At 40.3% G+C, this 276,596-nt stretch overlaps 7 protein-coding genes across 10 annotated transcripts; 5 read left to right on the forward strand and 2 right to left on the reverse strand.

The window, feature by feature from the left end:
• The first annotated feature begins 8,839 nt into the window (after positions 1–8,839).
• Positions 8,840–19,118, forward strand: MARVELD2 (MARVEL domain containing 2). Its single transcript, XM_051643183.1, has 6 exons — positions 8,840–10,114; positions 11,672–11,704; positions 12,838–12,974; positions 13,838–14,009; positions 14,428–14,478; positions 15,399–19,118. Exons 1-6 carry the CDS (start codon positions 9,020–9,022, stop codon positions 15,513–15,515), a joined length of 1,605 nt encoding a protein of 534 aa, XP_051499143.1. The 5' UTR covers positions 8,840–9,019; the 3' UTR covers positions 15,516–19,118.
• Positions 19,119–22,250: 3,132 nt separating this feature from the next.
• Positions 22,251–35,461, forward strand: GTF2H2 (general transcription factor IIH subunit 2). The gene is made up of 15 exons (XM_051642846.1): positions 22,251–22,521; positions 22,606–22,683; positions 23,443–23,479; positions 24,755–24,841; positions 25,695–25,745; positions 26,233–26,287; positions 27,029–27,134; positions 28,133–28,223; positions 28,389–28,476; positions 29,030–29,137; positions 30,338–30,401; positions 31,269–31,372; positions 33,380–33,482; positions 33,714–33,753; positions 34,179–35,461. The coding sequence occupies exons 1-15, from the start codon at positions 22,466–22,468 to the stop codon at positions 34,296–34,298; spliced, it is 1,188 nt and encodes a 395-aa protein (XP_051498806.1). The 5' UTR covers positions 22,251–22,465; the 3' UTR covers positions 34,299–35,461.
• A 4,738-nt stretch (positions 35,462–40,199) lies between these two features.
• On the reverse strand, positions 40,200–45,758 carry SMN1 (survival of motor neuron 1, telomeric). The gene is made up of 9 exons (XM_051643348.1): positions 45,701–45,758; positions 45,487–45,558; positions 45,272–45,397; positions 44,796–44,969; positions 44,243–44,386; positions 43,167–43,238; positions 42,531–42,641; positions 41,544–41,629; positions 40,200–40,825 (listed from the first exon to the last, which is right to left on the reverse strand). The coding sequence occupies exons 1-8, from the start codon at positions 45,737–45,739 to the stop codon at positions 41,573–41,575; spliced, it is 795 nt and encodes a 264-aa protein (XP_051499308.1). The 5' UTR covers positions 45,740–45,758; the 3' UTR covers positions 40,200–40,825; positions 41,544–41,572.
• A 706-nt stretch (positions 45,759–46,464) lies between these two features.
• LOC127395793 (small EDRK-rich factor 1-like) lies at positions 46,465–52,615 on the reverse strand. The gene is made up of 3 exons (XM_051643181.1): positions 52,513–52,615; positions 47,422–47,530; positions 46,465–46,965 (listed from the first exon to the last, which is right to left on the reverse strand). Exons 1-3 carry the CDS (start codon positions 52,517–52,519, stop codon positions 46,893–46,895), a joined length of 189 nt encoding a protein of 62 aa, XP_051499141.1. The 5' UTR covers positions 52,520–52,615; the 3' UTR covers positions 46,465–46,892.
• A 148-nt stretch (positions 52,616–52,763) lies between these two features.
• Positions 52,764–107,854, forward strand: BDP1 (B double prime 1, subunit of RNA polymerase III transcription initiation factor IIIB). Of its 4 annotated transcripts, none has more exons than XM_051643169.1 (42): positions 52,764–52,991; positions 56,719–57,271; positions 57,901–58,004; positions 59,530–59,589; positions 59,983–60,126; positions 61,005–61,138; positions 62,125–62,219; positions 62,813–62,867; positions 63,523–63,666; positions 65,788–66,072; positions 66,397–66,571; positions 67,460–67,619; positions 70,261–70,337; positions 73,013–73,157; positions 73,322–73,383; positions 74,037–74,208; positions 74,612–74,694; positions 75,933–76,164; positions 76,667–76,854; positions 77,573–77,789; positions 78,283–78,467; positions 78,831–79,032; positions 80,518–80,633; positions 81,331–81,550; positions 82,059–82,237; positions 84,810–85,026; positions 85,996–86,207; positions 87,054–87,444; positions 90,715–90,831; positions 91,125–91,161; positions 92,765–92,848; positions 93,482–93,713; positions 94,651–94,808; positions 95,469–95,610; positions 96,168–96,354; positions 97,549–97,609; positions 99,112–99,310; positions 100,664–100,880; positions 102,315–102,357; positions 103,234–103,528; positions 104,830–105,070; positions 105,434–107,854. In XM_051643169.1, exons 1-42 carry the CDS (start codon positions 52,828–52,830, stop codon positions 105,560–105,562), a joined length of 7,113 nt encoding a protein of 2,370 aa, XP_051499129.1. In that variant the 5' UTR covers positions 52,764–52,827; the 3' UTR covers positions 105,563–107,854. The 4 variants fall into 4 exon arrangements, with proteins under 4 accessions (XP_051499129.1, XP_051499131.1, XP_051499130.1 ...); XM_051643171.1 differs by having other exon boundaries at positions 90,715–90,792; XM_051643170.1 differs by having other exon boundaries at positions 66,400–66,571.
• Positions 107,855–108,470: 616 nt separating this feature from the next.
• MCCC2 (methylcrotonyl-CoA carboxylase subunit 2) lies at positions 108,471–143,468 on the forward strand. Its single transcript, XM_051643173.1, has 17 exons — positions 108,471–108,663; positions 112,041–112,107; positions 115,256–115,340; positions 115,516–115,617; positions 116,180–116,307; positions 118,171–118,283; positions 123,892–124,005; positions 128,177–128,241; positions 129,157–129,256; positions 130,081–130,176; positions 131,431–131,503; positions 131,708–131,784; positions 133,798–133,864; positions 134,124–134,280; positions 135,056–135,170; positions 136,426–136,511; positions 143,055–143,468. The coding sequence occupies exons 1-17, from the start codon at positions 108,526–108,528 to the stop codon at positions 143,170–143,172; spliced, it is 1,701 nt and encodes a 566-aa protein (XP_051499133.1). The 5' UTR covers positions 108,471–108,525; the 3' UTR covers positions 143,173–143,468.
• A 6,561-nt stretch (positions 143,469–150,029) lies between these two features.
• On the forward strand, positions 150,030–151,056 carry CARTPT (CART prepropeptide). Its single transcript, XM_051643180.1, has 3 exons — positions 150,030–150,161; positions 150,287–150,370; positions 150,446–151,056. The coding sequence occupies exons 1-3, from the start codon at positions 150,030–150,032 to the stop codon at positions 150,551–150,553; spliced, it is 324 nt and encodes a 107-aa protein (XP_051499140.1). The 3' UTR covers positions 150,554–151,056.
• The last annotated feature ends 125,540 nt before the right edge of the window (positions 151,057–276,596 follow it).

Genomic DNA, 276,596 nt, shown 5'->3' on the forward strand with positions numbered 1-276,596 from the left:
GCTGGAGGGATAAGGGTTAGGAGACTCGTAGGTGGAGACAAAAAACATTTCAGAATGGAAGTAAAATGAAATAATAATAATCCAAACATAATTAATAGGATCAACAACAACACTAATAAAGTACCCTCCTTGCTCCATATTGTGTAAGTGATGCACAGATCCTGCACTTTTCAATGCATTTCAATTAATCACCTGTTTTCCTGGGGGGTCTTATAGATAGAACTCCCCTAGTCTATGGGCCATTCCTTCAAAATGTCTGTTGAGCTCATTTAGTCTATAATATTGGGTTCCATCTGCCAAGACAGTGTTTTCAAGGTAGGAGAGATGATGCAGAAGTTACTCTGGCCAGAATCTCTACACAGGAGAATGGTGTGTAGTCTCTGTTGCATGTTGCATCTGCATCATGTTACTGCTGGTGTATTTGACATGGTCCATGTCCACAGGGCACCTGCACTAACTGTTTCCTGTTTAATTGGTTCAAAAGCCTGTCATTGCTTGGGGCCCCATGGAAAATCAGTCTTCTGTCGGGTCCCTTGGCAGGGAGGGCACACAGTCTGCCTGTAATTTGGACATGCATGCTCCAGAAACCCATAGCACTTAAGAGAGCTTGTACTTCCTCTTAGCTGGTTGGTGGGAACATGTCTCTGATTTTATTAATCGCATCTGTTGGGATCTGACAATGTCCATCTTGCCCTTTTATACCTACAGACTGAGTCTCCTGTGCAAGCCCCTTGACCTTACTTGGTTTTGTAGAAAACCAGCTCTCAGAAGGATTATTTTCTTCCCTTTCTCAAAGGCTTCAGCTGTATCTCCTCATCCAGCAATTTCATGAGCTTATTGCAGGTGTTCCAGAGCTTCACCCTGTTCCAGTGCAGTCTGGATCAGTCCATGGCAAATAGCAGGGCTGCATTTCTACCCCTGGGCAGTCGATTCCAGATGCACTGGATGCCTCTCCAAGTGTATGCAAACTGTGGCCTGCATTCTGCTGCCATAGAGCCTGAGAAAAACACCTTGTGTTGTACCACCTGGCTGCTGTTGACTCCAGTTTGTGTTGAAGCTTGAGCATGTCTGGCATGGCAGCTCTCAGGGTGGTGTGACTTCATCCAGGCCACCGTAGTCTGTTGACCTTCTCCACCCTCCATTAGACTTTTGCCCTGGCCATATGGAGCTGTTAAAGGGTGAGTGAGTTTTGCTCATCACTCATGGGGGCTCTTGTCCAATTTTTGGTGGGAATTGCAGCAATTGAGCGATGGGACGCAGCTTGATGCAAGCAAATACCGTTTATTTTATACACAGGCTGCCTTTTATACACATTTTCACTGTCCACGCGAAGCCTGTTCCTGTTCCATTGGTTCCCTTAACCTGTTCACGTGCCAGTCATGATCCAAACATAGCTCCTCATTGGCTGCCTTTACCAAAATGCTACTTCCTTACCTAAACGCAGGCTTAGCACATTCCTCTGCTAACACAGCCTTAGTTAGATTTACTGTGGCTTCTTACTGTCTGCTTCTCAGGGTCAGTGCTTTTCCAGTTCACTTAGCTGTATTCTATTCCCATGGTTCACAACCAACAAGGGCCAGAATATCTCCTCCCATTAATTAAGCAGAGCTCCGAGTTTTGCTCCCCAGGTTTCCTCCTTCACTGGAGTGCATTAGGAGAGGTTTTGCCAGCATTTGAGGGAGCTGATCCTTTGCCTCTCCTCAGCACTAGTAAAACCATGTGATGGGTGAAAAATACAAACAAAAGTACACCCGAGTGTCTGTTGTGAAATGAGTGACTGCTTTTTTGGAAACTGAAGAAAAACCTCAAATGGCTCAAATTATTTAGAAGGTAACAGGTATTAAGAACCCTAATGTATGCAAAAATTCAGAATTATATGTAATTTTTTTCTGTCCTTTACTGAATTTTAAACACTGCAATCCCTTTTTGGGATGCAAGCTTCCCAGAAATAGTAGGATGCATAAAGATCAGAAAACAAAAGAGCTAGTGCTTTCTTCTTAGGATGCAAATCTGTGCCTGCACACAATATGCTTGATTGTACCTAGATGCTTTATTCTTCTGTGTCAGCAACTGATGCTCAGTACTTTTTGTGTTGCATTGCAAACAGTAATGAAGCAAGTGGTACACTGGGTGCAAGTGTCGGATGCAAAAGTGATTTAATTGTGATAGTGTCCACTATTATCTTCTTGAATGTCACTTGTGTAGCTTTAATCACAACAGAAGTATTTGTCTTGAAGCTTAAAACACATTGGGTTTTTTCCAAAGTTCTGTATGCTCTCCAAATGGGTAAACGGTGGGATAAAGCAGACGAATGGGTGGCCATCATGTGCATGTCTCTTTATTATTCCATAATGTTTGTATGTGTGAAGTGGGACTGTTCAGCTCAATATTACTCCCACTGCAGAGGTTTAGTGGCTTTGACTTCTGCATTGAAGTTAGGTATCCAGACCTGGTGTCCTCTGGTATCCTGCTGCGTAACCTGCAGCAATAGCTTAAAAATGCCTTTATTTTTATGTTATTAAAAGTGTGGCACAAATACACATGTTTAAACATAGCTGTACCTAGTTTTTTAAATAAGGGACTGAATAGGAGATAATAAAACACACGCTAACACGCAGCTGGTGAAGAAGCACATTGTGACTTTGGGTGAAAACTGTATCTTTTTAATACACAAAAAGAACAGTTTGGTTCATGGTGCGATACACAAGTAAACACCCTGCGTTCAAGGGGGTATAACTGTGTTTTTCATTGCTAAAGGCCCTGTGTTTCAGCTGTTCTTTGGATATTTCATGTTAACAGAACTTGTTTCAATGTCCTGAAATGTCAGTTCTTGTTTTAGTTCAAGGGGGAAAAAAAAAAAAAAAAAAGTTCAGTTTGAATAAGACAAAAAGCAGAGCCTGTGAATATTGTCTGGGAAAATAAACATTAATATACGAATGTGGTCTGATTGTTTTGTTTGCATGTGGGAGGGGAAAGCATCGTTCTCTCGTAAAAGCCTTCAGTAACGGTTTGGGTAGTCAACTTGTATTCCAACACATGGCAGTTCAGCTACCCTTCGGCACCTGATGACTGTTTCTGTTGCTGTGCATCCAGAAGTGTCCTGTTCACTGCCATTCCCAATTAGCTTTGCTCTCAGGTCATTGGGAAAACTCCAGTGTCAGCAAGGAAGTGTGGTCACTGGCCCTTTGCTCAGCACTTTAGCCGTGCAGGCAGTTACATTGATGAATCTGCTCCTATTGGAGTGGAATTCAAAGTATGTGACTACAGATGCCCAGAATGATTTGGGACCTGCTGCAGCTCTGCAGGTTGCAGACAGCTCAGAACCACATCCACTCACTCGCTCCTCCCCTGCTGTGGGATGAGGAGGAGAAAATCCAACTAAACACTCGTGAATCGAGACAAGGATGGGGAGGGGACCATTTTGTCACTCTATAATTGAATTGCATAACAATTTTTAGATTCTCCCTTTTTTCTTTTTCCTGTTTTATCGTGCTCTTATCAGCCCATGTCACCCCTTGATCTGCCCATGACCCTCGGTCCTTCCCAGCAAAACTCCAGGCTGTACCATGGCGAGATTTCCATGTCCTGCCAGACAGCACATCAACTCCAAAGATGTTAGTATGATCAGCACCCATCAAGAGTTCTGCACAGGTGCCGCAGCCAGAGGAGGGACCTGCTGCTGCCGCCTCCCGCGGCTTCTGATGGTGCTGCCGCGGTTCTGTAGGGACGGGTGCGGATGAGGATGAAAGGCCGTGTGTATTCCTTCAGGCTGCTCTGCAGCTCCTCCTCCAACGCTGCCACGTCCAGGACGCAGAGGCAGAGAAGGCCCACAATGATGCCCTCCCACAGTCACCTTCCAGCACTGCCCCCCAAAGAGTGCCTCGAGCTGCTGCCTCAGCCACAGCTGCAAGTGCCTGATGTTATCTGGGTGGTTCTTGAAGAAGTCTGCCCAGACCTCAGCAGGGAAGCCACCTGCCTGAGCCCTGGGCCCCTGCTCCACAGCCTCCTCCTCCTCGTCGTGCTGCTCTTCAGCTGCTGGGTCTGCAGCCTCCTCTTCCTCATCCTCCTGGTCTTCGGCTGCTGCCTCTGCAGCCTCCTCTTCCTCATCCTGCTGATATTCGGCTCCTGCCTCTGCAGCCTCCTCTTCCTCTTCTCGTTGCAAAGATGGCTAATGGTCCCTTGCACTGCATTAGGAGAGGTTTTGCCAGCAGTTGAGGGAGTTGATCCTTTGCCTCTGCTCAGCACTAGTAAAGCCACACCTGCAGTGTGGGGTCCAGTGCTGGGGTCACAGAATTACCAAATCATTCTGGTTGGGAAAGATCTGTAAGATCACTGAGTCCAACCATACCTAGCTGTACCAACCATTAACCTGACTCACCCAAGTGCAGTAATTCTTCAGGTAGCTGTTGAGAGAGATAAGGTCTCCTCTTAGCCTCCTTTTCTCCAGACTTAACAACCCCAGTTCCTTCAGGTGCTCTTCATAACGCTTGTGCTCCAGACCCTTCACCAGCTTTGTTGCCCTTCTCTGGACTCACTCCAGCCCTTTTATGTCTTCCTTTTGTGGGGCTGACATGGCCCAGATTTAAGAAGCCAGGAAGGTTAGAACTGGACCCCCTTGCTTTCTAAGCTCCTGCTGCAATAGAGGAGCCCAGGTGCAGCGGGATCTTGTCCTGTACGTGTCACAACTCAGACTGGGCAGCCCAGGGAGATTAGAACTGAACCCCCTTGCTTTCTAGACTTCCTTCAGAGAGGAGCCCAGGTGTGGCTGGGCCCAAAATCCTTCTCTCAGCCCTGGTCTTTTCCCAGAGAGAGTAAATGTCTGACGGTCTGAGTAACAGCTCAACCGTCCAACACCCCTTGATCAGATTAAGGTGCAGCGACACACAAGGTCTGCTTATAACGAATAACACATTTATTACACTAGTAGGAGTTCAATATTGAACAACCTAAACAAAACCACCCACATATATATATTAAGTAAGGAAAAGGGGATGAGAAGAAAAAGGTGAGAGGAAGGGGGAGAGGGGGAGAAAGAGAGCCATGAAGAGAGAGAGATGACAAGGACAGGAAAATCACCAGTCCTGGATCCAATGTCATTGGTCCAGCCAACGGGGGAGGGTCGGTGTCCATGGTCAGTGTAGATGAAACTCTCCAAGCCCACCATTGCTGCCCCCTATTTTATAGGCCTAGAATCTTGGTTTCACAATGAGTACTGTGTGATTGAGCCATACGTGTGTGAGCAGCTGGAGTGGACCTGCCCCCTCCACCCCTCGATCATTGTCATTATCTCAATCCTTGTCGTCATCTCATCCATGCAGGCCCGAGGCCTATGCAGGCAATTACTGCAGTTTGCATCCTTCCAGGCAGGCCTTTTGGGATGCATATGAGCAGGGGCTACAACGGGGTTTAGATACTATTTCCCAAAGTAGGTCCCCAAGACTGAACACAGAACTCAAGGCACAGATCCAGTACATGAGACATGGGCATACTGGAGTGAGTCCAACAAAAGGCCACTGAAATGATGAAGGACAGGAGCATCTCTCCTATGTAGAGAGGTTGAGAGAGCTGGGGCTGTTTCACCTGGAGAACAGAATGCCTGGGGGGGGATCCCATCAATGCACAGAAATACCTGAAGAGAGGGCGCTAAGAGGATGGAGCCAGGCTCCTTCCAGTGGTACCCAGTAACAGGACTAGAGGCAATGAGCACAAACTGGAGCACAAACTGGAGCACAGAGAGGCTCCCTCTGAACATCAGGAAACACTTTTTCCCTGTAAGGGGGACCAGCCACTGGCATGACTTTCTCACAGATCTGGTGGACTCTTCATCCTTGGAGAGATTCAGAAGCCACCTGGATGTGGTCCTGGGCAACTAGCTGTAGGTGACTCTGCATGAGCAGAGGGGTTGGACTAGATGATCTCCAGAGGACCCTTCCAGCCTCAGCCATTTTGTCACTCTGTAATTAAAGTCCAGAATAGTTTTCAAATTCTCCCTTTCTCCTTTTTCCTGTTACTTTGGATGTTGTAAATGTTTGGGGTTTTTTCCTTGCAGAATAAAGAAAAGAATTCTGCTTAAGGAAGAAGCACTCGATGTGATTTGCAAGGTTTTTCAGATTATGCAAGATGTGCAATGAACAGTGTGCGATTTTCTTCTCTGGAGGGAAAGACCTATGGTTTCGGTGAAAGTGAAATTACATTTTACTAGTTCTGCTGTAAGGGTGTTCTCTTCATTGTTACAGCTCAGCAAAGTGAGCTTTGCAAAACGTTTTTGCTGTATTGGTCTGGACCAGGAATAATATTTTTGATGGTGAATACATTGAGTGTCCAGCCCTGCTGGTAAATTGAAGAGCTGGGGTTGTGTTTGGGATGAATTAGCTGTGTTTGTCATATGTCAGCGGGGAGAGAGTCACATTTTTGCTTTCACTTGTAAGCATAGAAACAAAATTTTTGTGGTGGCATCTTCTAGTATATTACATTTGTATAATTTTGTGTGTAGGAAGTTCCATTTAAATATGAGAAAAAACTTCTTTACTACGAGGCTGACAAAGCTTGGAACAGGCTGCCCAGGGAGGTTGTGGTGTCCCCTTCTCTGGAGATGTTCAAGACCAGCCTGGATGCATCCTGAGTAATGTGCTCTAGGTGACCCTGCTTTCAGCTGGAGTTGGACTGGATGATCTCTCGAGGTCCCTTCCAGCTCTGACAATTCTGTGATTCTATGTGCATTGGAAAAAAAGGTCCTCTCAGTAATAGCATTTTGATGCTACTGTCATTAATTGGGTAAACAGCTTGGAATAGTCAAGAACAGTTTCCTGTAGCCCACTAGTAGATGGCAAAGAGCTGGTACGAACAGTAGAAAATCCAAATGGACCTAAAAGAACTTTTGAGAAATTGATAATTGAAAACATTGCAATGGAAAAATTGTTTTTCACATATTTACACTGGTACACTTTATTTATAAAGAATAAATTTACAAGAAAGGCAAGCTGTGCACACATCAGAGCTTGAGTAAGCAGGCAGGAATGCCAGCTTCTCTTTTAGAACAGGGATTTATTATTCAAATACTCAGCTACTAGCTCTGGCTTAAGGTGCAAAAAGTGGAATAAAGTATGCTAGTTTAGGTGACTAGGTTGCCTTCCTAATAAACAAAATTTCTTTTAGTGCCCCTATTTTTAATATAGTTTCTGTTCATTGTATTTTTTTTTTTTTACTCTATTTAGAAAATTCTCAGTAGCAATGTAATAGAGAACTTTTTTAAAATCTTGTTCTTTTCCTTGATTGCTGTTTTTCTTGATAGACTGCTCATTGAAGAATTATTTTTGGTTGAGGAAGGAAGGGAGCTCCCCTCTTAAATTGGAAATAGCAGCAGCATCTAAAGCAAGAAAGGAAAACAAATTTGATACTTCAGAGGAACAGGAGATAGTAGGTGGCAAAGATGCTTGCACCTGCATTTTCCATGTTGTGGGGAAACTAATTTACTACAAAAGCAAGAAGGCTTTGACTGATTCTTCCTTCTCAATGAGAAAAAATTGTCAGCTGCCAACAGCTAGATTCACTAAAGGAAGGCTTAGTGTGGCCTCTAGCTCATGTTTTGACATCAGTAATTATAAAAACACTAAAAAAAGTTTGTGGTAACAGATTGCAGCTGTCTACATCTGCTAGGTAAATAACATATGCTTCATTCAGCATCCTGCTACATGCCATTAAGGATCTACTACATGTATGTAATAAAATTAGATAACTCTAGTTGTACTAGGCTCATGTGCTGTCACACACACAAAGCCAGGGTAGATAGCCACATTTGTTGCCCTATACAAAAGCAAAATTTGCTTTTTGTGCAGAAATTTACACAGTCATGTGGTTATGTTCTGTGTTCTTCGTATTCCCAAAGGTTACAAAACAACCCTGTAGCCTCTCAGCTACTGCTTCCCTTTTTTGTGTCTGTGTTATTCCTTCTGCTTTGTCTTCCCCCCTCCTTTTTCTCTTAACTCCTTTATTTCCTTTAAGAGAGATAAGTGCAGACTCCTTTCTGAGCTGAATGACTCTTCCACCTCTTTGCTACCCTGCCTCCCTTTCCCCCTCTCCAAAACACGTTCCACCTTCCTTCTATTGAAAATTCAATGTTTTATACACTCGTGTTCTGTACATTTGCTTCCTGTCTGCTCCCAGAGAGCTGTTTGTTATCATTTAAGAACCATGATTCATAAGAATTTGTCAGTCAGGTACTGCAGTACTACCTGCACTCAGCTAGATCAAGATCCAAAATGCCACTGGCTGTCCAAGTTTAGGTAGAAAATGCACATTATCCGTTCCAAAATGGCTTGAGGAGAAACAGTAAGATGAGGGGATATGAAAATAGGTTCATTTTGTTACACGAAGCATAATGTAAATAATTACATGTTGTTGTAATGTGCGAAACCTGAACTGCTTTCTTACGACAATCACCTCATGTTTACTTGATTGATCGATTGGTTTTCATATTGTGGAAAAACCGCGTTTACTCGATACTTTCACCAGAGCGATGCAGAGCGTTCGGCGGCTGCTCCTGCTCCTGCTGCTGCTGCTGCGGCTGCTGCTGCGGCTGCTGCTGCGGCTGCTGCTGCGGCTGCTGCTGCTGCTCCGCTGGAACCGCGGGCTCCGGGACAGCCCCTCCCGCCGCTCACCGCCCTCCCGGGCCGGCCGGGCAGCCAGGGCCGCTGCCCCGCCCGGTACGGCCATCCCTCCCGGCCATCCCACCGGTCCCTCCCTCCGGTCCCTCCCCCCGGGCCGTCCCGCCGCCCGGAGCTCCCGCCCCCGGCGCGAAGGCCGCTCCAGCCGCTCCCGCCGCTCCCGCCGGGCGGGACGGCGCAGGTGCAGGTGCCGAGCGGGGCCGGTTCGGCAGCGCAGCCCCGGGCGCTCTCGGGCCGGGTTCCTCACGCCCTCCGCGGCGGGCTCGCCCCTTGCCCCGCGCCGGGCGCGCCTCGGGCTGCGGCCGCGTGGATGCGAGCGCCGGCGGGGAGCGCCTGAGGCCGAGCCGAGCGCGGCCATGTCGAGGAGCGGCGGCTCGGGGGGCGGGCGTTCCGGCAGGGCCCTGCTGCCCCGCGGGGCCGGGCCGGGCTCCTCACGCCCTCGGGGCCCGGAGCCAGCGGCCACGGGCTCCCTGCCGCCGCCCCCGCTGCCCCTGCAGCCGCCCCGCGGCCCCGCGGCGGGCAGCCCCGGCCCGGGCCGGCCGGCCGAGCTCAAGCCGGTCCGGCGCTTCATCCCGGACTCGTGGAAGAACTTCTTCAAGGGGAGACGCACCGGCGGCTCCAGCTGGGACAGCGCGGCCTCCGACATCAGGTACATTTCGGACGGGGTGGAATGCTCGCCGCCGGCCTCGCCGCAGCACAGGTCGGTGCCCGGCTCCTGCCAGGACCCCTGCGGAGGCGCGGGCGGCAGCTGCGGGTCGCGGCGGGAGGCTGAAGCCATGCTGGCCGCCGAGCCCTGCGGGTGGCCGGGGCGCCGGGCCGGCAGCGGCCGGACCCCCAGCGAGCGGCTGGAGGCCTATCGGCAGCGCCACGCCTTCATGAAGTCCTGGCCCGGGCTGCTCCGCATCCTCGGCGTGGCCCAGCTCCTGCTGGGCGCCGCCGTCTTCGCCTGCGTCGCGGCCTACGTGCACAAGGACAACGAGTGGTACAACGTGTTCGGCTACTCGCAGCCCTACGGCTACGGGCCCGCCGGCGCCTACGGGGGCTACTCCTACAGCGGGCCCAAAACGCCCTTCGTCCTGGTGGCGGCCGGGATGGCGTGGGTCGTCACCATCGTGCTGCTGGTGCTGGGCATGTCCATGTACTACCGCACCATCCTGCTGGATTCCAGCTGGTGGCCGCTGACCGAGTTCGGAATTAACGTGGCCTTGTTCCTGCTGTACATGTCGGCTGCCGTCGTGTACGTGAACGACACCAACCGCGGGGGGCTCTGCTACTACCAGTTGTTCAAGACGCCGATCAACGCGTCTTTCTGCCGGGTGGAGGGAGGCCAGACAGCAGCGATCATCTTCCTGTTCGTCACGGTGGTCATGTATCTCGTTAGTGCGGTGGTTTCTCTGAAGCTCTGGAGGCATGAAGCAGCTCGGAGGCACAGGGAGTTAATGGAACGGGAGGTAAGACGGGTCGTTACCCTCTTGTGTCTCCGGAGTATGGCACGATGAGGAGCAGTTGTCAGATCTTTCAAGGCTGTAGAGGGAGGCCTGTCAGGAGACTCTTCGGCAGCAGACTCGTAGCCTTTGAGGGTGAACTTCCTTAATAATACTTAAGAACACGAAACGAAAGGTGCCTTTAAGATGTCTGATCCAAATTCCTGGACTTTTGTTTATTTATTTATTTAAATTCACTTTGGTAAGGAGCTGGCTCTGTTCTCTTTGTAATACTCAGCTCTCTTCCTGTATCACCTGATGAACCACTTCCCGGTGTGTGTTTTCTAAACAAAGGAAGAAATTAACAATGTGCCGGTTCACCTGCTCAGTAAGGTTATGCTTAAAGCCACCTAGCATTTATTTGAAGACTGCTATCGATTTATTCAGTTAAGTGCTGGCATGAATGACTTCAAGAACATGACATACTTACTTTTACTTGGCAAGCAAAACTCTAAGCTACTTATTTACCTCCTTCCAGTTTTCCTTATAGTAGGTTTTACTGTTACAGTAGTAATGACAGAATTGTCAAGATTTTAATCAACTTCATCTTCTCCACCCCAAGTTATTTTGCGTTTCCAATGACCTTGCTCTTGCTGGAAGCATTCAGTGCTCCCCTGTTTAATGATGAACTGTAACAGTAGAAACTTCACTGCTGTCAACTGGAGAATTTGGTGTTGTTTGTGTAAATCCTTGTCCACATGAGAACACCACCAAAAAAACCCTTTTAAGAGTAATAAAACTTCATATAGCATAAAAAGTAATGTATGTGAAGGCTACATAAGACTAATTTAAGAAGGGGTCAGCTTTTAAATTATTTTCTTAGTAGAGAGCCAGTGTCAAGTCACATGTCCTCTGCTTTGTGCTTCAGTCTGATTTGCAGCGTTTTCATTCAACACTGGTTTCCATTCCACCATCTTGCATAAAACTGAGATGCCCCTTTTGAAAAGTACATTGAAGCTTTTTGATAGAAGTTTTTTTAACCAGCTTTTGGTATGTCCTGCAAGAAGGAGGAGTGCTGGAATTACACGCATGCTTCCCTGTTTCCAGAATAAAAGTACATGGATAGTTACTTAATATTTCTAAAGGAAATGCTTATTTTACAATACAAGTTAGGCTCTGGAGAGTGCTGTGCAAGATAGCTGCTTGTTGAGCTACCTGTTAGTGCACTGTTGTATTTTCTAGGCAATCAGTTAGGCTGCGGAATGTCAGTGAGTTAACACAGGCTGGCATGTGAAATAATGAAGGAGGCTGGAGGGTGGATGGAGTATTTCTTGCAAGCTGTTCCTTGCAGCTGTGCTCTGGGTAAACCTGTCCTTGTTGTGGGTGTTAGGTTTTGTTCTGCTATTCTTAAACGGTCTTTAGATCAACTGGTCTGAAAATATTCCTTGTGCTAAGCTTCTTCATACCTAACTATAAATGCAGTTCTCAGTACAACAGGATTTTGAAGGAGTTCAGGTTTTAAGAGGCCCTGCTTTTGCATACTGTTTTTCCTGAAAACTTAGAGTTTGTTCTGTTTTTTTGTAGATGAAAACACAGTCCTCTCTTCCAGAATACAAGGTAAGAAATAGGAATTTATTTTTCTGTTTATTGCTATTTCCAAATGGTTCCTTTTCTTGTGATTATTTTGATTGACCTATGTATTTATTTACTTACTCAGTTTGGAAGAGATTAGGTTTAGTTCTTTAATGTAGTCCAGACAACAGTCTTCTAACTAGAAGATTCAGAAGAAGCTTTCAAAGAAGTTACTACTAGTTAGGCTAAGTTTTAATAAAATAATAAAATTTACTGTCAGTAGCAAATCTGACTACTGCCTCTGTGTGCTCTTACGCACTTCCATGAAGTGGCTATGATTTACCACAGAGGTTGGCAGAGATGGCTGTAAACAGCACGTCATCTGATGCATTGCAGGTTTCAGTGTCTCTTCCCTCCTGGCTGTCTGCCTAATTTGGAGGAGAGCCAGTGGAAGCACAGCGATAGGTGCTCTGTGTGTTGAGCTTGTTCCTGTATCTCGGAGGCTGCTCCAAAGACTTCCTTCCCAGTTTTGAAGTATCAGCAGTTTTAGTGCTCCTGCCACACCAAGATGCAGTTGCGTACACTGCAAAGATTGCATAGGCTCTTAACAGATATTGAAGACTCCCAAGGAATGTTATGGTGTATTTATTTCAGTCTGAAGTGTCTCCTGTTAGATACTGTGAATTTCCTACCACTGTTTTCCTCTGTTGCTTCAGTACTGGATCAAGATCTTTTTTTCCGTGTTCCAACAAGACTCTGCATGTTTTAATATCTGGATCAACAGATAAGTTATGCAGTAGGAAACAAGGGGGAAAGGGAACTTGAGAGAACTGGGTGATTCCTGCTCATTCACAAATTAGGTGGCTATCCACAGAAACTTCCTTAATTATTTTTTTTTTAAAGACATACAACACAAATATTTTCAACCCCCCAAGAAGTATCTGTCACTGGTACTGCTGTTAGGAAAAACTGAAGATGGGTACTGTGTGAGAAGCATTAGTGTCACGCTTCTTAGTTTTTTAATTACAAGAGTTGTAGGAAATATGTATTATTTGCTGCTACTGCTGCTCAGTTCTTGTATCACTGTCTTCAAATGAATTGGGTATTCTGTAGTTTATGTATATTGCATTTGAAGTGAAACTGAATTAAGAACCATTTTCTTTATTGTTTTGGAACAGTATGAAAGTGAAGACAGACCAGGAGAAGAGGTCGCTTACAGGCAGCTTAAATCCATGGAAAGAAAACCAGAACTACTTAATGGTCACATACCTGCAGGCCACATTCCTAAACCTGTAGTGATGCCAGACTACCTAGCGTAAGTGACTTGACTTAGATGAATAAACTTAATGGAGAGTACTTGAATTATCTTTTTCACTTGACGTTTCTTACAGGTACTGTCATGGTTTCTCTGGCAGGCATGTGATATGGGAACTTATAATTAAGTTAATGTTAAAAACAGGCAGGATACGGGCTTCTATCAATGGCATAGAACCAGTAATATAAATTAAATAATCTTAGATTTCAAAAATCCCACCCAAACTGCACATGTTAAAGCAGAATGTTTTAATCTAGCAAGTACGGTAACTGCCAAAGGAGCAGAAGACCACTACACTGACAATTTAGAAGAAAATAAAATGCATGGCAAATTCCTTGTCTTTTTAGCCCCTGAAATTCAACTACTCTTGTACTTTCTATGCCCTAAATCCTTGACATGCTCCCATTTAAAGGTAGGCCTTTCCATGCTGAAGTAGGAGATAAAAAATTATTTTTTATACTGTTTGCCATTAGGGCACTAATTGAAACATGGGAGGTTCCACCTGCATGTTGAGAAAATCTTGTTCACTGTGAGGGTTTTAGCACAGGTTGCCCAGAAAGTTTATGTAGTCTCCATTCTTGGAGATACTCAAAAGCCATCTGGACACAGTACTGGGCAGCCTGGTCTGGGTGGCCCTGCTTGAGCAGGGGGGTTGGAGCAGATGACCTCTAAAGATCCCTTCCAAGATCAGACACTTTGTTGTTCTGTGATTTCAGTGCTTTACATATATGCAAATTTCAGCAGGTTATGAGATTAGCAAACAGTACAGAAACACACTGTCAAGGTGAAGGGTTCATGTGTATGTTAAGCCCTATCTCTAAAACTAGTTCTTGAAAAGGAGGGGTGTTTTGTGTTTTTTTAAGGAAATACCCAGCAATTCAAACAAACGAAATGCGAGACCGGTACAAAGCAGTATTCAATGATCAGTTTGCTGAATATAAAGAGCTGTCTGTGGAAGTTCATGCTGTATTAAAAAAGTTTGATGAGCTGGATGCATTGATGAGACAGCTTCCTTACCATCCGGAAAGCATATATGTAAGTACCTGTGAAATAGCCTCATGGAAGACAAGTGTGGTAGCAGGCAGCTTCTGACTGTCTTTAGCAAAGGCATCATGTCTTATCATGCTGGCTGTGACTTGGTAGGAGATGAAGTTTTCCCAAATACGTCATTTCTTTTTGTGGTCATCAGTCAAGGATACCAAGTTGCAGTGAAGTTGTATACGTGTTTTTCTGGTTGGTTGTTGGGTTTGTTCATACTCGTAGCTATCAAGTTTGAGTGAAAGACAATTAATGTACTTTTACTGTTTCTCAAAGTACAAGATTTACAACTAAAATGTTACAACTAGAATGGACTGATCAAGTGAGAATTTTGCTTCTGATGAGTACTTTGTACAATTTACATGAAGACATAGAGCACGCCTAAGGTGTTTAAATGTGTGTTGTCTTTCATTAGGAACAAGAAAGGATATACAAAGTTCTGCAAGAATACAAGAAGAAGAAAAATGTGAGTGTTTTCAGTTTTATATTGGTAGTGAATCTACTGAATAGCAAACAGAGTGTAAATAGCCAACATGTCTGACACTAGGTACAGTTTGCTATCTCAGGGTATCCATAGCTACTACCAGGCTTTGTATATTTTGTCTTTTAAACCTTTTGCAAAGTTAGGAAACAACCCGCTCCACTCATGCTGACAACCTGTTTTGAGAACAATTAGAGAGATGGGGGGGGGGGAACATCCCAACAGTTAAGCATTTTCATTTTCTGAGAGTATGTCTCATCTCTTAGCATTCCATGTTCAGAAGACTGGTGATTTTTGGGATCCAGTTTATTTATATTAATTCACTGACTGACACAGGAAGTAGATAAGTTAACAATAGAAAACATAGGTTTACCCTTAAAGTTTTGTATTTTCTTTGTGTCATGGAACTTAGACTCTCAAAAAGTAATTTTCAGCATAAGCCAAGACATGACACTGTAGTTTTTAGATGCAGTCAGTAAATGTGTGCTTTTGTCCCATTAAAAACATACATTACAAGTAACCTTTTTATCTCATAGAATTCAAGTTTTGAATCTGTGTTAATTAAACTACATTGCTTTTTTGGGGGAGGGATATATTAGACATACAACAATGCACGCATAAAATCTAAATTATGTAGTAGGATGTCATTTATATTTGCAGATTTCTGTTGTAAAACTGCTCTGTGTACTAAGTAAGGACAGCACATAAAAACAGAACCTTTTTTTCCAGCCTTTCATGAAGGAAGGGGGAAGCAGGAAATAAGAAATTGTGGCCAAGAAAAAAGTGTGATTTTTGGAGAATATTTGTATACTGTCATTAATCAAGAACATAACTGATAATGGGCTACTCTTGGAAGAGTCTGAAAGTGTAATGTATTAATGTAAATGTTTTCATATTTTTGGCAGGATCCTGCATTTCTGGAGAAAAAGGAGCGTTGTGAATATCTAAAGAACAAACTTTCTCATATAAAACAACGAATTCAGGACTATGATAAAATTATGAACTGGAATGTAGAAACTTAGCTATGCCTTAATTTTTTTAATGCTATTTTCTATTTTTTAAATCGATTTTAAATTATTTATTTACTCTCAAAACAGTACACCTATGGGGATCACTTAATCACTTTGTCCTTTATTTAGATGTTGTACATTACCAGTAGGTTTTTTAATGCAGATTGATTTTTAAACCAATGAAGTGAAGTTCTCAGATAAGTTTAGAAAACTTGTGTTAGCTTTCTGCTTTTATTAGACAGTACACTGTTTGGCCTCTTAAATATGGATACTTTATTTGAAAATACTGCATTTGCAAACTTGCAAAGCCCACCAGAGAAACCAGTTCTAAATACCATATAAAAAATTTGCACAGAAGTGCCACTAACAATTGCAGATTTTATTTATAGGTGACATCTTAATGACATCAGGAAGACTGGAGCTGTTCTTTCTGGCTGGGGTTTGTTGCAGTGCTTCATCATGTTGAATAATTTTGGCAAGTTGACAGTTTGTTTAGTCAGACTTTTTTGTATTGTATTTCCAAATGCTGTGTTGTAGTCTGAAATAATCTGGAATTTTACCCAACAAGAGATGCAAAGTAACTTCCTATTTAAGCAGCCATAGTGTATTGGCGGTGGTGAGTGAGCAGGATGTGTTGGGCTTCTGTTGTTTGGTTTTTTGCTTTTTTTTTTTATTCCCCTCCTTAGAGGTGATGCAGCACATTTATACATGGCCTTAACGGAACAGAGGTACAGGATGAGGTGCATGTTAGCGTTTCATTAGTGTTGCTATCAGCCAGTATGCTTCATATACCTTTTCTTAGTCATCTTTGTAGGAATCTGTGGGTTTAAAGGCAAAATACTTCATTCTTTACCAGCAAATAACAGGACTTTTTGCCTTGGCAGCAGCTGATGTGAACTCGGCATGCGGAGAGTAAGTGCAGCAAAAACAATTCTTGTTCAAAGTATAAATTATTAGTATCCTTTATGAGGCTGGGTAAAGCATTTTAATAGATAGGCTTTCCAGAGCATATCTGCAAAAATTCAATACACATTTTTATATTGTATCTTGGGGATAGGTGTGTATATGCAGATGTTTTTTATAAGCCACTACATTTTCTGTTCGTGTCCTTTCTCCATCTTTGTTTACTATTTTTTACTCAGTAAAATTTTAGAGGCATTGGTAATTTCTTTGTACAGTTTTCTACAACTGCAACTTGTCTGCTCTGAAATATATTTTAATTTGAAAAAACCCCACACAGTGTAGCTGTGTTATTCTGCTGCTTATAAAGGCATTTTGTTAGGAAAAGGTGCTCAGATTAAGGTTTTTTCAAATTTTTGTTAGTGATACTTTTTTCTTTAAAAGAAAGTTTTCAACTTTTGCCTTAATTTAAAGGCAAGGCATCAGGAAATCCATTTCCAGATTAGAATGGTGGTAGCAGTACCACCTCTTTGTTCAGTGCCTTGTTCTGGCAGTTAATATCGCTTCTGCTCTTTGAGCCCTTATCATCACATTGCAATACTGATGGCTACAAACCCACTTCCGTATTTATAAAGTTGACATTCCAGTTTTATCAGCCACTTCACTCCAAGAGTTTTAGTGGATGAAGTAATTAACACAAGACACCATAGGAATGCGGAGAGAATTTGAAAACTTGGGACGTCTTAGGTCAAAAGCCTTCAGTCTCATCTACCTGGAAGGCATCTCAATGTTTTCATCAGTCTGAAATCAGATGACAGTCAGTGCTATCCCGTGTTCTCCCTCTTTTCAGGTGCCTCTCTCTTTGCTCAGGTTTCTGTTATTTTCAAATAAGAAGAAACCTCTCTACCTTATAAAGGAGCTGGGCTGAGTGTGCTGTATACTTCTTAAATTTTTCTTCATAGGAGAGGTCCTTGTCCAGATCCCTGCAATCTAAATGATCACTCACTGTATACTCAGGTTTCTTTTTATTATTTCTTTTTCCTCAGTGGGACTTTTGGGTATCAGTACCAGGAGAAGATTAGTCCAAGGTAAAGGATCAACTGATACTTACAATAAAGTGCTAAAAAGAAGCTGGCTCTGATGTTCTCTTTGGAGGATTCATAGTCTGCACCTTTAACAAGACTTTGTCCTGTAGGACACAGAGACCCAGCTTTAGGCTTCCTGTAACAGTGGTTTGAGTTTCAGTCTCTGAGAAACTGGCTTCTAGCCCTTCAGTGCTTGCACAGCCTCTGCAGAACTGTCCTGCTGCTTCTTTCCTGCCAAGTTTCCAACAAATGGGTAGGGAAGGGACAAACCATGCCTGTGGCTGGAACAAGGAAATAAACAAAGCACAGAGAGCTATGTGCAGACCAATTCATGTTTCCCAGCAAGGTGCCACAGGTGTGACTGAGTGGGTTTTTCCAAAAGCTGGAGAGAGAAGATGGGTAGGAATACTACCTTCTGACAGCCTCTTGGGGTTCATACAGGATTAGTGCAGTGCATGAAGTGGGGTATGCTGATCATGGAGCCCCAGGAGAAGGTATTTACCTTCACAGCTCAGGAAGCCCACCAGGGCAGCACACTGCGACCATTTCAGTGAATTATTTGCTCACTCCTGGATCTGTCATGGACCTCAACACTGCTAAGCAGGCACTTTGGGTGTATAGAGTTGGTGAGCTGGTTTTGCTCTAACCTAGCAATGGAGGACCAGAAAACAACTTGTCAACAGGGCTCTGACTGTGCCAAAGAAAAAAATACTAGTCTAAGAAACATCTTTGTCTCTCGGAAAAATTGAGATTAATGGAAATTGAAGTCATTCAAATGCAAGACAGAAATTAGGAATAAATTGAGAATTAGTTACAATAGGAACTATCAGGGAAAGTGATGTCTTAATGTCCTTACAGAACAGAAGGTATACTTGAGACAAGTTACATAATTTATTAGATTATGGTCACATAGGTCTCTGTGCAGTCTCTAGTCTCAGCTCTGAATTGACACTGTTGCATGTTCGTGTGAGCACTCTGCTATGTGGTCTTACCTGTGTGACTGGGTTTTTGCAGAAGGTAATTGACATTTATTTGAAATTTACCAAATGATACTTGCCTACATCAATGGGCATACAGCATAGCCTTTTAATTCCAGCCTATCCTCAGACACTGGGTGTATGTAATAGTTTTATCCTTCACTACTTCCTCTTAGAAAATGCCTGCCTGGCTCTACAGATCAACAAAGGGAAGTGTCCAAGACATAGAGGCTCCAGGAAATATCATAGTTTTCAAACAGGACTTGAATAAATCAATAAAAGGGCTTTTTTTTTTTAAATCTTGATAAACAGCTGGATATCCTTGATCAAGATAGCTGTGGCAACATATCCTAACTCTTTTCTACTATGTACATTTTTGCAAGGCAGATGAAGCAGTGCCTGACAAATGTAATCAAAAGTTTTTATCACATAGTTGGGTGGACTTGCTTCCATGATAGTGTTATCAGCTAAAAATGCTTGTGGCAATGACAAAGATAAGTGGTTTGTCATAGTATTTAGTTTGTTAATCTCAAAATTGTGGTGGGGTTTGAAGCATTTGGACAATCATAATCTACGAACTGATTGTATATCCAATGTTCCTGTCTAAAATTGAAATTCTTGGCCTTGATAATAAAAAAATCCCTGTTCTGAAATGTCTCGTTTCTCTCTTCTATTAAAATTGCCAGCTTGCAGCCATTTTTCCATTTTGATGTTTTATAAGTTGGACTTTTGCCTTCTTAAGAAGGCAAAAGTGATCTAATGGAAGTTGATCAAACTACATTATTATTTCAGCTCCTAGAAGAAAATCTTGACTTCTTCAACTAAATAATTCCTTTTTTTCCATCTTCACTAGTTTTCATTGCTTTCCTTCAAATTACATTGGCTTTTTCCCAGGTAGGGTTTAATAGAAAGCTAGTTAATTTCTCCTCTCCCCTCTATTTGTAAATTGCTTCTTATAAATGCAACAGGCTACCAAAAGATACAGAAGTTATCCCCACCTACTGCCCTGCTCATATTTAAGGCAGTGTTACTACTGTTAAAAGGTTTTCTTCCTTAGATATTGTCTTACTTGGATGCAGAGTGACACCCCTTAGAAACGGATGCGCGGCAACTTTCCTGTAATTCAAGAGGTCAAACCCAGTCTTGGCACACTTCCACTGTATCCAGTTAAAATTGCTCTGCAGAGAAGTTGGCTAAAACTATCTCTGCCTTTATTGAGCTGAATCTCACTGTGATGCTTATGAAATGCAAACTTTCAGTGTCATGTGTTGCATGGAATTGTTTTGGGTGGAAGGGAAACGTAGTCACATAACATCAAAATACCTGAAACTAATTTGCTAGCTCTTGTATTTTGACTTTAGTCTGAAAATATCTCAAACTCTGCACGTGAAAGAACACTTTTGCATAACTGCATTTTCTTTTTGCTTGTCTTGTGGGAACATAAACATTTGCAAGCTTTTAAGATTACGTGTAATTTTCACTCTAACAAAACAAATAATTTGAGATACTTAACACGGTTCTAGAACCTGCTCTGTTTAAATCCTGTTTAAATATATCCTGTTAAAATACAGATAAAGACCTTGTGGAACTACTAGACCATATGAAGTGACTATGATGTGTTCTTGCATCCTGAAAGTTTTCTTATTCCCTACTGTGCCTAAATTATGTGCACTGTGTGGGTGTCCCTGGGTTTCTTTGCCTCTACCTAAAACTGAGTAGTTACAGTAATTTTTCTTTTATACCACTGTGTGTAATATTCTGTTCTGGAGCTACAGCAAAATTATGTATACACATATGTAAATTGCATGTAAATTTTTTTTCTTTCTCACACCAGATTTCAGATCATGGTACTTTTGAATGTTTCATAGTAATGATCCTGTTTTTCTGTTAGTGACTTTGCTCTGCTAACACACCTGCCCCTCTGTTCCCTTGTGCTTTCCCCTGCTGCCTCATTCTCACAAAAGTAAATCCATTCTGTGGTGACGTTTTGTTACCATGTTATCTTCTCTGATGTTAGTCCATGCCCCTGAAAATGGATTTTCTTGTATTTAAACAAATCATACCCTAGGTTTAACAATGGTGGCTAGCTGCTGTTGTAAACGCCTTAGCATAGGGACCATGTTGTGCTTCATTTGGCATTGGCTGGTATGATACTGCTGCAGAACTGTCAGTTTCTGGGCACAGCAAAGTGAGGGTAGTAGAAGAACCTTACTGTTGCAGTCAAACGTAGTTTTATAACCTTTACCACAGTAGCTGTGAAAGGTGCTTAGTCAACGTCCACAAGTATTTTCAGTAGGAGAAGCACAACCTGGCATATGAAGATAATCAGTACCACAAGTGCTTTGGATTTCTTCTATGGAGAGAACAATAAAAGCTTCTCCCAGACCTAGGTACCAGCCAAACCCCCAGTATTTCTACTGGGTGTTAAAACTGTGACTGATTGTAATCTTCATGCTTTATTTTAGTGTCTGCTCACATTTGTGTGTACAAACAAAACAGCCTGTTGCTCTATGTTGAAAAGCAAGTAAAAATAAAAAGCTGTATCTTCAGGAAGTTTTAGTCTCTAAGCAATCACTGCATTACAACATCTTCTAGTCTAGACTTAGGCTATTTCAGAGGCCAAAAAATAAACGACTTTCAAAGTTGCATTGGCATGTATGGTTAGAGCTCCTCCAGCCCAGCACCTGGCCCAGGCACTCTGCTACAATAACCAGTATTTCAGAATCTCTCTGTTGTAATTTGTAACCACAACAGCTGCTGGATACGAACTGGAGTCCTACCTGTATATTTCCATCTGCCTTTAAAAATAAACTCTGTGCTTGCAAAGGAGGCAAACTACATTTAAAGCTATCTGGAAAATGGAAGGTACACAAGATTTAGTGAAAAAAACTACATTTCCTTTGGTCAGAGCATTTAGCACACACTCTCAATGGAACGTGAAGCACCCTGACCCACTTCTTAAATGCAACTGCCAATTAACCCTTCCTGGCTCTGTGGTGACAGTTTATTTAAAGCAATCCCCAAAGAAAGCTGTTGCCGTGGAACAAGGACCCAGCCCCAAAGGGTCGGTTCTGAATCTGGTGGGAGTTGTCTTTGCATTTGCCAAAACTTGTAGCACTCCACTGCTTAGTTTGCCCCCGTGAGCACGTTAAAAATCACAGGAAATAGACCCTAAACTTTGCAGCAAGAACTCAATTCCAGTATCTGTATTGTAGAGCAGGGTTCAAGCAGCGCGTTTGCTCCTGGGATAAAGGGCAGCTATTTTAATCCATCGACGAGCGTAATTATGCGTTGAAATCCAATGCTGCAGTAAACAAGCTGCTAGATTCTTCTGTTAATCACTGAAAGTGCTTCGGTTAACGGCAGAAATGCCTGGAGAACGCAGGGAGCGCCCGGCCCGGAGACCCGGCCCGGCGGGCGGGCCCGGGGCCCCTGGGCCGGGCAGCGCCGGGATGTGCCCGCGGGGCGGTTTAGCTCCTCCGCCAGCCTTCTGATCGACGCGTTCCGGTGATGCTGAGGAAAACACCCCGCGTGTCAGCGCGGCGGCGGCAACACCCTCCTCGGCCGGGCAGGCCGCCCGCTCGCGGGAGAGGCCCGACAGCTCCGGCCGGGCCGGGCCGGGCCGCATCCCCACCTCAGGGCAGGCTGCGCCGGCGTTCCCGGCGGCAGAGCCCGCGCCGCGCCCCGCAAAGCCCGGCGGGGGGACACCGGGCCCGGCACCACCGCCCGCTCCGCCCGGCACCACCGCCCGGCGGCCCCGGAACTGGCGGCGGAAGGGGCCGCGCCCGGCGGGCCCGTGACGGCGGCTGGGCCGGAAGGCTGGGCCCGGCTCCTGCCCGGCTCCTGCCGCCCTGCCCTGCCCTGCCCGGGCCCTCCTCGCTGCCCCTTCTCCCGCCCTGCAGCGCCGTAGCGGGGCTTCCCCTGCGGCGGGAGCTGCTCCAGCCCGCCCGGGCAGCCCGCGGGGTTCCCGGGAGCGCGGCCGCCGCGCGAAGCCGCCAGGATGGATGAGGAGCCCGAGCGGACCAAGCGCTGGGAGGGGGGCTACGAGAGAACATGGTAAGCGTGCCTCTTTTCCCCTCCTGCCGATGAAGGGAGGTGAAAACCTGCCCCCCTGCTCAACAGCCGTCTGTTTTGCCCCAGGGAAATTCTCAAAGAAGACGAAACCGGCTCCCTGAAGGCGACTATTGAGGACATTCTTTTCAAGGCGAAGAGGAAGAGGTATTGCGTGTGGCTGCGAGCCCGGTTGGACTAGATGATCTTTCGAGGCCCCTTCCAGCCCCCAGGATTCTGTGATGCTAGGAATAGTACTGGTTTGGTCAGGTACAAGGACTTAACCGTTCCGAAACCAGGTCCTCTGAGCGCGGGCCGTGTGTTCTTGTGTCCCTGCCCCTTCAGGGCCCCCGCTGCCCCCTTCCAGCCTCCGCTGGGGAACCGCGCCGGGACATAAAACAGCAGCAGTTGTTCTTATCGCTGGTTTTGAGGCAGAATGCATGCAGGCTAGGGAGCCCCGGTGTCTGCTGGCAGAAGAGGAGAGGGTTTGGCCTGGTGGAGGGCGGTGCAGGGCGCTGGCGTTGCCGTCTGCGCTGCTCAGGGAAAATCCTGCAGCATTTTTCAAGGATCCAGGTCGTGCTTCAAGCTGGGTTTTGGTAGCATGGCACCAGATTAGTGTTTCAAACTGTCATAAAAATTGCTGGATAAAATCTAGATTTGTTTCCTGTTATGTTTAAACGCAGTTAAATTTGGATGAAGTTTTAAAGGTTAAACCTGGCATTAAGAAATAGTTTTTGTTTGTTTGTTTTCTGAGACACGTGGCATCTCTCTGTAGCTGAATTGCCTTTTTTTTCAGTGTAAGTAAGTGTCTGTGGTTTGTTACTGCTCCGTATTTGCCAGGTGTCCAGTACCGGATTTGTTTGGACCTCTGTGTTAGGATCCATTCATTCACTTGCAACTTACTTAAATCCTTTTGTGTTTTATTAGACTCTATGAACACCATGGGCAGGTTCGACTTGGAATGGTATGTTAATGTTTTAACCCTTTTCTGTCCTCAGTCCAAAACTACTTGAATAGAGGTGCTATGCCTAGTCTGAAATACCCTTTTGCTGACTTCATGTGCTTGAGACCTGTCACTGTTTGACTCAGAATCGACAGCAACACTCTCAGTCCCCTCCCCCCCCACCCCAGTAGGGAAGGAGAGAGAGAGAATGAGAGACTTTACAAGATTGAGAACTAAACTACACAGCTTTAATTAAACACTAATGATAAAGAAAACATATATACAATTATATACAAATGTGTTCAGGAATGTGCAAACCCCCTATTGCCTCCCCCCAACCCCAGCAACTCCCACAGCATCTCCTGAGCTGCTAACAGTCCTGAAATGTCCCAGAGCTGCTGGAGAAAAGAGAGAGTGATGAGGGTCAGGAGAGCTCAAGCCTGGGGGTCAATGGTGATGGATGGATGGAGTCCTCCCTGGACACCAGCCATGGATGGAAGGAAAGAAGCAGCAGAAAGGAAGTTCCTTCTGTGATCTCTGACCTTCCTCTGAGCTTACCTAGATACATGGAATGGAATATCTCTGGCCAATTTTGCTGTCTGTCTACATCAGCCTCTTACGGGGGGTCACAGATCTCCCCGTAGTGTCTGAGCTGGCAGAGCAAAGATGTGACCTTGAAGCCCCAGCAGTTAGAAAAATATTCCAGTGTTTGTCATCATTCCAAGCTGGGACACTCTGCTACTAGTTAAAAGAGAGCTCACTGAAGGAATAAAAATCAGTAAAAGTGGCTTCATCCTGGCTCAAACCAGGATAAGCCCAAAGCTTACATTTTCCACCAAACAACCCACCTTGGCAGTGTGGGTGTGAGTGTTCAGAGGTGGAGGTTTGGCGCATTTGCTGTGTCAGGGTGTGTTCTGCAACAGCAGTATCATCACACACTCCTGTCAACTTTTCTTCATGTGAAAAATGGGCATAATTTAAAGGAGTTGTAGATAACAGCATTACTTGATACAACACTGAGCTTTTTAGACTAAGAGATAATGGTTCAAACTATGTATATTTTGCAGCATATCACGAGAGGAAAGGGACAGTGTGTTTTTCAAGTAGTCTCTTTATTTTGCATGCAAAGTGGAAAAAATGCATTACTTTTTCATTTGCTGTTGATTGCATAGCTTGGTATACTGAATTTTGCCCATTTGAGAGAGAAATTGGTTGCTTTTTTAAGAAAATGGTATAATGAACAGTTAATTTAAATATCTGTTCTATAAGTGATAATCATTTCTGGTGGAAATGCAGATGCGTCACCTTTATGTGGTTGTTGATGGATCAAGAACCATGGAGGATCAAGACTTAAAACCAAACAGACTTACTTGCACTTTGAAGGTATTTCTGCATTCAGAGGTTTTCTCTCATTAATCCACTTTTTCTGTGTTGTGTTTTGCATTTACAAGAGTGGCAGGCTCCTCCTGTGACTACATTACATGCATAGCCTCATCATCTCTTCTCATCCCTATTTTTTTTGCCTTGTTTCTGTTGCTAGTCTGTAATTTTCCTGTTTCGTTGTGGTTTTTTTTAACACTAAGATCTGTGTGATGTTAGTCTGCCTCGCACAAGTGCTGCTGTGCAGTAAAAACACTTTATAAGGACGTATTGGGGAAAAAGACATATTATGAAAAGTCTGTGGAAGTTCACCTGAAGCATTTCCCATGATCAAGGATGAAAGAAGATTAAACATACTTTCATTACACATCTTGATATATTTTTTTTCTTAAAGTTGTGTTTTGATGAATTCTGGTTTGAACGGATGCTAGACAGGAGTTGAACTGGATTGCTGCTTCAGACTGTGGAGGACTTGAACTGTACATTTTGTACTGTATGGTCTTCTTTAGCAATACTAAGCAATGAGGTCCTGGGTTTTGATGATTTTGTACAGATGAGTGCTTTTTATTGTATTGTGAACTTCCATTTGAGCCAACAATAACCTAGAACTGTATCATATGAAGTCAATTAAATAAGGGATGGCTGATGTCTGAAATTTACATTCCATTGGTAACATGTAATGGAGGAAGGAGAGGGATGGAAGGGATTGGGTGAAAGGAGAATGGAAAGGAAGGGCACCTCCCTTTTTCCGCCAACTTTTTTTAAACTGTACTGGATGTTTTGTGAGTACCACCTATTTCATCTGTGTGGAATAAAACTGTATTTAGTTTTTAACAGTCTTAATTTTTCTTTATAGTTACTGGAATATTTTGTTGAAGAGTACTTTGACCAAAATCCTATTAGTCAGGTATGTACAATCATGCAAGAAACAAGTAACTGAAAATTATTTTAAAGTTACTTTTAGTTTTAACACTATCTAGTAAACTGTTTTCAGTTGATGTGTTCCTTCCCATCCCTTCCTCCTCAGTCTCATGAAATTCTTGTTTCTACCTGAATTAATGAAAATAAGAACCCATCTATTCCCTTTTTCCTGAACATAAATTTTAACACAGAAGACTAGATTATATTCATGTTCAGGTGTTTAGAATTTTAGAAGATTTATTTCTGTACCTTGTGGCAAAAGTACAGAAGATACAGGAATGTGTGTTAACCAGTGCATGGTGTTATGCTGCTGTTGTTACACTTACAAGAACACTTGTGTTGTTAAGTAATTCTGATTCCTGTAGAAGTATTGGGTAAACTACAGCAAAATGTAAATCAACTGACTTTTAAACTTGCTAGGAAAGGTTTTGCCTTTTTTTTTTATTATTTCTTTTTTCCTCTCCCTTCTGCAGATTGGCTTAATTGTAACCAAGAGTAAAAGAGCTGAAAAAATGACAGAACTCTCAGGTAGGGAGGTAGTATATTTTTGTTAAATCGGAGGTGTTTTCATTTCTTGCATTGAAATTATAATTTCTACCTGGATTACACTGCTGAAAATGAGGATGCATTAACTCCAAGTGAAGTTATTGCAATTTATCTGCAGCCAGAGTCTTTATTTTGATCTGTTTTGATCTACAATTGTCATCACATGCTTGTGATCAAGTCTTAGCCATGTTAATTTTGTGTGGTATGGCATCTCTTGTGTTCTGTGAGATCTGATCTGATGTTCAGAAGGTTCCTGCCTGCTCTCACTACAAGCTGTGTAGCTATAAAGATGAAGTCTTTTTTTTTTTCTCTTTATTCACCTGTAAACTGGAGTAACTTTATTGAGGACTTTGACAACCAGCCAGTCCTTGACAGTACTGTGAGGACGAGAGAGGAAACTAAACTCTGTTCCTGCTGAAGCGCTTTGTGAGACACTTCACACTCACGTTAAGAGCCTAGTGATGCCTAATGATACCTAATGGTGATTTTATTCTTTCGGGTTTCTAACAATTGAGTGTCTTTTTAGTAAATGTCTTTCTGTTACTATATTGTTTTACTGTTCTCTGCATTCTGATCAAGAGGTCAATATCGGGTGAGAAACATAGAGTTACAAGCCAGTTTGAAAACCATTGCTGCTTGGGTATCCTTCATTAAATATATAGTTTAAATATTTAAATTCTTTTAGCTTGTTACTCCAGGTGAATTGTTTCTTTTCACTTACAGGTAACTCAAAAAAGCACATAACTGCTCTGAAGAAAGCAGTGGATATGAACTGCAGTGGAGAGCCTTCTCTATATAATTCACTAAATTTGGCCATGCAGACTTTAAAGTTAGTATATACATGGAGGTTTTTTTGTTTTCTTTGTGTTCCATAAATAGTATAATGCTGATTGTGAGTTTTTGGGGAGGTAGAGACAGTATTTTTTACAGGCTAACATACTGCATCATGCTGACCTGAGTCTTGAAAGGCCACTTCATGTCCTCTTAGACTGTTAAGATGTTAGTAGTGCAGAAATTAATTTTCTAACACAAGATGCTTCTGTTTGCTGTTTATAAAAAGTAAGAATATGTTACAACAAAGTAGATTATTTCGTGTTGTGTATGAATATGGTGATGAAAGACCCTGCAGTGATTTTTTACTAGAAGGCTAATGTACAACAGAGGGCAGTATTAGGAGTTAATAATGATAAGTGAAAAGAAACAGCCCCGAATCACAGTAATCTGGTGATGGTTTTGGCATACTTAGGCACACTTCAGAAAGGTAAATTTTTAGGTAGGATAGATGTAAAAACCTTTTTTGCTGTGTGAGGTATTGAGATGGGATAAACATTTGTGGAAGAATGTTTTAAGAAATAATTATAGCTAGAAATACTGACAGAACAAAGCTAGCAGTCAGTGTCATAGCAATTATTTTAATTACTAGTTGGAAGAGAGTTTTCCATTAAGAACTAAAAGACAGTAGCTAAAAGTAATGGATTTATACCTATAAGCTTACTAGAAATTTTTATTTTAATAAGTCAGGAGGACTAGGTGCAGTGTTGCTAGTTTGAAGGTGAATTTTACTTCTACAAATAAGGTACAGGGTTAACTTAAGCATTAGAGCAAACAATCATGTAGCAGCTACACAATCAAATACTGTATTTTAGGTAATAGAAAGGTTTGGCTTTTGGAAGGTGAAATTCTGGTGCTCAGAGGAGGATCTTAACTACAGTTGTTTTTAATTTGTAGGGGACTTCATATCATGTCATGTTCTGACTTTAGTCTTGGAAACTTTAGCATACAAGTAGCTTAGTTTACTGAAGAAAATTAACTCTATACTTTCTTTAGGCACATGCCAGGACATACAAGCAGAGAGGTTTTGGTAGTCTTCAGCAGTCTGACAACATGTGATCCAGCCAACATCTATGATCTAATTAAGGTACAGAAGCGAAGTTTGACTACTACCTTGAACATCCAAGCTGTTGGACTAAAAACATACAGTTGCAGTGTTGTTGCCAATTAATTTGAATTTAAAACTATTAACCTTTTTACTGTTTTCTGTTCTGCATATCAATTTGAGTGTGCTTTCTTTTTCCATTTAAAGTGTTTAAAAGCAGTCAAGATCAGAGTGTCTGTCATTGGCCTAAGTGCTGAAGTTCGAGTCTGTACAGTACTTGCCCGAGAAACAGGTGGTATGTATCTGAAGTTCAGTAGTTACACTGTTAATACAAGTTAAAAATCAAAATTAAGTGGCTAATTTGTCATATTTTCAGTAATGCATTTCAGTATTTAAGGATGAATATTCTGTTGTGCTGGAGAAAATCTAGTTTTCCCAAATCTACAAAATATACAGTATTTAATGAAATTAGTATCAGCTGGTAGCTGCATTTCTTGACAGAAGAAATACTTGTATTATAAAAGTTAGTGTTCCACATATACAGCTATGTGATGTGGAACTTAATTAATGTAACATGTTAATGTCAATTACTACAATGGTAGCTCTTACAATACCATTGCTACAGAGTAATAATAGAGAAAAAGCTGTGGGCGTTTATATCTAAATAAATATTCTGGTGTTACTAATTTTAAAACTTGTCATTTTCAGAAGCATTGACAGGACTTTTTTAGGAACAGGGTTGGCTAAATTATTTTTTTTACTTTAGTTGTTTTCTGTCATTTGGGGGATGTGTTTGTGTTCTTACCTGCTCTTTATCTGAGAGTAAGGCATTTCTTTCTTTGTGACAGGAACATACCACGTTATTTTAGATGAAAGTCATTATAAGGAGCTGCTGATGCATCATGTTAGTCCTCCACCTGCCAGTTCAAGTTCTGAGTGCTCCCTCATTCGGATGGGTAGGATATGGTTTTGCAGAATTCCTACCACAGGATTTACAGCCCTTGGCTTTTTCTGTCTTTGCATCTGATGTGCTAGAGCCACACAAATAGTTAGAAGTATAATGAAGACATTACACAATTGGTTTTCTTTGTTTTAACTTTTATTTTGCCAAATAGGTATCAATTTTCTTGATGTTCCTGCAGAGAAGTCCAGTTAAATGAATCTAAGAATTAAAATAATTAAGACAAATTACTCAACTGCAGTTGAAAACAATGGAGTGATACTGCTTGCACAGTAACTACTATAAATGTCATACTTAAAAATGAAGAATGAAAAACTATTTTGTTTATTCCTCAAGATTTTTCTCTGCAGAAAGCAGCTATTATAAGCTTAATTGACTGTGACAGCCATCTTTTTGGCCACGTAGTACATGTTTGTTAGGAGCACTGTTGTGTTCTTTAAAAAATGGATTAGTTACCTTTTCTTCTCCTGATGTGTTTCTCAATAATTTTAAGCCTGGAGTTAAACCAGAATAGGAACTCTAATGCCATGAGGTAAAGCACTGACTTCTCACTTTGATCCACCCATTTTCACAAACAAGAAGCTATGCATTTTTACATGTAGATCTAAATATTGAAGAGATTTACTTGTTATAGGTAAATCCTGAGTAGCAGTCAAAAAATTAACTACCTACTTGGCATGAGCTCTAAAAAATAAGTGGTAGAAGGAGTGGTATCTGTTCAGTCTCTGTGAAGTGTGATACTCTTATCTGTCATGTACTGCACTTGGAAGGTGAACATACGCTTGGTGTCTACATGTATACATATTTTCTCATTAATCAGAAACCATTATTCAAGTGCACATTCATGTAGTGCTCTTTCTGCTTTTCTGGCATTGCACTTAATTTTTTATTTAGCTGTTCTTCATGAATGGGGTTCCAGGAAGCTTCAGTTAATATGAAGTCTACTAAAGGACTTTTATTCAGCAGGGGGAAGTACAGTGAGGGATTTGTTGGTGGATGTAGATAGAGACCTTTCAGAATATTTTGATACCTAGTAACAGTGTATTATTTCTCCTATAACAACAACAAAAAAACCCAAACACCACAAAACCAAAACAAGACATAGGCCTTAATCTTGAAAATTCTCAACTGAAGTAGGAAATTGAAAGATTGCTTGTGTGTTCAAAATAGTAATATGGGATGTGTTTCTTTTCAGGTTTTCCTCAGCATACTATTGCTTCTCTATCTGATCAAGATGCAAAGCCCTCCTTCAGCATGGCGTAAGTAGAGTTGATTAGAATTCAATAGTAGGTCATATTTAGGAAATCCGTTTGTCAGTTAAAGTATTGCAAAATAACATGAAGAAATAGTAAGTAATGTCTTGCAAATTCTCAGTAGAAATTTTATTTCCATTTGCACACCAGTATGTTGCTATAGTTACCTCTGCTAAATATGCTTTTTAAAATTTACATTTGACATTTTTAAGGTAGCAAATGGCTTTCAGTTGTCTTGTGGAGCAATAAGAATGCAAGGGTGCTAAAAGGTATTAAAGTAATTAATGCCCATTTTACTTGCATTTCTGGATTCAAGTATTTTCATCACCATAAAGGTAATGGCGAGGATGAGGAGTATAATCTGGAATAAAGTATTTTCAATCTATGTACTAGTGAGATTTTAAAGGGAAGTTTCAAACAGAGGCCTCATTAGCTTAATGTGCCAGTGCTCTTCTCAATTAAAGGAATAATAGCTTTTAGGGATCATAAGGGAGTCTGAATTTTCAGAAGAAAAAAGTGTCTGGTGTTTGAAAGAATAAGTACTAATAGGATTAAGTACTAATGTGCATCTTAAAGTCAGTACAGAATATTTGTTTATGTGTAAGAATAGATACTAAAGCTGTTATCTTTCATAACTTTATTTTTAAAGATATATTGGCTCCTTAGCCTGGGAAAATTTGGTCTTTGTTTCGTTTCTGTAGGAAAATGTGGTTACAGATTCCTCACCCTATCAATTGTTTTCCACACACGTGGAACTGTTGCGTGAAAGCTACTGAAACTTTTAAAGCAATTTGTTGTGAGAATATGTAATATTTGTAGTTATGTAGTATTGTAGTGTCATCTCTTAGGTCCTTTATTGTCTCTCTACTCCAGACATTTGGAAAACAACAGTGAGCCGGGTCTTACACTGGGTGGATATTTCTGTCCCCAGTGCAGAGCCAAATACTGTGAACTTCCTGTGGAATGCAAAGTCTGTGGTGAGTAACAATAAAACATGAGCAGATGAATTAGGACTTAATGGTAACAGAGTTGAGGAGTGGAAAAATTCAACTATACTTAGAAATTAAAAGCCATCTCTGCTTTAAGAACCCTGCATTCCTATGTCCTGGGGTGTTAGCTTAATACAAGGGACTGTCAGTGCAGTACCAGTAACAGTAGGGCTGTATCATATTCCCTGGTGTAATGTTATCGACTAAAAGCTCTAAAGCAAAGGGGGGAAGAAGGGCAATTCACATATGAATTATATTAACTTCCTCAAGAATTCTAATTCAACAGGCACACCAGTGTTTCATATTCCTCAGTGCAAGGCCATAAGGATAAAGAGTGTTTCGGAGTAAAAGCACAGAAATACCCCCTCCCTGAGTCTGGACTAAAGGTTTCAAAGTTGAACCTGAGAGCTGGGTGCCCAGTGACACATAAGGGTATAGAGATGTAAATATAAGCCCTTCAGTCTTGCAAACAATAAGAGCCAGTGCAACCAATGGTATCTCTCCTCTCCACACCACCCCTTCTCCTCTTTGGCCATAATGAGTATGTGAGGGAGGATTAGCTTTTCTTTTTTTTTTTGTATTAATGTTGAGTGGGCAACAGCTTTTATCTTGTTAGCTTCTACATGAGTATGACTAAAACTTGGTAGGTGTTATCAAGATGTGTGTATTTGGCAAGAGGATGAAATATTTCTAGATTTGGGTCACCTTGTCTTAGTTTCATGTCAAGATTTTCCTATCAGTTTGTGTTTAGTTTCTCAAGGTAACAGTGTTACTGGAGAAATCTTGTGTATCAGCAACAGATTCTCCAGGGGGGCAGCTGTCAGCAGAACAAGAACTCAGGAGTTTACACAGCATGTGGGTGAGCAATGAAGTTAGTGCCAACCCATGCCCCAGCTGATAGTAGCCAGTTGTTATGCTTTAACCCCAGCTGGCAACCAAGTCCCCCAGAGCCAGTTGCACATCCAGCCTCTTACTCCTCTCACCCACCCTGGTGGGATGGGAGAGAGAATTGGAAGTGTAAAAGTGGGAAAACGTGGGTTGAGATAAAGACTCTTTAATAGGTAAAGCAAAAGCCACACGCACAAGATAAGCAGAGTAAGGAATTCATTCACTGCTTCCCATCCGCAGCCATCTCCAGGAAAGCAAGGCTCTCTCGTGTTACTTGAGTTTCTCAGTTACTTGAGAAAATCAAGGTTGTAACTCTGAATGTCCTTCCCTCTTTCTGCCTTCTTCCCCCAGCTTTTATTGCACAGCATGACATCATGTGGTCTGGAGTACCCCTGTGGTCATTTGACATCAGCTGTCCCAGCTATGTCCCCTCCCAACTTCTTGTGCCCCCACAGCCTATGGCACTGGTGGGATGGTGTGAGAAGCAAAACATGCCTTGTCTCTGTGTGAGCACTGCTTAACAATAATGCAAACATCCCTGTGTTGTCAACACTGTTTTCAGCACAAATCCAAAACACAGTCCCATACCAGCTACTATGAAGAGAATAATCTCTATCCCAGCCCAAACCAGCAGACCTGTTTTAGGTGAAACAAGGCTGTGGAGTGGCTTCTGCAGGGTTACAGCAGGCTGCAGCAGAGCCTTGTTGTTGGGAACCACTGTAACTGGTAACATGAAGCAGCAGATCAGTCGTTGTCAAAGGAGTTGTGGATTTAGATTTAATTGGAAGACTCTTCTGTCATTGCATTTTGTTTATAGCATGAGGATCAAAAACTTGCTAACTTTACAGTGCTTCTGAAGAATGGCTAAACCTTTAATTAGGAATTTGGGCAATTTGTTCTTCAATTTATATTTGGATTTAATTATGGAAAGGATTACAGGTTCGGATTATGGAAGCTAATGAACAAATAATTTTAGATTTTTATTTCTGAAAAACTCTGAACCATTGAGTAATTAAAGAATCTCTTTTTCTTTTTGCTTTGTTTAATACAGAAAAGCTTTTGTGTAAGTCCTCTCTTGTAAGAATTTTGATGTCTCTTTAATTTCAGGTCTTACATTAGTGTCTGCGCCTCACCTGGCTCGGTCTTACCATCACTTGTTTCCTTTGGATGCCTTTCAGGAAGTGCCTCTGGAAGAGTATCAGGGGGAACGGTATGTAGATCATATTTGTGATAATGAGTATGCCTGTCAACCTTTTACATTTTTTGTCACAAAAATAGAAGTAGATGGCAGCAGCATCTTTGCTGCTGGAGACACTATTGAATGTTGGGGCATTTTTTGGCATCTCTGGCAATAAGAAATATTTAGTAATACGTAGTTTTTTAAACACCATTTTACACAATCTTTACTTTTTTCAGTTAAAACACACAATTTTGCTTTTAGGTATTGTCAAGGCTGCCAGGGAGAAATGAAAGATCAAAATGTAAGTATGCTGAACTGCATTGGAATTTGCATTGAGGGGTGTCAGAAGCAGAAGTGATCCCTTAGTATAGTCTTCTAAAGACCAGAAAAATATTTGTGGAAGTTTATCTCATTTTTAACTAGAGTTCTTTGTTTCATAGTCACATCTTTTTTAGACTGCAAAGTCTGTATGTATGGGAAGGGAATTTCCAGAGTTGCAAAAAAGGCTTCAGCTATTAGCCATTTGAAAGCATCTACAATGACTCAAGCCCAGCCCTTTGGACATACTTGCTGTTAGAAACTTTAATTCAGTTGGGTTTCTGTGATGTTACTAATACAGTCTATTTACACTGTCTTGCCGACACAACTGTTGCCCTACTGTAGTGCTATGATTGTGTTGATTTTTTTTTTTCTAATTTGACTTGATTTTCTGTCTTTTCCACACAGGTTTACGTATGTAAAGTGTGTCAGAATGCATTTTGCGTGGAATGTGATTTGTTTGTTCATGATTCTCTGCACTGCTGTCCTGGATGTATTCACAAGCAAACTGCTCCCATATCCGGATGATGGAATCTCTAGAAATTGTATCTGTGTCATTCTTGGATAAATCTATTTTTATTCAGCCATAACATTCACTGAGGCACCTCGAAACAAGAAGGACATAGATGGTTACAGAACGAGGAACACTGGCTTGGGAGCAAACATTAATTTTTACCTAATGTATGAATGGTTTTGCTACTGTTAATATATTCTTGAATTATCTGTATCTGATTTATTTTCTTCTTGTCTGAAAAGCTCTGGCTTTTTTTTTAATGTTTTCATGAACAACATGTATATTTGTAAATGTGAAAGTGATAAAACTGGTTTGTATGATAATACGATTCATCTTTGTTTCATTATTCGTTTAAAAAAAAAAAAGCCCTGACACTATATTGTTATAAGATCTAGGTTTTGGTAGATGGTGGAGTTCTATAGATCAAAATATTTTTTGGTAAGAATTTAACAAAAATAGAGCAATTATTTGGGGGATATTTCAAATAGTAATTGAAAGTATTATGGCTATTCACATTGGCCTTTAATAACAACTCAAATACAACTGTTATAAATGTGCTGAAAACATGTTTTGAGTTTTAATGGTACAACCCAAAACTAGCAATTATATTACTAATGTGTCTGTAGTTGTGTGGTTTAAGTTCCACTTTCTTGTATGAGCATAAGGTTACTTAAAGGCAGCAAGTAGAATATCCACTTACCAGTGTAGATGGGACAGAGGTTAAAGATAGTCCTGGTACATAACTAAAACCTTGCTTTAGCTTTCAGTAAGTAGAGGAATGTACAGTTGCAGTGTCGGGATGGCTTCTGCAAAAGCTGGACCAATGGAATAGAAATGGAATGACATCGTCTGAGGTGATAATACATAAATAATACATAAATACCTAGACCATCTCAGGAATAAAGTAAGGGATTGCATTTTGGGATCATTCCCTCCCTAAGGTGTTCCTGCCTCACCTCCACACAAACCATGACCCCATATGGGACAGGATCAGGCATTTCCCTCCTTCCCCTCTTAGATAATAAAGGTTAATCTGGATGTGTAAATAATAAGGTGTATTCAGATATGAGTACATGTGTAAGTACTTGGTGTTTCAAAGACCCTATCTCACCTGAACCCTTCTTCCCCTAAATTGTGTTAAATTCCCTAATAAAACATTTTAATTCGTTAAACTATACATTTGCAGTCAGTCTAAATTTGTGGCTGTGGCAGGAGGAGTGATTCAGTATTGCACCTGACGAGTCATCTTGCAGGGGCTGTTCCTCTGAGAGAGGCAGGCACCACATGCAGACCCCTTGGTTCCACTAACAAACTTTTCCAATAAGGAAAGTGAACCATGTTTCAACATCCTGACAAGTTGTGCCGGTTTGTGACAACTTGTTCAGGCACCTTGAGGATATACACAACTGAGAAGCAAAAAGCAATTATTTATTTGCTAACTCATGCAAAAGTTAGATGGGATGTTAGGAGCTCTGAGGCTTTAGCATGCTCACCACCACCCCCCTGCTTAGGCAGGGGAAGGGTCTGCACTGGGCAGACACATGGCATAGTCCTCTGGCCTTCACTGTCATTCCAGAGCTGGGCCCTGTATCCTTGGTAGGCAGGCAGCAAAACCCTGGAATGGAAGAGGCTTCTGAGGGGGTGAGAGAGAGATGAAGGTAGAAGGACATCATGGCTGAGATCCTGCTTCAGGGGAGAGTGAAGGAGTTTTGCCTGTGTTGAAAAACAGCTACTATGTCATCTGTTGTAATTACTCTTGTAGCTGCTGGTGCCTAAGCAACTCAGTTTGAACTACATAATAAATATTTAGGGGAGTATAACTGAAATTATTTTTTTACAGCAAACACCCTGTAATGCGTATCTTGAAGAGTAAGTGGCTCTGCCTTCTGTATGAGCTGGTAAGTTCTGTGCAGCCTTACTTGAAAGGTTACAAGGCTAAATTTGCATTTTAGTTTGAGAGGATTGTTGATGTTTTTTGTGGATTTGGCCCTTGGTCAGACAAAATTTTCACTGAAGTAAGGACTGAGTTAGGATTTATGGATTGTCTGTATATAGGGCCATCAAATAATAGCAGAGAATCTGTCAGATACTGCTTGCTTTTGTGATCTGTGAATATAAACCCATCCCTTAGAGGGTGAAAGTCACTCCTCCGTTGATGAGGCACAAACGCAACCTGAAATATTTTGGGAGAGTATGGTGTGATTGTTTTTAATTCATGTTTTGCTAAATTGTAAATGTGTATCAGCTCTGTACTACATATTTTATGTACATGCTTTTAGATACAAAAGAAAGTTTGGGATAACCTTCCCCAATCTTGGGCTTCTGCTGCTTCTTTTTTTCAAATACTATGGCCATTTCAAGGGAGTGGTTTGGTTGATACATGTGTGTGGATTTCTGAGGGAAAAGTTCATACACATCAAGTTCGCACTGAGTTCCTGCACAATATTGCTGATGTGCAAGCACAGAGCTGGTAACTCAAAAGTAAAACTGTGATTGCAGTATTGCCCAGACACTTTCTTTAGCAGCCTTCTGCTAACCTAAAAGTGGCTATTACCACTGCCCAGAAATGCCAGAGTTACTTGAGGTATATGTATCAGAGGCATTTTGTAATTTTAAAAGGCACTAAAAGCACATTTTAGATTGCTGAAAGCATGAACTGTTGTTTTAAACCTCATACTACTGAAATGATGGAACGATAAGAGTCACAGTTGCCAGTTTGTTAAAGATGTTTGTTCATTGTGTGTATTCACCCACCAATGTGCATCCCATTTTTCCGAAAGTGGCTGGGGAAGTTTCTGGAAGGAAGCCCAGGCTATAGCATAAGTATCTTGTCTGGAATTCTTAGAGAAACAGCTCTCTGGTTCTGTCTCTTACTGAGCTGCAGGAAGAGCCATTGAACACTTCTGGGGTTCATTGTACTTTTGTTGAACACGCAAATAATAAAATGGTACTGCTTCATTTGAGATAACAGATTACTGTGCTTGGGTTTTATTGTTTGTTTGGATTTTTTTGCAATACATATTCTGCGCATCTGTAGAATTACGTTTATTTAAAAGTACCTTTACATTATTTCAGGTGTTTGGTAATAACCAGAGTACAGCCCACAGACATTTTTTTTGGGACATATTATCTGATCTGTGGATAAACTGTACCATGGGCACAGACAACGTGCTAAGCTATCCAGAACTGATGCTCTGCTTCAGAACTTAGAAATCCTGGCAGAGCAAGAGCTTTAGAGAGCATGGTGCAGAGACTCAACAGCTCTGCAGAAAGCTAATGTGGGTCCGGAAAGGATATTTAGGTAAAGTTTAACACTGCATTGTCTGCATGGTGCCAGTGGTATCAGTTTTCCCTCTTATCTAGAAAATCTCAGGTTCTTATTACTTCAGTTTAATGGACAGCTGACTGTATTTTTTTAATCTGAACAGGAATCGTCTTCTCTCTGCAGCATATAATTTAGGTGTTCTTCTTAACCTGGAGGAGCTTGTCCTTCCTGCAGGGAAGGGAATAAAGTCTGCAGCCAAACAGATTGTTCAGCACTGTCTACACTTTCTGCACCTCAAATGCTTGTAATTTACCCTCTCTGGATGATGCCAGCCTGTTAGAAATAAGTGAGTTTAAAGGAGAGAACTTCACACATGAAGTAACATTTCTGAGTAGAGAAGATACTGCTTTAGGATAAATCAATCTTCTGCTTGTATCCATTGCAACAACAACTTGTAATTTTTAATGGGTTTAATTTCTTCCTATTTGTTCTATACACAGCCCAAAGTATTTCTTACTCATCAAAGTGTATCAAGACTGCTTATATACTAGAATTTGCTGAAACCTCTTTTGAAATGCCTCCTTAGTTCTCCTTTTCTTCTACAAAGCAATGTAAAATAGAAGAAAAGTAATCAGTGAGAAACAAACAAACAAACAAACTTTAAAATAGAGCTACGTAACTCCATTGCTAGTTTTATTAGCTTATATGCCCAGGCTGTTAAAACTGTGTGTTGGGAAAACATTTACTACTTACTTAGTAGAGTCTTACACTAAAAATGCAAGTCTACACCCATTTCATATATGGGCTGGGAACAATGTCTTCTTTTGTAAGCAAATGCTAAGTTTGTCACATCATCTTCCTTTATTTTCTAGCATATATAGGGTTATGATGACAAAGACTCCCATCTTGTAAGTAGCCTGACCAGAAGGAAGGACTGAAGAGCATATGTGATGGTAAACACACAGGGAAGAGATTGTGAAACTCAGTATCTTGTGCCTGTGCAAATCTGATCAGGTGTCTGACCTCAAGTGGCTGCAGAAGCTGGCATTGTGTTTATTTGCTTTCCTCTGTATGAGTGGGATTTCAACACTTGTGAGCACACTGGTATCTTATGCCACTAGGCATTAATGTGCCTGCTAAACTATCCTGTTTTATCAGTCTCCTCAGAGTTGTTAAAATGCATAGATGTTCAAAGGTCTACTTTTTGCAACACAGTAACAACAGCTTTATTTTTAATGCTCAATAACTCAGCATTTTTGCTGAGTATTAAATAAACTCTATTTTTGTTCATGTTTCATATGGGTTTGGGTGTTTCATCCTTACTGCTGTTTGTTTTTGCAGCAAAGGTTGCAAATTGTGGAGGTTTCCAGAAGCCTGAAAAGCTCTCCTGTTAGTAAATCACCATGTTACAGAAACTGGTTGAAGAAACCACACACGAGATCAAAGCCAGTCCATCAAGTGACAGCTGTTGTCCAGCATATTTCTCAACTGCCTGGTCTTGTGACAATACTAAGAATGAGTTGGCTCCTTGGACCTTAAAATGTTTGGTATCATGAAGGAGCAGCATCCCCAGTCTAGGAGTTCAAAATTATCTTGACAGTGGGTCTTGCCACTTTAACCAGCTTTCAAGACTAGAGAAGTTTCAGTGTTTGGGTTTGGGTCTGTTTGGTTGGTGTGTTGTTTTATTTTTTCCTTTCTTCTTGTATTATAAACCTGCACTGCAAATAAAGATATATTGTAAAATTTTTACCAGAATAAAACATGCCAGTCTCTTCTCAGCAGAATTAGGTTAATGTAAAAGGATCAAGGATTACGAGACAGGAATAACGTAACTCTTAAAAACCTGACTTACTCTGCAACTACAGTTACAGACTGTACTCAGGTGACACCTTCCAAAGAAAAATGTACAATTTCACTTAAAGCCCATTTAAAATAAATTATTTCTACCCAGTTGCTTTGCTTGTAATGAAATCACAATTATATTAATCACGAAATAAAAATCCTAAAACCCTGTATGGGCAGGACTGCACTAAAAGTAACACTGGATGCTAGACTTTTACTAGTGCACTGATAAAGGCCACTTTTGTTAATGAGGTGCCAGGTACTAACAAGCACTGGATGCACTGATGGAGGCAGATGGTGGTTGTGCATCTGTAGCAATGAAGAGCTGCAGAACAGCTGATTCAGAACCCTGGTGTAACTGGAAGCAATCTTAGTTTAATTCAGCTAGACAATTCAGAAAAAGCCTTCAGAGTGGCTTAGGAAGTTTGGATTATTGTACTTTTTTTGATCAATTATTTGTGGGAAAACTGTATTTTCTGACACTCAACTGCAGTAGGAAGAGCAAAGTTCAGGCATGTATAGTTGGCTAGTTTCCCTGAAAAATCAAACCATTGGTATGAACTAAGTTACTGTCTAAGTTTTGTGGCTGCAGCCTGTATTCCACGAGTTACAACTGTAAGAGCTGAAATCTAAGTCCATAGTTCCCATTACCTTTTCAGAGTCTGCTTTTTCTCACTTGGTTTTAGTATTGGTACTCCAGAAAAAGGCCACACAGCGAAACTTCTGGCTGTATTTGAGCCATTCAACCACCAGATATTTGCAGAAGCTAGAAATAAAAACTACCTCAAAACAATCCACAGGCCTAAAGTCAGTTTGCAAAGTAGAACTTTATTAATAAGCATTTGAAACAAAAAAAATGAGGCTTTCTGAATCCAGCTGTCATGCTCAGGACTCTAATCAATCGGACCCGTGATATCTCAATAGGATGCCACACCATCCAGGTTTTCCAGGCCGTTGCCACCAGTGGCCACTGCAACATACACTGATGCCTTAGGTGCCTCCAAAGGGACTGTATTTGAATTGTACTGTTAATATGTTGTATATTTTACTGTACAGTGATTGCTGGTTCTGGTCGCATCATTCAGATAAAGTCTGAGGAACACAAGAGGTGTTCAAATGAGAGAGACGTGAAATTGCTACGTGGGGTTAACAGACTTAAATCTATAAAGTGGTAAAATGACCTAAAGCTGTTTCAGGGAGTAAAAAACACTTTGTTGCTGCAGGGCTTTCTAAATACATTTGACTAGAGGTCTTCAAAAAATAGCTGGTTTCAATGCACATACAATTAGGCAAGTTAATTGTTTGCTGCTACCAGGGGCAGCTCAACATTAAGAAAATACTAAGATTAATTGTCTTGACAAAATTCTGATCTTCACCATCAACCATCAGTGTGTAAGTGACACGGATCTCTCAGTGGGAAAGACTTGCACCTGGCTTTAAAAAAGAAGCAGAAATTAATATACAAGAGCTTTTTGGTTTTAAACAAACAAAAATTACTCAACCACACAGGAATTACATGCTGTCACAGAAAATCAGAAAAATAAGTTCCCAAGATAAAAAGTTTTGTTCTAAAAGGAACAGGACAACATACTTGAGAATTCTAAACAAAGGGTTTAAAATAAAAGGACGGGCACAGAAGTAAAGAGAACTGGGATTGCTCAGCAACACAAAACTGAAATGTTGATCTTGTCCTGAAAACAAAAGTTTAGCTACACATCCTGCCACCCTGTCTGTATAATAGTTGCCCCTGAAGATGTGTACACAGATGCAAAAGCTGCATTTCACTTAACAACCTATTATTATTTTCAAAATAGCCCATAAACAAATGTGCTCGCCCTTAATAATTCAAGTGAGCTGCACTGTTAATCCTGGTGTAGGGAGATGCTGTAGTCAAACCTTTCAACAGAGCAAGAAAATACTTCTCTTCATTCCAGCCAAGAAAATACTATTCCATGGCTGTTAAGGAAAGAAGGGATTAAAACTGGCAGAAGTGGTCTTTGTAGAGAGCCATGAGAGCAGATGGAAGTCCCGAAGCTCACAGTTTTTGCACAGAACTCAAAACCTGTTGAGAACCTGTGAAGTGAACTGTGGTTTCAAACACATTTGTCAAGCAACACTGTATCATCATTTAGCACGAAACTATGATACTTACAAACCGTCAAAACAATGACAGATACAAAATTATTTTGCATGTGTTTCTCTCTCCAGTGCTGCTTCCATTCGTCTTTGTTTTAAACCCTGTAGGAGACAATTTAGTGAAATTTTGTTTTTACTAACGTGGAAATAAAAGCTCTAAGTCACAGAACAAAAGCATTTTTTTGACAATTTCTTTTTTAGTCCTTTACAGATCAAGAATGGCTTTTAACTCTTTTAAGAAATGAGAACAGGCAGTTTAAACAGAACAAAAGCCAAACTAGAGGTCTTCTTTATAATCAGTGGTGCTACAGACTCATTTCAAATACGTGTTTCTTCTTCAAGCAAAGTAAATTAGAGCAAACCAAAACTATATATAATCTGAAGCAGGAAATTCCAAAAATAAGTCTTTTGAAGATACCCTAATGGCACCAAGCCTCCCCTTTCCAACTTCCCCAATGCAGAAGGTTCATTCTGTAGTTATTTCTCTTTCTTCAAAAGTGTGCCAAAGGAAAACAGAAATCAATGCCAAAGACTTTTCACAACTATGATTACAGCTCCTGCTGGACCTTCACTATCACCTGAAACAATTACACTGAATAGTCTGCAAAAATGCAAGAAGTCTGATCCTAAGTGTTATACTACTGCTCACTCTCAAAACATAGAAGACTTCTGAATAAACAACATATTCAGCTTCACTCCACCTCTTTACAAAGATAGAACTGATTGTTTCAGCATGGCTACAAAACACTGGCTGCAAAAGCACCTAATGGGACTCCTCCAGTGGAACAAAGAACCAACACTGACTATACATATACACTGGCTTATGCAACTCCTGCTCACGGACAAGAACAACACTATAATCTAAAACACCCTTAAATTTAGTGACGATAAATGAAAACGAGATCTGAAAAGCAGCCCTCCCCATCTAACTTCTTGCTGAAAACAGCAGTAGCAGCACAAAAGCAAGATTAGAAAGACATTTCAAAGCAGAAGTGGCACGTACCAGGTAATACCCAGTGTGGTAACCACTCAGGTACCAGGCTATCAACATGCTCCCCAGTGCTTCGTCGTCCTCCGGAGAGTCTGGTCTCATAGGTGGTGGAGGAGGAATCAACTGAGGAATCACAAAGGAAACATCTGTGTTTCAGTGGGGTATATGCCAGGTTAGATAGCAACCAATTCTAAAAGATCAAAATACAAAACTGAAAAATAGGAACATATCCTCAATGCTTTCTCTGAAAAGGAGCCAAGTAAGATGGTATTTTCTGAAAACACCATTTCCAAACTTTGGAAGAAACCAGAATCCTGCAGCTTGACTGCACATAGAGAGTTTTATTTGAGGAAAGTATTTATCTGCATCAGTGAATTGCTGTTAATCAAATATAAAGTAGTTTCTTCAAACCATTTTCTCTTGATGTTCTTACAAATAGCTCCATGAGACAAAAATGACTACAGATCAGACCCTGTGCATTAGATTCTTGTAATATTTATAACCTAATGTGTTATCAAATACCCAGAATATGCAGACTCTACCACAGAATGTGTTCTAAAAACAGAGGCAATGAGGACATTTAGATAGAAATGTGAGATCACCAATACTCATCTCTGACACTTCCTTCCTCATCCTCCCAACACCTACCGGTGGTCCTGCTGGGAAGGGTGGGGGCCAGCAAGATGAGAACATTGGAGGTGCCCTGAATTTTGGTCCAGGCTACATTGACAAAGTTGAAAAGTGCAAATTAGAAAGAAGTTTCAGGCATTAGATTTTATTTAAGACAATTACTTTAAGCCATTCAAAGAAACTGAACTAAAGGCAACACACCCCAGCCACTGAAGAAAACTGCAGTAACAACACACAGTAGCTGTTTCTCAGGAGCCTTCCATGACTGGGGAAGTTAATCTTTCACAAGTGTCACTGAGATAAACAGTGCTGAAACAGGGTTCTAGTTACTGCAAGCAATTTAAAAGTTGTTTTCTTTCTAAACAGAAGTTGCACTCTTGCATGAAGAAACTTATACTGTGCACAGGCAAACAGATAATTTCTCTGCTCCTGTGCAGCTGGAGGCACATGCTGCCTACATTCCATTATGCTTGTGAAATGTCTTTACAATGAGCTTACATATAAATCTGTTGATAAAAAAAAAGGTAAAACCTTACACAGACGTCTTGTAGAAACAGTAGTATTTAGAAAACATAATGCTGCATTCAGCTGCACTGTTATTTAGACACCTTCACAACAGGAAAACTGAGGAGTGTCCTAGTACCCCAGCTCACATCATTCAACAGAGAAGGTAGAGCTGAGAGCTCCTGTGACAGCTGGACATCAGTGCCAAGACACCCTCAATGCCCTCTGTAGTGATACCTATCAGTTGACTAGAAAAAGTGCAGTCTGAAACATCTCCAGGGCTTCCATGAAAAGCACTACCACCATCCATGGAGCAGCATCCTGCTTCTAAATCACAGGGCAACTGCAAAGGTCGTTAGCTAGGGAGAGGGGCTTTCCTCACTAGGCAGCAGCTCTGCAGAGGGGCTCTGCTGTTGCCAGGTTACTGTGAAATGGCCATCAATAGGCTGGAACATGCATAGTTGTTTATCCATTCTCCAAATGCTGCTATTTGTTTTCTAGACAATGACAAACATCCTCCTGTCGTTTCAGAATGCAGACATCAGGCTTAAGAAGGGCATATCAATTATTTCAGATAAGACTGAGCTTACCCTTTCTAGGCCTGGGGCTGCTGGTGGTGTGTGAAAAGGTAGGTTTTGAGGGGAGAATCTTGCTTTTGTGCAGTTGTTTTTGTTGCGAGGTGACTGGAAAGATTTTTCACTTTCATCCGTTGAATATGGAGTCTCATTTTCATTCTGGAGGACCAAGACATTTTTTTGTGAGATACACTGAGCAGAACAGCAAGCAATTCTAGTGTCAAAAAACTTGGAAAGCCCCATCTGCCTCCTTCCCTCTCTCTAGCCCTCCCAGTCCTACTCAAGAAGGATCTTATAACCTCACCTGCTCACCGTTTTAGCTATGTTATCTTTCACTCCTGAACTTCTTGTTGTCCCCTCCCTTTACTCCTTGCTGAATTCAAGAAGGAAGGGGGCACTTTCATTCCCTCCACCAGCTCGTGTCCATTCCCAATGGCACAAAGTATTGATTCTCAGTCTGAACACCACAGTGGTACCAGAAAGAACGAGAAAGTTGACTCTCCCACTTTCCTTTTCAGAAGAATGAGAAAGTGTTCCTCCCAGCCCCAGAAGGCCCCATCCCATTTACTGTTTCATTGCTGGCTGGAGGAAGGAGATCAGCCAGGTTCTGCTCCTCCTGGTTCCCGTATCCTGTGTAAGTAACAACACATGTGCCTCTCTTCTGATTGATGGAGGCAATAGTTGCTAGGTATGTGTTACCATCCTCAGACCAGACAGCATTACAGCTGTCACCAACTTTCCACTGCAACAGAAAGAAGAGGCAAGTCAGCACCTGCACCAATGATCAGGGAAAAAGCTGCTTCTGAACCATGTTTTCTGTCCCAACCACGAGAAAGATGACTCCCACCCAAAACGTTTTTCCTTGGTATTTAATGAAATCGATGAATGAAACCTGTAAGCAAGGTTTGTAAGGCTGCCATCCCCCCATCCCAAGGCACTGAAAAAGCTACTTCTGAGCAGCAGGCAGCACAACAGGCAAGCACAACAACAGGCAGCACAACAACAGGCAGCACGACCCCCACCAGCATTCACAGGCGACCCAACCTGTTTCAAAAGCACTGTACTGCTCTTTTTCCTATTTCTGTTCTTTTTATTGTTTTTCCTTTTCATCCCCAGGTGTTGCTCCTGCTTGTCTGCAGGCTCCGAGCACTCTCCATTCTTCAGAGCGTTCTGCGGGAAAAAGACAGGAGGGAAACGATCCCGGCCGGCCCAGCAGCCTCAGCCCCGGCTCCCGCCAGGCCCGGGCCTGCCCCCCTTACCTTGAAGGAGGCCACCGCCTTGTCGTACGCCTTGATGAGGGCCGTGTCGTCCCACACGTCCGAGTCGTCGCTCTGCGAAGGCCACACGGGGTTTGGCCGCCGCTCCCAGCCCCGCTGCCCGCCCCGGCCCCCGGCCCCGCTCACCTGCCCCCCCCGCTCACCTGCCCGGCCCCGCTCACCTGCCCGGCCCAGCCCCCGCCCCGGCCCCGCTCACCTGCCCGGCCCCGCGCTGGAACAGCAGCCGCTCCGCCATGGCGGGCCCCTCCTGCGCGCGCGCCGCCGCGTCACTTCCGGCGCGACGCTTCCCCGCGGGGGGACGGGGCCCCCGCGTGGCTCCGGGAGCCCCGGGCCGGGAGCCCCGCGCTCATCCCGGCGGCCGCGCCCGCTCCCGGCAGGGCCCGCAGCGCCCCGAAGCCCGCCTGGCGAGCCGGAGGGCAGGAACCGGGCCCGGGCAGCTCGGAGGGAGAACAAACCGGCGCACAGACGCCGCCGGCCGCGCCTCCAGCCCCCGCCGGGGCCGCGAGCAGCGAACGCGCCAGAGCCACGGGAAGCCGGGCAGGAGGTCCGAGCCAGTCTCACCCCCCCCGGCGCCCAAGCTGGTCGGTAAAGCAGCCGCCGCGTTTCCTCGTGCCTTTGTTTGTTTTTTCCTTGAGGCTGGCTTAAGAAGCAATTGTAAGTCATGCTAGTGATGCAGCAATTTTGGGATCTGCTTAAACCTGCAATTCATTAACTTCATGCCTGCAGCTTCTTCAATAGTATCAGTAGTAGATCAGTCACTTAGAACAGTCCACAACTCAGCAGGCATCTCCTTCTACACCACAGACTTGCCTCTGCATTTTACATGGCATACAATAAGCATTCCTTACATCATCCCCTTTATTTATACTTACTATACTTACCTCCTTATATGGCATTTCCCCACCATTCTCTCTATTCCTGGTAACTTCTTAGAAATCAACTGATCATCAAACATAGCCATTGCAGATTAGACCATAGTGCATGCAATATTTTATTGTAAAAATAATTTAAGATGAGATTTACAGTTGAGACCTCTGCCAGGTGAAGCACATTTTACAATGTGTTCCATTCTAAATGAAGGTGTACTTCAAGAAGTAAGACAAAATCTGGTCTAACTGTAGATTCAGAAATTGTTCATGGAACCTTCAGGTGCAACAACAAATGCAGCAAAAGCTGCAGAAAAGCTATTGCTTGGTACAACTGGTACAATTATTCATGTGCATGCAGAAGTGTGTAGTCAGTTTTGAAACAGCACTCCAGACAACTAAGACTATGCTAACCAGAAAATACTCTAATGCTAGTTGAACAACTAGATGTTTCATCCATTCATGGCCAGACAGCTTTCTGAATGATCTTCCAGGCCCTCCTGCTTCAATGGTGCACTCAGCTCATTTTGCTCCTGTCTGCAGAGACTTCCTCTCATTCGCTGCTTTTTGTTTTTGCTGCATAATTTCAGAGTCTCTGTGAAGAAAAAAAGCTGTATTTCAGATACTGGTTCACTGTTTTTCTAAGTCTCCTCCAGCTTATTTTTGTCCTTTAGCAACCCCCACTTCAAGAAGAGAAAAAGACTAGTATAGAACTTCTCAGCCATAAGCACTCTGCTTCTACTACCCTGTTATTTTTTTCAGTACAGTGCCCCATGAGGTGGACAAGTTACTTGATCAGCAGACCTCATAAGATTCTTTTAGATTTAAAAGGACACAATGGATCAAGAAAGTATTACACAATCTTTTCCTGCTTCCACCAGATAAAAAGCTGCTCAAAAGAAGTAAAAGCCTTCCAGGTCTTAAAAAAAAAAACAACTGTTCAACAAGGAGATACAATATACATTGTTTCACCTAAGACACTAGATCCTTTCTGACCCATTTTCCTCTCCTATTTTGCCCAGTCATCTCACTGAGTTATGTTAGATCTTACCTCTGTTTTCTCTGAGAAGCAGACAAGCTATCCTCTTTCCTTTTTCCTTTGTGGTTCTCCTGAGTCTTCTTCAGGTTCTTTTGGCGGGCAAGTTCACGCTGGTTCCCACCTGAAAAGATAATACATAGTTTATACAGTTAGTACCACTTTTTACACAATTTCTCTGTGTAGAAGTGTGATACAAAGGTAGGAAGGTTTGGCTCCATCTGTAGAGCTGGTATGGCAGCATCTGTAAGTGGCAGAACCTGCCACCCAGCCTCCCCTTAAGTGCACAGTGGGAGGCCATGAAAGGCTGTCAGTTATCACATTTATATTTTGACAGGCCATGACCAAGAGATCATCAGAATCTCTTCCAGCATTCCTTCCAGAAACACAGTGCAGTTTTGCACTGAAGACTGATGGCAGACCATCTCACCAGCAGCCTGGGCAAAATGGTAACAGTGATTACCCACAGAGGAGCCATCCTCTCTATCTCAAACAGATTCCAGCATCCAATATAGAGTACAAATTAATTTTAGTCTGAAAGGACACCATTAAAATGATGGCAGCTTCGGCGAGTTTATGAACTTCCCTAAAATTCTTCCCAAGGCCTTTTAAGAAAACAGCAAATGGCTGTAAGTCTTTGGAATCCAGAGGCATCATCCACCTGCCTTCAGTCTACAGTGCTGACATATAAAACCACTGACAGATTCCATCACATCCCGTGGTCAAACACCATGAACTTCTGAAGTCTTGCTCGTACTTAGCAATAGTTAGGGCACTTTTATTTGTAGAAGCCACTTGGAAGATGACCAGTATAGTTAATACTATGGAAACTTTGGTGTTACTTTTTACTGGATAAAGTCCTCAAACTACTTACCACAAGATTCATAATGTATTATTGGGCACTCATACCCCAGAAGCTCATCGAGCACAATGAAATGTTAAAGTTGCCTTACTCTGGGAACCATCAAAGCACAAGAACACACAGAACCCAGATTTAGCTAATTTCTGCTCTAAGGCAGCTGGCATGTATGCAGTATGAGACTGGGGCAGCTATGGAACTTCAGCCCAATTTTGTTTACCTACCATATACTTCAGAGTCCCCTGCAAAAGTGGGGCTGACAAAGCTGAGGTTAATACACAACCAAAACTCCATCTCCTTATCAAGACACCATTTTCAGAATAAAATTACTTTCCACTTCTCCAGAACAGGTGCCTGCACATGTCTCTGCACAGGGTGGACAGCCCTGTTCTGTTCACATGCAACAGGATTTTCATGCTACTGAAGGAATTAGCAAACAAGCATTCAAGAAGGTTCCTTCGATGTACTATTATGGGCTTCTGTTCTTAATTTTCCATGCAGGCTTTTTAGATGTAATTGTAAACCAACATCCGTAGTTTTCATTCTTCCTCATTTTATGAGTTTTTCTATGCAGGTGATCCCTTAACTCAGCAGCAAGGACACAGTTACTGTTGTTCCACCTATTTTGCTTGTGATGGACTGTTAGACCATTCAGTAAACTACAGTCATGTACTATTAAGGATGTGGCCTCAAAAGTTTGTTGTTTCTTGTTTTGTTTTGTTTTAAATCAGGCACGGCACTTAAGCATGGCCTTATCAAGTACTTCAGCTCACTTTCAACAAAAGTGAGAAGAGTAATATTATACAAAGACACTAAACAACATCACCATTACCAGTGCAGAGGACACCCCTTCCAGGCACAGCCAGCTTTCTCCAGGTCTACCAACCCCCTAAACTGCTGGCAAGTTAGACATGCTACCTTTTTGATTCGATAACTTTCCTGAAAGCATGACATCAAAATTAGCACAAGAAAACTGCTGGTCAGAGCAGATGCAGTTCTCCACCTAAATGCTAAGGGACTCCTTATGGCAGTTCTTGTCTGCTCTGACCTGCCAAAGCTTGTTCACTTGCTTGGTATCTCTTCTTGCCCTGCTTCTTTTAGACTAGAAGTGCTCCAGATAGGCTAGGCACAGTCACTTTAGCTGTTGAACAAACACAGTCACATCTTTTGAACTTCAAAAATGAAATCTCCACCTCCCCATAATTGCTTTTGTGCCTCTTTTCAGTCTCTCTCCAGTCTTAAGTCCACCTATGCCATCTTTCAATCTCAAAGACAGAGATCTCTCAAATTTTAATGTGTCTGTAACTTCAGGTATATGGAAGCAGTTTAGGACCTGCTGATATGATCCACAGCTTTGTACTCATGCCATTTTTGAGCTGATATAGGTATCTGGCATGTCAACAAGTAGAAAAAAGGAGCCCTGCAAAAGCTGCATTCTTCACACCAGCACATGTACCATCTGGCCAGAGACCCAGAGGCCCAAACAAGAACAGCCTGTTACAACTATTGCTGCTTCCTGAGAGCTGCTCCTGCCTTCAACTGTGACAGGACATCAAGCACAACCTTCTGAAAGGGCTAAGAGAACTCCATCTTCCTCACTAGCATTCAGTGAGATTCTGTCCCCAGAGTCCACGTAGAAGAAGGGCCATTGTTTGTTCAGGAACTGAAGTAAGCAGTCTATCTCTAGCAGTACTGGCGTTGATTAGAACTTGATGACTCATGAGCAGATGATACATTCCAGGCTATAAGTGGTTCTTGAGTGCTCAGGAGGCATGAGTGTCATATGAACAAATTAGCAGCAAGGAAACAGCTCTTTCGTGGTTCTTGAAGAAATGAAATACCTTCTTTTATCATGAAGAAAAAGAGGCAAAAAGTCCAAACACACAGTTACAGTCAGAACTCATACACCCTAACCATATGCACTCATTCCTTTCCAAGCAAACATTGTGCAGGGTGTCTGCAGTTATTCCACAGACATGGTGAGAGTGTAAACTTCAGAATCAAACTGCATGGCCTCAGTTAAAAGCCTGGCTGCCACTTCTGCACCAGAAAGCAGAGCAGGTAAAAAAGCAATACAGTATGCACACCAGGCATACAGAGCAAGCAACTATTTGAAAATAAACTTACTTTTACCATCCCTGCTTCCAGGTAAATGTTGCCTAGGACTGTTTGGGCCCAGTACTTCACCTGGGATGCTGAATGAATATCCCTAGGATACCCAAGGGAGCAGATGCTGTTCTCCACATTCTGTAACATCAGCCTGTATCTCCCAGGAGGTGTGGTCCATTCCTCACAGAAGACATTTCAGCTTCCCCTGTTGTGAAATTCAAGCATGAACTGCCATATGACGGCAGTTCACCCTTTCTGCCTACACCTACCCTTGTGCAGGTATAACACGAGAGAAGCTGAGCATTCAAACACTGTTCACACACATATTTGCAGTAGGCAACTGCAGCAAGCTGTGGGCCCCTTTCCTGCCACACACACACACACACACACACAGTCTTGGGTGCTTCCACCTCCCTCAGGCTCATCCCTAGGTGGCCTGGACCAGAACTTCAAGCATTGAATCTTACAAACAAAAATGTAAATTATTCAGATCGTACAGCAGAAAAGCAGCTTGAGCTGGGTGCCTCCAGACAGGGACCCAGGAGAAAGATTTCAGTGAGCAATCCATGCACCTTTTTGGTCCAATGGTGGTTTCTGGTTTGGGGTCCTCTAATACCCATTGGATTCCTTCTCTGCCTCCAGACAGGCTGTTCTTACCCTGTTGAGCTGGAAGTTGTAGCCTCCTTATCTTCTGTTTTTTTTCACTTCTTGAGCACCTGCTCGAAGGCAGAGCCTGGGAAACTGAAATGTCCTAGACTTAGGGTAAACACTACTTAGCAAAAACTAAACCATCAGCATGTTTTCAACATTATTCTCATGCTAAACCCAAAACACAGTACTGTATCAGCTGTCAGGAAGAAAACTAACTCTATCCCAACCAAACTGCACATGTTAAAGTGCAGTATTTCTTAACAGCTTAAGCTTCCCTCTCCTTGTCTGCCTCTCCAGGTCAGATGACTTAGTTCAACCTGTTCCTGCTCTCCCACTTCCAAAATCCAGTTGTTCTTGAAGAGAAGGATAAGCAAAAGTCTTTTGAATAGTGCTGGAACAAACAGTAATAATCTCTGCTGTAAGGAGATCAAATAAAATGGCAGTAAGGATTGGCTAGTAAGGTCATCAACCCTGGAGATCTTTCTGAGCAGCAAAGATCTAATCACATGTTAGAATTTAAAAGCAGAAGTGCCTGCATCCATGTCCCCAAAATAGAATGCAAAACTGAACAAAGCAGTGTGATGTAAGCTCAAAGCAGCAATGGAACACAAGTGACAGAAAGATCACTAGTAAACCACAACTTCTACGCCTCTACTATTTCAGATACTGTATTAAACTATGTCATCCTAAAATTAAATGCTATAATTCTGCTACTCTCAGGTGTGGGAAACTGTGCCTCTGTTTACCTCAAGCTATGTTTACTTTAGTCCCATGCAGAACAAGGGCAAAAAAACATCAACAAAAAACACACACCTGTCTCTCACACTCAAAGTCTGATCTGTGAATAAACTGTTTATGATCCATCTACATTTCCAGGTACGTATTTTCAAGTGTGAATGTAAAAGGGCCTCCTCAATTAAATAGAGGCTGGTTCTGTGTTGTCAAGTATCACACGCAGAAGCCAGACCAGCAACTCCTGCAGCGAGATGAGCCGGAGTATTCTAGGCTTGGTTCACAGATCTCCGCCATTTCAGAGCTGACACAGCAACGTTACTTTTGAATTAGGTGATGACGAGCAAGTCCTGCTGCCCTTTCAACGTCAGGCCTTAGCAACCCCGGCATCAGCAGCGCAGTACAAAGCGTTGGGCAGCCATAAACAAGCCCTTTAGCCCAGGCTGGACGGTGGCCAGGCCCGCACTGAGGGCTCCTGTTGTTCAGCACAACATCGCCTCTCTTCCTCCTTCCCGTCCCATCCCGGCTACGCCCCAGGACGGGGCCAGGAAGGTTCTGCTCCAAGCGCAGGGCGGCGGGACCTGGGCAGCCCCAGCCCCGCCAGCCCCTCTGAGCCCACAAGACCCGGCGGCGGCTGCAGCGCGGCCGGCATCCCCCAGCCCCGGCGCCGCCACCGGGCTGCCCTCGGGCCGCGCTTCCCCCACGGGCCGCCATCCGCTCCCCGACAGGCCCCCGAGCAGCCCCCCGGCACTCACGGGTCATGGCGAGACGCTCGGGCCGCGCAGCACCGCCACCGCCGCTGCAAGGGCCGCCGACACCCCCGCCCCGCTCCGCCCGCCGCGGCTGCCAGAACCTTCTGCCCGCCCGTCGGCCGCTGCCGGCCCTTATCAAGCCTCGTTGGCCTGACGTCACTGCTGCGCGCGGGGAGCGGGCCCCGCCCCGCCCCTTCCTGCCGCCGCGCGCCGATGAGGCGGCGGGGCGGGGCGCGTGACATGCGGTGAGGCCGGCGGGGCCGCGGCGGGACCGGCCCTGGCACCGGCCCTGGCACCGGGCCTGGCACCGGCGCTGCGATGTTCCGCCGGGCCCGCCTCAACGTGCGGCCCAACGTGAGGCCCGCGGGCAGGGGCGCCGGGGGCACGGCCGAGCCGCTGCCTCAGGCCTCGGGCTCCCCGGCGGCCGCCGGAGCTGACGCGGCGGCGGGAGTGGCTGCCGAGCCCCCGCGGCAGGCGGAGAGGTGGGTCCTGCTGCGGCCCCGCGGGCGGGGGGCAGGGGTTTGGGGCTTGGGGCCGCCGCCCTTGGCAGGGCCCCGGGGAGGTGGCGGCGGCGGGCGCTCCGGGAACGCGTGTTGTCAGGGCTTGTCACCTCCTGGCGCGGGCGGGGTTCGGGCTGGAAGGCTTCCCGAGGGGGGAGCTGCTCCGCCCTGGGGTGCCCGGCGGCGGCCCTGGGTGTGCTCGGACGGCGGCTCTTGGGTGTCTGGCGCGTTTTTGCAACCTAAGCAAAACCTGCTCGTCTTTACTGCGGTTGCACTGCGGGTGCTTGGGATAATACACGAGTTAGGACTGCAAAGGAGGGGCCTGTTGTGGTCTGGGACTCAGTGTCCCTGGTTTTTGTGATTCTCTGGTGATGCAGCAGCAGGGAGCTCCAGTTTGCTGTGCATAGAAAGGATTTCACTCTGTAACTGCGTGACTTTGATTTTACTGTCTTGCAGTGCTTCCTCTTTTGTATTCACTTCTTCGTGCATTGGCGAGTGAAAACTGTCTGGTTTGTTCGTTTTGACTCTTTAAGTCCTTTTTATTGCAATGGAAATGCCTAATATGGTTGGTCCTAGGACCGGTCCTTCGGGACCTCTGCTGTGTGTTAACCCAGGCTGCTGCTGTAAGCCACACAGCTGCTTGCTTGCTTCCTTCTTTCCCTGCTGGGATGGGCAGAGAATTGGAAGAGCAAAAGTGCAAAAGCTCACAAGGTGAGGTACAGACAGTTTAGTAGTTAAAGCAATCTACAGGAAAGCAGGGCTTCATGCACATGGTGATTACTTGGGAAAGCAAACTCCATGACTCTGAATGTCCTCCATTCTTCCTTCCTTCCTTCTGGTTTTATTGCTTAGCTTGACATCATATGGTCTGGAATATCCCTTTGGAGTTTGGATAGGCTGCCCTGGCTGTATCCACTCCCAGCTTCTTGTGCACCCCAAGCCTCACCACTGGGGAGGCAGTGTCAGAAGCAGTATCTAAAACGCAGGTGTGCTCTGCACTCCCAGAGTTGCAAATCTGAAGCGTAACACCATGTGAGGTACTGTGAAGGAAATGAACTCTATCCTAGCACAAGTAGTACAGACCATTTCTTCAAGACATTTTCCCCATCTGATAATTGCTTCTCAGAACAACCTCTCACTTCTTTTTTACCTATTTTGTTTCACATCTTGCATCAGTACATCTGTTCTTTTAGTTGAAACTTGTCCTTGAAGACATAATACAAGATCTTCTGACAGTCTTCTGCTTCCTCTGACTAGAAATTGAGGTATCAGACTAGTTGGCATGGCATATAGTAGTAAACCCATGCTGCCTTTTTGTTTATAAAATGTGTGTTCCAGAGATCAGATTACTGGATCTTTTGTTATCCAATACCATTTTCATAAATGAAGATGTATTTGAAATTTGAATAAATTTCAGTTATGTGGTACTGTGGCTGTTTCAGCAAATTTGTTAAAGATTTTTGTTCATAGTTCAGTGGGTGGGTCAGTGAAATCTAATGAGTTTCAAAACTAGACACCACTGCTGCTCTGAAAGGCAGAATATTCTTGGGATCTATTCACATGGCTCTTGCCATATAACAGGCTTATTAAGTATTTTCCTTAATAAATGTGGAAAATAACCTGGTGTACAAATCCACAAAACCACATCCTGCTGTTTTAAAGAAAAATTAGAGCAGTTATAAGAAATCTAAGACTGTTTGTGATGGAAAATGTTCCTGTTGAATGTAGCATACATACATCTTCAGTTTGCTGATGCAGTGAAACCTGAGGCACGTGGCTAGCAGGGACCTTTTTTGGAGAAATGCAGGTTTGGAAAACTATGCACTTGAGACACAGGGACACTGGAGTGCTGTGGTGGGTTCCATAGCTCAGCTCGAGTGAGAAGTTAGTATTCAACAAAAAAAGTGCTGGGAGACTCTCAGGGGAACTTTTAGTCCTGGAAGCAAGTAGAAAAGGCACAGGTGAGAGCTGCATCATTTTTTCCCCCATTTGGTCACCCTGAATTCCACTGAAGAGCTGGTTTTTAAAGTGTTTTGTTGCTTTTGAAGGCATATAGCAACGAAATGAGAGAGCAGGCCTAGAGGTTTATTTCAGTGTAAGCCATATTAGCTTCTTGGCAAGGTGTCTCTATAGATGATGCATTTTAAAGATTGGCACCTTGGCTGTCTCTGAAAGGTTCAGGAAGAGTGGATTTGAGGGAAGTCAGACAATTTGTCTTCCTGACTGCAGTAATTGGTGACATACAGCACGATGTGTTTGTTGTGTGGTCTCCAAGAAAAGTAAAGGCAAATATGAAAAGTTATTATGTATTTATTCTTCCAGTCTAGGGCATTCCTTCATATCTGCTCAAACCTGTAACTGTAGTGTCAGTAACTTTCCTTTTTTTCTGTTTCTTAAATGCTGAGTGGGTTATGTTGATTATCAGGGAAGTGGAAATTCTCAGAGCAAAAGATTATTTTTTTAAAATACAGTTTCTGCTAAATTGTGTTTCACTGTTCAGAAATCTGGTGGGGCATTCTGATTAAAAACTCCACAAAACACAGGAGATAGGGAGGAGGTGAGCAAAGAATTACTTTCCACTGTCTCTTGCTGTATACAAAAAAGAGTGTGTTGAATGAACTTGCAAGGATCTCATATAAACACACATACAGGCACCAGGTAGTAAGGCTGGTGAACTCCTTGCTGAGGGATGTTCAGTGTACTGAAAATGTGTATGGACCCACAGTGTGGGATAAATTGATGCAGAAAAGTCTGCCATGGCTGTTAAATGTGAAAACATCACCTGTGGCACTTGCCTGAGTCACAGAAGCTGGAGAAGATTTGGAAAAGTTTCACTGTGCGTTTACACTTTTCTTACATTCCTTCCAAGGTATTTGTTCTGACTGTTTCTGACGATGGCCAACTGAAAGATGGGTGTGGTTGTCCTTAGGTACAGAAACAAGGCATAGTTCCAATGTAAAATTAAAAAACCTCTTGATGACTCAGTTGTAATTCTGCTGCAGTCTTGCTGTGAATGACAGCCAAGGAGCCAAACACTGGTGGAGTCTGCAAAGTTAGAAGGTTGTAAGCATTTTACTTGCACTTTAAAAATTATTTCTGTGTATGGGATCAAAACATAGTTAAATAGAAAGCTTTCCAGGGAACCTAAAAGTTGTTGCTTGTAAAAGGCAATTTCTGGTTTGTTAAGTGTGAGCAGTAGAATAAGAGCAGCTGGCTTCACTGCTGGAGGGTCTTTTTTAATTCATAGTTTACTTATCTTCTCCTTCCGAACATATGAAAGAATGTTCAGATTGATTTATTGTAATAAAAATATTCAAACTACTTGTTCCATATAGCCTTATTAAAATGTTTTTAGTATGTCACCTATTGTGTTATGATGTTTGATATTTTCAGCTAAAAGTAGAGAGCCTTCCAAAGAAAGAGGGGTGGGGGAAGGAACATGTGAACTTAGCATTATTGGTCACATAGCTTGTAACAGTAAAATTAGTTAATAGTAATTTATATTAGAATATAATGTACCAGTTCTTATAGCTGGTTGTCTTAAAAGGAAGTACCACCTACAGGTTGGTCCTAGTGTGGCTTCTTGCATATAACTGTATTTTTCTATAGCACTGGGATTATATTGAGTGGTGCATAAACATATCTTGAAAGCATGAGTTACAAATTTGTCACTGTAAAGTATTTCAGAATACTCTTTTACGTTTTCCAGCGATGACAAGGCTAATAGCTCAAATGATGCTGGAGAAGCTAGTAAGCCTGCAGAGATGCCTACGCAGAGAAGAAAACGGATCTCCACCATGCCAAATCTTCTTAAACCCAGAGCTGGACCTTCATCTACTCAGTGTCCTGCATCAAAACTGCAGAGGCGAGCATCGCAGGCTCCCAATGAAAGTGCTTCACCTCAGAAGGATTCCTCTCCATCAGAAGAGAGTAATGTTGAAAGTTCTTTGAAGTCTCCCATGCTGCCAGAAAAGAAAACACCTGTGCCACAAGTGCCACAGTTTTCCCCACTTAAAAAGTTGGTGAACAAAGAGCAAACTGTAGGTGTAGCTGCTCAAAGAAATGACGATACCTTGCAGAAGAGTGTACCCTCACCACTCAAGGAGAGACCGACACAGGAAGGATCAGGAATACAGGAGGAAAAACCACCTATGAAACCTGCGCCCGTGAAAGAGAAACGAGTGTGTTCTGACCGTGAAAGGATCCTCAAAGCTCGGAAGTTAAGAGAAATGCTTAAAGAAGAGCTGAAAAAAGAGCGGATGGTAGGCCTGGGTTGAGCAGTGCTGATCTGGGAAGGGCAAAGACAAGTGATTCACCCAACATTTGTTACTGCTTTGCAGTGGTGTTTTCTGATTGTCATAAGCCACCTCCTTCTAGTAGTCTGTGATATGTCATAACTCTGTATGGGCTTAGCCTGTTTGTAAGCAGTAGTAACATTGTGTTACCTCATAATACAGATTTAATGAGAAATCGTATATTTTTTCATTTGATTAGACCCACAATCCTTTTTCACAGGAGAACTGCTGTTACAGTCAACATTTCAAGTTCAGAAAGTTTCATATTTGGTAATACAATGGAGAGCTCTGCTGTAAGAAGCTTTTCAACTTGATTGTTGACTTAGTTTTGTGATTTTTTTTTAATATCTTTTCACTTGTGCCAAGGATTGAATTTCTCTGAGAGGGTAAATCACTTGAGGATTTGTGGAGTTCTTCCTGAGAAAGGAGTTCTTGTAAGATAAAATTATATCAGTTACTGGGGGCAGGGAAGGGAAACAACAAACCTCCCTGAGTGGGGTACTTCATAAACAAGGAAAAATATTCATTTGTGAAATGTAAATTACTTTTGGGTTGAATTTAAGTTGTTGGGTTTTTTTCTTTTTATGTGGAAACAGTTGAAACACAGGCCTCCAATAATTGAAGGACGTTCTCCACCAGATCGCTCTAAAATGACCATGAGGGACTTGATACACTATCTACCAGAAAACAATCCTATGAAGTGAGTATTGCTCTCTTTCTCTCTCCTTAGACTAAATTATTTTTCTACCAATTTAATAATTGTGAAAAGGAGACTTCTTAAATCTGGAGTATTAGCCTAGATGCACTATTGTCACATTGGTAACAAAAGCTTCTAGGCATTTTCACATCTACTCAGTCTTCATACAGAAATTAGAATGGAGATTATTGTACTCGTTGAAATATAAAGCATGAACCTGTCCCCAGTGTTGATTTATCTCTGTACTAATACAGAATAATACTTTTTTAGCTATGGCTTCCTGGCAAATTTAGTGCATGACAAGCAGCTAAGCATTTCTTCTTCCTGGGTGTTAAAATGTAAACCACACCACCAGACCCAGGAGGTCTCTCCATTGCAGCTGGATGGGTGTAGCTGCTACTGTGATTGTCCCCCTGTACTCAGCACTGGTGAGGCCACACCTGGAGTATTGTGTCCAGTTTTGGGCACCTCAATTCAAGAGAGATCTCGAGGTGCTGGAGCAAGTACAGAGTAGGGCAATGAAGCTGATGAAGGTCCTAGAGAATAAATCTTGTGAAGAACACGTGAAGGAGCTGGGAATGTTTAGTTTGAGGAAGGGAAGGCTGAGGGGAGACCTCATCAGGCTATACAACTACCTGAAAGGTCACTGTAGAGGGGTTGGTGCTGGTCTCTTCTCACAGGTAATTAGCAACAGAACAAGAGGGAATGGCTTCAAGCTGCAACAGGGTGGGTTTAGACTGGACATTAGGAAAAAAAATGTTCACAGAAAGAGTGGTTAAACACTGGAATAGGCTGCCCAGGGAGGAGGTTGAGTCACCATCCCTGGATGTGTTTAAGAGTTGTTTGGATTTGGTGTTGGGGGATCTGGTTTAGGGGTGAACTTTGTAGAGTAGGGATGATGGTTGGACTTGGTGACCCCAAGGGTCTTTTCCAACCTGAATAGTTCTATGATTCTATGTTCCCTTTACAGGTTTTGGCAGTAGCAAGGCTGAGAGATCATCCCAGAGGTGTACATACGTAGGAAGCACTAATGCAGCTGGCTACACAGACTGCCAGAGACAGAGCAGGGCTTTTCTCCTGCAAATAACAAAACCTATCACATAAACATAGGTACAGCTATCCAAGTCCTGTTCTTCTCAGAAACAGATGAGTTTTCTGTTATTGTTTGTTCTCACCTGCTTGTTAATGTTTGTGTGCTTGTGTCTTTTTATTTATCACTTTCCTTGTTATTTTTTAAGCAGGTAATGAGCCAGATGCTCTCACATTCCCTGTACTCTTGCAATGGATTACTGATTTAAATACCCTTTTTTGACCTTGCTTATACAAAAAAAAGCAAAATTCATTAAGCAGTGGTGGTTGTTCAGTTAGACTCAAGTCTAGATTTGGTACAAAGAATTGAAAAAAACCTATATGTTTCTTTGTCCAATATGCACAAAAAGCAAGCTTTGTGGAATGAAACAGAAATGTATCTGTACAAACGTTCATGTCTAGCTTTTTATTATTGTTTTATTATTTTATTTTATTCTAGGTCTTCATTGGCAGAAGAAAAGAGAACAGAAAAAAATTCTGCACAGGGTCAAATGAAAGAGTAAGTATTGGTGATGGAAATACTTAGAGTCAAAAAGTTTTCTGATGTTGGCAAAAAGCACATTTGTGTGGCAATACTAGCAGTATAGATCTTTGTATTTTTTGCTATTTCAACATCACAGCTATTCATAATGAATATTATTATTAACAATACATTGTAATTAGGGAGGGGGAGGGTGGTTAAAGAGCGTTTTGCTTTCAATAATACGTATTTTAGTTTCTTCATTTTTTAAATTAGGATGAAAAGCAGATTCCAGAGTTTATGTATTGACTGACTTGCTGGTGGGTTGCATTGCTGCATGGTCCATTAAAGTGTTGAATATCTGGCATACAGAGCAGCAGTTCAAAACACTAACAAAAGTAATGTTTTTGGCTTGGCCTTCTAAAATTGTAGACAGGAAGAGAAGAATACTCCTGATCATGAAGAGGAAGATGAGGAGGAAGAAGCAGAGAATGGGGAGGAGAGTCAAGATGGTCCTCTTCTAGTGCCTCGTGTGAAAGTAGCAGAGGATGGTTCAATTATACTGGATGAAGAAAGGTAGCAAATTCTGTCTCTGACTCATTTACAATATATACTATGTTGCGGTTAGTTCGTGAATGGAGAACAGTTACTTTGGATGGGGACAAATGTGAGTTTGTGTTGAGAGCTGAGCTACCCTAAATTAGGAAACAGAGCAAAAATGTGGCAAAATATGAGCAGCAATAATCTGCCTCTGAGTAGTGGTGAACTTTATGAGAAGTTTTTGGAGAAGAAGGTATAGAGGAAGATGTCTTATTTTATTGCAAGGAATGACTTCTGAATATTTCTTAAACTTCCCATTATCTTCAATTTAGTTAATTCATTTGTTTTTCAGAGTTTCATGTATTTGCTTGCTGATTTTTGGTTGTCAGCATGATTTGCTTCAGCTTTGCGTCCTGCACGTTGATGCTGTATTTAGCTGTCAGCTTTTTCAGTAACTTTGTTTAGAATATGAGGGTTTTTAAGTATTAGATTATAAAACTATGTATTTCCACAGATGTATTATTAGCAAGAGATTTAGGCCAAGGTGTAAGGATCGAGCAGCCTTGGTAAAATAATTTTATAGTATTGTAGAAGGACATGGAGAGGCTTTTGTGGTTTTGCAAAATAATTTTCTTGAATGTTAAAAAGACACATTTTTTAAAAGATATATAATTGTCTGCCTGTCTATATATATATCTTACAAAAAAGCAAATTTTCTTGCACAGGCTGAGTAGGATAATGATTCCTTGCTGTATTCTCCAATTGAAATACATGGTAATATAATTATTAAACCTGAATACATGACACAAACTCTGACATGTGGCAGGAAGAATCTTGGATAGCTGGTTTATAAACATCTTCTGTGTGTCTTGTTAGCAGTATTTTCAGATAAGTCTCTGTGATTGCTTTTCTAGTTTAACTGTAGAAGTTTTAAGAACAAAAGGTTCATGTGTTATAGAAGAAAATGATCCCATCTTTGAGCGTGGCTCTACAACTACATATTCCAGCTTCAGGAAAAGTTTTTACACAAAACCGTGGTCAAATAAAGGTGAGTATATTTTTGATTTCAAGCTTTGAGTCTGCAAAAAAAATATTATCCATCTATATCTTTTACTCAACAGTTTTTATTTCCAATGGAACAAATGGATCTACTTTCATGTGAGGTAGTCTCAACCCTCCAGACTCTTAAAGCAAGCAGAGCTCTGTTTACTGTAGAAATTGGCATGTTTAAAAAATTCAGTGCTTTATAATATGCAGGCTACCTGTGAATTTTTTTCTGTCCTGGACATTTAGATGCTCTGGAAATGCTAGTCTGCCTTATCAAAAGCATAATTTTGTAATGTGGTGTCCAGATATTTGAGCTCTATATGTAACATTTGGCACTTCTAGCAGTTTCTTTACTTGGTTCTTCCAGTGTGGGCAGGAATAAATTGTCTAACCCATTTCTGTGTAAGCTGATTTCAGTGCACATGGACAGCTGTTTTTTTGAATGGGTGGGTTGTTTGTTTTATTATGCCTGCTGATAATACTGTGCAAGACTTTTGCAATTGGAAACGGCTTTTTTTTTTTAAACCATAGGTGGAAAAAATAGTGTTAGAATTCACTGTGCTGCTTCTGGAATGTGCCCTTTTCCTGTTAACAAATAATAATGGAGGTGGTGTTTTTACACATGCTATTTTCTGATTTCTGCTTGTGGTTGTCTTAATAAAAAAAATTATCCAGCTCCACACTGTCAATGTTAGCTTTGATTTACAAGCTTACTACTTATTTCACATTCTGCAGTTTTGTAATAGATCAGATAGTTCTTTCTGTTGATAGTTCATTCACCAAATGTTGTTAGAGGCACTTGGGTAAGATAACACATGTACTGCAGCACAGCTGAACTTGCAGCCACAGTGGATAACCTTAAAGTTATCTGTCTTGTTGCATTCAATTTGCAAGATGTTTTTAGTTGAGATAGTAAAAAGGTTGGTTAACTGGATATCTGACTATACGTATGTTTAACAATTTTCATTTTCACACCTTTCCACTCAGAAACAGACATGTTCTTTCTGGCTATCAGTATGGTAGGAACTGACTTCTCCTTGATTGGACGGCTGTTTCCTCATAGGGCCAGAGCAGAAATTAAGGTAAAAATTAAAGCACTCAATAAAGCAGTTAAGCATCTGTTTTTACTTTTCTTTTTCTCATTTGCTATTCCTGTGCTTCCTCTATTAGTATTGATAATTTTGATGCTAATTTGATCTGTAGAAATGCTTTTGAATGCCTCTTTCTAAGAGGTAGTAAGTATCTGAAACATTAACATGCTGTGTTGAATTCTGATCAATGTATGTAGTAAATCTAGCATACCTAGACCTAGAGCATACCAAAATTTGTCATGAATTTAATTGAAGAATGCCAATAAGCCTTATTAGATGTTTGGTGAGGGTCTTCTGTGTTTCCTTTTTTGTGGAATCCGGCTGGGAAAATCTTTGCCATTTCAAGGACAAAGATGTTGAAAATAATAAAAAATTATTACTATTGGTATCTATTTGTGACAGATTTGATATTTTAAAATTAATTAAAATCTTGTGTTCTTTCAGTATGCCTTGTAATTTTTAACAGCTTTAGTTGGTATAAAAATGTGTTGCTTTGAAGGCAGCTTATCTTGATCTGCCATTTTGCACAACATATTGTTGCATTTCTTGCTTACTGAAAAAGACAAATATACTTTTGCTTTTAGAACAAGTTCAAACGTGAGGAGAAAGCTAATGGATGGAGGATAGACAAAGCTTTCAGTAAGTAAATTTACTCCACCCTACAGTGAGTTATTAAATGGAAGTAATCTTTTTTCAGTGTAATTTTTGTGCTTTGCCTTGCTGGAATTAATAATAAAAAAAAGTTGTTGCTCATAGGTGAGTTGAGAAGCTGGGGAATCTTAGTTTTTTGTATCAAGCGTGATTCACCTTGTGTATCTTTAGGTTTAATTTGTGGCTTTTGTATGTCTGATAAATGAGATTAATAAAACTTTCCTATATATATTCAGTAGAATATTATTTTGATTAATGGAAGTTTCTAGCACAGTTACTGTAAATTGCTTTGAGAGTTCATAAAGACATTGTGTGTTATTTGAATGAGCTACATAAGTAGCAACATGTCAATACATTATTTGATACTAAGGTACAATTCTTTGTCACGTCTGAATTTTCTGATCTACTAAGTACTGTGACCTTTTTGATACTTGTTTTGTAAAACCAAGCTACTATAATCCATATTTATGTCAATTCTTGTCCCTGCTCGAGTGATACAGAAAGTATTTTCAAAAAGAGTTCTCTGTTTAAATGGATACAACCTTTTTATATTAAAATGTAACACTGATTATTTTACAAAGCAGAAGCTTGGAGAAGTTACCAACTTTGAAATCTTCTCTATTTCTTTACTTTAATCTGACAGAAGAAAAGCGGCCTTTTGATTTTGAATTCTTCGCCCAGCTGCTTGAGAAGGTCTTAGCAGATGAGGAAAAGAGGAAACAGAAGACTGCTAAAAGCCAGAAGCCAAAGGAAAAGACACCGTCAAGACCTCGGAAGAGACCAAAAGGTACTGTGAAAGAATGCTTGAGATGGCATTACAGCGCAGCGGCCAGTGGTGTTGCTAGCACAGGAAAAATAACAGAGGGAATCTTTTCCTTCCCTGTTCCAGACAAGGTGTTGTGATTTAACCCCAGCTGGCAGCTGTGCACCACACAGAGCTTGCTCACTCTCCCCCGCCTGGGATGGGGAGAGGATCAGAAGAAAAAACATGAGAAGGCTTGTGGGTTGAGATAGGCAGTTCAGTAGGTAAAGCAAAAGCCACACACACAGGCAAACTAAAACAAGGAATTCATTTACTCCTTCCCATTGGCAGGCAGGTGTTCAGCTGTCTCCAGAAAAGCAGGGCTCCACCATGGGTTATGTGGGAGGACAAACGCCATCACTCCAAACATCTGTCGTATTCCTCCTCCAGCTTTATATGCTCTGCATGATGTCATATGGTGTGGAATATCCCTTTGGCCAGTTTGAGTCAGCTGTCCCAACTTTTTGTGCAGCCCCAACCTACTCACTGGTGGACTTGCGTGAGAAGCTTAAAAGTCCTTGTTTCCTTAATGAGAACTAAAAACATCTATATATTATCAACATTCTTCTCATACTAAATCCAAACCACAGCACTATTCTAGCTACTAAGAGGAAAATTAGCTGTATCCCACCTAGAACCAGCAGAGAGGGCAAGGGCATCCTGGCTTCATAGCATATCTTTTGCAGATACAGTGTGTGGGATGGTAACAATTGATGGTAGCCTTTTTTTTTAAGTGTTTTCTCTGGGTGGGAATGTGAGACCACACTGATTAGCTCTATTCCACAGTCTAAAGTACTGATATTCTGAACAGGGTATTCTAACAGTTGAAGTATCTGCATGATTTGCTAACTAGTTGACTTTCAGAATCCTTGGGCCAAAGCCATATTTTTGTCAGGCTCTTCTGAGACTTCTACTTTAAATTGTTCTTGCATTTAAAACACTTTTCTTTTAAGGATTCTGATCCTCTTTATATAATTAACATTTGACTCGTTATGTCTGAAGGGTGCTATTCTTTTAAGGAATTCTTGCAGATGTTATTTTAGTTTTCTGGCCTGTTCAAAACAAAGGGTAAAGATTGTTTAATAACTATTGATCACCATAATGTCCTATTACCTCGGTACCTGTGAAAGGACCTTTCTTAGATGTACTTAAATTCAAAACAGTTATACCAACATAACTTCCTTGATAATTCTGTGGTGCTGTTCACTTGTTTGTTCCATGGGAACCCATTTTCTTTTAAGTGGTGTTGTGGAACAAACAAGTGAACAACCTTTTTAAAGGGGATGCTAGCTAGGAAGCAGCATCACTGCAGTTCTTAAAATTGACATTGTTGCTGCTTTTCTGTAGCCTCGATTTCAGATTTGATTAAGTAATAAAAAAGCCTTACAGCAACATACATAAATTCTGTTTGTAGGCTTTAATAGCAGCTTAAAGGTGCTGTGTGTGTAAAGTGATGTGAGTATGCTTTTCGTCTTGTGTCTTTGATTGCTTAATTACAGAGGAACAAGTTTGTACAAGAATTATAAAAAGGACAGGAAATGGATCTCGGTGGTTGATATTCCGCATAAGTACAAGGTCAAGACCAGATGTCCTGAATTACCAATGTCCTGTCTTAACACTCAGAAAAAAACTTATTAATTATTAGCTAGATTATAATTCAGCTTTCTTATGTAAATAAGAATTATTAACTACAGTACATTTACTGATCCAAATTACTTTTTTATGGTATACTCTCTGGAACCATCATTGCTTCTTTCTGCAGAGGTATGATAATTTCCTGGATCCCAGAAGTGACTGTAACATGCTATGAAGTAGAGGAATGGGAACATTTACTGAATTGGATTTACATCCTATATTAACTTTACCATGGTGAAGTGTTGACACACATGCAGGGTGTGTTTTGCATTAAGTGTTGAAGATAGTCTATGCTGGAGCTTTTCTGTGAAGCCAGTGACTGACTTCTCATGGTCCTGCTCATGTGCCTGACAGTATATTGGCAATGATGCATTAATTAATCAGATGTTGCTAGTGGAAATATCTTTGCAATATATGGCTCCTGATACTCCACAAGTGTATTAACTAGAAACTACTGTATTGTCTCAACAGCAAAAGCTGCCAGCAGAGAAGCTGCTGGTGATAAGGATGATCTTCAGGAAGGCAGAATTTCTGATGCAGAAACAGAAGCAGATGCTGTAACAGCTGAGAAAGAAAATGAAGAATCTTCAGGCCTGGCTGAACAGACAGAAGAACAGGTTGCATTAGAGCCAGTGTTAGCAAAAAAGAAGAGAAAGAAGAAGAGAAAAGATGATCTTGAACAGGAAGTGGAGAATCTTCCAGAAGAAATGTCAGTCCCTTCAAAAATTGCTGAAGAAGGGAAATCATCTGAGAAAAGTAAGAGGCAAAAATACTCACTTTCAAGTGTTCAAGTGCAAATTTTATGTGAAGAGATTGCAAACTTAAAAATGAGAGCTTGGGTCTTGATTTCTATCACTGAACTGCCTTGAAGTTGTGGAAAAATGCTTTTCAAAATCAGCTTTCATACTAAATACTGTTGTATTTTAACTGAGAACAGTTCTCTTAATATTTAGGTATTTTCTGCTGGGAGGTTTTTTTTTGCCTTAAATTAATTTTTGCTTCACTGTAGCTAGGATGTAATAATTGAAATTCTGAGGTGTTGCCCAGAATGTCCAAATTTATTTAATTCTTATTTATTAGCAGAAAAAAATGTGGTATGTGATGCTAAGAATGATGGTCATACTACCTGTAGAGAAGAACTGGATAGTGTTATTGAAGGAAAACGAGATGACACTGTTACAGAGGAAGAGGGGTCAGAGTCCTCTTTACCAGTGGATGTCATGATGGAGAGAGAAAGTGATGTCAAATTATGCAGGTAATGTTTAAAATGGAAAGCTTAGGCAAAATTAAAAATAGTTTAAGGTTTTAATATTGGCTTTATTTATTCATGCTTACTGTCATGTTAGGTGGCACAGAATAGATGGGTTTTAGGCTGCTGAGGATTATTTTAGCAATCTGTTTTTAATTTACAATCTCAATATATTCTCTGCCCTGATGGGCCACCCTTGCAAAATTAATTTGCATAATACTAAAATTCAAACCAAAACTGCTTTATTTATTTATTTCTTAGTTCATGGGGACTGTTGGCTTGTCCTAACTTCTAGTATTTCTCTCAGAGCACTGCTTGGTAATGTCACTGTATTGCAGTACAATTGGAATTGATACTTGTTTTTAATGAGAGGGTACTTCTGCAGCAAAAGGAAGAGTTGCTTGGGCTTTATTTGTACAGAACTTGGGTGGGAGGCAAGCTTTTGGTTACAATTTTGGGCATTCTTTTTACTAGGAAGAAAGTGAATGTTTATGTAAGACAGTTTTTATTTAAAGAAAGCAGTAGATCTAAAAAGTCATTAGGAAGCTGCTACTTCAGAATTTTGTGTGTTAGTTGTTGTGCTTAGCTGTATTGTAATAGTTTCCTGTTTCATACAGATTCCCAGAAACTTATATGTGCATTAATACCTCATTGGAATCATATGAAGGAACAGTATTTGTCTTTTAACCCAACATAGATTGTTATAGAAGATCGGGGAAAATAACCTTCATATCCTGCAAATATTAGTAAGATGTGTTGAATTTTCAGAAACACAAGTGATTAAATAATGTCAAGATTGCATAGTTTTTCTGAGAGACTTGATCTGTCTGTAAACAGTAATAGCTTTTTTAATTAAAATGCACTAATACAGTGAGTTTGTGTGCTTGATTTCAGCTTTGAAGGTAGCAATGATACTATATTAGAAACAGACTCTGCTATACTGAGAACTCAAGATACGAGAGACAACACATCACAGGAAAGTCACATTTCAGAGTTACCAGTTTCGAGGCTTCGAAGCGAGGAAAGACAGTCTGAAGAAACCAGAGAAACAAAGGTTTTGGGTTTTTTTTAAATGTAATTCTTACTACTAGAGATCTTAATGTTTTTGTAAATCAAAGCAAATTTTGCTTGTTTTTGTGATGTTTTTACCACTAGGTGGAAAAAAGGCAACAAGCCTGAGAACAGCACAAAAGTCTAAATACTATCAATTTGGCTGGCTCTGATGGGTTGTCTGTTACAGTAAATTTTTTCAGAGTACAGAGTGCATGCCTCATTCTTACCTCATAGGCAGTTTAAACAGCTGACCACTTTGAATATTCAGAAGTAAAGCAATACAATATCAACAGTTAAACACTGGAGAAAGCTTTTGCTGGCATATGTTTACTAGCGCAGTGTACTTCAGTACTTCCATTGCTATGTTCCTGATAGTAATATTTTCTTATTTATAATGCCACTTTTTTCCTCTCACTAGTAATACCGTTTTCAAGGTGAAGAGTCTTAATCTTGCAATTCTCCTCACATAAAGTTCCATTCCTCTGATCATCCTTCTAGCCTGTCATTTTTGGAACTTAATAGGATACTGTTTAAAAACTTGTGCTGAAAGGGAACCAGCTACTTTCTAAGGTGAAGGATGATCTTATGGCTAAAGTTTGTGGTGAGGATTTAGGAAACTCTGAGTTAGTGTTTCCTCAATATGATGGGCAAATTATTTGACCTTTGGCTTTTATTTTAAATTCTGTTAGCTAAAATAATGTTTTAATCTTAATGGAAAATGAGCTACTTAGGACCTTCACAAATACTAAATGCCTGTAGTTGGAGATTTTACAACAATACAATCTCTTTATATTAGTTGGAATAGTATTTATAAAACCAAAAGCTTTCTGGCTGATGACATACGAAGGCATAATAATCTCTAAACCTGGTAATTTCGAAAGGCCTTTTATGTCAGTTCTAATTCTCTTGGCCTGTGGTAATTAATTTACTTTGTAAGTATGTGAACTTAATCACTGACCTAAAACTAGAAATACTCAGTCATTCAGTGATCATAGAATCATAGAATGGTTAGAGTTGGAAGTGAGCGTAAAGTTCCAACTCCCCTGCATGGGCAGGAACACCTCCTACTAGATCAGGTTCCTCAGAGCCTGATCCAACCTGGCCTTGAACACCTCCAGGGATGGAGCTTCCACAGCTTCTCTGGGGAGCCTGTCCCAGTGTCTCACCACCCTCACTAAAGAATATCCTCCTGTTCTCTAACCTGAATCTTTCCTCTTTCAGTTTACAACCACTACCCCTTGTCCTCTTGCTACAAGCCCTTGTAAAAAGCCCCTCCCCAGCTTTCCTGTAGCCCCTTCAGGTACAGGAAGGCCACTATGAGGTTCCTCCAGAGCCTTCTCTTCTTCAGGCTGAGCAACCCCAACTCCCTCAGCCTGTCCTCATGAGAGAGGAGCTCCAGCCCTGAGATAATTTTTGTGGCCCTCCTCTGGACAGGTTCCAACAGGTCCACATCTTACTTGTGTTGGGGGCTCCAGAGCTGTGAAACATGATTCTTATATCTTATCAAAGAGTTAAACAGAGAAATTATGTTTTTATGCAGTAGGCTTTTACCTTAATTCAGTAAATAGATTCCATGAAGTCTTTACTGTAATTATGACTAGTTTGCTACGTTGTAAATATATATATATTTTTTTCTTCATTTTCATACTGATGGTCAGTGCTTGCTAGGAAAATTATTTAAATACTAGACCTGGAAAGTAATGATAGCTGATACTGCCTAAGGAGTCCGTTATGAGCTTCACCCAATTAAAAGGCATAAAGAAATGGGCAGATGGAAACTTCCAGAACTTCAGCAATGGGAAATATGAAGTCCTGCACCTGGGTAGGAACAACCCTGGGCACCAGTACATGCAGGGGGCCACCCAGGTGGAAAGCAGCTTTGCAGAAAAGGACCTGGGTGTCCTGGTGGACGCAGCGATGAACGTGAGCCAGCAGTGTGCCCTGGCTGAAAAAAAACAAAGGGCTAACAGTATCCTGGGCTGCGTTAGGAGAGGCACTGCCAGCAGGCTGGGGGAGCTGATCAGTTCAGTGTTGGGGAGGCCACACTGTGCAACCAGTTCTGGGCTCTCCAGTATGAGACATACAGACACAACAGAGATAGCTTGTCAAAGGGCCATGAAAAACGTGAAGGGACTGAAACATCTCTTCTATGATGAAAGACTGATAGAGCAGGGACAGTTCAGCTTGGTGAAGAAAAGGCTCAGGACAATATCTTAAAGATTGTTATAAAAACCTATAGGGAGGGGGCAAAGACGATTAAGGCAGGCTTTTTCCAGTGGTGCTTAATGACAGGACAAGAAAAATGGGCACAAACTGAAACTTAGAATGTTCCTTTTGAACAGCAGGAAACACTTTTTCACTCTGAGGGTGATGAAACACTGGCACAGATTACCCAGAAAGACTGTGGAGTCTCCAGCCTTGGCAATATTGAGAAGCTGTTTGGACCTGGTTTTGGATGACCAGCTCTAAGTAGCTCTGCTTGAGCAGGAGGGTTGCGTCAGATGACCTCGGGAGGTACCTTCCAACCTCAACTGTTCTGAGACACTTGCTCTTGTTTCAGCTTTTCTTTATATTACAGCAAAGAGTTTTTCTATATTTATTATTTATTGTTATTTTCTACAACATTTTTTTTCCTTACTCAGAGCAAAGACATACATGACTTATGTAGACCAGATGAAAAGCAGAGTGCATCAGAAAATGATTCTCAGTCTGAAATAATGTAAGTAGAATTATTTGCAATACTTGACCTATACCTGCATTTACTTAATTTGGGTATAATTCTGATTGAATGTAGTAGGTTGAATTTAGATTGTAGCTCATGGCAAGATTTTTTTCCATATTCAGTGAAGTTTTTTGGTAGAAGTTTTGATCACTGAGAAACAATACTTTGACTAAGATGTGAAATGTTACACAGAATGAGGAGTAGGACTTAAGTTTAAAAAAAACCTAGCCCCTCTACAGCCAGCAAGAACGAGAGATTTCTCTGATACACTACTATTTTGTGGGTGATCTTTGGTTGTGGAAGTTGATTTTTTTCTTTACAAAAGGGCCTCATTGTATTATTTGAATTTCACAGTAGTCCAGAGCTGATTAGCTGTACACATCATGTGTATGGTATTTTCATGTCTTTGTATTTGGAAACTTTTGCTCTATGGAACTCAGTGCAAGAGTCTAAGTTGAGACACACTTTCCTAGAAGATACTTGTCTGTGTCTTACCATCTCTCCTTTATGAAGTTAATCTGTGTAATTATTTCTTAGATTTATTGCTGTAACTGAGCAGTGGTGTTGAAACAAGTCTGTGACTAGAGTTTCCATGTGTGTATGATCAGTGACATGCTATTCCATTATACAGTTTTTTAAAGGTGATCTAGGGATGGCCTACTAGTTATGTTAGGTTGCTCTTCATTCTTCTCTCTGTCCCTTACTGAAGGGCAGCTCACTCTTATGGTGAAGACTGTCAAAGGTTTTTTCATCCTATCTTAGGAAGAGGATGAGAAAAGGTAGTAGTACCCAACTGAAGATTATTCATAAGCTGTAGGGCGCTGTCAAACAGTATGTGCATCCCGCAATATGCGATTGCAATTGCTAAGGACACAGATTGATTTATGTACCCTATTCTTCAATGATGTAAGTGTTCTCTCAGTAGAACAAGGTGTTTGAAAACAGCAGTTCATAGATCTGTGAGTGAGGACTTTGAATGGTGATGCAGGAGTAGGAGATGCACATGCTAAATTTTGTATATTGAGCAAATCTGCTCCACTTTGGGGTAGTTTTAATAGGATCATGGAATGGATTCTGTTGGAAGGGACCTTCAAAGCCCCATCCAACATGGCCTTGAACTCTTCCAGGGATGGGGCAGCCAAAACTTACTTGGGCAGCCTGTTCCAGTGTCTCACTACCCTCACAGTAAAGAATTTCTTCCTAATAGGTAATCTAAATCTCCCCTCTTTCAGCTTGAAACCGTTCCCCCTCATCCTTTTGATCCATGCCCTTGTAAAAAGTCTGTCTCCAGCTTTCCTGTGGGCCCCTTTTGGGTACTGGAAGACTGCTAAAAGGTCTTCCTGGAACCTTCTCTAGGCTGAACCACCCCAACTCTCTCAGCCTGTCTTCATAGGAGAGGTGCACTAGCCCTCTGATGATCTTGGTGGCCCTCTTCTGGGCTTGCTTAAACAGCTACATGTCCTTATGTTGGGGGCTTCCAGAGATGGACACAATACTCATGAGAGCAGAGTAGAGGGAGAGAATCACCTCCCTTGACCTGCTGGGCACACTTCTTTTGATGCAGCCCACAACACGGCTGGCTTTCTGGGCTGCAGGCTCACATTGCTGAATCATGTTGAGCTTCTCATCAACCACCACCCTCAGGTTCTTCTTGGGGCTGGTCTAAATCCATTTTCTGCCCAGCCTGTATTTGTGCTTGTGATTGCCCTGACTCAGGTGCAGGACCTTGTACTTGGCCTTGTTGAACTTCGTGCAGTTTGCACAGGTTCAGCTCTCAAGCCTGTCAGGGTCCCTTTGGATGGCATCCCTTCCCTCCATCTTGCTGACCACACCACACAGTTTGGTGTTGTGAGCAAACCTGCCAAGGGTGCACTCCATTCCACTCTCCATGTGGCCAATAAAGATGTTAAACTGCAGCAGTCCCCGTACCGAACTCTGAAGAATGCCACTTGTCACTGACCTCCACTTGGACATAGAGCCATTGACTACAACTTTCTGAATGTGACTATCCAGCCACTTAACCATTGAGTGGTCCATCCATCAAGTCCTTGTCTCTCCAATGTAGAGACAAGGATGTTGTGGAGGACAGTGTAAAACACTTTGCACAAGTCTGGGTAGATGATATCAGTTAGTCTTCCCTGATCCACCAGTGGTGTAACCCCATCATAGAAGGCCACCATATTTGTCAGGCAGGATTCGCCCTTCATGTAGGCATGTTGGCTGTCACCAGGCATCTCCTTATTTTCCATGTGCCATAGTGTAGTTTCCAGGAGGATTGGCTCTATGACCTTGCCAGACACAGAGGTGAGACTGATTCATTTCTGTTGTTTCTGTTGAAATCAGGAAGGCTGTTCACACTGACATCAACTGTGAATGCCTAGGAGAAGAGGTATTCCTGTTTAGTTAGCAGAAGGACATGCTTCCTTCAGATATTTTTAATTAGATGCCACTGAAAGCCACCAAAGTTGTTACATCTTATTTGACAGTCTTTACAGTAAGTAGTAGATTATCTTCTAATATAAAAAAGATCTAATATTTTTTCCAGTTTGTCTTGCTGCAGTACCCATGCAGTCTGTGATACTCTTCAAGTGTATCTCGGACTGTATAAGACTTCGCTATGAATTCAGTTTCTCTTTTGTAACAATATATATCACCTCTTTTTGCATCTTAAGGAAAACTGAAAAGGCACCAGACAGAAGGCGCTTGCAAAGACCTAAACCCAATATAGTGAGAACATCTGGAAGGAGGGAAGCATCAACCCAAGAGAAAGTGGAGGCTGAGACTTCCTCCACAAACCTTGTGAATGCAAATGAAAAGGTCAGAAGGAGGAGCATTGCTTAATACGCTGTGCTCTTGATGTATCTGTTTTCATCAATGTTGATACTGTGGACCAGCTACAGTCTAATAAGTAGTATTCTGAGAACTGCTTCTGAGGTATCTGCACACTTGTCCAAGAGTAATACTCCTTACCTCAATTTCAGATCTCTGAGGAAGACAGTAGAAGAAACAGAAATGACAAGACAGATTTGGATACTAAATCTGAGTGAGTACTGAGATAACTTTTCCAGTCTCCTGGAATTAATTGATTAGCTCTATCAAGGAGGTTGGACTAGATGGTCTTGAGAGATACCTTCCAACCCTGATGACTGTGACTATGATTCTTAATTTATTGTATATAGTGCTGTTACAAAAAGGCAACAGTAATTGTGAAGATTTAATATAAATCTTAAACTTGACTTTGTCGGTCTCTTGGATGATATTAAGTGGAATTATGACAGAAGGTATGTGCTGCTTTTCTGGGAAGTTGAGGGAGGCATTACTTTATGAAGTACCAACTGTGCTTGGAATTTATGAGAGGAAGGGTGGAAAGTGGTAACTGTGACTTTGCCTTCATCCCACCTTCAGCTGCCAGGTAATGGCTCTGCTTCTGACACTTGCAGAAGCAGCTATGGTGTGCAGGCTAGTTAGGTTCCTCCCCTGTGTGATAACTTCATATATTTTTAATAGATAAACAGAGTTTCCACACTCTAAGACTAAACAAAGTTTAGTTCTCATGCGAAAAAAATTTGCATAAATTTGTGCAAATTCCTAAGAAGGCAACCCAGTTTCCAGTAAAGAAAGCTGTGCAAATCATTTAATACTACATAGGCTTGAATATTATGCAATAAATGTCACTGTTGTGGATTCTTTGTGCAGAGCACCTGAAAAAACTGTAATTGCAAAGGCAATAGTTAGAGGATGTCGTCAGAGATTTAAACCTAATGTTATAAGAGCATCTGGAAGGAAAGAAGAGCCCGAAAAAGATGCAGAAAAAGACAAAATGTCCCATCTACAGCCTAGGGGAGAACCTAAGGGAGAAACAGAAAAGGTATTTAATAGAGTAACATAATTGGAGATAATGTGTTAACTAAAAAGCTTCTGGATGCAACAGCAATGTTATCTTTTTCTTTTTTCTTTTCTTTCACTCCCCTGATCATGACCAGGAATCAGTCACTTGCTTAACCAGCAGTGATGGTGTCATGTTGCTTAGAGGCCTCAGCTAAACTGGGAGCTTGTCACCCAACAAGTAGTTGCCAATAGGTTTTCATGTGCTGCAGTGAATACAGGTTTAGCCCTTTGATCTAGATTTTACTGCACCTTCCTGACTATGCAAATGTCTGTGTCTGTCATAAGCAATACGTTTTGTATCCTGTTGTGGACAGTTACCTGGTCTGTTGGGTAACTTCATGAATGTAGAAGAGTTAATGTCTTAATGTTCTATTTCTATTCAGAACACTGACCAGAGTAATAGATCTGATGCTACCAGTGAAGAAGCAGCAGAAAAAGATAATAAAGTCCCAGAGACAATGTCTCAGTAAGTATGTGAAAAATGAGAAGACACGTGCTGCTCTCCAGCAGTTTGACATCCCTCTAACTTCTGGTATTATTACATAGTGAAGTAATGGTAGAAGTTTCTGAGGAAACTTCTGCAGTGAGGCAGAAATTAAGAGAAGAATATGAGTATTTTTTAATGCATGGAACAAATAGATCAAACATTTTTTTTTATAGCAGTGCTTTTAAATGAGATGTCAAACATGATAAATGCAACCATACCTGAACAATTAGTCCCTTGAAAACTAGAATAAGCCTTCTCCACTAACTATAATACTGAAATGCATCAGTTTCAGTGGTTAAGTATTTAAACAATAGGAATAAGTGTTTCCTCTTAAAGTGTGGTAAAGTGTTAGGTGCCTGGTATTGGGAGAAAAAATTCCAATATGTGGGCAATTTAATGCACGTTAATTACAAAGTGTTTCTTTTATTTCTCTTCAGTGGATAAAGGGCTGTTATAGTGCGAAAGGAGGCATATATTTTTACAGGAGAGGTTGGCAAAAAAACCGAAAACCAAACAAAAAAGGAGGTAGTTGAAGAGGGTGGAGGGAGATAAACTGGGTTTGATAATCTGGCAGAACAATACTTCAGCAGTTTTTTTCTTTCATTAACATGCTATGTAACTTGGAGCCCAAGGTAAAAAGGCATAGAAGCATCTGACAGTTGTAATAATGTGTATTTGTATTTTTACATTAGTAAGATTGTGGAGTTATTTGTGCTTTCTGAATGCTTGTGACTTTTAAACTTTCATTAAGTTTTTTAAATCTTCATTAAGTTTTTTAAACCTTTGTAAAACCCTTCATCTGCCACTCGACCAGGCAGGAACACAGGAAGAGCCATTATGGGTCAGAAGAGCCCATGTCTATGGTGGTATCCTGTCTCCAGTGGGAAAGAAAAAGAACAGGGCAAATACAAGTTTAAAATTGCTGGGTACTCTGTAGCAGATACACTTCTAACTTTATTGCTTCATGAGGTTAGTAATGCATAGCTCTATTTTAGGTAAGTTTATGGTAATGCAACCTTCTCTAGGTGAACCTGCTCTGTCTGAGGGGTTGGGCTAGATGATCTCCAGGTGTCTCTTCCAACTCCTACTATTATTATTACTTTTGTAATAAATGTTCAGGAAAAAAAAAAAGGAAAAAAAAGAAAAAATAACACTTCTCCAAGACTCCTCTGATTTTAGACACATTATGTGCTTATGGATCTGATGCTTTTTTCCAGATCTAGTGAAACAGCTGGTTTACAAGATGGCAGCAAACAGTGTGTGCTGAAACCAACACCTCTAAAGAGAGGCAGACTGCAGAGACCAAAACCAAATCTAGGAAGAACTGTTGGAAAGCAGAAGGACCTGCCAGAGGAAAAAGATTCTGAAGAGCAGAAATCTCAGAGTGGAGAAACAGAAGAAGGCCTGATACACCATAGGGATGGAAACAATGATCCATGCCTAAAAAATGTAAGTTTCTTGAGCAGTTGCTTAGTTAGGTATGTTGTTTTGCTGGGTCCTAAGTAGAAGCCTTTAGTGACAAAGATCTAAGTACATACCACATAATTTATAAGCATAGTCTTTGTATGCTTATTTATTTATTTATTATTCTTTCAGAATAAACTGACTTGTCATAAAATTTATTCATGTTTGCAGCTTACATCTGTTTTCCATGGATGGATGGATTTTATCTCATTTTGTTGTCTTAATTGTGATACTAGATCTGAAAAGAGAAGGGCAGAGAGAAAAGCTCTCTTGTAAAAGAGAAACTTCAGACAGAAGGCATATAGAAAAATAACAATTTTTTACTTTTAGATTTCTACAGGTATTAGTTGGATGCACACGTAGCAAGGGAGATCCTTTTGAGTGTTTTTGTGAAAGACACTAAAACAAACTCCCCCCTCCTCCCCTCATAAAAGAGAGGTCAAGCAAGTCTTTCATCTTAATAGAGTGAAACTTTTATTCCTTTTAGGATGTGATGATTCATGAAGACACTCAACCATGCAATGTGATTTTAGAAGGGGATGTTTCTACAGATTCTGAGAGGAGCTCAATACATACAAGGCAGCATTCCCAAGAAAAACCCTTAGAAGCAGAAAGCTATGAAAGTGAAAAGGAATCGTCAGATGTCTGGAAACAGGCTTCAGATTTCAATGTGGGGTAAGGTTACATTTTTTAATGGGAAGAGGAGATTGTGCAAAACCATCAGTATCTGTAGGTATTTACATTTTTACATTCAACGCCAGCATTAAAAACAAGTTTTATATCTGTAATGAGATGTTCAATCTGCACAATACTAGACTTAAACAAACAAACTCCCAAGAGCTTGAAGGCCTACATCTATCTGCAATTGGATGTTAATTTGATCTTTAGACTGTGAGCCCAGTTTTCAAATAAATGTTTCTGATGCTCAGTTCCTGTGGTTAACTTTTCCATGTCAGTCCTAACAGTGTATACCTTTGTGCTTACATAAGTTCTTGAGCATAGGGATTGGTTTCTTATTAGTGTGTCCTTGAAAAATAACAAAAAAAAACCCAGCTGTGCTGTAGATTTACTGGGTAGTTTTAAACATCATTACACAAAGGCATTTGTAAAATATTTCTATTCTTCTTGAAGTGTGACTGGAAGTTGCAGTTGTGCTGAAACGACATCATTTTTAACTTGTTTTGCTCACCTATTTTTAAGATAGGCATTTTCGGTGATGTTCAGTGTCCTGTTGGATCTTTTTTTCAGTGTCAGTAACTTTGTTATTGCTCTAAGAAAGCTAAGAATTTTTATACTTGGCTACTCTATTGAAGAGAGCTACAGGCAAGTATGGTTTGCATGACTTGGAGATCAATGTTGTCCCATGCTTTTGATTGCTCCTTTGTTTTTGAAGGGAGTCTGGTCCTAGAAAGGAAGAGGAGAAAACTGTTGTATCATCAGCTCAGCTACTGAGGAGTCGATTCCAGAGACCAAAACCAAATTTAAGAATGACAACTAGTAGAAAGAAAATGTTGGATGTAAGTGATGAAGGTGTATCACAGCAAGACAGAAACAAGGAAGAAGGTTTGACACAATGTGACAGTGATTGTAGCATCCTTTCTGATACACATGTAAGGCGCCTTTTTTTTTTTCCTTTTAGTTATATTTGAGGTTTTGGGCATGTGAAATGAAATACTGATTATTTAAAAAATACAAATTTCATCTTTTTGAAACAGTCTGTTCAAAAGCTAAAATTTTCTATGTGAAAATTACGTATTTTTTTCTTGGTTGCATGTGAGGAGAAAAAACATTACATGCATTTGGTATTTCTTGTTGTGTCTCCAGATGACTTTATGACCTGAGGTGTCCTTGCAGAGTTGACAGTGAAGGAAGAAAAGTATTAATAGAAGATGACAAAGAGGAGATCTAGATTTTGAGCTATTGTGTTTAGAAGAAAAAAATTGTGACTTTGTCATGGACAGATTAGGAAGTTGTTAGTGAGCAGTTACAGAGTGGTTTTTGTAGGAAACACTTTGGAGGGTGATTAATACCGAACTAAATGGACATCATAATGTCTCCTTTTGGTTTAGGATAATGACTTTTTCTTGTGTTTACTTTGTTCAGAAAACAGGAAAATATGAAGTCCTGCAACCATTGGAATCCTCAGGAAAGGCAGAGTCACTTTGCGCTCAGGTTTCTGAGAGGCCAAGCTGTGAGTCCCCAAAGATGTTTTCAAGATCAGAGGATGCTGAACTTGAGTTATGTCTACCTGAAATTAACCAAGATGACACTTCAACTGCTACTGCAGGGTAGGGACTTAGCTACTTCTGTTTCCTGATCGTAACAAATGAAAGTGTTCTAAAAGGAGGTAATTGTGCCAATGGATTGCTAACTGGCAAATAAAATCTGATAAAAATACTGAATGAAATCTCAGTACTCTGCTTATCTGATGATAAGCAGAAAGTAAGGTAATTTCTCCAGTGATTCTGTTGCAGATGTAACTGGAAGGCCAGTGCTTTGAAATTTGAAAGCAGAACCTTGCTTTCAAACCTTACTTTAAACTCCATTGTTTTTTATATGTAAATATAATGAATCTGCTTGTTAATGACATGCTTTTGTATTAAGTTTTGGTGTTGTTTTTTGTGTGTGTGTGTCTGCCTTTGCCTTTATAGCAAAAATAACACTGAAGAAGAAAGTAAACAAATACCTATTCGACCTGTCCAGTTAGTACGGAGCAGATTCCAAAGGTACAAGCCAAACTTAAGAAAATTGGTTGGAAAGAAGGAATTACAAATAGCAGAAAATGAGAGGGAGGAAAAGCCTGAAGCAGAGAAGTTGCTGTTGCAAGAAAATGAGTCTGCCAATGCTGTCATTGTAAGTCTTAAGAATATGCACTTAGCCTTCAGAAGTCTGGTTCCAAACTGCATGCTCCATTTAATGAAGTTAAATTAGAATATTTAAGTTGAATTCCCTGAAGCTGAGACACAATACTAAAAAAAAATCCCCAAACCTGGTATGTTGAGCTATTTCAGGTATGAAATCATTGAAGTCTACAAGTAGTACTATAAATGTCTTCTGAAAAATGAAGATCTGGTTTTGATTGGATTGCACTATAGGAAAAAAAGCATTATGCACATTTAAGTTAAACTCTAGAATAAAAATGTGTTTTGTATTGCAATACATAGAATCATCCTTTTCGCTCACTTTATCTTTTCTGTTTGAATGAATCAAGTCTGTGTAGAGAATCAAAAGGCAGAGAGGACTGTTGTTTTTCTGCTTGAAAAAACAGTCATATTGGTTTGGTAAACTTTGGCTTCACCACTACAGTGCCTGAGACTCCTCTACCTTACACAGGTAAATTGAGTCATTTATCTGCACTGTGTAGCCCTACAGGCACTTTACAAGGCACTGTAAAAGGTACTGAAATTCTCAAAAGAAGCCGTGACAGTAGGATGAACTCTGTAACCATTTTGCGGGTTGCTCATGGACCGTGTAATGGATGTAGGCATGTCTGAATAGACTTGCCTTAGATCTCCAACATGGCTAAGCTTTGCAAGAGTGACTCATTTTTTGGAGGGGTTATAGCTGGTTTTGTTCTTGAACCTGTGTAGAGCCAGCTTGGAATACTTGTGTGCTGCACTCCCAGAGGGGTGCACGGATGCACTGTGCCGATCGTGTCCCTCTCACTGCCATTGTCAACTCACCCCCGGCTCAGATAGTTGCTTGCAGTTCAGATTGGGCTGTTTTAGACCTGTGGCCTGTCTACCATGCACATGCATCTGCTCTGTGCTGTGCAGATGTGCAGAAACAAATCAGTTCTGATGGTTCCCTGTACTAATAAAGCTGTCACAGACGTGGAGTGCTGAGGGATGTGTTTTGAGTGGCTTCTTTGTGGAACCACGGTGGCAAATACAGGTGTAAAACTGATGAGCGCTTCTGAATCTGAGGTTTAGTTATAGTGGCATAGGTCTGTCCCTGCTGTGCTCTGCAGTGTCCAGTTTTCAAAGTTTTTTTTCCATTTGCTGAAGTATTTTGTGTACACAGTGCTCCATGTAATAGAGAGTTGATTAAATGCTGAATAGAGAAGTGTTGCCTCTAATGCTTGGGTCCATATAGTATTTAAGAGCAAAACTCTAGGTAGCCCAGGACTACAAGGGCTACACTTCCTGACTGCCTAGAAATTGAATTATCTGCTTAGGCAGATAACCCCAAATAAATAGAGTGTGATTTTTATTTTTCTTGATTCAGGTTGGGTAAATAGTATGGAAATCTATAATTTATATCATTTTATAAAATAAATATCTGTCTTAAGAGCTTGCTTGACTCTTTTTATTCATGCTTTTTTATTGCAAATTAAAGGGTGAAAATGAAGCTGTGCTCTGTCAAACGGATGTATGGAGCAATGAGGAACAGGAACAGCAAGCAGTGCCTCCGGTGCCCTGTGCTTCTGAAAACGTACCGTGTGAACAAAGCAGGTGAGTTTAGAGTTTAGCAAACCTGCATTTTAAAAGCTTTCATCTAATGCATAATGAGACACCCTGGCACGTGTCAATTCTTTTGTTCCTTGTTAGCTCTTGTTCCCCAGTGTTTTCATTTTCAGTGCCTACAGGCAGCTTCTTCCCATGTTTTCAGAGCACATTTTCAGTTGATCTGAACTACTTAACATTCTTTATCTGGTATGTTCTTGACCTGTATGAGCTCATAGCTCTTTTTGACCAAACTTTTTTCTTTTGTTTGATTTATATTTGCACATACAGTAAAATAAGTTTTGCAAAATGTCAGAGCTCCGTGTTCCATGGATCCCAGTGTGCTCTTCTGTTTCACTGCTCTTCATGTTAAAATCTGTCTCTTAAGATCTTAGGCATGTATTAGACTGCAGATACTTTGATGTTGTTATGGTTAGCAGCACAACTTTTTTCTTGATGTTAAAAGTGCCTTGACAAAGCAGTCTTGTTATTCCGTCTTACAAGTTAACCATAAACGCAAAAAATGATAAATATATATTTGAAAAGATGTTGTTCTTGATTTTAAGCAAAACATTGTATCAGTTCTAATCCTTCAGTGCGAGTGTTGATTCAAAACTAATTAGTTGATTTTTTCCCTTCCAACCAAAGTCCTGACATCTTTATTTTTGTTTGTTTTGGTTTTGTTTTGTTGCTTTAAATTCACTAGTGCTGAAAAATGCACTTCCCAAGATGACAAGCTGGGTGCTCTGAAACCAGAACAATCCGTAAGGAATGGATCTCCAAGAACAAGACAAAACCTAGAAAGAGCATATAGCAAAGAAGAATCTCCAGTGGCACAAAAACTTGCTGCTCCAGTTGAGGAAGAAGTAAATAAAGGAGAGAACCTGCCTGTGGCAGAAGGATCTGAGGAACTTCCTTCCTCCAAAGTGAGAATTCTGATCAGATGTTTCTGACTGTACTTTCTGATGCTTTGTTCTGCACCAGTTGTTTTTAAGACATCTAAATAAGCTGTTTTAAATGCATAAATTAATTTTGGACTAGTAAGAATTACATTCTTGTTTAATGTTTGCACCCTAATTTGAGGTCTTCTAAAATTCTGTTAATGACACATAGATAATATAAAGACTATTGTTAACAAATCTAAAAACTTCATGATACATTAATAGTTTACCTGCATGACACGTTTCTATTGTAGGTTTTCTTCTGAACTCCTTGGTGGTTGCTCATAGAAGACTATGTTGGTTATAGTATCTATTTTTACTAGATAAATACCTTGTCTAAAGGGACAAGGAACAGTAATGGGTATTGTAAAGTGCTTGAAAGTTTTTAAGCAAAGTTTTGTCTTAGGTTAATGTCTTGATCATAACTTGTGATGCTTTTATTACAGGTAATTTATTTTATGCTAATATTGTTTTTTTTCCCTTCAAGCCTAAGGATGACACGGAAGTATTGTTGTTTGCTGGGAATTTGTCCAATCTAGACACAGATCCAAAAAGTATTGAGTCAGAAACACAAGGTTCCTCTAAAAAATCACCCAACTACCACAGCAAGGGAGAACAAGAAGAATGTCTTCCTACAGATGCTCTAGGAAGCATTCAGGATCCCATAGAAAGGTAAAGCTCCATGCTGACCAAGCGAAAAAGCTCTTTAAAAACTTTGTGTATTTGTCCAGTTGTTTCTGCACAGCACTTGCTTTTTGAAGTGTGGGCTCTGAGCTGTGCTAGTTGTTATATGCTATATGCTGTGAAGGTCGCTAGGTGGCAACCTTAGGTAATAAATTAGATTTTTTAACAGAATTTTTTTCAAGGATGTTTTCTTTTTTAGAAAGTATTTTGCAAGTGAGAGTAGAAGCAGGTAATCAGACTTTAACTGTCTGAATCTCTCAGTAATACATTCTTAAGGTACAGTGCACGGTGAATGTGGACCATTGAAAGGAAAACTGAGCAGTGCCATTCACCCTCACTCAAAATTGAGAAAGAGTAGATAGAGTAAGATAAAATGAGCTTGCTGTCTAAGATGTATTTTGAGTCTTTTCAGTTTTTTTCCAGAAGAAACTCATGCGGTGACATGCAGTGTCCTGGTTCTTTGGTAGACAGAATGCTTTTTGTGTATATGTAGTATGAGGCACTGCTGTTTACTTGTAGCAGTTCTGGGTTGCATTATAAGCCATCTTTAGCTCAATCTTAAATGATACAGAGGAGCATCAAATCAATTTACTTTTGCTGTTTTCTAAAATTAGATTCTGGGTCCTGTCTGTCTCTAAGCCTCTGCTTAAAACCTCTTTCTGTAACTCACACTAAAATACTATCCCAGAGTGTTTGCACTCTGCACTTTGCAGTCTTCTTGGCTTCATGATGGTGGAATTTCACAGAATGGTTGAAGTTGGAAGGGTCCTCTGGAGGCCATCTGGTCCAGCCCTCCTGCTCAAGCAGGGCCACCTAGAGCTGGTTACCCAATACCATGTCGAGACAGCTTTTCAGTATAGCGTGCAATGGAAACCTCACAGTCTCCCTGGGCAACCTGTGCCAGTGCTCCATCACCTGCAGGGTGAAAAAGTGTTTTTTGGTGCTCAGAGGGGGAACCTCCTGAGTTTCAGTTAGTACTTATTGCCTCTGGTCCTGTCATAGGGCACCACTGGAAAGAGACTGGCTCCATCTATCCTTACACTTTCCCTTCAGGTATTTATATACATTGTAATGTTATTTCCCCACCTATTTCCACCAAGCTTTCTCCTTCTCCAGGCTGAACTGTCCTCACTCTTTTCAGAAAAGCTTTTCATTATTGGAGAGATGAATCTGTCCCTTCACCTTTGGTAGCCCTTTTCTGGAGTCTATTCAGTATGCCCCTGTCTGTCTTGTGACCAGTTCTGGTGCTCCAGTACAGTACTCTAGATATGGCCTCCCTATGGTTGAGTAGAAGGGAAGGATCAGCTCTTCCAACCTGCTGGCAGTGCTGCTCCTAATGCAGCCCAGCATACTATTAGGTTGTTTTTTTCTTTCAGCCAGGACACACTGCTGGCTCATGTTCATCTTTGTGTCCATCAGGACACCCAGGTCCTTTCCTGCAAAGCTGCTTTCTACCTGGGTGGCCCTCTGCATGTGCTGGTGCCTGGGGTTGTTCCTACCCTGGTGCAGGACTTCATACTTCCCATTGCTGAAGTTCTGAAGGTTCCTGTCAGCCCACTTCTCCAGCCTGTGCAGGTCCTTCTGCTTGGCAGCACAACCCTTTGGTGTATCAGCTGCTCCTTCCAGTCCTGCATCATCTGTAAACTTGCTGAGGGAACACCCTGCACCATCACTAATAAAGATATTGAACAGAACTGGGTACAATATTGACCTATAGTGTACAGTGCTAGATACTGGCCTCCAGCTAGACCTTGTGCCACTGATCCTCTGAGCCTAGCCATTCAATTGGTTTTCAGTGCACCTCCTTGTTTGTTTATCCAGCCCATAACACATCAGCTCCCCTATGAGGATGTAGGGAAGATTCTGTTAAAAACCTTACTGGAGGCAAAGTAGACACTATTTACTGCTCTCCCCTTATCTACCCAGTCATTTCACTGTAGAAGATTATCAAGCTGGTTAAGCATAACTTCCCTGTAGTGAATCCATGCTGACTACTTCAAGTTACCTTCTTGTTTTTTATGTTTGGAAGTGGTTTTCAGGATCAGTTGTTCTGCCGCTTTGCCAGGGACTGAGGTGAGGCTGACTGGCTTGTATCCTTCTCCTTGCCCTTTCCTGAGAGATAAGTTTAAAAGCCCAAGATGTATATGTTATGGATTGGAATGTGCTCGAAGAGGTGTAAGAGTTTTGTCCAGTTTAAAGGAGGAGTACTTTGAGCACTGGAATTAATTAATATAATGTTCCTATGATTGCTTAATTTTGAGGACCTATGGGAGTATAGCAGAAACTTTCAGCTCCTCCTGACTCCTTAATGTTGTTTTCCCTTCCAAAAGACTTTTCCAGAAGTAATCAGAAAAGTCCACTACTACAGAAAAGCAAATTATATTCTTTTCACATTGTTTTTTCTTCCTTTATTTTTTTAAACTTCACCAACTAAGCAAACAAAAATGCAGAACACTGAGTTCATCACTAATTGGAAGTAGTAATTATTTGATAGTAAGCCAAGCTTGTAGAGTGTATTTTGTAGTTCTTGAGAAGTAAAAGTTGCAAAATATCTTTGTAGGTCAAATGACAAATCAAGATCTGGAGAAGAAAGTAAACAGAGTGATACAAAACCTTTGCATCAAGTGAGGGAATCCCACTGGAACACAAAGCCAAACCTAATGAGAGTTACTAGGAAAAGAGATTATCCTGAAGGTGGTGAAAACAGAGAAGAGGACAAGGCTGAGGAAATAAATGCAAAAGAGTGTTTGGTATTAGAGAAAACTGTTTCATCAACGGTGAGTTTTACAGCCAGTTTATACCTCAACTTTTGTGTTTAAGTTCTCAGAACCATAGATGGCACCATTCAGTGTATGGCTGGGAAAGGTTTCTGTGATTCTATGCTGAATAAATGGACTTAGAATCTAAAAACTGTGGAAATATCTAAGGTACACTGTTATCTTAATATTTACATTTTGTATGGTCAGAAGTATGCACTATCATAATGGTAACATTCGTGCTGTCCCTGTTACCTATTAATGTCTGTTGCTAATTGAACAATGGAAATTAAGGCAGCTGTCTAACATCAGATATTATCTAAAATCCATATAAGTATACTTGCAAGTTGAAATGTATGTGAACACAGTTAAGACTTCCTTCTTCTTAAATTCACTCAACAGGCCTAATCTACCCCAGACTAGTTCTTTCTCTAGTTGTCTCAAGTTGCAATACCTGAATCAAGTTTATCTAGTATTCCTTATTTTGTAGATTGATCACTGAAATTTTAACAAAACTGTGCTTGCTGATTTTTTTTCTATTCTGGAATATGTTTCTCTGTGTGTGTGTTTTGAATAATACATAAATGTGGTTCTGTAAACTGTTGTAGTTTTTTCTTCCTCATTTGTTCCCAGGGCAGAAAAAAAATTTTTTTCCTTCCCTCAAATTGTTCTTTAATACGTATTTTTAGAAAATTATTAATCTTTCCAGTTTCTGAAGGGTTGCTGTTCTTGGTAAGTTGAGCATGGCCTTGTTCTGTTAATTAGCAGGAACACTGGAAACTCAGGCATCATAGATAATATGATCTAATTGACACTTGTGCTATAGAGCCTGATATTAAAGAAAATGGGAAAAAATGTCCTCAGCTATCAGAGATGACAGCTGGGTATGTTTTAAAGATCTTCAAACTGTGTTCTTCAAATCTTTTTGTCCCCAAAACCAGTTAAAAATACTTGGCATCTAATATGGTAGTAATTGTCTTCTCTGTTCAGCAAAACTCTAGTAACATAGTGGAAGCTGCAAAGTTCTCAGAGGCTACAAGAAAACACAATCTCACAGACTCTGAAGAAACACCATGTAAAAGACTCAGGCAGGATAACAGTCTTCAGTCTCCAGAAATATCGTCAGAGGGTGAGAGTCAAGTAGAACAAGATGATTTTCAGCTTTCTACCTCTCAGGAAAAAAATTCAGACAGTCTTTTAAGGTAAATCAACTAATTTGGGCTTTTAAGCTCAACTGATTGGTTTTGGCTTTTGTTTTTTAAAAAGTAATAATTATTAGCCATTTTTCTGCAGTGTGTTGTGGGAGGGCATGCAGGATGCCAGTCCTTTTGTCTTCCATCTGAGCCCTGCCAGATGCGTGCAAACATACCTGTGTCTCTTACTGTGCCTGCACCCTCATAAAATGAACACTGTGCTGGAAGTGTCCTCTGCTGCTAATTGCTTCCTCTACCTACTGTTTACTGAGGAGGATGTTACTGGGGGGAAGTTTGGAATTGATTTTAGTACCCAAAGTGGTTGTGCCCGTCATCTTGAGGAGGAAAGCAGTAAGCAGCTGATTGTGGAACAGATTGCTGTCTGAGAAACCAGCACAGATAATTAGTTATCTAGTTCTAGTTTCTAGACATTTAGTCTGATCAACTAAAGTATCATAATTTTCAGCTCCTAGTATGGTTTTAGCAAAAGACAACTGGAAAGGTTCCCATGATGTAAAAAGCATGTAACTTCCACATCCCTCAAAATGAAAATTAATCCTTTTCTAAACAAAGAAATCTTTATTTTGTAAATTAAATTGTGCAGCTTTCCAGCACTCCAAAACTGCTTAATACATATATGCAATCAGTACATCGTGCATACATGAAGAAATAAGGATTTCTGATTAAATGGTACATGGATACATTTTTATCACTATAAGGTAAATAGATTATATTGGTGGTGACAGTGATCCATTTTTATTCATTGAGTTTATTTTGATTTGTAATATCCCCCCCTTTTTTTTTTTTAATATCTTGGACTTTATTTTTTTAACATGCTTTTGTTCTGAACTTCAGGAGGCAGTCCAGAAGGTCATCAAAACAGGTGGTACTGCCAAAACATGTCTCGGAGCCAAGACGTGCTGCTGCTTCTGCTTCTGAGTGTGAGGCTGCTTGCAGTGAAAAGGGGAATCAAAGGCAAGAAGTTAAACTTAGTCTTACAAGAGGCAAAAGTTTGAAAACTACACTTAGAAAGAAATCTGGGAAGGAACACAGAAGTTCAAAGATAACTTTGGTGACCCTCCGGGCTTCTCAAGAGGAGGAGGAGGAGGAGACAGATGTCTTGGTGCCTGATGATGAAGATGAATGCTTTGCACCAGAAGAAGTAAACAAAGCTCCAGTGTTTGTTCCTATATGTCTGCGATCTCCCAAACCAATTCCTGTTCAGATAGAGGAAACCATGGAGGAGGTATCCCATAGTTCTGCGTATCTGCTTTTGTTTTGATTGTTTAAACAGTTTTTATTTTAATTGTATCTCCAAGTACTTCAGGTTCTTGTCCCGATTTAGTTTATTTTGTGAAGAATGGCATTGAAAGTAGCATGGATGTTACTTCACACATACTTGATTTTGAACAAAAAACTACATGACTCTAAGGTCCAGTTATGTTTACAAATTATACATTGTTCTGCAGGATGCTCAGCTGTTTATTAGGTTTGAGTGTAGGCACAGACTAGTATGCTTACTATGTGTTTAGAGGTCCAAGATGAAACAAATGCAGCACTTTGATTTTGCACTTGAACATTAGGAAATGAGGGAATGCAGGAGGTGTTTCTGTGTCTTGTGCCCCCTCTCACTAAGAAGCTTTACTGTGTGGTGGGCTGACCCTGGCCAGCAGCCAGGCAAGTGCTTGCTCACTCCCTTCTCCTGTGAGACACAGAGAAGCAGAAGGAAGGTAAGAACATTTAAGGACTGGTATAAAGGCAGTTCAATAGGTGAAGCAAAGGCTGCATGTGAAAGCAAAGCAAAATACATAATTTTTTCACTGCTTTCCATTGACAGGCTGCTTCCTGGAAAGCAAGACCTCACTCTGTGTAGGAGTTTCTTTGAAAGACCAATGCCATAACCACAAATGCCCTCCTCCTCTTTCTCCTTTCCCTGAGCTTTTATTGTTGAGCATAGCATAATAGGATAGGGAATATCCCTTTGTCAGTTTGGGTTAGCTGTCCCAGCTCCGTGCTCTCCTGACCTTTTGCCCACCCACGGCCTACAGTAGGATAACAAAAGCTTTGACATTGTGCACTGTTCAGCAATAGCAGAAATCAAGTGTGTTATCGACACTGTTGTAGTCATAAATCCAAAACACAGCACCATGTATGAGGAAAACGAACTCAATCCCAGTACTCCAGTACAGTCTTCACCCTTTATTTCATAGCATGCATGTCATTCTTAGGTTCTACACTATCCAGGAGACTCTTACTAGCTACTGCTTCTCTTCCTGTCCTATGATATATATGTGAATATCATTCCCTGGTTCTGTGGACCACCCCCTTAAAATATCCTTTGAGTTTAGTCCATACCTTGGGCTCCACATATTACATGATTGCTCAGGAGGGCAGCATGTTGTGTTGAGTTTACAGGCACCAAAGCCAGCTCAGGTTGGTCACTGCTGCCCTTGCTGGTTTTCTTGTGAGACTTGTCTTCCCTTGGTTAATGTTTTTCTTGTTACAGTAATTAAAAAGAATGGGTTAAAAAAAAGTTTAAAAGATCACAGAATCTTAGGGGTTGGAAGGGACCTCAAAAGATCATCTAGTCCAACCCCCCTGCCAGAGCAGGATCACCTAGAGCACATCACACAGGAACTTGTCCAGGTGGGTTTTGAATGCCTCCAGAGAAAGAGACTCCACAACCTCTCTGGGCAACCTGCTCCAGTGCTCTGTTACCCTCACAGTAAAGAAGTTTTTTCTGATGTTTGGGTTGAACCTCTTAAGTTCCAGCTTGTGACCATTACCCCTTGTTCTGCCACTGCACACAGCATTCCTGAATCAACTGCAGCCCAACTTACTTACTGTGAGGGTAACAGAGCACTGGAGCAGGCTGCCAGAGAGGCTGTGAAGTCTCTGTCTCTGGAGATATTCAAAAGCCATCTGGACATGTTCCTGTGTAATCTACTGTAGGTGGTCCTGCTCTAGCAGTGGGTTTGGACTAGATGATCTTCAGAGCCAATCACTCTGTGATTCTGTTATTGTGATATTCCTGCTCTATCTGGCATGGGCAGATCTATCACAGCCCCACTGGTGTTAATGAGACACCATCTACATCTTTATAACTTTTTTCAAAAACTGTATATTTAGACTCTTCTGTGGACCATTTGTAGAATTGGAAACTCTGAACCTAGAGTGTAGGCTTATGTCTGAATTGTACTCTTAGACTAGAGTAAAACCCAAGACTGTTAAGACTAGCAAGATCTGCTATTGTATCTGCTAAGATCAGCCCCTACAGAGGAAATGGTATATGTTTTTGTCATCAGGGAACTGATAAGGCCTGGGAACAGGGGGCTCTGTTCAAGGTCTTGAAGGGGATTGTGCTCAAAGGTTTAGATACTTTTCCTGTTTTTTTTCCTTGTCATTCAATGTGACATCTTTGCTTTTTTTGTCCCTTCTAGCCTGTCTTACCTCAGTGATGTGTCTTCACAGCTCTTTTCACTTCGTTCCAAATCTGCTTATCCAACCTGTTCCAGTCACACCTCAGATCTTCATCACTACTTCTTTCATTCACTGCAATGTGGTTGTGCTTACTACTGCTAGTCATCTGCCTCTCTTCTCCCATTTAAGTCCTGTTGGTTGTTTATTTGGGGTGGGGTTTTTTTGTCTCCTGAATTAATCACACTGTTTTTTTCTCTGGGTGAAACAGCAGGAGAACTTAAAGCTTGGTGAAAACTCTAGAGCAAAAGTGGTAGCGGAGTTGCCCAGAACATTTTGCTGAATCCCTTAATTTCAAAGACGTGGAATATATTACCTGTGGCAATGATGATCCACATTTCCTGGTTTAACACAGGGGAGCCATGAGTACTAGTAAGGGATATGGTTAGATACCTGAGGACTTGGCTATGGTCAAATTTAAATAGATCTGTGGAAAGTATGTGTAAAAGTCCAAGCCTTGAAAGCTATCCAGGTCAAGCAGTGTTTTTCAAAAGAACTTCACTGAAAATTTAGTAACTTTTCTGCCAAATTTTAAGTACTTGTTTCTGAAAACGTCAAATATCTCAAGTTCTCAGTGAAAAGGCAGTCTTAAAGGAGGCAAAAAAAAAGTGGTAAAATAGTGGGTGTGTGCATTTCCTACTCTTACTTTGAGAAAAGGCTGGACTTTATTTCCTCCCTGAGGACTTATAGAGCAGACAAAGTATGAAAACTAACAAAACCCACTTGAAGTAAACAGCCACCGTAAAAGATCTCAGCCGGATAACTTAGTTTGGTAGAGCAATAAGCAACCAGAAGCAACCTTGGTCTTAGGTTTTCTAGTGCTTCCAGTTAGTTACAGGGAGCACTGCCAGTTCTACCTCTGGTTCATAGAACTGCTGCCTTCTTAAATCAGACGGGATATAGTACGAGACTTGATTTCTGGGGCAGATCCCACTAAATGTTCAGGATCTGGTAAGCATATGTGGTTTATAAAAACTGGCATTTGACAGGGTTCCTTTTGGAGCCTATGAACTGAAATACTTAAAAATTATTTTTACAGCTGGAAATACCTGTGAATATACCAGATGTGCAGGTGCCTACTGATGTTGAAATTGCCTCTCATGCATCTGTCCAGCTGGTAATACAGACAGAGGAAAAAGTAATAGCCTCAACAGCTGTAAGAATGTCTTTTTTTGTTTGTTTGTTTCAAAGCACATAAAAAGCTATGTGGACAGTGTCTGCTTGCCATGTCTTGCTTGTAACATTATAGTTTAATAGATTCTTACCTGTCCTACACAAATATGAGGGACACAGGTATGGCAAAACTGTGTAAGTAAATATTGTTAAACTTTAAAATACCCTTGGAAAGCCAAGGTCACTTTTGGGCAGAAGATTTACCTGTAAGCCGTAGATTAAAATTGTGGAGTAATTTTATATAGAACTTTGATATTGTTTTTCTTTTTGTTTAAGGAAATAACTGTACATGAAAATCCAGAGGTGGACAAAGGTAGATATTGTCTTGTTCGTATGTTTCCTGCTAACTTACTACCAATATGTAGCTGTTCTTACTGGAAGTTTGGAGGTTTATATATCTTATAAAAAAATCTCAAAACTGCTTATGAGATACTGTGTACTTTTATGTTTTGGAAGAGTTTTAAGTAATTTTCTTTTTTACTGTTCTCTGTCAAGTAGCAGGGGGAGCCAAGCATTTCAAGGTTCTGTTTCCAGGGTTCAGAATATGCCTTTCAGCCTATCACTTTCCCATGTACTGATTAGTTGCACCAGAAGAAGTTTAAATATGTTCTCAATACATCCACTTAAGAAGTACTGGAAACTGAGTGGACTTCTGTCTTTGTTGAAGGAACAGAAGCCGATTTTGTTCTTTTGATTTATTACATAGAATCGTTTTGTTTATAAAAGACCTTACAGATCATAAATTCCAGCCTGGCCCTGCCAAGTCTGCTAGTCTGTACTATAGGTTTAGAGGATGGAAGTGTTTTATTGGATATGACCTGTTAGTAACAGGCAGAGGCATGTACGCTGGGCAGAGATTAGGAATCATGAGTCTAAGCTGGGATATGGATCCATACTATTTCTTACGAATTTCTGTAATTAAACTGTTTCCGGTTTCTTTTCCATTGGTGATGGGCTGACCTTGTCTGGCTGTGAGATGCCCACCCAACTGCTCTCCCACTCCTCAACTGAATGACAGGGTAAAATTAAAATGGAAAAGCTCCTCAGTTGATAGAAGGACAAGGAGATCACTAACCCAAACAGATTAAAGTTGGAGAAAACTAACAATTTATTGCTGAACAAAATAGAGTAGGCTTCTGAGAAACAAAGACAAAAACTAAAACACCTTCTCCTCCCTGCCTTTTTAGGCCCAACTTCGTGCCTTCATTTTCTACTCCTCTGGCTCCCCCTAAGCAGCACAGAGAGATAGGGAATGGGTGTTGCAGTCAGTTCCTAACACTTAATCTCCACTGCTTCTTCCTGCTCACATGCTTCGGCTCCTGTGTGGGGCCCTTCCTATGGGGTACAGTCCTTCAGGATAAGTCTGCTATATCATGGGTCCTCTACAAGGTGCAGTTGCTCACCTTTGATTGCTCTGTGCAAGTCTCCTTCACAGGTTAAAGGGGAATCTCTGCACCCATGGATGTAGCACCTCCTTCCCCTCCTTTACTGACTTTGGTGTTCGCAGGGTTGTTCATGACAACATTTTCCCTTGTTTTTCACTCCTGTGCAACATTTTCCCCTTTCTTAAATATATTTGTTTCCCAAAGGTGCCACCATTTTGGCTGACAGGCTCAGATGTGTCCTTCAGTGGGTCAGTGGAAACGAGTGTGTTCAGGGCATCCCCCTCTGCTGCCAACACTTTTACCCACTACACTATTAAAGGGAATAATGTTGCTGCTCAGTGCTTTTACAACAGTTTAAATTTAGTGATGAGAATTGCTGACTGTTCAAAAGCCTCTTGGCCCATGAATGGCAACAATTTAAAATCTACATACTTTATTGTATTGATGACAGCATAAAATGCTGTTTGCATATGGATAAGTGGGTTTCTGGTTTATCACCTTGTGATTTTTAACATGTGAACATCTTCGCAGGAATCAATGATGGAAGCACTGAAGCTGCTATGACTTTACTTGCAATGGGTGACCCAATGTTCCAGTTAAAAACAAGTACTGAAGGTATGATCTGTTTTATAGTACAAAGCCTTGCTTATACTTTCTGGGTCCACCTGAGGGGGGAGGGAGCAGGAGCTGCAAAGCTCTTCCATGTACTACTGCACAGCAGGAGGTCAAGTGTCTTTTATGCTGTTAGTCCTGATGAATTATAATGTATAGTGAGGCCAGGCAACGTGAGTTGGTTGGATAAAGTATGACACCTTGCTGGATACTGCCAGCTGCATCACTGTGCTAGAAAGATGTTTCTGAGGCCTGTTCAGACACGTTTGAATCAATTTGGTCATATTAATTGGACAAAAGAAAGGAATTGAACTTCAGTGGCCTGTCAGTTATCAGGCCTTTAACTGGAAGCATACCTTTTTCCACATAATGAACTACAACCTGAAATTACCTTCGTTTAGTCGAGTTTTTAATAGACTTCTATTTAGAATGTATCACCTTTTATTGATTGAGTGCACAGTTATCAAATGTGTGATCTTAGCACTGCATTTACCTGGGATTTGCATTTGCATCTTTGAAGAATGCAAACTTTGTTAAATGAGTTTGAAACTGAGTATCAGTAAAATAGTTTTATGTACATGCCAAACCTGAATCTTCTAAATTAAGCTTTTCAATTCTGTTTATTTTTCTAACCAGAATGGACACACATGTTGCCTGCTCAAGATGATTTGAACATGGTGGATAGCCTTGTAACCCACACCTACTCCAAAGAAAGTAGAACACCTAGTCAGTATTTACACTCTTCAGACACTTCTACCAAGGAATTGGTCTCTTCTGAAGATGGAAGCAACATTAATGTAGAGGATCAAAGCACTGGCATAAGAATAGGTGTTGAAGGATATTTTGAGGAAAATGCTACAGATAACAGGTTAAATTACTGTTTCATTTTCTTTAGGGAGAGAGATCCTGTTACTTTGGCTAGGTTCTTTCTGGCATTGTTACTGAATTGCAAGCAGTCTTGCTTTAGCAAAGGTTTCTCTGTTTATGTAATTGGTGTGTGATCTGGAAAACCTCTGTTGTTTCTTTCTTAGGACTTTTATGAGATGTTTATATACTTTTGGGGATGTAGAACTAGTTCTCCACTCCTGAAGTTTACTCTAGTGGGCGAGAAAGCAAGATTCAAACTTAGCTGTTATGGATCACTGATAATTACCAATATCTTTTTCCCAAAGTCCTTTATAGCTAATCAGGCCAGAGCACACTGCTTAGGAGTCTCTGCTGTTGTAGATCAAGAAACCTGTTGATCTTCTGTCATTGTGGTTTTTAATGCTGTATATGTTTGGTTTTTTTTATTTTATTCAAGCATTTGTCAATGTTGAAACAGCTTGATGGAAAACCTTTTCAGAAAAAAATCTGTTGGTCATCAAATTGTATTACTTAACTTGTCAATTGCTTGAACAAACTATCAGATTATATGCCTCTGAAACATTATAATCAAAGATATTTTACTTCTAAGTCTATTAATTCTTTCATTATATTATTAACCAGAACTTACTCCTGCATGATTAATGTTAGGTTTCTGGTATTTTCATGGGTTTTTAAAGATTTCAATTATTTTTTATGTAGGTAGGGAACATCCCAGTTTGCAATATACCTGCCTGTTTGGATTCCCAGAATTATTTATTTATTTATTTTGTTCTGCTGAATAGTCTTCTGTCTCCCCTGCCAGCTGCAGCCTGTATTCCAGGTCTTCATCATCTTACCTACTCTGTCTCTCTTCTTTGTCAAAAATACTAATTTTATCTCACAAATAACTGTCAAAAATTAAGAACTACACTGATGGGATTTTTCCTTTTTCTTCGCAGGCGTAGCTCTTGGCCTGTGGTGAATAGTATGAGACTGACACAAGGCAGACTCCTAGAGCCTGAGCCAGGCTTTGGAATACTGCAGTCCAATGAAACTGTAGTTCAGAAGTCACTTAATACAGATGTACATGTGGAACAACTAGAGCAAGTTCAAAGTGGTAAGCCTGTTTCTTACCCTAGGGTTTTCTAAACGGTCTCTTCTGTTGGATTCACATCTCTTTGTGAAATGAAACTAAGCTGAAGGTTGGCTTCACTTTCTGTCCATGTTCACAAATGGTGCATCACCACTGTAATTTAAGGCACCCATTTATGGTATAGTTTTATATATAAATGTACCTTCATTTTAAAATTAAATTAGATCCAAGTAGCAGATTTTTCTGTGCAGGTCTTAAAGTACCAGGAAAGCCCTTAAATTACTGCACTGCTAATTACAGAAATACAGTACAATACAATGTACTTTTTTCTATTGTAACTATCTTTCCCTTCTATTAAAACCAGAAGAGCAGGTATACAGAATTGTTTTGGTATTCTTAAAGCATTTAGAAAAAATGGTGGTCTTCAAACTTGTAGTTATCTTCATATCACTGGCAAAATGCACAACATAGAAAAACCAAGATGAGATAGATGTATGTATGTCTCAATTATATAAGACATATTTATAGATGCAGCAATATTATTAATAATTTTGTGATGTGTTTGTGTATACAAATCTACATATACGTTTTAATATACAAAAGCTTATATGTAAAAATAATATGCATATATATACATGCACACAAACACAAAACTATTTTCAATTTTACTTTTATGTGTCTTAGAGTCTACAGCCCTGAGAGGTGCTGCAGAAATGCAGAAGGTGGAACTAGAACAGGTGAGACCAGCTGCAGGTGATGCTTCAGTTCTTCATGATTTTGCAGCTAGAAGTACGGAACTTTTCAAGGAAGCAAACAAAACTGAGAGGTAGGAAGATTGATCAGTTAATATTGACTTTATTCCTGAGTCTCATTATATATGTCTAGTCCATGTGTAATATCTGTCTGTGATGGAAACTGATTACAGATGTTGTCTGTGTTCATGCACACGAGCAGAGTTTATGCTTTTATTTGAAGGTTTTTCTCTCTTGAATGTGATCTGACACCTTTTAGAGATGAAACATTAATTTGCATTTGCTGTTTCAGAGCTTAGTAATCACCTTGCTGCTTAATTGTCTCCCATGAAACTGCATCTGGAAGGAAGTGTGAAGGAGTTGATCAGTTTTGAAGTGTTAATGAGCTTGTCATGGTTTTAGTAGTAAAGTCTCAATTAGTGGTGTTGGGGAGGCTTTTTCCTGAGCTACTTTATGTACACTTATTTGAAGATTACACATTTTGTTTAGTAGAGTGATGTAGTTTTTAAACAGGTGTCCCATTTCTCTGTCACTACATAAACTTCACAGAAAATAAATTAATGTACTGGATTTACCCTATGCACAGGGTATCTTAAATTGGTTTCAAATTAACTAGGTATATAACTTACAGAACAGAAAAAGAGATGAGAGATGCTTGTGGAAATTCAGGAGATTTAAGACCTGTAACTGCATCACCAAAACTCGAAAAGTCTCACCTTGGATTGGAGGATTATCCAAATGAAAGTTCTGTGGACGGACTTCCTGAGCAAAACCCTTGTCCTCCTGAGTACAATATATGCACAATCAACTTTACTCAGGTAAAGAACTTAATTTGATTACAATCTAGAAGCACCTAGTTTCTGAAATTCTGTAAAGGAAGAGGTTTTCAGTGCAAATGTACTTAGCCATTTTAGAACTGGTACTTCAGCTAGTGAATGAAACATTCTTTTTTGCAAAGGCATAACCAATCATTCAGACAAACTTAATCTTTGCAAACACTGGTTTATAGCATATGAGCAGTAAGTGATGAATAGATTAGCAAAATTTTGAGTGATTTTTAAGAATTTTGATAAACGAAATTACCTAGGATTCCTGTATTTATTCAGTCTGACCTCTTACTGGTATATTTGTTTAAATTAAAATTAAGTAAAAGTGTAACAGCGTTTTCATTGTCGTCTTCATTTGGTTTGTTTAAAACAAACTTCTTCCCTTGCTGTGTTCCTTTCCATTGATTTCAAAACCCAGTTAAGAATTTTACATGCATATTATTACGGGCAAACAGTATATCTTTCACATCCATTTCTTTGCAGTGGTTTGTGTCATATCTGTTCTTATATAAACGAGAAGAACCTTATTTCTTCATGAGAAAAAGGTTAATTCTCAGTTCCCTCAGGTTTTTTAGTGTTGCCTGAGATCAGTCTGCATGTAGTTACAGTGAAACAGCTGGTGGTTAGTAGCTTGTTGGCCCAGTACAACCTGTTGATGTGGCAAGGTTGATCTCATGTTAGAAGAAGGTACAAGAATGATTTGGCTCTTACAGGATTGGCAGAGAGTGTGAAAAGAGGCAACTTGCAATGGAGTATTCCTGCTTTTAGGAAAGGTACATGCCATAGAACGGAAGGGATAGGTGAGTTGCAGGGCCTGGTGTTTTTATTTGGCCCTCAGGGCTGTTGTAATGGTTGGGGGAGTTTGTGTTCTTAGTGTCACTGAGCAATTTATAAAGTGAGTCATCTCTGGCAGAGTTGTGCTGTAGAAAGTATAAATTTATTTTGACAAACCATTAATACAGACAATGAGCTGCATATAAATTTTATATTGCCCAAATGTTTCTTGTCCGTGTCAGGCTAATCCTTCAAGATAGGATAGCTAGAAATAAAAGCTGACAAAACGCAATTATGATGATGTCATTAAATTTTTTTGGCTCTTCAGCATTTGACATGCTTTCTTTCCTATTTACTAGATTTATCTCCCAGAATTATTAAGTTGTTTTATTTCAAATGTGCTATTTCTAGGAGGAAGCTGGCCCTCAGGATTCTCAACAACAGTGCGTAAGCAGCACAGAAGAGACTCCAGGTATAATGAGCTAATAGAATAAGTTGGCAAAAGCTCACACTTGCAGATCTTGCAGTTACACAAAGATGAATCAAAAAACCTTAAAATGTTTTAATTGACATGATGAATCAATCTATTTCATTAACAAAAACAGTGAACCACAGCAAAGTGCCATTCCCCTCCCTAGGCTCTTTCATTAACACAAACTAGACTTGGGAACTTTTTGAATGGCACTTTATTAAGCTTAAATATCAGTCAAAGGGAAACTTCTTGCTCTCTCCTCCTTATTGTGAGCTCCTGCTGCTTACCTTGTGCTAGGTTTAGCACTTGCTAGCGCCCTTTATGAGTCTCTGACTCACTTATCCATCAATAATTGAACATGATAGAGGGAGAGAACCTGTATGGTTTTCCACTGGCTTAATGCAAGAGGCTCATGAAGTTGTCAAGTGAATGCCAGTGTCAGAGTTGTGTGAGCAGGAGAACTGGACTGCACAAGTGCGGAGCAGGTGGGAAAGGAGAAGAGGGGAAGAAGGGTGAAGACAACCAGACTTCCCTCTTTAGCTGCAATGAGTCAGCAGACTAACTCCTAACTGATTAGATGTGATGAAAGTTATTAAGCTGATGGCTGCTTTTCCCTAAAACAAAATGAAATTGAGCTGCTCTGGAACCAAAAATCACTGTTATAAGCCCAGCATCCTGGCTCAGCATGGAAACTACATTCCAAAGTTGTAACTCCTGAGCATGTCCAGAAGATAGGGCTTACACTTTTTCTTAGTTATCTGTTGTTAGGCTCTGTTATTACAAGGATCTTGGGACAGAGCATCTTAAATCATCTTTATTTATAAGCAAAACATAAGGTTTGAGTAACAGAAGTTTTGCATCATCAAGAATGGGTGTTGCCTTAAGTAATGGAGCAGCACTGTTGTTTACCATCTTATGACAACTCTACAAATCTCCTCTCGGTGTTCATTCTAATGGATGGCAGTTAGCAGTAATCTGTTGATGTCCATGTGTTGACTAAATTATTGTTTTTCATTTATTAAATTCAAAACTATACTTCTTAAGTACTCTTCTGCAAGTCTGTAGTGAAGAGAAAAAAACTTGTATTTATTGTCAAAACAGCAGATTCCTTCCATTTAAAGAAGTAACTTAATGCCTGACAGTTTAAATTAAAGACAGAGAGTGATTTGACCACTGTTACACAAGTTTAATTTAAGAGCAAATTGTTCTTTAATGCTAGAACACCCATTAGAAAAAGCTCCATCCCTACTAGGCACTTTTAATATTCTTCATTCTAAATGGTAATCAGGACTCCACTGTAATGAACAGGCTCCAGGGGGTGATGACGTGTGTATCTCATCTAAGAAGAAAGTAAGCATTTTGTCTTAAGGATAATCCCCAGTGCCGTTTTCCTTGGAGAAATGGCTGCCTAAAATTTAATTACTCAGGGTAGGGAAGGCATGAAAAGAACACTGTTAATTTCAAACTGGAGTAATAGATATTTGTTATTTATTTCTCTGAAGAAATTACAGTAGCAAGTGTTGATCATAGATGTCCAGAGGAAGAACAGACATACATTTTAACATTGGTGGAAATTCCAGCTGACTCAAAAGACTTCGGTGCATCTGCTTTGCTGGAACCAACTTCAGAACCACTGCTGCCAGCCCCAATACTTATCAGTCCAATAAATGCAAGTGAAACAAACGAGACTGAAATTGAGAGGTAAATGCTTTATTTCTGAGCACTTTTTGTAAATGCTGATTGTTGCCTGCATGTTTGTTACAGATTAGAACTTCTCAAAAGATTAAATGCAAGAGATAATAATTTTGGCAGACTGGTCAGAGAATTAAGAAAGTGAAAAGGGCTCTAATCAGATTTCAGGAAGATCTCATCAGGGGTTTAAAGTTAGTGTTTTAGTTAGCTGGGATTTTGGTGTCAACCTTAATTCTGATTTATCCTTTGAAACAAGTCTTCCATTTTAGTAGAAGTAATTTGTCCAGTCTGAGTCTATTCTGCCATTGGTACTTAGAATGAAAAGTTACTGAAATGAAAAATCTAAGCATGGGTGCATTTTTACTGTACTCTGTTTTGTAAAGTAGAGGTTCATGAATTGTTTTTCCAGATTTTTAGTGTAGGTGGTCTTCTGAAGAACATTATGAACAGTGGTAATAAATTCAGAAATCACTCTCATGAGGTTGTGCCATATTAAAAAGGCAGAAGAGCTGAAAAGAAAAATTACTCACCATAATAATAGCTGGTTTGCAGTAATGTGATACAAAGGGGATTAGTTTCTTTTACAAGGAGTACTCAATTCCATGTGACAAAAGTGTTATTTCAGCATTACAGTTGAAAAAAATGAACATTAAAGGCAAAAGACATTCTGAAGAATAGGAAGTGTTGAAAAGTTGTAAAAAAACTATTACTGTATTAATGTAAGTCTTCAGATTGTAACTAGAGGTGTGATGCATTGTGGCGACCTTGCGCTGTGACATCAGATGTTAATGTCATTCCCTTAGTTATTGAAGGGATTAGAGCTTGGAGTGACTTTTGGCTACACATTGTAAGAAGTCTAACACCTGTGGAACTATGGATGATAGAACTGCTGACAGGCCAAGTTAGGGTACATCTTTCTCACTGTTCCCTTACTGCTTTACCGTATTTCCCTAGTTCCTGCTGCTTTCCTAGATGCTTTGCTGTTTTTTGAGAGCATGCTTGGTGGGTTATGGAGGCGTGTGGAATGGTGGGGAGGAAGATTCAACTGTGCATATAAATGCTACTGTATTTTAGGATTTTCTAGGACAGTTGATCAGTTGCCATACTTCTATGTGTTATGAAAATATAGAGTTCAAACAGAGCAGCTTCTAAATTATTATGACTAGAAAAACTCAATTCTCTAACTCAAGATTGCACAGCGAGATGTTTACGTGGTAGCAATAGTACATTTGAATTTAATATTTACCTTAAGCAAGAAATAGTGTCTTGGTAGGTCCATGTGTAATTTCCATGCAGAAATATTATAGAAGGTGAGTTTTGTCTTGTTGTACAGTCACGATAATTACTTTTATATATAAACAGCATTGGATCCTTGACAACTGCAGCTGATGAATTTGCTGCACCTTTAAACAGCCGTGTGGAAACCACACAACTAGAGAGTTTATCAGTGGAGCCCGTTCCGTATCTGGAGACAACTCAAAAAAGTCCAGCTGCTGAGCTTGAAGAGAATTATTTTCCTCCTGCCAAGAAAGCTGTGTGTACTGTTGTAGAGGAAGGTACCCTGGAAACCACTTACAAGGTGAGGTGTTAATTTGGTGAGTCTTGCATACTGTAGATGAGTTAACATGTAATAGAGAATTTTTGACTATGTTTATAATTTAATGGTGTCCCTTGCTTAAAAATGTACTGCCTGTACAACTTAAAAGGAAAATCAACACCTTGTCCTGGTTTCACTGGGGTAGAATTATAGAATCAATTTTTTCTTGAGGGTAGCTGAATTTTTTTAGTAGAGTGCAGAACTCGATTCTGTGAGAACAAAGTTGATAAGACACTTAGTTTTAGTTTGTGGCCAGCCATGGTATGTGGGTTCCCATAGTGATCAAGGTCTCTAGCAGTTTTGAGCTAGCCAGTTGCTAGGCCTGGGAGGAGTGAAACCCAGAGCAGCTGATCCAGACTGGCCAACTGTAGTATTCCATACTGTAAACATCACTCTCACTATAAATTGAGAAGTTTGCTGGGGATGAATCTCTTCTTCAGTGGCTGCCAGTCCTGAAGGGTCTTGTCCATCCTTCTGTCCCCAAGGCCTGCTTACTTTCTTGTTTGCTCTGACCATCATGCTCTTGTTGGAGCTGTGATGCTCACAGTGTTGGACATCTGGCATTCACTGCTGGGAGCACACAGCTTGTGACCACTGTATAGGCTGAGTATAAAGTTTGTATTTCATATTGGTTCTGCAATTAATAATAGCTCCTTATTGTTGTTTGATTAAATCTATTTTTTATTTCAACCTGTGGTTTATTTTGAACTCTACAACCGTTTTTGGGCTGTTGATTTAGTATTAACTTTTTGGTGAATCTGTAGGCACTCAAGTTTTTTTATTAGGCTTCCTATTAGGCAGACTGATAATATATCTTGCTTCATTCACCACAGCCTTTCCTACAATGGCATTGCAGGAGAGGAAACTGGATATATGTTGTATGACTGGCAGACTGTCTGGCTGCACTGAATGATGTTATGATTCCTCATGGTGTCTCTTACATAAAGAAGCTGTGAGATGTGTCCCTACCATTTTTTAACATAGCAAATACTTAAAAGAGCAAGCTGCTAATAAAAACTGGCCAGCATGTTTTCCTCTGTACCTTTAGAATATGACCAAGCCTGTGGCACTGACTACCATACATTAGAGGTAGTCTTAGAGGTAGTCTAAGACTGTGTAGTGTGTCTGGGTGAGGGAATGGATGATAATTCCTTACATGATTCAGAGAGCTTTTCTAGGAAGGACTGGATAGCAATCCTCTTCCTTCTTTGACCTCTCATCTTGACATCCCTGTCTTGAGTTATTTGTCATAAGCACCATAAGTGATGGATGATACCAAACTAAGGATGAGTTAGTCTTCTGTATCACTCCTGTTCTTAGAACTGTACATGCTGGGTAAGACTTTATCGGCTTTCATAATTTCTTCTATATTGAGAGAAATAGAGAAATAACTTCTTTTTTCTTTTTTAAATACAGGGTTATTCAATTAAATCCAGAGATGCTTCAACAATAGCTTCAGGTAGGTAAACTTAAAGTTGTAAAGCATGTAGAATACATGTAATTGTGTTGTAATAATGCATTATTCATCATGGTTTACTAGTGATCATTATTGTGCTAAATAGTCCTGGCTGAGGCTATCTAACATGAAAGTAGAAACAAATTCTCCCAGTAATAACCTAATACCACCATTCCATGTTTTCTGCTATAAACTACATGTGTTAGATTGCACAACTGTCTGTTAATTTAATAATGATTCTAAAAGCATTGCTGCTGCTAGTCTATTAGTGAAATTTGGGGGTTATTGGACTAAATATAGTATATTTTCTTAAGCAAATATTAGTGCTGGAGAGCACTAATAACCAAACATATTTTACCCATAATTTGCCAAAATAGTTTTAGTTTTATTTTGTATTTGTCTTTTAAAAAGTGTCCAATGTAATTGCTTGAAAGCTTAATCTGCCTCTGAAGAATCAGAGGAAAAGCAGAATTGCTGATAATGCAATATTCAGTGATCTGAGCCTGTGAAGGGTTTGGGAACACTACTTTTTGGCCCCGAAAAAACTTTGAAGGGAAATTGTAGAAGCTTAAACAGCTAGAGGACTTGACTAAGTTCTACAGTGTGCTGTAAAGGAGGCGGTGGTAGTGTGTGTGTTATGAAACCAGACTTCTACCAGCTGTCCCCCATAACATCTGTAAGATCTTACAGACTTCAGAAATAGACTGTGAACTTCTAATTCTTAGTGATAACTTCAAAAAACAAAGTTACAAAAACTGAACAAAAAAATCAGACCTTTTCTTGTAATAGTGCAAGCCGTCTTAACATGTATGCTGTGGGCTGTTGTGTTGTCACTGAAGTTAAGTGACTGAAATCCTTGACTCTCAACTCCTTTTACAGGGAATCCTTTTCAAAAAACGGAAGCTTCAGCAAAGGAAACAATATATACCTCTGTGTTGGTGTCTGAGCCTGTGTCACCACAACCTGAAAGAAGCCAGCCGGAGACTTCAGAGAACCAAGTGAAAACAACAGCTGAGAATTCAACATTTAGACAGGAAGAAGAGGTGACATCTAGATTAACCTCTAATAGAAAAGAAGAAATAAGTGGCCAAGGAATGCAGGGGAATGGGCATGAATCTGAGCAGTCGGAACATACTGAAAGCCTGGCATCATCTTCAAAAACTCCATTACTTAGGTATTTATGCAATAGTATTTTGTCAGCCTTTTCTATTAAAAAAAGATGTTTTCACATTGAGGTTTTTGAGATTTTTTTTCCACTTAGTATTACAAGAAGGGCAGTACCATTGTTTCTGACTTAAGTGCATAGAAGTTACAATATTTATCCTCTTAAGCAAATAAGAAAGGATCAAACTGTCAGCTTTGAAATTTGAATTATTTTACTAAATTAGCAGATTGACCAAGGAATCCTACTTATATATGGGCTGTCTGTTTATAGACACTGACAGATGCCTTTTGTGAGGCAGACATCTGTTGGCTATGATATGGATTAAGGATAGTTGTTGTTTTCCTTAGTTCAGTTTAATGTTGGGATATATACAGCTATCCATTTGTTTTGATGTTTGTCCTTCTGCCAATAAGATTTGTTACTGGTATAGTACACAACACACTGGATTTTTAGTACTAACTTAAGATGTGTCATTTCCCCAAAGGAGTTTCAACCTTGACAGCTCAGAGGATATTCCTCTGACATCTAACTGTGGATTTGTTTTAATACTCCTTTTTGTAATGTTTAAGTGTTTGAGTTACTGCTCTCTTTTGCTCTTGTGCTTACTGTTTTTGATTGTGGTGCTCAACTGGTCTCTTCTGATCTTGTTGTTTACCCTTTCACTATGCTTCTGTGAGTTCTAAAACTGGTTATTTGTACCTGGCACATTCACAGCAATTGGGTAATGACGTGTTAACATTGGCATCCCTGCTTTAAAGTTTACTTCCTAAATTGCAAACTCTTAACAATATGTAAAGTTGGTAATCTCAATACTTCCCTCATTACTATGACTTTGGTAAGTTCCCTGGTACTAGGTATGATGCTGTTAATAGGCTGCTGCAGGTAGTCTTCTTTCTGGTGTTTAAGATGGTCTACTGTGGTGTCATCACTGTGAATGGGGTGGTGTTTTTTCCACTGATGACATGAAGGATGCTCTTTTCATTCTTTAGGAGTATGTCTTCATTCCTCTTGGAATCTCTGAAGATCTGGTAGTTTTTTACAAGCTCCGGTTTAGCTGCAAGTAGTAGGTTCCTGTTGTCAGGGTTAAAGATTGTCAAGAGTCTCTTAACATTTTGAAAAACCCTTGTGCAGGAATAATCAGCAATACAAAAGACTTTCTCAGAATGACTTTTTTTTTTTTTTCTTAAAATGTTCATAGATCTCAGAGGTGTGTGTTTCCTGTGTAATGAGTTGGATTTCTGTGGTGCTACTTCCATCTTACTTGTATGGAGCAATCCTATAACATCTGGACTGTTATTTCTTTTGAACAGGTGTGGACGAAAACCATTGGGATTTTTATCTTTAATTTGCAAACAAAATAGTTCTAAATCTGCAGAAGATACCAAACGGAATAAAGATAAGATCCCAAAGCCTCGAATCGTGACTCCAAAGCGAAGTCTAAAAAGACCTGGTCCATCCACTGAGGGTGACAGGGGATCATGTTCCCTTCCCTCTACAAGCACATTATCATCAGTGGAGTATGAGAATGTAGTTGCTGATTTTGCAGTTACGGTACGTGTTTACTTTTGAATGCCCTTGCATTTTTCAGATGTGAAGAAGGGGGAACAAGTTATTTCAGAAGTGGGTAGGTGGGCATGTCGTGTTCACGTTTTGAGACAGATACTTGTTGCAGTGACTAAATTCCAACTTGTGCAAGTCTAGGAAACTTGCAAGGGTACCAAGTTGTTTTTAAGCTGCACATGTATCTACTTGTTTTCCATTTTCAATAAACTGCATTTTTTGTATAAAATTCCTATCTAAATTGGAAGCTGAAGTGCATATATATATGTACATACACACACACACATATACACACACACTCACAGACATAAACAGATAAAGACTATTAAAAGCAGCTTTTTCTTTTTCTATTAGGTTCCAAGTAATGAGCCATCTGAGAAGCTGCCCCTTTGTGCTAAAGATCAAGAGAAGGAAGAAGAGCCAACCAGAATCTCTGAGTATTTTTTCAGTGACATCTTTATGGAAGTAGATGATTCAGAATAGCAAATTTGCTTTATAAAATCATGGGATCTGAGAGTATGATGCAAAAAGAAAAGGGTATTTTTAAGAAGTTCTGATTTGTTCTGATGTTCATTCTGCCACACTTGCTATCAGCCAAGCTGTTGTTAATAAATTCCAAAAAGATGAAGCAATCTGGACACATTTAAAGTATTGACATAATCTAAACTGCTACGTTTATGTCATGGGACCAGACCAGCAGCTTCTGGTTTATATTTTCATTTGGTTTAAATGTGGATCATGAGTGCATGAATATCTACCAGAAAAGTGCAATGAAAAAATACTTAACCTTGTGACAAGTATCCTTTTGAATTTAAATGCATTAATTTAAATGCATAGGTGATTTTAAATGGTATACAAGTCTTTACTTCTTTTTGTGAAGTATGTTATGTTAGTATGTTAGAAGGAAGAGTGAACCTTTTATGTATAGTATAATCTCTATAGATCAGGATACAATTTCTGGAAGTAGTGTAGTAAATGCACAGATATGTTCAGCACTGCAGGTATTTTTATTAGCATCTCCAAATTACATATTTTTGTAAGAGTTTTTAATTACATAAAGCAAAAGATCTTAACCTGAAAAGCCAAATGGGTTTAGTTCCTTGTAAATTTGTTGAGAACAATCGGAAAAACACTATTTACTAGAAAATGCTACACAATGTTAATCTTTGCAACTGTCCTACTGGAGTGGAAGTGGCTACTGTTTCCTAGCATAAATGTTGATTTCCTTCTAAATTTGAAAACAAGGAGATAGATGCCAATTTTTTCTTTGATTTTACATGCAAGTCTTTCTATCTCTATTGACTTCCTTGGCTTCCCTGTGCAAAGTAGCACAAGAGACTGGATTTATACCAACGTGGTTGCTGTGAGGATTTGCTACTTTGAAGCAGTTGAATTTGAATGGTTTTCCTCATGTTGCATGTCTACTTGTACAGTAACTTGCTATAAAATGCTGGTGTAGCTTTAGATTTTAGTCTGATTTTTTTACTTGTCTCATCTAAAAGGTTGTTTTGAAGTAATAGGGTTCATGTAGCCTCAAAGTCGGGTGTTCACTGAAAGATTCAGTGTTTATTCTGAAACTCCTCATTCCACAATGAGGAGATGCATAGATTTCAGTAGTGTCAATATTTCGGTAGTTTCTCCTGTTATTTAATAACAGCAGGTATTTTAGAAAAACAAATTATTATCAAAGTGAAACTGATGGCATTGTTATGCTCTTAAGAAACCTATCTTCAGCTTTGGACTGGATAATCATTTCCTGGCAAATATTTTCATAGCAGTGTCTAGTTAATTTTGAAGTACTTGAAGTTTGAGAATGTTTGCCTTTTCAAAAGCTATTGACAAGGCTTCTGAGGGAGCCTTTAAAATTTTGTCAGGAAGCAAAAATACACGGAAAAGCAATTCTTACTGCAAAGTGCTACATTTCCAGGCCTCTGTCAATCAAATGTTGCTAGCAGTATCTTCTTGAGGGGATAGAAAAGGGACTACCAGTTCCAGTGTAAAGTAGCTTACTTGAAGGTCATGCTGTTAGCCCCCCCCAAAAAAACCCCCCACCCCTAACAGTAGTTTTCTGTTCAGGCAGTATCTTGTGCTTTGCATAATCAATGTAACTTGAAATGTTTATCTAAATATTGTCTTATTGTAAACATTATGAAATAGATTAATCTATACATAAATCTCCATGTATTATATCTTGTAATATTATTTTATGTATGCAAGCATTTACTTCCTAATACATGTGGCATGTTTAAATCACTTGCACTGATAGAGCCTAAAATTAGATTTGTGGGAGGTGGCTATAAAATAACTGCCCTAAGTACTTTCTGAGGTGATAACCATTCTACATGTAGTTGCATAGATTTTAGCTTGCCTTCATATTACAAGCAGGAAAAAAAAAAAAGCCAGCTATTTCATTACTAAGATTTAAGGTGCCTTATCTGCCTTGTTAATTGGGGCTGCATATTTTTCCCTGCAGTAAATCACATGCACTTTGTTAGACGTGGGGTTTTTTTTAAGAACAAATTTAATTTGAAGTGAGATAAGACAATTGTTGTGTTCTGTTTTGTGTATGAAGATTTTATAAGGGTGAAGGATGTAGGGAAAAGTGGTGAAATCTAAACGCCCACTAGTTAAGCATTTTTACAAGGATGCGACAATAAAAATGCTTTGCTTAGTGTTGTCTGACACCCTGTGTTACCACATATAAGCTTTCTGTTTCAAAGAAAGTAGTCATATCCTGTATGTAAATTATGTTAATAAATTATTTATATTACCCAAGTGTCCATTTCCTGGAGTATCAGTTGCAGCTTTGCTTACAGGTATAGAAAGTTTAAAAAAGTGGGTTAAAGGAGCGTGTGAAGTTGTGGCTGCAGCGCTGGGAAGTGCGCGGGCCATGGGTGGGATGGTGGTTCTGCTTTTGATTTAGGCCAGAGCTTCATCTCCGTGGTCACTTGACTTCCCCCTGTTACCTCTGTAAATACTATGGCCTCGTTTCAAAACAAAAAAACTGGAAAACAGCGAAGTTTTCAAAGGAGGAAGCAACTCCAGCAGAGGTGAGGATTTTTTTATAAGGCTCTGCCCCTACTACTGGATCATCTTAACCGTCCTGCAGTGAATGGCAGAGCCCCCCGCGTTGGCAGAACAGCAAAGGATTTCCCGCGTTACCCTGCTGCCCACACGCGGTCCTGCCGGAGGCAGCTCCCAGCCCGGCCCTGCCGCCGGGCCCCGCGGGCCCCGAGCCCGGCCTGCGCGGGAAGGCTCCCGCCCTTCGCCGGGGCAGCTCCCGCGGGACGGAGCGGGCCGGGAAGGCGAACGGGCCGCCCGGCCCCGCCGTGCCCATTGGCTGCGGCGGGGGGAGTGGCGGGCCCGGGGCTGCGGGTGGCGCTGCGGGCCGGGGCTGCGGGTGGCGCTGCGGGCCGGGGCTGCGGGCCCGGGGCTGCTGCTCCGCCATGCTGGGCTCCCGGCGGCTGCGGGGCTCCTGGCGGCTGCTGCGCCGCTTGGCCGCGGGCCCGCCCGCCCGCACCTACCGCGGGGAGGCGGTGGCCGCGCTGGGCTCCAGCCCTGACGCCAGCTCCGCGCTCTACCAGGTAGGCCGGGCCGCGGAGGCTCCGGCGGGCGGGAGCCGCCTGCCCGTGCGGCGGGGCCGGAGGCGGGTGGCGGGGCCGGGCCGCGGGGGGCAGGAGCCGGGCGGCGGGGCCTTGCCCAGCCCCCGCTTCCAGCCCTCGGCGGCCGGGGCTGGAGGGAGGCCCGGCCCGGCGGGCGCGGCCGCTCGGGGCGCCCAGGGCCGGGCGGGAGAGCGAGGCCCAGACGGGCGCGGGGGCTCTGAGGAGGGTCCAGCAGCCGTCACGGCCTGGCTGGCGTTTTGCGGTGGCCATTGACCCCGCGGGGCGGGATGAACGGGCGGCTCCGTGAGCTGCCCGGGGCCGGGCTGCCCGCAGGCCCGGTTCTCTGGTGCTGCTGCCCCGTTCGCCCTTCATAAGGCCCCGGTTCCGTTTATAACGCATAGGCTGTGTGTAGAGGTATGAGAAGAACTTGAGTTCGTGCTAGCGTTTGCCTCATTGTGGGTCTTTTTTACAATTTTTTTTCAAGTCAGAATGTCAGGACTTGGTGTATTTTTGGTGCTGACGAGGGGTAGGTCAGGATCGTACTCATGAAGTGGAGACCAGGAGTTTGTAGGCGGCTGAGGATGGCGTCTGATGATTTCAAAGTGGGACATTTTCTTGAGTTTGCGAGTTGATTCCTTAGTTGCAGACTGGGGGAGTAGTTACCGGTGATGGGCGTGCCCGCAGGAAGCAGGTGCCAGCAGGAAGAGTCGTCGCTGGAGGAGGGTTAGGTGGAATTCCAGTTTTTTCCATTAATAAAACAGTACTTACATAGTCGGCATAAAAGTCGTGTTCACAGTTAGGCTGAGAAAGGCATGGGTTTGAGGATCAAAACTGGTAGGACGGCTTGCGCTTGATCTGGAATCTGTTCCACGTGAAATAGCGAACAGCAAGCGCAGACACAGCATGTGTTCCTAATGAAATGTTTCTTTTGGTTCTCTGGTTGGCTTTACACTTTTACAAATCTCTGTGCCTGTTCTTGAGATACGTATTGCCCCCCAAAAGGGCAGCTTTTAATTATGTGTGTTTACTCAGCTGAGCTGTCACTAAGTGGGCGTTTGAGTGTATGTACCTTTTGATCTCAAAAGAAAAGCAAGGCTGAGTAGCATTTTTAAACACATTTTTTACCTTTTTTTTTTTTACGTGTTGATTAATTTTGGCCCCAGTTTCCAATAGGATGTCAAGACAGGAAAAGTTTGCCTAGCTCTGCTAGACAGCCCCACTTACTTGCGTACATCTACTACGTCATTCAACCGCTGAAATAGCTAATAGTGGTAGTATTTGGTAGAAATAATTTATGGAGCACCGTAAATGCATGAAGACACGAAGAGCTGAGGTCCCTTCTGTGAGGCTCTTGACCATCTGAAATAAAAGCAACACAGGGAACAGCAGTGCAAACAAAAGAAGACATGATACCTGATGGAGGTCTTGCCTTTAGCTGATGTTTGCCTTTCTGCCTATGAGTTCAGCTAGACAGGCTGGCCTTCAAAATGTAAACTGTCTTTCAAACCAGACAGGTAAAAATGTAATTTAAAAATGAGTTAAGTCTGGATTCTGGAAAAAAATGGAAAATTTATTTAGAGATTCCAAGGGTTTGCTCTTGCAGCCACTTTGCTTTTGTAGCAGTAACTCACTTTGCTTGTGCAGGAACAGTAGGATTACTCTGTAGCTTTTGTCTCTTGATTATTTTGCTTTAAGGTTGTAGAAGCCCTCATCTTAACAAAAGGATTTTATATCACTTGCCAGTGCAAGGGCCAGTTTCCAAAAAGAATTTCTGGCACTTCGCTGGCCTTTCTGTCATTAATGAAGAGCCCATAAACATATGGTAGAATTAGTACATTTGGTTCTGAGAGGAACTTTTTCTATGTGTATTGAAAACCTACAGTAAGATTTCAACGCATTTTTACTTTGTAGAGTATAATGATGTGTTCTGGTGAAAGGCATGAAAGATAAGGATAGAAGTTATTTAAGCAACTCAAATATTTGACTACATACAATATTGTGTAAATAATCTATTTAACACGTGAACTAAAAAGTCCTTTTGCAGTTTTTCATCATTTTGTTAACTGAGGTTGGTATCTTGAGATGTGGTAGTTGTTGGCTAGCATTTGAGTGTTACAAAGTTCAGGCAGGTGCAGGCTATGAGCAGGAACACAGATGGCACTTTGTTAGGACATGTGGAATCCTTCCCAAGAGCCAACAGAGGCACAAGAGCTGAAATTGGTGTTTCAGTGTGTCATCTTGACCTTGCTGGATGATCTCTAAATGCTGACTTTATGTGTTAACTGTGTATACGAGCTGATAAAATTGCGAAGACCAGTTTTCACCTGATACGTTTGTGCCTTCTATGAGAGTATTTCTTATCTACTTGTAGCAATTAAGATGGGGAGGAATGTGTTCCTTCTAAAGTCTTACCAGGCAGCCTGTGTACATGTTTTTATTTTCTTCCTGCTTTGCATCTTTGTGCATTTCAGTGACTAAGACAGAACTGAACAAACTTAACTGCAACACTTACTGCTTCTAGGAGAAACCTTAGTTTTGAGTGTTTAAGACCAAATACAGAGTCAACAAGAAGTTTTTTTTCTGTCCAAATAGATTCCCATTAATCCTCTAAATGTGAGTTAGACAAGGCAGTATGACTATTTTTATGAAGCAATTATTTTGTTCCTTTATTGCAGTTACACTTTTGTAAGGGTTAACAAGTAAGCTTGACTAATACTTTCATTTTTTACTACAAAATGGTAAAAAAACTGCTGTAATGAGCACACTGTTTTGGATAATTCTGAGAGAAATGGTGAGGTCAGTACAGGATCACTGATGTTCGAAACTAAGGGTCTTTGTTTTTCTAAGAGGCATATTGGCCAGAAGACCAGACATGTAGTGTTTAAGAGCTTTTTTTATCTTCACCTTCTTCCTAAACAACAGGAATGTAAAAAGTGTTTACCAGATTGCTTGATCTAGGTCATTAATCTTTTGCTACACCCTCATGATTTTTTTTTACAAAATTAGATTGAAAAAAACACAGACACTTGTAACAAAAATAAACAAAACCTGAAAAACAGCACTTGAACTCTGTAATGACTAATTTTATTTTCGTTTATTAAATTTGGAACTAGTCTTTTACAATCCTAATGCACTTGAAAATTTTTGTGAAGCATATTTATTAAGTGCTATGGGATGCTTAAAGAAAAACAATAGTTAGGTAGAAATTTTATTACTTTGAAGACAACACAGAACCAGTATTTAATAAGGTACAAGGAAATTTGGAAGATAAGTCTTGTACTTTCTTTGTTTGCTTATTAAAAAGTAATAGTGTTACTCTTGCTTGAACTTAAAATGCTGTTTTGTTCTTCCCCACTTAGGAAAACTATGAGCGAATGAAAGCACTGGTAACTGAACTCCAACAGCAAGCAGAAAAAATCAGGTTAGGTAAGTATGATAGTCTAGGTTTTTGAACAGTTGTTTAATTTAGTTGAAAACCCAGTTTTCTTCTTTGGATTTTTTCCCCTATGGCTGTACATTCATTAGTCCATTCATGTAGATGCAAGGTATTTGCTGGATTATAGTAGACATACTGAAATTTTAGCTTATCTATTGAAAACTCTATTTACCGTCTTCTGTCAGTTGAAAATCTTGAAAGGTTTGTGTCCAGGCTAAGCTGGTTCCAAATTTAGGGGTTTTATTTTAAGGAACTCAGGCTGGCTAAGGAAAAGGCCCATACCATTAGCACTTCTTTGTTTACTACAGTATCTAATGTGTTAACACATATTTTTGTTTGCCTGTTGAATATCAGACCTATATGCTATTGCAAGCAAGTCCATGAATTACTGGAAGCAGATGTAAATGAAAGCAAGGCTGATTTAGTCAAACAGAAGATTAATATAGTTGCCAGAGAGGCAGAAAGTAAACAAGCAAATAATGAAAACGGGATATTTAGAGTCAGTTAATTTTTAATGCGTTAAGAGCTTAATAATCAATGGAATGTATGTTTCTAATGGCAATGTTTTTTTTTAATAGAAGGGATTATTAATAAAAGGCTTCTACTGATGCAGTTTCCACTTTGCCTGCATCCTTGCTTCACCCACTACTGCCTGCTAACAAATAGGGCTGGCAAATGTGCTTATTTTTGAATTGCATGTTAGTCACTTCATGTGCAGATATTTTCAAGGCCCTAGCTGTAGGTGTGCTGGCAAACAAAAGCAAGTCTGTAATAGTTTGAAAGATTGAAATCAGTGTTTCTTCTTCATGACTTGCAAGACTACCTGAATTAATTACAGTTGACTATAATTAATGGAAATGATAAAATTAAAATGGTTAATTCATGGTTTATAACTGTGCTGCCAGAGGTTGAGCTTGCAGCTTTAATTCTCCCCTTCTTGCGTCCATCATGATGTTGTTTGTCTCTTCATATACTGTTACTTGTATAATGCAATTTCTTTTAAAGAACAAAGTATAGTTAAGATGTGCTTAGTGCTTTTTCTTGATTGCTGTGAAACAAAGTTCCAGGATTTCCTGAGGAGGTGCTGAAACAGACTACCTCTGTTTTTTATGGACGTAGAGATGGTGCAGCAGTCTCCTGTGTGGATCATGGCCTGCTTCACTGCTGTGTGTTGTCCTGTTCTAGCCTGTTCATGACAACAGGACAAGAACATGACTCTCATCTTTCCTCCATCTGATGGAACTCTACCAGCATGTTAATACACTGTTTTGAGTGACATCGACTGACATGACTGTGCCTGTCACTTAAGTATATGAGAAGAATTAGATACTTACACTGAATATTTAAACATTAGCAAGACATTCTTTAGTGTGAGGGTGGTGAAACACTGGAACAGGTTGCCCAGGGAAACTGTGGATACCCCATCCCTGGAAGCGTTGAAGGCCAAGTTGGATGGGGCTCTGAGCAACCTGATCTAGTGGAATGTGCCTCTGTCCAATGCAGGGGAGTTGGAACTACATGATCTGTAAGGTCCCTTGCAACTCAGGGCATTCTATGATTCCACGAGATGCAACATCTTTTTCTTTCTGAGAGCTGTCTTTTAGAGGATGAGCACTTGCTTCATGTCTTTGTAGTGAATACTTCATTCTTTATTGGTTACTGCAGTGGTAGGGCTTTTGGGAACCCAGATTGCATTCTGCTGAGTAATTCCCATCTTTGCAACAGGAAGATGGTCCCTGTCCCAAAGAACTTGCAGCCTATGATAAGTTAGAACAGATGGATTTCTCATAGCACATCAGTAGTCACAATGAAGACTTTTATGAATATTACTCTGAAGGAGAAATTAAATAAGAGGTTTCAAATTAAATGTCCTGAAGTTTGTTTCATTGTCAGGGACCTTGGATCTCAAAGCCTACAGAGTGGAGGCTAGTATAGAGCAAGGTGATGTTGGAAAAGTTGAATAGAATGGCTACAGGGTCCAGAGGGCAAGCATTTACGATCAGTGTGTGAAGAGGGGCAGTGCACAAAGGTGACAAAAATCATAGCATAGAAAATTACTTCTGCAGCATCATTTGGGGTGTAAATGAGAAAAGCAAGGTGGAGGTCAGAGCAAATGTTGCAGTTACCATGATGTGGGATGCTGAGAACTTGGCTAAGAGTATTGTCTCTGTGGGTGGATATGAGAGGTTGTATCTTACGGAACTGGTACAGAAAGAATTTAGAAGATTTAAACTTAGGCTGGATATACAGACCTAATGAACAGGCTGACTCAGAGATAAATTGTGAGCTTTCTGCTGTGCCTAACAGGTAGGAAATGGTGTGCATAGTGATCAAGGAAGGAGGTAGTAGAAGGGGCTTGAAATGTAAGCTTAAAAGCTCTGTTTCAGTGATGCTTAGCTGAAAAATATGTAAGTCTCAGGAGAAATGTTAGCAAAGTAGCACCTTCTTTATTTTGGACAGGGGAGACAGTATTAGAGTGATTAGGTGGATCAATGATCTGTCTACATAGACAATATTTGTATAAGCTGCTCTTACAAAGAAGCTGAGGTGTGTCAACAAATCTTAACTATCAAATGACATAAAGCTCTAGGGAGCAAAATATAAGATTTAGGATGACTTTGACTAAAGGGTTCAAATGAAGCAAAGATAAACTTGATATTAAATGCTGTGTGTCTGAACTCCTCTTACAGTTTTAGAGTGATCTAAGGAAATTAATTCAGATAGTGCTGAATCTTTCAAGACTGGTTTCAGCACAGGTAGTTTGAACCAATTTAGGGAATAGTATTTTTGGTAGTTCCCACTGTTAGGCTTTTGTTTCTGTTTGCGTTTTCAACCTTTCTGTTTTTTGCCAAGCAGTGGGAGAAAGTTTCACACAACTGTGTTTATTAAAGTCTTTACATCAAGACTAACTATAAAAAATGAGGGAGAAAATTGAGTACATTCCAAAAAGCAAGCATTTTTATCAGTACCTTAAATCTGTTTGAAGTGAAAACCGTTATTAATTGAATTCATTATTAAGGTACATACTTCCATTCAATACTTCCATACTCAAGTGCTTCCATTCTAAGTTTTAATATAAGTGGTGATTTATCTCTCGTGTGTCCATAGTAAATCTAACTGTTTATGGTTGTATCACAGGAGGTGGAGAAAAAGCCCGTAAGCTTCACACATCAAGAGGAAAGCTGTTACCCAGAGAGAGAATTGACAGGCTTATTGATCCTGGGTAGGTACTTCTCTTTAGTTTCCATAAACAGTGGGCAGTAACACAGTTGAAGTTTTACAGAATACTTCTCTCTTTTTAAAAATAAAAAAATCTTATTTTTAAAATTTTAAATTTATGTGAGATTCAATGGCAAATATGGGCAATTCTTTGTTATAATTGTCTTGTCATTGTTCAGGTCTCCCTTCTTGGAATTCTCCCAGTTTGCAGGTTACCAGTTATATGGTAATGAAGAGGTTCCAGCAGGAGGCATTATCACGGGCATTGGACGAGTATCTGGGTGAGAAATACCAGAGATCTACTGTATTTTATTATATGAAAAGTAAGAAGTGATAGTTTTGTTTAGTTTTTTATTATATTTTGTTAGCGTTTTCAGTGTTCCGTTTCTGACATCTCAAAAAAGTCAACAAAAATTAGCTAAAAATGAGTAATTTAAAATTTTTTTTTTCTAGTTATTGTATCCCATATTAAAGCAGGACACACGTAAGAGTTTCCGGTGTCCAATGAAGGAATGTGATTAGTACATCGGTAAGATAATTTTCAGAAAACAGAGCAGTATTCAAGGCTAAGAATTAGTTTTGCTCACTAAAAGTATCTCCACAACTGTTAAAAATTGAAATTAAATATGATGCTATACAGCATTATTTTAGGGAGTGAAGGGGCAGTGAAACAGCACATCCTAGTGCTGAGACTGCTGTTACAAAGTGCATTTGAGGGAATGCAGATGAGGTCTCTTTCTTAGCATCGGAGGTTTGAGGGTCCTTGGCGTGGTGCAGTTTTTAACCAACAAAACATACTTACATTAGAAATATTTTTCTCTCATAAACTTGTTTTATTTGTAGGGTGGAGTGCTTGATTGTTGCTAATGATGCAACTGTCAAAGGTGGTACCTATTATCCCATCACTGTTAAGAAACATTTACGTGCTCAAGAAATTGCCATGCAAAATCATCTCCCTTGCCTGTATCTTGGTAAGTCCTATTGCAGAAATAACAAATCTCCTTTGTTAAGGGCAGCTCAGGATCTCTAGGTAAGACACTAAATAAATGTTGAGATGGGTGTGTTTGACTAACCAGGTATGTATTTTAGGTGTATATTCCAGTGGATGTGTTTAAATCAGCATCAGAGGAGAAATACACCTCTGCTGTCTCAATTTAAAAAATACAGTATGTTAGTCCTTATCTGTTCTGTTTGGTTTAGCAATTTGCATAGCAGCTGAGAAGCTTTCCAGTTGGGTGTTTTGCTAGTCAGAATGCTTGTACTAACTAAATAGTCAGCATAAAGGGAGGTCCTTGCCTGCATAAGTGTTTATAATTTCTTGCCTTGCTGGTAGGCCAAACATGTAAAAAATACTGTGAGAAGGATTAGGAGAAATGTGAATTCGTAAATATTAGTGGAGGGGATAGAGGGACAGTGTGGATGGGGAGTTTGTGGGATTGTAATGCTGTAATCTAAAGAGTCCTGGAGGGAAGAGGAAAGCTAGAATGTATTTTAGTAAAAAAAAAAAAAAAAGAGGAAACTTAATTTTACTGTTTGCAAAACAAGTATGATTTTTTAGTCTGAATTATCGGCAAATTCTGCCTCTTATTTTTTAGTGAGTTATCAGTGAGCAATTATGTGATTCTACTCTTTTAAGATGTTATGGAATGAGGAACTGTGGAACATAGATATGCCTTTGAACCAAAATTTTAATTTTTTTATTCCACCTTTGAGATGTATAGTCCCTGTGGATATAGTGCTCAGCATTCAAACCTGGTTTACCTTTACAGTTTGTATGCCTGGGCTTGTTTCACATGATTTCTGTTGTGCTATCAAGAGGGAGTACTCTGTAGTCAGCCAGCACTTTGCCGACCATGTCATTTCCATGCTGTTTGAACTGCCTTTTCCCTCAGTAGTAGCCATGTTGGTGTCAATTCTCTGATGTAGACACCTAGTGCCATTTGTCACTGAGTCAGTCTCTGGTGTGGGCATTTTCTTATGTGTTCAGGGATGGCCCTTTTCACAGCATTGGTGTGTTGACCAGGCTGGAGTTTGTCTAGTTGCTGGAGTTGATGTTGGTTGGGGAGGGCAGTTCTGCAAGGGCTGGGCTGGAAATCAAAACCCTGCTTCATGATAAAGCTGAATGTAGGGCATCACTGGCTGCAGTCATGCAACATGAGAATGTGCATGTGGACTGTTGCTCTTCGGTGAAAATTAGTCACCAGGAGCCAGATATCTCAGTGATGCTTAGCCTCACTGTACTTTTCCTTCTAGTTTTCTGTCCTTTGAAGTCTTAGGACACAATGTATTTCATTATCTGGGAGTGGAGAGGTTGCAGACCTGTAAGCTGGAGAGCACATCATGAGGCAAGGACACAATAAGTGAAGGTTCCTAAACATAGTATAAGGTCTTTGGTATGTCTGTATAATCAGGGTCTGAAAGTACACACACTATACCTCTTGAACTGGGTGGTGGTTAGGCTTGCCCTTTTTTGGAACTTGTGACAGAATTGCAATAGAATAATTGAGTTAAAATTGTACATTTAGAGTGCTCTTAGTTTAAGTGTTTTGCAGTAAGATGAGTTTAGAAGTTTGTATAGGGTGTGTGATTGAATCTCTAAGCACATCTGAATCTTTTTTCTGTTAGAATTATTGGGATGGATGTTACTGGGGGAGTGTTAATATTTTCCTGTGTTTTTTGATAAGAATATACTAGTATACCCAGATTCATGGAAATACTTACACTGTTAGTGATAGTAATTGTTGTATGTTTTAAGTAACCTGCAGATACTTAGCCACCAACTTGCACAATAACATGTCTTTGAACAGTGTTATACACTTATTCATTCACTCTAGTTGATTCAGGAGGAGCAAATTTACCTCGGCAAGCGGAAGTTTTTCCAGATCGAGACCATTTTGGCCGTATTTTCTATAATCAAGCAGTCATGTCCTCACAAGGAATTCCACAGGTAATTTTATTTTACTTAAGAGTGAAATGGACTAATTAGTTTTCATGCTTGTTGCCTTTGTATGGTTTCAAGGTTTGTAGCCATAGAACTGTGTTGTGCTGACCTCATGGCCCGTTCTGGGGATTGGAGTCACTGTAAACACAGTAACTGTCCACAGAATATCATTATTGTCTTGAAGAAGCTGTCTTCTTTCTCGGCCTTAGTGTTAATGATGTGACCTACCTGCTCCTATCTTGGAGTGGGAGAAAAAGGGTCTTGACAACATGGTGCATAGGGCCATGTGAGGAAGCACTAGGAAGTCTCTTGAAACAGATTATTATTCTGCATCAGTGCTGTAAAGGTGAGGAACCATTTGATGATGGCTAGTAAATGAGACACACTTACAGCTAACAGGGATTTGTATATTTCTGTACCCATTTAATACACTGATGTGCTGTGTGATAAAACTGCACCAACAATGTGGTTATTTTCTGATGTATTAATGATGCATAGAATTCTTGCTAGTCACAGTTCCTATATTTAGAAGGGGGTTTGTGTCATGGGTATTTCAGGAATGCGTGGGGGTCAGTAATTTGATGCAGGTGGCAAGCTAGGGGAGGTTTGCTTCTCTATGTATTACTTTTGAAGAATGTAGAACTGGTTGAGGACGTGATTGCTCATAGCATCCTTGATTGCAGTGAAAGTAGAGGGCAGAGGTGAGGAAAGCAGGTAGCAGGATAGACACTGGACTTCAGGGGAGTAGTCATGGGCTTGTTAAGGGAATGGTAAGTAGGAACCTGTGAGAGGCTGCCAGGGAAGGCAGAGGAGTCCGTTGCATTTGAATATAACCTCCTCCAAATAAAGGACTGCTCCAGGAAAGCAGATGACCAGGTCATTCTTACAGAGTTGCTGTCAAGTCAATCAACTCCCAGCCTCTTCATATGGTTGTGTAGACCCCTCATATACCTGCCTCTTACTCCCCTTTGCAGATCAGAGGATTCAAGCTTACTTAGCTGTTCTTCCTATAGAAAGTGTTCCGTATCGTTGATTGTCTTAGTTTATCTTCTGTAAACCTTTTTGATTATTTTTTTTTTATACTACTTAGTGAGCTGCTGTTTTCACTGAATTGTCTCAATTTCATCTGCTCCTAGCAGTAGTGGTCAATTCAATGCATATAACTTTATATTGGTTGGATCAAAGAAAGTGAAATAATTTTTCAGGATATTCCAGCTGAAAAGAAAAGTTGCTTTAGAGTGTTTGTCTTAAAAATACATGTTGGAACCTCAGGCAGAGTAAAAGTTTAGTTAACTTGCTGTTTCATCTCAGTACTGTCATGGAAGTGTTTCACTGCCATGTTATTTCGACATATTTAGCTGTTAAACTCATCATTAATACAAAATGGAAGTAGGACATCTGTCAATGAGAAGCATGGTTGGGCTGGAACTGTTTTTATTTATTCTCCTTGAGAAGCTGTTCTTGTTTGAATCCTCCAGTCCAGAAGGAGGAACTAGCAGCTAATACTTCCTTTCAGTGCAAAGCAGGTGAATCCATCAAAGTTATGGCATCCCATCTGACTCCTTACATAGCAGACGTGGGCTTAGCGTGATTTCTGAGGAAACTAGATTTGCTATTTGGTACCTTTTTGGCACATTCTGAAAGAAAGTGAGACTTTAAATCTTCAACCATCTTTACCATGAATCCTGAAATCCATTGCCTCCAGAGAAATCCAAGGCAATTCATGAAATCTCTTTAGAAAGTCTAAGATAATTTAACTTCTGCAATTCTTTTATCTCCATCAATAAAAATGGAGCAATTATGGTGATCAGCTGGGTCTCCAGAGAAAAAGTACTGTTCAGTTAGAACAAAAATATTTATGAAAAAAGATGGTTTACAAGCTGACCATCCTGCAGAATCATGGATAGCTCTAGGTTGTACTTTAGATTTATATGTGTGAATAAAATTGGTCCCAGCATTTTTATGGAACAGCAAGCGTCAAAGAAGACAGTCACAAGGTTGTTTTGCTGAATTATCTTTTTAGGAGAAGTTTTGGTAAATTTTATTTTTGCGACAGACTCCAATCATTATCTGATATGGGAGTAGTGACTTTTAGATGTGTTGTCAAAGATTAATGTGTAAACCCAGTTTGGAAGGCTGGAATTACAATTACTGACATTATGCAGGACTTTCCTAGAAATGCCTGGCCCCAAAGTCACACTAATGTTTTCCTGATTATCTTGAAAGAACTTCATCTTATGTGTAAAGTTCCTTATAAAGTTGAATTTGTTTTTACTTTTACCATATAGAGTTACATTAAGAGTAACATTGTACTCCTATACAATAAAATACAAGTATAGGAAAGATTTGCCTTTTAATAAAACAGTTGGAATATGACACTGATGAAAGTTTAGTTTTCTTAAAATATTTATAGAAGACTGGGAAAAATGCTTTTCTAAAATGTCTCCTTGAATGAAGAGGTGTGTTTTGTTTGGGAGATGTTTCTGTTATTTGTTTCATCTCAAAAAAGGCAGTGTTAGCATTTGCAAATCCACCATTGATTCAGTGCTAGTGGACTGTAGTAGCTAGAATCGTCTTCCCTGTCTGAGAGGATGTTTCATTAGGAAATGGTGTTAGGAAATTATTCTCCCTCAGATTGCCTTTCTGGTTGATTCTCCTGACATGGGAGTCTGGATGTTGCTGCTTTTTAACCTGCTGTTGTTTGTTGTTGCCTGCCTAAAGGTCTGTTTCATCCGTTCATCAGCCCTTCTCAATTTTGCCCTTAAAGTGCTCAATTTTTTATTTTTTTTTTTCCAGTTGCCTATTGTGCTTTTAATTTTCCTCTCCACTTTCACCTGTGACTAATTTATTATATGTCTACTGCAGCTTTAAATTGCATTGATGTCTGTATGGCTGTGAATCAGAAAGCTGTAATTAGCTTCTCGTTAGCTGCTTCCTAAGCTCTCGCACACCTGTGTGCTGCATGGATGCAATGGGGAGCTGCTCAGTGGGGATTAAATCCTGTATGTGCATTCAGAATTGTTGATCTTCATTGAGCTCTTAAATAATCGCCTATGCAGTAATTCAAAGAATGAAGTCAGGAAGGTAGCACATTAGCTGGGAATTTGAGGCTGTGCTACCTAGCAACTAGAATACGGAGTTTACCAGTATATACAGTTTATGTATGGAAAAAGTAAAACCTGAGTTGCAGTTTAAATGCAGGCATTTCAGCATGAGCATGGTAGAACTAGGAATACAGAAAAATACAGATTCTGCAGAAAAAGTCAAAATAACTTTTTCCTCAAGTTTCTCCCATTTCTAGAGGCTTATGTTATCTGAGTATTTACCTGGAACCTCTGGGTAAGTTTATTAAATGCAGAACAGAATACTGAGGATCAATCATGTGACTCTGAATATAGTTAAAATTCTGAAAATAGTTTGCTGAAAAAGCTGTTTGGTTTGATGATAATAGGTTGATATAGTTCATCTGCTTTGGGTACAAGTAATGTGATTTGGACGTTTAATTTCTGTGTGCTGTTTTCTGTTCAGAGCAAACATTAAATTATCATTTAACCCAGAATGCTACTTGATGTCACTTTAGAAATATTTTTAAACAAAATTAACATAAAATAACACTGTTCTGTGTTTTAATTTTTGTTGTTGTTGTGAAGAAGAGTGTTAGATTAGACAACTACTTTATTACTGTCTGCCTTTTTCATATGAGTATTCAAGCACAAGAAAGATATGCACCTGTTGGAATGTGTCCAGAGAAGGGCCATGAAAATGATACAAGGGCTGGAGCACCTCTCTTATGAGGACAGGCTGAGGGAGTTGGGGTTGTTTAGCCTGAAGAAGAGAAGGCTCTGGGGGGACCTCATAGTGGCCTTCCAGTACCTGAAGGGGGCCTGCAGGAAAGCTGGGGAGGGACTGATTACAAGGGCTTGTAGCAAGAGGACAAGGGTAGTGGTTGTAAACTGAAAGAAGAGAGATTTAGTTTAGAGAACAGGTGGAAATTCTACAGCATGAGGGTGGTGTGACACTGGAACAGGCTGCCCAGAGATGTTGTGGAGGCTCCATCCCTGGAGGTGTTCAAGGGCAGGTTGGATGGGGCTCTGAGCAGCCTGTTCTAGTGGGAGGTGTCTCTGCCCATGCAGGGGAGTTGGAACTCAATGATTTCAAGGTCCCTTCCAACTCCAAACATTCTGTGATTCTGTGATCCTTCTGCCTTTGAAGGGGCACCCCTGAATGAGAAGTTAAATGAGAAACTTCACCCTCATGATCATACACTGCTATGGTATTCATCATGTCTGGGATCAAGTCTGTTTTGTAAAAGTGTCACCAAAATATTACTGTTAGAAAATGTTCATTGTTTAGAAGTTCATCTCAAAATTAGGATGAAGCTAAGATTATTCATGCTAAAGCCTGTAAGATACTCAACACACCTGGCAAGGTGCAGAGTAAATTAGTTGATCCATTGAAGAACTAAAGTTGAATATTAGTAAATGTGATGAATTTTCTTCAAATGATGTTGACATTGATGAAATGATGCCAATAAGCAACACCAAATGCTCTCACTTAAATATAAATACCAAGAGCAACCTCTGGGTTTCAGCCTTTTACCATTCATTGGTAAAAACAAGTGTCACAGAATCATAGAATAGAATGGTTTGCGTTGGAAAGGATCTTAAAAATCGTCTAAATCCAACCCCCCTGCATTGGCAGGGACACCTCCCACTAGATCAGGTTGCTCAGAGCCCCTTCCAACCTGGTCTTGAACATTTTGAGGGATGGGGCTTCCTCGAGGTCACTGGGCAACCTCTTCCTGTGCCTTACCACCCTCACAGTGAATAATTTCTTCCTAATGTCTAATTTAAATCTCCCCTTTTCAAGTTTTAATCCATTACCCCTTCACCTCTTTCTACAAGCCCTTGTAAAAGTCCCTCCACAGCTTTCCTGTAGCCCCTTTCAGGTACTGGAAGGCCTCTATGAGGTCTCCCAGAGCCTTCTCTTCTCCAGGCCGAAACCTCCAAGTCTCTCAGCTTGGCTTTATAGCAGAGGTGTTGCAGCCCTCAGATCATCTCTGTGGCTCTCCTTTGTACTCTCTCCGGGAGTTTCATGTCCTTCTTCTGTTGTGGGCTTCAGAACTGGACAAATTCCAGGTAGGGTCTCATGAGAGTGAAGTAGAGCAGGAGAATCACCTCCCTTGACCTGCTGCTGTACTTCTTTTGATGCAGGCTAGGACATGGTTGGCTTTCTGGGCTGCAAGAGCACGCTGCCAGCCCATACTGAGGTTCTCATTCACCATCACTACCAATGTGTGCCTCTTTAATTAAAACTTTTGACATATGTAGCTCGTGGTACTTCATATATGGAATTTTCCTGCAGGGTGGCCTGAAAACTATAGTTTTAAGAGAGTGTTGAAAACTAGTGATACTCCTTTTTTTTTTTTTTTCCCTCCTTTCTTTTTTTAAGAAAAGCTAAAACATAAAAGTTTGCTCTGTCAGACAATAATAATCTTCCAGTGCTATCCCAGAACCTGTATTAAAATCAGTACAATATATGATAGTAGTGTGTGCCTTTGCTATTTTTATGGGTTGGACAATTCATTAACTTGTGTTTTTTGTTTTCCAAACAGATAGCAGTAGTAATGGGATCCTGTACAGCAGGAGGAGCATATGTACCTGCCATGGCTGATGAAAGTATCATTGTTGGCAAACAGGGAACAATATTCTTGGGAGGGCCACCGCTGGTAAGGACACAGAAGTTTCTGGTGACATAGTCCCCCCAAAAACTGTGTGCTACTGAGAGCTTAAACTATTGAAACCTTTCATGGTGAGATACTTCCAGATCTTCTGTAGATTAGTTGGTATATTTTAAGTATATCTGAATGTTTATATCCTAAATTTCAGTATTTTTTTCTGTTAAAGGTATATATATTAATCAGACTTTGTTGAAGTGTTTTTATAGTACTGCTTTTAGATTGTCATGTGCATTTTAAATTACAAGAATGCTTCTCTATTCAGTTATGCACTCTCCAGTTTTGACTTGAATTTAAAAAAAAAAATACAAGCATGTTGTATCTCAGTCAAGATCAGAGAACTGAAGAAGCAGGCCTGATCTGCTGTGTTTTGTGTCAGTTTACTGAGAAAGGACTTGCGCTTATGATGGAGTTTGTAATTATTTCCTTACTTTCTTAGTAAGGAAATTGTAAGGAAGCTGACCTGAAGAACTCCTGTGAATTAAAACTTACTTTATTGTGGAACTCATAGTGAAATTTGTGACTGTGCAAAATACTGCAGCGTAAGACACCTTTAGTATTATAGTAGTTTGGTTTCAACAGGTAAGGGAGTCCTTGAGTGGGGTTTATTTTTTTAAAAAACAGCTGTACCACTGTATGTTCTAGTGTAGGCTCAGTTTTATACTGGTATGAATTTACTTAACTTTATGAGAAGAAAGGACTTTCCAGTAGTAAATGTTCTCTTAGTGCTAGGGCTAACAGATAGAGCAGCACCCAGCACAACCATTGTAGTCTCAGTGAAGTCTGGATAAACTTGTTTTTTTGAAATAGTCAAGTATTTGTCTCATAGCAAGCTGGTCTGAGATGGCACTGTTTGCTGTTGTGGTTATAGTCTTTGGGAACTCTTAGATGTGTTTACTGCTCCTTAGAATTCTAGAATGTCTTTGTCTGTTGGAATTTCTTTGGCAGTAGTTGTTTCAAATGTCTTACCTAGGTCTTTGTTCCCATTTATATTGTATTAGTCTGTTTCAGCTTGTTGTTTATAGGTAATCTTCCCTCAGAATTAAGAAATTTTCTGTAAATTTATCACTGTGATTTAGATATTAGGAGTTTCATGGTGAAAAGTGGCATAAATATGAATGAATGAATATATTAGCTGAGAATAACGTATTAGTTGAGTGAGTAATACTGGGTGATTCATGCATTTTTATATTGAGATAAGGAAATTAGTACTATGAAATAAATTAACTTTTACATGACACCCTTACTACCTTGGCTATTGTGTTAATCACCCTGGTTGCAGGGCGACAACACCTGAGTTGTCCAAGCACAAACTCTTTCTAGGCCCAGCACAGTTCATGATCTTAGAATCAGTGGCATATAAAGTGGCAGTACTGCCTCATGAGGCTTGCTCAGGTTCAGGGTAATTTGTAGCAGAAGCTCAGCTAGTTAATCTGACAGACCTGAGCAAACTCAGCTCTTCTGAAATGGCATTTCCATTGGCAAGAGTCCTGGGGAGTGCTGTTCACCTTGAGTGATTCAGGATGGATCTATGTGAGAGCTGGAAAGGTTCATCAGACGCTGGGAGATGCCTTGGGTACACCAAGTGCTGTGTCCTGGAGAGCTTGCTCACACCATTTTCTTCCAATATCCAGCATTAAGCAGATACAAAATAAGACAGCTGATACCCAGTATTGCCTAGGAAGCTGGCTGGGAAGCTGAGAAAAAGGGAAGCAGACTCTCATTCTTAGGGGATGGTAATTGTTTTGACATCTTAAAGCAGTTTTGGTCATACATGTGTGTCACTGAGATGTAGTGCATGAGACCTGCCAGGATAGGCAGCTGAAAGAAAGTGACCTGAGTCAAGTCTTGTAGGGAAGACTTGGCTAGACAAGTCAGTGACTGCAAGGATGTTTTGAAGTTAAAAAGGATGAAAGCTTTTCACCACTTCCAGAGGAAGATTTCACAACTGTCCTCCAGTTTAATTTGTTCCTTAGCAACCTGCCAATGTAGTGATCCTTATCTTTGTGCGTATAGATCAAACTTTAATATCACTACCTGTCAGCTTTTGTGTTTGGTAGAACTTTTCATACTCTCACTGAAAATACTCCTTTTGCCTTTTTCTAAGCATCAAAATTACTTCACACACTCCCATAGAAACTTCCATTCCGTGTTGCAGCAGATATTGAAGTTGTTATTGTGTATGCTCTGTTCCCCAAAAAGTCTTTCCTGTACAAAGAAAATTGGATTGGATTTTATAATTCACTTGCCTAAAACAAAACATCCGAAGGAAATGAAAGAAAATCCCTGATGTCTCTTACAATTGGTCTTGGGATATGTATACTGAAAAAACAGTGAATTGCAGGTACAGTCCAAAGTTTGAAGTGTGAGTTTCCCTGGCCTTATTTTTAGGAAGTTGAGGAGTAATGAATTAATGAAAAGATAGATCCCACTAGTAAGGGAGGAGTCACAGTAGTGGTATTATCAGGGCCTTTCTTCTGCACTCCATCAAGCTGAAGAATCCAAATCCTCACCCTTAGTCATAGTACTTGGTAGCTCAGAATGCTGTATTGACCTGTAGGCTTCTTCATTCCAGACACTTTGGGTTCTTTCTTCCCCAGGGAAAAATTTTTACTTTCTGCCTCAGCAGTGTAGCAAAGCCTGGTAAAAAGGGATAAGTTTGTCAAAGTTGTATATATTTATGTGCTGAGAACTCTTCTACGTGTCAGCCTGATCTATTGTCGGAAATACACATTTTATCTAAAGTTTGTGTTCATTTCTGATGACTGCTAGCTGAAGGAGATTAAACAGGGATTTCTTTGAAAATCCCCTCATATCTTGTCAAGGCTCTATTTTGTGAATTTAGGGTTTAATGAACTTTAAGAAAGTTAGTACTGTTTAAACTACTGTTTGTAGAAAGCTCTATTCCACTGCAGTACCTTGGAAGATGATGGAGCAAATAATCCTGGAAACTATTTCCAAAAACACTACAGACAAGAAGGTGACTGTGGGTAGTCAGTACGGATTTTCAACGGGGCAATGAGGCCTGACCAAACTGATAGTCTTCTGTTCTGTTTCGACTGGCTCAGTGGAAGCAGAGAGAGCAGTGGGCGTTGTTTATATTAACTTTGATAAGGCTTTTGACACTGTCTCAGCAAAGGGAGGAAGTGCAGACTGGGTAAATGACCTGCCTGAACTGCTGTGCTCAAGCTGGAGATCAGTCACAAGTGGTGTACCCTGGAGGTCAGTAGTGGGACCAGCACCATTTAACATCTTCATTGATGACCTGGGCAGTGGTCCAAAGCTCACCATCAGCGAACTTGCAGATGATAAACACCTGTGAAGAGTGGTTAGTAGACCAGATGATTTGGCTTCCTTTCAGAAGGACCTCAACAGCCTGAAGAAAGGGGCTGAACCAAACTGTTTAAAGTTAAAACATGGTAAGCAAATGCTCCACGGAGGTGTAGTCCGGTGTACCAGAATAGGCTGGAGACCAACTGCTGTGTTGTGGTGGACACCAAGTTGAACATCAGGCAACAAATGCCCTTGCAGCAAAGGCAGCCAGCAACGTCCTGGGCGTGCATTAGGGAGGATGTTTCCAGCTAGTAAAGGGTGGTGATTCTTTCTATCTACTCAGCTTCTGTAAGGCACGTTTGGGGTGCTAGGTCTGACTCTCAGCTTTCCAGACCAAGACAGACATGGACAAACTTAAGTTAGTCGGTGAAGTTCCATGGAGCTAATGAAGGAACTGGAGCATTTATGATGTGAAGAGAAGCTGAGAGACATGGGGCTTTGCAGCCTGGTGAAGAAATTGCTCAGGAGGAATCACAAAATCATAAAGTTACTTGTTAAGTGCTACGTTTTTTATGTGAAAATGCGTATTCATAAATATAAAAGGTGTGTAAGTATACTCGAACAATGGACACAGAAATAAATGAAATAGAAAGCGGAGAATCTAAATAAAACCTACATATTAATGCTAGAATAAGGATGCAAAGAGAAATAAAGTATTTTTGACAAGACTCTGTCACATTCTAAGTGCTCTGAGGGAGAGTAACTGAGGATATTCTACTAATGAGGAAGCATTCTGCAAAAGTCTCCTTTATTGCTGTAACTAAGCAGTATAAATATTAATGCAAAACAAGTGTCAGCTCTAAAGCTTATTTTCCTTTTCTTGTGGTAGGTTAAAGCAGCAACAGGTGAAGAGGTATCAGCAGAGGATCTTGGAGGGGCAGATCTTCACTGCAGGTTTAAAGAAATATTTTCCCAGAGTTAATTTTTTCAGTTTTTTAGACCTTATTAGGGTATATTTTATTTTATATTTAGATATTTTTAGCCTATATTTAGATTTTGAAAATTAACATTTTCTGTGTCTCACATTTTCTGTGCCTGTCTGGTGCTGGTTAACCATTTTACTGTTGGAGCAGCATATTTACCTTATATTACTCTAGTTAGGATTTTGTATCCTCTGTTTACTCCTTTAAAATACTTAGATGTCTGGTATACTGCAGCATCATGCATAATATGGAGGACTATTTTATACTGTTTAATACTGAGTGTTCATAAGTAGTACACATTGAGAAAGGCATTTTGCATATTGTGTCTTTCTTACTGTCAGAACTTAATACAAACAAGATGAAAATACCTTGTGCTCTTTGTAAGAGAATGCTTGCTGTCAGAACAGAATTCTGTGCACTTTCTAGTTCTAAAATGAGTAGCAAGTAAAGTTGGCATTACTGTACAATAAGTTAAACATTGCTGTGCAATAAATGCTTAAATTTTACTTTGGTTTACTGAAGTGAATAAATTATTATTTTCAGGGGCAGTCCATACCAATTCTGTAAACCTATGTTTTCTCTATAACTTCAAATGAATTTTAATTTAAATTTGAACAATGTGTGTCATTTTCCATACTGTCACTTTGATTTTTTTACTCTGTAGAGTTGCACTTTTATGTTATCTCTGACAACTTGAGTGTGCTGTTTCAAAGAAAAGTTCAGGCATTGGTTTTATTTTGAAAGCAATTTCCTAACAAAACATTGTAAGCTCCATTTTAACATCTAGATTTTAATGATAAATATAAAACTTCTGAAGTCTTAAAAGTTTTTAGAGCCTCCAATCTTCACTGTCAGTCTTCATATTACTATTTTTATTTATATACAGAAAATCTGGTGTAACAGATCATTATGCTTTGGATGACAATCATGCACTTCATCTAGCAAGGAAAATTGTAAGAAGTTTGAATCGCCAAAAGAAAATAGATGTAAGTGTACAGAATCTGCAAACACTGCGTTGTTTAAAGGAGAAGTGCTTTTCTTCACCTGATTTACACAACACCTTTTTTGTCTCTGACTTTAGACACATGCAAGAGTGAAGCAAATGGAACAGTGCTTCAGAATCACAGAACTGCACTTTGAAGTTAATCTAGTCTTGCAAGGTGCTTAATTCCGTTTTAAGCCAACATAATTGTTTCCATGGCTTAAAATTAGATACCTACTAAATAATCTTCTTGAATACACATTTTCTGATGATTAATGAAAGCTATAAAATTGAGGGGATAGACCTAAATCATGTTATTGTATTGATTAAAAAATGCCTTTTAGAAAATGGGATGTATAGCATGTGGGGGAGGAGTTGCCTTAACTTGTTTTGGCAGGAGATGCAAGAGAGTGAATTGAAGATTATAAAGCTCAGCAGCTGAAGGAAGACAACATGTTGTATTCAGTTGTGTGGCAGAAATTTTCAGCATTTTTTCAGAATGCTGCCTGCCTAATAGGGCACAAGGGAAAAGTAAGGAAATAGGAGAACGTACATTATTTTTTATAACATGGAAGTTGAGCATGTGTGGAGGTATATGCAGGAATAGAAGCAAAGGTAGCAGTAAGAGACAAAGTGTTACCAACCTTCAGTTTGAGAAATGTGAACTTCAGGCAAAATGAAGACAAGCCAGTACAGGCATTTTGATGCAGTTGGTGTAGAGAAAACTGCTCAAAGCAGCTGGCAAATTAATTGCTCTTTGCTTTTTTAAGTCATTATGTGGTCTCATTATTCCTTTTATGTGTAAATTGTTTTGTTAAATTGGTACAGGTGACTATAGAACCATCAGAAGAGCCTTTATTTCCTGCTGATGAAATATATGGAATAGTTGGTGACGAACTAAAAAGAAACTTTGATGTCAAAGAGGTATGAATATACATGCAAGATCCACATACCCATACATGCATACACTCATTTTTTTTAACAGAAAATCACCCTTTATATCATCATAGTGTGTCAATGGAAACCTTTTGTCAACAGAAATCTGTTTGGGGTGTATAGACAATATTTAATTTTCATAAAATATTTTAAGATTATTTTTACTTTTTTTCTGGCAGATCCATTGCAATAGCAATGACATGTTGAAAATGTAATGCTTTTTGGTTATATCTTTAAGAAGGATGAGTGAGGATGAGAGAGAAATTCTGAAAAAGCTGCTGAAAAATAGGAAGCTTGGTGTTCGCAAAAATTCAGTAGGCTTGCTGAGTGATCTAGTAGCTTTTTTTTTTTCTGCTAATTCTGTGAAAGTAAAGGTCAGATGTTTAAAAATTTGTGGAATATAAGCACTCCTAACAATTCTGTGCTCTTCCAAACATACATGGAGACTAGTGTATCTGTTAAAGGTCTAGTGTAATTATTTGCCTCAGTATCTTCATCCAAGACCATCCTTTCTGTTTTGCATAGATCCCATGTTTGGAGCCTTTTTCATTAGTAACCAAGTATATATTTTAGGAAGTCTTACTATGTACCTTTCTTAAAATACTTTGGGAGAAATTACTAAGATTTGCTTTGCATTAAGGGAAAAAAAAGGTTTAATGTTGTTGAGTCTCACACCACACCCTCAGAAGTTGTCATAGCTTAAATTTGTGTTCTTTTAAAAGTGCAATAAATATATTCTGGCAAATGGCTTGCTGTCAATGGATCTGTATTTACATAAAATGGCTTCTTTGCATCTCAGAGAAACCTCAGAACAGATCTTTGTTGCTTTTGTATGTCAGGAACTTAAGCAAAGCTCAAAATAAACATATCTGTAGGAAAGTGACGCATGGCTGTCTATGTTTTTCTCTGTAAAAATGTGAGACTGTTGTTTAATGTTTAGATGACCAGAGGTAGCAGTTTTTCTTTGAAATTTAACTAATCAGCAAAACTTTGTCCCTTTAATAATTTTAACTGTTCAATTAGAATATTCTTAATCTCAAAATGACATTTTTTATAAACATTTAGGTAAGTCATACTTTAAAAAGAAAATTACTTTTGCTTGCCATCCAGACAGTTTATATAGTGGGCTGCCTGTTGCTCTCTAAATGGAAAGCATTTATTTTAAGTTACAAGGTCTTTCTAAACAAAATAAAAACTATGAAGGATTAGGAATTTAATTTTATTTTTCTCTTTTTTCTTAAGGTCATTGCTAGAATTGTAGACGGAAGTAAATTTGATGAATTCAAAGCCTTGTATGGGGATACTTTAATTACAGGTATTTAGAAATACAATTATTCTGTAGTATGTTTCCACTGGTTTTATAGTTGGATAAATTCCACTTGGCTCACCTATTGATACCTTTAAAAATGTTTTTCTTCAAAAGAAAAATATCAACTTCTATTACCAAGGTAAAGTGTTACCTTTAAATGCTATGGTAAAATAAATATATGTGAAAATTTTAAGTGTCTTTCTTCTTCAGGATTTGCAAGAATATTTGGTTATCCAGTAGGAATTATTGGAAACAATGGAGTTCTTTTCTCAGAATCCGCAAAAAAGGTAAATAAAGATATTACTATCTTCTTCTCCATTGAGAAAAAAAGAATTTCTGGTGGACAACTTGCTTTTTAAATTAACTTCTTAAAATAATGAAAGTGAACTGGATCCACATTTTTCATGTAAACATGAAGTAGCTTAATAAGCTGTAAAAATAATTGACCATATTTTAGAATCAGTGATGTGAAGTAGATAGGTCAATAGGAAGATACAGCTAGAAAAACAGCATTTGAATTTGTGTGACTGCAACACACAGTGATGCAGCTATTACAAGAAAAGTCCGTGCAGATTACATGAATTTCCTAACCTCTAAACTGTAAAGTTCTACAATAAATCACATAGTTGCTTTTGTAATAGTTGCAGCATTTCAAATCCAGATTCCAGTACTCACTTCATTGGTTTACCAGATATTTTATTTTCATACTTTGCTGCAGCAGCTCCTGGCTTAGACTAATGAGTGAACATATGTGCAGTCTCATAAAATCTATGAACTAAAATACCTGTTTGGGGAATTAAGGGGCATCTTTGATGTGATTGCATTACAGTTAACAGTGCTTTACAGATCGGGCTTGAGGGATTGATGATGATAAAAAGTTTTTGTGTATTGGCAGAATGGTTACTCACCTTTTTCCATGCTGTTTGGTTTAGTTCTTTATGTTTTCAAGAAACTACTGTCAGTTAAATGTTTTTATAACAGCAATTATATATGGTAGGTTTTTGTAGCAGGCTTCTCAAACTAATTGTGAAGAAATCAGTATAGAAAATCTATAGAAATAAAGGAAGCCTTGATGAGAAATTGGAGAAGGGGAGTAATTTATTGCTGTAATAAAATAATCCACGCAATTGAGTTTCATGTACTGAAGGAATACTTTCAAAATGGAGCACTGCAGTTAAGTGACAGTCTTTTCAGCTACCATTAACACAGTTATTTCCAAGCTGAAAATCACTTCTTCAGTATTTGTAATACTTACAGTATTTTTCTAATTCTTTAGTGTTTCAACTTTTTTCCTACCAGAGTAAAAAATGTAAGGAATTTTCCTCTGCTGGCTGTTGCTCGCATATCTGTACTGTAAGAGGAGATAGTGAAGTTTCACTTGTTTCATTTCTGGAGAGACCTTTGTTGATGATGTAGCCTTTGTAAGCATTGTAATGTAACAAGATTCCTTGTTTTCCTTTTCCATTTTTGTCATGAGTTGTGACACATCTTTTTCCCATGATGGTTTGAATACTTATCTGAAAAAGTTAGCTAAAGATTATGCTTTTTGATTTTTCCCTCTTTTTTGCTTTCTTCAATTTTGCTGGTTTTGTGTAGATAAGAGCTTAGAGAATTTTTTAGTTGCTATGCTATACACCTTTTATTTTTTTTTCTTTTTTTTTTTTTACCAGCAGTTTAAATAACATGAGGAACTGCATTGTTTTAGATTAATTCTGGTTGAAGCAGAAGCTTTGACTCTACTGTTTGTATCTTTGCTAGGAAAATGGTCTTTTCCTAGAAAATGAGTAAAGGGCATCTGCCCTGAGAAAAAGGAGAGAGTGTTATGGCAATTGGCAGGGCCATGAGCAGTGTATGTGGGCCTTTCCCAATTTCAGAGAATACTTTTATTTTGTACAGAAAATTAGGAGATACGTTTTTCTGGCTGGATGTCTTTATTTCCATGACACAGTCTTAACAGAACTTAATGTCAGATGCCGTGTTGTAAAGCTGTCGGTAGTTTAACTACATATGGCCAGAGTGAAAACAGTTGAGCTTTTCAGATAAGCAGTAATGCTTTTTAAGATATTATTTTCCTTGAACTTAGAAATTTTCGGTATTTTCTTACATCTGCTAGAGTGAATGCATGTTTTGCAGTTAACTTTGAATGAAGCAGGAATAGTACAATGGTTGATGATGTGAATACTGCCATGGATTTCAGTGGAAGACTTGTCACAGACTGCAGAATGCTGGTAGTGATAGCTTCCCTGGCTCAACTTCTGTAGGCTTACTTTGTTTTTTTTCTCTCTCTTTCCTCTCCACAGGGTACACATTTTATCCAGTTGTGTTGCCAGAGAAATATTCCCATTGTGTTTTTACAGAATATTACAGGTGAATAAGCTCAGTATTTTGTAATTTCACTGTGTTGTAGGCTTTGCTGTTAACCATTGAGGCTATGACTCTTAGCATCTTGTGAGCTTTGTTGCACCTACAGCTGCAGCCTGCTCTGAAATCAGCCTGTCAGAAGCTGGTGAAGGCCTAGCCTTATGATTGGTTCTTCATTTTTTTCTGCATGTGTTAAATGCACATATAGCACAGTATAGTAATATAAAGTTAGTCAGCCTTTTTTTTCCATATTGTAATTCTTTAGGTTTCATGGTTGGTAGAGAATATGAAGCTGGAGGGATAGCTAAAGATGGTGCCAAGATGGTAACTGCTGTAGCTTGTGCCAATGTACCTAAAATAACAGTGATTATTGGTGGTTCTTACGGAGCTGGAAACTATGGGATGTGTGGAAGAGCATATAGGTAAGTGTTACTACAAATTATGACAGGAGGTAAGACCATCTTAAGAAAAAATAACCTTAAAGTTCCATTCTGAAGAACTATCTAAACTCTTTCAGAACTTGTGCTATTTGGAAAACAAAAAAGTTCTCAGTGAACATTGTCATAAATTAAAGCCTGACTAACCTGTAGAGATCGATAGGTTTGTGATTAACCTTGAATTAGGTGGTGGGGGAGATTTCCTAGTGTGTAAACATGTTGACATGATTTTCTCCCATTTTAGCTCTTGGAGGAAAAACTGTACTGTCCTGAACAATCATTAGGCAGTGTGGGCTGGGCCTTAATTCTGCGTTCAGAGTACCAGCTTGTTTAAAAAGTCCTTACTCACTTTAATGAGCCTGGTTTTATGAGTAACGTTTGCAGAAGCCCTAAGAATTTTTTTTTTTTACCCTTTGGACATAACTCATATAAATGTTTTTTTCATTTTTTAAGGTCCTGATACTATTGAAGTTGTTGGTGATATTTTTAAGGAGAGAAATTCCTAGGGAGTTTGTGAGATCAAGAGACTCAAGAAAGATAAATAAATTGTTAAGGTGCTTGAATATAGGAAATTAGCAGGATTTTTACATTGTCAAACCTAATGATGCAAGCATTGAAGTACATTAATTTGCATTCTTTAAAAAACAATATATTGTAAGATTGTTGTGCATAAAAAAGAATTCTTACCTGAATGAGAATTAGTTATTTACTAGGAAACGAGGCAATGCCTTATTTTAAAATTCAGTATGTATTTTTTCAGTCCAAGATTTCTTTATGTGTGGCCAAATGCTCGCATATCGGTGATGGGAGGAGAGCAAGCTGCAACTGTTCTAGCTACAATAGCTAAGGACCAAAAAGCAAGGGAGGGAAAACAGGTACCTCTTTATTCTTTCATTTGCAATTATGTCATTATCATTTATTATTTTACTGGAGTTGTTTGCTTTATGAGCTAGGAAAGGATGTTACAGAGTGAGACACCGATGAGTGTCGTTCTCCCAGTGCCGCCTAGTGCACTGTCCAACACGAAGCATTTGTGAAATGTTTTTGTCTACACCTTCTAAATGTGAAGATCATTCATGACATGTCTTATCTTGGCTTAAAACTAGGAGTATTTCTCATATTGTAATATTTTTGTATTTTGTGCACCATATTATTAGTTCTGCCCGATGTGAGCAGTCAGGGATCCTCCCTAATTATGGAGTATGGGGAGAAATACATGAGAACAAAGTATCACACCAATTATTTCTGAAGTAGGTGGTTTGATAGAAAGCTGATCTTCAAATTATTCAGAAAATTATGGAACTTAGAACTGCAGAAGCCTGTAGAGGTTTGGAAAAATTTTTTACTCATATCAACATGATAGTTGCAAATTAGTGTTATCTTACGTTGTAACGTTTCTATTTTCTCTGTACACCCTCTTCTGCTGTGTTTTTTACATTATGTGTTTTATGGTTACTCTGGTGCCTTGGTCCCATACAAAGAGATTTTATTGTGGTATCTTAAAATTGCTTGTATTTATCATGAGTAGTTTTTCAGAATAATGAAGCAGTATGTACATGTTACTTCAACAGTTCTTTTTTTTTTCTACACTTGACTTGGGCTTTCCAGTGGACTTAATATATTCACCCTGATCTCCCTCTATCTTAATTTCCCAAATGCCTAAGAATAATACCCAGAAAGAAGTTTGAGAGAAGTAATTGTAGTTAATTTCAGTAAAATGTTAGAATCTTGAAAATGTTATGAGTTACAGTTGTGACCATTCTGGATTATAGGGAAATACAGTGTTAGAATAGCAGAGACTTGTTTTATTTTAAAAAATTGCCAAAAGCAACTCAGAATGGGTTTTATTTAGTACAGTGGCTTCAGTAATTTTTGAGATGCCAATCCCTATTTATTCCTATACTAAATTAAGTATATTATTACTCTCCTTTTTTCACCCACACGTTTGAAAAGTGGCATTTTCGTTGTCAAAGATGCTAAATTGATAATTGTGTTTAAAAAGGGGGGGAAATGTTAGAGAGGTGATTCAGGCAGTTTCTTTGAGTGTGGTGCAGTGTCTTTAGCTCTGCATTAATTGTGGAAGAAAATACTAAATATCTTACCTGTGTTTATTTTGCCTGGTTTTTTTAGTTCTCTGCAGCCGATGAAGCAGCTTTGAAGGAGCCAATCATTAGGAGGTTTGAGGAGGAAGGAAACCCTTATTACTCCAGTGCAAGGTGACATATAATTTACGTTTCCAAACCTTAATTGTAAACACAGAACATAACGATAACATCTAAATCTTGATGTTGAAGAACAGAGCAATCTGGAACAAAGATTGTCTGTGATGTGCAGTACCACACAATGAGCTTCAAATCAGTGTCTGTCTTGTTTCTGAGACTTTGTTTAATGTACTGATTCAGAAGAAGGCATATTCTTGCAGGAATTACTTTGCTGGTTCTGTAAGTAATTATATGGTAGCATGGAGTTTATATTCTGTATATTTTATGATTGTTAAGTTTTATATCATTCTTCCCAGTGTAGTACCAGCTCATCTTTATACAGCCCATTCGGCAGTGTGATGAGTGGCTGCATGTATGTTACGAAGAATTAATTTTAGTGAGATTCTCCAAGTAGTAGAGGCCAGTGGTAAAGCAGAAGGTTCAGGAAGACCTGAAGTCATTTGCAAATCTCGGGTCATGATGTTGGTATGTGACTGTATTGGATGATAGCAATTTGGATAGCACATTAGCTGATGGGTGCAGCATATTCATGTTTCTTGAGAAGTGCTTTGCAGCATTTTGTGCTCAGGTTAATGTAATAATATTAGTAAATGCCCAGGAACTAGTAAGGCTAGTGAAGCAAACTGGCATCCTATATTGTAACCTCTGGAAATTAGCCTGTAGGCTTCCTTGGTCTCTGATTGTTATTCTACATTAGTGTCATCCTCTGTGTACTGATCTTGCTGCACATTTTTCTGCTTTTGGTATCAAAAGCTAATTCTCCACAGGCTCTCTGTTAATGATGAGAGAAGTTAGCATACAATAACAGGACTTTACTGTGCCTCTATGGCTTCTCCTTTTGCAGAAAGAATATTGGTCTCATCCAGCTGTGGAGTGCGCTGTACATACAGTTTTGTGTATCTGACTTAGAATTACTGATGGTTTTCTTACCTGCAAGCTGCAAAGTCTGGAAACAAACTGAGTACAGAGTGGTTGGGATATGATAAATATTGATGTGGCCATCATGAGCAGAGATTACGTCAATAGGTTGGTGCAAGATACTCTGTCAGTGTTGCAGAGATGCCAGTAAGAGAAGTAGCTTGTCTAACTTGATACCTGCTTAATCTCATGTATGACAAATTTGATAAAGCACCAACAGCAGCAGCATAGCATCAGTGAGGTCCTTTGTGAATTTTTTATCATGATCTGAAGGAGTATATAAAATAAATGGGATAGAGGATGAACTTAATAATGAACAAATAATGGTACCTGGGGGATCCATGTTAACATTCATGTATAATCAGACGAGTGCCTTTATCAAGTGGAAGCTCTTGCCATTTTGCCCTGACTGATCCAATGATGGCATAAGTATTGTCAGTAGGATACTTAACATAAGGTTTGTGGTGTCATCTAAGCAGGTTTTGGTGTCACAGTCATAGAGCGTGTGGTTCATGGGTTTAGGGAGAGTTTTAGGAGTCTCATCACTGTTTGGGATCTGCTTCTGGCAGAAGCCTGTGTGGTGGCACTGCTGCGAGTCCCAGACAGGGTTTGTGGATGTGTATGACCCCCACTGCTGTTAAGTTGCCGTTTATTTGGGTACTTACATATGAACAACAAGGATACTTCTTTGAAATCCTGAGTTGTTATTGACATGGGCTTTCTGGTGGTACAGTAGTTTTGACTTTTTTAAAACATCTTTTTAATCAATTTAAATTTCACTGGGGTTGTGTCCAAATTGAGAGATACTGTCAGGTGTTAAAAGCTTTTGTGCTGTCTCCTTTAGTACCCCTTTAAGGTCAAGCCTACTACCTTTGTCACAAAACCTTGTGCCCTGAGGTATGAAGGAAAAGGGAAAACAGATACTGTTGTTTTGTGACTGGATTTTAAGGAGTAGAATTTTTCACTGATAAAATAACTCATTTTAAAAATGAGTCAAACTGTATTTAAAATTAATCCCTAGTGTCGAGGAGATGATGCATGGTTTGATTTATTATTTTTTTTTACACTTGATTTTCTTAATACATTCACTGGAAACACAGTCATAGTCTCTTTTTACTCATGCCTATGGGTTAGGAAGTGCTCTTAATGCTAGTTGTCCTGTCCTTCATGTAAAAAAGCAGGGTAGTTATGTATTCTTATTGTGCCTGTAGCTTGGAAGAGAAACTTAATGTGCAGAGATCTGAGCAGGCTGAGAACTAGTGTGGGTCTGAGGCTGCATGTGGTTGCATTCATGTGATGCTGTTTTCAAGCTAATAAGCCCAGGTGGGACATGAAGTCAAATGTCAGAGCTGAAATTCTGCTGCAGTTCATCCAGCTAAAAGCAACAGAAGTTAAATGCCCCTTTTCACTGAGATGTACTAGTGAAAAATTGTGTGACTGGTAGGTACATTCTTCATGGTCTAGGCGCTCTTAGTTGCACTCTGTTGTATTTTAGAGGTAATTCACTATATCAGTAGATATTAGTGTATTTTCTGCCCTGATTTCATGCCTTTCTGCCAGGGTTATGACGTGTGTGCCTTGTTCCATCATTTATTGCTAATTCCTAAGGCAAGGGCTCAGACTGATAGCTCAAAAGTGTTCATCATTGTGGAGTAGGAGGCCCAAGAGGAACTATGAGATGAAGTAAGATTACAGGTTTTGCAGCAAGTAATGTACCTGAAGGAAGGTTTTAGCCACCACATACCTTGGAGCCAACCCATTTGTCAGCCAGCATCCACAGCTGCTTGTTGGCAAGTATTTGCTGTAGGTCAGGGAGAAGTAACCTGTTTCCTTTGCTTTAAAGGATGCTTCCTGTACAGTCCCAAGCATGGTAAAAAACTACAGCTAACCATCTACAAAATGCCAGGGTGCTGTATTGAAGCTGAATCTGGACAGCTTTGGTTTTGTCGGATGCTAACTAGGTCCCTCCATCAACAAGAAGACTCAAGACAGCTTTGTTTTTCTGAGAGAAAGGCATGGTAGATGGGCAGCAAGATGGCTGGCAGTGTTGCTGCTCGGGCACAGCCGGTTTGGAGGCTCTGTTGTGCTGTCCTCTTGTGTGGGACGTGGGGACCAGTCTGCCTAACCCCATTGAGATGGATGTCACCCAGCTGATTTCATTAGGCTTTGAATCAAGCTTTTAGCAGTAATAAATGAGAGGGGAGGGAGGTGCCCTAAAGATCTTAAAATATAAGCAAATTGACCTATTTCCTTTGCTTATTAATTTTGCTTTTAAAGTGTAACTTGTTATATGTACAGGATGTCAATACTGTACCCTACAGTTGTATTTTCTAATCAAACTTTAATCAATTATTTGATTAGAACCTTTCACAGTCTTAATTAATGGGAATAATTAGGCGGCACCCTTTTTAATTAGTTAATTTGCTTACAGGTTTCTAAAAGGATTTCAGTAGTTTACATCTTAACAAATTGTATGAGCATTTTACTTTTGGGGACTTCATTTCTTTTACTCACAGTGTTTTGCTTACAAATATTTCATGACTGTAGCTGTGACTCATGTTCTAGCAATGGGGTTTTAATAGATAGTTTAATTATTCATGTTACATTCCAGTCAAGAATTTAGTTTTCTTTAAACAAAGAGAAGCAGAAGCCAACCAGGGGTGGTAACGATATGAAGGCAGCTTGACTTCTGTGCAACATCCAATCTCCATGATTGTCAATATTTAATGGTGTTACAGAAAAACAAATCCGCTGTTAAAGTGTGCATCATGTTTGGAAGCGTTTATTACAGTTGCAGCTTGACAGGTACCACATTAAGTTGGTGATTCTTTTTGACTCAGTTCATCCCTGCCCTCCCCAGATCCTTAGCAATTGAATGCTTTTAAGATGTATGGATTCCATCATTCATGTTCAATGTGTTTCATAAATAAAAAAGTAAACTTTGAGTGTTTGTTAAAAAAGTTGATATACCAAGTGAACAGAACAGTAACAGTCAAACCCCCCAAATTTGGTTAAAAATATAAATTATCATATTTGAAATTATTCTTTGTGGGTTTTTTTCATAGTTGTGAGAAAACAAAAGGATTGTGGTTGATTTGACCTCACAAAACCACTTTGGTTTTCACTCTTAATATGGCTCTTCTCCATCCCTTTGGCAGACTAATATGACTATTTTCATCAAAACTAAATCAAGATCTAAAATACAAGAAGAAGGGAAGAAAAGCACATGCATTAAACTTAGGTAATGCATACTTCATGATGTCAAAAGTATAGGAAATACTCTCTCTTGAACATCCTGTCCTACTAGATTATGTAGGAAGAGGTATAGCCACTATCTTGGGGAAAACCAAGAGAATTCAAACAACTCTTAAGGAAGTCTCAGTAGAACCAATTTATTCTTTCATTGTTTTGAACAAAAAAACTTTTAATTGTTTTTTGTTTTAGGGTAAGAAGCACTTACTCTGAGTATCTTTTCAATGGAGTATTGTTAAAATACGACAAAATAATAAATTTTTACTTACGATATGAAAGGTACAGTTAGGAAAGGAGTTATTCACAGGAAACAGATTGCAAGAGCTTTTATGATGCACTTTACCCAGAATATAGCATTGACAATTCTTATGTGTCTTCTGCAACAGAATTTGCTATTAGTACCAATTCTGTGCCATTGCAAGTGTGGCTGTTAGAATATTCCAATGAACAGCTTCCTAACTCACCAGGAGATACTCAGAATCCTAAAATGAGACCAGACTAGCTAGAGCTACAGGTTCCTTGTATTTGTAATTTGTGTTTATAGCTTTTTTTTTTCCCCTTGGAAGAATTTACATTTATTTTCCAGACTTCTTTCTACACTGGCTGGGACCTGCCAGCCAGGTCAGTGAGTGCCACAGCCACTCTAGTGCAGAATTTCTTTGCTCAAGCGGTTGTTTCAGTCCCAAAAAAGAAACAGGCTAATTTTCCAGTTAACAGCAGAGTCTTTCCTTCTCCAGTCCCCTTTCTTTTCTTGTACTTCAGCTTTGCCCTTGTACCCCAGTTAGGGTAGCAGTTTCCTGTACTTGGGGAGCTGCACTCTGGTAAGATAGACTAATAGTAAAAAGTTCTTTCTGAGTTGGGTGTCTTTTTGCTTCTCTCTCTGCTAGCTGGAGAACAGGCTCCTAAGCTGAGTCTGAATCCTCGAGCCTCATCTTGTTACAGGTGTCCTTTATTACAATTCCACTTTGTGCATCTTAGGATAGATGCATGTACTTGTGGTAAAATATAAAGTATAGGTTGTCAGTCTTTTAATATTTCTGTCTGATTTGATGAATATTACTTTCATAGCACATGGCAAAATAAAGATGGAAAATACTCAAAAGGATCTGCTGCTGCTTGAGCTTATCAGCATTTATTTATGTACAGTTCTCAGTCCTCTTTCTTTAGGGGATAAAGTCGGCACATTTAGGAGAGAAGAGTACAAAATATGTAATTTCCTGTCTAATAGATCTTCTTCAATTAATCTTCAAACAATAGATTTATAGCTGGAAACTTCAGTTAGAAAGGAATGGCTATGCTTGCTCTTCGTAGAGTCAGTCTTAGCTCCCTAGTCACAACACTTTCTTGTATTTTTAAATTATCCACAAAGAGTTAAACGTTAGCCAACACTGAAGTAAGTTCAAAAAAGAGTGCAAAATGAGCCTCTCTAGGAAAAGATAGGAATGAGTGTTTTGTCTCAAACCTCAAGTGTTTTGCAGACCCTGATTAAAATGTATGCTTATCTAAGTAAGACTGGATTACAATAAGCAATGTGATATCTTATTTAAATATGTTGCTGGGGAGGTATTAGTTATACAGTATTTACAGTTTTGTTAAATATATTATGCAGGGGGGTTTTACGTGGATTTTCTTTTAGGTAGGATGGAGCTATCATTGAGAGCTGGTGGCACGAATACTTTAATTTTTGGGTAATATGAAAGAGACTATTTACAAATGTTTGTGATTTTGAGGGCTTGGGAAATTAGTAATTGCTCTCATAATTCATTCAGGGCTGGGTTAAGGAGGGTACTATCTTAAATTTGTTTAGAAGTGGACTGCAGAAAGAAGAAAGACAACAAATACTGGAAATACGTGAAAGTGACTCTGGCTCTTGTTATGATGAAAGAATAAACACTTTTATCATCCTCATCTGGCAGCTGAACTAGCCTGAATAACATACATATAATGATGTGATGTGGATAAGGATGTCATTAATGTAGTCCTTAAATACTAGCATTCTTAATAGAAGCAGATAGGTTATTGACAAAATGTTTGTTTCCATGGGAGTATTAAAACCCACATCTTTTTCTAAGGTGATGACTTCATACTAAAAATAAGAATGAAGATTCTAATTTAAAATATATAGACCTGATATTCTTAATTGATCCAAAATGTGTACTTTGTTCTAGAAGATAGATTCCACAGAGTAATACACACCAGTCTATTGCATTGATGGATAAAGTGAATCAACTCCATGGTTTCAAGTATAATTTAGCTTGAGCCCACTTCCTTTAGTATAGCTCTTGCCAGTTTAATGTGCATAAAAATCTAACCGTTTTATGTGTTAATTTCCTTTAATTACAATTGTTTGATTTATTTTTTTTCTAGGCTATGGGATGATGGAATTATCGATCCAGCTGACACAAGACTGGTTTTGGGCCTCAGTCTCAGTGCAGCATTAAACGCACCTACGAAGAAGACAGAATTTGGGGTTTTCAGGATGTAAACTTATCTGTACACTCATCAGAGTTACCTCTGTATATCTAGATAGAGGCTGGAGAGCAAACTAACCACAATATTGAGGTGATTGAAAAATACAGATTTGTAAAACACTATTTGTAATGGAAATGTCATATATTTTCACTTGGGGTATCAGTGTTTTGATAGTGATTTGAGATCAATCAGAATGCTTGCTTAGCACTGCATTGCATGAATAAACTGCAGCTTTTAGCATTATGTTTTATGTTTGACAAGAAAACATTGATACTGTATCTTATATAAATAAACCTGCAAAATAACCTATGTATTTGTGCTTATCAACTCCTCTATTTCTTTTAATTCTTTTTCTTTTGTCTTCTGTAAGTGCAAAATATTTTGCAATCCAACAAAAAAAATCCACATTTGCTAGTAAATAATTTTGGTGAAGGAGAAGGGACAGGCAGGGAGTTCAGCACAGCATGAAATAACAAATTTCATGCAGTTGTTGGCACTTTGGCCTTTCTCTGGCTTTCATCCAAAAAGCATTGCTCTTTTGTACAACTCCCTGAAGTAAAAACAAGAAGAGAACCTGATGGGTGCATAGTGCTCTCTGGAAATGATGGAGAGCATATGCTCGTAACTGTGGGAGCTGCAGATTGCTGAGGGCACTTCTGAGGACAGGAGTGCAAAAATGTTCTGGCTGCAAAAGTGTTTCAGCATCTTGCTGTGTGATCCTTCTGGCAGTTCTAGATTCATGAAGATGCATGGATCAGTGCTTCACCCAGAGCACATGCCTGAGTCCCACTGACTTTCGGGCTGTTGAGATGCTGGAGTGCTTTGCTTATTTATTTGTTGTAGTTTGTTGCAGTGTAATGTTTTTCAGTAATTCAGTGTCCATCATGTCATTTGTTCTCTTCAGAAATACTGCACCTTGTAGAAATTAAATGCTTGACACATACGAGTATTTAGAATAAGGAGGAAAGTACTGTGCTAGCTTGGACTAGGAAGGTGAGTGACTAGCTTTGCTCTAGAGATGCTTAGGTAACCACTAGCAGAAATATTCTTGAGTGAGAAACAAATCCAAGAAGTGTTAATGTACGTGGATGGAGATCCTCTGGGGAGAAGAGAGATTGCTAATAGGAGCAGTCATCCTGGATAACATTCCAGCTGTAGTCTTAAATTTCTGTGGCAACAGAGTTCCCCTTGGACCCAGGAGAGGGAAGGAAGGAGTGCTGCCTGCTAGCCTCTCAGTTGTATCTCAGACAGATTCAAAAGTGAAAATTAAGTAATTCTTTGGAATGTGAAGAATACAGACAGCCCCAGCACATGTTGAGCTGTGAAATCTCTGGTACACCTCTACATGGCACTAAGAGACCAGTTTTCTCTCTCATTTTTCTGAGAAGAGATCTACCCAAAACCTGATGTGTTTTGTACCACTGGAAAGATTACTTCTGTAGGTCTGCACATGTGATCTCACTGTTGTGCTCACATTCATGTTCTTAGTATATTAAATACATATTTAACAGAGTAGTAGTTTAAAATACTGCAGTAAATATTACATTTTAAACTATTACTGGCAACTAAGTACAGAGCTGTGCTTTTGGGTCCCTGAATCTTCTTGTCTCACTGCACACATTTGTAACCATATTGGGCGTTGCCCTGGGATTACTTTGTCCTGAAAGTACAGTGACATTATTTATGGCTGCTGGATCTTAAAATGCCTTTAAAAATGTCCTGCTTTAAAATACGTGCATATAAAAGATAGCTGGGGAGAACAAAGGTTTCAGACCCCAAAATGATTGTTATTAATGGCTTCCAGTAAAAAGAAGCACTCCCTATTTTCTCCTGTTATGGTTGAGTAATTGGTTCAGGCACTGGTTGTCTTTCTACTCTAAATTAAGGTGGCCATTTCCCCCAGTCTGTTAACTCCCAAAGCCATAAGGAGTAGTAATCACTTTGGAATAATACTTTTGCTTTTAATATATTCTTTCAGTGAGGCTGGTAACAAAGTAATTCTGAGTTGGGAGACAGGAAGAGATCATCTTGGGATGCAGGTAATGGAAGTAGGTATGTTTGGGAGGAAACATGCTTCTGAGAGTGATAATTTCCTATTGCTTGTTACAACTGAAAGGACAGTTATTTACAGTTACCAATGTTTTCTTCCTCTAAATATGTGTACAAGCCAAGTCAAACGTGTCTGTGAATAAGTCTTCTGCCTTAATAATACTTAATCTTTGGAAGCTTATTAAATAAATAAAATTCATCAGCACTGGCTTAGCATCCTATCAGCATGTTCTGATTAGGGGAGGTTACGGAGCAGGACCCTCACTGCAGACAAACAATTCAAGGAGTTGCTGGTAATTACCACCCCTGCATTGCGTAGCAGACTATTTTGGAACAGCTTTTGCACATTAGCTTGTGCTTCATGTGTAGGCACTGACTGTACACAAACCATGTTGTCTGTGGTGGCCTTTTGCTGCCCAGAGGTTGGCTTAAAATTCTTGTTCTCTGTGGACTTGTCAGGACCCGATGCTCGCACCACATTTGGTGATGTGGCTGGATGTGCTTATGCTCTTAAAGTAGTCACCCACAACTCTTAGATTGCCTCAGTCATCAGGAATCTTACGCCCTTGCAGTGGCAGCTACCTTTCATTTACATTTATTCAACATTTTTTTTCATTAAACATCCAAAGGAGTTCCTAATGGTAGAATAGTGGCAATGGGAAGGGAGAATGACCATGTAATGGAGTCCATGTTTAATAAGCCCAAATAAAAAATAGCTGCCACTGCAAGGGCATGAGATTCCTGATGATGGAGGCAACGAAAAAGCTGTGACTATTTCAAGACTCATCCTACCCATCTCCAGTACGTGTCACCTACTCACTGGAGTGGTTAATCTCTTTACTTACTAAAAAGGTTGATGCTTAGGATGACACTGATTTTTCAGACCAGGACCTCAAACTTGGATCTGAAGGCTTCCAGGAGACCTTTCTGCTCCCATCTGGTCTCACCTTGGGGATTGCTCTTCTCAGCTGTATGCCTTTCTCCTGCAAGGCTAGGAGGTTAACTTGTTCCAGCTCTCTTTTATAGCTGGACATGGCCTATTGAAGAGAGGCCAAAATTCAAGTAAAAAGAGTTTTTAGAGGCCAATACTGTGACCTTGAGGGTGTTTTCCAGTGCCTCTGTGGAATGAAGTGGAAAGCTGAGAATGAGGTGGGCCAAGCTGCTCATCATGTCCCTAGGGGCTGTTGAAGTAAACAAGAGTGCTTCTCACATTACCTGGGCTGAGATTGTGAATTCAGGATGGTTCATAAAAACCTGCTGATTGCCATTTTCCTTTTTTGTTCTCCTGGCAACTAGGAAGGTGCTGGGAAACTCTGGGAGCTACAATGTGGTCACCAATCAAAATCAACAGTAGTTTGTATAACAAACATCAAGGACAGAGACTGGGGTATACAGCCATTGTGAGGCTTGCATGCTTGCTTCCAAGGCTGAAATGCATGTTGCCAGTGCACAGCCTCTGCAATAGCTCTGCCTGCAGAGATGGAGAAGCTCTAAATGTAGTTTCTGAGAAGCCACTGGGTGCCTGTTCCGGCTCCTCATCCACACATTCTGGGGTCAGTTTAATGTGGATTTTGTAGCCTCAGTCTTTGTGTTGGCATTTGTGTATGTGCTGTTCTTGTTAGAACCCATCTTTTATTCAGATGGCATTTTTCCAATCTGTTACTCATCAAGATTAATTGGTGTCTTCTGCTGAAACAGATGTTATCTTTCAAGTATGCCTCTGGACTATCACTGCTTCAAGTGTGGCAGAACTCTAATTTATCTTAGATTTTCCTTGCAGTTCGAGATTTCAGCTGAAGAAATGTCTTGATTCAGAAAACCAACAATTCTATATTACATTAACCTTTTTTTTTTCTTTTTTTTTTCTTTTTTTTTTTAACTGGGGTTTATAAATTAAGGCAATTCAGTAAAGCACTTATAGAAGCCAAATGCTTTTCAGCAAAGCCTTAAAGCATCCACTTAAAGCCAGATGTCCACTTTTCATGGCTCTGATTCAGTAGCACACTTGAACAAATGCTTAACACTAATCTCTATGGTCTAGTAGTCATAAAATTCACCCAGCTCTGTGTCTGCGTCAAGAGAAAACTAGAGCACATAAATGCATCAGAACTGCTCAATGGATACTCCATTATTTTGACACCAGTGTCAACAGAAACCCCATTATTTTTTTCATGCTTTTAGAAGTACATTAAATTAATTGATCATGATGGAAGGGTGTGATTATGAAAAGCGTAAACCATGTACAGCTTCAAAAATTATCCATTTGATATTCAGATGTTGATGCACATTGGTTGTGTCCTGTTTGTACCTCCTCTGCAGTAACAGTTCTGCACAGAAAGTAAGTTAACTTTGAGAAGCTTGAATTAATGCATAGCTACAACAGAACTGTCTGTCTCTGAAGTCTGCCAGCATTTCACACAGATTGCCTACCTGAGGGTGCCCCAGACTCCCCTAATTTCAGAGCCAGTTGTCTTATGGCTACTAATGCTGTCAAAAAGTACCTGCCTTTTTGTAGCTGTAAGCAGTGATTTTGTATTTTTATACCTTGAGCCTCTTCTGCTCCTTAGCATGGTAGCTTCCGACACTCTCATTTAATGTTTAATCTCCTGCGTCTTATGACTTTTTTTACCCCCTAGACCTGGTCACAAAGTCTACAGGTACAGCGGAATAGGGAGCAGGGTACACTGATGTTTGCAGAGACAGTGTGATACAGACAGTAGCAGGCACAGACACGTACAGTTCTGTGGGTGTCTGTAGCCAGGCAGACACAATAACTTAGGGAAACAGAAATCTGTAATTGCCTCCATATTCGACAATAATTTTACTTGGAGAACTAACAAATCCAGATTTTTAATGAATGAGTGAGTTGGAAAGAAAACTGATGTTTTCTGAGCATCCCTGTGGTGTTTTCAGCATGAGTAATCCTCATACTGTAAAATACGGCTTGAAGTTTTGACCAGGCTTCGCAGATGCTGTTTTAAAAGTTGAATGGGCCATATATCTTCCTCTCCATGTGAACTGATGCATATTTCCCAGCCTGTGTTATTTTTCTAAGAAACTTTGCTTCAGCAAGTCCATCATTTCCAGTATTTCATGTAGCTGCATTTTTTGCTCCAGCCTGGGATATGGGGTTCACTCTAAGTGGTTCACCACTAGCCTGAAGTCTGACGTCTGACAGCCTCCCCCGTGGCAAAAGAACACTGGAGGGTTCGTGCAAACGCACAGAGGACCTCTACTCCGAGCAGCAATTACAAATGAGACCTCTGCTGGATCTGAGGATGAATAGGAGTGTGTGGGAGGAGGTAACAGCAAGAGGTGAACACGCAGCTCCGGAGGCAAGCAATATGACAGTCAGAGAGATCAGGGTCTCTCTATTGCCTCAGACAAAATGGTGCTGTTGAAAATTACTTGTTAAGTCACACTTCTCTTCAAGCACTGCCTTCCTGTTCGGAAAATTAAATCCCTGGGCCTGTTAAGTTTTCTTTTTATTATTTTTTTTTATTATTTTTTTTTTTTTTTCCCCCTCCTCACATTGCTTTACCTTTTCGGGCTCTTCTTAGCTCTTTCACAAATTTTTTGTTAACGAGGCTTTCTGTGTTCCTCGTCCTCCAGATGATCCTCCCTCCACCTAGGGAGACCCAGCTCAGCTCCTGCTGCTGCTGCTGGCTGAAGGGCAGGAGCATTCCCATCCCACTGCAGATCTGGAAACTGCAAGTGGAGCCTCCTTAAATGCAGACCCTGCTTGCTGCCTCCTTGTCCCCTCAACCATCATGACAGAAGGCTGCTGGTCAGCTCCCCCTTTTTGCCCCAGCCTTGGCCCAGAGACATAAGCCTAGAGAGGGCTGAGCACTGCCCCTCATCTTGCATGTGCTTCTACACACACCACTGCTGTTCTTGGTGAGGAAAGCTGCTCTGTCTTCCTCCTGCCCCCACCATGACCATGAGGCTTGGGCAGGTTTGGGCTTACCAGGGAGCTTTTTGGCCACAGTGTTGATGAGCATGAGGCCACAAGCTTGCAGAGCCAAGAATCGGTAGGAAGGTGTGAATGGAGATGAGTGCACTGATGCCAGGCTTCCTTTTGGTGACTGTGTGTTTTGTCTTCCCAGAAGGAGGTGGGCCCATTTCACATACAGGCTGGATGATGCTCAGTGAGCACCTGCTCAGTAATAGGGTATTTGGCTTCAAGCACCTTTCCAAAGCTCTGCTCCAAGTACCAGCAGTTACTTCTATGCTGGTGCTTCTCATGCTCCTCTTACCTTGCTCTCTGTGGCCCAGAGCCTTCCCACTCTGCTGGCAGTCCCACCTGTCCTCGTTCAAGCATTGCATCCTCATCAGCTGGCTGCTCACCATCTTCATCCTCTCCCTGTCCCCAGCTCCTTCAGCTTAACCCCCCATCTTGGCGCTCCCCACACCACGAGTCAGCCCATGTGCTACTCACTCTCCCTTCGGATCCCCACGTTGCTTTCCAGGCCCTGATGTCCCAACCCCCGCCAACTTCCCTGCCTGTCCACCAGCCTCCCCTTCCCCTTCTCCTTCCCAACCTCCACACAGCGAAGACCCTCCCACAGCTTCCACACCACATGGGGGTGGGGGGGATGGGGGTGGGGGGGGGACCCCATCCCTTTTAGCCAGGCCGAGGTTCGGGAGGGCGGGCAGGGCCGATTTCCCTCCCCTGGCTCTCCGAGGCTGCTCCCGCTCCGGGTGCCGAGCCCGGCTGAGCCGTGCGGGCCGGGCCGGGGCGGCGGGGGGCGCGGACGCGGGGCGGGGCGGGCGCGGGGCTATAAAGGCGGCGGCGGCGGCGGCGGCGGCGGCGGCAGCACCATGGAGAGCGGGCGGGCCCTGGCGCTCTGCGCCCTGGCGGCTGCGCTGCTGCTGAGCGCCCGCGGGCAGGGCGCGGAGCCTCCGCGCAGAGACCTGGGCACCCTGGGCGGCGGCTCCAGAGAGAAGGAGCTGGTGGGGAGAAGGACCGGGAGAGGGGCGGGGGGGGGGGGGTTCTGCCCCGGCTGGACGCGGCCTGACCGGGGGTTGTGTGTGTGTGTGTGTGTGTGTGTGTGTGGTGGTGGGGTGTCTCTCGGCAGATCGAAGCGCTGCAGGAGGTTCTGGAAAAGCTGAAGAGCAAGAGGGTCCCGCACTACGAGAAGAAGTTCGGGCAGGTGCCTCTGGTGAGTGCCCCGGCGGGCTGGGACGGGGCGGGACGGGACGGGGCGTCCCCGCTCACCGCCTGCCGCCCCCCGCAGTGTGATGCCGGGGAGCAGTGCGCCGTGAGAAAGGGGGCCCGCATCGGCAAGCTCTGCGACTGCCCGCGGGGGACTTCGTGCAATTCTTTCCTTCTCAAGTGCCTGTAAGGGGGGGAGCCCCGGGACAAGCCGCCGGGAGCACAGGCACCGACCTCTCCCCGCCCCGGGCGGCAGCGGCGACTTCCCGCGGCTCCTCCACCCGAGAAACGCAGCGAGAAGCCCCCGCGTCTCCCGTGTAAACGCCGTCCGTGACATCTGACATCCGTGGAGCTGTTTTCTTTCTCTCTCCTCCCTTCCCCCCCCTCCCCTCCTTTCCCGGTTTGATTTTGTCCGTCCAGGAAAAACCCAGCCCGTGCCTTGCCGAATAGAGGTGCCGGTACCAGGAGCTGCAGTGTCTTACCGGCGCAGAGCCGAGCCGTGCTGAGCCGTGCCGGGAGCGGGGCTGGCCCCGCACCGTGCCCCGGGGTGCCTGGCTCTTCCCGAGGCGGGCAACATCCCCCCACTGCCGGCCGGGCTGAGCCGGGGCAAGGGGATCCCCTGGGTGGTTGTGAGGTAGGGGGGGCAGATGTGTTGGAGGCACCCGGACCCCCTTTCTCTTGCCCCGCAGCTGAGAGGGCCCGGCTGGGCACAGCCCGGGGGCGGCGGGGCTGCCCCTCACCGGGGGCTCCGGGCAGAGCCCGGCAGCCTCGCCCTGCCCTGGAGAGGGTCCCGTCGGAGATACCGGCCGCGTTCGGGGGTCCGGCACCAGCCGGGCTGGGGAGGAAACCGGTTGCTTTACCGGCGCCACCACGGAGAGAAAGCTGTCTGGATCCGTTGCAAACTACCAGGGGATATCCTAGTCACCTAGACCAAATTGCTCACGTTTCTACAATGAACTGATGTATATAAAGACGCCTGTCCTCCGCAGACACACTGTGCGTTTCAGTAAACTCATAACCTATTTTAATCCTTTGTTTGTCTCTGATAATAAAGCCACTGTTGTGATGACAGTGTTTTGGGAGTTTTAATTTCATGCACGGCAATCCCTAGCACTTGGAGGGAGAGGCTGAGGGTTACTCGGAGATCACTGCAGCCATTTGCACCCTGCATGCTTTAGCCAATCTGCCAGCCAGGACAGGACCGGGCTGGAAACCGAGGTTTGTGTCTTCTGGCTCTGCCTTGGCTGAGGGCTGCTCCCTGCCCCACGGGTGCCAGGAGGGATCGTGACGAGCACAGACACCCTGGACCTCAGGTTTTACCTTGGGAGGAGGCAGGACTCATCCCAGCAGCAGGGACCAGCCTGGGGAGGCAATGGAGGGATGCAGCCACCCTGGGCTTTGATGTCTTTGCTGCTTGAGTTTTATTCCCATAAAAAAGTGACCTCTGAACTTACTTCTTGCCTCTCCCCGGGTCTGCGGGTGGCCCTGCAGGTCAGCTCATGTTTCTACCGGCAAGGAGGTGAGAGGGCTACATGGGCCAAGGTAGACGTGGGGGAAAAGTACTCCTCCAAACAGGCTTCATATTTGGTACTGAAGAAAACCCAAATTTAGGTGAGAAACCCAGAAGTTCTTAAGAAAAAAAGAGATTTCTGTAAGACAATTGTTTTGCTCTGGAAGGATAAGAGCACCTGAACAAGCCTGGCTTAATTAGGTAAGGAATAACAGGCTGCAAAAAGAGACTTGCCACTGCTTGTTTTATTATCTGTTTTGCTGTTATTGTTATTACTATTATCGTTTTTGTTGATTTTATTGTTGTTGGACTTTTTTTTGTTTGTTTGGGAGTTTTTTTGTTGGTTTGGTTTTTGGTTGTTTCTTTTCCCCTGACAGGGATGAGCTCTATCTAAACCCAGAAAAAGAGACAATAAATGGCAGCTGAAAACATTCTGAGAGTGTGAGGGCTGGTAGTGCCAATGGGGCCATAAGGCTGGGGGATGCTGTGCACAGACAAGGTAGTACTGATCTGGGGGGACAGGAGGGGAGTGTTAAAGTAGGGCAGGAGTCATGGTGCAGACGGTGGGAACACTGTTCAGGGAGGACTTTACAAATAGAGAGAGGTGTGAGATGAACAGAGATGCAGCAGTGGGATTTTTCAGGCAGAGGTGGCAACCAGCTGTGACTGCAATTTTTGTGCCTGTGGGTGGGTGCTGGCCTGCAAAGGAGAGGTGTGATACTGCATTCACAGGGTTGGAGGCCTGTGTCAGGTTTTATATATTGGTAACTCTGCTTCTGGATGCCTTTATGGTATTTCACAGAGATAGCACAGACACATCTACTCTTGATTTCTTGTGGAATAATGAGACAATTTTTGTAGTATCTGTGTTTGGTTACTCCTGTCTCCTACCATAGAATGGACTTCTATTTAGATGATAGATGCCTCCAGGCAAGGAGCAGATAGGGTCTTTGGTGGTTCCCTCTGCACTAAGTCCAGCCACAGGTACCACAGCCATCTCAATGAACCAGGTCCAGCGTAGATCATCTCAATATGCAACATTTTTGCTGGCAGTCTCTTCACACAAAATTGTATTGAGACATGAAATACAGGACTATAATATACAAATAACTATTCAGCTTGTGTGTTAGTTTTGTAGCTCTTGTTTGCCTGGTCATAGTGTCCAAAATGACAGCTACGGTTTAAGTAAAGATCAACATTTCAAATCTAAAACCTAACTTACGGGAACTGTGATTTATGGTTCACTGGTATGATGCTGTCATTATGAGAATATTCTGCAAGATTGTGTACACCAGCCCGAGGGCTCTTATCACTTTGATTATGCTCATTACCACTTTCACTACATTACAGTTATTTCTAGTATACAGTTTAGAAAAAAAAAAAAAAAAAGCAGGTAAGGAGGGAAACTTGTGCTGTAACAAGCAGGACAGAGCTGGCATTTGCATATTTTTCACTCCTAAAATCAATCACATGAAATGACACTATGTTTAGTTTCAAAGATCTCTTGATTTCACCTTTCCTTTTGAGGGGTTTGGGCGCACTCTGTCATGGTGTTTTAGAAGCAAGGGAGTGCCTATAACTCTGTGAGTCTCCAGTGTCCTTCAAACAGGGTAACCATGCAAGGTATCTGCCCCCTCAGGGCTGCTCCCCACCCTGCCTGTTGCCCAGAACCTCATTTCAGCCCTGCCTGGGGCCTTCAGCCCATGCCCCACTGGTGCCATCAGGTGCCAGTCTCCAGCTCTCCACAGCCTTGTCATGCTCAGTCATGGGACCTGTGGGCTGACGTGCCACCCTGGCCTTGTCCCATCCCCAAAGAGGTGCCTGATCCCTGCTGGCCTTCCCTGCTCCCTCTCTGGGATGATGGGATGGGTCTGGCTGTGCCACCCAAAGGGCAGCTCCTAATGGTCCCAGGCCCCAGCAGCCCCCTCAGGAGACACCCACAGGTGCTGTAGGAGGAGGACAGCTGGAAGCCAGTTGTCAGTGATGTACCCCAGGTGCAGCACTGGTGTCAATATTGTTTAACATCTTCATTAATTACATGGATATGGTCGAAAGTGAACCATGCAGTTCAACACAGGGACATGTCCCACAGAGGAACAGCCACCAGCACCAGGACAGGGCCTCTTGGCTGAAGTGGGAGAGTTTGGTCCTACCACACAGCTGAGGACCATGCATTTCAACAGGCACTTAATATGGCCTCATAGCAGTCTCAGCTTCATGTCTTCCTTGAAAAGAGTCTGGGTTCTGCAGGTATCACTTTTTAGCCACCAAAAAGAAAGGGGGCAGAGCAGCTCCTACCCAGTTCTCTGGAGGCACTGATCCAGAGTACAAAGTAAGTGATGAGATGAATATCAAGGGGACATTCCTCAACAGATTGCTGCATGAACCAAGAGGACAGTTTTGCAGACAGCAGAAAGTGGGACAGGTCCTCAGAGCAGCTTGTGGAAAACCTAATGCCTAGTGCCATGGCTCTGACCTGTCATGGAAAGACTGTTAAGGGATAAAACCTTCTTGGACTATTCTGTGCCTCTGTTGTTTCTATAGTCTGGAGAAAAGCTAAAGGAGCCCTGTGTCTGGACTGGGCACCTATGAAAAGAAAAGGTGAGGCTTGTCTTAGCCAACATCAGTGAGGGGCCCAAGGAATATGCTAACACCTCCCAGGTGGGTCCTATACACCACATAGCTGAGCACATAAAACAAGCACTGCAGCTTTAGAGGGTTCTTCTTGGGTTTAGACAGCAGAGAGGGATGTAAGAAAGTTTGGACTTTATCCCATGGTTCAGAAATAGTGTGTTTATTGACAATGAAATAAAAAAAAAACAACACAGCTGCCTCAAGTGTCAGCCCGTTAAGGACTCAACCATAGTAAATCTGCCTGCCTGCTGGCAAGTTCATTCGAATTTTTTTTTTTCTTCTTGATTGGGTCTTCCAGCTGGGAAGAGACATGAAGAGAAAACTACTGAAAAACTAGCTGACATGTCCCTGCTTTCTGCACAGCAGGTTGATTAGTGGCTTCCACTGGTCCCACAGCCCAGGGGATCACTGCTGTGGGCCTGAACTTCTCATGATCTTCTGGCAGCTCCCAGGATCAACAGTGTGGGCAATCTGGGGATATACCACAGTGGTACACCACTGACTAAACTGGAAGTGGTGTCTCCCTCAGCTCTCATCCTCAAAGCCAAATGGGTCCATGTTACTCAGCAGCAGAAGCTGTGCTTAATTCTCCCAGGAGTGTTGCAACAGAGGTCTGGCAGCCTGAGTGAGGATGTTTCCTGCAAGAGCAAGGAAACCTTCTTAGCAGCAGTGCTGAACCTGTTTCTCTGAGCACACGCAGCCTCTGCTGTTGACAGCAGCCTGGGAAGAGCATCAGCAGGGCTGGGAAAGATCTGGGACAATCTGCCATGGCACACTCCCTTTCTGGAGCCACAGATGCTGGACTCTGAGCTACAGTTTCAGGTGTTCTTCCCCCACTTTTCCTGTTGGGCTGTTTAGGACTGCATAGAACACAGGGGAGGGTAGGAGAGCACTCACCTGAGGTTTTTTTCATCTGATTTTTGTTTTCGTTTGCAGCAGGTGACACCAGAAAGAGAAGGTGCTACCCTGTCACTTTGCTCTGTGATGGACTTCTGCTGCTGCGGATGTGCCAAGGCAGTGGAGAAGATGGCATGTTGCTCCAGCTGATACAGGCAAGCAAGCCTGGCAAGAGAGTACCTTGCATCTGCTGAGAGGCAGCATTTATAGGAAAGACACTGGATCTCAGGAGAGACAGGTGTCTTCAAAGACATGGGGTTCAGCAATGCTAACATGTCAGAGCAGATCTTACAGTTAACCTGCTACTGAGCTGATACTGGTCATTTTTGAATGGCAGTGCTGCTATGCCTTGGAGAAAGCACGTTTTCCTCTCTTTATGAGGCATGTAACTTCTACAAGCCTAATGTAAATCATGCTTTTAAAGAAGTAGCAGCCACCAAAGTGTTGTTACTTCATGTTGTGGTTCCCTTAGGGTGGCTGACAAATTGCCTAGAGCCAATTCTTCTTCTCAAGTCAATGCAGTCTCTGCTGCAAAGCTCATCAAACTTATCACAACTCATCAGTCAGGATGGGGTCCTGCAATCTTGCCATCTGCTTTGGGCCAGATATATTGATCAAGGAGAACTTGCTCTCACTGGAGGTGCTGATGGAGGTAAAAGATAAGATACACTGCATTCACCAACCAGCTGTACCAGTCTGGGCCCATTGGAGCATTCTTTTTGAGTTACCTTGTTCTCTCCTCTCTTAAATGCTTATGGAGGAGCTTATTCTAAGAACAGTGACATTGAAGCAGATTTCTGCACAAAAGAAAGGGTCAGGAGTAAGAAAGGCTGTTTGATGCTGCTGCTTGGATTGAAATAAGTGATTTTATGTGTGCAGGTGAAAGTACTGGTGGAGTTCCTTATTAACAACTCTATGAAGTATTTGGGAAGGAGATTGCTAGCCTTTCAAATCCCTGAGTTAAGGAGTCATCAGTGTCCCTAGATGGCTCCACAGGTACAGAGATGGACAGAGGATCATCACAGGCTGGGGCTGCTGATCCTTTTTCCTTAACGTAGTGTCAGGAACGGTCCATCTTCTCTCCCCCCACATAAGACTAAACAAAATGCCTTTCAAGCCAGAAAAGCAGGAGTGGCATCTTTTAGCTGATTTAGCCAAGGGTGGGCTGGAGCAGGCCCCTGGCTCTACCAGGTAAGTCCACAGCAAGAAAAGAGCATAAGGGTTATGATACCTGGCAGAAAAATGGACAACAGGTAAAAGACGTCTGTGACAGAGTATGTACCTGGCCAGTGCTAATTGGCTAATTTGAACAGTGGTACTTTCTTGAACAGTGACTTGTGATCTATAAAAGAGGGCAAATTCTGCATGCCCGCGGCTCTGCCTGCCGGGAGGTGACCCGGCTGCAACACAGAAAGCCGCCTGGAAGCCCAGCAGCGCTGCCCGGAGGAGCCGAAGGGGGGGCACCTGTACCCGCTCCACAGGGATCCGGACTGCTCCCGAGGGACTGTTGCCCGGCTGGAGCTGCCCGAGCCTAACACCGGAGCCGAACCGGACCGGAGCCCCCAGCTGCCTGCCCGGTCCGCCCGCCGCTCTGCCCGGGATTGGAGCCGCAGCGACTCACGGAGGAGCCGCGTCCGCTGCTGCTGCTGCTGGGGAGTCACCCCTGGCACCGGGATCCGGCCCCCACGGACCTGCTGCCGAGCCCTGCCAGCATCCCGGGAACCACACGCTATGGAAGGGTAAACGTGCACGCACACACACACACACACTAACTTTCCTGCCGGGCTCAACTCCTACCCTGTTACTCTGTTGATTTCACACCTCTCCCTCGGAGTGTACACTGAATAAGACCACAGTACGTTTGAATTATTTCCCTGATATATACCTAGTTTACCTCTCCTGAACCTTGGTCCCTCAGTTTGTATTAACCCTTAATAAACCGGCTGATCTGCAAACTAAACATTGGTCTCAATAGCAATTTGTGAGGGTGGTGAGCAGGGCTGTTCTGAAATACTCTAAGATGTGGTCCCGCAGCAGCAGTTCCTCTGTGAGGGGCAAACACCACGTGTGACCCTCGGGCTCATTCACAGGCCTCTCCACATTGCAGAAGCCCTCCACAGAAGCACCCTGACAGCCCCTGGCATCACCTCGTGACATGTAGCTTCTGAGTGCTCAAGATACCATGACAGTGTTTTCCTAATGGAAGAATTCCTAAAAGTTTGGTGACAAAACAGAATTCACAGCAGGTGTTAATCACCACCTGCCCAAGGTGCATGTTAACCAACATGCACATTAAGCACAAGCTGTGAAAGTGATGCATTTAGCTGAAGGGCTTTTCTGGTGGGGCTGTGAACAGGATGTTGCTCAGTCAACCCAGCTCATCCCACAGTCTGCATTTTGCCATGGTCTGTTGGGACAAACATGCGATGAAGAAGAAGACTTTTCAGTAACACCTGGTAGTAGTAAAGCTGTCAGTGCCCCCTTTTGCCTTGTGTTACCACAGTTGGCTCTATCCAGAACTGCTTACTCTTCAAGGTGAGCTGAAACCTGATGATCTAGACTCTTGACTTCTGAAAGATGCTGACTGGGGTTGTCTTTTTCCAAAGGATTTCCATCAGTGCATCAGACATTACAGAGCTCAGGGCATCTAGTGGAAATCTGGTAAAGGGTTTAAGGTGTAGTTTGTTTCTGGTTTTATTAATTCTGAGAAGTTACTTTGCTGCACATGCCTTTGCTCTCTAGGGCTGTGTTCAGAAGACTGTAGTGACCACAAAATAGAGACAAATACAGAGTGTCTGGTAGATGCATTTCTGGATACACATACACCACACTCTCTGCCTTTACTGCTCCCAGATTCAGGAGCAGATATGACCATGGAAATGGAAAAGGACAAATATGTCAGGCCCATAAACACTGCCCAGGAGGGTCCTGATGCAAATCTGAGGAAAAATGTGTAAGGTCATCTTCTCACAAGGAGAGCATGGATCTCCAGTCTTTACTGTGAGGTTAACAGTAAAAGGAAGGCAGGTGCTTTCTTCACTACAAGCTGTGGTTCTCCTTTCTGCTACTGCTTTCAGTGTTGAGAAATAACTCCTGACAGCAGACACAGGATCCAGCCTGAGAGGGGCGGTGAACATGGATGTGAGCAGTTACCCAGGGCGTGGGTAAGTGTTGGAACTGTCTCTGGCAGGCCCCAACATGGCTGTGACGGGACTCTGCTGTGGATGGGAACATGGTGATCAGTGAGCTGCAGAGGGAACAGCCTTGTGCCCAGGAAGCAACAAGGATCAGCAGCACCAGGGATGGTGTGATTAGGACTCATTCCAGAGAGCAAGAGGAGGAGTTATCCCTCTCTTCTTAGTGTGTGTCAAACCCCACATGGGCACCGTGTCCCCTTTGGGCCCACCATATAGCAGGAATTGCAAATTGGAGGAATTTCATGAAAGGCCACCAACACAGAGGGGGCTGGGGATGAGCATCCCCAGTCACTAGGTAGGATTATGTAGGCTGAAGCTAGCCCAAGCCCATTGCACTATTAAAATTCCATTTTACTGGTTACCCATTTTTATTCTTTATATTGGGCATATGGACAGATATTGCACACCTTGGCAAGCTTAAGAAGCAAGCCCATGTGAACCTCATGAGGCTGAACAAGGTAAAGTGCAAGGTCCTGCATGTGGTTTGGGGCAATCCCTGGTACCAATACAGGTTGGGGAATGAAGGGATTGAGAGCAGCCCTGAGGAGAATGACTTGGGGGTTCTGATGGATTAATAACTGGACATGAACAAGCAGTGTGTGCTTGCAGCCCAGAAAGCCAATCTAAAGAAGCATTGTCAGCAGGTTGAGGGAGGCGATTCTGCCACTCCAGACCTCTCTGCTGGGACCCCACAAGGAGCTCTGAATCCATCTCTGGAGTTCTCAGCAAAACAGAAACTTGGAGCAGGTCCAGAGGAGGGCCACAAAAATGATCTGAGGGCTGGAGCACCTCTTCCATGAGGACAGGCTGAGAGAACTGGGGTTGTTCAGCCTGAAGAAGACACAGCTCTGGGGAGACCTTTCAGAGGCCTTTCAAAGGGGAGTTAAAAGAAAAACGGGGACAAAAGTTTTAGCAGGGCCTATAATTACAGGACAAGGGGTAACAGTTTTAAACTAAAAGAGGGTATATTAGACTAGATACAATGAATAAATATTTTGCAGTAAGGGTAGTGTGACACTGGAACTTGTTGATCAGTGATGATAGATGCCCCATCTTTGGAAACATGAAGGTCAGGCTGGATGGGTCTTTGAGCAACCTGATACAGTTGGAGATGTCCCTGCTCACTGCAGGGAGGTTGGACTAGATGATCTTTAAAGGTCCCTTCCAACCCAATGACTGATTTTATGAAAACACGTTATACCTTACCATTCTTCACTCCCCTCTTACTCACACTTGGAGGCCACATTAGATGTGCTACATTTTTTTGCACTGATCTGGTCAAAGTAAATTTCCCCTGACTGAATTTCCAGAGTATTTATAGTTAATCAACTATACATGATTTTCTGATACACTTGTCTGTGTTGCATCAGCTAGAAATATATCTCCTTTTATTTTCTTTAAAAAAAAAAAAAAAAGGTAGAGAAATTTTGTGTTTGTTCAGCTTCTTTTTTGCCTTTTTTTTTAACCTTCAGAATAGTCAGTGAGTTCAGCAATATTTGCAACAATATGTTACAACTCTTGTTTACAGGTTTGTCACTTTTTCTTTTTTTTTTTAATTGCCTTTCCATAACTTTTACAAGGAATAAGGAATTAAAGAAACCACCGAGTGAATTGAGAAATGCAATAACTAGGTATTAAAAGGTCTTCTTCACTATCTCCCAGAGCAACATAAAACCTTCTTTAATCTACAAAGTTGTTTAATACATAATTGAATTATGGCTGGGAATTTGGGAGATGACATTGGCAGCTGTTGTTTGCTTGTATTCAACCATAGAACAGGTAAGGCTTCACAACAACATGCCAAATAAAGATCACTGAAAGGAGATTAATGATCACAACGGGCTAATGTATTAAGCCAAACGTAACTAAAATTAAGAGCATAGTCAAAAGCATGAAGGTGGATGAGGGACTGTAACTCTTTGTGTGCCATATCCATCGAGGATGATGTAAAACCTGTCTTTCTACTACAACTTCACCTCTCATTTTTATTCATGAAATTAGCAGTCATCTTTACAGAATCCAGAAAGGGGGGATATTTTTCTACATTCGAGCAGAGATTTTTTTTTTACTAAACTCACCCTAAGAACAGACCAGTACAGTCTGGGTGTTACATTATTCAAGCTACTGCTTGTAGGTAAAAGATGGTGATTCTAAGTCTTCTTATAGTGTAGAATCAAAGGCGGATTCGCTCATTTATTTGTAGCAACAGGTATGACACAAAAAAAAAGTGGGTTGTTTGTTTTTTTTCCTCCTGCCAGTACATAATAAGTACTGATGGTACAGGTAGTGTTCCATAATACACCAGTGAGGCTGGTGGGTGGGAACACAGACCACCAGAGCCGCATCCACTGCAGCCCACCTAGACTGCCAGAGCAGGCTGCCAGCTGCTCACCCCTTCATACCCAGACATTGCAGTTCCTGATACGTGCTAGACTGCAGAAATGCGGAATACCTCACACCCTCATTTGAGCTGATCCAGCAGCTTTTAATATGTCATGTTTCATGCTCATTGGAACACTGTGCTTCAGAAGACAAAGCTGTTTTTTTGAGGTGCTTTAATTACATATGATGGTAGCAATGAGACAGTCCAAGGTTCAGAAGTGTCACTTAAGTCTTCTCCCTGGTGTTGTATTAATTACTGGAGCCAGCAGTATATATATATATATATATATAAAAATATTTACTTGTGAGTGCTTTCAGCACTATTGTTACTTCTCATATTCTTCAGAATATACTTTATATGTATTCAGCTCACTTGCTACAAAATCGTATGCCTTTATATCCTGCACCTTGTGAATTTAAATTGGATTCAAATTTACCTAGTTTTACTAATATACTTACATAGATAAGTTAATCAAGACTAAGCTAGCAAAGTTGACAAAAATCTATGTAGATAAGCATTAATACAAACCTGATAAATATGGTTATACTCACATTCAAAAAACTTGGACTGTGCAATAAGAACAGTATATGCTACATATTTCTGTAGGAGGATTTTGAAAAGTTGCAAAGTTATGCAGTTCTCTTTTAAACTTTGCAACTGTTGAGTATTTTTGACAGAAAAGTGTTCAAAAATTGTATGCAATACTGTTTTTCTGTGTGAAGTAATCTGAACAGAAAATTCATGGAGTTTTGGGGCAGGTAGTTCTCTTCATTTTTTAAATACGAGAACTGATCCCCTGGTAGTTGCATCTTGTGCTTCTACTCAGATACTAGTGCTTCACCCTTGCCAAACAGTGTATTTGTTTTGCGTTAGATCCATTTTCATCATTTAATGGTTATTGCTCTCCTTCTTGTGCGATTTACAAACTCTGGGAGACTTCAAGAACCTGTTGAGGGCTTCCTGCCTTCTGTTGAAAAAAACAGTGAAAACTTTTTTGAGAAACTTCTGTGCTTCCTGGAGGGGTGGTTGCAGCTCTGAAGACATACGGGGGCAAATGTTGTTCAGATCAAAGATTTCCGATGCGTTTTGGGCAAATTAACATGAGGAATGATCACTGCTTTCTTGTCAGCTCTTGGAGGAATACGTGAAAGCCCCAGGTTTCCACATCAGATCCGCTTCCCTGAGCAGGGAATGAGGTTCCAGCTGCGTAGCTGGCGGCACAGGGTCTGGACCCTGCTCACCGCGAACACAAGAGGGGGCTGGTTACTCTGTGGAGACTTGGGCTTACGGAAATAACTTCGTCCCAGTTTTGGAACGGAAAAGCTAGTCGGAAATATCAAGGTAAGCAGTTTGCATGGGAAACAGTTACTCAAATAAGCTCCCTCAAGAGTACTGAAGTTATGGATATTACGTTCTTACTGTTCGCATCCTTCATCCTGTCTTTAACCTGTCTGAAGTGAAACATGGTGGTTTTAAAAAAGGGTGGTCTTGTAGAGTCATTGCAGTAGGTCTGGACATTTGGATAAGGCAGCTGCAGAGCTCTGCCAGATGAGGCTTTCACTAAGCCATCCCTGCTCAGAATTAACACTGCACTGGAGACCTTTCCTGCTACCCAAATTATGGGTGAGCTTTTCTACTACTTCCTTTTGAGCTGCTTTATGACCTCATTATGAGAATATGCTGCTCCAAGCACTGTTCTTCTGAATGAATTCTTGCGTTCTATTCTATAAACTCATCAGAAGATGGAAACAGAGGAGTGTGCACACTGTTTGTTGAGATGCTCTTTAAGAATAGTTTAGCAACTGGTGATGATCACATTTACTGTATTATATACATTATTCCTGAAAATGGGATATCTGCAGAAGTGAGTAGCTAGGAGACCAGATTAGCAACCATCCAGCTGATCTCACAAGCCTGAAGAGGTATTGCCTTAATTAAAATTAGTACAAATGCACACTTCAAGAAGAAAAATAGGCATTTATAGACATGAGCAATTTCTTGTGATCTTAATGAAAACTTCTTATGAATCACAATAATTGATTTTCCAGCTGACTGTAAAACAAGGTTGTAAGAAATGTTGACCTTATTCACATAAGTTGTAGGTATTCTTTTTTTGTGCTGTGTAAGAGAATGCATTTGTGCTTTTTTGTGTTTGCTGTGGTTCCAGGAAGACTGATCTTGAGGTAGGAAAGTTAACTAAAGAATTACTAGGCGCTGTGTTAATTTCAAAATACATCAAGTAGACCCCTACCAAAGTATTTCAGAACTGCTGCTGTGCACATGCACTCACTCACCTATGAATCAGTCAGTAAGCCTTTCTGCATGCACACAGGTCAGCAGTAGATATAAGCAAGTTTCATTAGATCATAGAGAAGGAAGGAAGAACTTTGAAATAGTTTTCCTTCTGTGCATGTCAACTTTCCTCCAGTTCCTTCTTGTTCTTGTGCAAACAGAACTACTTTATTTAATACCATTATTACTTGTCTTTCCCAAGTAAGACTACTTTTTCTTCTTGAATGACAACAAGTAGACAGTTCATTCCATTTCCTACTCAGTTATGTCCATCTTCCTTTTCTTTACTCTCCAGTTAGGAATGTATTCTAGCACTGGAAAACTTCTCAGGTCTGAAGCAACACAAATGCAGCAGTAGACTATAAAAAGTAATCTCCCACAAGTTAAATAACAGCTAATCTTAATAATTGGTTTATAGTGTAGAAAACATCTATCAGAAACAATGCAACTTTCCCCTGAATTATTAAATATCAGACATGCTTTATAAAGAGGGCAAAACCCATGAATGAAACTGCTTCTAAGTACATCCAGAATACCTATTGCTGAGAAACAGTTGCCAATGGAGTTATTGAAAACTGAGTATTCTTCCAGGTATTACCATGTTTATGCCCTTAGAAAGAATCAAATACATTACTTGATTGTGAAAGAGAATATTTTGAGAAACTGTTACCAACAGCCAACCTAGATTCAAGCTGATTTACCTAATTGAGGTATAACTACATGTTGTCATCTTCCAACTGCCTCATAATGGCAGGCCAGTAAAATCTTTGTCATTTACTGAAAAAATTTACAAGGTAAGAAGCAAACAATGGTTACAAACTGCTTCCAACACAGTGCTTCATTTGGGGACCATTTCTTGGTTTGGCTTATGTAGTAGGTCTTAGTGTGCTCTGAGAGAACCGTTACGACCTCCCTCCAGAAAAGAAGTTCTGCAGTTGACCCAGGTGAGGATGAAAAGCCTTTGTCTTCCAGAACAATTTTGACAGCTACTCTTCAGGCAAGCCAACAGACTGAAACAAGCAGTTTGTTTTTATTTGTGCCATGATCACAAAAGTAAGAACAAACAGAAACTTTTGCTCTGTGCCTTTTATTGCCTCACTACATGACTCAATTATGGTGGCAATTATCAAGCAGCAGAGTAAAATCAATCATCTGTGCTTGACATGCAGTCACGTTAAATCAGATAGGGATTCTAAGCGCTAAATCCAGTCCAGCGGATAATGGTATCGTGGGAAATAATAAGTCTCTTTCCTTCCTCTTTCACTTATTTCTTAAAATACTTTGTTATTAGCTTTCAATTACCTTTTACTTTACCCCCCACAGAGCTATCTTCCTATTTTGGACAACCTTTGTGCTATATTTGCAGTGTATTTCCATGATCACAGGAGCCGAGCACACCAAGCGCTGTTGAAGCTTGATGACCCGGGAAGGTCACTCACTGGTCTGCCTGGAGGAATGCTCGTGTGTTGCATTCCCTCCTGGACCAATTCTCTCCTCTGGCAACACAGAGAGGCCTCCAAGATCCCTCTACCACTGTGTCCAATGGGAAGCAGAATACGTAAGAGTATATAACAGGGAATATCTGTTAGCACAAATGAGGCACAGTACCTGAGCGTTTTTAAGGACTGTCGTTCATAAAAGAAGTTATAGAACAGACCATGTTAACAGTGAACCTAATTCCATGGCTGGATCTTCATCCTAAACAAGAATGGAACAGTAGTTATGCAGTTTTTCACAAATGCTAAGTCAAAATTTTCAAAATGTTTTAAAAATTTTAATTTCTTGGCCCAAGCAAACCTCAAAATATTCTGAATGCTTCACAAATCACAAGTTTTTGTTTCCATTCTATTTTTACTTAAATGAAATCCTGTTTAAAGCAGCAGACAAAAATAAATGCCTAACAAACCAAAAGAAATACATGAACAGCACCTTCTGATAAACTCTGGGACTTTGTAGTATTACATAACGTCAGATTATCATCAAAAAATCCTATAACATGAATGCTGCTACATTCTCTAGTTAAGTGGTTAAGGCTTTAATGAGTTCAGTCAATACTCACACCAAAACTTCTTCATGATCTGCTGTTGAAATGCCTTAATTTTCAGAGTGAAGGGTGTAAGAAAACTGTAGTCTGCATGTTAGTACAGATCCAAGTTTGTACTGCCTGAGTTGTTTTACTTGGAATTGTTTGTGTTTTTTTAACATGTTGACATTATAAGGTAGGAATAACATGTTTGCATTATGACAGTGACATTTATTTGGGAGGAGAGTGAGACAAAAAGTATTTGATTCATGGAGTACTGTTTTTAAAAATGTTACCCAGAATTTGAAAAGAAAAAGCTCACCTTTCTTTGGCCTATTACTAAATGCTTGAGGAGTCTCAAGTGGAATTATGTTATTTTTTTTGTTTTAAATTTGGAGTTGCAATTTTCTGAGATTTTGGGTTTGGTTGGGGTTTTTTGAAACCTCTTCTAATTAAGCGGATTCATGAGGTGACACACAACAGACTTAAGGCTCTGCAGCAGTTTTGGGAAGAATGAAGGCTGCCTGCAACTGGAAGACTGTTCTGAGGGTCACTAATCTATCATAATTCAGACTATACAATTCAGCCTCATAACCATAAATACAGCTCAAAATGCAAGAGCTGCAATGAAACATCTACAAAACAGTACTATGCAAAAGGAAAATAATTTCTTAGTAAACACAAAGGGGAAAAAAAACCCAACTACTTTCTTAAATGGTGCTATGAATTCTGAAGACTTTTATCTGCTCCTAAATAAATAAATTATTCCAGTATTATATGTTTAGTAAACATAACATAGAAAAAAAAAACCAACACCACACAACATAGCTTTTGAAAATCTTTCAAGATTAGAGGAGAGGAAGGAAAGGAAAAACATTGTGACACCATCCAAGGACTTGCAAACTATCCTTTACACACAAACTCTTACCTTGCAACACTCAAGGCCTGTTATTTAGATGGCTACTCAAAAAATCTGTCTTTTCTGGTACTTGCATTGCATTCTATATCCACTATAGATAGTGGATAGTAAAAACTACTAAAACGTATTGTCTAGAAACTCATCAATAAGGAAGTACACTCCCTGCAGATCTGGAACTGTCAGACATAGTGACAGTCATAACCTGGCTCAAGACCAGAGTCAGTGGCACTGTGTTGGGCTAGTGGGCTGCTCCTTTAAGCCATAGCTGTGGCAGAGAGCAAGAAGTGTTTTCTAAACAGAGAAGCATTTGTTTTTTATGAATTCTGGGGAAAAAAAAAAATAAAATTCAAATTTTAAAAGCTTAGGCTTTCAAACACTAGCAAAACTATTAAGAAAGCAAGAATTTTTGTTCTGATTACCTTAATTCTGTCAAATCTACTGAAGACAGTAGGAGTGCACTTTCACTATGTTCAAAATGCACACTGTCTGTTTCATAACCCCTTTTACATTTAGGATAATGCAGTCTTCAAATGGTTATATTTTGCCTGAGCTTGAAAGACTTTCTGTAAAAAGACAAGATGCAGACAGCAGGTCTGTGATATTGGGATAAACAAGTAAAATTTGCACCAGTAAGTACAAAGTATAACCCACTCCATTATTTTCAGTGTTAGGAAGATCCTGAGGCAATGAAAGAGAAATGCAGAACCACTTCCATTGCTAGTATTCCAGTATCACACTAGTGGTGGAATCTGTTTAGAACTGGAATATTGTGTACATATGCTTTAAACTTGTTTCCTTGAAAGTAATGAAAAATGGTACTTTAGCAGGTTTCACTAAGCTCCAGCCAAAACACAGTATTTAAAGATCAGTAACACGGAGGCCTGAGTTCCTCATGGTATGAGGAAGAAGAGTTGTTACTTTGGAGAAACAAACATTTTGTAATCTCTGCTTGTGGGGTGCTAAAGAGAGCACTGGTTCTAATGCACTTACCTCAAGACTGGGTTGCCACTACAGTGAAGACCAGATCATTGCCATTATTTTCCTATACCAAACACCTTTCTCCATTTCTCTTTAATTAATTCTAACAGGTTAGATAGCCTCCTACCATTATTTTTTTCCTTTCAGAAAACCAAGTAGGATTAATTTTTGGCATTAAACAGTAGCACTGATATAGAAGGTCCAGTAACAACAGGCTAGGCATGTAAATAATGGGATGCTACTTGTGGTTAGAGAGCATGAAGTCATCTTGCCATAAGAAAGAAAACAGCTGCTCTGTGGAACCCCAAGCAGGGGGGGAGCCAAACTTTAAGTTGTATCTGAATCCTGCTTTAAGAACAAAAGGAATGTGGTTTGGCCTTTGACCTTGTTATTTATATATCAGATCAATTTAAGTGTAGATGAGAATTCTGCATGTTTGTAAGAATGATGGAATTTTCTACAGCTATATTTAATGTGGTGCTCTATTTTTGTGGTCATTAATGCCTTACAGTGCTGAAATGAGAACTTCATACATTACCTATGTGACTTTCCACTGTAAAGGCATAGTGTAAGTATAGAGGTGAAACAGAATTGAATAATAGATAGTTGAAAGTGATAGGAACATTAAATTTGTAAACCTTTTGTTATGGTGAGTGCAGCTACTAACCCAAAGTCGGCTTGGCAATGACTCAACCGAGTCATAACACATTTATCTTTTTGGTTTTGTTTTCATATACAGGTCAAAACTCAATGCTTAAGTGGCAGGAAGAGATGTGAGTACAAAAAGACTATGGCAAATATACACAATCTGGATTCAAGTTCTTCAAAATGAAGTTTTCTTGGGTTTTATTCTTATTTAAGAATCGGAAACAGGTCAATGAAATGCAGCTACAGCATTTCTTTAGTGGGTAGTAATTCATTCTTTGACTCCCACTGTGTTCTCATGGCTCAAAACCCTTTACCAGATGTCTTTTAATATAAAGCACAAACATTAAAAGTACATAGGAAAGGAGTATATAATCAGAACTATGGAATAAAATATGTAAACTGAATTACTGCAGTGCAGCCTGCTGACAATTTATGATCCCTGTGCAAAAATGTACAAATCAGGCACTGAAACACTCAATCTTTGTTCTGTCCCCTGATGGCCTCCCAGCCCCTTTCTTACTGCATCTCTACACTCACTTTTTCAGTGCAAGTTCAGCTGTTTGCTGTTTGAATAACAAAAACAAATAATAAAAAATGTCAAGATCTGTCCCTCCTTTGGTAGTTATACAAACTAACAAACACTTGCCACATTGACTCAAAAGCAGGGCCAGAGAAATAGCATTTCAAGTTATCCATAAAGATTACAGCTGTTCCAAATGGTCATTACCATGTAGAACTTCTCTCTGCTGCAAACAGACAGGAAAGATGACAACATGTTGGCATAGCAGGTTTTTAGGTCAACAGCTATGCCAACATCTTGCCTCCCTTCCAGCTCTGCAAAGAAGAATTCCTTGGAAAGGCATCTGTGGGAATGGTATAATCTTTTACTGTGATTTGTTTGATCTGAAATAGAAAACCAAAATTTAGATAGAAGGGACACAGTATAATGTAAAACATCTGAATATCAATCTCACAGTACAGTGTAATGTTAATGTAAGTTGTTTTTTAAGTCCTTAGGCTATGATACTAAAAAAAAAAAGCCCTGACAAAGGGCCCAGTTTTTAGTTCTGTGCCTATAACCTTTTTGAAGCAGGGTCAGTGTTTGCTTAACTATGCTTCATAAATCAATAATATGTTCAGGACTTTCCTTACCAAAACATTAACAAAATCCTAGAGGGAGGACAGACTATCCAGAGATATATCCTATATACTGTAGCAGAAGAACATTGTCAAGTGACTTAACTTCAAATAATCATATTCTGGATTTGGTCAGTCTCTTGTGTTCTAGATTCACCCACACAAAAAGTGAGGGCAGAAGAAGAGATTTAAAATACAAACATTCGCGTTTATAAAAACATATTCCTCAGGTTCATTCTTACTTTAAAATCACACTGCCAACTTCTTGTAATCTATTTCCATTTGCACAAGTGTTTGTAAAGCTTTTTTTTTTTTTTTTTTTCCCCAGCAGATTTGCAAAGGAGGCAGATATTCAGAAGGAAAGTGTTAGTCGTTACAAAAACAGAGACAGTCTTATGCAATTTGCTTTGCCCACAGCGCCACACTTCTGCTGTTTGGTGGCTGGTTTGTTTGGGGCTTTTTAGTCTAAACAAAGCAGGCTGGGGAGGGGAGGGCGAGGTGAAAGGGAGAGGTAGGGAGGTGGAGAAGGTACTTGAATATATTCCTGTTCTGTTACCGTGTACCTGCTGCTGTACGGTAGCCAAAACAGCAAGACTGAAATGTAAGAGTCTAATAAGCTTGATGACGTTTGGTAACTGTGCCTAAAGCACACTGGTCATCAAACTTATGCCTTACTGAACAGATGATGTTGTCAGTTGTGGGAATTGTCAGCTGTACCTTTAATTTTCTTTTAATTTCAAAGTGCCTTAATGTTATATCAACATTGCCCCACCTTTTTTTTTTTTTTTTTTTTCCTTCTCCCCCCCCAGATTACTACTTGATTTGGGGGATGAAGAGAAAAGCCAAGGAAAGGTTATTTAATTACCTTGGCTAAAACATCTTTAACAGAAGACAAGTGCACTGCATTCCTGGTCACCAAACACCCTGGCACGGTGAGGTTTAATAAGTAACCTTGGAAGAAGCTGTGTTCAGGGCTGTTGCAAAATGTAGCCTCTTTCAGGTGTTACTGAGCTATCAACGATCAAGTCACTTAACAATATACAACCCAGAACTGCCCAAAAAGAAGGCTGAAGACAGAAAGGCACACTTTTCCATACCAGATAAATGGAACAGAAACCTTTATGAAAAGAAGCACTATATCACATTTCAAAATACAGCAAGAGAGCACCTGTTGTCCCTGTTAACCTTACAGAATTGAACGTCTGTTTTTCCACCAATTATTGTCTTGTAGGAAAACGATGCAGAGGTGAAGATATGTGAATGACACTACATTTTAAAGAGTCCCTTCACAATTATTTTAAAATGCAGTTTAAGAAGAAGCTCTTCAGCCTACCATTTGGGAATATTACCCGTGAATTCCATTAGACTTTACACTCAGGTTGCTGTATCTTAGGATGGGAAAAAGTTTTAATTCTTCAAAATGGGAAGCAATATCTAAGTTCAAAATGCCCATTTCCTCAAAATTGTGGATATACAGGAAAAAAAAAGTTCACTTACCTATTGGTGTTCGTTAAGCCTTTTTGCCTTTAGAATTTAGGATGTTAATATATTTGATCAGGTATGTACATGTTAAATTTTCTTTACCTTAAAGATCTTATATAAATTAGTATGACTACGATAAGCATTTGCTTAAGCTAACAACTTTACCAATACCTTCTTGAATTGAAATTCCATATACTTGGGAACCTTGGCATGTAAGTGTACTCACATCAGTAGAAGGTTTTATACTCTGACATGACATATAATAAACAAGAATTAAACTAAACAGCAGAGTCAGCAGACAAGTTCAGGGTGTGTTAACATTGGTGTTTTCTGACCTGCCAATCTGATGTCTCACACAGTCACTTCTGTCCTAACAAAGCCTGTTGTTTTGGAGGGCAGTGTATGAACTGCAGCTCAGTCTGGACGTAGGCCAAGGGAGGTATTATTTCAAAGCTGCACATTCTAGCTGTGCCACTAACCCAGAGAGTCTGGATTTAGCATGCTGTGATAAACACAAATCTAATCAGTTCAAACTACTGGCAGGGCTACACTTCTCAGCCTCTGGAAGTTAACATCCCATTTGAAAAATCCACCACTGAAATGGAAAGCAGAGCTGTGTGAAGTTTGCAGAACTACCACGGGTATCTTGCAGAATGGGGTGATTCAGACAGTCTGCTGATGAAGTGCCATTGCTGTCACAGCTCATTTTAGACAGTTTATTGTGAAAGAATAAAGGAAGCAGTAAATAATCTAATAAAACTGATGTGGAGTAGGGCTTTTTTAGATTTTGCAGCTTTCTCCACAGACCCTGCTAGCTAGCAAGAAAAACAGGTTAACTACCTGGCAAACATCAAATGGTACGAAACACACAATGCAAAACAGCTGTTGAAAGAATTGTTTTCTGATTCAGTAGAAAATTTAATTGTAACTGACAAAAACAGAGGTGAGATGGGGAAATGCAGACAGTGCATTTTTCCTTATAGCTTCCCAACTTCATCAGCTCTCTCTGTTAAAAAGTTCAGAAGCAGACCAAAACTTCTCTTCAGTATGGCCAGATGAGGATATGAGAGGGGGAAGCAAACAGGCTAAATGCTGAATTCATTTATTGCATTTAAGCCTCACCCACTCTCAGGCTGCTCTTCACAGTTTTCAAACATGCAGCAACAGGGGAGCAGGGAAGAGACCTTGAAACAAAGCAAGAACTCCCTACGAACATGGCAGGCTAAGCTTTTGGTGGGGGAGAAAGGAAGAGAGAAATAAGCACTGCTGATACTGATTCACCGTGAACCTTGCAGCAGAGAAGGCAAAGATGCCTTCCAACCCCCAGCATCACCTGCTTATTGTGTATAGGCCTGCTCTGAGCAGGTTTAGACAACCAAGGCTTGTGAAGTGCTGGCAGCTGCCTGCAGCTTCTTCTAGGACAGGGCTCCCACCATCAGCAGCAGTAGTTGCACTGGCGTTAGCAGCATGTGTGTGAAGGAAAGCATGAGGGGAAAGCAGGCAGCCTTAGGGGCACGGTTTAATCCCTGTAATTATGCAGGCCTGGTATTGTAAAGGTCTGCACACAAATTCTAAAGCTCCATAAAACAGGGAGTTTGTGACATTCCCTGAAGGATCTTCCATTTAAAAACAACTATTTTGGCAGCCTCTGACATGCATTATCAATTTCAGTATATTTTTTCACTAATTATAGAGAGACTATGCCCAATTTCCTCAGAATAATGCTCTGAAATTTCTAAAGATAAGAGTCTGTCATAAATTGACTTAATTGTATTTTAATTAATTTTCATTGATTGCACTGGCTAAAGTATTTTTCCCCATTAAATGCAGAATAAGCACATTTTTTAAGGAAATATATACTCCACTTCAAGGAGACCAGCCCAACATATGCACACAGAACACTGCTGAGAAATCACACTCATAATCCTACAGGACTGGTGAACAATCAGTGGGTACTCCAAATTGTAGGGAGACCAAGGCCAAAGAAGTGGCAGCTCTCCTGTGGACTGTGTTCCCAAACAGTATCTGAAAGATTTCTGAATCTGAAAACATCCTCCACCAGAAAGAAGATGAAACAAACGAGCAGGCAAACACTCCCTAGCAGATCCTGAACTCACAGTTCACATGAAAAGTTTTCAGCTGGGAACTCATCAACAATAACAAAGCAGGAGCTGGAAACAGAAAAACATACAGCTGATAGAAATACTGAGGAAAAGCCTGAGTGTTGTCATATTTCTTTAAAAAAGACTCTTGCATATTCCTACCTTGCACCACATTACTTGGCCACAGATAATTTTAGAAATTATAAATCCAGAAATATTTATGTATTACAGTATAAAATATTAGTTCTAATTGGATTTGACTGAATAGGTCTGTCCTCTTCCTGCAATCACAAGATTCTTCCATACTAAGTTTTCCATGCATATTCTTCAGGCTAAATAAAAAAATTCCTGTTTTCTCTCCCCTGCTCCCAATACCAATGAGATTACTCCATAGCCTAGTCCACATAATTTTCCTTCATGGTCTCAAAAAATTCACCAGATTACAAAGTCTCCTGAAAATATCCAAGTTAATTTCTGTGGGGTTTACATTGAGCCTATTAGGTCTGTATGTGCTCTTTTTTTCTTATTATTTTTTCCTTTTTTTTTTTTCTTTTAAAAATTTTTTTAAAGTATGCATTGTTTTTCATCTAAAAAAAAATTGATTATGCAAAGTTTTGTGGATCTTTACATCGTCATGTTGAAGTTCACTAAGTTATGACTCTCATCCTTCCCCACAAATGAATATATCCATTGCTCTGATAATTTTTTATCTCCAACTAAAAAAATAGCAATAATAAAAAAAATACTTACAAACAATTCAGCCTGAGTTCCCCTTTGATAGGTGCATTGGACATTTTTTCTACAGCTGACCTGTCCTTAAAATATCTAACTTTTTGCAGGTGTCTGTGGGAATAGCAGAGATACATAGAGAGAAATGTGTTATCTTTGTTTTGTTTCTCTCTGGACACTGCAAGGAGTATAGGAATCAGTGATTATTTGGAAGATCCCACACTTAAGGATCCTATGGACGCCTGGTTTCTCAAATTTCACTGAATTCTAAGCCTCTGGGAGAATCAGCAATCTTAAACTTAGCCCCAGAACTGAGGAACCGAGGCAAGTGAGCTGGATGGGTTTGCATAAGCGTTTAAATACACAGCACTGAACTTTTGACAGGCCAGTACCCATGACTTAGCTTGACAAGGAGTAAGCTGACCCTTACTCAGACGTCTGATTCTAACTATTCACTTTCAAAAAATACTGATTTGTGACCTTAAGGGCAGTGTAACTTCAATTCACTTACATTGGTATTTCTGCAAATACAAATAAAATACATCTTATATTTGAATTAAGCAATACACTTGGCATTTTCCAATGGTAATAAAGTCTGCAACTTGAACAACTTTGAACCACACTCGTTATGAATTATATGGTAAGAAAACCAATTTTAATTGTATCAGATAGAATTGGATAATGTCACTTATAACCAGCCAAAATACCCAGTGCTAGAGACACACCAAAACTTCCTATTGCCCTTATTTACAAAAGAAATCTCTGTGCTTTTAATGTCAGGCCTGGCATTAAGAAATACTTGGATAAAAGCCATGGGTTTAAAACTTCACTGCAGGTGATGGATGCAGTTCTTCAAATAACTTTTCTACTTATCTGTGGAGTCCACCCACTATGTAACTTTTAGAAGTGATACCACACTTTAAGATATTCTGTTTAGCTAGAAAGTCACCATACCTGTTAACCAAAATTGAACTACAAACTGACAGGAGATACCAATAAAGTAAGGCACATGACAAAGCAGGAAAGTAGGCATAAAAATATTTTTTCTAAAAAATCTGGATCAGGAATTTATTAAGATCAAACACAGTGATAACTACCATCAGTAAGTCTGATTAAGATGTTTATCACTAGTATGTTAAATTTCCTACCTGTCTATCAGATTTAAAAAACTGATACAGTAAGGAAGAATTGTGGACAACATGATCCTTAAATTTTTCAACCCTGTATTTTGAATTCCAAATCATTGTTATGTGATAATGTGAACATATCCCCTCCTTATTGGATGTGAAAACTCCAAAGCACACAAATTATTTAACAGCTGACAACTCAGCCTTCTGGTTAAATGGGATTTTGCAACTGACTGGGTGGAAGCAGAGACAGACTAATGCTTAGGCTTGGAAGTCAGAACACAAATGAAACCATACTCAGGTAACACTATTTCTTCCAGCACACTCTGTGAGGCATTAGTACATAAGGGGAAATAATGGATTGCCACTAAAAAAACTCAGACATGAAGTACCTCAGATTCTCTGAACATTTCTCTTTCTCCAAAGAGAACTGAATAAGTCAGTCAGGTAATATTTGGCCAGATGCAATAAAACAGATCTTAAATAAATTTCTAGAACTGAGGTTAACTATGATGGGAAATTATAGTCTTTAAATAGGAACAGGGCATCCTGTAAGCTTGTAGTACATTTAGTTTTGTCCCTGGAAGACCCATTTTAATAGTATTTAAATAATGAAAATAAGGGGCATGATTTTTTTTCAGGGATATCTTGTATACTGATAGTATATATTTCCACACTGATGGAGATCTGATGGATAGCTTCTCTACCCATTGCTTGACAAGTCAGTGTCTTTTTCAGCTCAGAACAAAGTTTGATATAAATGTCAGATAAGACTCTTAATTGGAGGGAGAAGGGAAAATGCTATTTTCAGAAAAGGGAAAACGTTCTGTGTTTTTGTCACCCAACTACATGCCTTTATATTACCTATTGGCAAAGCAACAGACTTGGCTACTTTATTTGTTCAAATAGACCAAGACGAAGCAACTCTTAACACACAATGGCAAAATTAAAATGTGCTGTAGCAACATGGAAGTGTTACCCACACTGTCCTGCTCATCCAAATAACTTTTTTACTACTGCTGCCCTAAAAAGGAAATCCCCACTTCACATGTGATGGTGTAGGATGCATCTGCAGAACAGCCATGGGGTCTGGTAAGATAGATACATGACAATGGCTTTGGTGTGTAAAATTACATTTAACTGCACCATGTGTCACTGCTGAACTAAGGGCTCAGCTGGGTTTGAACAGCAAATCAAACACATAACAAACTCACTCTCCCATCAATAGGTTATGAAAACTAACAAAAGATGTATAGAGACAAGAAGCAGAACACAGTGATTCGTTAAGAATGTCTAAGCCTTTTGTTACTTCTACCTGTGGCTTTCACTTGGACTGTACTTTACAGCGTTTATTAAAGACTTGTATGCATATAGTTGTACTAGTTACTGACTTTCTGCTCCTCCTCCATTTAACAAATGAAACACTGAAGGTGGAAACAAAAATCGGGTACATCAACATGAGGTATAAATTGTTCTGCAGCTCACAGCCTGTCAATTTTCCAAATTATTCGGCCCATTTTTCCACTAATTGTAGAAACGGAACAAACCAAAAAGTTCCCAAACACAGGGAAGCGCTGAATTTACCGTAGTTTAGTCCTCAGGCAGGTACACAGGATGCATCAAGTTACCTTTGCATTATGATTGGTTCATATTAGCTGTAATATTTGTGAAACATGTTTGAATTGCCCACCATATAAATGACTTCTGGAACTGCACCTTGACACAAATTAATACAAAGATGTTGCAGACATCTCTTTGCCTATAAGGATTTGGAGATTTGAAAACACATCATTATTCATTAGTAATTTGGCAATCAACATTTTTTTTAAAGTTAATCTAGTTATGAGATAAGTTATTCTGTGTACTTTGCTGTTGTGTTTTACTGCTCCTGACCATATCTATCTGAAATTCTCTGTTGCACTTTTAAGAAAGGTGTTAATTACTATTCCTGGGTAACTTTTTAGAGGGGCAGAAGCCTTGCAAATGTGTTATTGCAATTTAAAATGTTCTTAAAATAGCTGGCTGTGGGCAGCGTGTTCCTAAGTAGATCTAAGAGACAATGATTAAGCAAAGCTCACCACTGTGTCAAGAATATCTCTATTGGAAAAAAAATTGCAAAATAGTGTGGATTTCTGATTTTTAAGTTTGCTTTAATCCTGCTCCAGGCTGATGCATGGAAGTTTTGTTTTTCAATTTTGGGCAAAGACTGACTGTTTCAGTCCACTGCACAGAAAGCTGCCTGCTGTCTACTTCAGCACTGCCCTTCTCCCCACTTATCCCACAATGTACATTTCAGATCCCACAGGTAACAAAAACACTTAAGTGAATCAGTGACAATCTGCTGGGGACACAGAAGTTTTTCTGGGAATTGTGCATTTTCTTGGGTTTTTTTGGTTTTGGGTTGTTTTTTTTTTTCCTGTTTCCTTAATGTAGGGTTTTTAAAGGAAATATATATAGTTTAATAACTGGGCAATTCTCAAGTAGAATTTTATAGGGAAAAGGAAAGCTTTTTTTACCCACGATTAGCTCATATGAACAGTTTTGATAGCATATAGGAATTACTCTTCTTCAAGCAGAATAGGTTAAAGAACCAATTAGTGGGTACAACTGGTTAAACACAGCAGTCCCTAAAGAATGTTTTTGGGGAACACAGGTAGAGTGGCTTGTGGATATACACATTGAATCCTATCTATGATGCAACAGACATCACTACGGAAGACTTCCCAGAGGGAACAGTAATTTCTGCTGGGGCATTCCTTAGGCAGTCATACACTGAACTGGTCTCTGAGAGCTGGGTGATATCAATGCCAACACAGTAACAGAAGAAAACTGATTTTGCATGTCCTGCTTAGAAACATGCTTAATAAGTATTTTGCTGATATCTGAGCATGACTAATTTTGCCACAATAATGGTTCATCATGAAGTCTGTGCAGTTCATTAATTACTTTATTTGTTGAACCCAGCAGCAAAAAGATTTGCCTTAAACAGTATCCCATGGGAGAAAGTCCACATAGCTACTGCCAGAAATGTTAATTTCCAAGTGGATTTTTAAAATAATCCCATGGTGTTCTATTGCTTACAAGGAGATTCTTTTTTAAGGTCTACTTGAGTAAAACTACAGAAAACATACTGACCTAGTTCTTGTTCAGTTCTTTGGAAATTAGGGGAGTAACCATTATCTGAATTTTTAAATTCTAAGATAAAAGAATGAAACCTACAAAGGAGTAATTTTAGGCATATATTTTATATTTTTAAAAGTCCTACAACAGATTCAAATTTCCTCATGTATTTTATCATGTATTGGGGTGTTTTATATACATGTACACAGTCACAGGAAGAAATAGCTTGTTTGGTTTTTTTTGTTTGGTTGTTTTTTTTGTTTTCTAAAGCGTACTAGTTCATCAAAACAGGATTTAATAGTCTTAAGATTTCCATTAACAAATTGCTCAGTGGCCCTTCTGTTTTGTGGTAATGCATTCATGAAAAAACAGACCTTACTAATAAACATCAATGCTGCATCTATTTAAAATATTATAAATATTTGCATTGAAGTCTGGTCTTATGGGCTTGATTTTTTTTCTTTTTACTCATTTCTAATAATTTTAAGTGTCGATGTATGTGTGTAGTCTTGTGCAAAGAAGCTTTAAAATGCATTCAGAGAACACCAGTCCACTGCTCATTTGCTCCATTTAAAAAATCTGGCCGTATATATATTTACCTGCTGTAATTTTCATCTCCTGGTTATCTAGAAAATTAGCGAATACTATTTGTACCAACAACTGCTTCTTATATTTTGCAGCACGAAGTTTGGGCTCAGTTCCTCTGAATGACAAGGCTTATTTTGGTAACCACGTCTATGGAAATGACTGGTGCATAGCACTTTACCAAATCAGCTCTCAACAGACAGTTACTTATTCCCAAACACGAACTTGTTTAATTCACTGACTTCAGAAAGAAGTTTGCATATTTTATTTTTTTTTTAACAATAGTTCCTAGCTATGTGTTCATTACCAGCTTTTCAAAAGCTTTCTGCCTTGCAGAGTCCATTCGAAGGACTGTGGTCTTGGAAATCAATAAAAGCAGGACACGGGAACCGACACACTTTGCTCTGCTTCTTGCAGAAGTTGCAGGGTGTCTGTGAATTCACGACAGGGGCGGGGGAGAAGAAAAGAGTGATCTTGCTGCAGACACTGAAAGCCCTCTTGGTAAACCAAATACCTTCTCAAGTCCACATTTCCTATGCAAAGCTGGGACGACTTCTTTCAAAGTTTTCGCAAATGCCTACTAATTGCTAGCACTTTGTTTTCTCAGTAGCCAGGTTGAAATAGACGTCAGGAGCCCTCTGCTTTGCTAAAGAAACAGCCACTGAAAGGATCTGAAATCCAGTTAGGATCTCCAGAACTAGCAGGTATCTGACCATCCTTGCTCTAATATCTACCCAACATTTGCCAGTCTTTAATTAGTTTGTTACAAGACACTCAGAAATCACACAGCATGCTTGTATTAAATGCATATTTAGGAAGAAATTTTTTAAATGATCTTTGCTGCACAATGGACAAAATTAAATAAATCCACAACCTGATTAAATAAATCAGGTGAGACATAATTAAAAACAAACAAACAAAAAATGTAGAGAATAAGTATTTCACCAAATGAAGGTGGGACCCTAGTAGGAGGAAAAAAAGTCAAATCACAACAATGTCAAGCTTGCCAAGATACATACATGATTATAATGCATCTAGGGCAGGAAGAAAATAAGTCTGTTTGTGCTATGAACCGTGATATTTCTTAACAGGAGTTCTTGCCTTTGCAAGTTGTAAATTTCATACTTTTTTTTTTTTTTTGGTCACAACAGGGAGGTGTAATTTCTTTTAAAAGAGAATGGCATCTGACTTACATTATCATAAAACTTGTATCAACACATCTACTAACAATGAAAACAGGCAGCAAAAGACAAAATCCAGAGAAGATTCACTGACTGTACAGTAGGACTATCCTATATTTCAGCGTCATGATTCTTTTTAAAATAAATGGCAAATTTTAAGAACTCATTCATCTGCCCTGTCCTCAAACTTTCATAACTCCTTCCCACAAAGATATTCCTCCTACCACTAACCTGTCTGATGGAAAGTTCTCACAGCATCTGTTCATCTGCCAACTGTGCAGCATCCCTAACAAGTGAGGGAAGACCAAGATGCAGAAAAGACAGCAAGAGCTACTCTGAACCAAGCCTGAGATTAAATTCACTTACACTGTAAAAGCAAACTCCTTTGTCTTCTTCCCTCAATGCCCTCAAAGAACAAACAAACCCACAGCATTATTCTTCATTGAAGTGTATGTCTATTGTGGGTTTTTAGTTGTCAAGAATATAACTTTGCTGAGATTCCTTAATTCTATCCATGCTGTAGATCTTCCACCCTCCAGACAAACTGAATCTTGCATCACAGGAGAGGACGGAGTGACTTATTGTTCTGGCCACAACTTGCCTATTCTGCCTATCAATTTTTAAGGAGAATTAATGGTTTCCTGATGAGACACAATGATAGCCACATGGATTGCTCAGATAAATGGAAATAATACAAGAACAGGAGCCCCTAACTAAGACAACAATTAGTATTTATACAAGTATTTCTTTTTTACTCATAAATAGAATTTATTTTATTTCTTCCAGCATTGTACTTTTCCCTTCCATTCACAGCTCCTTTGTGCAATACTCTGGCATCATTAAAAAATAAAATTGCACATGACAGAACAAATGTCATTCCCATATGTGAGATTTTAGAGTTGTAAGAAGCCTCCAAGAAGAGGACAGCTTGCTTCACTTCTTGTAATAGTTTTGGATAAACACAAAGAAAGAGAAACTTAAAGATAAGCGACTGCTCAAACTAAGCAGTGATGAGGCTGCTTTCCTGGAGCTCAGGACAACACAGGATACTTCTTTGCTGTGTGGCCAGGCATCTCAATACCCTGACAGACAGCATCTTAAAGCAGAAATCCTGACTATTCCCAGGCTAGAAGCTGCTGAGTGTGTTGCAAATATTTAAAGCAGCCTGTTTGCTTTTCAAAGTTTTTAAAAAAAGCACAAACCCCCTGCCACAACTACTTGCACAAAGTCCAACATCTGAGGTCAATCACTGTGCTAATGTACTTCCTCTTAACTTTGTGTCCAACACTTACAGCTACAAAGATACTTAAAGGTTTATTTTTTTCTACATACTGCTATGCTATTGCCTATGAGAAGTGAAATACTAGCAAAAACCCACTCTTGACTTTAAAGGTGTAAACTCAATCCCTGTAAAGCAAATTTTTATTTAAACTGAAGCTTCAATCATAAACTGGGCTAATTATAACTGCCCATCTAACTTCACTCCTCCTCGAGCCAGACGCAGGAAGCATTAAAAAAAATTTCATGGCTACAAACAACCATGACACCTGGTTTAGAGTCAAGATGACAAAATACCAAAGAATTAAAGATTATGGCTGTTCAGAACAGACTTTGGCCAGTCAGCTGTTTATATCAAGCCCTACTGCACGTGGGCTCAGATTACCAAATGTTACAGAAAAAAAAATATATATATTTTAAATGTATTGTGAGTATATTTTACTCATCCTCAGTACATGTTCTCTCTTGAAATAACCTGTAAGTAAATATCTTAAAACTACGTGTCCCTGAGTGCAGGACAAACCCTTAATTCTGCTTTAGTGCTACTGCTTTAATCTAAGAAGTTCTCCGTAAAACTAAGCAAAGTGGACTTAAACCGATAAACTGCCAAAGGGAAGCTGGACAACGAGGTTATACTGCAATACTCTTCAGAAGTTCCTTAATACAAGAAAATGAAAATCAGAGATTTCAGCGAACGCCAGGCTGCAGGACCACACTATTCACTGGTGTTTTGCTGAATTAGAGATCTCATCTGACGAAGATGCCAGTGGTAGTCTGTACCATAAACGTCTCAAATACACTAGCACTGAGTAATTCATTACTGGCTTACAAAAAAATTAAAAAAAATAGTAAAAAAAAAAGCACACTGAAAAATATTACTAAAAAAGCTCATCAGGAAAAAAAAAAAAAAAAAGGCAGTGTATATGCAAAGAAAGAAAAGCAGGGAAGTGCAAAACTTTGCAGTATTTCTAAGCAAAAACTTGGTAGGAGCATAGCCTTCAGAAATTTATTTTACTACGGCCTCAGGTCCAGCCACAGGAATGAAAGGATCCAGTTAAACATGGTAAAGGAGCCCTCGTACGAGTAAAAAACCTGATGTTCGACAGTATCTATGGGAAGACGCACTTCAGAGATCTGCACAGAGCTAAACATAAATAAGCATGCGATGAAACAGCAAGTCTTGCACGTAGCTAGCTGCAAAACGCGGTAGCTGCCCCGGGAAACATCTGCCTTCAATCCCACCTGAGACCCGCGGCAGGGTCTGGCCACGGCTCCTTCTCTTCCTCCATTACTGGGGTAAGACAAAGTTCGTCTGCAATCCTTACCGTTCCCTCTGCACGCCAGGAAGGCGAGTCCTAGCACCGCGACCCCCGGCCCGAGGAGCGAACCCCCGGGACCCCGACGGGAGGGACCCGAGACCCGCGCACCCTCAGCCCCCCGAGCGCGGTCTCACCGCGGGGCCTGCGGGCGCGGGACGCGTCTCCTCCCGCCGCGGGGGCTGCGGCTCCGTCCTGCTCCGGGGAACACGCGGCTCCTTGTGCCCCCCCCCGACCCACCGGGAGTCCCAGCCCGACGGGAGGGCTCCGGCCGCGGAAAGCCAGGCCGCTCACCTCCCGCCACGGCTGCGGGTTCCCGTCCGTACCCGCGGCGCTGGAGGCAGCGCGGTACGAGCCCCGGCCCGCTCGCCCGGCCCGGCCCGCCCGGCGCGGGGCTGCCCGCGGGCCCCGCTCGCCCTGCGCGCACACCTGCCGCACCGGCCCGCGGGACACGCCTCGCCGGGCGGGCCGGGGCGGGGCCGGGGCTGCCCGGGCCCTCCGTGGTCACGCAGCCTGCCCGCGGGTCCCTGGGGAATGCGGGGAGAAGGGGCCGTGCGGGAGCCTCCCCGCGGCGGGCGGGCGGGACACAGGGAGCGCGCCCTGCGGCGGCAGCGGAGAGCGGGAGGGCAGGTGCCCTCCTGTCCCTGCGGCCCTGCGCACGGGTGTGTGCCCTCCCCGCCGTGCCCGAAACGCAAATACATCCGTCTCAAACGCGCGCATCGCAGCGCGGGGTGCTCGTCAGCTTTTGCCGCTTTCGGTTTAATTGAAGGCAACCAGCAGGATCCTGCAGCCTGCCTGGGATATCAACCCCACTGCTGCTTTCCGCAGCTCTTACAGGAGTAAAAAAAAAAAGCAACCACATCTTCATTATTTTAATTTTTAGTTTAAATAAAATTTAAATTAAATTTTACTTTAGATCTTAGTTTTGTGTGTGTGTGTGTGTGTAGAAAACACGTTGCTCATCACACCTGCCAACAGAGCTGGGTAACACAGGCAAGTTTTTGGACCTACTTCCTTGCCATGCCAAAAAAGAAGCAGCAAAATGACAGATTAAAAGTAAAAAGGGGGGGGGCGGGAAAGGGTGAAGTTTAGATGTACAATTGTTTAAGTAATCTATTGGACTTCTTGAGAAAAGCTGTGAACACCTGTGGAGTGGAGTAGGGGGATAGGTGGGTTTTGCACCCTGTTACTCATGGAAAATAAACCCTCATGAGCTCTCTTTGCTTTGATGTTTTACTTGCAATCAGAATTGGAAAGCTTGGGCTAGAAGCTACAACACACAAAAGGTAGAAAAAGCACGACCTTGAAAGTAATGCTTCCGTGTGAGATAGTCAGCTCTCAGAATTTGTTCCAAGAAGTGCACAGGCATGCACTGCAGGGAAGCATGCTGCTAATTAAAAACCATGCTAATTTCTAAATTTAACTACATTTACTTCCAATATGTGCTCTTAAAAAGCAGTGATTAGGAACATATCTTTTTCTTTATTCCAGTTCTGTTTTGTACTCTCATCAAATATTTGTATATAGTAATTTTCAATATTTCCTTCTAGGCTCAGTTAATTGCCTAGTGCCAGACTCTTTTGTACAGTGTTCTCCCAGCAATTTGAAACATGCTTTTGAAATTAAAAGAAGGCAATTGTAAACCCACAAAACCGACAGAGCAGCTAATGAGATAAGATCTTCAGGTGCCTCGGTGAGACGATTTTCAGTTATGCCACATGAGAACTGCTTTTCCTTAATGCCCTTTGTAAGAGATAGCTGAACAGTCTGCCAGAAGGAAGTTTGCTGACTGAGGATAGCCATTAGTTTCTTGCTTTTTGCCTTGCAAAACAACTGGCTGTAGATTATTTTACCAGCTATAAACTATGCCAGTTCTAATCACCTCCTGCTTGGTGAGGGATGGAAGCAATATATGCTACGACAGTACCTCAGTGATGTACTCCATGGCCAAGCCTCTACTCCATGGAGCACAGACCTCCCAGCACATCCAAAATCCCTTTTTTCCTGTGTCACTACATTGCAACTCAGTTCAGCCTGGTTTGAGGGTGCTAAGAAGTTTCTGCCTGTGGGAGCTGTTGCTCAGGTGTTTTCCATGGGGTGGACAAAATCCACATCTGTTGAGCAGGCTTCCCCTGCTTCCAGTCATCATTAATGCAGCATGACTTTGTGAGAAATACAGCAATTGCTTGGTTTGAAAGGAACATTAGAGGACTATTCTATAAATATTCTGGTCATAGATGTAGGCTTGCAACTGTGATGTCCTCAGGTAATTTTTTATTTTTTGTAATTTTTTTTTAATTTATTTTTTTTCCTAATGAGTAAGAGGAGGAACAACCAAAAAGGACAGCTGGAGAAAGGGACCATCAAGTCAGACCATCTGCTTGCCAGTTCTCTGCTAACTACCAAGCACTGTGCTGCAGTATTCACTGATGCCAGTCTTTTCACCTCCAGGGCAGTCAGTTTCAGCAAAGACGGTTGAGTATACTTTTGTGCAGTCGGGCCCTTACCAGGAGTAGCATTGTAATTCTTTTAGTTATTATATTGTAGGCATACCTTTTAGATATCAACAGGATTATTCAGAATAGAACAACAACAACGACCACACAAGGCTGAAAAATGGCACGTATCAAGCTAATCTTATAATTTCCCACAGTTATGTTTATGTTTAGTGAATCGGGATATACCAGGAACTGACTGCATATTCTGTGGGTTCACAAATTAGTGTGAGCATTAATTTTACACTCTGTATTGTCTGCGCATACTGTGATACTGATGTTTAAACCAGTCAGACTTGCTCCTTACATTATAATAAAATGCTTGTCGATAGCATGCTTGTCGATTTACAGGACATGATGATGTGCTGGGGATTAGATTATAAAGTGCTTTGTAGACATTAGCTAAATAACTTTTTTTTTTTCCCTTTTTTCCTTTTTTGAACTGGATTTGTTTCAAAAGCTCATGACAGCAGAGCAGTTTTCTCACCTTCAAATGTTTTTAAGATTTGTCTTAAATGAAACCCTTATCTAAAACTATGCTCTGTTCTCCCCACCTGGCAAAACCTGAAAGCTTTCATACTACTTACAATTATAGATGAAGCAAGGAAGAACAAAAGAAATATGCTAAAAAGATAACTATTTGTATGCTGAAAACCTGTATTTTATTTCAACAAATGTGAATAAACTGAATCCTGTGTATGTCCACCTAATGCCTAAAACTGTAATTGTCCAAACCTCTTCGTTTTTAGAAGCACCTACTAATCTACTGAGAACTTTTATCTTGATACAAGTTGTGTGGCTTTAAATACTGCACACAGCTCCTGCTGCCTGTTCCTGTTGGATGCTGACACACTAAAACTTAAATTCCAGCCTCCAGGTTTGGTGAATATGTATTTCTTCAACTTTTTCACATCCATATAGCTGTTAGCCTGGGTTCTTTGCAGCATGCCACCTCCTGTGCATCAAGATCTGAGATGGTCCACTGGAAACTACTCACACAGCCTTATGTCTCCTCAGGCAAAACTGCAAGTTTTACACAGTTCTAGCAGCCCTTCCCATCAACGCTACAAAGTGAGAGTACAGGTACAGACCTCACTCAGAATTCATAAATTCTATTTACTGTCCCACGTGCAAGGCAAAGAAAGATGAGGTAGGAAAATTTCTCCTGTTGCTTTTCTGGTTGTTTGTAAATAGTTATTTTACCAACATATTACACAGAGCAAACTTCTGTTCTGTCTGGATTTATGCAGTGCCTTGAAAGAGAGAAGGCAGCCCAGAATGGTACAGAAAACTTATATGAAGTTTAGCAGCTCCATGACACTGCCATCTCTTCCAGTTTTATTCCCTCTGGTCAGGGCTTATTTCCCTTTAAAATTTATGGGAAAAAAAATCACTGTGATTAAATTAGAATGTTAATTAAAATTATCTGTTTGTCTGGAACATGTTATTTGTGTTATCAGAGAATCAAAAACTATTGGTTTACAGTTGTTTTTTTTGTTTTGGTTTTGTTTGGTTTTTTTTTAAAAGCATCTATCTTCTTCTTTTAGTCTGAAAATTCTGCCTTTTTTTCTAGCCAACTATGCTCCTATATTAAAGGATTTTTAAAGCACTAATGTCTAGAAACAGAAGATTACTGAAAACTTTTCTTCAGAATGAAAAGACAGTATTTCTTTAACCTAGTATGAGTTCTTTTAACATAACCCCATGATTTGGAGGAAGAAAGGAAAGCTGACAGGACTTTTGAAAGCCCGTGGTTAGCAAAAAGGTGTAGCAGGTTTTATGTTTAGAATTTTTGGTTTATGGAAATTCACTTTTTTCTTAGATGTCACTTTTTTAAATTTTTTTTTTTCCCTAGTTATTGGGAAGAGCAGTAGGTGATAAAAAGCATACTATTGACAGGACATTCAAAAGATTAAGATAATCTCAAATCTATACCAGAAGCCCTGGGTTCTGTGGAAATATGAGTCCAATTTGAGGCAATAGCAGTAGTTTGAGGTTTTTTTAATTAAAAGAAATGGCATGAAGCACCCTGTCTCCTGGCTTATCTGCCCTGTTCTTTGCCCCCAATGCACTTGCCTTCTTCACTGCTTTCAGACAGACCCCTAAGGCTGTAGATGTACCCAAAAGGGGAAAGTGAGTAACTTTTCAAACTCCCAACTTTCATCAGGAAATCTAGAAGATGCACAGAGAGACACAGAGCATGAAAGAGCTACTCAACCCTGTATGGTTTTTTTGGTGAAATATTTGCTTGGCTGTGGCTCTTGGATACTTTTTGTTCCTTCCTTTCTGGCTAAATGAGACATTCTTTGTGAAATTAATTAATTCACCTATAAGATAAAGGCATGAGCAGCACTTAGCAACTACCTTTTGTAACCAAACTTCCAGCTGGTTAATTATCACAGTAACAATATTAAAACAATAAAAACTTGAAATGAACCTGCTGCCAGCCTGCAGAACAACAGATGATTTCTTAAAATGTTGCTTTTAAATAAAACTGAAGTGCCCTTTACATGGGAAGCAGCTAATTGAACTAATTTCCCGCAGTGTCTCTTTAATATGCAAGTAATTCATTACACTGCACATACCATTTCACACAGGTTTGGGGTGAAACAGCTGCTGCTCTGCTCAAGAGAGGAGCTGGAGACCCTCTGCCGTTTCAAGTCAAGATTAAATCCTATAAATATCACTCTGGCAATATGCATATTGTTTAATTATCTCCTTTAGGTGTTTTGCCTCCTCTAAGGGTTGCAGTGTTCACCATTCATTAGTTTTACCCTGATTTACACTAAGCAGTGAAGAACTTCAGGGAAATCATAACAAGCTGTGCAGGTGCTTTTCATTCACATCTACCAGCTCTTCCTTAGGAGTTTTAAACCCTCATATATACATGCTTCATTGTATCCCTGCAGAAGCATTATGAGAGACTGCAGATGTGTCAAATGTAATAACAGTGCATATGAGATGGACCACTAGAAAAGGAAGTTCACCCTAAAAGCAAGATTAGAATATATAGTGTCTTCCTCACACACTTCAGTGATGAACTTGCGGGTTTCCATTTCTGCAGGTTTGTTTCACTAGAAGAGCTCCAGCTCTCTGATTACCTCTTTTTTCAGATCATAGTTTGATAAATTCCTGGTATGTTGAATGTAGACTAGATATATAAGTCACAACACAGGATATCATGAAAGAAAGATACCTGTATATGCACATGTATATGTTTGTAAATATCTGTTCATATGGGTTTGACATGAACAGCTATTGAAGTGAAGTACTGGACTGATAATAAAACAGCTCCATTTACTTAAGTCTTCATTATCCAGGTCTTTGAAAGATTCTGATATCAGTATTCTCCAATTTTGGAAAATTAAGTTGCTATAAGTTTCAGTGCCTGGAACGTCAAGGTAGGGATCAGAAACAACCGTGTTTCTCTTTCACCTGTATTAGTGACTGGCCTTAGTACTTTGCACTCACAAAGTGCTTGCTTGATAAGTGTCATTAAGTAGGTAGGTGTGATGGCCTGATTCTACCAATGAGGGTCAGAGAACACAGTTAACATGGGTGAGGACATTTAGTGTCATAAAAAGGTCTTTTCTATTTTCTGCATTGAAACCGTGATCCTGGTCTTGCTCTTTTAAGGGACAGAAATTTTGGGGCAGGGTGAGTTGTTTGACCCTGCTGTGCACAGTGTGATTTTCACAGCTGCTGTGAACTAGTTTCTGCACTTGATGACCAGTGAACATGAGCAACTGTATAAGAATGGCAGCTGAATTTGACGTATAGATCAGTGATTTTTGCTATTGGGTGGGAGTGAAACTGAGGTTTAGAAAGGGGACATTGTTGTTGGTTACACTCACAGAAGCAGTTTTAGGAGGCCTCTATCAGTGTCACGCAAACTGAAGTACGGGAGATGGCTGTGGAATTCCTCTGATTTGAGCAACAACTGACAACGCTAGATTTTGAGCCAAGTTGCTTGGTTGAACGGCACAGGCTTCATCAGCCTGCCAGCACCACTGATTTGACCATAGTTAATCAGGAAAATACTTTCTAGAAGGTTATAAGGCAAAATTCTCTTTGTTCAGCCAAACAAGTTATAAATCAATATTACCATCTCTGCTTATGTTAGGCTTTGTATGCTGTTAAAGGTCTCTGCACACTATCCATGCTGTACTGGTCTCCCTTTTTCTTCCATAACTGGGAAACGTGTGTCCTACAGGCTAACAGATCTTTCTTTGCATCTCGTGGCTGAATCTGCTTGGGGGCTTTATGCAGGTGGTGTTACAAGAAGCAGCAAGGTCAGAAAGCAATGAGGAGAGCCAGGCTTTACACCATTGTTCTGCTGGGATGATGGAGCTGCAGCTTCTCTTCGATGAGATCCACATGCTGTAGAAGTGTGGAGTGTGTGGCAGTATGAAGTGTAGGAGCAGAGTCATGGTATGTCTGCTGGATCTGGCAAATGGTTGCCCATGGGTGCAGGGATGCTTCCTTCTGGAGATCCCCAGGGTTTGAACAACTGAAGTGTTTATCCCTTCCTTCTCAACTCTGTCTTCAAAGCAGCAATGAGAGGGGACATCCGTGAGAACAAACGCAAAGAGTTGCATTTAACTCTGTGTTTTGCAGGTTGCACAGAAGCAGGTGAGGTACTTGCAGCACTGGAGGGGAATGTCTGTGGCCTTTCTGCCACATTTGAATAACTGTTATATGCTTCTAGAGCTCTCCTTTTTCGGTCTGAAGTGAAAAGGATTGTCTGATTTAAGTTAAGAGGATGAAAGCTGATGAAGCATAAATTAATTTTAAGTGATAAATGCTGATTATCACCACTGGTGGGAAAATAAGTGGTGATTTTTTCATCCCTTGACTTTCAGCCTGAGTGTTTTGTATATTTCTACCTAATTGCTTTTATGCTTAGGTCTCCTTCCTTGGAACTCTTGCTTTAAGACATTGACTTAACTGCTTTTTCATCTGTGTGTGTTTTTGTTTTGTCTTTGGGTTGTTTTTGTTTGTTTGATTGATTGTTTGTTTGTTTGTTTTATATGAGAGCTTTCTCTATCTAGTCAGGTATTAGTCACTTCTAGTGAAGCAGAGGTGTTTTACAGTGGCATGGAATGGTCGTGCAAACTTCAAATGCTCCGTGAAAATGCACTTAGAAACTGCTGTTTCCTTTCTATGACTGAGCTAAAGTACTACAGAGAGCAATGTCTGAAGACCAGCAACTATAATAAACAAACCCCATCATTTTCTATGTCGTTGGAATGTGTTTAATTTGTTATCTTACAAATTTATCATGCATTTGTACATTCCATTTAGAAGGCTTTTTTTGAAAACTCAATCTAAATTGTATCTGTCTAATACAGGTACAGCATCTGATAAAACATATTGAGGCATACAAAGTTTCTAATCTGATTCATCTGAGGAACAGTTAAAACACACTTTTTTTGGAGAAGAACACCCTGTAAAGGGCAAATTAGTTAAAAATATTTAGAAAGTGTCTTCATTACACAGTATCTCTAGGTGCTGGGGAGAGGAGTAGGAGAAGGGTAAAAAAAAGGGGAAAGATTCTGTGATTTTGTATTTTACTGTACTCTGTTGTATTCATGTGAATCTGGTTCAAAGCATTTGAATTTAGTAGTGTATGGACTAGGCTTTGTGGAAGCAGCTCATGACTATTTACTAGTCAATTAACAATTTCCATTTATGTTAAGTTCTTGGTTTCCCTCAGGATTATTTTTTTTTTAATTGCTGTTGTTAAGGGCAATCCATTTCCAAATAGCTGAGGCACCTTCTCTTCATCTGAGATGAAGAAAACGGGAGCTTTATGAGGTCCCAGGCCTATTGTCAATAAGGACCTGTTCAATTCTGAGATATGAGTTCTTGTGCAGACTCTGTCAGATAGAAATGAAAGGGAGAAAACTTTCTATATGTTTGTACTAGATTTTCCTGTATATTTTTTAAAACAGCAGTAATTTATTTATTTTTTTTAATATAAATTTTGAAACAACTTAATATCTTGCATATTCCAAGCACTGAATAAAGAAATATGAAAAGGAGAAATAACTTGTTTAGTTGTGAAAACTACATTAACTTCAAACTACTGGCAGGCTTGTCTGTAAGAATGAACGAAAGAAAGAGAGTCTGAGACCCCTGCACTATGACATCTAAAGCAGATCCTTTTTGTCAGGTTCAAAATTTGCTGTCCCTGAATGAGCAGGATTATTCTCAACAGTGTCTCCATATATTTGTAAATTATGTAAGGCCATATGTAAATAACATATATATATTTGTCACTTTTGTTGTTTGATTTAGCAGTATTGCAAAAGATCACAGAGGCAAAGCTCTTGTTACAAGAAATGAACTGCTTACACCTAAAAAACTGGCAGAATATTTTTCTACAGGCAGGTTTTGTTGTGTCACATTACCTCATAAGAACTATCCTTTTATTTTCTTTCCAGGATTCTGGTGTTGTTTAAGGGCTCAGAGTATCTAATCTCATTTAGAGCACTCTTGACCTGTTGTATTTATTGTAGCCAACCAGTATTAAAAGACAAGATAAGGCAGTCAGGATTGTATGCTTGAGCTAGAATTTTCCTCTATTTTCTTCAACCGCTCTAACATTTTGTTCCTCTTGCTGTGAATTTATAAGTGATTCGTTCCTACCTTATCCCATATATTTTTAATAATGATACTGAATTAAGTTCAAGCTGAGCAAAAAATTGGGAGTGCTGCTCACAGTGATGAGATTTCAGATTGTATAGAATGGGTTTTAATTTGGATAAGTGTCTTGGGAGGTGTGTATGTTTCAAATTTTATTATTGGTGCTGTGGAGTTCCTTGGATTTATTCATGTTTCCATGCTTCCCAGCTGTGAACGACCTTCTTTGAGCAGGGTGACATTACAGATGTCTCCAAGCAACACTGTCATTTTAAAGTATTCCATTTTGTACAGAAAGGAGAGAAGACCGTGGCTGGAAATAGCTTAAGGCCTGTGCAGGCAAACTCAAGACTTCTTGCAGAAGCTGAGGAAGCTCACTTACCAGTTTGTTGTGAAGATGCAGCAAGCTGAGCTACCAGAATCAGCTCTATAACCAAATTTACCCCTGCAGTAACCTTACTGATTAAGCCATGGTGATGCTGTATCAGCTTTATTAGTTGCTTGTGTTTACTTATAGGCTTTCTCACAGCATATTTATTGAAATTTGGTGTGTGTAACAGAACAAACATTGGGTGAGACCTTGTTGCTGCTCAGAGAGTCAGATAACTAGCATTGAAATGAGGCGGAACTTTCTGAAAGCTCTACAAAGGCACTGAGTCTGGAAGGTTATTTAATCCTGTTTCACTCTCTACTCTTTAGTAGCTTCAATAGGAGCACAGTATTAAAAAAAAAAAAATGGGGGTGGGAAACAAGAACTTGGAAAGCAAGTTCAGCTTTTTTTTTTTCATTAAATAGAAAACAGATTATTTACCTCTTTGTTTTCCCCCTGTACACTCTTGTAATTCTTGTCTTAAAACCTTTGTTTGGCATCTGGGCCAGCAGATCGTTAATAGTTCTGATATTTCTATGCATTTACTCTGCCTCTTCAGAGAGTCAGGTTTTGGCAAAGATTCTAGAATTTATTTCTCAACAGAAGTTCAGTTTTATATTTAAATTAAAATGGGACTTTAAACGGGATACTTCTGTGCAAATAGACATAGGAGATAAGCCCAGAGTCTCTTAACAACTTTCCATTTTAAGGGATACGTCTGTCTGGCACAGAAAGGCTTTTGGATTATAGGATGGCATGAGACGTGACAGTACAACCATAATAACTTCCTGATGATACAGGTAGACAGGAAAGGATCTAGTTCATGTAAATAGGTGTTTTGTTTTTTTTTTTAATTTGGTGCCTTAATAATGACCTCTATCTGGACAGACAAGAACAGATCTATACTGCAGTGCCTATTCACGCTTTTCTAGAGTTAATTTTATGGATCCTATATTTCAAAATTGTATTATTTAAGCAAATATTTAATTGGGCTACACAGATGTAGCTTGTCTGCTGGATCAGACACAAAAACACAAGTGTGTGTTTTCTGGATTAGAGCCTTTAAGAGAACTTTAGAATAAGGTAATAAGAGCTACCAGAATAAGATTTTAAGATTTTTTTTTTTATTATACTGGGGAAGATTTCACTGTTATCTATGAAAGAAGGATTTTCATTTCAATTATATAACTTTGTTGGTAAAGGAGGAGTCTGTTTATAAGACAATATCACTGCTGTATCTGTTTAGATTATTCAGTGAATTCTTAAAAAAAGCAGATGTTTGGAAAACTGTCGATAGCAGTTTCAAGGATATTACCTTAATACATTTTGTCTCCATTTTTGAAAGTCCAGAAGAAAAAGGCAAGAACTGTATGTTGTGTGCATATGCATGCAGAAAGCAGCTGCAACCAGCATCCTTAGAGGTGCTTGGTTTACAATAAACACCCTTGTCCTGTGCCTCAGCCTGTAATTCAGTTTGCTTCAGATTGTGCTTGTCAATTAGTTCAGTGAAAGTGGGATTTCTAGAAGTGCTGATGGGTATGTTTACACTGCGGTTGCTGCAGTTTGTATGGACACACCTGAGCTAAGCTTCCTAATTGGATGCTGCTGGAAAAGTCACTGCTGCAGCAGAGAGTGCAGTGCAGGCCGCTGCATGAATATTTACGCAGCTGTTGGAGAGCAGGATTTGCAATCTGCTCCTTTTCATGCTGCTGCTGCCATTGTGTGTTGCAGATGTTTCAAGGGATGTGGATGCAAAAGCCCTGTCCAAAGCAACTGTTCTTAGTCTCCTTTGGAGCCAGTGGAGATGCTGAAACCTTGCATTAAAATGAGTCTCAACGATCCCCCATGTGGCAACGAATGAGCGACTTTCAGGCATAGAGCTACCTCCCTGGGGCACTTTTGACAATTACTCTGAGAGCTGGGATCGATTCGCTGGATGTAACATGGACAAATGGAGTAACACGGCTTCTGGGACCTGAGTTAGTGCTTAATCTCAAGGAATAGTTATACTATTGATCTGGCTGGTTAGCTTGCTTCCCACGACAGGGTGCTGTACAATCCTAGGTAGGATAGCTGGAAACTACCTGAGGACTCCTGAAAATGCTGCCTTTGTAACTTTTTGAAAGTGGCTACTTTCATGATAGCGATAACATCTGTTGAGCAGAATTTCAATCATAATATAGCCTACCAGACCTAAATCTTACAGTAAAATTGACAAATATTTCTGCCTCTTTCTCATAGTCTTCAACATGGCTCTAAAAGACAGACAATAGCATTTTGCAATCTCTTTCAACAGGCGTATACTGATCTCATGATGTCCACACCCACTGTGGGAGAAAGTAATTCGATTTTTCATTATCAATGTAGCTTCCACAGACAAGTGCCAAAATAAACATTCATAGAACTTGTATCACTGAATGGAGAGATTACATCTGTAGGATTCTAGCCACTCCCAGATTTGATGGCAGGAATAATTATCAGTGTGCTACATATGCACTTCTTACTCTTTGAATGGTTTTGGTTTTGGTTTTAAAGCGCTGCAGAGGTGTAAGGAGAGCAGAACTGCCCTCTGTCATAGCAGGCTTGCCCCTGCATCACTGGTCCTAATGTCAAGTGTATCCATTTCTTAATAAATAGTCCTTATGAAATCTGAGGTCTGTTTCATCTGATTGAGGTACCACTTTATTCTGAAATACTGCTTTTGGACACTCTTTTGTCTGTGTTTTGTGTTGTATAGCCTTGGATTCTCGGCTGTAGTATGGAAGAAATAAAAACCATGTTTACTGTCTCGTTCAAGGTACATGCTGGATGAAAGTCTGGTGAATAAACATCAGCCAGCTATTTTTCAGGACCTATATCAAAAAGCTGTCCAGGTCTCACATGGAAGTGGGTGACATCCTAAGAATACAACAAAGAAACTTATTAAATAGTACTTAAGATTTATCTCAAATATGGGTATCTTGCAGACTCTTACCTAGGCAAATTTTATCAGCTAGAAAACATTTTTCTTTACCTTTGATTCAGAGTACCTATGAGAACTGGGTGTCTGGACTTCACAGCTCATTTGGAAAGATCATTGGAATATGCTGTATATAAATACAAAATAATTGCAGTGAACATCCCCTTTCCTTTATGAATTGTTTTTATTTGTAAATCTTGGAAGATGGGGGGCATGTGTTGGCTTCATCTTCCAAAGCGTGTCATACCTTTGGGACCCTTGGTAAAGATGTTCATACTTTATTCTTGTTAAAGTAAATCTGTGTGAACCTTCTAGAAAAACTGAAGTCAGGCTGCATCCTATATATTTGTTGCCACTCATCTACCCGAATTTAAATACAGATTAAAGGAGTCTATGCCGAGTCTCAGATTTCTCTTAGATAAGCAGAACTCAAGTAGGGAGGTTTTTGTTTGGAGAAGTATTGTAAATTTATTTATCATTCTTGCTTTAGTAGGTGTTCAGGGACAATTAGAGGTGCACTGATCCATCATGAGCATTGTTTAACTGTAGCATAGTCCTGATGACAAATCAAACTCAGGGTTTCTTTTGTATTAATAAATAGAGAAAAGCTTGTGTCAAACAGCACATGGATTTGTTTAATAAGAAAGTCTGTAGAATGTAGATGAAATTATCTCAAAGAAAAAGAGTCAGCAGTATTATCTGAAAGCATGAAAGCCAATATTAATATACAAACATGCACTTAACACTATGCTAGTAATTTTTCATGGTTCATGTGAAATGTTCTCTACTTTCAGATAACTAATCTTTTCTGTCTCCCCTCATTTTCTTGCCTTTTAAACCAGCCACTAGCTCAGATGCTAATAATAAATAACCTCTTACTCTTCATCCATGACCCATATGATGTTGTTTTGATTGGAATGTCTGAATACCCAGGTATGCCTCCTTCTGCATGGATTTCCTTCATATTTTAAAGCCCCATAGGAAAATTCTAACCACATGTTGATTTGTTCCCAGTTTTATCCCATTATCTCCCATTATTAGAGATTAAAATTAAAACTAAACACAGTTTTGTATTATAAATAGCACTTAAAGTCTAATGAGTTGCAGATTAGAGAAAATAAATCAAAAGAATGAATTAATTCACCATTTATTGTAATATGTTAACAACTTGCTGTGATAAGCAGTTGCTGGATATGGTCGTGAGCAAGTTCAGGCGTTGCAATAAGTGGCTGATATCTGCTAATGAATTTTGATTATTTCTTGATGTGTTTCTAGGCTTGCAGCTTCCTATAAAAAAGAATAATGTAAGAAAATAATATTTTTTGTGTTTTGGAGATTTACAGGCCTGAGCAATGCTAATCTGCATTCTCTCCCTGTGCTTTCTAGGCATCCCTGCAATTTGAAGAAAGTCAGTGACGGAAGTTGGGAAGAAGTAGTGAAACAGATTGTCACATTAAGAGCGATCCTGAAAGATCACAGTGGGCATTTCCATGGGTCATCTCACTCTGACTTTCTTGCACTGTTCCTGTTGTCTGCCTGAAAACATCTGTGAGCAGATGGACAAAGATCAGGAGCTATTTCCTGCAAAACCAGCGAGAAAAACCCTAAAAGCTTCTCTCCTTATGTAATCATAAAGGCTTCCAAAGAAGTTTGAACACGTTTTTGAGTGCAAAGCCAGGAACCAAGAGAAAGGCATGAAATGGGCAGTCTGGAGCTGAAGAGGACAGCAGACACACTATGTGTGTGAAAGGTAGTTGGCTTCTCCAGTCCTTTCCTTGGAGATGGCAAACTAGTAAGTGGCCTTGAGGGGTGAAGTTTTGAACTTCTTTTATGGAATAGTCGCTCCCTGCTGTGCTGCCCACAGAGGCACCCATCAGTTTCCTATTGTAAGCCCACTCTAATGGTGGGCTGAGATAAACCTTGCTGAGCCCTGTTTTGGAGTAAACTGCTAGGGAAACAATTTGGTATGTGTATAGTGCACCCTACTTTATTTTGTAACAGGTTCCCCATGTAGGCAAGCTGTTACTTGCACTCCTGAACACTGCACACAGCCAAGCCCTCTGGGGTGACTTTGGTTGGTGGCAGCATGCACAGTTTGTGCTCTTAACAGATGGGCTCTGCTGTCACACTCCTCTGCATAAAGGAATGGAGTGGTGTCATCTACTTTTTTTTTTTTTTTTTTTTTTTTTTCTCTTTCTAGTTAGGCCTTTCTGACCATGAGTAGCATAAATATTTTTTTTGTGGCAATACTGAAATATCACACATAATTAGAAGTAGTAAACATAGTCATTTCTGCTTCCAGGGGGGACAGGTTTTAATGTGTGATATTTTAAATATGTATGTGCAACTTATTCAAGTATCTTTTGTTCCTACTCTCAGTTTGCTTCTCATCTTCTAAAAACACATGCCGATTAGTAGGAAAATTAGATTCTCTTCTCTACCTTATTCAAGTCCTCACTACTATATTTTATAAAATGAGTGATACATACATTTATCTTCTCAGTTTTGTTTTATATATGGGTCACAGCACACACAATCTTATTACAGAAAGCATGGTGTAGTTCTTGACTTACCCTAACTTGCTGCCAGTTTTCCTATTTAACCCAGATTTCATTGCTTTTTAGGTAACAAATATGATTTCAAGTTGTCTAAATGCTGTTGAGGGACATAATCACTCACTTATGGTAGCTCTGAGAAAAGGCTTGTTTAGACATGATTATTTTTATGCATCAAGTTCATGCTTAGGATCTTCTGGAAAAGATTTATCTGCACATCTGTTGGTGTGTTTGCCCTTCATAATCATAAACATCATCTATTTGGTAACTTGTTGTCAGAGAGACTTTCAGTTTGGGGTTTTCTGTTTCCTTCTTGCTTTCTCTGGAGGCAATTTTATTTGAGATTTAAGGTTATTGCTAATATCATATACCACAGAAAATATTCTTAAGGATGTTATCAGTGGTGTCTGAGAGATTTCTGCATTAGAGAAGCAGGTCAAGTCCTGCATGCCTTTGTCCTGTAACTGTTCGTTTATACAGTCTCTAAAGCTGTCAGTGGATGATAAGGAATATTCTTACAATGACAACAGAATTAAGATTTATGTATTTTAAGTGTTGTAGATACCACTTCTGAGTGCTTAAAATTACTTGAAGAAAGTGGATAATTTTGTTCCCATCCATGCAACAGTAATGCATTTTCTTACTAGTACAAATGATATATGAAACAACTTATTATTCATGCTATTTTAATCCCTAGATTCCTTTATTTCTCTAAAAGACCTGGTTCAGCTTGGCTGGTTTGTTATGGAGTGCTCAACTAAGCTGTGTGTGCATGTTATCCATCTGAAGGCTTTGTCATGGGGCACTTTGATACACCAGCCTTGGATTCACGGTTACTTTGCAGTCAGGTTTAATGTCATCCAACAGGTTTAAAAATTAGGATCAGGCCCACCATTTAATAAAGTCGGTCTGTTATTTGCAAATATTTTTGTTATGAGTTGTAATTTGTAGGTCTTTGTGGAAATGCATAAAGTTTAACCACCAGTTGAAACAAAAATAGGCTCTGCAGAGATGTGGTCCTCCTCACTGTCTCTCAGTTATTAACAGCATTTTATGTACACCTGGGAAATGCCTTCATAATCCATGAAATGGAGTCCAATGCTGAAAGGTAATAATCACTTTTTGGCTGGATGTTGAACACTTTCAAGCCTTAACAATTTTTGCAGCACAAAAGAAGGCTTAAGGCCAACAGGAGATACTTAATGTTTTATAAGGTGCGGCTGAATTAATTTAAAATAAAATAAAAAACTTACATAAACTCACCTATACATGTTATATCTCTTGGACATATTTCACTCTCTCTTCAATTAACAAAACCAAGGATGACAAAAAAGTTGACTTTGTGTCGGTATGAATTGAGATCAGTGGCTCCTGTGTTACTGATTTATTTTGCTTGTGGCTTGAATTTACCCTGTATGTCACTAAATGTGTTGAATTATACGCAGTAACAGAGCCACAAAAATTGTGTGTCCTGTAGAAACTACACAAGCTCTACATTGGAAAAGAAAGTTAATGGATTGATAGACAGGCTGTGTTTGCTATTTCTTTTGGCTTTTACCCTCAATCATAATTCTCTACACTAAATTTGTTTATGCAGCACCTAAAAAAATGGTTCAGTAGTGATTTTCAGATTACACTTCACAGAGAAATTTTCAAAGCTGTCTAGACACACTTTTCCACTGGAGATAATGAGGTAATTCTGTGCGTTTTTTAATTAAGGCTAGTGTGCCCAAGTCACCTAGATTGCCCTGAAAATCATATTAAATTTGATTAGTTGTTCGGCATGACTTTTTTTTATTCAGTCCTTAGTTTGTGTTAGATTTGGGTTTTGTTCTGTTTACAGCAGAATTTCTTTACAACACAGAAAAGTATCTTAAAGTAACAGCAAATTAATGGTATGAAAAATCCCTTTAAAGGCCAAGAATAATGTGTAAAACAGAATTTGGTTTATAGAGGTGTTTGTGATTATACCTAATAGTTCTTGTGTACAAAGACCCTTTCCCGAGTCTCTTGGGCATGTTTTGTGCCTTGCTGTCAAGTAAATGGTTAGTCAGGTATTTTAATAGTTATATTAATTTTGTCACTTCATTTAAGTGCCTCAACTTTTTGTAGTTCTACACAGCACTACCTGGGACTTGGGATATGAATTAAGAAATTCTCTGCTTAGAAAAACTAGGGAAAGTGTGGTCATACATAGGTGAATTCTGACATCTCTGAGAAAGCCTCATAGTCAAAAAGAGGACTTGAAGCTTCAGAGGAAACAACCTGGAGAATAAAGGCTACCAGTGCTTTTACAGTCCTTCTGAATAGATACTTTTGCTGTAAGACATTAACTAATGATTAATCTGTACTCAGGGAGTTTGTCACCACTTTGAGCATGGAGATATAACTGGCCAAAAATTTTGCTGTTTTTCCTTGGAAAGCCGGTGGACCATCCACACTTCTGAAGAGAGACTTCCTCTGAAAAGTCCTCACTTTTTATATGAAGAAATAAGTCCAGTGATTTTCTCAAAATCAGTTTCCTAAATAGTTCTTGTCCACTTGGAATAAAAGCGTGGGAAGTGACCCATTAGGTGCAAATCCTGACTTAGTTTGCAAGCATTCCTGTGTCATCAGAAGCACACTTTTCTGTACAGAAGGGGCATTCCAATATCTCGCTTTTACAAATCACTGACTGAAAGCACATTTAAGAGAAAAAGTTATCTGATTTAGGATATTAGATTACTAACATTTGTCGTTCCTCTGCCCTTGCAAAACACAGTGCCATTTTGTTCTAAATTGCTAAGAGGAGAAAAGTAATATTTTACCATATAAATATACTTCAGAAAGTGACTAGAGTGGCCAAATATGTTTTAAAAAATTACTTCTCATCTGGTAGAAAGCATATGGGCAGATGTGGAGCTGCTGAAACTGATCTGTGAGTTATATGCCTCTATTAAAACACATCAGTGAAGACACTGCTGACCAGTGAAACTCCTCACCCTGAGTGGGTGTTTAGGGGCCCTTCTCTTCTCTTCTCTTCCTCCTAATGCATCCAGGCTGATCACAGGCTATGTCTGAGTTTGCTTGGTGGAGCGGAGTTAAAAGCAGTGAATAGACTGCAACTTGTCATCCCTGTTCCACAAATGTGGTGCTAACTTGAATATTTTTAAATTCTTTTTTTTTTTGGCTATTGATACTGCTGTATAAGGCTCTGCTTTGTTTCTTCTTATTCTTAGCAGCAAGCCCTGGATTAAGTAGTCTATGAACAGTTTCTTGCTTTAGCAGTGGAGGAAATAATGTTCGTGGGGTGTAATCTGCTCTACATTTACCAGTACACTTTCTCAAGATATTTCTGATGGAAGTCCCATCTGGCTTTAACTCTATTGCTGCAAGGCAGATGTCAACTTCTCCTGCCTTTTTTTTTTTTTTTCTTTTCTTTTTTTTTTTTTTTTTAGTTGTTAATTTTCCCTTTGGTAAATCCCTCTGTCCTAGATAGGAAGGATCTTTATGGTATAGATGCTTCTCCTTTCACCCTGCAGCAGGACAAAAGCACTTTAGAGGCAGTGGTGTCCTCAAGGTATATTTTTCTTACTATTAATATTTTAAGATTCTGCCTTTGGAGGAGATTTGGAAAGCACCACGTTCTTGGTGGGGCTGTAGGAGGTAAAGGGGGGTTTTCTCCCAGCTTCAGCTGCAGAATGATTGACACACAGGTTGGAATAGCATTTATCAAAGTGAGTTACCCTAGGGTTGAGCACCTGGCCCACTAAAAAAAATCTTCTGCTGATAAATGCAGGCCAGATTGGCCTATTTTTCTGTTTTCAAAATCTGGATGCTGTAATTAACACACATTACTTAGTTCTAGTTTTAATCCTGCTTTGAACAGCTACTTTTTGTGGCTTTCCATTGCAGACACCTCCTGTGATTTCTACATATTTTGTAACATTGATTTTAGCCAATTCAGTAGACTGTCACCTACTTCCAATATCTGCCCTTTCTGTAAATCTATTAAGGTCTAAGCAACTCATTTGCAGGGTGATTTTAAAGACATGAAGAGCAACAACGTGTCCATGTTCCAGCTGGCTTCATATTGATTGCATTGCTGTTACTGTGTACCTGGCTGCCCTGAGAAAAGTCCCCCTGAGAATGGAGGCAACTCTAGGTCATGTAGAGTCACCAAATGTATCTTCTATTACAGCTCTACTGGTTTTCTGCTATCTGAAGCACAACGGCAGTGACCCAAGCTATCTGCTGCTTCCCTGGTAGGGCCTGACAGGAGCGATCAACCAGGTGGCACATTTGTGAATCTATTACAAAAAGCAAAGACAACCTTGCATTATTCTCCTACATCCATTGTGCAGACACTGCACAAGCAGTTGTCTGAACTCAGGCTTAAGAGAGGATGGTGACAGTGTCCTGAAATTCAAAGGTAAAGCAGCAATCTACAGTAGTAAAACTTACTTTAGTTAGGTTACTTACTTCTGAAATGTTGAATATTTTTCAAGTTCCCTGGAGCATTTTTAAAAATACCATTTGCTAAATTGATAAATCAGGGTGTAACTTCGCTTGAGTAACAGCACTGCATTAGCAGGGAAAGAATTTTTGATATTTTACTTACTGAAGTTTTAAAACAGCTTTGCAACTTAAAAAAAGTCTTTGCATTCTTTTGTATTACTACATGTGTGTCATTTTTTTTTTTTTAGTAGAAAAAAAAGAGTACTCTTTCATATATTTAGAGTGTTTGTAGCTTTTCTAAAGGCTGATGTGAAGTTAAGCTTTTCAAAACATGTGGCATACTGCAACATTTATTTCCTTTATTTGTTCTAAATAATCTGTTCCAAAGCTACAGATAAGTATTTATAAAAATGCCACAGTTGTATAGTCTCTTTTCATACTCTTATTTTTTTCTCCAGAAAATAAATCAACTGCTGGATAGAAATTTTTTTACTGCATCTGTTGCAGAAAAAAGAATGGCTTGTTTTCAGGTACATTTTTCATTCTTGAGGTGTTGCAGGTAGTTTCTCCTGGACTTTTAATGTTGATTTATTTTGAAGTTTCATTTAAAAGCAAGGGTTGTTTTTTTCCCCCTGCTTTTTAAGCAGACTTTTACCATAGAAGAACTTCTGCAAGTGTTAGCTTCACATGTGAATACTCCCACTGATGTGGAACAATGTTCATGCTTAATGTAAAGCACTTAATATTTTTTAGAAAAAGGATTTGAAGGATTCAAAGTGGGTTTAAATGTACAAATCAGTGTTCTTTCAAAGACAAATGCCAGAGTAATTTCCAAAGCCAGCAGTAAAATTGCAAAAGTCCCTATTAGTGCATGTACAGTCACCATCAGTGATGAAGGCAAAGGGAGCTGGAGCTGGACAAGCATGAAGTACACGTCACAACACACAGGGGCACATATTTGCACAAGGAAATCCTTTGTAAGGTTAAGTTCTGTAGGATTTATCCTAAGTGGCCCACAGGAGTACACACTGCCTTAAAAGCACTTATCTTAACTTGTAATCTTAATCACATTATATACAAACCTCGGAAAACCCCTGAAGAAAGTTTTCTACATCTGAGGAGCCTTGTGTTAGAAGTGAGATTACAGGCTAACTGCATAATCAGACCATATCACAAATACTAATATCCTATCTAGAAAGCAAATATTTCTATTGTGCATTTTGAACTAAAGAGAGGGGGTGAAATGAAGGGCAAAAAAATACATTTAATCATTCTGAATGTGTTTACAAATCTGGACGGCATCCTTGCCTCTGCATGTAAACCTGATTTGAGAGGTAAAGGAGACAGATCCTGTAGTTGGCATGGATGGGGAAGGGTGGGAGGTTATTATCCTTAAAACAAAAAAATGAACGACCAAGAGTATTTTGCTCTCTGTTCAAATGCTATCAACTTTTACATTAACATGTTGTTATTTTTTAAAATCTCTGCTGCTTGGTTGATCTGTTGGAAGTTTATAAGGGCCCATTGGCCAGTAAACTAGGATGTTAGTTGAGGATACAGTGGGAATGGACTCACCCACAGCACCATGTTTTAGAAAAATGCACCACAAAATCTTAGAAGGGTGGATAAATGAATGGATAATTATAAATTAATTCCAAGTGTATGTGTTTTCCCGTGTCATAAATGATTTTAAAGTGGTACTATGATGCAACTTAGATTTTGCTCAAGTAAAAACCACTTTGTCCTAACATGGCTGTAATCTCTCGATGTTTACTGGCACTGCCCATAATCTTTCCATTACTAGACATACTCACATAAAGACAACAATAATGCTAACATACAAATACACATGATATCAATATTTTAGAGTTGCACAGAATGACCATCAGTGCTCCAGTTGAAAAAGATAAATAAAAAATAAAATCAAAATAAAGTAAATCACCAAAATATTGCCCTTACCTTCTAGTGCCTGGCATCTGAGTGTCTTTCAAGGTGGCTGCATTATTAATACATGCAATACCCATATTCCTCAGCTTTGTTTCTCTTTCATGCTTGGATTTTGTGTGACCAGAAAAATATGAACCACAGACAGATCTGTTCAGGTGGGTTTGAAATTGAGCAGAATGAGTCTTGCCATCCACCAGGAGAACTTTTGAGCCATGGTCTTTGGAGACACGTAATTCTTAGTCAACACATTGTCCTCTAACTGCTGATTGATTTAGTCACTAATCCTTTTTTTGATTCTTCTAATTAATTGGTGAGGGAGATTAGTCTGAGTGTTTATGGACAAAGGGGAAAACCCCACCTTAAGGGAATATATTTCCACCCTTTACTGTTTCCCCTTCTTTCTTTCCTCTCTTTCATGTAATTACTACGTAGGAAGAAAATACTGCAAATATCGGTTAAAATGAGTCACATCCTGGGTTTGCCAGGCACACCTCACTGTTGGATTTTTTTACACCTATATCTAAATGCAATCTTAAGAATGACAAATTCCGAACCTACTGTCTGAGGAAGCAGAGGTGTTTTAATGTCAATGTGTCATTAGGTCCAGTTGAAACACAACCAAACCAAAACAAGCCCAATACTTGTGGAAGTACTCATGAGCCTTTCTCCCTGTTCCAAGGTCTTTGGATGTAGTCCTATTATCATTCCAGAGCTGATCCAAATGTTCTTGGGCACACAGCTGCATTTCCATGGGATTGTTACTCAACACAGTGAGTACATCAGCTTTTTGCATGACTGATGATACTTGACCCCATATAAAATTAGAATTGTGCAGATGGACTGTAGCTGATCTTGACTGCAAGATCAAATATACAAAATTAGAGCTTTTAAATTTTCTGAACTAATTTGAACCAGCAAATTGACTCTTACTAGATCAGCACTTTGGCACATGTGGCTCCAATGTTTTTCATGTGGTAGGAGAAACCCCAAAGGCAATTTTATTTCTTTACAAAACCACAGTCTTAAATGAAGGTGTTGCATATGGCTTTTTCAAAGACAGAAACTTCAGCTTACAATATTCATAGTTTCACAGTTCCAACAGTGAGTCCACCTCCAAAGTCTTTGAACACTTTACAGACCAAAGTACAGTGGTTACAAAAGCTCTTTTTCATCCTGTGAAGGTTTTATGTAATTTCCTATTTTTATAACTCCTTTATCAAAGTTTGAATTTTGCAAGCTATAAATGGAATATTTTTCAAAATAAATTAGTTAAAGCCGTAGTTTTAAAGGGTAACATCCTAAGTGGTCAAGGAGAAGAAGCCATTTTTTAATATTTATTTGCTACTAAGAAGTAACTCTTTATGGGCTGCAGCATCTACTGTCCTTAAAGTTGAAGAGCATTTTCTGTTTAAGATAAGTCTGTTCTGTTTTTTCAGATCTTTGAAGAAATCTGAAATCTGCTGGTGTGCCTCATATGATTGCATCGTATTTTATCTATTCCAAATGCAGAGTAATACGAGCAGGGTATACCCAGGAGCTGGTCTGTCTTCCCAAAACCTACACAACGGGAAAAAATTTTCTTAAAGGAAAATTTGCTGTGATTTTGTTCTTTGCCTGGAGAGAAAAGTGCAGGCAGTGGCTTCAACAGTATGATATTCAACTTGGTTTTGCCACCAAGAATCCTTTCAGTGAGAGGTAGATTGAAGATTCTGTTTAAAAATCACAGATTATTGAGTGCGGCTTTGTCATGACTCTGGTAGGGCAACCCAGGGAGATTCAGAATGGATTCCATGCTTTCTAGACTCCTCAGAGAGGAGCCCAGGTACAGCTGGATACAGTCCTTGTCTCAGACCTGGCCCTCCCAGGTACAGAGACTAAAGTGTCATGGTCCAAGGAAGTGCTCGACCATCCGATATGCTTTGATCAGATTAAGGTGAAATGGCACTCAAGGTCTGTATTTGAATACTAGATTTGATTAAAACTATTTAAGAAATACTGATACTTCAACTATTATCTCAGGCTGCACTATCTTAAAGGCTGGTTATTTAGATCACAAAAGTCAGAATATATATCTTCAACGTGCATGACCTGAGAAAAATCATGGGTCCATCTTGTGTTACTAAACAATTTAGGAAGGAAGAGAAAGAGATGGAGAGAGTGTGTGAAAGAGAGAGAGAGAGAATAGAAGAAAAGTTAGAGAGACAGGTAACAGAAAAAGACCAGTCCTGGATCCAGCGTTGAGCCAGCCAACAGGGGAGAGGGTCCCAAAGACCCCCACTACAGCCCCTTGCTTTTTGAACCCAGGGTTTGAAACCCAGTAGATAAGTGTGGGAGTGTACGAGTGGACACTGTCACCAGGCCAGGAATGAATGGGGTGAGGTTGTAGAGCCTCAGTGTAGGAAACAGGAGGAGGCAATCTGGGAAATAGGGTACCAGGATTGAACAAGACATTCTGAGCTTTTCCATTTTTTTAATTTTTTTTTTTTGGTAGATGCTCAAAACCTTATCTTTTAAGCAGTTCTGACAGCCTCTCTGCAGCATTTATTGTCTAAGAGGAGGCTGAATTGTTCATCCTTCTGAACTGATTCTATACATTTGTATATATATATAACTATATATATATACACACTATATTTATAGTATACTATATATTAATATTTATAGTATATTAGTGTATATATATAATAGTATATGTTATTATATATAGTATACTAGTATATTATATATAGTACTATATATTTATATAAACTACATAAATATAGAACTGTCAATCTCATGTGAGGGACAAAAAGAGTCTTCTGACTGTAAATATCTCTGCTGCTTTATTACTTATACCTGTATTATTTACACCTTTACAAAGAAAGCTATACATCTAACCCTGCAAGCAAAGGTAAAAGGATGGATTTGCTTTTAGTGTTGCCAAGTGGAGAACATGTAGTTACCTGAGAAGCAAATATATTCAAGTGTAGCAACTTATGGTGAAATTATGACATTTTAACAGCTTCAGAGTAGACAAGAACGTGGTCAAGAAAATCTGAGATACCAGATATTTTTCTGCAAAAATCAAGGTTCTAAATGGCATATCCATCAATAGAGAAATAACAGATAAACTAGACTTTTCTTCCTCAGTTACAATATTTGTGTCAGTGTCCTCAGAGCCAGACAAACGGATGACCATTTCATGAAAGAGTCATCTCACATACTTGTCCTTTTTACTACGGGTTAATTTTCGTGGCTCTGTTTCTGACATTCTTGACATTTTTTCTTATTTTATTACTATGGTGCTCAAAATAAATCTGGAAAAAGAATCCTGACAACAGACTGAGACATGCAACAAATAGAAACACTGAATTTCCTGGGAAAGCTGAGTTGGAATAAATCTGAACCAGTGTTACTCCGTATCAAGGTGTACGAATGGACCAAGAACACTGCCAAAGGAAGTCGTGCAAAGCCAGAGAGGCAAGAATTCACTTTGCATACTGAACATTCGTCTTCTCCCCTCAAGGTAATTAATTTAAATTAATTTTCCACCCCTTTACACCTCATTTAGTCAGCGTTCCTGGGCAAAGTGTTATCTCCTGTTATTTAGGGTTGTGAAATATACCAGTTAGCATGCATTAATACAGGTGGTTACTCTGATGTTGTCACTGCCCTTAAGTGTTTGCCTTAAACCCCTGCTACATTCAAGTGGAAGCCTATCTCTTTTTTAGGGTGTTAATCATCCCTTAGTCAGATATCCCACTGTGGGTGCAGGTGATCAGTGTCCAGGAGGTATTGCCCTTAGCGAAGGAGGTGCTGCCTCACAAGTGGGTGCCAGTTGTGCCAGTGCTAGATCTGAAAGGAGCAGTTAAAGACAAGGCTTAAAACTGAGCCCTACCTGGATGGAAAACTCCTTGGGTTAATGAAGGATTGGAATTGGAGAATTAGTTATTCAGCAAGGGGTGATGCCTCTCAGCAACCAGGCTGGAAATAGAGTTGCATTGTCCGTACGAAGGCGGACATGCGATTGGGGTCTGTCTCCTCCCATAGTAGAACTGCTTGCCTTTCGTGTTTGACGTCCTTGTGAGCCTCTTTATTTTTATTTTCAGACAGTGTGTAAGATGGCCATTACTTGGCAGATCAGTTTTCCTTTGTGGACTGCGGTGTGAAGCACATTGTGTGTAGCCAGTGAGGGTGACTTGACTCCTCGTTAGAAGCTCCTTGTAACGTAGCTGAGTTGTCCTCTGGAAGAAGCTGTCTCTGTCATTCACTACAGATCAGTACCAACTGCATTTGGTATTTATCATTACATCTGTATGCATTATTACAGGTATAATAGCACTGATTTTACATTTAGGTCTTGCTTTCTTCAGCTACATCAATAAAAAGACCATCTGGGACATTTTGTTTCTGCAGCAATTTTTGGTCCTAGCAAAATCATGGCCCTGGAAAGTTGTTTTCAACAAGGTGTGTGAGACCTGGGAAATCATGGATCAGCAAAGATGCAATACATGCTCAGCAAGATGAGTGCTTGATATTAAATACCATGATCCTCAGAGCTTGACATCACCATTGCTACTCATGATGAGGGAGGAACTGGATCTAACAGTTTGAGCTGTATAGCAAGTCCTTTCAAAACATAAAGATTTTTTAGGAGTTCCTTTAAAAAACGTACAGTGGCCACAGGAAAACCAGGCAGTTGTGTGAACAGCAGAAATCAGAAAACCTCTTTTCCTGTGAGTTTGTACCTCCATACCAAGTCTTCCAAGGATTAAGCTCTAGCCTTAAAAGGCACAAATAGATTTTTTTTTTTTTTTCTCCTGTCTTTGGCTGCTTATTATGAAACTGCAGGACTGTAGGATTTCTGAGGCCTCTGTTCTTCTGTTCCAGTCTGTTTAATTTGGCTCACTGACTCAAATGTAATTTTGCAGAGGACTCAGACCTGTTCAGCTCTTTGCCCTTTTTCCAACACACAACTGCCTCATGGTTTTCTCAGTCATCTGGTTGTACCACAGAATGTGCTAAAAACTGCTGCAATGTTTTTAATGTCTCTTTGTACCCATCCTTCCTGTTTGGAAAATGAGAGGAATGGTTTCCTTCATCATGAAGTATCATGAGTTCATCATCCATGCTTATGAACATTATTTGAGATCTTTATAAAGGAAAATCAAAAAGAATGTTTGCAAATGTTTGTCCAGCAACACTTCTTAAAAGGCTGCATTAGCACTGCCCATTAGGGTAAGATTCCACAGTATGGTTTCTTGGTGATAAATCTGGTTAAAAGTTTTCACTGGATTACCCCCCTCAATACTTGTGAAGAGTGTGTTCTGTGCCAATAAGTGAAATTAACTGGGTTACAAATGGCCTTCTAGAACATGGAGTGGCAGCCTTCACAACTTGTCTATAATGTGCTCTTGATGAGTGACTCATCTTGCGTCACAGGGATTCCGTGGTGGCAAAGTGTGTTTACTGAGCCATAAGATAGCTAGATAGCTCCACCACACTTTTTTTTTTTCTTCTTTTCTTTCCCGCCCCCCCCCCCCCCCCCCCAATTTTCTTCTTGCTCTGATTCGAGGCTTGTTGTGTCTGAGTTTTTTAGTCCCTTTAATTCTGGGGCAGTCCTACCCTCCTCTGGAAAAATACTTTAGTTGTTTGTACTTTATTTTGATGATTGTTTTCTCTTTATATATAGTTGCTTTTTATATAAATAAGAAGTTACATCTGAAGATGTTTTACAGGTGGATGTCTAGTCTGTCAAAAGTAACAGAAAATCTGCTTACAATTGTACTGTGATAGCATAAAGTCTTGCAAATGTAGGACCTCGTAGACTCATTGTCTTTGCTCCCTTCCTTGTGATCTTTCACCAGTGCTAGACAAAATGCAACATGGAAAATACATAAATTATCATTTTTGAAGCACGTAATAATAATTTAAGGACAGAAATAAGGTAATGGAATATGTAAAGCTATACAAGCTGGTCATCTTATACTAAATAAAGTTGTGAGAAATGAATGATTTCCAGTTACTTTCTTGATTCCTTCTCTATTTCTGCAAACTCTTCTCCCTTAAGTATTTTCAATGCCATTGGCATGAGTGCAAAGACAAACAGAATGTTAGTGTCACAAAGAGAAAATAGATACATTTGCCAACTGATGCCACATCTTCTCTATCAGAAGTGCCAGATCCTCTGACAAATGATGCCTGTGTGACATGTCTTCCAAGAGCCCCGCAGCAGGTAGTGGCACAGTCAAATGAAATCAGGCACTCTCTCTGCTGGAGAAGCACAGCACTCATCCTTTTTAAGAAGAGACTAACCTTCCTAAGGCATAAGAGTGTTCTGTAGGTGCTGTTGTCCTTGGGTTAGCTTTTATGGTGGGAATTTACAAGGTTGCCACTGGATATAGTGAGAGCACAATGGTTCCTTTCTGTCCTTCACAAGTTGACTCATTTCACTGTGTAGCTTTTGTATGAAGGGTTTACACTGTTCAGAATGTCTTCCTCATATTATGGGAACAGGCCTAAAGCAGAGCTTTCAAAACTCTCCCTGGGCAGGATCAGATAAGGAGTGGGATGTTGCCCTAGGGAGCTGGCAGCAAAATGTGACTTGGGATGGTGAAAATTTATAAAGTACCTTTTTGAGCGGCTTGCAAAAGTTGTGCAGGCCGTGCTTGGGAATCCCTGCTCTCTGTCACCCTGAAGAAAGCAATTACATTGCAACAGTTTTGACTCAAGGGCATCCATGTCAAAATCATTAATCAGATTGAACACTCATACAAACAGAGACTGCAGTAATATAACTGTATCTTCTGACAACTGGAAAGAAGTATTCAAGTTTTAACTTTGGATGGGTGTTGTAATTTTTGATGGCAGCAGAGCTCTAGAATTTGTACTAGTTGTAAAAAATGCAATGACTGTACTGTTTCAACTGTTGGCATGAGGAAAACCTCACTGAAAACAAATGAGTCATAAAAACAACTAGGTTTACACACAGTAATTAACAGTTTATGATCTGTTAGATGCTGGCACTGGGTCATCACAATAAAGAAGATTGGGATACCTGTTGAGAAAAATTGCCTACTTCTTTTTTTTCTTCTTTACTTCTCTACAAAATAGAAATTATACATCTCCTTATCTTGAAAGTTTGCAGTTATATTAACAGGTTGTGTTAGTTACAAAACTATAATTAAAAGATTGACAGGAGGTCAATGCAGTATATGAACAGGATTGTGTGTAGGAGGTGATACGTAAGCAGTTTCATAAATCCTAATAAATAAGCAAGTTCTGCAGTCCATGATTATCTTGCATTGCTCTCCTGGCAGCAATTTCTTTGGCTTCTGTGAAATTCTTGGATGTGCAAGAGTAAAAAAAAACTTGCAGAACTGCAATGATAAAATAAAATTTGCAAGATCAAGGCAGTAAAGCACTAAAGTTACACTTCGTTCTACTTATAGCTTGTTCTTTGTTCTCATGGTTTATTTTAGCTTTGTGTACAGTACAAATAATTTACCAAAGCTCAAATTTTGAAAGGTATAATGTCAAAGAGGTACAATGCCAAAGTTTCACAGAGTGGCTGTTTTTTCGAGAGGTTGTCTTCGTTTGAGTTGTAGTTGTGCTTTTAAACAAAACATTATGATGAATGGATTTATTTGGCATAGTTTTTGTAATAAAAATTTAGCAGAACTACTGTGCTCTGTTGGGAAAGTGAGAGAGAAAAGTGACGTCTCTGAGATAACCATGTAGGTTTTTATTTATTACTATGATAATAGCATACTTTTTCATACTAGTGAAATACAAATACTTTAGAATTGTTCTTTTTTGGAAAGTGAAAACTAAATATACATTAACATTGAAATGATGAGAACTTACATGATTTATATAATTTTGCTGTTGAAGTGACATCCAAAAGAAAACAAATAGTGTAAATGTAACTAGTATTTAAATAATAAATACTTGTCTTAATTTCATACATCATGCTCAGTGCCATGAGTGGTGCATGTGTATGCTCTAACACACATTTTTACCCACATGGTGTACCTCTATGTTTCCCTTATACTCCTTTGTTCAGATCTAAAGAATAATGCTCTACTTAGTGATTTATATTTTTTTTTAAAGCAAAGTTGCATCACTATACTTTAATTTGTATTTGTGTCCTATCTAACATTCTGTGAAGAGGCAGGTGAGGAAGTCCTGGGAGCATTCACTGGACTACCAGAGTGTCCATGTGGGATCACTGATAGGTGTGTGACCCAAGCTGGCAGCAACTATGTTCTAGATGAAATTGTATCAACTCTTCTCAGTTCCTCCAGTTCAAACGACGAACCACTGGTATTGCTATATCAGTTTGAGACTTTGAGGCCTCCTGGCAGGTGTTTCTTTGAAGCAGGTGCTACTGCCAGCAGCTTTGGCTGTGTCACAGCAGAAGCACATTAAGAACCGACCACCTCAAAAACGAGCAGAGTTTTCAGGACAGGGCATAAACTTAGTGCTGGGCTTGGAGAGAGCATGAAGGAAGTAAAGGAAGTAGAATCCTGGTCACCCCCCAATTCAAAATGCTTTGCAGTGTAAAAAAGGCACTGCTACTTTTTAAAGAAGGCTTTGTAGACATAATTGTAATATGATAATTACTTGTATTTGTAATATTTGTAATTGTTACTTCTTTTCTTCACAAAGAGTCCCTGGATAGAAGGATTGTATAAAGAAATAAACAGCATGGTAATTTTCTTTGCAGGTGTCAGTTTTTCAGTGTGTGACTGAAATGGGTCCAGCAGTGTTCTTAAGCATGTCCATGACTCTGCATATTGCCAATGTGGTGAACTGGACTGCTGCTGTTGCTGGAATTAAGCACACTTTTAATTTTTTTGCTTGATCAGGGCCTAATTTTAGAATCATTTTTGGTTCTTTCACTTCCAATAACACTGTGTATGAAACATAGCTCTGCTATGATTATGTGACATAAGCCACACCACAAGGATGAACTTTTTATAGAGCAGGGAGCACTCTTTTCTAGATGCAGTCTGTATTCTGTCTTAACTCTAGCACATGTTCTCTTTTCTACTCACAATAGAAATAAAAATTTATTTCTTATTCTTTCTTATCCGTGAACACACTGTAGCAGTGTTAGACCTATCCGAATGATTTCCCTCTCTTTTTTCATTATTCCTTTTTTATGAGCATTTCTGCTCCTGGGCTTGGATTTCCGTATCCTGCCTTCCCTTCCCTCCTCTTGTCAGAAATATTCCTTTCTAACTATCAAAAATAATAGAACTGCTTCTAGTTAATTCTTTACATTCTGTTTCTCTCAGCTGTTGTATTTAACTACTCAGGCAAGCAGTCTAAACGTTTATCTAGAGTTCCTAGATTATAGACTTTGTTGGTTTTTTGTGCATTTGTGGCAATATTTGAATTGTAAGTGCTCTGAGATAATGTTTAGTTTTCAATCAGTTTCTGCTTTAAACCACAAAAAGATTTTTACCTTCTGGAATGAAAAATTACTAGGTTGCCACAGAGAACCCACCAACTGAGGTATCCCCTTCACTTTAGGCATATGATGAACCTCACTGAAACTAACGTAAAACAACCATAACAGCAGCTCCTTTTAGTTTTAATTTAGGATTACATATGAAGTTTTAATCTGTGTGTTGTGCAGTATGCTTTCCAAAAAAAATACAAGGAAAATTAGGTTTACGGGTGATTTTGTCGCTACTTAGCTATACCTGATCATGTTCATAATTTGATTACAATAAAGACATCTTGTCACTGTTCTCTTCCCATAAAAATATAGGTACCAAGCACTTAGTGCCAAGTCAGATATCCACTGCTTGAAAGCAGGTTTTCTTCATCCAATGACTGAAAATATAGAAACTTGTCAGTGCAACACATAAAGCTGGTTGTGTTATGCAGACTATTATCTCTTACTGAAGATTTTGGCAGGGATATAAAAAGCAATAAGAAAAGATTCTATAGGTATATTGGGGATAAAATGACAACCAAGAAAAAGGTAGGCCCTCTCCTGAAAGAAATGGGAGATGTAGCTACACAGGATATTGAGAGGGCTGAGGTCCTCAATGAATTCTTTGCATCAGTCTTCTCTGGCAAGTGCTCCAGCCTCGTTGCAAAGGCCACAACAGGTGAAAGCAGGGGCTGGGAGAATGAATCACCCCCCAATATAGGAGAAGGACAGGTTTGTGACCATCTGAAGAACCTGAAGGTGCACAGGTCTGTGGGACCTGATGGGGTCAATCCACAGGTCCTGAGGGAGCTGGCAGATGCAGTTGCTAAGCCTCTGTCCATCATATTTGAGAGGTTATGGTGGTCTGGTGGGGTTCCCAGTGATTGGAAAAAAGGGAACATAGCCCCTATTTTTAAAAAGGGGGAAAAGGAAGACCTGAGGAACTACAGGCCATTCAGTCTCACCTCTGTGCCTGGCAAGGTCGTGGAGCAGAACCTCCTGGAAAGTCTGCTAAGGCACATGGAAAATAAAGAGGTGTTTGGTGACAGCCAACTTGGCTTCATTAAGGGCAAGTCATGCCTGACCAATCTTGTGACCTTCTACAACAAGGCTACAGAGATGGTGAATGGTCACAGAACAACTGACATCATCTACCTGGATTTGTGCCAGGCGTTTGACACTGTCCCACATAACATCCTGGTCTCCAAAATGACAAGGCACGGATTTCACAGATGGACCACTTGGTGGGTAAGAGATTGGCTGGATGGCCACACCCAGAGAGTTGTGGTCAATGGTTCATTGTCCAAATGGAGGCAGGTGACGAGTGGTGTCCCTCAGGGGTCAGCACTGGGAAAAGTGCTGTTCAATATCTTTGTTGGAGACATGGACAGTGAGATTGAGTGTATCCTCAGGAAGTTTGCTGACAATACCAAGCTGTGTGGAATAGTTGACATCCAAGAGGGAAGGGACACCATCCAGAGGGACCTTGGCAGGCTGCAGAGGTGGGCCAATGCCAACCTCATGAAGTTCAACAAGGCCAAGTGCAAGGTTCTGCACCTGAGTCGGCACAACCCCAGGCACAAATACAGGCTGGGGGAGAATGGATTGTGAGCAGTCCTGAGGAGAAGGACTTGGAGGTGGTAGTAGATGAGAAGCTCGACATGAGCTACCAGTGTGTGCTGCAGCCCAGAGAGCCAATTGTGTCCTGGTCCTGGGCTGCATCAGAAGAAGTGTGGCCAGCAGGAGATTCTGCCCCTCTACTCTGCTCTGGTGAGGCCCCACCTGGAATCCTGTGTGCAACTCTGGAGTCCTCAGCACAGGAAGAACAAGGAGCAATTGAAGAAGGTCCAGAGAAGGGCCATGAAGATGATCAAAGGGCTGGAGCACCTCTGCTTTGAAGACAGGCTGAGAGACTTGAGGCTGTTCAGCCTGGATAAGAAGAGGCTCCAGGGAGACCATAGTGGCCTTACAGTACCTGAGGGGGCTACAGAAAAATTGGGGAGGGACTGTTTACAAGTGCATGGAGTGATAGGACAAGGATGAATGGTTTTAAACTGTAAGAGGGGAGAATTAGATTAGATATTGGGAAGCAATTCTTCACCATGAAGGTAGTAAGGTGCTGAAATAGACTGCTCTGGGGGGTTGTGGAAGACCCCTCCCTTAAGGTGTTCAAGGCCAGGTTGGATGAGCCTTTGTACAACCTGGTCTAGTGTGAGGGGTCCCTACTCATAGCAGAAAGGTTGGAATCTGATGATCTTTAAGGTCCCTTCCAACTGTAATAATTTGATGATTCTATGATTTTATGATTTGCTGCTTTGGATTGCAGAACATGTGTTCTTTATTAAAATATAGGCAAAACTACTTTTTTCCTGTATGAACAGGCTGCAAGCAGAATGGGCACCATCTTGTTGTGATGTTATTTCTTCTTGCTGACCCAAAGACTTTCAGAGTAAACTGCTGTGGTACAAATTGCAAAAGGGAGAGAGTTGGACCTTGAGGTAACAGTATTCATGTGGACTACAGATTTCAGCCTTTTATTTCAAGTTTACCCTTGTGCAGAGGAGGTCTACTCAATATGTTACCTGACTTGTTGAAGGCATATGTGGAAGTGCAAATATTGCATAAATTAAATGCTGGACCCTGCTGAGGCTTGTATTTTCGTCATAGTTAGTATTCCAACACTGGAGTTTAATATTTGCTTTTCTTGAATATTTGTGCCAAGATAACACAGCAGCTCAGAAGCAAATATACAATTAAAAGATTTCTTCAATTCAAATGGGTTGAAGTGGTCACTTTGACTGAGTCCTGTCCCAGTTCTTATCTTTCTTCATTGGAATTATTTCTTCTTTTGAACAATTTTTTTGGTGAGCACACAATTTTTTTTTATACTATTTTGCTACTTGTTCTTTCTAAGTAGTGTATTAGTAACATTCCTTGACATAATAGAGAACCCTGTTCCCAAATGCTACTTAATCTGGTCAAGTAAAGTTATAGATCTATAAATTTGTCTTTGATTCTCTTATCCTCTTCAGCCGTTTTATTTTAGTCATAACAGGGTTAATACATTTCCATGATGTAAATGAGAGTATGAGGGATTTTCAGGGGCTGTTAATGTGCAATTAATTTTTTTCTCGAGAAGTGAAGCGGACATTCTTCCTCTTTGCAGGGCTGTATTTAACAGAGAGTGGTTACCTCTAAATGCATTGTATTAATACGATAATCCAACTATTGTACAACTGTACTATTGTCTGCACTTTGGACTGTATCAGTTTAAGGGAGTTGATTTCAGAGATCACCCTAACTGCTCCAAATAATCAGTAGCTAATTTTACAAATCTCAGTAACCAGCTGAGGGGCGGTGCCAGTTCAAAGCAGGGACATGATGGTTTTCTGGTGTTAGTCATGGAAAAGCCTCATTGGTTTGTTGTCCTTCCCATGGAAAACCCCCAGGACTCCTCTGGTTGAGAACTTGCAGGACAAGGCTATTAGTTATTCTATGTAAGATGAATCACAGCAGTAACTCTTTATTGTGTGTCTCTCTCCGAACCCTCAAATTTCCTGGATGTGGAAAGACAGCATTTCCACATGGTAGAAGGTTTTCTGATACTCATGGCAAACAACAAGAGCACCGAAATTCAGGATGAACTAGACATCAAGTGAACTATTTTATGTTATTATTAATCAAATGAGTAATCTAACAGTACTTGAATGCATAAATTAAAGATAGTAATATACTTCATTTTAACAGATGAAGGATATTAAAATGTAAGTGTGGAGTAAAATTCAGCTCTGGGTCAGGTTCCTGAAAATGGGCTGGGGTTATCTCGGATTGTCATTCCAAAATGTGAGAAGGGAATTTGTCTAGTGCTTCTGATTCACACCCTTCTGTCTTCTTATTCATACATTCAGCAGAAGCAGGAGGTGATACTTAACATGGACTCCCATGGACTCAAGCTACAAGCAGCACTTCTAAGAGTAAAGGAGGCTAAAGGGATCCCATTTCTTTGTCTATCCTCTCTCTGTTGCAGCAGAACTTCACCACCTAATGCAGCAGGGCAGAGCCATGATCGTCACGCATGGTGATAATTCATGACACGTGTTCAGACAAAGAGTTTGCTTCGCAGTGACTTGTATTTTAACATGTGGCCAGTTGCAATCTGTTCTTTAATAAGGGTCCAGTGTTGTTCTGCCCCTTAATCAAACTGTAGATGAATGTAAGCAGCCAATAACTTTTCCTTTTGATTGTAAGATTATAATTACTTCTCCAATTCTTTCTCATCGGTTTGTTGGAACCTAGGAGAGGAGAGAACTTATACCACTTATGGAGAGTAGAGGATTATGAAATACCAGTACTTAGTGTAATGAATTGCAATGGCATTTTTCTCTTCCTTTCTTCTAAGACCGTAGTGATCAGGCCTAGGGGACGTTGTACCAATGAAGTCCAGGAGGGTTTTTCCATTTTTCTTGAAGATGTTTTGTATGTTGATTTCCTGGAAATTCAGGTTCTTTTCAAGTTGTCTTTGGGCTTCCAACTAAAATGTTGGAGTTGGTGTTGTTTAAGATGTTACCTACAGCCAACTGTCAGGGATAGAAGTCTGCAGAGGGTAGCTTAGACTTGCAGGTTACAAAATCAGAAATTTCAGTCATTTCAACCATGGCTTTATGTTCCTGCTCTGCCACCCATAGATCTCCAAAATCTTTCTCCTTTTCCATGTCATACAAACTCTTCTTTCCAGATTGTGTTGCTGCACAGGAGTTCTTGATCTTCCCCTCCCTTTCCCCTAGGAGGAAATCTGCCTTGTCTGACTCACTGCCATGTTCAGCGCCCTCATGCCTTTGAATGTTTGTCCCACAGATCCAAGGTTATTTTCTTGCTCAACCCCTTGATTTGTGACTATACTCAGTCTATTCCTTGTATGCAACCTCCCTCTCTGAGATCTTCCTATACTGCTTTGAAGATTACCCATGACTAAAAGTCATAATTAACATAAACAATACAATATTCAGGAGTAGGAGTCAAAGCACATACTGCTAAATGCTGTTTTATACTAACTATATATCTCAGTTTTCAGGTTTCTCCTGCAAGTCCAAGCAAGCAACTCAGTAAGCTCAAGGTATTTAATATAGTGTATGGTGTTCTTTGCCTTGGTTTGCATTATTTGACAACCAGTTTTCAGGTTCATTTATATGAATCTTTCAGTAGTGCCAAGTTCTCTCCAAAACTCACTACACTTCCTTGAGGTATTTTCAGGTATGTGTCTGTGCGTGTATGGATATATACAGTAAAATATTTTATATGCACATGAGCACATATCCTTCCAATATGTTCAGATTGTTAGTATTTTCTTTTCTAAACTAACTGGTGCAGCAATTCACACCACTGACAGGGCAAATGAAGCAGTTGAATAAAGTGTAAATTGCAGACTGTTTACTGATATATGTTAACCAGTTAATGTGATGACTAATATTTTAGAATGAGGAATTATCAACTAATGGGAATATCTGTTGAGGAATAAGCAAAAGTGACCAACTGTAGTAATGATCATTAAGTTATGGGCTCATATGTGTTATACTGTCAACAAAAGCTGCACACTAGAACACAGTTTTCGTAACAGTTGTGCTTGTTTCTTTGTTTTGTTTTGTTTTTCTTCTCCAGATGATTTTCTCAGTTATTATTTGGATAAAAACTTCAGTAGTAGGAGCTAGCTCTTTTAATTCTCTTCTAAAAGACATGGTTCAGTACTTGCTGTCAGTGAAGGGAGGTTGTGGATGCCCCCTCCCTGGAGGTCTTCAAGGGCAGGTTGGATGGGGCTCTGAGCAACCTGATCAGTGGGAAGTGTCCCTGCCCATGCAGGGGGGTTGGAACTAGATGATCTTGAAGGTCCCTTCCAGCCCAAATCATTCTATGATCCTAAGTGTGGAGCTTTGGGAATTTTTAAACTCTGATTTGTGCTGTACCTGTAGGTGGGGTGAGGGAGGGGAACAGAAGGTAGTTCTTTAGGCAAAATTTGGGCTTAAGGGGGCTTTCTGGTTTACTGGCAGTCTTTCTGAGATGCCCTATGGACTGGAGGTTTTTGTGGTGCCCTCACAATACCATATGCTATTGTGCAGCTTCTGGCACATGTTTCAAGGCTTTCAATAAGACGTTAATCTAGGTTTGCAAGAAAGTCCTCCAGGGGGACAGGTAGAACCGCCCTCCTAGTTTTCTTTCTTCTAAATGCTTCCTCATGCTTTTGTAAACTTTATACAGAAAAAAGACCCTTCACAGCCTTTGCATAACATAACTTTATTTTTAGGAAGGATTCTGTTGAATCAATCTTTTCCTTTTTGTTTTCTGTTTCCTTCAGCTTTCCACATCCCTTCCCCAAGTGTTGTGCTTGTGTAGCTCAGCATGAGTTAAGTGTATTCAGTCGAAACTCAGCTCCTTTTGTGTATCTGCTTGCAATCTAAGGAAGAGACTTGCTTTAAAAGAATCCGTCTATTAGTTTTGCATTCATGAACAGTGAACTTATATTACCTGCAGGCACAAAGTGCAGCTTACTTTCTTCCTGTGGTTGGTCTTTGGCTCATGATATTTATGTGCCATATTTTGGTGCTACCTGATAACAGTTGCTAGTGTAAATTAAAATAGCTATGGGCTAGTGAATTTAACGCCCACTGCCTGTGGCCCCAGGGGACCACCCCAGAAGTGAAAGATTAGTTGGACTCTGTGGATGTCCCAAACCACGTTTGCCTTTCATTTGCCATGTTCCTTACACAAAAGCCCAGGAGGCAATGCTTAAAGATTGACTCCTGGGAATTTCCTTACGCTAAAGGCATAATTTGATAGGCAGCTGAGGTAGGTTTTGAACTGTATAACACCACTGGAACTGGTGTAAAGCAGGTGGAATAGACCCAAGCTCAGCCCACAGTCTTTAATTGCATGATGACTCAGACAATGCTTCTTAAAACTAGGTTTTTTTCTCCTCCCTGTCCATCCCCTTGATAAAAAAAGTGCTCCATATTTTAGTTATTTATCAAGCCCTGTTTTCATGCTCTGCTTAATTCCACTTGGATTTTTTCATTTTTTCTTTTTTCTTTTTTTTTAAATCGCTTTTTTTGCTGAGCAGGTGTCTAAACACATATTGGCTGTGAAATGGGATGGATATGTATTGATGAAATTAAATTACTGGTTTTTCTTTCAGAAGTTCTTTGACACAAAGAACACACAAAAATTTTAGTTTTGTCTTTGTCCTTTAACAGACAAACCTACTTTCATCCCCATAACATTTTCTAACCAGAGTATCAGGAGTATGTCTGGTGAATGAGCCAATTAGCACTTAATTCCTCCTAAAAATTTAATTAAATTAATAAATATTTATCTTACTAATAAACATTGAAAGCTAATAATGCCATCTAACTATTGCATCCATGTTGTGACACCTCTGCCCTGGAGATACCAATGTTAACATCCCATCCCATAATGCCCTCTAAGTAACACAGCTGCTTGTCATACCTGGACCATTTCTATAGGCCTCCTCTACTTTTGTAAAGGTACTGGCTTTCCCACTCACCTTCCAACAGGATTCTGGCTTCCCACTAGACTGCTTTTCCTTGCCCAGCTGGTCTAGCTACACAAAATCAAGACAACTCTTAGCTTTTCCTATGTCCCACAGAAAGGATGGAGTAAAATCTCACCTACTTACTCAAGCCCACGTGCTGATACCCATGATCTTCTGGTCTCTTACACACCCTTCTGCAGGACTCCCAACCCTGTTGAAACTGTGATCAAGCTCATTTGAGGATTTAGTAATTGCATGTTGAATGCCAGGGATATTCATGAATATGAGTCACCAGAAAACCTTGCAGTTACTGGGTCTGTGGCTTGGCAGCAATGAGTACATGGCCTGGGTGAGAAGGAGAAGCCTTGAAGCACATGTAGCTCTTTACGTTTAGATTTCAGACTGGTAATTGATGATGGACAACAACTTGCACAAACTCATGTATCTATTCATAGTCAACACAATGGAGAGGGGTGTGTTTCTTTTTTTTCAGTAATTTTTCTGATTCTGTCACAGGACACAGACAGCTGCACTGGACCAGTTGGCATATCACATGTTGCCAGTCAATAGCTGTTCCATCAGCAGTATACCAGTGGTGGAAAGGTAATGGGTTTGTTAGCTCTGTGCCACAGAAAAGTGAGGCACATTAAGAACACTTCTGCCTCTAGCTAGTGTTTAGTTACCAGTGGAGTTGTGCTGAGATGTGGTAGGAAGAGTACAAGTAACTTTTTACAATTAAGAAGTTACGTGACAGCCTAAAAATATTAAAGAGAAAGCCTAGAGTAACAGAAGTAATCTCATAGAAAGCTTCAGCATCTACTGAATGTTGTTTGCTGATGGATTCTGACAGAGATATTTAAGGGATGTCAAGGGCCTATCTATTGTTTGCTAGGGTTTTTACAAGTAGACTTGTCTGGTTGTCCTCACTGAGACAAAGGATTGTCCAGAATACTTGCTGGAAGAGACATTCAGCTACCACAGACAAGTTTTTGCCTGTATGGTACTCTCAGGTGACTGAGCGAGGCCTCTGGACAAGCAAGTCTTTCTGATCTTCCTCTCTACATTGAGTTTTGAAGGCAACTTGTGGACAGCTTATCTAAGTGAACCTGGTGGCCTCCAGATAGCAGAAGACCATCTGTCATAGTGGATAGGAAAAGCCGTTCTTGTCTGGATTTTGGGCTGCACTGACAGGTTTGCTACCTGCAATAAAGGATCTGATCTAGCCCTGAGAGTGGCCTTGAACCATGAGTCTTTCAGAGTGGAATCCATCCCAGGTTTGGGTGTTGGTATGTATGCATAGATATATGTAACATGTACTTCTTTTGAAACAGCAGATGATCAGAGAGAGGCAATATTCCCAGTGACCCTGGATGTAAGGAGAGAATTCTCTCTTCAGTTAAGCAGAAATCTTCAAAAGTTGTTACAGACAGTAAGTGCACTTCTGAATATTCCAGCATGTGCAAAATGTTCTTCTTCCTTTCTTCTCAGAGTGTCTGTTAATCAGACAAGGGGAATAAAAAGTAATGTAAAGCATATTTAGATTTGACATCCTGCTATCATTTAGTAATGGCTGGCCCTTATGGAAAAAAAAAAGGAAAAAAAAAAGGTGGAGGTAATATGAGGCAGCAAATACCATGCAAATTTAAGGGAAATTAAAAGAGGAAGCCTAATTGAACAGATGTCTGATTTTCCCTGCCACTGGAATGACAACATCTTTGTGTCCTCATAAATGAAAACTTTTTGAAGGGAGAAAACGAATCCCTCATGCTACTAAGTACTGTAGGGACTGCAAGAGAGAAAATTAATAAGTTAGATGAAATAATGATCCACATGTAGACCTTCTGCTGTTAGTGATATTTGCATCTGTATAAGCAAATAAATACAATGATATATAAACTGGGAGACAGCAAGCACAAAAGCGGTAAGTTAGTTCTAAAAAATCCAGGAGAAAAATACTTATTACTCTCCTTTTAGAAAGATGTAGAAGCCCCTGTTGTTTCTCTCAGGGTCTATGCAGACATTTGCCATGGTTTGACTCAGCAGTTAAACCAGGGACAACCACGCTCTCTGTCCCCTCCCCCTTCAACCCAGGTAGGGAAGGAGAGAGATAACGAAGGAGAGAGACTTTTCAGATTGAAAACTAAACTAGACAGCTTTAATTAAACACTAATGACAAAAGAAAACATGTACAATTTTATACATATGTGTTCAGGAATATGCAAACCTCTGTTGCCTTCCCCCACCCCAGCAGCTCCCACAGCATCTCCTGAGCTGTGAACAGTCCTGAAATGTCCTGGAGCTGCTGGAGAGAACGGCAGAGCAGACAGGAGCTGAGGGCAGAGTGATGAGGGTCAGGGATGCACGGGCCTGGGGATCAATGGGGATGGATGGATGGAATGCTCTCTGGACACCAGCCATGGATGAGAGAGAAGGGAAGAAGAAGCAGGAAGGAAGTTGTCAACCATGATCTCTGACCTTACACTGAGCTTACACAGATATTTGGAATGGAATAATTTGGTCAATTTTGCTGTCCATCTAGTCCACTCCTCCCTACGGGAGCATTACAGACATGACTCTTCTGCTCCATAGCATCTGAGGCTGCAGTTTCAACAAGTAGAACAGTGACCCTGGTGTCTCAGCAGTAACATAAATATTCCAATGTTATCAGGCCCCTAGCTGGAAAACTTGCTGTTAGTGGAAAGAGATATCTATAAAGGAAAAAAAAAAATCAGTAAAAGAAAAATTGGCTTCATTCAGGCTCAAACCAGGACAACACTGTAGAAAGGAATCGTAGCCCACAGAAGTCATTAACAGTCAAAAAGGAAGGGAGAAGATGCATACGAGTGTATGGCAGAAGAGTTTGTTCAATGTGGAGAGGAATCCAGGGACTTCCAAAATCCACCTACATATGATTATTTTGATGAATAAAACCACAATCTGCTTGTAATTGAAATAGGGTGTGGTTAGCGCAAACCTCCTAACTAATGCGGGACCTGAGACAGTCAGGAGAGCACTGAGCTGGCAGTGACTCATGAGGGCAGCCTGAGGAATCAGTTGGGCTGCTCAGAGTAGGCTGTATGGGCAAGGGATGCTCTTTGCAAGCTGTGTGCTGCTGAGGGACTGAAAGACAGAAAAAAGCTGCCCAATAACCAGCATGTCTGATCTGTATGTTTGAAGGGAAATACCTGTGTTTTGCCACCCTGTTCTGATGGATGGCCTTAATTTTAATAATTTGTAGCAGGAAAGCAGTATTCCTTAATCCCATACCTTAACTGGCAGCTCTATCTGGGGACCTGGATGGAAAGGTGAATAAGTTATCTGCATCCATTTCAGCTTGGGTCTTTGCACATTCAGACCAAAGTCCTGCAGTTGGAGATGTTGACTGGTTTAATTTCATCTCTGAAAAGACAGTTCTTCTGGGCCTATAATCTAGCTAATAGGCAAGTCAATCAAAATGTCAGAGACATCAATGGACCTTAGCTGTAGACTGAAGTGCTATGGTGGGAGAGAGCAAGTGTCTGATCTAAAAAAGATACAAAAAAGAGCTGAAAGAAAATTACTTTTACAAGAATGAAAAGTGGACTGGATTATGCTTTAGGGGCAGGACCACACTCAGGAAGTGACACTGTTCATAAAGGAGGCCAAGAAAGGAGCTGTGGCTGCCCTCTCTCCACACAAGCAAAACCCTATAGTGTCCTTACCACCTGCACTACTGCCTAATGCCAGCTGCACTTGAAGAGGGACCAGTCTTCAGCTGTGTTACAAAAGGGAAAAGTGCCAAATAAATTCCCTTATCCTGCCTGCAAACTCAGCATGCTTCACTCAGATTTGTTTTACTGGGTTACATTTCAACAAGTTTTTGCGCACTAAAACCTTGGTACTAGTTTTCATCTTGTTCCTGTTGATGTAGTATTTCCCATTGCAAAGCTCTGTGCCTCCCTCTCCTCCTTCCATGCTGCTGTGGAGGTGCTAGGTTGTGAAACTCAATCTATCTTGTCCCACAGGACAGAGACCTTAGGTTAGCATGGTGCAGGAACTCCTGTGGTTTTCCTATTTCTGTAACAATTTAAAGGGACTTGCTGATTAAAAGAAGAATAATAATATAGCAATTGCAGCTATCAGTTGATTTTGGTATCTTAAGACAGCATGGTATGTTCCAAAGTCAAAGAATAGCCACTTCACAGCCAGATATTCAATTTTTCTAAAGGATGAAAATGTCTTTCCCGTTTGCGAGAAACATTTGAATATACACATTGTAGGCTGGAGTGGACAAACACAAGAGCCCAGTTCCTCAAACTTTTGGTTTTAGAGGAAAGTTCATCAATGGGATGGTGCAGCTCTGGCCCTTAAATTTAGTCTGAAGTAATTAATTGGTAATAAAAGGGCTGCTTCCTTCTGTGGGAATTTTAACCTCTGCCTGCAAGGTGTACCAGAAAGATGTTGAAATATCTAAAGCTCTCCAAGTCTTTCTCATATTTTGAGTTAATGAAATTGATTTTAAGTACTCTATAGAAGATAAAGCTATGATACATAAATTTGCCTAGGGGATTTTGACCAGACTTGTATTTTTGCTTTATTTGTGCCATTTACAAACGGTGTCTCAGCTTTGGTTTTCACTTCCTGTTGTTCAGGAGTTTGCGGAGAAACATCCATGTTACTGTGGTATGCAGGAAGCCTGCCCTCCAGCTGGTCCTTATGCCTGCTCTAAAAACCATAAAAACATTGTAATCATCAGCAATTTTGTTTTTAAAAATGTGATACTGCTGTTTAAGTAATTCTGCTATTTCTTTTTCCTTTACTTGTGTAGATCAAAAAGTACCGGCTTGTACTAAAATTTTTACTTTTTTTTTTGCTTTCTGTTGAATAGTCAATGATTTTTACCACAGAATTCTGAAATAGTTTACAGCAGTTATCTACAAAAAGCTCCTGAGTTTTGTTATTTATGTTGCCTCTGTTTTTTTCCCTACGTCCTATTCCACAAAAAGATTCCAGATGCATTAATTTTCAGGCAGATAATTATACCGAGAGATCAGATGTTTGGCTGATTCATAGAGAAACTTACAGCCTTCCTCACAGTTGTGGTTTTTCGAGTAGGAACTAGCCTCCAGATTTCACCTTCTTTCCTCTTATGATCTGATTCTCATTACGAGTAAGGGCTTAATCTCACTTCATTCTTATATGACTACAAGATTTTCACTGTAAGTAAGACTGGGGTTTATTTTTTATATACATAAATTTATAGATATATACAGAGAGATATTTCTATACAAATATATTGCTGACTTGAGCTCTCTGTTGAAATTTTAAGAATCAGTTTACTTTTTCTTTTTAGGTGGGGTGGTAAAAAAGTATTGGGATCCTTGTAAGTAATCATGCAAATCTTTTTTTCAGATAATTCCGCTTAGCAACAGGCACTGTGATCATGTTTATAATAGCACATGAAAGTGTAGAGCTGGCAAGATAGAATTTTATAGCCATTATTTAAGAAAATGCATTTTTCCAAAAATTTCTTTTTTTGCCAGTTTTTCATAGTCTTTTCAAATATTGTCCAAACCTAATTTTATACTGTTATTAGAAAAGTAAGCTAGCACTGTGTTCTCTTAAAATATATATCCAGGGCTTGTGAAAATACGACTGCCTGCATTGAAGGAATTTAGGATGTGTCCTCTGATTGGACACATTCTTAAATAATTAATTTTCAAGGTGATAACCTGCAAAATGGCATTTGATCATCTGAAAATATAGTGCTTTGTTCTCAACTTGTACAACACCAACAATTATGCAGAAAAGCAACATGGAGACTCTGAAGGACATACTGAGATCCACTGTAGGGCACATTCATTCCACCCCACATGGGCAAAATGGGATTCCTTCCCTAAACCTCATAGGATAATCCCTAAACATCATGGCTTTAATGCCTAACTAATAATTTTTCTTTGTTTTGTCATACTTGCTGCCGTTCAGAGGCTTCTGCCCCACAACCAGTGATTCAAGATGATTTGTAATATGCATACACATAATTCCCTGCAGTACCATGTATGTATGCAGTTGTTTCAAATTAATTTCTCAGGAGGTTTGTTGGTTGGGTTGCGGTGTGTGTTGTTTTTTTGTTTTGTTTTGTTTTTCTGAAAAACTGCAGCAAACTTTTCAGACTTCCTCATATCCACGTTTAATTGCAGGCGTATTATTGTTGATAAGTGATTTGGAGCATACTTGGAACATCTCAGTCTTCTGTAGGCGGCATAAACAGCTTTTGGTCTGGCAATTTTAATATTCACCAACTCTCACTTTAAATAAGGGGCGGAGTGCTTTGTGGCATCTTTGCATTTGTTGTAACAAGAAAAAGACACATAAACTCTCTCTTTGAGTCCCAAAATCAACTCTTTAAATGCTATTGGTATTTCTTTATTCCAAAGCATTTTTTCTTGTACTTTTTCAAGTTAAAAAAATATATATATCTAAAAAAATTAAGAGTAATGGTGTGTCCAGTTCCCAAGGATTGTCAGAACTTCTTTTCTGGAGTGGTAGCTTATACTAAGCAAATCTAAACAAGCTTCACAAGCTCATTCTGGATATAAAAATGGCTGATATTCTCAGAGTTTGCTCACTTCATTCAAGCCAGGAAACTAGCAAACCTCTGCAAGTTTTCTATTGGCAGTAAGGTTTAGTCTAGTTTTAAATTAAAGATCATCTGTTGCCTCTCCAAAGTATGTATCCATCCTTCCTTCCTGCAGTCTTCCTCTTGCCCTCATCTCCAGTCCTTCCCTGGAACAAAGCCCTGTGTCTCACCCACTTCTCTCCAGCTTTGTTCCCTCCCACGCAGCCCTTCCTGCCATGAGTTACAGTTTTCTGTGTCATGCTGTCCCTTCCTGCAAACATCTCCTCAGGAAGGATGAAGGCAAATCTCTGCTCACTAGTCACACTGTCATTAGCTGACTTTCTTCCCCCTCTGGAAATTAAGGCTAGAGTGATCTTCCCTCTGTTGTCTCTGGAGACCTTGCTTTCATCATGAGAGGGTTTCAGGCAGGACAATTGTGGCAGTCGAGCTTTTATGGACCTTGTCCCAAACAATGTGTTTTCCAAGGGCTTCAGAATTTCAGCACAGGTCTTTAGAAAGGAGTCAGAAAGTTGGACGCTGGGTGCATTTTTAAACTAGGAATACCATTTTGCCCTCTCTGCTTTTATATAAATATTTTTCCCCCAGTAGAGGTTTTTTCACACCTAAACAAATTAAAGGTTTGGAATACTCTTGGAGTATTTATTTTATACTTTCTGCTTACTCCATAGGGATATAAGTTTTCCTTGGTAATATTTGATACCTTTTATTCTGTGTCATTTATCTGCTGTTAAGCATCAGTCATAAAAATTACTTTTTTCCAACCTAAAGTGGAAACAAATGGCATCTGTGGATTTGTACACACAGATGAGAAAGCCAAATATTAAATTAATGTATTAAAACTGTTTATAGTTTTATTACCTGTAATTATATCATACCTCTTGATTGTTTTTCTTTTCATCTCTGCCTATAAAATGTAACTGCCTGAACCTGTTTTGAATGTCTGCACTTCTACTGCTAGACCTAGTGATGTTTTGCCAGGTTCAGAGGAAGAAAAGGAAATTGCAGGGATGGAATTGTTACTCTGGAGAGTGTCTATGCCTGCCAGCCATTAGAAGGTGAACTAGAGACAGCTGAAGACTCGGAGCAATAGCTGGATTTGGCATCCTTTCTGCCAGGCTGAGTGGATGGAGGAATCAAATGCAACCTTGAGTAGTGGTGGCTGGAAAGTTGCAGCAGGGTCAAGTTGCATAGTTGCAGGGATTTGAGTGTTGCTACTTGTGAAAACAGAGGGAGGATGGATTTGTTTGTCAACTGCACTGGAAAAGGAAGCAATTGTCAGTGTGGTCCTTTGAGCCAGCATATTGGTTAATCACAGAAACCCAAGATCATCACCACTTGATCATAGCAAGAGAGTTCTGATAACTGAATGACCCATCATGACTGGGCTTGGCTTTGTTCACACTTGTGGTACAATGGCTGTTTAATCCTAAAACTCTACTTTCATGCCTTGGAAATATTTTGTTTTCGTTCTTGATTATTTATTAATTCAAAATGCTAATGTGCATTTTATTTTTATTTTATGACAAAATTTATATGTTAAAAAATATTATGTTGCACCACTTGCATTAACAGTCCAAGCTCCTTCTGTTGATTTTGAACAGCAGCTTCTGAAATTAATGTCCTAAAGAGCTTAATGAAAAACAATATCATTATCTCCATAGTTTCATAGGAGCAAGACATCATTTTGCTATTGTTATATTTATCTTCTGCAGCTGTCTGTGAGGTGAAAAATGGGAGCATTTTGGCACCAAAACAATTGTGTGGTAATTTTTAGGAGGAGTACAAAGCAATGTTTCCAGTTAACAATAAATGCAGGATAGTTGGGCCAATGAAATAAGAGAGAAAATAACAGAGAGATGCCTCCTCTTTGGAAGAAAAACAGCAAGGATTTTAATAATTACTTGTAAGCAAGATTTTGCTTTTTTATTCCAACTCATGATCTCTGAAGTTTTTATACACAGTTCATAGCAAATATGCAAAGCAGCATCCCACCATATACACCTGGCTTCAGTGAGGACAACTGTTTCCAAAGAGAAGTATCTCAGTTCTGGCTGAAGTATCATGACAATCGTGCAGGTGGAGGCCACCTAGCTTTCTGGATTGCATGTGATATGAGAAATCCAGTGGTGGGAACTACAAAAAATCATGAAAAAAGGTAAAAATTCTCATCCTTCAACTAGCTAAAGTTAGCCAACTTTAAACATTTTCCATGCCATTTTTTTTCTACTAGTGCTCCTGCAACCACCTCATCACCAGCTGACTTCCATTTTAAGGGAACCTATGGCTGAGTGTAGCAGAACAGCCGGATAAGTCTGAATTGCTGATGCTTAGCTATAGGATCATTGGCCCAAGCCCTGTGTCACTCCTGGCTTATTCTAGATCAGAAAGCTCATTCCCAACTTGTTGGCAGTAGAACCATTACCTCCAACTCTAAGAGCTCAGCAGTGCACTTTTCATGATGCGTTTTTGTTAATTATCCACTTAGCATTTAAGAATGGCAGAAAACAAAACATAACCATTGGATGAAACCCCTGTTGAGAGATTTGGCCATGAGTGTAGGTGGGTGGATAGGAAGGAGGGTCGACAAAGTGATGAATAGACTATATCTGGGGAGGGAGACCACATTTTCTTCTTCCTTCACTCCCTGCTCCCCAAATAGTCCATTGAAGGCTATCTAGGTAGGACACAACACAGAGCAGTATGAAGATGTGTGTAGCTATTTGTTCTCTACAGAAGACTTGGCTGCAACCTTCACACAAATGGCAGAGTTTCACAGATCTTAAGGTAAAATTTCCACTGCTACCTGTGGGAATTTTACCATGGGAAGGAATACAGGTCTGGGCCCGGCATGTGAGACTGGCCCATGTTTGCCAGGGGTTTTGTTGACACTGAAGTTCCTAAAGAGAGATAACTATTATGACGGCCAATTGATACTTAACAGTGTCCTGTTTGGGCTTGCCTGAATGTATGATTCACTTGAAATGTTTTTTGCTTTGAGTCAATCATATGGCTTCTGGCACTGGAATTTTTAGCAAAGAGAGACATTTACTGATTTTAAAATCTTTCAACATGCAAGAAATGTGTGCATTTTGGGGGGCATAGACATAGCTTTGGCCTCCTGTGATGGTGCAAACTGGGCACTGTCTTCTTGGGGGTGTATTTTTTCAGCCCTTGATCATATGCTTAACGGACTTGGGACTAAACATGACAACTTTAAATGGCGCAGCTCAGGGCTGTGGCTCAGGAAGAGGCTGCTGTCTTGGCACCTCCATGCTTCTTCTGACTGCTCCAGTCATTATTGTGGAATTTTCTTTGTTTCCTCTCCTATGCATGTAACTCTTGGCCTTGGATCCAGGCACACATTTTGCATGAGAGGTGTCGTATTTGCTCCGATTGGACTACTCACATGCCTACAGAAATGCATGTGGTAAGGGCTTTGAGTCCCTGAGACCTGAAATCCCCACACTGAGACAGCTACATCACACTGCCAAGCAGAATAACTTGAAAGCTGCCAAGCAATGTGACTGATGTACCATTAGCTCTGATTTTCAAAGAACTGGATTTAGTGAGATTTCTTCCCGGAAAATTAAACAGAACATTAAGAGAATAATACCAGCCTACTTCACTAGACAATTGGGATATTATTCATTCTGGTTGATCCTTTGATCCACATTTCAATTCCCATGTTAAATAAAATTTATGTTGAGTACAAACATGAGATCTCCTACCTACTCCTTTGCTTTTTCAACAAGAGTGTGTGTCTTTGTCCCTTATATCCAGCAATTCGGTTCCTTCCGTGTCAAAGTTTTGAATGATTGCTCATTTATGCAGGACTGTAGTAATTAATTACTTATTGTTACACCTAATACATTAAGGACAAGAAAATGGCATGTTATTTAGATATTTAAATATGAAGCGGCATTTACAGAATCACAGAAACACAGAATTGTCATGATTGAAAAGGACCTCTGAGATAACTGAATTCAACCATCAGCACAAAAAACCCACAAAAAACAAACTGAACAAACACAAACACACACACTCCACCAAAAAAACCCCAAAAAAACAAAACCCCCTGACCTCAGCCACTAGAGCATATCCTGAAGTGCCACATCTACATGTTTCCTGGATGCCTCCAAGGATGGGGACTCAACCACCTCCCTGGCTATGCTGCTCCAGTGCCTGACCACTCTTTCAGTAAAGAAATTCTTCCTAATATCCAATCTAAACCTCCCCTGACACAACTTCAGGCCATTTCCTCTGGTCCTATTTGTTATTTACTTGGGAGGAGAGGCCAAACCTCTCCTCACTACAACTTTCTTTCAGATAGTTTTAGAGGGCAATGAAGTCTCCCCTCAGCCTCCTCTTCTTCAAACTAAACAACTCCAGTTCTCTCATATAACTTGATCTTCTTGGCCACCTGGGCACACTGCTGGCTCATGTTCATCTGGCTGTCCACCAGCACCCCTAGGTCCCTTTCTGCTGGGCAGCTCTCCAGCCACCCTTCGCCAAACCTGTAGTGTTTCTTGGTGTTGTTGTGACTGAAATGCAAGACCCAGCACTTGGTCATATTGAACCTCATGCGACTGACCTTGGGCCATGAATCCAGCCTGTCCAGGTCCCTCTGTAGAGCCTTCCTACCCTCTAACACATCAACACTCCCATCCAATTTGGTGTTATCTGCAAACTCACTCAGAGTGCACTCAATCTTCTCATCTAAATTATTGATAAAGATATTGAACAAGACTGGCCCCCAAACCGAGCCCTGAGGGTCACCACTGGTGATTGGCCACCAACTAGATTTTATTCCATTTACCACAACTCTCTGGGCATGGCCATCCAGCCTAAAAACCCCAAATTTCATACATGTTTATGTATTAAAATGAACTATTAATTAGCATTCATGAAATACAGTATTTATAAAGTAATTTTAGACTATTGTTATTGCAATCCATTTTTTAAAATTAATGTCAGCTGTATTTCAGGTTCTGCATTTTTAAAATCTCCTCAGGTACCTTGTATTGAAACTCTCTTTGTGGTATAACAAACAAGAAAGAGTCTTCTAATTCTTATGTTCAGAATGTAGTTATAGGTCCCAGTCCTTGAAAATGTTTGCTCATGGATTTTTACTAATGTAGAATTCCCACTTGAAATTAGTAACCTGAAATACATTTGACACAGTAAAGCATTTGACACTGTCTCCCACAGCATCCTTGTAGATAAACTGAGGAAGCATGGTCTTGATAGTCAGGTAGTCAGTTGGATTGTGAACTGGTAGAAAGGAAAAAGTCAGAGAGTTTTGGTCAATGGGACAGAATCTAGTTGGAAGACTGTGACTAGTGGAGTCCCTCAGGGGTTAGTACTGGGATGGGTGTTGTTCAGTATTTTCATCAAGGACCTGGATGAGGGAACAGAGTGTGCCCTCAGCAAGTTTGCTGATGACACTAAACTGGGAGGAGTGGCTGTCACACCAGAAGGCTGTGCTGCCATTCAGTGAGACCTGGACAGGCTGGAGAGTTGAGCAGGGAGAAACTTGATGAAATTCAACAAGGGCAAGTGCAGAGTCTTGCATTTGGGGAAGAACAACCCCATGTACCAGTACAGGGGGCCTTGCTGGCCAGTAGGATGACTATGAGCCAGCAATGTGCCCTTGTGGCCAAGACAGCCAATGGCATCCTGGGGTGTATTAGAAGGGGTGTAGTTAGTAGGTCAAGGGACGTTCTCCTCCCCCTCTATTCTGCCTTGGTGAGGCTGCATCTGGAGTATTGTGTCCAGTTCTGAGCCCCTCAGTTCATGAAGGACAGGGAACTGCTTGAAAGAGTCCAGTTCAGAGCCACAAAGATTATGAAGGGAGTGGAACATCTGCCTTCTGAGGAAGGGCTGAGGGAGCTGGGTCTCTTTAGCTTGGAGAAGCAGAGACCGAGAAGTGACCTCATCAACGTTTACAAATACATTAAAGGCAAGTGTCAGGAGGACAGAGCCAGTCTTTTTTCAGTGGTGTCTAATGATAGGACAAGGGGCAGTGGGTGCAAAGTGGAACAAACGAGGTTCCACGTAAACATCAGAAAAAACTTATTTCTTGTGAGAGTAACAGAACCCTGGGACAGGCTGCCCAGAGAGGTTGTGGAGTCTCCTCTGCTGGAGACATTCAAAACCCGCCTGGACACGTTCCTGTGTGATGTGCTCTGGGTGATCCTGCTCTGGCAGGGGGGTTGGACTAGATGATCTTTCGAGGTCCCTTCCAGCCCCTAAGATTCTGTGATTCTGCGATTTGGAGAACTGAAACTTTACTGTGTCCTGGTTGAGAAAAAAAACTCTTCAAGACCATTTTGCCCTATAGGCGAAGACTGACTAAAATAACTTCTTCATAAATGAAAAGGTGTCTCTACAGCCATTAACTAGTTTTAGAAAAAATTTTTTAGGAGAAGGTGACGAAGGAAATGACCATCAAAAAAAGTCTTATTAATAAGCTTTATTAGGAAATCATTACTACACTTTGGACCCACAGATTATTTTTCGTTGTTTTAATCCTTAGACTAGAATCCTCAGAAGGTGAAAGCTTTTGAAAGATTTCCCTTTTATTTTGTTTGAATTGATTTCGTTTCAGTAGTTTGGTGAAACAAAATGTATGAACAAAGAGAATTTATCCCTGTTGGGTGCTAAAATGCACAGGTATGCAGTCTTCATGTATCTAGATTTTGAACCTAAATTAACTGAAGCCTATGGCAAGATTCACATTTTTTTGACTGGATTTTTCACAGATTTATCACTGGAGCACAGATTTACATTCTAAAAAAATGACAAATTGTGCTTGTGTCAACTGCTGTTAAAAACCTCTATGGTAGGTGACTGTGAACTGTCTTGGGAAGCCTGTTTGACTGTCTCCAGCAGCACAATTTTTTCCCTAATATTCCAGCCAGATTTTTTCATGGTTTTTGTTTTGGTTTGTGGTGTGGGGTTTTTTTGTGTGTTGTTTGTTTGTTGTGATTGTTTGGTTTGGTTTGGGTTTTGTTTTTTTGGTAATTAAGTCAGTATCCTATTTCCAGGGCATGGACAGCAATTGATCACTTTATTAATATTTTTTTTACAGAGCTTCACATCTCTGTCCTTATAAATCCAAGATAAATGTATCTGCTCTTCTCACTTTTTACTCTATATCTTGTGTTTCACCAGTCTGTTATAATTCTTGTTTTCTGAGTGCTTTGTGATTAATCTGTTTTTTAAAGTCTGATCCAAGAAAGGATACAGCATTTAAGCTGTAGTGAATGTTAGAATAATTAACTCCCAGGTCTGCTATATACCACTTACGTGAATAACATCCCAGGATACTTTCCTTTTCCTGATTCTTTCTAGGGAGTTTATGTTGTGCCCTAATTCTCTATCTGACAATTTTCAACAAAAGGTTTGTTTCAACCAAATTTGACAGAAGAATGCAAGAGGATGCACAGTTCTTATGAATTTTGTGAAAATCAATGGCTGGGCAGGTAGCAGAGAGCTCAGCTGCCTTGTAGACATACCTTACTGGCTGAGGAGTTGGTATGTGTGTTCTGTCCACTCTGTCATTACAATTCACATCTGATTCCTCTTGCCTAGGCATGCAAGGCAGAAAGGGAACATGAAGAGGAAGACTCAAAAAATGTGGGAGTGTACTGCAAGTATTTTTTGGGAAGATGAAACTCAGGGAGAAGTAACTGCAGCTCTTGGTTTGGAAGAGAAGAAATGAAATTTCATATTTCAATAATTCTATCACTGACAGTATTTTGGAGGGGATTTTTATTTACTTTTATTTATTTTCCTTGTGGGTTTGTTTGTTTGTCATCAAAAGCTTTGACCTGCTGGCTGGTTTTCAGATTGTCATCCACTGCAATCCCTATATGATTTCTTCCAGTTATACTACTGGACTGCCTGGCATTTTACGTCAGCTTCCTGAGTGCAATTTCAACTTCAAATAACATGAAGTCTGAAAAAAAAAGGTTTAGGGGATTACATGTGTTACTGACATGGAACATTTAGATGTCCTTCCTAGGAAATGTTAGTTACTGTATACTACAGGTCAGAAAAGAAAAATGTTGCAGAAAGTTGTCTTCCAATATTCTCACTTCAGAGTACTTATTCCTGGAGGACATCCAGGCACCCTTCCAAGCAGCCTGAATTTACTTTGACCATGCTTTTACCAAGTTTGTAGAGAAGTAATCAACATACATAATTCCTTATTCACCCCAAAAGCTGTGTTTGCTGTATGAAAACTCTTCTGTAACACAGCTAGATTAGGTCAGTCTGCCGAAACTCCTGTTGCCCTGAGGAGTGAAACAAACTGAGCAGGGAGAGAGACCAGCAACATTCTCACTACAAGGCTACTTGTGCTGATGAAGAGTTTTACTCTGCTGCCTGGGAGAGACATGTTGTTTGGATACAGAAGTTCAGCCTGTAAAACTTGATACTTCCAAAAGAGCAGGGGCAATCTGAGAGTTAAGAGCAAAGATCATGAAGTAAACAAAAGTCAGCTATTGCAATAATATCACTGTTCAGCAGTTGAGGCTTGATATAAATTAACATCTGATTCTTGTTGCCTATAATTCTTCTTTTTCTACTCTATCAATATGATGCTGTACTCAAAATTCAGATAAACTGTAATACAATACATATGAGAAATTTCAACTGTAAATATTAATGTGTCAAAATGCGGTATTCAGCTGAAACGTGTGCACTTACAGTGCTTATAAAACGTGACAGAGTAGACAAAAGATACACAGTAATTCTATTCCTGGCTTAGTTTTAGAATTTATAACAGAATGTTTACTTGATTTTTGGTGAGCTATGCTGTAGAAAATGAAAGCTTTTACCTAAATACTGTCTGGCAAGAAAGCAGTTAAAGAGCAATAGATTTTTATTTTTATTTTTTAATGGCTTGAAACAGTACATCTGATTATGGTAACTGCTCATTGAGGTGAGAAAATAGCTGCAATTTCCTTGTTCTTTTTAATGCCAGAGATAAATTTGATGCATGTTTCATTCTCAAAGGCAAAATTCCTGTTGCTTTTAAAAGAACGGGCATTGGTCTGAAAAGTTTGGTTTCAAAGCAGGCATCATTGCATATTATCCTGTCTACTCTGAGAAGGAAACTGGGAGGAAATTACAGGGTACCCAGTGTTGAAAACTAGGTTGGGCACATGTATGGTGCCCAAATAATTCACAGGATTTTCAGGTTGCTTGTTTGTTATGGTGGACAGAAGTGGAGTAAAAATACATGATCATCTAAGACCCATGTAAGTCATCAAAACAGATATCAATGTTTTGGAAATAAGTAGTGCAGGTGTGCTGACAATTGCTCCTAGGTTCAATTTCTTCTTGAGAAGGGAATCATGAGGATGAGAATGTTCCCTCTCCTTTATTTAAGCATGTGCAAATGTGAATGCATGTGTATGTATATGTATGTGTAAATTCTATATAGATGTTGTGTAAAATTCAGACATGGCAGAGAGGCAATGTAAACTGGGACAGAAACATATGGCCACAGTTTGAACTCTCTAATTGCCTACTTAACATTACATAGGCTTTTACCAGATGAACACAGCCACTCCGGTATAAGCAAAGCAAAACCAGGCTTGACAGCTTCCCTAACATGAAAAGTCTCATACACTCCCTGGGCATGCTCAATGAGCATTTAAAAACTGAGACACTATCACCCTAATTCAATGCTAAAGTCATGTTGAGAGCCTGTTTCACACTGACAAAAACATTCATACCAATTATCTTGCTTTTGGTGTGTTTGTCACTGCAGTCACTTCTCTGTATTTGGCTCTTTTTAAAGGGAACCAAACTGATTTTAGGCCAGAGGTCCCTGCAGAGGTTTCTCAGGACACATACATGGTACAGGCTGTCCACCGTATTTCTGGATAACAGTGTAAATAAAAAGCTCTAAAAATATATTTATGGTAACAGGCTTCTTGGTAAGTTATTATATCAGCATTTATATGAATAGAGAAAGGTAAGAGAGGGAACCTATACATTTCTGTGCTTCTGTGTGTGTACCAAACTGAAATATGCACATACAAACCTATATGTTTATATATAAGCATACATAAAATAGAAAAAGTGAAGGCTGATCTATACTGTATTCAGTGAAATGTTGATGACTATCAAAAACAAAGGTGTCTTTTCCTGGAAGTGAGACAGACTTAGGGATTTTGTGGGCTGCAAAACCACTTTTTGTCATTTAGGAGTCCTCCCATGCAGTAGTGTCTGAAGCTTTCAAAGATTTGTTTCACTTCTTATCCTTTCCTTTGCTTCTCTGTTTTACACAGTGCTCAGAGGCACTTCGCAAAGAAAAATGCAGCATATAAAGGTTGAAACAGATGGATAGAGTGTGGAGTGGCAAAGGGAACTGCCGTGTCAGCAGAGTAGAGCAGGCTGCTCTCCAGGTGCAGACTGTGGCTCCATTGGACCCTCCTCTCCAGTACCTGGTACAGAAATTACAGTTCCCAGCTTGTACGTGCTGCCTGCAGCTTGCAGTGTGTGTGTGGAGTTACAGCTGGGCATGCCTCAGAGCCACCACAGGCTGTCAGATTTGGAGGAGTGGGAGCCAAGACTGAATTGTTCCTGCCTGTCTTTGGAAGCCTAGTTCTGCTCCCAGACTGTTTCCTGATGCTGGTCCACATTTTGTGTTCCAAAAAGCTGTAGGATGGAGCCTGTGTTGTTTGCCCTCTAATAGCTTTTGGTGTGAATTTGTTGGCTGTGTTTTCTCTGAAGTGCCACAGCTGATCGTCTTTTGCTTCCAGGTATGCCACTGTCCTTATACATCTCATATATTTGAATAAAATGGTTCTGTAGTTCCCCCTTCCTGTCCTGAATTCAGGACTCTGGATCCTGAAAAATTTTTGTTTAGATGGTATTTTCATTGTGTTGGTTTTTTTCTTTGTTTATTGCTTTCTTTGTCTGTATATATTATTCAGACTTACACACAGCAATGCAGACATGTGAATGCACTTACATGGGAAGTCAAAGGCTTTGCAAAATCATTTAATCATTTAATACCTAGCATATTTTTGCATTTGAACACTAGATCTCCCTTGTTTCCCTGTTTTCTGATATCATAGGAAGTAAAGCATGTATCATTTTACATCCTTTGTTGTAATAAAAGAGAATGTTCCTGTGTAGGAGTAAAGGTGGTCTACTGAGCAACTGCTGGATACTTTTTGGTTTGCCAGATCTCCCATAATTGTCCATGAGGCTATGCAGTACAGTGACTGAACTTGGTATTCCCGCTGTAATTTATATCATGTTAAGGCAAGTTCCCTCTCACCTAACAAGTAGGTACATGGCAAGCTAGTAATTTTATTTAAAAAAAAAAATAATCAAATAAGGTACAATTGCAGCGCAGTTTACCATCCCGTTACACTGAAACCAGGTTTCTTGGATGTGTAAGACTCATGAGAGCTTACTAATACTCTAAAAACATTAAATTAAATCTAAGCTAAATTTTAAGCAATATTAACCAAAGTTTGAAAGTAACTTAAATTGCTATGGGATCCTTTATAAAAGAAGTAATGGTATGGAATGTGTGGGCTTTTCCTAGTTCTGGGTTACATAACTTCTTTAGGCCTTTCTCTTGCCTTCTGCTTATAAATTTTTGGTGGGGTGAGATGCAACACTTCCTGCAAAATCTTTGGCCTTTCTTGATGAACTTGTTCACACTTTCTCATTACTCTGTGTGCATAAATACAGTGTGACCTATATGCATAATGATGTTTACATAGCTCACTGGAACATCACCATCTTAATTAATTTTTCAATGAAATTCTATGGAAGCTTGAAATTGAAATATGCTTATTTAACCAATTATTTTTATAATGTATGATTTTGTGTCTCATGTGACCTTTGAGGATTCCTATGCCAATGGATTAGTTCTTCTTTCTCAATAATTACATTTTGTCTTAAGCATTGAAATATTTTTTTTTTTAAAAAAAAGGAGGGCCTTTGACTGTCTTGTGATTATGACCTAGTTTGGGACAGAATAAAACCAAAATGATACAGATGTAAAAATACAAGATTTAAAAAACTGTTAACCACATGCTTACATGTCTGCTTGAAAAAAAGAAAGTAAAAAAAAAAAAAAAAGTAGAGTTTATTTGAATCACTCTAAAAAAAAATAAATCAGGAGAATTATTACAGAAATCTGTGCTTTGACATGCCAAGTGTGAGCCCCAGGAACCAGACTTTTGTTTTAGGGAATGTAAAAAAAAGAACTCTTTAATTTTTGAATAAAAAACATTTAGAGGCTAGTACTTTATCTCTGAGCTTCCTACTAGTGTCTTGCCAGTCAAATTCCCTGTTGGCTTAAATGGAGAGACTTGTGCAAGAATCAATAACATGAAGTGAAAGTGGTTTATATAAGTAGGACTGAGTAATTTATGAACAACGCTTTATTAGTAAGCAGTAGTTAGATAAGTGCTGGCTAATATCAATCCTGCTTGAAGGCATTAATATTTATCTCTGATGTTAGTCAATACATAACAAGATCAGGCCCTTTGTAGTACAGTGCTTTGATGCTGCACAGATTTGTCTTTGAGACTGTTTCTACATAACAATAATTAAAGTCAGAATAGCAAACTTCCCTCAAGTTAGGCAGAAAGTACTGTATACACTAGTTCTAAAACAGCAACAGGTGGGTTAGAATTCCATAAATATCACACTAACATGAAAGGGAAATAGTTTCTTCTTATACTGTTACAGATTTTTCTACTGGTTTCTGAAAAGAGCAATTTATAGGATACCTCTGCCCAGGCATGCAATCAGAAGAGTGATCTTCAGCAAACCAAATAATTCTCTCTTCTCCTTCACAAGTGATTTTGCTTTGCCCTTGCTAGGGACAGCAAACCTTAAGTCCTCCAAAATTTAATGCAGGAAACATCTCCGGGACCAAGATTATCTCATTTGCAAACAGGTTTTATGTAAACCTCAAAACCTGAAAAAAGCAAAAATTCTGCATTCAACCTTAAAAGACCATTAGTGATGAGAATGACTCGAAAGAGTACAAAGATGGGGAGAGCTGGTTTTCAAAAATCTCTGAATAAACTAATAATGTTGTATGGGTTTACTAAGCCTAGTTTTGCCAAACTGTACGTTCTAGACAGTTTCAAAACTAGATAAGTATACTCTGGAGGTGATTGAGAGATAAGGTATTTTGTGTTTGTTTACAACACATTTTAATAAATTATAATAATATTATCTTAAACCACAACATATCAGTTAAGCAATCTGGACATCCGTAAATCGATGGGTCCAGATGGAACACCCATGGGTGCTGAGGGAGCTGGTGGAGGTCATTGCTAGGCCACTCTCCATCATCTTTGGTGAGTCGTGGGCAACAGGAGAGGTGCCTGAGTACTGGAGGAAAGCAAATGTCACTCCAGTCTACAAGAAGGGCAAGAAGGAGGACCCGGGTAACTATAGACAGGTCAGCATCACCTCCACCCCTGGAAAGGTGATGGAACAACTTGTTCTTGGCACTATCTCTAGGCATATCAAGGATGAGGGGCTCATTAAGAGCAGTCAACATGGTTTTACCAAAGGGAAGTCATGTTTGACCAACTTTATAGCCTTCTATGAGGAAGTAACTAGGTGGATAGATGATGGTAGAGAGATAGATGTGGTTTATCTTGATTTCAGTTAAGCATTTGACACTGTCTCCCACAGCATCCTCGTAGATAAACTGAGGAAGTGTGGTCTTAATGGTCAGGTAGTGAGGTGGATCATGAACTGGTTGAAAGGAAGAAGTCAGAAAGTTGTGGTCAATGGGACAGAATCTAGTTGGAGGTCTGTGACTAGTGGAGTCCCTCAGGGGTAGGTACTGGGACTGGTACTGTTCAGTATTTTCATCAACGACCTGGATGAGGGAACAGAGTGTGCCCTCAGCAAGTTTGCTGACGACACTAAACTGGGAGGAGTGGCTGTCACACCAGAAGGCTGTGCTGCCATTCAGTGAGACCTGGACAGGTTGGAGAGTTGGGCGGGGAGAAACTTGATGAAATTCAACAAGGGCAAGTGCAGAGTCTTGCATCTGGGGAAGAACAACCCCATGTACCAGTACAGGGGGCCTTGTTGACCAGTGGAATGACCATGAGCCAGCAGTGTGCCCTTGTGGCAAAGAAGGTCAATGGCATCCTGGGGTGTATTAGAAGGGGTGTAGTTAGTAGGTCAAGGGAGGTTCTCCTCCCTCACTGTTCTGCCTTGTGAGGCCGCATCTGGAATATTGTGTCCAGTTCTGAGCCCCTCAGTTCAGGAAGGACACGGAACTGCTTGAGAGAGTCCAGGGCAGAGCCACAGAGTTGATTCAGGGAGCGGAACATCTCCCTTATGAGGAAAGGCTGAGGGAGCTGGGTCTCTTTAGCTTGGAGGAGACTGAGGAGTGACCTCATCAAAGTTTACAAATACATTAAAGGCAAGTGTCAGGAGGACAGAGCCAGGCTTTTTTCAGTGATGTCTAGTGATAGGACAAGGACAAGCGGGTGCAAAGTGGAACAAAAGAGGTTCCACGTAAACATCAGAAAAAACTTCTTTACTGTGAGAGAGACAGAGCCCTGGGACAGGCTGCCCAGAGAGGTTGTGGAGTCTCTTCTGCTGGAGACATTCAAAATCCTCCTGGACACGTTCCTGTGTGATGTGCTCTGGGTGATCCTGCTCTGGCAGGGGGGTTGGACTAGATGATCTTTCGAGGTCCCTTCCAGCCCCTAAGATTCTGTGATACAACTTGAGCTGATGTAAGAATCTCAGATTTGGTAGCGGGGACATAATTTGTACTGTCATATCTCAGTCCAGTAATGCACTGAGGCACATCCTTGCTCTTAGCACGTGCAGAGCTGCATGCAGTACATAACTGCACATTCACTTGGATCTGTAGCTTTTACTATTCTTTCCTTAAAACCATTTGCAGCTGCCCCTCACCAAGCACTGTGCACTAGTACAGACAAGAGACTGTTCCAGTGCTCTGCCTAGCACACTGCCAACAAGGACAAAGTTTGCCATTAAGATGTTTGGAAGAAAAATTGATTATCATCATAGGTTTTTAAATGCTCAGTAGTCAGCGGGTTCTTGGGCAACAATACATCTACTGGTAAACATCCCATTAAAAACTATTTAGTAGAAATTCAGACAAATGAAATCTGAAGACATCAAGTCAGTGTGTAGTGCCCAAGGCACTCACAATGAATTTTGTAAAAGTTTTAGCCAAAAATGGAAGACTGTTCTTTTCTTTTCCCCCTTTTTTTCTCTCCCTGGCTGTGAGCAGCTGTGGGTCAGAACAGACATCTTGTGATCCTGTCCCTGGCCATGCATCAGATGCCTTCAGCTGAAGGCCAGGTGAAGTGGTGGACACTTTTGGTCTTCAGCATGCTTGGCAGCTCAGTGTGGGTACTGCTGTTCTCAGCAGAAAGGAACATGCCAGCTTTCGCAGATCCATACTTGCAGGAGGAGCGCTAGACCTGGGAGGCAGCACACTGCCATCCAGCTCCTGGCTGTGAGTAATCCTCCAGCAGGGACACGTTCCAGCTGAAGGGAGCCATCACTCGTCCCCCAGGCCCCGAGCAAAACCCCAAGTGAGCAGCTGTTTCCACTGGAAAAATTAGGGGCTCACCAGGCACGTGCAGTTCTCGAGACCAGTTCTTCTGGAGGTTTTTGAGGAGCAATGGTACCACATATGCTTAGGTAGGATGGGAGGAACTCCTCTCAGGTGAAGGAAGCAGGACTGTGGGTCTGCTGGCCCCTCTTGTCTTTCTCTACCCTGAGCTGATTTCAAGCCTCAGCTGAATGTAAAAGGCATGTTCCTATTTCTCCTCAGCACCAGGTTGGCAGCACAGAGTGTATCCAGCTGTGCTAAGTCCAAGACAGCTGGAGAACCAGCTTTCTGGTGCTCGCCAGCAATGTCACATTGGTGGCCCATGGTCGAGGTGGGTGGCCAAGGGCAGGGTCAGCAGTGGTCATGGTGTCCCTGCATCACCCACAGTCCAGCCCAACACCTGAGAGATACATGGGGCAAGTTGCAGGGCTCTGGGTGTACCAGGCAGGGCTCAAAAGGTGAGCAGGCAGTTCAGCCACGCCATCACTCATCTTCATGCCTGCAAGCAAAACTCATTTTCCCTGTACTCTTTATTCCACTGCCAGTCCTCTGAATCACCATGTCCTTCCCTTCTTCCCCCTCGCTTGTACTCACATCTAGCTTGCGTTACATTTTTTAAAAGATGAAAAGAAATCAAAGTTTTCTGACTACAGATGTTAGGGGATATTCCTTGTATAACCCTGCCTTTGCCTTTTTAATTGGGCAAGGCACATGGTACAGCAGAAACAAACATGTGTGATGTTTTTCTTGACCTTTATGCTAATGGCTTCATAGTAACAAGCAGGAATTATTTCAAAATACCAGGAAAGAATTAAAAAAATACACACACAAAAAAATTCCCAAACTTGACAAGTAATAAATGATTTAACACCTCATCCTGAAGCAAGCTGCAGATGTCTTTCAGTCACGTTATGCCTGTGTACTCATCAGTATTTGCAGTGTTTTGCATAAATTTCATTAGTAGGAACAGGGTAATATTAAAACACACATATATACACAATTTTCTGGCTTTCCAGTTCATTATGAAATACTTCACCTCTGGGCAGATGACTAATATGCTATTAAACTTCTCTATCCTTGAGTTGTGTTGTAGCCAAAAAAGGGGTGCAGTCACTCATGATCTTTATTAAATGAGCTAAATACACCCACTCAGGGAAAATGCAGTTGTATGACTTTAATGAGTCCTATAGCAGTGTTGACATGCTTTTGGGTCACTTAGCTCCATGTTGTGGAGTTACAGTAATAACTCTGTTGTGAAAACTGGGGGAAATTTCCATTATAATCCCATCTTTGGGAGGCATTACCCAGAAGTTTTGAATTTCCAACTAGCAAGGAAAACTGACTTCATGTGGGATTGTAGCAGCTTGTGTTTGGGCCTGGGGCTGCCCTACAATTCAGTACAGATGGCAGTTGCTCACTGTTGTAAAAAGTTAGTTGCTTTTGTTCAGCCATAAAAAGGAGGTGTGGACAGTTGTATCTCAATACTAGAAAAATCTGGGTGATCCCAGTTCAGATCCTCTCTCGGCCAAAGAACGCTTATATAATTCTTTTATTTTCCTGGATCTTTGGTTCCTTATATGTAAACCAGGATAATGAAACTGCTTTTTTGCAGCTCCAGCTTGCAATGGGATGTGTGAGCCTGATCTGTGGTGGCTGAAGTGGAGCCTTATCCAGCAGAGCAAGGCTTTGTCTGGAAGAGCAGGTTTTGATCGCTGCTGAGGTGTCGAGGTGCTGTAGCACTACAGCTGATGCCTCTTACACAGCTGCTTGATCAAGGCACAAAACCAATGCTGAGAGGAATAGCAAGTCACTGTTGCAAAATCAAAGTTTGTGTATCAGGGGATACAGAGAACTCTAGTAAAACATTTGCATGGGGCAACCTAATCCTGAAGGAATCTTTAGTTTTGGTTTTTCTTTATAAGATTGTAATCTTATTATGGATGAATCTTTAATAAAATAGATATTAACCTTGAATATTTTCAAATTGTTTGTGTTACTAATTCTGTCTAGAACTAGACATTAACTAATGTTATTCCTTTTAAACCACAATGTTCAGGAAGAGGTGAAAACATACAACCCCTGCGAATGGTGAGTAGCAAATCCAAACAGCTTATATAATACACTGCATGTCAGAAAAACTTTGTGAACATAATTTAGACAAGAACCAGCCTATTGTCAAGGGGCAATAGGAGACATTTCACCTTTCCTCTCATTAAAATGTCTCTATAAAATACTAGATTACTTAAGTTAATAATTTCAACAGGAAACAGTTTTCTCTAGTAACTTGCATTTAAGAAATAGTTTCTTTGTCGCTGTAACTTCTTTGTCTGCCCTTAAAGTTGGCCCTATGAAATGTTTCATGAGAGTGACTCAAAGGCATTTAGAACACAACTCTAATTACCCATACAGGACCAAACTCGACAGAAAATTTGGGATATTGTTCTGGCAGTAGCCGACAGTGACGACACTGACAATAAACACACGTTATGAACAAACCCATTCAGCGTGTTGTTATAAATGGAGAATCATCTAATTTGCTTGTGATTAGGGGTATATTTTTGTTTGTGCAGAAAAAATATTTTTAAATTTAAGAAGCAATATTCAATAGTTTTTTTTCTAATGTTCATATATTTTTTCCAAGTTTGCACTTCTTGAAACAAACTTGGAAAACGTTAGGCACTTGATTTTCAAAATGAAGGGGTTCCTCATCCTCACATTGGAGCATAGCTAGTGATAACTCTGTAAATCCTAGGAATTTTAGCAAAACCTAGTTATTCTAGTAACTCTAATGATACAAAAGCGTAAATTTGAATAATTCTAAGAAATGTCTATTGTAGTAAGATAATAATATGGCAGCTAAATTTTATCTTTCTGAGAAAGAAAAAGCAAAACCTATTTATTTCTCTGAATAACTTCATTGGTAAGAACTCCTTCCTTTAGCCTTACTTATTTTGTATATTGCATTACTCTGGAAGTAACTGAATTGGAAACAATTTGATAAACTATTACTCAGCATGAATAACAGAAAAAAATACTGGGACAATAATGATTTAAGGGCCATTTTTAATTGCTTCTCAAGAAGCAATTAAATTGTTTGTTGTCAATTTCTCAGCCTTACAATGCTTATCTTCAGCCTTACAGTGCTATGCAACAGAACCTGAATTTTCTGTGCAGCAATATTTCTTATTTAATTCCTGGAAAATAAATTGCCTAATGTTAATTTCTAAAGAACTTTTAAGGTATCTAAACACTTAATGGAAAAGTTAAAACAATATATGACTGTGATCAGAATTCCACTGGGAGAAAAGCTCTTGGATTGCTACAGCTACTCTGCTAATGAAAGGCAGAACTCTATCTTATGATTGTCACCCAGAAAAGGTTCTTACAGTGTAAATATTTTCATTTATTTTTCTGTTTTTCTATAACTTGCATCTTTAATAAAAAAATATATCATTGACCAGAACAAAGTAAATATTTCAAATCCTTTTTTTGTGAAAATCACTTGGTCTTAAAGGTTGTTAGTACCTCTAAGGGATTAAAAATTAAGATTGTATATATTGACTGCTATTTCATAAAGTCAGGCTAAAGATTAAAACAGCAGGAGTGCAGCCATACAATGGTATGTTTATTATTAAAATAAAAAATCAGAAACTGATTAACAAATTAGCAAAAAGGTGAATAATTTAGATGTCAAGCTGGCACATTTTGGACTAACTTACTTCCTCCTTAAAATTCATAAGTCTATACAGGTCTCATAGTATGATTCAGATCTCATAATTTAATGAAATAAACTTAATCAGAGGTGTTCATTAAATAACAATTCCAATACAGAGATAATTTAGAAGGACTAATTAAAGACCTACTTTCTTTTCCCCTATCAGTCTGTGAAAAGTTCTATAAAGGTGTAATTTGCTAATTAAATAATGAGATCCGAAACAACGTTTCAGGCACTTAATTGCTCAGTGTTGTGCTCTTCTCCAAGAAATCATGGAAATTTCCATGAGAATTGAGGATGTACCTTCTTTTTATTACTTTTTTAAACTACATTTTCAGTTAGGATGTTGATAACATCTCTTTCTTTACATTCTTAAAAAGAAATGGACTAAAACCAGGAAAGGCTTTGAATTTGGAGTATGTTTAAATTATGCCTAAAGTTGTGCATTTGCGAGCATCTCTCAGGAGCAATCTGGTCTTTAGGTAAAGTATGGCAAAACACTCAAGTATACCTTTATTTCTGTCCCTGCTAATCAAAGCACAGAAGCACATATTCTGTCTGAAGGCTGTTTTTCTGTAGTTATGCACAAGTAATTTTTCATTTTTCTCTTCTCCTTTCCTGCTTGTTTCTAGATGCAAAATTAATGCCTTAAAATCAGCCAAAAATCAGCATAGGGTTTTTCCTTGTCTATTTCTAGTATAGATAATTTCTGCAACTATGTTGAGAACAAAATGTTATTTCATATTGGGTGCTGGTGTGAACATCTTTAAGAAGCTCCATCATCAAAAGGTTAGATGATAACTTGATAGGTTAAAAAATGCTGAATATATTAAATATCCCTTCAGTTAATACCTAGAGAATTTGTCTTTGGAAAATGCTAGATTTAAAGTCACCTTCCAGCACTGTCCTGATTTCTCAGGTAGTATATAGATTTCTGTGTGGCCAACGACAGTATAGTAAGAGAACAAAACTGTTTTTCTGAAGTATTCAAGGCTGCAAATAATGCTGAGTGGAGTACATAATTCTTAATAATAAGAAAAATTATAAACTAGATTAAAACATTCTTGTAAAAAACACGTAACACTATTTTTTAGAAAAGTTTTTAAGGGTTTTCCCTCAGGTTTGCTGGTTTACTTAAGAACAGAGCTGGATTTCTTGCTTAAATGGCATATGTTTCCTGGGTTTAATTCACTGATTTTCTGTTTGACTGTTGCAATTTTTACAGGTTTCCAGCATTGTCATCATTACAGAAATAAATAATTCTGATGAATTTTATGTCATCTATCTTTTATGACACTACTGAGGCATTAATGAGAAGAGAAAAAAAAATAGGTGTGGTTCACTTTTTTGAACTGAAGTTGAATTTCTGTTACAGAAATTTTGTTACGTGTCCAAATGCAAACCAGTTTGTTGCCTGATGGTTCCTACCATCCTGTTTCCCAGTTAGCCAATGGGAAAGATAAGAACAAGAGGCACAGACTGTACTTCCTGTACTTTCCCAAAAACTTCCACTTTGCTTTAGTGCTTTATCTTAGTAGTTCCATTGTCAGATTTGTGATTGACTCCTTGTGCATTCTGGGTTTTCAGAAATTGCCTAGATAGCCACAGTTTGAGTGTAACACACCTTTAGAAGTAGGACTAACAATCTAGCTGTATTTATTTAACTTCCAGTTGGTAGCATGTTCCTCAATGAGAGCCCCTGAGCATTGGCTAAAGAGTCTTTATTTTTACAAATACTTGTGAAGAAATGTTGGCTTCTTTTTTTATGGGGTATTTTGTAATTTAAATTTCAAGAAAAATAAGCAGCGTCTAGAGTAAGTGCTTGAAATGCTTAAGAGCCCACCTTTTCCATGGGGATTTCAGTGAGTTAACCTTTTTCAGCAGTGGGATTTAAATTTGGGAGGGTGTGGAGGGGAGGGTCTGCAGATTTCCCAGTTTTCAGAAAAGCTTTTCAGAGGTAATACTGCTATGGGCTGCAGGGGTTCAAGGCTGACAGATCCTCAGCCTTGAAGCTGTTTGGGTGCTACGTTGATTTTCACACCCTGTCCCCAGACTCAGATGTCAGAGACATTTAGCACACAGCTATGTTAGGCCAGGGTTATTACTCTTATTTTCCTGTTTCTCTGGTCTGGAGCAAAGTAGAAGTCAACATTTTCACACCAGTGTTCCACTGTTGTATTGAGGCTGCTCTTACCTGGCTGTTCTAACATGTCTCAGTGTCACTGGTGATAATCTGAAGCTCAGGAGTAATGGGCTAGCAGTGTCTCAATATGTCTCTCTTCTGGCATGTCTGTTCTTCTGGCAGCCCACAATTCTCCTCTGGTTGCCAAGCTGAATTAAGCAGTATTGTGGAGACATTTAACTGCAAACCCACAAAACTAAGATATATTCCAGTAAATGAGTCTGACAGCTTCACAGCTTTTCATTTTCTTAGCTTCTTAGCTAGAGGTAAAGGACATGGGCAAAAACTGGAACACTAACTTAATGTCTCAGTGTCTCCATCAACTTTACAAGAGAGGTGACGTGAAGACATGCTAGCAAGACATCATTTTCCATCTTGAAAAATCACAAAAACCTTGAATCATGCCAGAATGATGAGTATACAAGGCTCTGCACAAGACAAACCACCTTAGTACCCATTTGCAAAATTATCTTATCTGAAAGTGTTTAAGTGTGATACCATGCCCTCAAAAAAAACAAAAAAAACCCAACCAACCAAACAAAAAACTCTCCCAACTATCTCTGAAATTACTAGGTTTAATATGAAGATGGCAGGATTAACTATATCAAACCATCTCCTGTTTTTGTATGAACAGTGATAAACTCCTAAGTACTAGCGGAGAATCATCTTTATTAGACATGACCTGACCAGACTTGCTGTTCTATTGTAGCTCAAGATTAAAGCATTTCTTACCACCTCATTTTTTTAACTAATCCACTCTCTGGCTGACTCATAACAGCTGTTAAATAGCTAGATATTTAGCTAAAGATGAACCAAACCTATAAATTTAAACATGTGATAAAATAACCAACTCCTTTATGCATAGCAAAGTGCTTTTGTCATCATTTGAATGCTTTATGCTGACCTCATTGTCTGCATTTGATTAAACTGATCTAATATCAATAGCTGACAAAAGATTATAACAGTGGTGATTACATATTTCTCATGCCTTACGGGAGAAGATAGGGAGCATGTGAGAGGCATTGTGTGAGGGAAGGTGGAAAGGTTGCCATAATGCTTTTGAAATGCCTGAAAGACTGGTTGGAGTATTCTCCTGAGTGTTTCAACAGCAGCACTTGCTAAAGTCCACATGCCTTGTTTTCATTTTCTTTACCCCTTTGCTGGTTATCTGATAGTCTGTCTTTCCTCCCACATGATTATGCAATGAAATCGTAGCTTTGTTATGCATGTAACGGTACATTCACAATTTTTCTCTGCTTTTTTTAACAGTAACTGGTGCTCCTGCAGCAGTTCATCCACTCTAGACCATAGAGTGTTGCAAGTGTTGATGTTTTCTGATGGGAGAGGCTGAGACCTAGCACAGTAAAATGACTTGTACAAAGTCAGGTAGGACAGATCCAGTCTTCCTATTCACTGCTCCCTCAAGCCTTATATCACACAGAGCCTCCATACCTTTTTTTTCACAATGAAGAAACAACATGCGCACATAAAGGCTTTTATTAAAATAAATCTATTTAAAAACTCGGCCTTTATTTTCTCTTCTTGGCAAAAGCAACTTGTCTCTTTTTTTTTTTTCATATTCTCTTGGTTCAATTTGCACTGATCCTAAAGCTTCCTTAAAATAAAACACTTGTAGTGATGTTTTAAAAAAAATAATCTGCTGTTAGAATTAACTCTAGGAAATGTGTATTTGTTCTATGTGAACAAGTTTCATGAAAACTGAAGTACAGTGTTAATTTTAAAGATTACAGGCACATTCCTGAAAAATTTAAAAACACGTTCAGCTTTAAGCTTGTTAAAAGTGCCTTAGGACTTAAGGTTAATGATGTGAGTAATGTGTCATCTCAGTACAGACCTGAATTCATAAGATAGAAATTCGTATCCAGAAGAGAAAATCATAGAATCATAGAATCATTAAGGTTGGAAGGGACCTTAAAGATCATCAAGTTCCCACCTCCCTGCCATGAGCAGGGAACCCAACCACTAGATGAGGTTGCACCAAACCTTGCCCAACCTGTCCATCCCTCCAGGGATGGGGCATCAACAACCTCCCTGGGCAACCCATTCCAGTTCTCACCACCCTTATAGTGAAGAATTTCTTCCTAATATCTAACCTAAATCTCCCTTCTCTCAGTTTAAAACCATTACCCCTTGTTCTACCACTTGTCTTCTCTGATGAAAAGTCCCTCCCCAGCTTTCCTGTAGCCCCTTCAAGTACTGGAAGATGCTCTAAAGTCTCACTGGAGCCTTCTCTTCTCTAGGCTGAACAGCCCCAACTCTCTCAGCCTGTCTTCATAGCAGAGCTACTCCAGGCCTTTGGTCATCTTGCTGGCCCTTCTCTGGACCTTCTGCAACAGGTCCATATCTTTCCTGTGCTGAGGGCACCAGACCTGTACACAGGACTCCAGGTGGGGTCTCACCAGAGCAGAGCAGAGGGGCAGAATCCCCTTCCTGGCCCTGCTGGCCACACTTCTTTTGATGCAGCCCAGGACACAATTGGCTCTCTGGGCTCCAGCACACACTGGTGGCTGATGTTGAGCACACGACATGCAATGCTGGAGAGGCTTGCAGGAACTGCAGCTCTCTGACTGCTTTCCCTCCCCAGCTTTACTTGTTTTAGCTATGCAGGCCCTGCCTCTATATATATAACCTGGTTTACCTTAGGAAGCAGAGCTGAAGCCACCCGGCTTAATAATAACTGTGTTAATTCCTCTCTTTGCCTGTTCCTTAGTAACCTATTGACCAAATCTGAGCCAATGCAGCAAAGTTCAGAGATGTGTCTGAAACAGTCAGAGGAGGGAGGCTGATAGTGAGGCTGCAGGGAAGGGATTGCAGGCACCAGCAATCACTTGCAGTTGTGAGTGAGACACTGTGGGCCTCCTGGCTGTGCACTCTCCTCTGCCCAGTGAGAGAACAGGGCTGCCATCAGAACCAGGGCTCTCCCCTTCTGGAGAGAATGGGGTGTGAGGGGAGGGAGCAAAGCAGACACAGCATTCCACTCCCAGCAAAATTAGCCTCAATTAGAAGGGCTGATCACAGGGCAGCTACTCCAAAGCAACAGTTTTGCAACAAGACTGAGGATCCCCAGGGAGCCTGGGCTTTGTGAATGATGTGGTGACCAAATGCAGGGTGTTCAATTAGCCTTCAGTAGAAACAAATAACCCACACAGTATGATGTCCAAACACTGTTTGGAAGAAAAGGAACAGTTTTCTTGCAGTCGTAAGACTGTGCAGCCATTCAGCAAGATCTAGACAGACTGGAGAACTCAGCAAGGATGAACCAAATGAGGTTCAACTAAAGTGTAGAGTGCTGCACCTGGGGAGAAAAAACACCATGCACCAGTATAGATTAGGGGTTGACCTATTAGAAAGCAGCTCCATGGAGAAGGACCTTTGGGTCCTGGTGGACAACAAGTTACCCATGGGACAGCAATGTGCCCTTATGGCCAAGGGAGCCAATAGTAATCTGGGATGCATTAAAAACAGTGTGGCCAGCTGGTCAAGGGAGGTTCTCCTGCCCCTCTGCCCTGGTTACACCACATCTGCCATATTGTGTCCAGTTCTGGGCTCCCCAGTTCAAGAGGGCAGGGATATGCTGGAAAGAGTCCAACGGAGAGCTACAAGGATGATTAAGGGGCTAGAACATCTGTCATACAAGGAAAGGCTGAGAGACCTGTTGCATTTTAGTCTTGAGAAAAGAAGACTGAGAGGCGACTTTATTAATGTCTACACATATCTGAAGGGTGTGTGTTAAGAATGGGCCAGTCTCTTTTCAGTGATGTCCTGTAATAGGACGACGTGAAATGGCATCAAGTTACAACACAGGAAGTTCCACCTCAGCATGAGGAAAAACTTCTTTACTGTGAGGGTGACAGAGCCCTGGGACAGGCTGCCCAGAGAGGTTGTGGAGTCTCCTTCTCTGGAGACTTTCAAGAGCCATCAGGGTGTGTTTCTGTGTGATCTGCCCTGGGTGTTCCTGCTGCAGCAGAGGGGTTGGACTCGATGATCTTCAAAGGTCCCTTTCAGCCCCTACAATTCTATGATTCTGTGATTCCCCTCTTTTGCCTTCTCCCTCTCCACCCCCATCCTCTGCTCCCAAATAGTCACTCTTTAAACAGATCCATCTCCTTGTCCCAGACTTAATCCTGTCATCAGCTTCACTTCTCTGCAATCACCATGCTATGAAAATCAGAGACACCTAGTACAAAATTCTGTTCAAAATAAGTTTTAGAGCCAAACACTCATCCAGATGCTTTACAAACACAAGCTTGAAAAGAGGAATTTTTCAGCCTATTAGTGCCTCACATTTTTGTTGTGCACAGCAGCTGTGCTGATATCACAGATGCTGTTCAATTTGGAATATCCAGTGTAGCCAGGTTATTGACCTCAGAAACACAGGACCAATGGCTTCAGAAGGCTGAACCAAGCTCCACACTGCTCACTACTCACCCTGTTCATGAGGTGGTGTTTGCTTCTGGCTCCTCCTCTCCCCTTCTGCCCTCCACTTGGAGAACTCAGCACCCTTTCCTAGGCATAAATCCATGGGAAAACAAATTATTTTGTTTGGGTTTTTTTGTTTGTTTGTTTTTTGTTTGTTTTGTTTTGTTTTTAATATAAAACATTATTATGTCTCAAATTCACACAGATTTGAGAGGTCAGAACCACTGTCAGTCTCCCTCCTCAAAGCCATGCTCCTTTGTCACTCACCAAACTGCATTTTATACCTGTTCTCCAGCAGACACAGAGGAGCATTACCCATATGGACATACACCTGATGATGAGAGACCCAGGTAAGGCAACAGAGGTAGAAGCAACCTGAACACATGCATGAACTTGTTGTGCAGGTGAAGTGCTGTAATTATTCTTCAGAGCAGAAGCTCTAATAGTCATCTTCCTTCTCTGTAGAGGACTTTCTCACAAAAGAACCAGTAAATACTGGGAGGCAACAAGGCAGGGAGGGAGTACCTCATGGGCTGAAGAAGCCAGAGGACATTGGTGGCTGTGGAGCTTTCAGCAAACCCCTGCACGAGCTGCACCTCTGTAGTGTGTACAGATCCCAGAAGTGTTTCTAGCCCCTTCTCTCTGTTAAACTAATGTATAGAAGGTCAAGTACTGGAGAACAGGAAAGGGAAAGAAACACACTTCAATACCTGGCACATGCCCTAGGGTTTTCCATTGACCGAGAGACAAGATACTTACTGGGGAATGGACGATTTAGAGGATGAAAACAGCTGTGGATGTGTTGTGTATGATACTGCAAACCAAGTGATCACAACATGATTTTTGAACTCCTGGATACAATGAGAATTCTGCACTTAGAAATGGTTGTTTTGGTCTGAATGCATTGACACAGACACACACATATGCTGGTATGTGTACAGGTGACCATCAGGTACTCTTAGAAGGACTATGGAGCAAACTTCCTAAACAAGTGAAGCTCTTTGTTTTGACCTCTTTTCCTGTCACCCCCTTTACTTCTCTATAATCATCATGGTATTGGTAAAATTCACTCTGAAGTAGTCCTGACAGTTCCTCTGAACTGGAAATACATGAATCTCCAGGGTAAGCAGGGATATAGAATTTAAATTTATTCCAGTTATATTAAATCTAACCCAGTGATAAATACCATTACTAATGCTTTAATTCATGATATACAATGGTGATGAACTTTTATGCCTAAATAAAGATCACAGAAATGCAGAAATATAAGGAAAAAGACCTGGCAAATGTGTGTGTATTGGGTTTATGTGATACACTTGTTGTAAAGTAAGAGGAGTGTGTGTAACACTCTCAATACTCAAGAGAGAAACTTGACATCACCAATTCATAGACCCTTAGACATTTCTATTTGAAAATAACCTTTTTGCAAAACAAAGGTTACTTTAAAATACGTTGGCTTAGTTTCTCATTATGGTATGCCCTAGCCATTTTTGCTGCTTTGGCAGTGCCAAGCACTCCTGAAGTTGATGGTTCGCTGGGATGGAGCAGGTATAGCCATGATATTGCCCTGGCACTGATTGCCTGGGTAGCCGGGATGTCCTTGGAAAGAGTGACACAAAGATGAAGCCACCCTCTGTTCTGCAGCTGTTAATCTTAATGCCAAGCCTCCTTTCGTAGCTTGGACATAGGTAAGGAGCCAGATTTTTTTAAGGGTGTTGAGGTTCATGATAAAGACTAAATGAGTTCTGAGCATGCAAACTTATTTGCAAGATGAAACAGTAATTATTCCTAAAATGTTTGTGGTTTGATTCACTTTTTTAATCTGTCTGGCAGAAATAGACATAATACCCAGCTCCAGGTGGCTCAAAATGTTTCTCTATTTTTTTTTCTTCTATTGTGAGAGTGCTGTTCTGATTTATATTTTCTAGATTCCTGTGTATTAATGATCAGCTTCCTTTACTCCTGGGTAAGAATTGCAGCATCTGATGCATGATTACCTTTGTCGTAATTTTTTTGTTGTTCACAAAGAGTGAAAGCCAGAAGCATGCAAGGAATCCTAACTGAGCTTAACTGAGTCCTTCAGCATTCTCTGAGAGACTAGTTGGCTAATAGGACATCTTATGTAGCCAGGAGAAGTACAAAGGAACATCTGCTAAGTCAAGGGTTTTCCATGTTTGCTAGGAGACAGACTTTCTTCAAGTACTCAAAATTATTGGGAAACTATTCCCTCTTCTTTTATCATTTAAGAGGAGAGGAGAGCATGCCTAAATGTCAGATTGTCACTTCTCCCTGAAAGACAGAGAATGACAAGTTACTCATATTTTCAGCATTCACTACTCTATTATCATGTTGAAGATGAAACCAAATTTTCATGCCAAGTGTCAGAAATCTGGTTGTGGAAGAATGCAAATATTGGCATCACTCTGTGAAACATTTTGTGGTTAGCTTTACTCCTCCCTTACCTTCTAAGTTGTGTCAGTACTGGAATGGAAACGGCTTCATCCAGATGTCCCTGGGTTTTAATGTCTCCCGGGCAAGCAGAAAAATCTGAGATGACAGGTTTTTTTCTGGAGTTGGAACTGTACATTGGTATAAAAAAGTCTTAGTCTTCTACTCAGTGAACAAGGCCGATGTATTAGCCCCCAGACAGCTGTCCCAGAAAACAGTTGGGTTAAGAATTATTTAGTAAACACATTGAGACTGTTCAAATTTCCACCCAGCACAGACAAAATTGTCCATATTACTGCAAATTTTTAGGTAATCTTCCTGCATTAAGAGGGTCTCTTTATAGACTGGAGTAAATGACACACCTGTCCAGAGACAAGGCATTTGAGCATGGTGTTCATGTCAGTATTTGCAGCTCCTCCATCAAAACAGGTTTCTCTAGTTCCTTAGAATTAATTGTTAAATTTAACATGGCATGGAACAAAACAGCAGGTCCAACCCTGATATTCACAACACACCTTCTTCTGTTAGTCTTTTCACTTCAGTAATTTTTTAATTGTTAGTTTTGTTTGGTTTTTTGTTTGTTTTTGTTGTTGTTGGGTTTTTTTAATTATTATCTGATGGGTTTACATCTCTCCTTTTAGACCGACCACCTGGGGCATTTTGGAATGGCAGACCTTGTTTTCCATGTCTGCCCACTCTGACATGTCAAAATATTACTGTGCATACTGACACAGTGAAGAGAATATAATTTGCCTGATAACTCTTCTGGTGAAGAAATTCTTCCTAACATCCAATTTAAACTTTCCCTGGTGCAACTTGAGGCCATTACCTCTTGTTCTATGACTTGTAACTTCAGTGAACAGATCAAACCCCACCTCTTTACAACCTCCTTTTAGGTAGCTGTAGAGAATGATAACGTCTCTTCTCAGCTTCCTTTTCTCTAGGCTAAACAACCCCAGCTCCCTCAGCTGCTCCTCCTAAGACTTGTGCTTCAAGCCCTTCATCAGCTTTGTTGCCGTTCTTTGGACACGCTCTAGCAGCTCGATGTCCTTTCTGCAGTGAGGGGCCCAAAACTGCACACAATACCCAAGATGCAGCCTCACCAGTGCCAAGTACAGGGCCCTCTCTTCCCTGGCCCTGCTGACCACATTATTCCTTACAGAAATCAGGATGCCATTGGTCTTCTTGGCCACCTGGGCACACTGCTGGCTCGTGTTCAGCCAGCTGTCAATCAACATCCTCAGGTCCCTCTCTGCTGGGCAGCTCTCCAGCCACTACTCCCCAAGCCTGTAGCTCTGCTGGGGGGTTGTTGTGGCTGAAGTGCCACAACACTGGTTGGACATTTGGCCTTATTGAAACTCACGCAGTTGGCCTCAGTCCATCGGTCAAGCCTGTCTAGATCCCTCAGCAGAGCCCCCCTGCCCTCAAGCAAATCAACACTTCCACCCAGCTGAGTGTCATCTGCAAACTTACTAAGGGTGCACTCTATCCCCTTGTCTAGATCATTGATAAAGATGTTGAACAGAAGCAGCCACAGCGCTGAGCCCTGGGGAACACCACTCATGACCAGCTGCCAACTGGGTTTAACTCCATTGAACACAACTCTTTGGACCCAGCCATCCAACTAGTTTTTAACCCAGCAAAGCGTGTGCCCATCCAAGCCAGGAGCAGCCAATAGCCAATTTGTCCAGAAGAATGCTGTGGGGAAAAGTGTCAAATGCCTTACTAAAGTCAAGATAGACAACATCCACTGCCTTTCCCTCAGCCGATCAGCAGGTCACTTTGTCATAAAAGGAGATCAGGTTTGTCAAACAGGACCTGCCTTTCATAAACCCGTGCTGACTGGGCCAGATCACCTGGTTATCCTGCACGTGCTGCACAATAGTACTCAGGATGATCTGTTCCATCATCTTCCCCAGCACTGAGGCCAAACTGACAGGCTTGTAATTTTCCCTGATCATCCTTCCACACCTTCTTATATATGGGTGCCACATTGGCTGACTTCCAACCTATTGATACCTCCCCAGTCAGCCAGCACTGCTGATAAATGATGGAAAGTGGCTTGGTGAGCACCCCCACCAGCAGTCTCAGCACCCTTGGGTGTATCCCATCCGGCCCCATGGACTTGTGTATGTCTGTGTGATGCAGCAGATCACTGACCATCTCTTCCTGGATTGTGGGGGTGTCATTATGTTCCCAGTCCCTGTCTCCTAGCTGGAAGGGCTGAACTCCCTCAGCACAACTGATAGTATTACTAAAGACTGAGGTGAAGAAGGTCTCCATTTCCCAGACAGATTCATCATTACTGAGTCACTTTCTGAGCCATTCCAGAAGTGACCAGTCCTAGCATCCTCCTATTACTGGGTCTTCATCCTGCAGCTCTGCCCCAGGGGAGTCTGTTCCTTGAAACCCTCTCAGAGGTGACAGCTGCTTTCATCATTGCCCTACGCATCCTAACCATGCCATTATTGCACCTTTTGTTCTAAGTTCTACAAATAATGTTAAATGAGCAGGACATTAAATCTTTTCATGACAATGCATGTCAGCGATTTCATTTTAGTCTTACAAATATACTAAGGCTTTATAGTTAGGCTGGGCCAGTGGTACATTAATATATTAGCCTTTCACCACAGATGATGCTGAAGCTATAGTTATGTTTGTTCTGTAATAAAAGTTAAGTTACACCAAGGCCTTATCCAGGCTTGGTGATCCCCTCATCTCAGACCTCTACAGCCACGGGGTTTCCTCTTAAAAATTCACACAAGGATTGTTCCTTTGCTTTGGTTCTTTGTATCATTTGCATTTTACAAAGTACATATTGCATTATGTGCTGTGTGACATAGCCTGGACCAGTTGAAGTGGGCTGAGTTTCTTCGTTCCTGAGTAATATTGGCAGTGAATCAGAAACAGATCTGATCCTCCTTAAGTGGTAGCTGTAGAATTTTTAAATTGCTACTTGTTTCTTCATCTCAATGTACTTTTGCCCCATTATGTCTCCCATCAAATGCTGAGAATGATTTTTGAGGTGTGGAGAAAGAAAAGGGCCTGTCTTGTAAGTTTGCAGGAAAATATACCTTTGAATTCATATTTTTACAGTGTTATCCCCGTGACCTGATTCATAAAATGCTAAAAACAAAGCTTTGGGAGGTTTTCAAATAAGCCATGATATTTGCCTGTGTAAATTCACCAGCTAAAGTTGGAAGCATGAAGAGTGACTAAGCAGGTTGACTCTGCCCTAATGTATGCACTGTAGAGAGTTGGGCACGTGTCCCAGCCACGCACGCTCCTGTTGTTCTTACGCAGGCTAACAGCACACTTGATATAAATTGCCATGGGTTGGGATTTGCTGAGTTGTGGCTAAGCAGGGCAAAACATCTACAATAGACTCATGACTCATCAGCTTGGTTTTGTTACAACAGGAGAGAGTTGTTAACTGAAGGGAGCAGGAAGGAGGGCTGGATATTAAGGACTCCCATACCTCTCACATCTGGTTGAATCCACTGGTGTTTGTCTTTCCCCTCATCCTATTTGAACACAGCAAGGCCCATGGAACCTCAAGCTTGACTTCACTTGCTTATACGTGGTGTTTTGTATGCATTACTTAATGTTCTCTAACAACAAAAAATAAACCCATCTGAATGGAAAATGCCTCCCAGATGGGGTAATTCAGAAACAACACTTCAGCAGCTAGCTTCCTGTACATGATCTTCCTGCATTCCCATATTCTTTTCCTTGTTTTTCCCAGGCTCTGGAAATTACCATCTTTCTGAGTTGCAGTTAGTAACAATCCTTGGGTGAAGCTAAAGACAATTTCTAGGAGAATTGCTGCGTCTCTGGTACCTATTATAATGTGTGGCATATATTGTATGTGATACATAATTTTCTAGATGCATGCATATGAAGATATTTTGGGGGGTTTTCTCACTACTATTTCTAATGAAACTGTAAGGAGAAGAGCTGTAACTTTTCCCGAAAACGAACTGCTTTTTTCACATAATTTGTCCAGAAACTGGAAATTGCATACTTGGTCCATGTAAAGGCTGGAATTTAGCAGCCCCATAGCTCTCATTACCTCCCAGCCATGTTCCCAGATGGCACTACAGCCTGGCTGACTGCCTTCTTCTGTTGCCTTGCTGTTTTCTGAGTAAGATTAATTCTCCCACCCTTTATCAAGAAAACACTTGTTTTATTCACCTGGGAAGATGACTGCTTAAAATTATGGTTAAAAAGAATCACTAAATTAAAAATAAATCAGTAGAAAAAGGTAAGTCAGCTTAACATACAGCAAAGCAGAAAGGCAAGCTTAACCTGGAGTACTTTATTGACTAGATGCTAAAACTGCCCACATACTTAAAACATTCATGGGTTAAATATGGTGCATTTGCTGTAATTATTAATTAAAAAAAATAATAAGGAATGTGAGCTTCTTTTGTTTTCTTTTCAGTTACCGAGAATCAGAGCATGACTATGCTATATTTACACTTTTGTAGAAATGTCTCCCTGCAACAGTATTTTTTTCCTGGGAACATTGGCAATTTCATAACATTAAATACGTAAATGAACAAATGGGTATGTATCCAATTTGCAGAGAAGACATTAGCTGGTAATGAATAATTTGCAGCCACTTACTGCTAATACAGTGACTAAATTTATGCCAGCACTACCTGAACAAGCTGTCACACAGCATTGGTCACTTTTTGGCATTACTTTAGTGGTAGAGGAACTTCTGGGAACTACAGAAAATCCAAAACCCTACTAGTGGTGGTGGTAGCACAGATTCTCTATGATTACACATTCTTCATAACTGTGCTTTTCCTGGGTTACAATCTTTTACTTTTGGTGCTGGAGAGAAGAGGTGAGTGTTTTAATGTATTGGCTCTTACACCTGAAATTACTGTGTTAATTTAAAAGGTTTTGTACCAGTGCTTTAATCAGTTATTTACCAGACTCAATAACCTGGCCTCCAAGCTGTCAAGAAATTGGATAAAATCAACAGTACACCACTACTGTCCCCCTTTTACTCATTTTTAAATAGGTATCTGCCAATAATTTCCAAACTTCAATCATGTAAGTCCTGCTAAGAACTTTGAGGAGCTGTGTCGTCTTTGAGGAGTTCCAATTCCTCCACATTTTCTTGAACTTTATGCATTAATACATGGGCAACTTACATTGGTTACACATTTTGTTCCTTTTAGTTTTGCAGTTCAATTATTATTATTATATTCTTCTTTTTCCTTCACAGGTGTCAGGCTCCAACGATGCAATGAAATATCTGCTGCCTGGTAAAGCAGAAGTGATCAAAATATGAATTGGCAATTATTAGGTGATTGTTTTAAGTAATGTATTTCAGATATATAAGATCATACATTAACTGATGTAAAGTATTAAATAATAGTTCTTTCTTATGGTGGGTAGTTTGTCCACAGGTAATAATTTATATTTATATTTAAACATAGTGTGACATGATCTTTATGCCCATAGAACAATTACGTTCTTCCTGTATGTAAACAAGATTTCAACAGGTAATCCTTCATAATATACTGATGCTTTTTTTCTGCAGGCTGCTGTTATACAATACAATACGAGTTCTTTAGGGCTGTTAAAACAATGTAGTATATTCTGTAAAAAATCAAAAAGGTATGAGTCAGACTACTTTGCAGAAAAGTCAGGGAAGGGCAGCAAATGAGGTCACACAACACGTCTGGCATCACACTAGCTCCTTAAAGGTACATTATTCAGATGTAAAGCATGCTGCCAGTTACCAGTTCCCCACCAGCTTATAAAGATACTAACTACATGTGCAGTACTTGTCAAACTTCCTGCTCTGCATCAGCCAAACCCATTTCATGAGGAGTTTCCCAGTGAAATCCGAAGAACAAATCTGTGAAATTTTACAATCAATAGTAACTTTTTGTAAGTAGCTTGAAAGGAGAGAAAACAAGCACACACGGTTAGACCTGGGCAGCTGGTGTTTTTAGTGTCTGCTTTGGTAATCAAAGCAAATGCTCAGAGCAATAAATCAGGGAATACGTGAGTACTACCAAGCTCTGTCACTTCTTATTCAGCACTGTGTCTTCAAGCTATCTAGGAAGTTAATCTAAACTTTTAAAAGCACAAGAACAGTTAGAACTGACTCATTTAACAGGTTTTATTTCAGAGAATTTTTTTCCCCCATGAACAGCAGTGTATCAATGGGGCTAAGACCTTTAAAGTGCTATTAATACACACACCAAGCCTAACAGAATCAGCAACTAATCCTATGTACCACAACAGTGTTTCAGGAGAGCTTACACTGGGATGAGAAATTAATGGCCTCATTGCTAGATGTATCTGTAGACAAAGGAGGGGTGACACTGTAATGAGGTCCCTCTCTGCTAAACAATGAACTGCTAGCTGCCAAACTGGAAATTTTACATATGCATCGCCATATTTTTTTGCTAACCCAGGGGGACTAAAATCACCCACATAAAGAGGTGTAAGGGTCTTTCTGCCACTCTCTTAAGTCCTGTACTTCAGTAAAGAACACCATTACATTTTTAAAGTGAGAGGATTTTTCAAATGCCTTCAGTCTTGGCCCACTTCTGCTGCCATGGGGATCAAGCCGTTATAAAAATAAATTTATTTCATGGCAAAGCAGCTAAATGAACATAAGTAGGAACCTTCTAATTTCCTGAGGTAGACACAGCTAAAGCGTGGCTATGGGTGGCCACTCATGGTGCCTCCTCCTCATTCATTTCATTTGCTAACTATCACACTACAGTGTGGACATCAAATCCTTGATCTACTTCACAAGTAGGCATTGATTGCTTTGTTCTCAAATAGCTGTGAATGGTATTCATCAAGAACACCAGGGTTTATTTTAAGTTCAAACATTTTATACTGTGTGAAGGGGGTGGTGGTTATATAGGGTTTTTTCGCCAATTTTGCGTTAATATATATATTGCTTGAATGGGGGTTGTTTGAGCCAGAACGAAACTTCAGGTGCTGAAGCTAACACCGCAACTACTTCCATGCTTAAAGATCAATCTGGATTAAATACTCGGGCTGAATCAGTCATATAAAACCATCGTCTGGATAAGGAAGAAAAAAATAATTTGGTTCCTATTCTTGTTAGGTTGACAAATGCCAGATACTGAAAAAAACCCCACAAACCTAACACATCTAATCTGGATATTGTGGCCATTCATAATTTCGGAGATTTCATTAAATGAATATTTTTTACAGTGTCTAAGCTTGAATAAAAGTGATATAAGACATATGTGTATAATTTAAGCTGCACAAGAGGTCAATAAAGAAATAATTCAGCTTGTAATTTGAAGGAGTAACATTCTCATCTTCTGCTTGTGATATCAAATCAAAAGAACTCACAAATAATGCTGATTGCTTTGAGTCATACAGCATTACAAAATTAATCCTACTAATGGATTCTTAGCAAATGTGGTGGGTTGAGATTAGTGCCAAAAGATTGGGAAAGTGAAATTTTGGGGTATTTCCAACTTAAAGAAATTATTAAGATTTGGAGAAGCAAATCCTAAATGATTCTGCTAATCATTCGTCTTGAAATAATTTCTTCTTGAACGTTAGGTATCTTTAGTTCAAAGGTGAAAGAATATGGTTCTTCACAACAGCTTTCCCTTCTACAAGCAGTGGATGGACTGTGTTCAAAAAGCTTCAAAAAAGCTTTTTGCTTCAAAAAGCTTGTTGCTCTTTGCCCACAGAAATCTAGTCTATTATTAAAAAAGGTCTCTCCATCTGCATTATACATGCAGAACAGCAAATAATGTACTAAAGAAATAGCCTGAAGCTTCTTTACCACAAGTCTTTATGATGGCATTTATGCTGTATTTATATGAACAGAAGCCTGCTTTAAGTTCTCTACACCACCTATTTCCCCTAATTCCTCATGTGATTTTTTGGATATGTGAATTGAGCTGCAGATGCACTTAGTTACTAGCTTTGTAAATTAATGGCAGTTATGTGCCATATTTGTTTGAATACATGAGAAATTACTTTTTTTTTTTTTTCTTAATTGGGAAGATTTGAGGGTTGTGTCTGTTTGATAAGCTACCATTCTCACATGAGGAATACAGTCACATCAGCATTACTAAGCAGTGCTTAACTGTGAAATTCATTTAAGGTCTGCTAATACTGGGTGGTTGTATGTTTTATTTTGCAAAGCCCCAAACATGTCTAAATTCCCTATAACTATACACCAGCTAGATATCAGTGTTGGGCACCTACTCACCTTTAAAAAATCTTGCATTTAGCCCATGGGTAAGTTGTGCCTAGGTGATTATTCTATGTTACAACCAGCCGTTTTGCCCAAAATATGGGCCTTCGAATATGCCTAGAATTTTGTCATCTTCCATGTTTAACATGAGCCCTTCTCTAGAAGAGCTGCTCTAGTATAGCAAAAGAAAAATAATTTTGTTTATTGGTCATATAATAATAAGAGAGGAATTTGACACTTCTCTTTTTTAAAAAAAGCCTCATTTCTAACTGTTAAGCAGACTTATCCCTTCAATTTTATTTTATTTTCTAAGCCTGAGGAGTGTCTTCCTGGGTCTTGGGTAAAATAAAAAAAACAAAACACCGAAGTAACAAAATGTATATATGATTCCTCTTAAGGAATGGCTTTCCTAAAAAAACTTTCCTTAAAATGTTTTCTTACAGAAGAGCTTCTCTGCTTTTGAATGAAGTAACATGTTGTTATGTACATTTATGAGTAATAATAATTTCTTACACTTCATAAACTTTTATCAGCAAATACTAAATAGTCAGCCAAACAGCAGCTACACATTCTACTTGGCATGATATTGTGATATTGCCATTCACCTGACAGATGATTGCAGAGACAGACAGCATATTTACATGGATGTCAACTCCATTTCCTCAGCCTAGTCAGAAAATGTGTTGTGTAATAACAAGAAGCATTTCCTAGACTGGAAGGACCAGTCAAATTATGCCAGCTAAGTTTGCTGCAAGCTTGTCAGGCAGAGAGTTTTTTATTTAGAATCAATATAGTTAAATATTCATACAATATTAACATAGAATGATGAAGTTACAGGAAATTTTTCTGGTGAACAATCTAAACTAAATCTTCTTCCAGTATATAATTTATTGGAGAAAGCTTGCTGCATATAGGAAATTGCTACTTTACTGGAAGTAGAGTAAGGCACAGTGACATCAAATAGTTACAAGAAGACCTGGGGGTTTTTTTTCTGAGTTTCTTGGGCTTTTCTTTTCTTTTTTTTTTTTTTCTTTTCTTTTTTTCTCCCCAGAAGCTTCAAATAAGAGGTAGAAGAATTCATCAGGCAAACTGGAAAGACAGAACCAGAAGGACAGACCAGAAGCCTAGAAACAGAGGAGAATGAAAAAAATATAGGAATATATGATCCAAGCTTTACAGTAAAAGAGAAGGAAAAAAGTACAAAAAGGAAAAAAATATGTTATTAAAAAAAAATAAATTAATGTAGTAAATCTGCCCTCCTGGTGCTCAAGGATACATTTTTTTCTCCAAGTGCCTCTTAGCTTTTGGTTTAAATCAATGAGAAATGAGATTTCCAGTCTTTCCATTTCCTTTCATATTTTCCAATCATTATATTTTGCAGAGATGAAAAAGATTACCACTGTGAAGAAAGGGTGAAGAGCATTCAGTCTGGAAGCACCTCTCTAAAACTGGCCCTGACCCAACAGCTCCATCCTCTCAAGCAGTTATCCTGTTCTTAATGATGAGCATGCATGTACTGCTGACTTCAGATTAATGTGTTTTAACTCGGTGGTCCACTAACAGGTGAATTGTAAAAGTTAGTTGCTTCTTTGGCCAGAATGCAATAAACTAAAATATTAAAGTAGCCATATGAGTAGCAGAAACACTGAAGCCTGCTTCCCAGTACATTTCAGAAGGATTTTCATTTTGGAAAAGAAAAAAAAAAAAAAAGAAAGGGACAGGCTTTTAGTCTTTTCCTTTGGAAGAAGAGTTAGGGAAGAGGGGGTTACTAACTGCCTCTCCCTCTTCTATCAAGCAACTTAGTTTCACATACCTTAAGGAACCGGGGGAGACTTCTCTCCCCCTTGGATTAGATTGACATTGGACAGTAATGTCAGAAGTTAATGGGAGTGGGTGAGAAAAGAGGGTGTAGACACACACAGAAGCAGAATGGTCAAATATGTCCAATTCTCCTCATGAAAACCATCTAAAATAACTATGTGAAGCCTAAACATTACTTTTCTATCCTCATCTCCATCCTTGCTCTTCTTTGTAGACTACTGTAGAGGCTGAATGCTATTATATGGCTATTTTTGTCAGTAAGGCTCACAAGCTTCCTTCTTTTCAACCTCAGTGCATGGTTCACAGACCTTTTCACAGGGAACTAGCATGTGCTCTGTTTCCATAGGCCTTGTCATCTTATATTGTTGTCCAGGACATGAGAGCACACAGTGCAGAGCACAAACTCATGGCAAGAATACTTTGCTTGCTTTCTTTTCAGTCCCTTACTGACTTACTGAGCTGAATAAGGTTCAACAAAATAATCGTAGAGTCCTGCACTTCGGAATTAAAACCACCATGCACCAGTATAGATTAGGGTGCTAGAAAGCAGCCCCATGGAGAAGAACCTTGGAGTCCTGGTGGACAAGTTATCCATGGAACAGCAATGTGCCCTTGTGGCCATGAAGGCCAATGGTATCTTGGGATGCATTAAGAACAGTGTGTTCGAGGGAGGTTCTCCTCCCCCTCTACTCTGCTCTAGTGAGACCTCACCTAGAGTATTGCATCCAGTTCTTGGCTTTCAAGTTCAAGAGGGACAGGGATGTACCTGAGAGAGTCCAATGGAGGGCTAAGGGGTTGATTAAGAGACTGGAACATTTGCCTTATGACAAAAGGCTGAGACCTGGGGCTTTCCAGTCCAGACAGGAGAAGACTGAGAGGGGATCTAATTAACATGTATAAATATATGAGGGCTGGGTGTCAAGAAGGCAGGGACAAGCTCTTTTTACTTGTGCCCTGTGATGGGATGAGGGGTAATGTATTCAAGCTAGAGCACAGGAAGTTCCACCTCAGCATGAGGAAGAACTTTACTGTTAGGGTTACAGAGCACTGGAAGAGTCTCCCCAGAGAGGTTGTGGAGTCTTCTTTTGTCTAGACTTTCAAAACCTGTCTGGATGCCATTCCGAGTGACCTGCTCTAGATTTGATCCTGCTCTGGCAGGAGGGTTGGATTTGATGATCTCCAGAGGTTCCTTCCAAACCCTAAAATTCTGTGATTCTGTGTCTTAGAGAGACAACTAAATAGAAATATCCTCTAACAAGAATATCAGCTGAACAGTAAATTCGATAATCAGGCAAAAGTAGTAGCTAGATGTAATCACTGTGTATAATAGTTTGTCTTTTTTCCTTTCACAGCCATTATATTTTGTGCCCTACAGAAAAAGCTATTATCATGAGAGCTAACTTCACACAATAGTCTATGGCACAGCTCTTAATGATACCAAAGATAAAGGAGCACTTACTTCTGGTTTTCAGATGGGTTTGAAATTATTCTGTTCCCACTGAATCAGTGTCTCTTTGCCAAGAGATTTTGAAATCCCCCACTTTGCTCCGGCATTTTTTTTTAAACCAGCACCTTTTTAACAACAATAGTAAGCAGTACATTCAGACCATCAGTATGTACACCCACACAGGATAGCACTGTGTTCTGACTTCTCACACATCAATTTATGTTTATTTTGTCATTCTGCCAGTCTTTCTTTATTCTCCGAGTCAGCCTTCCTTTCTCCAATTCAGATGAGTCATGAGATCATTCAGACAGTTGTAGTGTAAGAAGTTTTCCTGCATACTTGTTAAAATGGTTTCCTTAGTGCAGTGATTTTAAGTACTTTCTAAATAGGGCATTGAGAATTACTACTTTAAAAGGCAGAGAGGGACCTGGGAGTACTGGCTGACAAACAGTTAACATGAGCCAGCAGTGTGTCCAGGTGGCCTGGAAAGCCAATGACATCCTGGCTTGTATCAGGAATAGTGTGGCCAGCAGGAGTAGGGATGTGATTCTCCCCCTGTACTCAGCACTGGTGAGGCCTCATCTCGAGTCCTGTGTCCAGTTCTGGGTCCCTCACTTCAAGAAGGATCCTGAGGTGCTGGAGCAGGTCCAGTGGAGAGCAACAAGGCTGGTAAAGGGACTAGAGGGAAAGTCTTATAGGGATAGGCTGAGGCAACTGGGGTTGTTTAGCCTGGAGAGAAGAGTCAGGGGGACCTTGTCACTCTCTATAACTACCTGAAGGGAGGTTGTAGTCAGGTGGGGGCTGGGCTCTTCTCCCAGGCAACTAGTGACAGGAGTACTTCCTCATGGAGAGGGTGATCAGACATTGGAATGGACTACCCAGGGAAGTGGTGGAGACACCATCCCTGGAATTGTTTAAGGAAAGACTGGATGTGGCATTTAGTGCCATGGTCTAGCCAGTGTGGTGGGGTTAGGTCAGAGGTTGGACTTGATGGTCTTGGAGGTCTTTTCCAGCCTCAAAAATTCTGTTAATCTGTGAAGTGTATCTTCATTTAGCAGTACCCCAACTCCATAATGTATACTCAACTAGTATTTTTGTCTTTTAGCTCCTCCTTAGATCCATAAAATGTGGTACATCCTGTTTCAAACATTCAAGGAATGCTCTTCAACCATGTGGTCTCTCAGACTGTACAAATCTTGCACAAATCCCAGTCACAGACCTGCTGCCAAGAGCCCTGCTGGGGCCCACAGTATGTCTGTGCAGTGCATTGTTTGCCCTAGCCCTCTCCTTTTTCTTCATGGCACGACTACCAACACACAAAGCTTCTTCATGGCTGCAGGGTTTTACACTGTTAACAGCTTTTGACAGTTCGCTAAAGCTTGTTAAACTCAAATTGTTTTTGATAATTAATTATACTAACAAGGCAAATCAGTTACCCCACCATAACCCTTCCCCTTTCTTCATCCAAAGATTTTTATTTATTAGAAAAATTAAATTATCTTATTAAGGAAATCTACTCTTATTAAATCAGAAAGGAGGAAAAAAGAAATTTTTAGAAGCACAGTGGTGACTCCACAGAGCTCACAATTAATTCTGTCCATGTGTTTTTTTAAGCTCCTACAACTATTCAATTTTCATTTAACTCAGGCTGACTAAATCTAGAGAAAATCCTGGTCTTCTGCTGCTTTCCTTCTGCTCTCCACAGCTTGAGAATTCTCTGAAGGAATTAAAATTTAAATCTATTCTTATGCATTGTCCCGAGGAAAGTTGGGGAAGCCTTGGCAAAGTCCTTTTCTTAAGCAGGGAGAGGTGCGAATGGTTGAGCTGTTAAGAGGGTGGAGGGTCACTGAGCGCACAGCAGCAGAATGAATTCTTGATGCAAATGTGCTCAACACAAGGACTTGGAGCACTACAACTTGTCATTGCTCGAGGAAGCTTGGTGACTGTAGCTTAGTCTGGCTCAGTGAAAGAAGTACGGGACTGGGATTAGGACACCTGGATTCTGTTTCTGTATTTCCGTTGTTCAAGCAGCTTCAGTTGCTTCTGTTTCTCTCTCATGTTCTCGCTGCCTGTTTGGGTCTGTGCAAGCAATAAGCTATTTGAAGCAGAGGTCACCTCAATACATCCTGTGCAGCCGCAAAGCACTGCCCTCACAATTAAAAGTGCTTGTGCTTGTCTACATTAAAGATGCTTCCTTGCAAATGTATCCTGGTGGCTACAGAAGAAGGACACCCTGCAGCATCATGTTTTTGTTAATCATGTACTTAGCTAAAAACAGCAGCCCAGGATATGGATCCCAAGAGCTGTGATTTTTATCTTCTAGCTATCTCTGAAATCTTGTGTAGAGAAAAATAGTGGACATTAGGTAGACTTTTCTCCACAGACAAAATATCATCTTCTGAAAACTGCTTCCATCACACGAGCATCTGATGAAGGTTCCATGTCACAAACAAGGAGCTGTTTTTCCTCGTGCCTGGGCAGTGATGTCTCAGGATACACCTCTGTGTTCACTTGAGACCCAGAGAATTCTCCCTGGATAAGGCTTTTTGGGAGATTCTTTCCATCCTCCTTGCAGACTTGACCATGGCAGAACTGTGATAGCAGCATACTCCTTGTCAGGTTTGCCAAAAGACTTGTAGCTGGAACAACACAAAAGTTACTGTGCAAGCTCTGGGTGATGTCTGGCTTGGCATTCGGTACACTTCAATCTCATTAGACCCGGGGAGGGACTTTTTACAAGACTGTGTAGTGATAGGACAAGGAGGAATGGATTTAAACAGGAAGAGGGTAGATTTAGATCAGATATTAGGAAGAAATTTTTCACTGTGAGGGCAATGAGACACTGGAAGTGGTTGCCCAAGGAAGTTGTGGCTGCCCCATCCCTGGAAGTGTGCAAGGCCAGGTTGGATGGGGCTTTTAGCAGCCTGGTCTAGTGGGAGGTACGCCTACCCATGCAGGGCAGTTGGAACCTGATGATCTTCAAGGTCCCTTATTCTATTGATTCTATGAAGTGTGCAGCTCTCCTCATTAACTTGTCACCTACACAGAGACCTGAGCACCAGCTGATGTCTTCATTATTTCAATACCACTGTTGCTTTATCAAGCCTCTACCCTATCATCTGCAAAAAGTTTTCCATTCTCATTTGGGTGTTGTTAGGAGAAATACTTCTAAAATATCACGTTTTTCCACCACAATGAGATTAACGGCAAGCACAAAATGGGTAACAGCAGACATAAACTCTTTGGTCAAAGCATTGTCCTTTTGCTAAGCTGGAAAGTACTATGTCCTTTGATTTAGGCATTTTATTTTACACATTTTACTACATTTTGTTAGTCATCCTGTGAGATCATCTAAAATACTAGGCCTAAACTTTTTTATTACTGCTTTAGCTTCATTCCAAGTATTTTACACTAGTTACTGAAGTAAATCCTTTTTTAAGTTGTCACCTTCTTAGCTCAAGCTTCCTTTATTATTTCAGAAGATAGAAATGTAAAGAAGACACATTAAACTTTTTTCTAGGTAACATATGTGGACCTAGTTTTTAACTGCTATTTAAAACTGGAGTATGAGCTGGAAGATGACTTATACATCCAGGCTTAACCAGTGTTGCCACACAGGCTACATTAGCAAAGAAGGTGCTCACTCAAAGAAAAGGAGCTATTCTGCTGCTAGAGTTAGATCATGTTGCTGTAGGACATAAGCTGTATCTTCAGTGGAATCACATGAAGGAGTTATGTGGATATCATTTGGCAGAGTGTAGCCAGATGTTAGCTAGAAGCATCAGCCAACCTAAGAACAAAGCATTAAAGGCCCACCTACATATTCACCTCTGCAGAGGACCTGCTGGACCTGGGGTCTAATTGTAGAGAAATGGGGCGTCGAGCCCACTTAATGGGAGCAGGCAGAAGCAGGAAGGAGGTGCAGATCTGGCCCCAGTCCCGCTCCGTGGGCAAGTAACAACTGCACAGGGCCAGTGGTGAGTACGGGAGGAAGCGGGAGGCAACCTGCGTCAGAGGGCTCTGAGTCACCGTGCCTCCAGGCCAGGCCCCGGGGTGCTGCTTGCAATCACCGGGACCTACCTTTTAGTCATCAAAGTCATCCAGAAGCCATGCCTGAGCAGAGCCAAGGAAGGCACCTGAAGTAAAAACGCAGTCCAAGTGGAGTTGCAGGTAAGCAAAACCCAGCCAGGGTTTGAATAACTACATCTCAGCACAAACCAATGGAAAGTTGCACCAAACTTTTTCACTGTTTCCCTTTCAATATTTGTGTGATGGATGCAGAGCTAAGCTGATGCACATGTTGAAAAAAAAAATAAATGCTGGAATTAGAAGCATGTGGTAGATGACCAAGTTCCAGCAGAGGCAGCTCATAATATAAATTTATAGGCACTTCTATACACTTCTGTATGGATGCACTCATGCACTTCAAGCACAAAACCCAATGAACTGGTATGGGAGCAGGATTAGGGAGAAGCACACACCACCAATTCTAGCAGACCAGTGCAGCTATTACTTGAAATGGAGCCCATTTCTGTAACCATTTCCTACATGATCTTGAGTTCCCCTTTCTCTGTGTCATTGTTGATGATTATGGGGGAGCTAAAGCTGTACATTACAATCAGGAAGAAAAGTATGACATCTTAATTGCAGTATGGATTTTATTTTCTGAAGTAGCTTGTGTCAACTAGCATCACATAGCAAGGTTCTGGACCTGATTATCTCATCTTGCAGTAGATTTTACACACCTGATCTTGTACAATGCAAGTTTCTTTGTGTGGAACCTTCCCCAAATACTACATCAGTAAATTACATGTAAGCTGAAAAATTCCCTCTCCACCTGCAACTGGCAGAGTTGCTCTTTCTGTGGACTGTGCAATATTCACTTCATTAAGGTCATTTAGAGCTCAAGGAGAACATCATAGATTTGGAGCTGGTAAGTCCATGTTCTTGATGGTTTCTCCTTAAGAAAAAAATTAATGTTTGGGAAGGGATTTTCTGGGGCTTCTGTGTTGCTAAAATGTTGCCCTTGAAGATACTTCCACTTGTTGCAAACAAGGGAAAAGCCAACTGTTTATTTTGCAAATAGGTGGACCTATGTCAACAGCCCCACAGCAGAGTCAATGAAAAGACAGCCATCTTCACTTCGGTGGAACATAACAAAGTTGGAAACTTAAGTTTACAAATATTCCTGAACATGATGCTTGGATGCTTCCATGCAGTAGCCTTGAAGTTTATTTAAACTTTAAACTTGTTTGTCCTAATGCCAAACACCAACATTAATTTTTCTCTGAAGTAAGTTAAATATTAAATTATTGCTTTGGTATTAGTTACAGGGTGCATAAATTGTTTCCACTATACAAGAGAAAACATAAAATTTACATGGAACCTGCAAGAGAAAGGTAGTTTCATAAGAAGAGCATATAGTAAATATGGACACAGGACACAGACGATGCTCTTCTTTTAACAAGTGTGCAATACTCCATCAACACTATTGAAATAATTTTGAGTTTGTAGGGCAGAAACAAGAAAATCTGCAAGCAGTACAGCATAATGGGAACTTTTGACACTGAGATCTGTGTGAATGGAAGCAGAAGGTAAACTTGACAGAGCTGTTCTTTTCCCTTTTCTCCAATGTGAATGTTGTTTCTTTGAAGTAACATTAGCAAAAGCAACTCAAAGCTCAGCTATGTGTACATAGCACTGTTACTTCTGTACAGCAACTTTTGTTGTAATAAAAAACAGCAAGACCTTTTACCTTCATACAGTGCTTTCATCTTCAAAGCATTTTCACAAATATACTCTAGCTAATCTGAAGACCCTTTTAACATAGTTAAGGTTGATTATCATTGTGATTATGACTTTACAGGAGGGACAGAGTTTAAATTATTTAAATACACAAAAGTATTTGATGTCCGAATAGGAATTAAAATCAAGGGTCACTATATCCTAATTATCTGCCCACAACATTAAACTGTCTTCTCCTGAGCTTGGTTTGCACTGTGAAGAATTATCTTCGTATACATATACTGTTTTCTATATTTAACTAAATAATAAACTACTTATCTAATTAAAGTGCTTCTTACACAAACAAGAATGCTTCAGCTCACTTGGCCAAGATTGCACAAACTCTCTCAGGCATACAGACAAAACTGGTAGATAGTTGCAGGGACTCTAAATTGTCAGACTTTCCCATGAGTACTTCTGAGAACACTGTTTTTGGTATTGACTGTAGGTATTGACTACACATAGACTTCCACCACTATTCTCTTGAGGCATTAAAAACTTTGAACTGCCTTAATCTGGCATATAAGTTACTTAGTTTCATCTAAAGGTTCTTCTTTTTTTTTTCTGGTGCAAGGTGTGAGATTTTGTTCTTAGGCATTATTTTAGCTTAAGCCCAGGAAATAATACCCATGAGAACAGCCACCTGAAATATCAAAAAATCAAAGCAAAGAGACTCCAAGTCATTGTGCATTTATTTTATTTGTGAAAAACTAAAATGAAACTCCACTAAATGACTCATTTTTAGTCAGATAAATGGATTTACATTCCATACAAAGTGCACTCTCTGGAAAAACAAAAAACTATAGTTTTATTTCAAGGTTTTCTATACTGTCATAAAAGCAATTGTGAACTGTAATTGAAATGTCTCTAATGATCCTGTAATGGGTGTCTTTTTAAGTGTATGTTCATCCTGAGAATCCATGTTTATGTTTCCTGAATATTATGGTATTGTTTTTGGTGAGGTGGTTTTTGATGACTTGTTTCCAGTTTTCAATGTCTGCTCTAGAAAGCTGACTACTAACAATGATAAACACTGCACTAAGAATTTCTAGATGGTAGTTTACTGATGAATAGCCACTGAGCTGGATTCCATCTTTCAGTCCTCTAACAGCATTTTAATTTTAAGCTATTAAAAACTGAGTTACAAAAAGCACATTATCTACAGAAACAAAAGCATTTAAAAATGCTTATTTCACAGAACTCTATTCCTTATCCATTTTGAACACTTCAGTAACTTTGAATGCCTAAATGCAAGTATGGCTCTACCTAGGTTATAAACTGGTGTAAGCAATGGAATTCACCAGCTTCTGAAACACAGTGAGCTCACTTGACGAAGCTCAAGATTTCATATTGATACAGGGCTTCCTGTCCAGTTAAATCCTAACTGAAATTTTTGTGGCACTATATTTGAAAAGGTGCTTGGGTTGTCTGCAAGAACACAGATTTTCAGGTCCTTTTTCTGAGTATGAGCTGCCTGGAATGTGCCAAAATAGTGGTTCAGAAACACCATGTAATGAAGTTGCTTCTGAGCTTCCAGCTCAACATTTCTTTAATTCACCACGAGCAGGCTTTTCTGCTTGCTCTTCTGTGTTCAGATTTACCCTGGATATATATAGGACTTTATACAGGGTAATATTCCAACAAGATACATAGAGGACACACAGTCCACAAGCATGAGGTTCGAAAGCTGGTACCTCTCCGGACAGCTACAGTATCAAACTCCCACAGAACAGCCTGTGCTGAAGCACCTAGAACAAGTTTTAAACGAGTGCTTTAAAAGAAAGGACTCTTCTAACTTATGGTCCCTGAGAGTTCAAATAGTGAATATTTTCATACTGTATAAACCAGTTGAGCTCTCATATTAAAAAAGAAGTGAAAAATAGAGCCAGAAAAGCAAAGGGATTGCACATAGCTGTGGTAAGAGATGAGTACTGCAACCCAACCAATAGCTTTATAAAAGCACTTAAAGGGAGGAAAATTGTATTAAACAGAGGAATTGCCAACTTTTTTTTCACTAAAAGATTATGTGCACTGAAAGTAGAATGCATATACCTTCAATATAAAGGCCAAGGAGAAAAATACGGTAAATTTCAGTCTTAATACGGTACTGTGACTATGCTGGAGAAGTTAACACGTAACTTCACCTATGACCTTCCTTCTCCTTTTATTAAAAAACGATTTTCCAAAGTCCTCATCAGTTTACTCTCACAGTTTGAACTGCAGTAAGAAGTATTCAGCCTCTGTGACAAACGTCCCAGCTGTGTATGAAGATCTCTAACACACACTGAAGTCAAGAGTCTACAAAGCTGCACAGAGAACAAATTCCAGCTGAAACACAAGTTCAGCACCAGCTGCTACTGCCCTAAGTTATCGGGAATATCATGTTTGTGGTACAAAATGAACTGACCTTGGCAGATTTCTCAGCTGCAATAAAATGTAGAATAAAGTTCAACGATGAGTGCGAGTCTGCATTTGCCAGCAAGTATGTGACATTTTTTAACAGACAGGTAGAACTGGGTGGCACAGAATGGCATGTCTGGGTGGCTGAGGTCTCTCTGACAAAGTTGCTTTAAAGAAAATCTATGACAAAGACCAGATGCTGGCTACCTTTAAAGCTCTACCACTGATGTATATATCTATCTATAGTAATAAAAAACATTTAAATATCAAAACCATCAATGCTTTTCAAAATGTTAAATGATGTTATGGTAAAAGAAGTGTTCTTAAGTGTATGTATTTGTGGCAACAAGAACAACACAGCTAGAAAAACTAACTATTTATGGCCTGAAGCTGCAACAGGGGAGGTTTAGGTTGGATATTAGGAAGCACTTCCTCATGGAGAGGGTGATCAGACATTGGAATGGACTTCCCAGGGAAGTGGTGGAGGCACCATCCCTGGATGTGTTCAGGGAAATGCTGGGTGTGGCACTTACTGCCATGGTCTAGCCAATGTGGTGGTGTTAGATCATAGGCTGGACTTGATGATTGTAAAGGTCTTTTTCAGCCTTGGTGATTCGGTCATTCTGTAATACATAAAGATACAGTGTGTACCTTTTCATGTCACTTAAAGCCATATTAAGCTTGAAGAGCTAAATATATCTACTTTCTATACATGTGTACTTCGGAAAGAAAATAAAACTCTTTTTTGCCAAAGAACGGTCCAGTTTGTTCTCAGAATAAGCTTTGGATATTTGAAAGACCACGCTTAATTGAAACCATATTAAACCAATAAATGAACTGGGTTTTAATTGAAAACAAGCCTCTTCCACTTAGTTACAAACACTATAAATTATGAAATTTCACATATGTTAGAGCTGGAATTTCAGTCTTGTTTTGCCATTTCTGGCAATCCAGGACTAATCAGGACTTCTTGTTTCATGTCACTGCTTTATAGAGTGTCCCAGGGATTGTGTGGTGTTGTTTAGTTCTACCTTCTGTTGACAAACAGGAATTTGGTGGTGCAGCAAAGCAAGCCACAGTGTCTTCAGGAATATGGTAGCTAGTCTGGCTGAAAGTCTTCAGAGAGACTGAGCCAATGCTTGGCACTTTTAGCACATGCTTAGAAATGTAAGTAAATAACTTTATTTCTATTTTACCACAAGATTTATGGAATCCTGTTTTCTAGAACTGCAGCATAACTTGGAAAAGTATTTACGTACCACCAGGTGCAGTACTGCTCCCCTTACACAGTCAGTGAAGACTCCCAAGAGCTGCATGACAACACGCAGGCCAGAAGGATTAATGAGAACATAGGACAGGTACTCTGGCTGCCATTTCAAGATGCATTGAAAAATAGCACCATCACTGACTTAAAAAACGTGCTTCCAAGATTGAAAGCTTTTAAGAAAGTATTAAAACTCCACTAAGGACACATGTCAAGGATGTAGTAACATGTCAGGGCTTATGGACCAGATGTTTCCAAAGCACACTGGAGACATTCTGAGGAAGCCACTGGTGACATGTAGGAACAGCATATTTATAGCCCTGCTCAGAAATCATGGGATGGCAACGTTCACTTGCA

The sequence above is a fragment of the Apus apus genome, chromosome Z, assembly GCF_020740795.1.
Source record: "Apus apus isolate bApuApu2 chromosome Z, bApuApu2.pri.cur, whole genome shotgun sequence".
Classification (NCBI taxonomy): Eukaryota; Metazoa; Chordata; class Aves; order Apodiformes; family Apodidae; genus Apus; species Apus apus.

What these genes read in the sequence shown, in the direction of transcription:
- MARVELD2 (XM_051643183.1), top strand. Translation starts at nt 9,020, where the DNA reads ATGTCGAGGAGCGGCGGCTCGGGGGGCGGGCGTTCCGGCAGGGCCCTG. An exon ending in GGGAGTTAATGGAACGGGAG is followed by an intron (nt 10,115 to 11,671) that starts GTAAGACGGGTC and finishes GTTTTTTTGTAG; the next exon opens with ATGAAAACACAGTCCTCTCT. An exon ending in AATACAAGAAGAAGAAAAAT is followed by an intron (nt 14,479 to 15,398) that starts GTGAGTGTTTTC and finishes TATTTTTGGCAG; the next exon opens with GATCCTGCATTTCTGGAGAA.
- GTF2H2 (XM_051642846.1), top strand. Translation starts at nt 22,466, where the DNA reads ATGGATGAGGAGCCCGAGCGGACCAAGCGCTGGGAGGGGGGCTACGAG. An exon ending in AAGCCCTCCTTCAGCATGGC is followed by an intron (nt 30,402 to 31,268) that starts GTAAGTAGAGTT and finishes TCTCTACTCCAG; the next exon opens with ACATTTGGAAAACAACAGTG. An exon ending in GAAGAGTATCAGGGGGAACG is followed by an intron (nt 33,483 to 33,713) that starts GTATGTAGATCA and finishes TTTTGCTTTTAG; the next exon opens with GTATTGTCAAGGCTGCCAGG.
- SMN1 (XM_051643348.1), bottom strand. Translation starts at nt 45,739, where the DNA reads ATGGCGGAGCGGCTGCTGTTCCAGCGCGGGGCCGGGCAG. An exon ending in AGGCGGTGGCCTCCTTCAAG is followed by an intron (nt 45,398 to 45,486) that starts GTAAGGGGGGCA and finishes TTTTTCCCGCAG; the next exon opens with AACGCTCTGAAGAATGGAGA. An exon ending in GTACAGTGCTTTTGAAACAG is followed by an intron (nt 44,970 to 45,271) that starts GTTGGGTCGCCT and finishes TTTCTGTTGCAG; the next exon opens with TGGAAAGTTGGTGACAGCTG.
- LOC127395793 (XM_051643181.1), bottom strand. An exon ending in GCTTCTCAGAGAAAACAGAG is followed by an intron (nt 46,966 to 47,421) that starts GTAAGATCTAAC and finishes TTTTCTTCACAG; the next exon opens with AGACTCTGAAATTATGCAGC.
- BDP1 (XM_051643169.1), top strand. Translation starts at nt 52,828, where the DNA reads ATGTTCCGCCGGGCCCGCCTCAACGTGCGGCCCAACGTGAGGCCCGCG. An exon ending in ACTTCAACTGCTACTGCAGG is followed by an intron (nt 78,468 to 78,830) that starts GTAGGGACTTAG and finishes TTGCCTTTATAG; the next exon opens with CAAAAATAACACTGAAGAAG. An exon ending in GCACAATCAACTTTACTCAG is followed by an intron (nt 96,355 to 97,548) that starts GTAAAGAACTTA and finishes TGCTATTTCTAG; the next exon opens with GAGGAAGCTGGCCCTCAGGA.
- MCCC2 (XM_051643173.1), top strand. Translation starts at nt 108,526, where the DNA reads ATGCTGGGCTCCCGGCGGCTGCGGGGCTCCTGGCGGCTGCTGCGCCGC. An exon ending in CCTCACAAGGAATTCCACAG is followed by an intron (nt 118,284 to 123,891) that starts GTAATTTTATTT and finishes TTTTCCAAACAG; the next exon opens with ATAGCAGTAGTAATGGGATC. An exon ending in GTTTTTACAGAATATTACAG is followed by an intron (nt 133,865 to 134,123) that starts GTGAATAAGCTC and finishes GTAATTCTTTAG; the next exon opens with GTTTCATGGTTGGTAGAGAA.
- CARTPT (XM_051643180.1), top strand. Translation starts at nt 150,030, where the DNA reads ATGGAGAGCGGGCGGGCCCTGGCGCTCTGCGCCCTGGCGGCTGCGCTG. An exon ending in GCTCCAGAGAGAAGGAGCTG is followed by an intron (nt 150,162 to 150,286) that starts GTGGGGAGAAGG and finishes GTCTCTCGGCAG; the next exon opens with ATCGAAGCGCTGCAGGAGGT. An exon ending in AGTTCGGGCAGGTGCCTCTG is followed by an intron (nt 150,371 to 150,445) that starts GTGAGTGCCCCG and finishes CGCCCCCCGCAG; the next exon opens with TGTGATGCCGGGGAGCAGTG.